This window comes from Coturnix japonica, chromosome 3, assembly GCF_054131305.1.
Source record: "Coturnix japonica strain WE chromosome 3, WE-NBRP24, whole genome shotgun sequence".
Classification (NCBI taxonomy): domain Eukaryota; kingdom Metazoa; phylum Chordata; class Aves; order Galliformes; family Phasianidae; genus Coturnix; species Coturnix japonica.
The window spans coordinates 31,893,817-32,182,174 of NC_140665.1; the positions used below are offsets into that span (position 1 = coordinate 31,893,817).

At 37.8% G+C, this 288,358-nt stretch overlaps 2 protein-coding genes across 7 annotated transcripts; both read right to left on the bottom strand.

Moving 5' to 3' along the window:
- Window positions 1–8,873: 8,873 nt before the first annotated feature.
- FEZ2 (fasciculation and elongation protein zeta 2) lies at window positions 8,874–30,631 on the bottom strand. Of its 2 annotated transcripts, XM_015857745.3 has the most exons (9): window positions 30,386–30,631; window positions 29,067–29,175; window positions 26,285–26,401; window positions 24,904–25,048; window positions 21,970–22,238; window positions 18,865–18,945; window positions 15,130–15,205; window positions 13,958–14,023; window positions 8,874–9,909 (listed from the first exon to the last, which is right to left on the bottom strand). In XM_015857745.3, exons 1-9 carry the CDS (start codon window positions 30,613–30,615, stop codon window positions 9,893–9,895), a joined length of 1,110 nt encoding a protein of 369 aa, XP_015713231.1. In that variant the 5' UTR covers window positions 30,616–30,631; the 3' UTR covers window positions 8,874–9,892. The 2 variants fall into 2 exon arrangements, with proteins under 2 accessions (XP_015713231.1, XP_015713232.1); XM_015857746.3 differs by lacking the exon at window positions 18,865–18,945.
- Window positions 30,632–32,254: 1,623 nt separating this feature from the next.
- CRIM1 (cysteine rich transmembrane BMP regulator 1) lies at window positions 32,255–192,948 on the bottom strand. Of its 5 annotated transcripts, XR_014944706.1 has the most exons (18): window positions 192,183–192,947; window positions 177,581–177,754; window positions 112,873–113,115; window positions 105,349–105,469; window positions 91,940–92,061; window positions 81,698–81,880; window positions 80,425–80,622; window positions 65,488–65,616; window positions 57,844–57,918; window positions 52,891–53,047; window positions 51,036–51,157; window positions 48,143–48,352; window positions 44,230–44,445; window positions 42,573–42,791; window positions 39,130–39,324; window positions 38,360–38,482; window positions 37,108–37,295; window positions 34,066–35,289 (listed from the first exon to the last, which is right to left on the bottom strand). XR_014944706.1 is itself a non-coding variant. In XM_015857693.3 (17 exons), the coding sequence occupies exons 1-17, from the start codon at window positions 192,943–192,945 to the stop codon at window positions 35,113–35,115; spliced, it is 3,540 nt and encodes a 1,179-aa protein (XP_015713179.3). In that variant the 5' UTR covers window position 192,946; the 3' UTR covers window positions 32,255–35,112. The 5 variants fall into 5 exon arrangements, 4 of the variants coding, with proteins under 4 accessions (XP_015713179.3, XP_015713180.3, XP_085399406.1 ...); XM_015857693.3 differs by lacking the exon at window positions 57,844–57,918 and having other exon boundaries at window positions 32,255–35,289; window positions 192,183–192,946; XM_015857694.3 differs by lacking the exons at window positions 57,844–57,918; window positions 112,873–113,115 and having other exon boundaries at window positions 32,255–35,289; window positions 192,183–192,946.
- Window positions 192,949–288,358: the final 95,410 nt, after the last annotated feature.

A 288,358-nucleotide genomic window follows, 5' to 3' on the forward strand; every position in this document is an offset into this window, starting at 1 on the left:
CTATGGTGATCTACTTAAAACAACATTTGCCCAGTAACTCCAAAAGGCTGACAATGATGCAACCTGAGAATTTCTCATAGCACTTTGCTATATATAGGATATAAGTATGTAAATAATTTCAGTAGCTTCTGCTGAAGAACCATAGAATCACTTGAGATGGAAGGGAACCTAAATGCCATCTGGTCCAACTTTCTTGTGATGAACAGGGACACTGTCAGCTCCATCAGTTGCCCAGAGCCATGTCCAGCCAGACCTTGAATATCTCCAGAGATAAGGCTTCCATCACCTCTCTGGGTAATCTGTGCCCTCATTGTAAAAAAATTTATATACAATCTAAATCTCCCCTCTTTTAGTTTGAAACTATGTCCACCTGGAAATTGTCTGTCCTATCCTCCTTGTAGCAACCCTTCAGATACTGAAAGGGGTACAGGAAGTTCTTCCATATGATGTCCTGTCTGTGTGAAGTTAGCATTACTAGAAGGATAGGAGACAAGCCCTACAGAATACATTCTCATCTTACCCTGGGAGGTTTTAACACCGGTGCAGTTTGCAGTGCTGCTCAGACACAGAAGAGACAAAAATGGAAGCAACTGGTATCTCAGAGAACAAATATGAATTAACAGCTCCAACAGGAATTTCAGAGTGGATTGCCTGAGTAAACACAGCCTCTCTGATCTTGCAAATAAACAGAAAAGTACTTCAAAAGAAGCAGTATCATCTTTTCAGTGCCGTTTGCTTGGAGTGTAAGCAAATGAGCTGCTTATTTGGGCAAGAGCATGTGCTGCCAAGTGGGGTCAGAGGAGGTGAGGAGTTACTGACATCAGAGCTGCACTGCTGACACACAGCCGAGGAGTCAGGCGCTGCACCGCACTGCCGCTCCCATTCATAATCCTAGAGAGGTCAGCTGGGGCTGCATCTGCTGAGGGGAAAACAGAGACCATCACTGTTCTTAGACACACATAAATGAGCTTTCAAAAAGTGTCAGCCAGTCCTCAGGTCACTTCATTGGTGCAAACAGGAAAAATAAAGCCTAAAGTTTAAACAGCACTTTTCACCATTAGGGTGCCAAGGTGTTCCACAGAGGGTGTTTTATTTGCCCAGGCAAACCCAACAGATCCTCGCCAAGCTCATGGCCCGGTCACATCTTACTGAAGTGATCTGAGCCCCCTCTGCACCTGCAGTGAGACTGAGAGGTCCTTTCCCATACCAGGTATGAGATCAAACACATTTGCTCCATCATAATGTTTTCAAACGTACTCTGTTATTTGAGAAAGAGAACTGTAAGGCTCAGGTTTTCTCTATAAGCCTACAAAAAAATTACCCTTTAACAGCCTGGCAGGAAAGAGAAACTAGTCATGCTATCCAGACCATAGCAGTACCATTCCTTTTCCCGAACACTAACAGAAAGCTTTCATTTCTTACAGATATGCACCCCTCTCCATCTTATGTCCTGCCATCACATCCTCTGGTGTTCTGAACAGCAGAGGGGAGGCCACTTTCAGAACCTTCATGACCCCATGATGCAACTGCCTGCATGGGAGCCTGCATGGGCACATTAAGACTGAGGAAAGTGGAAAACTGTCATCAAGCTAGTCTGGTTTAGAATTACACTCCTCAGTCTATAGGTCTATAGGCATCTGTAGGCACCTGAATTTCTGAACCACACAAGTTCATACAGACCTTATCAATGGCTCAGTTGTTCCCTCTCCTTCCACATCTCCATAAAAACAATTAATATGTTGTTTCATGGGCTGGTGGAGGAAGCCAAGGAAGTCTTCCTGTTGAGAGTATTGTTAACAGCTTTGAGAGCCTCTTTCTTGCCTGGTGCTGGGCTCTGCAATACTGAGTCATACCAGCTGAATACATGAGCGAACTACTTGAAATTTATAACACTCTTTGCTCATTGTGATGCTGAGGTTTTCATTCATGTTACTCTCCTAGTGAATTACTGTATTTCAGATTAGCTCCTGGTGTCAACCATACACTAGTCTTCAGTTTCTCAGTTTCAGCTTGTTTCCCTTCTACTTTTTTTTTATTGCTCTAAATTCATTTCCACTTGCTGCCTTAGTGGTGATTTTGTATTACTTTTGGCCCAGCTCCGTGTTCGCCCTTCATGTTCCAGTCAGAACACCTTCCACGGGTGCATTCACTGTGCTGTGCTACCAACACCATTGCAGCTAAGCAGAATGCTACGTAACAGAATTTATACATTCTGGTGAACAAGCAACAGAGGTTCACTGGAGCTAGCTAACAGTACTGACACTAACATGTCACTGGCAATGCTATGCGAACTGCTGCTGCTAAAAGTTCAAGTCAGAAATCCATCCAGTTTCAAACTGCATCTGATGAAGAGGCCAAGAACCTGCACTTCCCAGCACAGTTTAATGGCAATAGAATAAATACAGATTACAGATGAGGTGATAGTAAATTAGCTCTAAGCAAATTTACATGCATCTTATAATAAGCTAATGACTGGTGGTTATAGGCACAGAATTCCAGGAAAACTGAAGGCGTATCACAGTAGGGCATCCATTACATTGCAGTGATAATTCAGACAACCCTATGGCAATGGAAACTCAAGTCTAGAAGTAGCATGAAGCAGATACTCATTAAGAAGAGATCACGCACCTCCCTCAGTATTTAACCCCTCCCAAATGAACTCCCATATAGACAATATTATATTGTGATAAATTTTGTAAAGCATGTCTTTCATTAATAATGGATAAAAATGCACAAAGCCTCACCTGTGTTTATCATAGCATCGACCGAATGATCTAGCTTGAATACTTTCTCCTTTAAATGCACCCCCAGGACCGGGAAAGGATACTTCAAACCTGGCCGGTTGCTGCCATCATGTGGCAGGTTTACGTATTTCAGTTCAGTACCAGAGGGAAAATGCGGCTTTAGAGGTTACATCTGCTATCAACTAACGCTTTTAAATGCTTCAGAAGGAATGCTTGTTATCTGTTAGCAGCGGTTTTCAAATCGTAGAAAGCCATGAGCCTTTACCTATAGGGGTTGTGAAGCCTCTTTTTCTGGAGATATTCAAAACCCGTCTGGACACTTTCCTGTGCAACCTCTGTAGGGAACCTGCTTTAGCAGGGAGTTGGATTTGATCTTCAGAGGTTCTTTGTAACTCCTACAATTCTATGATTACAGTGATTGCAGCAGAAGTGATCATCCCAGGCAGCAAATAAAGATTAGATATCAGGGAGCTCATGTCTCTTTTAAACAGAGAGGCACTGCAGCATCCAGTGGTCTAAATTCCAGAAATGATGTTAATGCTAACACCTCTATCCGCATAAGATTGCCAATCCCAGAATAAATTGGTGCCTCTGTTTTTGACAGAGAATCTGGTTGTACCCTCAACCAGGAAAGCCAACAGACTGCTGAATCCAAACACAGTGTGATAGGAAGGGAAACCATCCAAAGAGACTTGGACTACCTCGAGAAGTGAGCCCATCTGAAATTACTGAGGTTCAACAAGGCCAGGTGCAAGGTGCTGCACCTGGAATGGGTCAGTCCTCAGTATGAGTAGAGTCAGAGAGAGCTCCTGGAGAGAAGTACTAGGGACTTGGGAGTCCTGATGGATGAGAAGCTGGACATGAGCCAGCACTGTGTGCATGAAGCCTAGAGTGCCAACAGTGTCCCAGGCTGCATCAAAAAAGAGGTGGCCAGCAGGGAGAGGGAGGTGATTGATTCCCACTACTCTGTCCTCATGAGGTCCCATCTGGAGTATTGCGTCCAGGCCTGGAGCCCCCTGCACAAAAAGGACTTGAAGCAGGTCCAAAGGAGGGCCGCAAAGACATAGGGCTACAGCACCTCTTCTATGAAAGACAGGCCGAGGGAGCTGTGCTTGTTTAGTCTGGAGAAGAAGAGAGGCGCTCTAGGGAGACCTCACTGCAACCTTCTGGTACTTAAAAAAAGGTTTACAATCAGGAGGGAGATTGACTCTTTACATGGTCTGATAACAATAGGACAAGGGGGAATGGTCTTATGCTAAAGGAGGAAAGATTTAGATTAGATGTCAGGGATAAGTTTTTCACTGAGAGGTTGGTGAGGTGCTGGATCCTGTGGCAGTGGGTTTGAAACTAGACAGTCTTTGATGTCCCTTCCAACACAAGTCAGTCTATGATTCTATGATTCCAACTCTGGCATTAAAGGCACTGCTTTTACAGAATTATCTCGAAGATAACAGGCTCTGTGGGAGTCCAAGTGCCAATTCACAGCAGAGTAAATATCACCTGCTGCTAACTTCACCTGTGCTGCCCAAGACCTCAGTACACAAGTCATTCAGCCAGATCATTAAACCTATAGGAGAGATGAACACTAGGAAGGTCAATACAACTTCCATCATTTCTGAAGTGTGAAGCCTGTGCCAAAAAGATGAGAAGGCCATTCTGTACACCACGTACAGCAGGACTGTGCCCACAGATATAAGTGCAGTACAGACTTATTTTTATTTTAGCACATGATGACAGAAGCAGAAAAACACCTGAGACCCTCTACGCCCAGCTGAGAACCACATAACAGCCTCCACAAACGAACTTGTTCCAACACAGACAAATGGGAATTTGTCCCCCAGAATCCTCTACTACTCTCCGAATCACACAAAACCTCCTCTTTAATGCAGATCTCCTACTCACAGCAGACCCTTCCTTCTGTGCTCAGTACTCAACAGCTTGCAGCAGCCAGGCAGGCTGCACTTCTTCCCATCAGCCTCTCACATGCTGCCTGCAGCTATGTCAGTGCATCTCCATGCTAGCAGCCCACCCTGGCCTGCTTTGCCCTTAGCGGCAGCAACCCCAAAACATACTTGCTCAGTCTCTGTGCTTCTTCTTGCTTATTCAGACACAATTTGCCCAGCTCCCTCATGCATTCGCCTTTGAAAAAGATGCGAGTCTTAGCTACTTAAGCTCTACAGGATACTCACAAGGGAGAAGGGGCTTACAGCTTAAAAGCCACCCATGTAGGGAGAGGGGGAAAGAAAAGCCACTGGTCTGGAGTAGCAAGGGAAGATGAGTGGGCCCACCATACTTCTCTTACTGAGATTCTAAGTTAACATGACAACATGAGGTGGTCTGAGTTTCAGAGGGAGCATGAGAAGGCGAAGGAAGAACACAGGCATGGAAAGAGGCAGGAAGGTCCAACAAGGAAAGAAACAGGGAAAACACAATACTGCGGGGCTTGGCCCTGCCCAGGAAACATAGGCTGAAAAGAGGTACAAGGCCAAAACAACAACAAAAAGATTATCTTTTCATTGGTGCTGCTACTTACCTGCTGAATCAGCAAGACACTGCTGAGGTTAACACTGAGGATCCAGTCTCACCTTTCTTTCATCCATCCATAGCTGAGCTCCATGGGGATCAGGCTGAGCACCTCCATAGCAGCAGAGAACAGCTGCCTTCTGACATGCTGCGATGTCCAGACTCTCAGCTGTGAGAAGGGGACTGTTTCTCATTTGCAGGAAACCAAACTTTTACAAGAGAATGAATGAGTACCCATTCCAGAGCACTGTGTTCTCATCTATGTTCCTGATACTGCTCTTACTACTGAACTGCGCTTGTGAATTGTTTAGGAAGAATACTAATGGAAAGAGCATTGAAATCCATTCTGTATTCTTGAAACACTTGGCTTTCAAATAGGCTTTTCAAACTGGAGCATTTCTTCGGAACAAAACAAAACAAATCTGCCCAGATACGCAAACTTTGTTCAGGGAGCCATTTCTAAGAGAACACAGAACTGTCTGTCACAAGCCAGCAGAGCTTTGGATCAACCCTTCAAAAGAAAACATCACTATCAAGAATTATTTTTGGTGTCAACGTGTGCACGATGAAGAATGATCACCAACAGTTTGCTAACCCAGGCATGAAGGTTTAGGAAACAGGTCTTTTTTACACTGGACTTTATAGGATTTTACTCATTTTTCACACATCCATGACAGCAGCCAATGCACGTACAAGGATGCAGCTCTGTACCTGTTGGAAACCTCAGGTTATTTTACCTACTTAGCAGAGCTTTTCATCCTACTGAACTCAGTTATAGCATGCTGCTTCCAAGAGACATGTGCATACAACACTAGAGAAAAATCAGAATTAATTTTTTATTCCATGAAGTTAAGGTAAACCCCAAACAGGTTTAAAAATGAACAAGGAAATAATTGTGAGTTCTGCATGCACTAGTGCAAAAAGAAGATTCTACTCTATATCTGGAGAGACTGAAGGGGGGGGAAGGGAGGGTGGAGGAAAGGGATGAGAAAACAAAACAGTAACAAAGTTCAATAATTAATTCTCGCAATTCATGAAGCTTCTTCACCAATTCTTCTTAGAGTACACAGTGACCAGGCAACAGGGAATCATCACTGATCAATACATAAAAACAAAAATAAGTTCTGAGTTAGATCCCGGTCAACGGAAGCACGTACTTTGTTTCATCAGCAAAGACAAAGCAATTCAAACAAACAAATGAATGTAAAACCCCACAAAACAAAACAAAGTAATTCCTTCTCATTCTTCAGCAATAAGAAACTGTTGACAAGGAAGGTACCTAACACTTCTCCATCACTAGATGTGTCCTATGTAACCTTACTAAAGGTCACTGCTATCTGCAGTAGGCATCTTAAAAATAAATCATAGAATCATAGTTCTGAGCACATTATCTTCGTATTACAACAGGTAGATTTCCTTTATGACACTTTCTCATTTGGCTTAAAATAAAGAACACTGTGCCCTCAAGACAGGCAGGAAACAAAATTCACCTGACATAATTAAAGACCCACACTTTTCATTTTGCACTGAAACTTCATTTCTACTTGATGAGAGTTTTTATGGTTTCTGTACTGACTTCGTATCCAGGGATAATTTAGAGTCAAACGAGAAATATTAAAAAAGTTAACACTGCTATCAAAATGAGAAAATAATTCCAAACCCAGAGAGATTGTTGTCAGTACAGTACCATAATAATACACTAGGGCACACTTGGTGGAATGATGGGACAAGTCAATAAATTAAGGCTTGGATGCATCAGAGCTGAGAGTACTTCACTAGAGAGCTTTGCTTCCAGGCCTTTCCTGACTTTTAAGAGAACTTGCTGATCCTCACTGACCTCACTGGAGAAGCAGGCTGCACACGGGCTTTGTACCACCTGGAACTTCAGGAATTAAAGCTTGCATCTTAAATTGACCCTTTGAAAATGAGGAGGCAGCTGCTGAAAGCAATGATGTGTACAACCAACACTACTACTGAGCACATACAGTACCACCACCTTCTGTGCTAGCTGCAGTTTCCAAGCAACATGCATGCAGAAAGAACAGCCAAGGTAATCTAGACTAGAAGCAACAAAGATGTGAACTACTGCTATAAAATCACCACACCAAGATTAAGGATACAATTACCTGGCAAGGTCAGCAGCAGATATTCTTTATCACCAGTTATCTATACAGTTATCTGTACCGCTGAGAGTACAACTCGATTATTATTTTTCACACTAGGGGAATCGATAACAATATTGTTTTCTTTTTTCCTTAACTGAGACAATATACTTCAAGAATTCTTGACCAACTTGGGACACGCTGCCCAGAGTGCCCGTCACTCACCATTTGATTCCAGCAGCAAGTGAACAGCCTTAACAAATAAAACAACTGAAGCTGGAGTTAAAAACAAAGCTTCTAAAGTAAATTATACAAATACCTACCTTTAAGTCACTTTTAATTCAGTGATTTTAATTCACTGAATTCACACAGGAGACTCCTAGGAATTTTCATACTAAAAATTGAACAGATCTTTGGTAAAACTGGTATTTGCCAGTAATTACTCTTGGGTGTGTCCATCTTATGACTATCTAGCAGAAACTAATAGGAATAATGAAGCCCAGCTTGCTCAAAGCATGCAAGACTCAATACTGGAACTGGAAATAGGATGCATGAGAGAATTTGAAGTATATAGAATTCCTCAGAAAAACAGAGTTGCCATGGTTCTTTTTACTCACGTGCTTTGAGATTTATAAAGATTTCTATTGTACATACAATATTTCCCACTTTTGGGAACAGGTGTTTAATGCCAGCATCCAACATACATGGTAAATGGATATTTTTCATCATATGAATAGATACTTTTAGTAAGTCTAATGAAGGACACCATAAATCCACGCAGACGCTTGGGTCACTACAATTGGTTTTGTTTTTTAGGGCTTAGTTTGAATAGAACCCATCTGAAGACAAAATGATTTTACCCCTTTAAAAAAGAAGTAACAAAACGGGGTCATCTCCCTCTCTTGGTCAATTTCCAGTTATCAATAATCACAAGTAAGCATTTCTAGAGAAAAACATGCCACAATGACTTTATAACACATCAGCTAAAGAAATAAATGGTCTCCTGCTTGTTACAGGAACTACTAATCGAATACAAAAACAAAAATACCCCTTCCCCATGTATGACGTACTTATGCTGAAGGTCTCTTATTGCTGATGAATGTTTAATGTAATTATCTGTTGGCTGTCCGGTGCTGAGAGAGGAGGAGATTGGGGATGAAAGAAATTTAAACTTAAATAAAAAAGTTCCGCAACAAAGAGGCACAAAAGAAAAAATAGGGAGGTATTTAGAAAGAAAAGTCAAAGTGTTCTGAGAACTGTTTTCAAACTTTTCTTCTCCTTTTAGCTGACCAAAGTGAAATAAGTTAAACAAAGTCTGACAGTTTTAAATGGAAACCGCTCTTTGAAACAAAGACACCGCTCTTTAGAATCTTATCTGCCGGGTGTTATTACACATACTATTAAAACCTGGTATAGAATTAATAGAAACTCAGCCTAAAAAAGCTCCCATGTTTCTACTAATGTTCCATAATTTCTAATGTAAATTTTAAGACTGGCAAAATGATTTGTGGCAAATATTTAATATGGAGATCACAGGGTATGTTTCTTTTACAGGATTTGCAAAATACATTCTCGTCTGTTTGAATGCAGATACATCATCACAGAGGAGACAGAGCATACAAGAAAGATCTGTAGTAAAGTTCAGAGATGCACACTGACCGAAGTCTCAATATAATACTAACTTGGAACCCAGGTGCAAGTTTTGTCCAAACTGTACACGTGTTTTTAAAAAGATATAGCCTTTCAAAATGTTTATATACTTAAGCATATTCATTAAGATCAAACACGTATTAAAACCAGTAAAATTATAGCAGCAATATGAGAGAATATGTGAGCCACATGAAGGTTAACCATTCAAATAAAAACAGCAATTAAATATGAAAAATTACACTACTCTGATGTTTATGTTAGATAACAAAGATAAGTAACGCACCAATTACATATGCCAAACCATTAAAGAATAAGGACTTGTTCACTTTGTGAACAATACTGTTGTGTAGCTCAAAGTTAATGTTTAAAAGAACTGTTGAAAGCAAACGTCCACCAGCACAGTCCCGGAGTGCTTCCTGAAGAACTCATCTGAACCGTTCTGTCGGGTCTGTACAATGACAATTTTTACATTTTGGCTATAGGAACTAAGGATGTTTTAAATACGGATTCCTTACAATTAGGCTTATGTTATTTACACTATTCAAAGTTTACTTTTCCTTCCCACAACAAAATGTGCAGGAGGATTTACATGCTATACAATGTAAAAAGAGACTTTAAAAAGCCAGAACAGTGCGAGTAAAACTGTACAGTGTTTGTTCCCTGCTCCAGTTCATTGCACTAATAGGTTAAAATGGATGAGTTGTCATGCCCAGAAGACTTAATGTAGGATCAGAAAATCCACGCACACACAAAGGAGGTAAATGGGCACTGGTTTAGGTATAGTACCAAATGGAAGAAAATACTGTGAGTTATTTCCATGGAAAGCTTCTCATCATAGGAAGGAACACGGTTAATTCTGAAAGGCAGCCCTCTTCATGTAGGACACAGAACTGTAAGAGACCACAAAGATATCTGAATAAACATCAGTGAAGTCAGTCAGTATAAAAACGTATCATTTACACTAGAAGTAATTAAATCTTGAATTCTACCCTATCGGTAACACAGCAAAATCTAGAAATCACTTGAAACTCGCAATTAAGATAACATCTCCTCAAAAGAAGATTAAATAACACAACCTACCATCTTAAACTAACATCATCCAGAAATGAGTTAACTAAAGGTCATGTCTTAAACAGTGCTCTATGTGGTGCTATATTAGAGAACAGAATGCTAAGTAAAAGGTGACACATGCAATTATGTATTAAAATATGCATTGAAAATTTGGGATTCTAATTCTACTTTCTAAATCTGGTGTGTGTACTTGAATCACAGACAGTGGGAAGACAAGACATGCCCTTCACATGTTTCTCATTCCTGTTTCACGTACAAGACAAACCTCGGAGCAATCCAGCTTTCAAACCAATGCTAGCACAACACAAAAGCAAATAGAGAAGTCAGCTGTAACAATCAAACAAAAATTTCAAAGACAAGTAGATGAATAGTCTTGTTATGTTAAATGCATATTTTATTAGTAGAATAAGGGTTAAGATCTCACTTCATTAATAAAAAATGTTCTGTTGTTTCTTTAGCCTTTACCAGATGCCTAAAAGATCAGATAACTAGTTGGAAAACAAGCTGCAAGATGAAAATTATTTCTACTTTTATGGTATCTACATACAGAAAAAAGCCCAAGAGAAATTAACACTATATATATTTCACCTACTTTACTTGGTGATAATATATTCGGTGTGTAACTGTTTAGCACTATATTTTTTATGTCACAATCACTGTTTAAGAACCATTGGACAAGAGCACAGAGCTTAGCAACACGTTTTAAAACAGCTTACTGTCATGATACATCTAAGCCATTTGTTTCATCTATATGTACATACATACATACATGCATACTCAGGCCTAGCAACTATGCTGTAAAAATGTCAAAATTATTTACACTTCACGTTTATACTGGAATTGAGGAAGAAAGCCAGTCTTTCAGTGAATGATGTATTCAAATTGCATGCTTTACTACTAGTAATATATTCTATCCAACTGAAATTAAATCTCCACATTTTGTAAATAAAATAAATAAATAAATATAAATAAATTCAGTAAATCTGAAATAACATCAAATGTGATACCAGACAAACTATTCCTAAAAATGTTGATTCTACCTATACGAAATGTATTGATTTGCTTCTTAACTATCTGAATTAAGAAACGTTAGCTTCCTGCAGACTTCTATAACTATTTCTCCTTACCTCCATAACTGTAAAACTGGCTAACTCCAGTTCCCACCAAACCTTCCTCATCTATTACTTTCAATTTGCTGTGAACTCCTCCCTAGCAGGTTACCCCCATGGTGTTTGTTCTTGCCATCATGCATAAGAAGGAATAATGCATGAAGACAACATAAAGTGATGATTTCTCTGAGATTTCTCCCGACAGCATTTCAGATGACACTTTTACATAAGTTATGAAAAAAAACAACATAGGGATGATCCATGGTAACACAGGTTAGTAGGAGATCTAGTCATACAACTCTCCTTCAAGTTCTAGACCTACGCTCCAGCTCATGACTGAACTGCGTTGCCAAAAGAAAGCTACTCAATCATCATTAAAAGAATATATCAAGTATTAGATGATACATATGGTGGGGCTGGTGGTGTCTTCCTACATGATTCAAATTTAGTCTTTCACAAGCTTTACAATTAACTTTGGCATTTTGTTCAAGATATTTAAAATAGTGACGTTTCTACCAAACACTATAAAGTTCACAGAAGACACAAACTTATTTCACTTTCTTTTTGTTTCTATCAGAACAGAAGCAGCAGAATTTGCTTTAAAATGAACACATTACGGCTCGGTCTTAGAGTTCTATTTACCTTCCAGGCTTACGACCCTTTTTGTTTCAGGATAGTAGACCAATAATACTATGGAAATCATTAGCATTGCTTTTCACTGATATTTTTTCTTCAGCTCTTGGTTCTAAACAATTCGAGCAAACCTTGAGTGGTAGGTGACAATATCTACATTACAATGTAATGCTGGCATATGAGCTGTAAATATTTAGCACAATCTAAATATACCAATGTGAAATTCAGCTTGGGCTACAGTGACAGATTAAAACTCCATGCTGATTAGATTGAATATTGTGCAAGCAGATCCACAGAAGAGTAAGAAAGCCTTAGTTCGTTGTTTCTTAGTTCAGAAACCACGATATCTGAGGGGAAATATCTCTTAGTTTCGGTATGAGTGAGGCGAGAGAAAGATTATCCTTTAAACTCCCATAATTAGTCTTTTAAAATAGGAGGCACAATGCTTCCCTGAAAGTATACGAAGAACATCTAATGCAAGCAGGATATTTTCATAATTGTTGTAACTAGCTGGTAGAACAACCCTGATGGCTTTGGAGTCACGAACGTGTAGAAAAGAGGTAGGAGGGAACCTCAAAGATTCTTAGATCACCCTGTCATATGTTCAGCTAATCTGTTTTCCTGAGTTCTCTGCAGAAGTTTCCTGCTGCCTTCAGCAGCCAGGATGCTCCTTCTCAGCATCCAAGTAACCTAAAAGCTTTTCTCAATAGTTCTGTCTAAAAATAAGGGGAGAAACCGTAAAAAACACTATCCGTTCAGTTTCTACCAGGTGTAATATAATGGAAAGCAAACAGCTTTAATTACTGACAACAGTTCATCACCTTGGATCAAAAATTCTGCTTCATAAAAATAAAGTTTAGTGCCATCACCATTAAAAAACCCCTTCATCTTAAGCTTAAGTGGCTCTCAGCTCATAATATATCTATCTAACACAAGAACATAATCTATCTATCTAACACAAGAAAGATTTTCAGAAAGGGTAAGCAAACAGTGGAGCAATCAAAGGAATCAACTGAAGGAAGCTTTGCACTCTTATTGTATGTGGTAGTTCTACAATGCTACACAAAAATCAGAAATGAGCCTCTTTCAACAGACATCTATTGAAGCTTCTAGAATGCTGTGTGGTTCTCATCAGTTTTTCTGAAGCAACAGTATTCAGAACTCTATGACATGAGTGGTTAGAATCTGCACAATAAATACATAAACCTTAAAAACAACAACTGAAAAAGTCAAACCTCAAAACACAGTCAAATGACTGTATTTGATAAATAAATAAAAAAACAAAAAACATTAAGACTTGGAAAACTTGATGCCAGAAGGAAAGAAAAAACTTTGAAGCATAAAAATGTGAAGCTGAACAGCTGAATATAATCCACATTTGAATGACAAATAAAATGGCAGCCATCATTCCTCTAGTACACCTGCTTGTTCTGATCTTGGGAGTTTGATTAATGTTTAAATACTAAAGAAGTGAGAACAATGTATATTGCAAGACTTAAGCAATAACGTAAGTGTTTTTAAGATGTGGGCAAAAACAAAGTCAAAGAAGTGTTTAGAAGCAATTTAACAACCTGGAAACTACCTGGAACAACTCCTTAAAGTTAAAGCTAGCAGTGATTTTCAAAGTCTGCCATTCTCCTAATAAAAATCAATGCATAAGACTGGAAAATAGATTATTAGTACTCAAACTTCAAGTTAAAGATGAAACTACAATAAGTAAATGTAAAATAAGTAATAGAGATTAAAAGGTAACACATTTTTAAACCAAGTTATAAGCACTTCATTTTGCAAATACTAAGTAGTTTGAATTCTGATTCTGAAAACTTAGTAACAAATGAGCTACACCCATTTTACTTTGTAACCCAGGCTGCTCTGCTCTCACTGATGTCATTCAGCCATGTGAATATACATGTGTACTTCACTACATTGTGTTATCCCCCCCAAAACAGTCGTGTTGTATTACAAACTATATGCTCGCAAGCCCCTGAATGAATGAAAGACTTCTGCAATAAAAGGCTAACATAACTCATAGTGCTGCACTACTCCTTTCAAATACAGCTTTTATATTCAGCATGTTAATATAAAATAATTTTAAAACGTTTTCTTTGCTAGGAAATGTACTCACCCTTTAAAATATAGTCTGTTAACAAGCTTGGCACTTTCTCGCTATCCTCTTTCATGGCATGAAGGACTGAAGCGTGGAAACAAAACAAAACAAATAAGTAATTCAGATATTTAGACAACATTAATTGAAAAAAAACCCAGCAAAGATATTCCTACTATTCATGGGGATATGACATATTACTAGCGAGAAGACCCTTAACTGGAGTACAAGAAGAAACACAAGAAGGGACATGTAGTACCTTCACCCTTCACTTGTATAATTCTCAATGTACTCCACAGTAGGCAGATGAAAGAGACTCATTTTACACAGCTAATTATTTACAGTAAGATGTAACCAATAATGACAGCAAAAAATAAAATATATTAAAAAAATAAATAAATCACAGAATCATTAAGGTTGGAAAAGACTGCTAAAATCATCTTGTCCAACCACCAGTAAAACCCCACCATGCCTAAACCATTCCATGATTCTATCAAATGCATCAAGGCATTTTACCATCTACTATCAAACTGTTCCTATAAATCTAAAAAGAAAAAAAAAAAGGCCATTGATTCCCTGAGATTTGCTGCTTCATTTAATTACCCTAATAATTAGTATTTTATTTTTGAATAAACAACCTTAATTATCATGCAAATTGGAGTATAACATAAAGGACTTTGAACTTAGTAATTTCAAAGATCTGGCCTAAGAAAATAAGGAAGAAAAACACTGTCAAAACTCAGGTTTAATTTACATGCCATAATTACTAAAATTTATTAACAACAACAATTAATCTTATTTGTTTCTGTATTCATTTCAATTTCTGTAAGTCATTACAGTAACATCAGCAAGGCACAGTAAATTTGAACAAAAGGAGGTATTCCAGGTACTAAAAGGTAGCAGAGACAGAGATACATTCTGGATTATTCCATGACATACAGTATTGCTTTAAGACCCCAATCATGGAAACAATATGAAAACCTTTGTTTTCTGATGCAAGAGTTTCAGGCAGTAGCTAGAAAATGAATAGTCTGCAAGGACTCAGAAAACCTCAGAAGAGGAGGTCAAAACACATCACATAAATTATAGAGTGAGACAGAAATAGATAACCATGTATGTATGATTCATTGGTTTGAGCAACCACTTCCATTCACAGAGGACAGGATGAGCTGGGAAAACACCTTTATACTTACTTTTGGTTAACGTCTGAAGATCTTCAACAGATGGAGGTCCATTTTTCTTCTCGTAAGGAATGACGGTTGTTAAATACTGTCAAATAAAGAACAGAGTTACTTGGCAACCTTTTAACGCTATGTATGTTACCCAGATTCTTTTTGTGAACACTGTAGCTATTAAAATTGCTAGCCCGAAATAACAGCTTTTCAAAAAATCGTATTTTGCAAATGGTTATGATTCTACTCCTCACACCTAATATCTATTATTACTGAAACTAAACTATTTCTTTTTCCAAATTACGTAAACATCTCTTTAAAACTCATGCAGCAGAACACTAACAAACAAACAAGGCAACAACAAATGGAAGTCGTAAATAGTCTGGCATTCTTTCTCAGACCCTAAGCTTGGCAGTAGTAAAATCTAAAATCTCTCCTCTTTCCAGATGTCAAGAACAAGTCCTTCATATATTTTAAGTACTTCTTAAAGCAAAAGCTAGAAAAGCCATCTCACTCTCTGGTCTCAAACAATAAAATACAGATAAGCCATCTTCAAATGGGCTCCTTCAAATGTAACATAAGTGAAACTTCTATCAAAAATCAGAAAGTAACCATTTCATAATATAAAAAAATATACATTTCCAGACAAAACAATTTTTATTTATGTTTCCTTCAAATCATTTGTGAACTGATATTACTCAGCCTTTAAAGGACTGCAGAACACATCTGATGCAGGCTGTGAAAAGGCACATGAAATAAGATGTTCAGGTTTGTACAAATGTGCTAACAAGTATTTAGAAAATTTGGCCATATGTTATGTTAGAAACATTTTTTTGCTTTATTTATGTCCTTGTATGGGATGTATTGACACCTCACTAAAACCTTGAGCAAAGATGGGGTGCTTTACTCCCTACCTATTATTTCAGCATTTTCCTCACATCCACTTAGCACAGCAGAGGAAAGCATGTGGTGCTTCCAAGGAAACCATCCACAAGTCAATTTTCAGTTTCTTCCCCAGCAGATGTATCACAAAGATTTACATTATTCCCAAAACCAAGAAAATCAATAGCCAGATACAAGGCTCTTAAATCTACATATGTCAGAGACAAAAGTAGATCTATTAACTCAGAAATCAGATCTCAGGCTCTGCTTTCCAGCCCTCAGAACATTCAAGTGGCATTCTACCCTTTACCAACCCACACATTAAATTACTGAGATACATTTAATGACCAAATACACGTTCCCTGTTTTCCTTGCCCCATAATATCTACCTACTGATTTCCCTTTACAATGAAACAGACAAAACCAATAACCATGTAATTGTTTTCTTACTTTCCAAAAATCACCTCATTTTTCTCATCACCACTTTACTGTTAACAGTGAGTCCCTACTAAAACTCATTCTCTGAATTACTCTGTGAAGAATACATTACGAAAACACTTTGAGTATAACTTAATGACATGCCCAAGCATTAAATCCACTGTGACCTGTACATTTTTGACACACATTTGACAATATGATAAGCAGCAATCCCCATTGTAATTTGTAGTCACACAAAGTGTTTGATGTGTATAATAACTGAAATGAAAATATCTTGCAATTCCTTCTGGAGATAAGATCACAGAAAGAACTGACAGCATTTTGATGCTTTTCGTGCTGTGGTTGGCACTGTATTTTCCCAGCTGCATTATCTGATGGGAACTGGTAGTTCCCACTGGAAACTTCTCTTTAAATTCTACCATCAGTGAAGACACTTGAAAATTCTAAGTCGTGTTTACTCATGTCTCAAAGACGAAAAAAGGACTACAGTTTTCGAAAGGAAAGTACCTACCTAGCTTTCAGAGTAGCACTATCCTGAAAATAGCGAAGGTGGCAAACACGATTGAAATTAATGACTGACAGGAGTTTAGAAAGAACTGAACAAACAGGTCAGAAACTTTATGCTGTGATTGAATGGGTATGAGCCTCAAACTCTTAAGGCATTCAAAAAATTTTGTCTCCTCCTGCATTATTCATTTATTTATAATACAACCCCAGGGAGTTACATAACTCTTTTCAGCCACACAAAAATACCTGAACTTAAGTTTATAAGCACAACATGCTCAGAAAAAAAACAAAAAAACTAAAAAACCTCAAATGTTCTGAAAGAAGCACTAAGCAAAATTAGATTAAACTCAAGTATCACTGGGTATATGATGATACTTATTCTGCTTTCTAACTTGCTGCAGTAAGAAAAACACATCAGTGTCTTAACAGAATGGCCAGTTGGGTGAACTGACAAAGCAAAAGTCAGCAAAGCAAGCAAGTGAAGAACACAGTAGGACTGACACTGTAAGAAAAGTTTTATAACATTACCTAGGAGGCATTTACAGAAAAAATTCCTATCAGTTAACAGACTTTAAACAAATGCCATAGAAAATGGTCTTCTGGGACTACTTTAGAAAGAGGGTGTATCACACCTTCCTTTCTCCCTTCTTTCTCATTTTAAGCTTCTTATTTTCCACAATTAGCTTTAGAATACAAGAGAGGAAAACAAAATATATCCCAGCTAACAAGAAATACTATAAGATACGTCAGGAGAAAAGTACAATCATCGTAAAGAACAGCATTAATAAATTAATGGGAAAAAAATTACTGGAAGTTATTCAATTAGTGATATTACAGATAAACAACTAAGCAACTTATGATTAGAATCAAGAAGAAAAAATGTGTTTTTATAAACGTACACATAGAAAATAAGCCTGAGCTGCCCGTTCATATATTTGAAACGGCTAAAAACAGCAGTAGTTAGTATTGCCTGGTAAAGACAGCAGCAACAACAACAGAACAAACAGCACAGATGTAACTGTAACTGAAGAGAATTGAGATAATGTGAGGCAATACAAATTCTATTGGGTTAAATCTAGCCACGTGCTCAAAATTCACAAAGCAAGTGACAAATAGCTGAATCTATGCTTTCATTAACACATAGACACATACCTTGCTTGAGAAAGAGGATAAACCCATGATTTATAACCTCATGATAATACTACAGTTCTGAAACAAACAGTGAAGTATTATTTTGGAATAAGATATAAAAATCTTGTTTCTCAGGTGTATATAACATCTCCAGGGATGCCCACTGAAGCTGGGCTGTGTATAAGTTTCAACAGTTAAACAGTCAACAAAAAGACACAAACATGCCTTTCCCTTTTGTGTTACCTCAGTAATCTGTATTGTACGTATTCCACTGCTTTTTACGTCATGCGGTTTTCAGTGGTAAAAGGACATACAATACAGTTCATTCATCTTGCAGATGCTACTCAGTTTTAAAGATATACCAGTTCTGACCACGGAAAGAAAAAGAAATTCCATTGTAGTCATCCCCCAAGTCCTTTGATGCTGAAAGCTAAACTGGAATGTCAAATCCAGTATATGTTCTTCTGTTGGACATTCGATTTGCACAGACATGCAACATACCCAAAGCAGATATTATGTCAAATCAGACTTTTAGTCTGGGGTAAGAAATAAGAGCTATTATTTCAGTGCATCAGGGTATTGAGCCCTGACTGTCTCATACCATTGAGGAAAGAAGGAGAAACGGTAGGCTTGATTGGAGTCCTGAGGCAGACAAAGACCACAGATATCAACATTTTTGTTCTGTTTTTTCTTTTTTTGTCTTGGCATATATATTCAACTAATGGCAATTTTCAAGAACTCAGCTCCTACCAAAGGTTCAGACAAAGAATGAGGAAAAGAGAAAGGATAACCCAGCACCTGTTTCTCTCCACCCGAGTTTCCAAACGTGTGGCGGAAGCCATTCTGAATGACATTTGAGATCCCTTCCATGCTGAAGCGCTAAAGGTAGTGAAAACATGGCAGAGAAAAAAAATGGACAGAGAAAAGTTCAGAAGGCTAGCATTGATCAGCATTTATCACAACAGAAAGACAAATGACAAAGACAAGCTCTGAGACGTATTTCAGCACATTTCTATTTCTTTCATTCATCCACTATGTTTTCATTAATAAAAAGCAACCTGACAGTATCAGCTGAGCAGTATATCCACATAAAATTTGGTTAAACAAGATCCTTCACACTTCAGATCCAAAATTTATACTTTTATTTTGAGACTTATATTTTAAGGTTTGCTGTTTGCTGTTTCACGTCTAAACGTACAAAACACTTGAAGTTTAGTTCACAGTACAAATCTTTAAAGCTTATGTTTGAGCAGTACATCTCTAGAGACATCAGACACTGCTGATATCAGTTTTACAGATTTTAAGTATCAGAGGCAGTCATTTTAATTCCAACCTCTTCAAAACATTTTATGCTTCCTTTGCCACTCCTGAAGCAACAATAAGCTATTATCTGTACTTCACCCCTCCCACCCCCTGGCTTATTTTTTTTGTCAGATAAAATAAGCACAATTGGTTAATAAAGCATTCATGTTAATTTCAAGCTCCATTACATGGAAACCAAGTGAGGAAAAAATAATATATAATCCAACTGCTGTTTTCCTCACACATATTGTAATCCTTTTTGCTTGCAGGAAAAGATGATTAAAAAAAGAAACTGGAACAATTTTGACATTCAGGATTAAATATAAAACTCAGCAATTGGCAAGAACATAAAAAGAAGAAACTGCTAAGCTGCAGCAGAGGGCAAGGAGTACAATGTGCACACCTGAGCACACTTATGTAAATGTATATATTTATGGGAAGAGGAGAAAAATGTGCTGGAATACTGGATTCATTTGCTTTCCAAAGCGCAAAAGGGTCAGTAAATAAAGATGCAGATGTTATCAAAGCCATCTCGAGTCTTTTAAGATATCCTGCTTCAAGGAAATAGTATCTTCATGACTTGAGTATTTTTCATTACTCTTGCTACATCCTTGTGGAATAAGTGTTGGAAGTATAAGAAAATGACTTACCCAAAGTCTGTATCAACGACAAAGAATTACAACCTTTGTTCAAATTCAAATGACGTATCTATAGAAGAACCAATTTTCCCAGAATATGAAAACGTAATCCTATTTCCTGTTAAATCCTATTAAAGTTTTGTATTTAAATGAGACTTCAGTGTAGTTTTAGCTAATAGGTAATTAACTGTTTTAATAAAAGCTCACTCTTTACAAAATAATCCAAATATGCTACTTAGATACAAACTCTTTGCTCTTCCTTGACAAAAAGGATGTCAAAGGAAGAAACTTGCACCTTTGCTTCTGACTGAAGGTTCCCAAATCTGTATAGATAGTGGAAGTTGTTTTCAAAGGAACCACATATACTAAGACTACAGTCTATCTGCAAGATAATCAGTTCAATTCATCTGAGGAAGCAATCTGATAAGTACATCTTGAAGCAACCAAACCTGAGAATACTTTATAACAGAATCAAATACTGTGGTTCTTGAAAGCATTATTCAAGCCTCTAAGCTAGAAAATAATCAGAATAGGCAATGAATCACCCGAGTCAAGTTTCAAAACCAAGTAATCAGGTTGTTTTTTCTTCCTAGTTAGAATACCACTTTGTCTGTGACTGAAAGCCAAAAAGGAGTATATATCAACTCTTTGATTTGCTGTCTCAAAGGAATAAAAATTCCACACTGTTTTCCATACATCCACTTTCTCAGAGTTCCGTTAAAACTTAGCTATACATACAAGGAATGGTTTTTAATCTGGATTGGTAAAGACTTCCAAATTTATATAAAATGCTTTTAGTATAAACAGCAAAGATTAGCACAATTCCATGTAAAGATGCATGTGTATCAGTTAACTTCTATGATTTAATATACATTGCCTAGATCTTAACACAAGGCTTAGCAAATTTGTCCACAGTTTTTTTACTTGTGGAAAGGGAAAATCAGAGACCAAATTAGACCTACTGGTCAAACACCAGCCAAGAAATCAGAACTGCTTTCTGTCAGGACCCACCTTTTGGACAAGATGAACAGCTACTATGTTTGGATCATATCACAATCATCCCATTCCCATAAGTTTATAAGATAGATTTTGAAGAATTAATATCTCATGAGAAAAGTTTATTCATTTATGTTTGAAAAATAAACTTCTGAAGCAAAACTGAAGCATTCTTTTCGGGGCTTAGCCAGACCCACAATGCATCAAGCACATTTTCTGTACCCTATAAGAGAAGCTTAGGAATTCTAATAATGACCCATTTCAAATTACACCGGATAGATAAGACAAAATTACATTGACAGGATAATGACCTAACTTCTCTCACTGTCTACCTCTTCTTTTTTTAAAAGTCAGTTTGAAAGACATTTTTCCTCCTCTGTTGCTATCTCCTGCAAAGAAGAAACCAAGTTATTTCCTCCCTGTACAGCTGCATTAAATATTAGCCTTACCTCAATCTATTATTGGAGTTAACAACTTCGACAAAGGTTTCAGAGACTCAGGGTAAGATTTACTTTTCTCTAGCCCCAGGTCAACGTGATTAATAAATATCTGAACAGCTCCATCAATAATACTGGATTTCCTATAAGACTAATTGCAGTAAACATACTGAAATTCACACTGTAAAACCAAATGAAACAGATGGATGAGCTTGCCTAATCTGATAATAGAACACACAGCACTACATCAAAAGACAGCATTACTGGCAAGAAAGGTATTCTGATTCCAGGCAGATGTGCAAACATCTTATTCTCAAAAAGAAACGTAGAAGAGCAAAATGTTTTATCAAAAGGTTATATCAATGGAAAAAAGATTAAAAAAATAAATAGGAAGTATCTGGGAGTCTTGTTTGTGAATAAAGGCATGAAAGATGTGCCAGTTATCTTGGTCTAATCAAGGACTATTACTTTTCCATAGGGAAGGATGAAACATATTTTGAGTTTAACAACAGTGATAAATATACTCTTACTGTTCCAGGCATATGACCTCTTTCTTGCTTCCCATTCTGAGGACTACCATTTTTCAGCTTCTTTTTCTTCTTTGCTGTTTCTTTGTGCTCTCTCTGTTTATTTTGTACTTCGATGAGGACAGAAATGAAGCTGTTTTTCACTTCCTTCTCAAACTCCAACTCATCTCGCAGTGCCAACTGCTGTACCAGCTCCTCAGAATAATCCTTAATAGCAGTCTCAATTTCTTCTAGCAGTTCATTTAACTCAGCAACAGACAATCTTTTTACTCCTGTAAATAGTTAAGAGAAAAAGCAATCTGTCACGATTCTGAGCATGAGAACATGTGTAGGGTGACATGAAAACAATTCTCTGACTTTTTTCAAAACAACAAAATACATTCTAAAACTAAGCAGAACAAATCAATATTCATAGGGGAATAAGTTCCTCATAGAGTAAACTAGATTAGTAATAAGTGAATTTTAAGCATTCTGCTTAGTTCTGAGAAATCTTATATAATCCACTAACACAAGGGGAGTGCTATAGTTAAGGAAGCTGAAGTGACCACTAGACCTGGAATATTGACACCTCTGTTAACTATCTCTTTCCTCTTGCACCCACTCTTGAGAAGACTCTTATTACAAAGTAGTCAGCACTTCGGCACTGCTGGAATCCTTGGATTTTTCACTTCCAAGTTTCTTTGCCCAGGAATGGTAATCAAAAGTATTGCCTGAAACAAAAGCCTAGAACTAAAACTATCCAATAGGCTTGTTTCCAAGCAAAAATCAGTCCTGCTAGTTTTGAAAAAGCATGAGCCTAAATTGGTCAAACCTACACAAGAAGCCTTTAAAAATAACAGTTCAGAAATTAAACCAACCCTCCAGATGTACATTTTAGAAGTACTACTGCTACAGACAGTGAATTATGACCACGGAGGATCTCTTGAGGCTCACTTCAGCTCAACGTGAGAAAGCTTGTTGAAGACTGCTTTCCATTTCAGAACTCAAAACAACATCTTGATTGCTTAAACTAGTAATTCCTGGATGCAATGTCAAAGAGCATCACTTCCACCGGCGTTTGAAAAACAAGCAGTTCTGATTACAACAAAGAGTACAATCCATTTAAAGACATTGCATATGTGTTTGTAATTAATTGGTTATGTTCCATTAGTCTAGTAAACTGTTAGACAGGAGATTACTCATGGGCAAGTGCTGAAAAATACAGATAAATTCACAAACTACAATACAGCACAGCTCTCAGAAGCATCAAAAGGTAGTGAAACATGATTTTCTCTCTTAAATTAGAGCAGGGAAAATTGATTGATTCAGGAAAGCTCCCTCTCACTTACCAAAGAAGATGCAATTAAACCTCTTAGGGCAATGAGCCTCAGTTTTTTCAGAGTAGCTTAGGTCTTAAACTCTGCTAGAAGACTGTAGCAGTACAGTATGAGCACAGTACAGAATGGCAAAGGCTATAAGTTCCAAGTAGATTGAACTGAACAATTCAACACATTCCCCATCCAAGAAGAGAGCTTTGATTTCTTGCTTATAGTCCTAAAGATTAACACCTCTGACTTATCCTACAGAAGACAGGCTAAGCTTCCAGGAAAAACCCGCAACCAGTAAAATTCAACAAATTCAGAGAGTTGCTGACAGAACTCAGAAGCAGCTTTGCATATGAATAAAAGGCAGCAAGAGCTTTCTATAAAACAGTGGCATGAAAGATGTGAAATCTGGTTCTGAGGAACTCGCAAAAGAAAGTTAAGTTATCCGATGAAAGAAATTCAAGGAGTTATTTGGTCAAGGTTGATTTTTAATCCATAAAGAGAAGATGCAGCAGAAAAGATGCAACAAAGAAGATGATATTTATTTTCCTTTTCCCAAGGCAAAGCAAAACAAATATGGTATGAAATACAAAGCAAGCTTGATTAGCTCCAAACCTAAGGACATATGGAACTGTCAGAAGAGCAGGAAGCCCTGCTGAGCAGGATATGCTATGCTTTCACATTCCTGAAATTTATGTGTTAAGACAGCTACAAGTCCAACCATGAAAATGGAATCTCCTCCATAAATCTCAACTGTAGCAGAAGCTGTAAGGCATGCCACAAAAGGTCAGCTGGTTTTCTGAATCATCTGCAGAATTTATACTGCTGATCCAGATGAAGAGGAAGCAAACAGCAAACTCCTATCACTTTCAAGTACAGATTTGACAAACTAGCAAATTAATCACATTTCCATCATGAAATTGATTAATTACAGCTTTATGTTTACAAGCAAATCAAAATGTTTTGCTTAAACTACACATGTAATCTCTCCTTTTATATAGAAAAGTGCAAATAATTTCCTTTGAGCAGTAGAAGAAGAAGTATTTTTCCTCTTAAGGTTTTTTGAAAGGGAATGGAAGAGGTGGAAAGGGTTGCAGTCCTCAGGTAAGAAAAACCATGGTTTCCTTACTCCCATGTTACCATGTATCAAGATTAGTTGCAATGACTGAAACAGTATTCAAGAAACACAGTTTCTTATTCTACTGTATAGCTTTCAAGAGCTTTAGCTAATCTCCTTGAACAGGAGCAGTAAAACAGCCAAAGAAAGCATCTCACTTCAGAATATATAATTTAATAAATAAAAATAATAGGCATCCTATTATCTATGAAAGGACTTCATTACAGTGAATCAAGCTCCAACACATAAATTCTATACAGTTTCATTTTCATTCTAAGTTAGGGAAGCTGACAAAGAAACGTCTTCTAATTACATTCTAAATATATTCCCTCATTTTTGTTAGAAATCCAATATTTTCAAAACATCCTTGGATGCAGATATTTCATCAGAGTCGCTATAAATGAAGTACGTGACAAGCTTACCTATTAAAGTATTTCCAACAAGCCTACTGAAATGAGACTTTATCATTTTCAGTAACTATTTCTTAGAACAAAATACTAAATAAATACCACTTACTCTCCTCGTAGCTGTTGTTTGTACTGGATCTCTTGAGTGTTTGAATTTCCTGGGAAAGTATGGAGAGACGATCGGACTGAGTAGGTGTTTCATCATCTTCAGGATCAGGAGATTCCTGCATCATTTCTTCTATTTCTTCTATCACCTTCAAAAAAGACAATACTTATGAAACACTCACTGCAGGAAGAGACACAGGTGCAATTTGAAGCAAATCTATTCAGGGATTCTATCCTAAGTGAAACTCAAAATGAGACTGGGTTCATGAGAATGAATAAAATCATACTGACGCTTCCTCCCCATCCTCACACTTTGAGAATAAGTGCTTCTTTTCAAGGTACCTTACTCTGGTAGCTGTGTGGTAATCTTGATACAAGCAGTGTGTTGAAACCACACAGCTATTCTACATAAGCTCTGTTTAAGAGAAGTGAAGTGTATGCTGGAATATCTTTCTGGAGGATTCAGTCGAAGGAAAACAAAACAGCAACAAAATCAATGAGCTTTTTTTATACTCTCAAATTTCACCACACTTCTCTAAGCAAAACTCTCATGTACTTTTATGGATGCCACTTCTGGAGAAAATTCAGCACATATGGAACAAAGATGACATTTTAAAACACCACCCAAAATAATCTGCTGTAAATGGAATCCTGTGTTCTCAGCTCTTTTAAGTCTGAATGTTTTTCTCCATATCTCTGCTAACACGGCAAAACCTACCTGCTAATCCAGCACTTGGATCAAAATGGAAGATCCCCACAACACAATTAGCAGAAAAAAAATAGCACTACCAATTCTTCAGAGCCTTCTCAACCACAACCCTTGCTACTGTATTACCCCGAATATATACTGCGTTACATTTGCTTACTGAAGTGGGATAGACATTGACTTTACTCAAACAGTAATTCTGAATAGAGCATAAATCCACGGATTCAAAAAAGAAGCATTTAGATACCACAGTTTAAATCCCTATTAACAGAACTGTTAATTTGCTCCCATACAGGCAAAAACTTCAGAGAATTCTCACTAATCACAAAGCCACACACAGACATGAATGTTGTAAAACTACAAATATTACAGTAATCTTAATATATTGAAAATGTTTTGGCTTCTTAACCCATATATTTAATTAAGTAGCATTTCCAACTTATTCAAAACAAGAAGGGTAAAAAGACTATTGTATCAACCTTACCTGAAGCACTGGAATACCTTCTCAAACCTGAATGATATGATAACATCTCACACATTACTATGACTAAAAAAAACCCAACAAGAACCAAAGCCAATCAAGAAAGCTAGCTCCTGTAAACAGCAAGGAAGAAGAATATAACTTAATTACAGGTGAAAAGAAAATACTACAATGTCACTACTGTGCTGAAAAGCGTACCTGTTCTGCTGTGAACAGTGGTTCATCATTGATGCAGGAAACAATGATGGAATGCATATCCAGCTGTTCTCTTAGCTCTTCGTCATCTGACAGGTCAAGGTTTAAGTTATCATTTACCTAGAAAGCATGAAAATTGAACACACACACAAATAAAAATACATATACAGAAATGTATAAAAAATTCACAAAAGGGGAACTAATATTGACTTTCACAATTGAAACAGTTTCCTTGCTCATAATACTGGTATCAATGCTTTTCGCTGTCATGCACACAAAAACTGAAGCATCTTAACCACTCAAATAGTTAAGAGAGGCGCTGCTCTTGAAAGACGAAGAACTCAGCATTTAAAGACCACATACACAACGTCACGTAGATATCTGTAGGGTAAGCCATCAGCCCAGTGCAGACATTTAAAACATGCAGTTGTCTTAAAAGAAGACTGATGCTACTCAGCGTGGAGTGGAAACCTTCATATACTAAATAACACTGCACATCTGTGGCTTTATGTGCTTTTAAAGTTTTGGTTTTTCACATAATGAAAGCAACATGAAAAGTTGTTTTAAAAATAGAACGTTTCCTTAAGTCCCCTCATTCATCAGTCACACACATTCTCATACTCTGACATATTAAAGCTTATTTACCAAGTTGCTTCTTTTTCTGCATTTTGGCTATTATCACTTTCCAGCCAAAACAACCCAGAATAGCTAAAATCATCTGAAAACACATAATTTGTATTTCTTCAGACATCAGAAGGAAGGCGGGTGTCCTCTTTTTTCCAGAATCAAGACTAACCATGCAATGACAGGCCTCCACTTGGAACATCTGCTCACCCACTACACAGAAACATCTCAGTTATGACATTTGTTCACGTCTGCAGTCCTGAAACAGTCAACATCTACGAGATGGTGAGCAAGAATAACAGCACATCCAGAAGGAGGTCAGCTCCCCCTTCCTGACATCCCCAGAAACAACATTTTGAGAGATTCACTGAATATATTCTGATGGTTAGGCTAATAAGCCACTTAAAACAGCCCAAAACATAGCCGACACTGACACACTATACTGCATGCCCATTTCTGTCCTCACACTTCCACTCCTCCTTGCACTAGCAACCGAGGCTTTTGCACCTACCGAGCAGATCAATTCCAGCAACAGCATGTCTAAAAGTAATCTAACAATAATATAGCAAAAGCAATTACGCAATGCTGTTCCTTGCACTACTGCACAACACTTCCTCCCAGCTTCTCCTTTTGCTGTCAGAGCTACATAAAAGTATTCAGAGATCTACGATGCCGAAGCAACAAAGATTTGACGAAGCAATCTCATTCACCTTACGTTTTTTTCTCCTAAAAGAGGAATACCTCAAATGCAAATCCAGTAGCACATTACTAGCTCCAAATGCATCAAGGAAGCATTGCTTAGCTGTTAGCATTCATTGTAAGAAAGTTAAAACAAGCTACTAGCTGGTCCATATGTGCTGTCACATATCCAGAAGTACTGCTGAAACAGAGAAGTAGGAAATGAAATGGTGCTGAATGCCTCCAAACAGATGGGCTTCAGACATCCAAAGGCATGCCAGGTGGAGTGGAAGCTGAAAAAACCTGAGCTATGTTTAATTCATAAGCTAATTTCTTTTCTACTTCCAGCATACCTAAGATTCTTTAGAATCCAGCAACACAGCTTCATATTTATGTAGTTCCTTCATAATTTCCTTGCAAAAATTCTACTAAATATTTGTATATTGTAACTGCTTACTTATTAAGAAATCAGCCTTCCAGTCTACAGTTCCAGTCACATAACACAAACACAGCACAGGGAACTGCGACTGTTTTTAACTTTAAATGTAAGGATTTAATTACTCTAAAACCACTTAGAAAGTTTGAGTATGCAACTAATAAAAACCAGAATATATATAAGCCAAAATCAAGAGATAATCATCAGACTCCAGAGAAAGACAAAGAAGCTCTGCAGGGAAAGATGGTGAAGTGTTGCTTTTTTTTCCCCCCGCTATCCTTTTCACCAGAACAATCACTGCTCTTGTCAGCATAAAAAGTAGCTACGGATTCCTTAATGGATGGCAGAAATCAAAGCATTAATCTATTCTCAGGTTACACACTGAAATATTTTTACAACATAATCCAACTTTACCATGCTTAAACAACTCGTTCCCTCAGAAGACCTGAGAGATGAGAATTCTTCCTAGCTTTCTTCCTCAAGTGTTTTAATCCACTTGTAAGAAGCTCAGAGGACAACCTCTTCCATAAACCTCTTCCTTCCCTAGGAAACTATTCATCTGTTAAATAAGAAAGCCAAAACAGAACTAAGTCGCGCTTCTGTTCTCCTCGTTCAATTTTCCCATTAAAGAATCACTTCAGTCTCCAAACGAATGCAGAATGAGATCAACTTTTAAAAAGTCTGTATGAGATTTACTAAATCAGAATACCCCTTTTCTTCTCCCTTTACTAAAACGAAATAGAGAGGAAAAAGCGCTTCAGATAAAATCATTTTCACTGTACAGCTGTCTACCCCGCTGTGGTCTCTAAGCAGCACTGGCCTCTAAAGGCCTCCATTTAAGCCCACGTCACTCCAACACAAGTAGAAGCAAACATACATCAACAATTGTTTTCCTCATGTCTGATATCCGACAGCCTCATGTGTAACATCAAGCAAAATATTTTAATCTATTTAGTAGTGACAGTCCTTTATACAAATGCAAATTGCTTTATCTCCCTGCTGAGTGTAAGAGATTCAAAAAGGGTATTTCTGCAAATTGGAACTTACCCCTTTTTCTGAAAGGTTCAGAGTTGGCAAGTGCAAAGCTCTGGTGTGGGAAGATTTCCAGTCAACTGGCATTACATTACCATAGTTATCAGTCAAAGCATTCCAAATCCTGGAGAAAGGAAAAGAGGAATTAAAACATACACCAGAACACAGCGTACCTGTAATGGGAATATCTTTCTACAAGCGAGCATCCATTTTCCTCCCCAAATATTCACCTGCAATTTACTGACAATACTGTTATTACGCTCTGAAGTCAAGAAGCCAAGTTTTTTAATAAACATCAATTATTTCTCATTTTAAATCCAAAATTTAGGCAGAGCAGTAAAGCAAGGTGAAAAAAGAGACAGCCTTGTTGCTAATTACATAACTCCACTCAAAGTCTTCCTGGCAAGTGGGCAAGGCTTTCCCTATTGAAACTTGAGCTCAGCTAGAAATTCTTTTCCTACAGTTGTTCTTGCCTTCCTTGCCTCCTGCAGTTTAAAGTCAAGAAGAAGCAGAGTCTGACAGCAGCGTCTGAGCCAAACCTCTATTTTTACAGCTTGCTTTAGCTTTCATAACGCTGTTTTTTCCCCATTTATCACAGAATAACAAAGTCACAATCATTTTGCTTTATCCAGCAGTACTCTCGCTGATCTCAGCTCACCACTCTACACCTCGTCTTAATCATTTCTACATACAAGGGGCTTGCACACTCTGGTACAGCATTCAGATCTTGGACTGCCCGGAAGCATTGAGGTGTGGGTGCGTGTCAGGAGCAGTTGCCCAGCCAGGCTCAGAGGGCAGGCAAAACCTCAGCACTGAGCAATGCTTCTGACTGACTCACCGATGACCTCGCTGCTGGTACTGGATAGCCCGGCATCTACTAAGGGTCTTTTTTTGCCCTTCTCTTCATATAGGACATTCAGCCGAGCTAACTCAAAGTAAAAGAAACACCGCAGTGTTTCTAACGAAGTAACCTGAGAGTGAAAACTACCACAAGGTATAACAACGTTTAAAATGAAGTTAAAAGCAGGAAGGCACCATAGGCCTGTAACGCTCTGTTGCTGAAGGGAGAAAGCAACGACCACGGCATCAAAACTCGGCGATGCCGCTCCCCATCTGCTTCCCACACGCGTAATTCCAAACGAGCGTTCGGGCAGAAGCCAGACCAAGCCGGGACCCGGCCAAAGCGGGATGCAGCGCTAGGCCCGTACCCGCAGGCCCAGCCGTGCAGCACAGCGGGGCACCGCGCTCCCCGCCGTTCCGGACCGGGTCGAACCGGGCCTCCCCACCCGGCCGGAACGCCGCCCCGCTCCCGTTCTCCCCAGGCCTGCACTCACTCGTCGTCCTGCAACGCGCTCTGCTCCGTGAGGGGCCGCAGCGGAACGCGGCTCTCGCCGCAACCGGCAGCGCGGGCCGGGGGGGGCTCGAAGCAGAGGGACAACTTCGCCCCCAGATCCCAACCGCCTTTGTCGCTTCGGGCGGCTTCGGGAGCGCTCCCCGCCGACGGCTGAAAGCCCGAAAAGTCTTGCCAGTCCCCCGGGTCTCGCTGCGAGGCCGCCGCCGCCATCGCCGCAGCCGGAGACGCCGGGCTGCGCGCCCCCGGCCACGGCTCAGGGCGCTGCGCGCTCCCGGCGGCTCCGCGGGGTTGGGGGAGGCGGGGCGGGTGACGGGCGGGCGGAGCGCGGAGCTGTCGGCCGCCGTGGGCGGGGCGGTCGGTCCGGCACCGCCGAGACGGGAACTACGGGTGGCGGAGCTATGGGGAGCTGTGGGGAGCTATGGGGAGCTGCTGGGACGGTTCCTGGCCATGCTCGGTTCGAGGCACACACGGCACCTGCCCTGGAGTGGCGGCTCCCTGAGATGCCCTCATCGTCGCTTAGATGCGGTGGAAGCAGAGGAGCTTATAAAGGAGTTCTGTCAACACAGTTGAATGGAAGTGACAGCCGCGGGCCTGAGGCTGTAGGAGTCACAGATAACCCGAGCTAGAAGGATCATCGAGTCCAACCCAAGGCTCCACCCGAAGTTCAAAACCTATGTCTGAGTTGCCTAAGCAATATTCTGTTCTACATAGGCAACCTTTTCTGATACCAATAGTACTGCAAAGGAGGCCAGGACTGCTTCGAGTGTTCAAACGTGGATGCACCATCATTTTATACATTAGCATACAGTTATTTCTTGTTCTATGCACATGAAAAAGCAAGATCTTTCACAGGCAGCGTTTAAAGATACTGCTGTAGAGGACAGTCCTCCATAGACAGTCAGGAAGGAGCGTAAATATTGGATCAGGCAAATATGCAGATGAATGATCCAAGGAATGGAACACCTGCCCTATAAGGATGGACTGAGAGCTGGAGCTGTTCTGCCTGGAGAATGCTCCGGGGAGACCTGAGAGCAGCCTTTCAGTATCTGAAGGGGTGTTATAAGGACAAAGGGGACGGCCTCTTTATCCAGGTCTTTTGTGACTGGACAAGGAGAGGTAGTTTGAACTGAAAGAGGGCAGTGTTAAGTTGGACATAAAGAAGTTTTTTACAGTACGGGTAAAAGCCAGTTTGGATGGAGCCCCAGGCAGCCTGATCTAGTATTAGAAGTCAGTGGCCTTGCCTGTGGCAGGGGGGGTTAGAGTTTGGTGATCCTTGAGTTTCCTTTCTTCTCAAGCCATTCAATGATTCTATGATTTTTAGGGGGGTGAGGCACTGACACAGGCTGCCCAGAGATGGCTGCCCTGTCCCTGGAGACATCCAAGGTCAGGCTGGATGGGGCTCTGAGCACCCTGATGAAGCTTTAGGTGTCCTTGTTCACTGCAGGCAGTTAGACTAGATGGCCTTAAAGGGTCCCTTCCACCTCTAACAATTCTATGAAGTACTTGAAGGGTCAACAACCCTTCTACAGGACCTTGTGTTGCAGTCCGGCGTGACTGACTGTGGGAGATAAGGTTGGACCAGATGGAGTCAACATCAGAAACAGCTTTATTTTTGACTGCACTTCAATGAAACTATCTGGAATGCCGCAAATCCCTTCAGTGTGGAAATCCTTTAGTGTAGAACCCAGAGCTCTCAGTAACTGCAAACAGTTCTTCACCCATAGTATTTTCCCAGCTGTTCTGACCGAAGACATTAAATGACTTGTCGCAACATAAAGATAGAAGCGAACGCCTCAAGGCCTAGTGTGTGGAAGCAGTAAATACGAACGTTTCAGGAAACAGACATCAGTAGGTTTAAAACTTTTTTTTTCTTTTTATTGTGCTGCCAAGAGCCAAATTACAAGAAACCGCCTTACAGTTAAAAAAGTAAACAAGCAATCTGCTGAACCGCAGTGCACTCCGAGTGCCACATATGCATCTATTCTTCAGAAAAATTATATCTGCATTTCTCTTACAAGAGCACAACAGGAACCAAAGTAAAAGAGTGTAATGGATACAGCACATAGGATAAATCATATCTTTAAAATAATAATAATAAAATAATAATAATAAAAAAAAACATTTTACACCATGTCCTATATCCTGCTAATATTTTCAGAATATGGCCTTGATTGTAAAACAAAAGCAAGCATTTACAATTTCTGGATAAAGACTGCTTACTCTTATGCAAGGAATGGATGTCTTGTCTTGACAACATCTTCGTAGCGACTGGACAGAAACGTCTCTGTTTCAATATCAGATTGAGTACAAAACACTGGGGAGACCACATTTTTTCTTATTGGTGGTTGGAAATGGAAGTTACACAAGCAGAAAAAATGTTGACCCTTTAATGATACACCTATTTTTTGCTTTGATGCAAACAGCTAGAACACCTTTTTGATATTCGAAAACAAACAAAAAAAATGTTAATCTTCAGATTAATAAATTAGGTCATTATAATAATAAATTAGGTTTTTTTTTTTTTTTTTCTTTTCAGTTTTTAAAGTTCAGCAACCTCTGACCAAGTATTTACAACAATACTTGAGAGTTCCTTTACAAAAAATACATTTTCTTTTCACATTAAGCATACTGGGTATCTGTGTCTCTTATGACAAGCATTTGTAAAAGAAAAAAAGGCAATGCACAAATGGGTAATTAGTATAAAAGTGCCAAGACCTGTTTGGAAAGTTAACATTGTATTATACAGCCAGAGTTATAAATGAGGCAAGCTACAACAAACTTCCAGCTTAATGTGGACAATATTCCAGTAGTTGTTTCAAACAATTGTTTGAAAAAACAAAACAAAACAAAAGAAATAAAAGAAAGAAAAAAAACCAACAACAACAGAAAATCCAGGAGCTGATGGTGTTATTTATGGAGCTGATTAGTGCTGCATGTATATTGTCATCAGTGTCTCTAGCCAACGCATTCATTAAGAAGCCTTTTTAAGGCTAAGCAGGAAAAGAAAAATAAGAAACACCCTGAAATGTAGCAAGTAGCAAGAGCAACGCTTACTGCTATAATCGTGCACGTACTGTACACACGCAAACACAAGAGTGCACACACACACACACACGCACACACAAACACTTTCAAATCAAATCAAACTGTAGGTAGAATGAGATGCTCTTTTCTCGTCTTTTCTAAACTCACAAGTGATTAAGCACTGATATGGAATGCCTGTTTATCTGTTTCTGCGCTGGGTAAAATCTCTCTCAGATAAAAATACATTCAACAAGAAAAAAAAAATAGAAAAAATATATACTGTATACATAGTATTTTATATATACAGTATATATACGTATAGTGTACATACACATGCATGTATATATACATACGTATACCTACATGCATTTGTATATACATATATATACACAAACATACAAATACTTTTTGTTGTTTTAGCATAATTATATTTACATAAATATTCCTATAATGCTAAAGTTTAAAGAAGCATGATCTCCTTTTTTTTTTTTTTTTTCTTTTTCTGAGCTTCAAAAAAGGTGCTTGAGTAATATACAATTAAAATTAAGCAGCTTCCTAGCATGGAAGTAGTTTCTAAATCTGCATACCAGTAAATAAGAACATCAACAGGAAAAAAACCAAAACCAAACAACAACCTTAAAACAGTCTCTTTTTTTTTTTTTTTACTCTCTTTTAAGCAAGAGCTTTGTCCGACAAAAATAATATTTTTCCTTCTCCTGTATGAACAACCAGAGATTGATATCAAATAACAAAACGAAACCACAACAGACAAACAAACAAACAAAAGCCCCTGGAACTGCATGGTGTTCTTGACTTTTCCTTCCTTCCTTCAATACTGCTGTCAAAAGATCCAGTGCTCATTTCAGGAATTACTTAGGCCTCAGTCATATGCTAACTCTGCCAAAGTCTGGCTAATCTAGCCAGTCAGCTTTGAAGAAAACAAAAATAAAACAAAAAAAACTCAACCAAAAAGCAGCACAAGGTATAATTTTGTACATCCTTAATAAACCCACCCTTTATTTTCTGCTATAACCTTTTCCTTGCTATTTCATTAACTACTGCAGCTTCTCAACATATAGAAAAATATTTGCAGCTACACCACACCTGTGATGTGACAAATTCTGTTCTATGAGTATATTATTGTAGCAACAGCTGGAAAGAAAATGTCAGACCTTTTTATTTTATTTTTCTTTCTTTTTTTTTTTTTTTAACCTGGGGATAGGATTTACTGCAACAGATGCAATTTCAGAACAACAAGAAAAGCCACTGTCCTGTTGCTTGGTGGTATTTATTCATTTTCTTTTCCAACCAAGCATGACCAGCTTTTCTTCTCCGAAACTTCCTTTAGCCTCATTGCCTACCCCTAGCCCCTGATTCCCCCTCCCCAAAAACCTCTATAGCTATGTTACAAGCAAATACACCTTAACAAGTTTTAAAACTTTGGTTCTAAGAAAACACTTGGTCAGTTATCTCAAGGAAAAGTGGGAATGCATTTTCTGGCACATTGCAGGAGTCAGAGCTCATCCCAGTAAGGTCTTAGAGCTGTACATGTAGTCACAAACCCAATACAATCCACTAAGCAAGTGCACAATTCTAGCTTTATTTCAATAGCAGACTTAGTCTCTCTCCCTCTCTCTCTCTCTCTCTCTCTCATTCTTAAATCCTTGGTAAGGGTGCAATTCTTCAAACTGTTTGATAGAAATTATCTGCCTGTAGGTTGTTCTGTTTCTGCATGCTGTAAAATCCGCTGTATCTTGAATCCGGGTCTGCAATTCTTAGCATCCTCTGAGAACTGTCCACCTGGACCATAGTACCTTTCTTGCAGTCCACATACACCAGCTGATTGTTTAGGCAAGATGGCTGTTAAGACAGAAAGAGAACGCTGAATCAGTTATTATTTCTTTTGTATTCAGCCCACAGCTTGCAGATGTTTGTGGTACAAACCCATAAACACAAAGGGAAATCAAATTGACAGTGAAACAGTTTGGACTCTTGCACAGCATGGTAAAGGTTTATGCCAAGCACAATAACAAACCAACAGCCCCTTACAAATCACTATTTTTTATCTTCTCAGTAAAGTTCTGGTATTCTCTTTTTCCCAGTTAAAGTGTTACCTATTCGTCTCCCACTATGCAGGGACTTAAACTTGTTACCTCAGAGGTGCAGGAGGTTGTTTCCAAGACTTTAATAGCCTCTTTATAGCTGATCATTTTCAAGAACGTTTTGTTCTTAGTGACAATACCACTAGGATAATGGGAGAGATTTCTTTTATTTTTATTTTTATTTAAGCAATTGAAGTTGATCGTCTCCTCCATTAAATGTGAGATTCTGTTACCTTAAGGAGCAATTCTATGGAAACCAGTTGACTCACAGGTAAGAAAAGAGTTTACAACAAAACAAGGAATAAAAACACAAAATAAGGCCACATTTTACAATATTAATGTGTAATTTTACGTGACAAAAAGGAACAGGAACAGCGGGAGACAAGATCTCCCATTTATTTCCTAGACGAAATTCGAGAGCGTATAGCAGAAGTGCAAAATCTCTCAGTGAATTGTGGAAAAACCTGTCCTTCCTGACAAAGAAAGAAGCAGTATGTTTTCTTCAACAGTGCACCCATCTTCTACTGGATCTGATGTACCATTGTCCTTTAAAGACCACTTCTAAGGCGCGTCAATAAAATTAGCTAATCCTATATACTATTATGTATAGTACCTATGTGTCCATTTTTAGATTAACATCAAATGTATGCATTTGTTTTCTGCTTTCTCAGCATATTTAAATATCTACAAGCTGCAAAACCCTTCTCCTACAGTCACCATAGAGAAAGCAGAAAGTAAACCTGATGACATGCAGCTTAAAGGGCATAATGGAGCATGTACTCCTCTGAAAAGTAGTTCCAATCCCAAAACTCCTAGGAATGACTAAGATTGTAGGAATACTTTTGCTCAAAATACTAGACTATTTCATTAGCATCAGGAAGATTAAAGAGATTAAAAGCTATATATTAATGGTTTATAAGATCAGTAACAGCTCCATAAAAAATGAAAGATATCCTCGGAAATAGTAAACTCGACTATCAAAAGTGCCATTCATGGGACTTTGTTATCATTGAACAGGCTGAACAACAGTGTTTAGTCTATGATATTTCTAGTGTAAATAAAATCTGTAATAAAAATCCTTATTGGTTTCAAATTCATTAAACTTCTTGCAACCGACCAGTGATATTATGTTAAAATTGTCCAATATGTTGCTGTTATTAGAAAATGTGATGAACTTTACTAGCACTTACAGTATCTCATACTTTGAAAGTAGATGGAAGTTTAGAAAACAATACCATTCTCCCAAGTGATGAATGCAGATGAGAACTGCATTCAATTGCATACACACATATAAAGCTGGGAATTTCTTTGGATTTTTTTTGCTGAGCTTGATTTCCATCCAGTCTCCACTCATCACTGCATCGAGCAAGAAATTACTGGCATTCATTCGATAATGAGAATAATTATTCAGGAGATAAATGAACACTACCAGCCTCGAAGGTATAAAAAGAATTCAGGCTTAAATGAAAAATAACTGAGTTTATATGATGTGAATTCAATTGCATCTCACAAAATATTCCAGTCAATCTCATTTCTCAGAATAGTGAGAACTTGGAAATAGGCATGAATATGGCACCTTTGTTGGAGCTTTGTAGCAGGACACTGGAATCCACTGCTTTTTCTGATTGATGAGCAGAAAGATGATGATTACTAACAGCGCTATCGTGATTGGAATTGTCACCAAGGCAACAGAGCTAACTGACGCATCTTCACTGGGGTGTGGCCCATTTCCACTTCTGTACTCTCCCTGGAGATGATTCATGTCTGCAAGACAAATGTGGGCATTTGACATTAGTAATCATAAATGGGCTCTAATCCATAAATAATAGAAAAGTCTTAGTCACAAACCTTGTCATTTTCATGAATTTGGACTTTTTCTCCTGAAAAAATGTCCCTTTTTTATATATAAATTAGAATAACTGAAAGCTAGTACTTGGTATAGTGACTACATTAACCAGGAAAAGGCCATCAAAAAGAGGAAACTGGACGGAATCTAAAGGAGCAATAATAAGCAACTGTGACAGCTCAGTTCTATTAACTTTATCTTCTCTGATCACAACCAAATTCCCACTCACAGAAAAAATATGCTGTATTTCTGTGCAGCAGAAAACCTGGCAGGCTTACAATAAAAAGGTGTTTGTTTTTGTTTTTTAATCTTTTTAAATATTTTTAAGCTGATAGAGCAGTTCAGTCCTGTCTGTTCTCACCTGTTGAGAAATTATTACAGTACTTGCACCATCCAGCCTGGGAAAACAGCCCACTGACAGTCTAATAGACACAGTTTTTCATGTAATTTCAATGCACGGCTATTTTTAGTGACAGTTTTCCCACAGTTTTCAGTGCCCATTTACAGTTTCTTAGCCAGGATAGACCCAAACCAACTACCAATGCCTCTGAAACATGAAAATGTTGCAATTATAAACACTTTAACTCTATAGTTTTGTCTCTCCAGAGCACCCTTCCAACCCCTGCAACTCTATGAAGGTATTGTACGTTCTTCTGTTTTTATCTTTTAATACAAAAATGTCAAATAGACTGAATCAAAGTTCATTGATGCTTATGATATAATAGCATCCTGCTTTCTAGCTTGCATATGAAATAGACACTGCAGAATCACTTCTCATTCACCAGTTTATCATATTCATAACTGTACAGAACTCTGTCGTACCAACACAGATGTGTCTTCCAAGCTGAAGATGTAATGATAATGAGATCAAATTTGCTTAAAGTATACTTTAATAGACTGAGTCTTCTTTGCTCAAAACAAATATGTGTAACATGGGGAATAGTTACGGATCTGAGTTAGCCCTATTTACAACAGATCTTACCTCTGTGAATGTGGATGATGTCATTTTCACTTGGCGTTGACCAGTTTGGCACTTCTAGTTCAACGTCTCCTCGATGATTAGTCTTCTCAATGGGGATGTTAGTAGGTTCAGGTACATACATCTCTGCAAAATGAGTTGAATGTCTATCACAAATTACAAGCTTATTTATTTTCTGGTGCTGCTCTTAATTGATTAGATACGTCTGGCTTTTTTTCCCCCTCTCCTATAATCCCCAACATAGGAGAAGTGAAAGAGAGGCTACTGCTGAATTGTCCTGCCACAAGTAGTTCCTATCTGACTCAATAAGAAGGCAAACACCTGCAAAAATATGGCAGGAGTAGCTTTAAAAAGCAGTTGCAATTCTCATGTCCCTTGTGTCAATATGAAGACAACTTCATATTACATACATATCAAGTTAAAATATGTTAGTAATGAAATATTTGAAAGGTAGTGACCTAGAAGAGACAGAAATGTTAATTACTGGGCAAATATGCAGAAGTGCAAAACTATCCATTTTCTTACTTCATTCATTTAATGTCATAACTTTGTATACCAACAGACAGCAAAAAAACCACCAAAAGTTCTTAGAGTAAGTAAAATTCAACCTATATGTTTGCACAGCGTGCCTATCCTGTTATTCATTTTCCCAAAGCCTAAATGTCTCCATGACATCATTCAATGTGGACTGATGTTCAGAAAAACAATAAAAAACCTGACTGCCAGTCCTGGAAAAGAGCACTGCAATAACCTAAGTTGTTACATCGCGTTACCTGGGCACATGGGACAGCAGCTTCCCTCCACATTGATGGGTTCAGCACAGGGGAGGGGTGGGCAGCTGACAGTGGAGCAAAGAGTCTGGCCCTGCAGGCAGTAGCAGTGCGTGCAGCTGTCGATGTCCCAGCGTTCCTCATCTGCGTATGTTTTTCCATTGAAGTGGCAGACCACTTTCTTTGGTACTGTATCTTCTGTTGAAGGAAAACAGAGCAGTGTCAGAATGGCCAATTGCACACAGACTTCATCTTTTCCCAAAATATAACAGTGAAAAAATAGCTATGAAGAAATCCCAATTATAATTAAAAGATCTTCTTCACATATTTTGTAGATTTTTCAGAATTATAATTTTTGCTTCTTTATAAAGTACATCCAAACTGATGCCTCTGATTTTGCTCATGCAAGAGGCTAGAAGACGGATGACTGGGACATGAAGCAGTGATTATCCAAAGTACTGTGTACATTAAGATAAAACAAGAGATACTTTTTCTTTTTTTTTGACTGTTTGAGACTCCTAACTCATCCTCCTCCTCTTTTCCTAGTAAATCCTATTTAAACCCTATTTAAGAAGAAAGCCAACCTATATTTCTAATTACCAAGGTTCAAGACAGACAAACTCAGTCTGGAATACTTCAAGACAAGACTGGGCAGGATGGCAAGAAGAATGAAGGAACTCTTGAGGTAACTACAAGTGTTTTGACTATTTGTCATACCAAAACAGATATGAAGGGGATTTGATTATTCTTTGTAACCACATCAATGGGAACTCCCACAAAAAGCGTAGCAAGTATGTTTTTTCATGGTCAGTATCATATAAGTTGGAAAATGGCATGATAGTAACCCTTAAAAAAGTGAGGTTAGGCTCCAGAACACTTTTACCAAAGATTGAAAACTATAAAACCAACATCTTTTCAGACAGTTTTTGATACATTATGTAATAGAGACTTAGATGTGATTGATAAATAAAGTAGGTCTTGGGAAAACACTTAAAAGCAGCATTCATTTTCTTTTTAAGCATTCAATATATCTTTATTGTAATGCTGATACCTACACAAGTCTTTCAGATTGGCTGTACTATACCTTCTATTTCACTGTGAAGATGATAATGAATTGCTTAACTTAGGTTGTTTATTTGCTGCTGTAGCATTTTAGATTATCAAACAAAGGAAAAGCAGTACACAGCAGAACCTCCAAAACCCAGACAGAACCACATTTTCATTATAGCTTCTCAGTACCTTTTTCTGCTAGAGGCAGAAGCTATTATGAAGAAACATGGTGATGATACTGGATTTGCACATTAAGCAGATGCATGAGACAGCAGAACCAAATTGCAAAGAAACTTACTAAGCTGTTAGAGAAATACTGGTTTAATATTCATGCAGATTACTCATATAAATATGTCAGCTAGAATTACCTCCCAAATATAAGCACAAATAAGTACAAATCCTTATTAAATATTTTGGCCATCATTACAGATTTTATTTAGAGACAATATAATAGATCGATATCACCTAGAATAAAAAGGTTTGCAGTCAGCAGACCAGTGCCATATATTTGGACACAGTAAATTTAAATACAAAAGAAGACTACTGAGCATTACTGAGAAAATACTAATGAAAGCATCTGAAAAGCTTAGAAGTTCCAGAAGACCTTGGATTGGGCATACATGCATCCATGGACGTAGACATGGACTCCAACCTTTCAAGCAGATTTCTACAAGAATATGGGAGAGATATAGGAAAGTAGGAGCAGGAGGAAAAGGTGGTCAAAAGCAGCAAAAAACACATAACATTTCCATTTAAAAACAATAACTTTTGTGTTAAAAGTGCTCATAAAGAGCCAATGAAGCCCTGTTTAGTTTAGGATGTAGGTATGGCATAGGAGAGAGAGAAGCAACAACCTGAGTAGTTCACTATTGCTTACTTTTTATTCAGAACTCAAGCTGAGCACTCCCTGTTCACCCTGGACTGATCTACTCTCAGAAATGTTACCCTTCCACACTCAGGACAGCTTCTTCAAGTCTGCAGCCTTCTTGGCTGGATAAGTCCTTTAACTTGCTCTGGTTTCATGAGTTTATACAGAACACATCAAAATTTAATACATACAGTGTTCTTTATAAAAATCAACAAAGATAAACTCAGAGTAGCAGTGTTGCACCTCTGAATCTTTAAAGGAAGATCCTGTGCATATCTTCTGCTTGATGTCCATCTCTATAAGACTATAAACACAGGATAAAGATGAAGGCTACAACACCAAAAAGCACTCGAGAATAATGGAAACAAAGGAGAAGAACAGTGAGAACCCACATGGAAAAATGCAGTTCAAAAGACTGTGCAGCTCTACTTGTCTTTTCTCATATTTCATCTAACTTCACCAGGAAATCAAGCACATCTTGTGAACATACATCATCAATGCTGCTTTCTGCATAAGACTAATCTTTTCACTCATCAAGGATAACCCTTTATCCTCGCTAATGAAGATGGTTATATTTCCTAATTAATCCTTCTTCACACAAGAAAGAAAAACGTTGAACACAGGATGAATTTGAGGATTCAGAAAACAACAAAGCACCCAAGGCCTGCAAGATTATGAATTTAAACCTGTGCTGACTTCCTAGACATGGACAAGATCTGGATCCAGAAAGAAGTAGAATAAAATACAGTGCTAAAATCCAGCAACATTTTGGAAATTCCAAGGAAGGAAGAACCTCTACCAAGATGCTCTTCACAGTTCTAAAGAAATGAGCAAAAAATAAGAAACATGAAGGTTTCATTCTGCAGTCTGTGTGTATGGGAAACTGTTGATCACAGCCTGAACCTCTGATTAACCAGCTGAAGCAAGTGTTGGGTCAGCTGTGGGAGCACAGGTGAAGGTAATTCAGCTGTGCTCCTGGAAGGGGTGGAGCTTGACTCCACCTCTCCTAGACTTCATTTAAGGGCTGACCACCACTAAGACAGCATCCCTTTTGGAGATTGCTCCTTCATGGAGACTGGGTGACTAGCCTCAGCATTTTCTAGCCAGACTGAAGGCATCAGCATTGGTGAGTTTCTCCTTTATATAACCTTTTGTCTATCTATTATACCATAATTCTGGTATTATTTCCTGTACACTGTGAAATATCATATGCTTCTATTTATCATCTGCAGTTGTAATCTTTTATCTGCAGAGTTGCATACCTTGATATAACATATACATTATCAGTCAGATCTTCCTTTAAATCCTCAAGTCTGTATGAAAATTATATCTTTATATTCCTGCACTTGTACCTAGAAACTGCAAATAATGATCTTCAAAGCTCCCTATGCAGATTTTAATCTTCAGTTCAACAGAAGGCACAAATGGCATTTTCCCCAAAACAGGAAAACGTATTTCAACTTGGAAATAAATCTTTCTTATTTCCAAGAAAGGAGCAGCAAGTTATGGACTATGTTTATTTGCTCACCAATACAGTAAGGACAACACTGTCCCTTTCTCAAAACAGGTCTCTCACAGGATACTGGTGGACAAGACTCAGAGTAGCATCTAATTACACCATCCATGCAGATGCAGCTGGTGCAGACGTTGGGCTTCCAGGACTCAGCTGTCAGAAAAATATCTCCTTCATCATTTTTGCAGTAACTGGGCATGCTGACATTGCTTGACGAAGGCTGAAGAGGCTCATCTGTAAACAAATAAATGCACAAATAAAGTTAGTTTAAAAACTAACATAAACAAATTAAGTCAGTTAACTTACAGTAACTAATTTCTTTGATGTTTCTTCTACATAGAGTTCATTCTTGTCATGTATGCCAGTTCAGTACCTGCAGTTCATAAGGATCTCATTATATGCTCTAGAATGAAGTTGAAGTAAACCTTTACAGAGTTTACTAAAAACAACCAACCAAAGCAGGCTCTCAGTAAGGGACTCGGTGCTCTAAATGGACAGGCATATAGGAATTCATCTTAAATCAGAGATATAGATTTTTTTTTTTTAAGTCTAAAAGCTGAATCCCAGATTCAGTTCCTGGCCTCCTGCGATGCAAAGTAAAAAGCTACTATGCTGCTACCATCTTCTCCAGACTTATATGAGATAATTATAAGCTGTGGAGAAACAGATGGAGCTTGCTCAGGTTTCATCTTGATGCTGATGTGTCAGCTTTGATTCTCAGGCACTCACACAGGGGAGATATTTCTGCAATGAAGCTGTATCTTAGACATTATAGACCCAGAAATACGACTGTAGGTGCAGAGAACACTTAAGAAGATAAAAAGATTCATAATGGGACTCAGATCAAGTTCTCAATCTAACTATGCAAAATAGGAAACTGAGCTTCTCACATAACTAGTATAGAAAGATGAACTCCAAACAGTATTTTGAAGTTAAATTTAATAATTGTGAACATTTATTTTTAATTAGAAAAATGGTTGTTGGGAGAACAGGTTAACTTTTTAGCTGAAAATATGTTGTTAGGAAAAAAAAAAAAACCACAACTTGCAAACCAACAAACTCCCTGTGGAAGAAATGGCAAAGAATACTTTTTTTTTTTTAACTAAAATGTTTAGATTTTGTTTTTAATAAAGAAAAACATTTTCTCAATGAGTTTACATACAGATCCTACGTCTGTACTGAGTTTCCACTGCATTAAACCCCATTTGCTATGTAAAACAGGAGCTCACATTTACTTATAATTGTATTTCTATCCCTAGGGAAAAGCAAATCCTGTTACCTTCTTGACACAGTGAGACAGTCTACTGCTGGGCTGGAATGGTCTGATATTAGTCAGCTGCCTTCAAGTCACTCTCAAATCATATCAAGTGAAGATAAAAACAGCAAATGTTCTTTTGTGACCAAATCCCAAATATCCAACCCTGACATTATTAGATTTCCCTCAGAGAAGGTGTCCAAACTTCAGGACCACAATTCCCCCAGCAGAAAAGATAACTATTGCACACAGTCAAATTTCGCAGTTGAAATGGGAGGACTGCAGGCTTTAACTCCAAAATGTTAAAGGAAAAAGGCAAAGCAACAACCAACTGTGCACACACTGAAACAATTAGTATTCATAACACAAATTCTAAAATCAAGAAAAGACCAATGAAAACTAGCTGTTAATATATACCTGGGCACTGAGGACAGCAGGAGTCCTGTGTGCGAGTGGGGTTTTGACAAAGAAGAGGAGGACAGACTTCAGTCTCACACAGGACTCGTCCACTGTGGCATGTACATTGTGTGCAAGTATCAATATTCCATGTTTCTCCTTCTACAAAGTATTCCCCACCAGGAGCATGACAGATTGATGGACTAGTGAGCTCTGGCTTCTGCACAACTATTTCATCTGGAAAAAACAGAATTAGAAGGTAAGAAAGATCAACTGTGATTCCAATGATATGATTAAAACATACACTCAGCCTTGCTGTTGTTACTGAAAACAGGACTAACAATACCAGCTATAAATTCACTCCTAAAGAAGCTCGTTTTAACTCTCTGTCACTTACTTGAATCTCACAGAAAACATAAAAAAGATGAACAAGGAACACTTTGGGAACCAATATGAATAAATGCTGGTTAATATGCATCAGAGATAACCAAGTAATCTTGAATTTTGGAAAGAAAACAAACCAATCTATAACATAGAAATTCCAAGAGACAACTGTCATTTTCTGAACATCTATTCAAATTGCACAATTTCTTAATTGCTAAATAATAACACAAATGCAATTACTGAAGGGGTGGATAAGTATGTACGCAGTTGATTCAACTGCCTATGATAAAATTCCGATGTGATTTGTGCCTGTAACATTCAATGCCAGACTAAAACCAAAAGCAGATAATCTTCATCCATAGCCCTTACAAACTTAAAAGCACTTAACACTAGTGGAAATATGTCAGTGAAAGATTGTTTCTTGAAGTAAAATTAAAAAAATAATCTGCAATAATGACTGAAGTAAAAACAGCATCCAAGATGAACCCAGTGAGTAGACTTTTATTTTCAGTGATTATCTCACTGAATCAATCTTAGCTCTTTTTCACACAATTAATTACATTAATCCTACAGCCCTACCCAAGGACACATCCAGCCTGGATTAGAAATCCAGGAAGTTAGAGAATGGATCTGACCTCCTTCAAGTAGAATCCTTGATCTATATGAACGTCTTCCAACCAGTAGGTCATTAAAATAATGGGGCTCTCTTCATCGATAGGTGTTTTAAAAATAAAAAAGAGACCTGTCCTGTGTTAAGACAGTGTTTAAGCAATTTCCATCAGTGAAACGCAGCCATGGACTACACTTACACAGCCTGGTTAAAAAGCCCCCACTGCACATAATGGATGAATTACAAAACAACAACTTTGTAATATTTTCTAAGTAATCTAAATAGATGCCAGGCTAGTGTGCTGGTTGGTGTGGACCTGGCATGAACCAACAAGCTTTCTCTATGTACTGCATGTAGGAACCAAGCTGCCCCACTTGGCATATTTTATTTAATTCCGTGAGCCATAAGTTTAACGTGTTGCAACACAAAGCTGCAGGCACACTGCTCTTTGGCCTCAATTCAACCCAACTGATGTTGGACATTAAGAACTAAGCTCCCTCAAAATTCCTGTGCTGTGAAGGGAAGAGATTAGACAGTGACCTCCAGGTAATTATTCAGTATCCCTAAACCATTTTCTGTAGGTCCCTCTCTCCTACTTTTGTCATTTGGATAGCCCAAGGCTAACAAAGTACATGTGCTTCTCACCACACTCTTAATAATGTTGTATTTGTCTGATGAATTAAGTTTGTGCAATTTGCTCTGCGGTGCTGCTTCACAGAAGATGCCCAGTTCCATCACTTGCTTTCTCTTCTGGAAAATGACAGGTAGAGCTCAAGAAAATAGACTAAGGCTGATGTTTCCCTGTTCAGAAAGTACTTTGATATTTCTTCCTTAAGGGAATAAACTCATCTATCAATGATTAACTTATGTCACCGTTTTCCCATTGCATACATTCCTGAATAGCAGATAGGATTCAGTAGCATTTACCACACTTGAAGTGACAGCTAGTCTGCTGCCCTGTCACTGTCTTGACTTATTTCAGCTGGAACAATCTATTACATTTTATGCAAAAACATCCAAAGTCAGGCAAGCTTTGCATTAAGTTCTTTGCTAAGTCACAGCTTCTATACTGCTCATAATCTTAAATGTCTTACCAGAGAGTACTGCTGTATGTACGTTACTGCTTACAGCTCCCTTACCAGCATTGGTATTGATGTATTATTGCAATTGAGTTGCTGCAAATGTGCAATTACTATATTCCTAATGGAGTAACTAGCAAGGCAAGCACACAGTCTGAGAAGCATGCTTCTGCAAAACACTAGAAGTTAAAGGCTTTCTAAATCTTGCAGGAAACCTGGAGCTTTCCATAAGAATTGGGACAATCCACTTGAATCCCATAATATATAGAAAAATGGTTTCAATGAGTATTTTAGCCAAGTATTTCTTGTTCTGTTGAAAACCAAATGTGAAATTGAGCATAAACAACTTTTTCAGTCTGAAAAGAGATTTCTGAGAGCTGCCACTTCCCTGTCAGTAGGCTAAAGTGTGATTTAAAACTCACTACATTGAGACTGCTAATTATTTATGTTAGATACATTTGACTGTCATGCTCACAACCTCACATATACAACTGCATTTTTATCTGTTGAAAGCCATGATATTCATTTAATAGCAGTGGTGTGAAATCAATACACTGCACTCTGATGTGGCAAAAATCTTACATACAACCTGACAAAACCAGACATATGCTTAATAATGGGAGAGAAGGAAGCAAGTAAAGGATGGATCCTCAAGTGTGCACAAATAGTGGGAGTAACTTTCTTCATGTTTCCAAGTCAGCTAACAATTTCAATAATGTTTGTCATTAATATGATGCTAAGTAGAAATTGCTCAGCCTCAGTAATCACTGCTAAATTACTCAGTATTAGAAATAGCTCTGGTTCTGTAACAAAACTGTGCCAAAAGCAACACCATGACTGGCACTGAAACCACAGACACCATGCCCAGTCTCAATACTGGGAGCCAGTGGTACATGCAGAGAGATGCTGAAAGGCAGATCCAGCTTTTGCAGTCCCATGTCCTTTTGAGGACTACGTTTTTCTGTTCACAACAGGGTGCAAAATGGATTGGACATCAGCATTTGTTGAAGCATTCTTAAGAATTCTTCTGATTATGAAGAGATCTATCATTTGGGGCTGCTTAGCCTGGAGGAGAAAGCTTTGGGGGAAATCTGAGAGACACCTTTCAATATCTGAAGGGGGTATAAGAGAGAAAGGGACAGACCTCTTCATAGGAGGACAAGGGGAAATTGATTCAAACTAAAAGAAAGGGTTGATTTAGACTGGATATGAGGAAGAAGTTTTTTACAGTAGAGGTGGTGAGGCACTGGCACAGGTTGTCCAGAGAAGTGGTGGAAGCTCCACCCGTGGAGACATTCAAGGTCAGGCTGGACAGTGCTCTGAACACCTCATGTAGCTGTAGGTGTCCCTGTTCATTGCACAGGAGTTGGATTAGATGGTCTTTAAGGGTTCCTTCCAAATCAAATGATGCGATGATTCCATTATCTTATGACATCTTAGAAAGGATACACTCTTTTCTGTCACTATCAGAAAAAAGATCTGGCAATATATTTTGTTTCTAAGACTTCTTGTTCTTTTCAAGGAATTTGAAACCATTCATAATTGCTTGAATCATGCAAGTACTTTCTTACTATTTCATTATTCCTATTAGCACCACAAACCTTGTTCCTACTTGTAACATGACTTATGATCAAGTCATAGACAATATCATGCTATTACAAACTAATCTATTCAGCATATAAAATACTGTAGGAATCAATATTAAGTCAGGGAATTACTCATCATCTGTCCACATTCTAATACTGTAATGTTCTCTCATAAGTGTTCTGCATTTTATCACTTCTTATTACAATTATATTGTAATGCAGAATTTATTGTACCCGTGTGAAAAGAAACGCAATTACACAAGAGAGAATGTTACCTGGACATGATGGGCAACACTGCCCCGGATGTATGGTGGGGTTGCCACAATTAGGAACAGGGCAGGTGATCAAGGCACACATTTCTCGTCCATTGTGACAGTAACATTCCCTGCATCCATCGTGCCAACTCTCCTCATTTTCATGTCGGCGCCCATCCATTGACAGGCAAGAGCCTGTTTTAACTGGAGGCATAAGAGAAGCAGTTGCCTCTGCAAGAAGTCAAAAGAAAATGTAATTTCCTAATAAGCATGCATTGCTTAGAAAAATATAAATACTACACGCTTGGCTTGCATTTATCTTTAAAGTACATATGAGATCAAGTTATTAATGAAAGTATCATTGATATTTAGAAATAAACTGGAGACATATGAAGTAATTACAAAGTATACTGAAGGCTGTAGTAAGACACAGTAGAATTTATTGCCTTGAAAAATACAATCACTTCTTTCTGTTGTGCTTATACCGTCTTTAATCATACAGTAATGCAGTACTGGCTAAATAATGTAAGGAAATGGTAGAAAACATGAGGCATATTTAAAATTAACCAGAATAGTTTTAGATGTTATCTGTAGTGCGAGTACCCGATAGCTAGTAGAATTTAAAGGTATTTACAAGATGGCTCTATTTGTATCATGAATTTAAAAAAAATACAGGCATATTCTAAGAGGGTCATGCCAGATGCTGGAAATATTTCATACAAGAAATTACTTGTGTTAGTTATCATAAATGATGTTTGGAAGATGAGTGCTCTGCCATTTTTATCCCTCATTCCTGGGTTTTATTGAGATGACAATACAATTGTCTGTGCTGTTGCGTTACTTGCTCTCAGCCAGGACAGGGAGGCTTTTGGCCTCGGGATGATAAAGTCTCATTTGGATCTTGATAAGCAGAAGGACTCAGCCTCAATAAATTCTCTGTTAATCAGCAGTGAATTTAGATCCTAACAATCCCTAACAGTTATCATGATGGAGGATTTGGGGTCAGTTTGTCAGTGAACTGACTTGCTTTCAGTCATACACCTACACTTACATATGTAAAGCTGTTCGTATTAGTATGCTTGTCAATTATTCATTTTAAAAAATAGTGCAGAATGAGAAGACTTGTTAAAACATGTTTCTAGTTAATTAAAAAGAAATCACAAATTCATCAAAAAACTAAGAGCACTCCAGCTGTGGTGGATTTATGAATGGTGGCCTAGGAATGACAAGCAGATGCTATGAAGTGAGTTTGCTGCACATCATTTGAATAAGAACTCAGTATACAGACACTGCACTACCACGTTGTTTTGTGAAATGTAGAAAAAAAAAAGGCAAATGGGTACAATACTTCTATGTTTTAAAATATCTGATGTATTCAGGCATTTTTTTTTACTAAGATATTCTTATGTCAGCTCCTAAATTTGGAAAAGCAAAGTAAGCACATAAGCAGACATCCAAGATTAACACAACAGTTTGAGATAGCTTTCATTTTTCATTTTATAACTAAATGTTGTACAAAAGGAAATACTTAATGAAGAAATCAGGTTCCCAAATACAAAATGAGAATAACTCAATACCTGCAGGTATGGCTGAAAATAAACCGAGAATTATAGTAGTTTACAAGGAAAATATGAGTCAGGAATGTCAGAAAAGACATGTCAGAAAAGAGTCAGAAAAGGCAAGTTCAGCCTAAGGTGCAGTAAGGGACATCAGACATTTAAATGCAGCTCTACGATCTGAACCAGTGGCCTTTTTTTTTTTTTTTTTTTTTTTTTTTGCAGCTGCAAACATACAGTATCCATTTTCAGAACTGTGAGTAGAGATTACAAGACCTGTGTTTCATTGACTTTGATAATAGCAGATTCAGGAGTCAAAGGGCAAACCCTTAAATATTGCCAGAATCCTACAGGGAATGGTGATAAATTGTTCCCTGAGTCTGCTGAGGAAAATAAGTAGATGGTTTAATCTCAGAAAGGAAGATGGAAATACAAAAAAAACTCATTTTAAAGTGTCTCATATTGGTAACCACATGAAAATATAGGTTAGAGAGCTTGGAGTAGATTTTTTTTTTTAACCTTTTTTTTTTAACCTTTTTTTTTTTTTTTTTTTTTTTTTGGGAGATTGGAGTTTCTTAAGAAGTGAAGTCATAGACAAATAGACAAACATCTGTTGAGGATTATCCAGATACATCTGGTGTCATGTGAGGGCAGAGAAATGGACTCATTTTTAGAGGGCTATCTGATCTCTGTATTTCTATGGTTCTATTTATTATTATTTACTCTAGCATAAGTTAATTCCAGAAGAGGCAGATTAGAAAGTGGAGCCAATTTACAGGCAGATTGTAACCAACTCACTCATCCTACATAGGAATTTTGGATCAAAGTTTTAACAAGGACTCATGGCTACCCCAGAACTTTCTGATGATTGCCCTAACTATTCTTGGATGAGTTGCTAATGATTACATAATTTAAGGAATAGTTCATGATAATCCAGTGTTTAATCTCAGGATATTTTGTTTTTATAATAACACAGAATACAGTTTAGGGGGCAACATAAGGTTGTTGTTTTTTTTTTTGTTTGTTTGTTTTGTTTTTTTTACACACAGGAGGGTGAGACCAATATTTGAAAACTCAAGCAGTAAAAAAAAAAAAAATAAAAAAAAATCATAGGAATAATGAATCGGAAGTATGGACAAATCTGTGAAGTATTTCAGTAAATACCCACAGGCTATGAAATCTCATAGAAGTATTTTTGTGAATATTTTGTATTTAAGAATTTCTTACATTCGCCTATTAGAATTTTACATAGATTTATGGTATGGCATTTCAATTTGTACAGGTTCTGTGTAGGTTTCCTTTGATCTGGCTTCCAAATGCTTTAAAAACATATTGCAGTGATAAACGGCAACACCTACCTCTGCATTTGCAGATAACACACCCGTGGCTGTTCTGCTGGAAGCCCATTGGACAGATTTTACCACAAGGCATTTCTGGGCATTTCTTACATCGACAGATTTCACAGCCATGCTTGTTCTTCCTAGATTACCAAAATCATTTGTTAAAGGTCAGCAGGATACCTTAAATGTCTAAATGTCATGGTTAGAGCAAAAGCAACCTCTGAAGTGACTGATCAAGTTAAGAAAATCGTCTTTAACATTCAGTTGCCTTCAGTTTGTGCATCAATGTTGCCGGCATGTTCTCATGTGAAGGGCAACAGGCATATCAAGCCATAGCAGATAATACAGCTCTATATGCTTTTGAGTCAAGAATGTACTACATTACTACAAGACTAAATAATTATAGTCTAAAGAGAGGTTTGCAATAAAATGATTTTAAAACATTTCTTACTACAATTTTAGCCCTTCATGCTACAAACTGTTACATTCATGGTTATCATTAACATTATTCAATTCATTAACATCAGTGCCATTATTAGTATATATTTTGTAGACAATGACAAAATTAGGTTGCTTGTTTCCTTTAAAAAAAACCCATACAATAGTACTATTAAACATCAAACATTTTTAAAAAACAACCACACATTTGATATAATTAAACTACACCCTTTAGCTGAAGGCAGAATTTAAATTGATGGATTTCAAGTTAGCTTTAGAATGTTTCAAGTTGAGCTAAGTATATAAAAATGCAACTGAAAGACCACCCCAAAGACAGGGCTCCTGACATGGTAGCACAAGCTTTGTATCAGCTTGCTTTTAACCACCGTTATCTTACTCCATGCTACTATACCATGCTTATTATTATTTGCTATAATTTCTAAAATCCCTTTGCTTGATAATTCACACAGATTTACCAATGTAACTGTTTTATACAAACTTTAGTTAGAATCAAGAGAAAAAAGTGAAGAGAAAAACAGTGTTTCAACTTACTGAAGTACAGAAAGAACACTGAAATTTTAAATTTTCCTCTGTAGGTCAATATTGTAAGTCAGTCACACACAGAGGGTAAAAAATGACTACTCTTAACTACAAAAAGTATGATTCTGTGAAAGATTCAATGTTATCATTTTATAAGACCTTCTATTTGAAGATGAACCAGGTTGTTCGGTGCCAGCCCACAGAGCAGTCCTGAAGGGCATAATGATTGTTCATGATCTAAAATGAAGCCTGCAGTCTTCTTCTCACTAGGCAAATGATGGTCATCCATGGCAACCACATTAACATCAGTAGTTGCCTCCTTTCAACATTTTCTTTTATTTATTGTACTTTTTAGGTTTAAAATTCTCAGTGCTTGAACTTTTGAGTCATCCCACCAAAATACCGGTTTGTGATTTGAGCTTTATTCTGAAATCACACCAATGACCACTGAAGTTCACCAGTTGTAATATGTTCAGTCAAAGGAACTGAAGGGAGCCAGTCATTATTAGTCCCTCTTATGACCACTGTTTCCAGTAATACTCTTCTATTACTTACAACGGCGCAAGCTTGATTCTGTATTTCAAGTAACAAAGGATATTTGGATATATACATATCCACTTATGTAAGTTCAGTGCTAACATCCAAATTGATGTTAGCATCAATTGTTTATTTTTAAATTAAATTATTTTTAAATTATTTTTAAATTTTAATTTAATTTTAGCATAAATTGATTTAATCTTACATTAAGTAATGACACTTCTTCTTTCTCATATTTTCCCCAATTTTCTCAAAGTGAACACAAGTATATATTCCCAGATTTTGCATATTTTCAATACATACAGGTATATCAAACAGGCATAAACATACATTATAAGCTTAGAATAATTACACTTACAAGTATCCAAAGGGACAATACTTGTCACATACAATAGGTTTGCATTTCTTGGGCCGTGGACGACACTGACAGATCTCACAGTTGTGGGCATCAGTCTGGAATCCAAAGGAACATTCCAGGGAGCAGCCTGATATGAGGCCTGTACACAGCTCTTCTCCTGTGAAGAACACATGTAGATGATTGCAAAGCAAAAATAGTTTATACTAGATAAATAGATACAATGGACGTCTTCAGTTCCAGATCAGAACAGGAGTAGATTCAATACACTATACTAACTTTATTTTGTGAAGTTATGCACATCCAACCAACATCCATGACTGTCAGCCTCTAAGAAAACATTTAAAATAACATCAAATTGTGACACACCATATTCATTTAATAGGTTTCTCTTCAATATAGAGCAACTTTTATTTTCAGACTACATATTTCAAGTAGAATTGAAAGGCTGGAATGTCAAAGCCTTTATTCCTTACTTAGAGTGTTTGCTGTAACCTGTTTGCTGATTAAAACTTGCTTCTCAAAAATATAACTGTAATACTGGAAGAGGTGATTAAAACTTATGTTAGACTAAAAGACCTTCCTCCTGAAATCCATTATTATGTTTTATTAGCCTTTTGTGGCAAGGAAAGATGATGTTGGATTGGTGGCATATAAAATAAATTAACTAGAATTAAATTAATTAAAAGAAATTGGTGGTATTATAAAAGAAATTAAACTGTTTTGACCTCCGATGTGGTGTAAATTGTGACATTTCCTGCTGATGCTCTGAACTGACCCGTGAATAATCCTGGAACCACACAGGTTGGATTGATGACTACCATTCATTTTCTGAAGTGTACTTTGTCACAGAGATGAAGTGTTTGGGTGGCTGTGCGTAAACAGTGGGCTCATGGAACATAGGTCAAGGAACAACAGGGTACAAATGGAAAGGTGTGGGAGTAATAGGAAAAAAAAACCCTAAAGACATAGAAACAACAGGAATATTTTTTAGCTGGCATGTTTCTTTGGGTCATTTGTGTCCAGATTTGTGTTTAGAACAGCTTTCAAAGTGCGGCTTCCTGATTTAAATATGAAGTAAAATAATGCGAAATGGTGACTTCTTCAGGATCTTATGGCTAAATATGTTTTCGCTTTCAGTCTTCTGTTCTGCTTTGATTGTTATGATTTGTTCAGCGACACTGCTTTTTGGAAGTGCAATACACATATGCAAAATTAATATACTTTATTAAAAGGGTCAGAGTATCTAGGACAGTAGTATACAAACAGGATGACAGTGTCTTATCCTAAGTAGTTCATGCCAATAAAATACTTAAAATTTAAACAGACAGTTGACATACTAACTAGACAATCCAGTTTCAAGGCAATCTTGTCCTTGCGTGATCATTTATGTATTGAGTTATCCTCAAAAAAAATCTGAATTCTGTCTTTTTAAAGTCAAGAATGGATGACTGACTGACAAACATCGCCTCTCAAGAACAGATGCTGAATAGTATCCTCATTCTCATCATGCCACACAGAAAATATCATCAAAATTCTGCCTGTTCCAACATACAGGTAAAGTTTGCTGAATTCAGTAGAGACTACTGCTAACACCTGAACTTACTGGAGTTACATCAGTGCTGGATGAGGACATCAGAATAATCTTACAGAACTCTACAGGCAATCCTAATAAGATACTAAAAATGATGCTTTCTGAGAAGCTTGTTCTTACTAAAATTAATGTGCTCTCATATTTAAATTTCTGGCAGTACAATATTACAAGCTGTGAACATAGATTCTCAGTAGGCTTTGAGAAATATTCTCTATAAAGAAATTTAGTATCGTGGAAATTGTTGATTCTGGCCTGCTTTCTGACTTCACATCTAGCTATGCACATTTCTTTTTACTGAACCATTTTAAAAGACATGGAAAATTACAAGCAGTCACAAACTGAAGTACCATCTGGTACACATGCACAGGCCTCTTGAAACCACTATTCCACAGTTTTAAACGGGGCATTTTTTCAGAAAACTGAGAGTGAACTGGCCAATTTTACAGGAACAGAGTTTAGCTCTATGAGAAAAAAAGGAAAAAAAAAAAAAAAAGAAAAAGGAAAAAAAAAAAAAGAAAGAAAAAAAAAAAAAAAGCCAGGACTAGAGATTTACTAGACATGTAAATAAAATTTAATGTATGTCACTCTGACACATAGCCATAACTATAACCGCTAATGCCTACAACATCATTGTTAGTAAAATTATCACGAGTTCAATATGAAAGACAAGTAAAACCAGATTTCCTCCTAAGGCTCTGCAATATGAGTAAGAAGTATGAAAGAATACAGACAACTGCAATCTACTCATGAAAGTCAGCTGCTATTATCTGATATTTATTTCTGAAAATATCAGGGGGTAATTTGCGAGGCTTTATCCACTTTTGCTTAAACCAGCTTCACCTAGAACCTGAATCCAAAATCATGTTAACATATTCACAGGGAAGAGATCCAGCTAATGGGCTACTAACAGCTTCAAGGGTGTATTCAAATCAAGCAGTTTGAGGATAGGAAACACTTCAAAAAGTTATCACTGAAGGACAACTGCCTTTTGGAGGTCTAGAAAACTGCATTATGTGCTTACATGTCACTGCAACTCTAACAGCATACGCAAGCTTCGTTATTACAGAATACTTGTTTTTCCCTGACTAATCATTCAGAAACTCAACTAATGATTCAACAGAAGGTACAGGACTAAACAGAAATTATAAAATGAGTAGGGAACCAATGAAACAGAAGGCATCTTTCATTATGCTGCTTGAGAAATATGTGGTTGGAAAGTAGAGTTCTACATGAGAAGTAGAAACAGATTCAGTGATATTTCTTATGAACTGTGAAATGCCAATGAGGTAATGTCAATACAGAGAACAATCCTTTTACACAAGGTAATAGGCAGGGTTAGGGTGATCAAGTAATGACAGTAGAATGAAATGTAATACTGAAAATGTGTAAAATGCATAAACTGAGTTCACACACATGAAATCATTTGATTTCGGAAGAATATTAAAGCAATGTGACTTTAGAAAAAGACAGATGTGTTCCTGAATGTCTCAGGCTGATATAACCGTACTTTTAACACAAACATTTTAATGTGAAGAAAGGTTTTAGATGAAATATAAAACAATATATAAAACTAAATTCTAGGAAAATTTAAACTGAATCAAACACAGCAAAAAGCTAGCACAATAACCAAAGAAAGACTGCCCTCAACCAATGACTTTATCAAAATAGCTTCCTACTGGGAATAAATACTCCCTTGAGGACAAACATGCCCTGAATACTTATAGCAGCGAATCCATCCCATGCAACAAGACCATACTACTTTATTCTCTGTGTACATTGATTGCAAAGGTAGCAGCAAAGTCAGTTACCAACAATTCCATGTTTCTAGCCAGTCTTCACTAGGTCTCACTATACCAGCAAAAGCTATTGCTTAGAGACTTTGACTCTTCTGAACACAGCATTTCTAACAACAACTGTTGTGTGGATGCAATAATTCGACATGTTATATGCTGACTTGGATACAGAAATTCCACATTACTAGACTCATTTGGATCAGTTTAATAAGATATCACTAGAAAAATATAAGAAAGGAAAGAATAGTTGAAGGTGAACCAGTCTTCCAAAAACATCAGTGAATTCTTAAGATACAAACTGTAGGATCATAGTTTCTAAGTTAGGTTCTGTTGCCAAGAAACTACTCTTAATACAGAAGTTTCTTTCTCCCCACTTCCTTCACCCACTCCCAAACACATGGGAGTTTCATACATATGGAGTAATAAAATAAGTATTAGATTTTCAGAAGTGCGTGATGCTGCTTAAGCAGAATCTGAGTGCAATATGTGGGATGGAACATGACTGTCAGAAGAAGAAAATCTTATCTTAAAGGCAAGAGATTACTACTAAGATATGATGAGACTGCACAGTGCTATGCTTGCAAAAGATCTGGTGTCAGTAATTCTTTTCCTCTAAATGCCTCATTTTCAGTACTAAAATAAATTCATTTTAAAGGATTGTCCAAGCACTGTAAGATGGAACCAGTCACTGCTTAAGAAAAATATGCACAAAAATCAGAGTGTAAGAGAGGTTGATATACTGATGTTTTCAGAGTGGTATCTATATGTCAAAAGACGACAACATCATGCTCCAGAATATGTAAATACCATGTAATACCATTTGTAAGGGTTCACTCAAAACCCAGATATTTCAAATATGATGTAATCTCTCCTTCTCAGGTATGAGACCTTCGAGGCGGTGTATCTTAAAATGAATCATAGGTCTTAGGACAAAATTTCAACCATCAGATGTGCAATTTATTCCTGATTTCAGATTATTCACATCTGAAATTTGCATGAATAAGAGAAAATTTAGAAGGTAGTGAAATACTTTTCAAAAATCAAACATCAGTTCTGTAAACTGTACGTTTGGGTCTAAAGCTGTTCTCCCCTTTGAAATTTAACAGCTTGACTGTAATTCAAAATAGCTCTTATATAAAAATAGACCTCAGATTCTTTCTTCTAACATATACATGACATATATAAAAAAAATCTATGCTGTAAGATAGGGTTTTCCCTGATAATTTTATGTATAGACACTGACAATTTTATTCTGAAGACTGAATGCCCTCTTAGGCTAAAGTTTTAGAAAAGGCATTCCAGAGATGCATAACTTGTTGAAATACTTTTAGTTTTTAATCCTGTATTTCACAGTGAAAAAAATAAAAAAGAATAACTTTTGGACAAGATTAGTAGATATTTGAGAAGAATTATGTCAGTATTTCAACTTGACTTATGCCAGTGCCCACTTAAAAAAAAATAAAAATATAGATTTGTAGCATTGCTAGACAAAGCTAGCTACATACCTTCACCATCATTATTTTCTTGACGCTGAGGCTAGATCATACCAGGAGAACTGTTTCACAGTACCTTTATAATTAAGCACTCCTCAGCCGTCCTCTCGGTGTGGATTGCTACTGCTGGTTAATCTTCAGGGGTGGGGATCTGGGGAGGCAAATTTATGAAGGAGAAAACTAGGTTACTTATCAGTAACTGGAATTCTCTGAATATATTGCCTCCACAGATCCACACTAACCCTCCCTCCTTTCTTTAGAATTAACTCACGGTTCATAATAGCTGGATAAAAATGAAGGGACTGGGCACTGTGATGCTAGAAAAAAAATAATCCCATGAGTCCATGGAGGCAAATTACTCACATGGATACCTGCTCTAAACAACTCTAGGATTCACATACAACATATGACTTCATGAAAGTGATATCTCTCAAAGGTGGAGCCACTGAAAAATGACTGAGCTTCCAAAACCCTTCAAGAAGCTTTTTTTTTTTTTTTAAAAAAAAACAACACAACAACAACAAAAAAAAAAAAGTCAAGCAAATTTGCTTTTATTGCATTAGATTTATTGTCAGCACTACTAAAACTAATACACTGTATTCCTCAGAGATCCTCACTTTTGTTCTAGTAGGAAGACAGATGATATTTATTTACCATGAGTTGTTCATCATAATTGTGTCCTCTGCAGGGCGTACTTCCTCTACATTCCACATGTGCATTTACAGTTAGTATTTCAATTTTACATACAGCATGCATTTTTTTATTTTAGAAACATGGTTCATCTCCTATTTTCCATGGCTGTATTTCACTAATGGAAGACTAACAGATTTAGGCATTTCCTTTCATATCACTGTAGGAAGGTAATCAAACATTATCTGCCAAGTCTACTTTACTGTTCAAAAATCCAAGATGCTCTCTCCTTGCACTAAACAGATCTAACAGACTGTTTTTATCTGTCCCTTTTTCTTCCATGGAACTTATTGTTAAATCATGGTTACAACAGTAGAATAGAAAAATGTTTCATCATTCATATTTAACTTTCTGTTTCCAAGAATTATACATTGTTTAAAATGTGAATAGTGTGACTAGTTTTCCCACCTGATGTTTAGTATCCAAACAGACATAAAATATGTTTACTTAAATGGACATTAACACTGAGAGAGCTTAGAAGTGCTTAGAATGCATACCTAAAAAAGGCTTTTTAGTTGTTTTTTTTTTTTACACAAATAGATTAAAGGGACCAAATGTTCAAATTTTCATTAGAAAGACTATAAGATTAAGAAAACTCATCCAAAACTGTAACTACTGAATGATGAACACAGAAGAGATTATTTGTGATATATTCACCCATTTTTTCCTTATCATTAAGCCATGTATATATATATATATATTTTTCAGAGCTTCAACACTGCTGCTCATAGATGGTGAAAGATAAACCTACATTACTTTCCTCAGATTTCCCAACCCTATGCTTCAATCTTCCACAGCTGCCTTAGAATACTTCACAGATAACCCAACTCTCACACTGCCAAACCTACACTTCACGCTGGAATTCCACTCCTCTTCATCAGCTATGAAGGGAGATGGTGTGACTCAATACTGAAGTCCACATCGCAGGTATCTGCTGGTACCAAACTTTTAAACTCCATGACAGGTTCTATTCATTTAAGGAAAAGGTATAAATAAATAAATCTGTATTTATACAGAATGTATTTGGAAGAGAGGGGATGCTTTATGTCTATTGAACTGTGCAAACATGCAACATACAAATAATTTTGCTCTTTGAAACCTGATTTCATGACTTGCTTTAACAAACAAAATAGACCATAATAGAAGGAAGATAACAAAATGCTACAAAGTGCAAGAAAAACACCTTGTCTCTATAGCCTTCTACAACTGCATCTCTCCACGAGCACTTTGGAATTAAGGAAACTGTATGACAATGGCCTTCTGTAACAGCAAAGCTAAGCCTTCTGCATGAAGCAAGAACGTTTTAAGTTTACAGAAGTGTTCTAATTTCAGTAAGATCTGAAATGTTTAGCCAAAATGCTATCAGTTATACCCTGAACAGTACTTCACATTCAGCTCATTTAGGGTAAAAGATTGCAGTCTATCACAGAAGTTACAGGAAATATTTTAATGGTTTTTTCCTTTTCATGAATTTAATATGGGGAACAGATAAGACGAGATAAGCTACTGGCTCTCACTGCAGGCTCTCAGTAAAAAATGATTTACTGTTCAGCAGCAACTTTCAGACCTTAAATCTTAATTTACTGCAATCAGCAGGCATTATTCAAAGTGATGGTTAGTCCTCTTTAGAGCAACAGGAGTCCTGCCTCATAAATATCTGATCACTGGTTTTATTTCATTCCTCTTATGTACTCTTCCTTCCAAAGACTTTAATCCACTTCATTTCTCCCTATGAAAGCACAAGCCTAGACACTCCAAATACAATCGCAACTGCTGCACTCTACAAGTAACAAGTTTTTGCTTGCTCACTCTTTTTTCCCTGTTTGTTTTTGTTGTTATATATTCCTTTTTTTTTTCTACTGTTCTATTACTGTCTCACTTTCACTGCTGGCATTCTCCAGCAGTTCTTCCTACAAACTGGCCTCTATTTTTTTTATTCTTATCATCTTCACCTAGTGCTTTGGCTTCTGTACAATCCTGCTCAGTGTTACCATTCCTCTTCCCTGATCATTTGTGGCTCCATTGCTACTCACTGGAACATTTCCTTTTATTAATCTGCTCACTCACAGAATCACAGAATGACTTGCTTTGGGAAGGGACCTTAAAGATCAACTTGTTCCAGGCCCTCTGCCATGGGCAGGGTAGCCAACCACTAGGATAATTCTATGATCAATGGTAGATTTTTTCTCTTTTTCTTAAAACTATTGTCTGCCCCTGCTTTACACCAGGTACATTTTCACTGTTTTTTTGAAGCATGTTTTTGCATTCACTGCAAAAACAAGGAAGAAGGATAACGTATCACAGAATCACAGAATCACAGAATCACAGAATTACCCGGGTTGGAAGGGACCTCAAGGATCATGTAGTTCCAACCCCCCTGCCTAGCAGGGCCACCAAACATACACATTTACTAGATCAGGTTGCCCAGGGCCCCGTCCAACCTGGTCTTGAACACCTCCAAGGACGGGGCATCCACAACCTCACTGGGCAGCCTGTTCCAGGACCTAACCACCCTTCTAGTAAAGAACTTACCCCTAACATCCAACCTAAATCTTCCCTCCTTCAACTTAAAACCATTTCCCCTAGTCCTGCTATTATCAGCCCTTTCGAAGAGTTTACTCCCCTCCTGGATGTAAGTTCCCTTCAGGTACTGAAAGGCTGCAATGAGGTCACCCCGCAACCTTCTCTTCTCCAGGCTGAACAAACCCAACTCCCTCAGCCTGTCCTCATAGGGGAGGTGCTCCAGCCCCCTGATCATCTTTGTGGCCCTCTTCTGGACCCTTTCCAAAATTTCCATATCTTTTTTGTACTGAGGGCTCCACACCTGGACACAGTACTCCAGATGGGGCCTCACAAGAGCAGAGTAGAGAGGGACGATCACCTCCCTATCCCTGCTGACCACCCCTCTCCTGATGGAGCCCAGGATCCCATTTGCTTTCTGGGCTGCCAGAGCGCACTGCTGGCTCATGTTAAGTTTCTCATCTATCAGGACCCCTAGGTCTTTTTCAGCTGAGCTGCTCTCAAGGACAACTCCTCCCAGCCTGTACAGGTGCCTGGGGTTCTTCCGGCCCAAGTGCAAAACCTTGCACTTTGCCGTGTTGAACCTCATTAGGTTCACCCGAGCCCAGCTTTCCAGCCTGTCAAGGTCCCTCTGAATGGCATCTGTTCCCTCCACCGTATCAACTGCACCACTCAGCTTGGTGTCATCAGCAAACTTGCTGAGGGTGCACTCCATTCCCTCATCGATGTCATTAATAAAGATGTTAAAGAGCACCGGTCCCAAGACAGACCCTTGAGGGACGCCGCTCGTTACCGGCCTCCACCTGGACATAGAGCCATTGACCACCACCCTCTGTCTGCGGCCTTTCAACCAATTGCTTATCCATCTAGTTGTCCACCCATCAAATCCACCTCCCTCCAATTTGGAGATGAGGATGTGATGGGGGACCATGTCAAAGGCCTTGCTCAGGTCCAGGTAAATGACATCTGTCGCCTTCCCTTCATCCACCAACGCCGTCACTCCATCATAGAAGGCCACAAGATTAGTTAAGCATGACCTTCCCCTGGTGAAGCCGTGCTGGCTGTCTCGGATCACATGCTTGTTCTTTATGTGATCAAGCATGTTGTCCAGGAGGATCTGTTCCATAATCTTCCCAGGCACAGAGGTGAGACTCACCGGCCTGTAGTTACCCGGGTCGTCCCTGCTCCCCTTCTTGTAAATGGGAGTGACGTGACCCTTCCTCCAATCATCCGGGACCTCACCTGACAGCCACGACTTCTCAAATATGATGGAGAGCGGCTCAGCAACCACCTCAGCCAGCTCCTTCAGGACCCTGGGATGCACGCCATCTGGCCCCATAGACTTATACTCATTCAGTCTAAGAAGGCACTCTCGGACTTGCTCTACCCTTACAGTGGGGAGGGATTTACCTCCTTGGTCCCCACATGGAGGGATGGGGGTGCAAGACTTAGGGACGTGAAAAAGACTAGAATCCTGGCCACCAGTGAAGACCGAGGTGAAGAACTCATTCAGCACCTCAGCTTTCTCTTCATCTGTTGAAGCCATTTCTCCTTTTGAATTTACCAGAGTAGGTACGCCCATTTTGGCCTGTCTCTTCTGGCCAATGTACCTGTAGAAGGTTTTCTTATTGTTTTTCACATCCCTCGCCAAGTTCAGTTCTGCCTGTGCCTTGGCTTTCCTGATCCCACATCTGCAAGTTCGGACGGCATCCCTGTATTCTTCCCGGGTGACACAGCCTTGTTTCCAGAGCTTGTACACCCCTTTCTTCACCCTCAGTTCTCAGTATCCTTCTATTAAGACCACTGTGTTCAAGAAACATTACCATTTGCTTTCTTCCTTTCTTCTTTCATTCTGTAGTCCACTCAAAATGTGATGGATAAACTTGAATTTAAATTACAATAAAGCACCGCACAAGTTTCATGATACCATATGTACATTATCATGTAAAATAAACTTGCTGTATAGATTTTTAGCTACAGAAAAGTAAACGAAGATAACAATGAGAAACCATTTATAGATTTGCTGCACTTCTTTTCTTCTTTGGCTTTTATCCTGACTAAAATGAATAGAAGTATATATTTCTCAGTGAAGATAGCTAAAGAGAAGTTAGCAAAAATGGAAATGCCACTGAAAGGACATTAGTAGATCTGGGATGACTTCAAAAAGTAATAAGAAGTACGTGTACCTTCTGTACTCAGGTACTAGATATGACTCAGTTGAGCAGCTCAGATCAGCAAATAGAAGTGAGTGCAGTGTAAAGATAATGATACTCTCAAATTAATTTAGATGTAAATCCACATGTGTCTGTGTGAACCCAAGGTAATACACATTCTTACATTTTTAGAGAGCCAAAATACAACTAAATTAGTTTAGACTTGAAAGTACAGAGAACTAGAACAGTATGTTTTCATCATATGTGACCTCAAACTGTTTTCTTCTTGGTCCTCATGCAGTCATTTGTCCAGAATCTGGCAAGTGAGAAACATTACTTGACAGAAAAATTCTATCCCTGTCATTTTGACTGATATTCCACCATTGATGAAGACTACCAAGCTGTAATTTTTCTTCCCTTCTTTAGTAAATAAAGGTTTCTCCTCTTTGAATGACTTGGGAGATTTTTAAGCAATCTACAATTCAAGTTATTTAACTGAGAAAAAGGATGACAGACAAATGATACTATTAAGTCTGCTTCTGACAGTTTGCTACTGCAAAATGAAAATAATTGCAAGCAAGTCTGGCAAGAGAAAAATCTCCTTGAATAGGTTCTGAAACAGTATTAATCAGAAACACTCCAAGAAAGCACAGAGATGTCCTGGGATGCAGTAAGCATATATGTACCGCCTGATAGTCTAGGACAAAAGAAATAATACTCTGGAGTGACGGGCCTCCTGTGCAATAAACTGAAGGGCAGGACTGCATGCACAGGCATACATGTGGAAACTTTACGAGTATGTGTCTACCTTCTTTGTCAAACTCCTTACAGAAAATGCTCCCCCTCAGTCCAGTTAGTACTTCAGCAGTAAGAAAGAAGAAAATCAAATAACACTGGTAAAAACAGAACTTTCTAATTTTGTAGGCAAGGCAAGTATGTGATGGCAATAAAGCATGTGCCTTATCTACCCTTGCAGAGGGTGCTTTTTCTTTTATCCACTGATACTTCTGACACATCAGCTTATGACTTCATTTCAAGGCACCATTTCTGTGTTGTATAAACTCTTGTAGTTGCTGCGTCTCAAACTGATCGTTGAGTCATGCAATCCTAATATGAAATTCTTTACTCTTCTCCAGAGAGGATGCAGAATGTGCAGCACACCGGCTGTTGTACATAGTTGAAACAACATGAACTAGTAGGTAAAACACTTAATCAACTAAGACACAACTAAAACAAATCTGGAACAAATGATATAAACATCACTGAATGTTTTATAAATAGGGGAAACTCCTATCCGTATTTTAAAAAGTAGGAAATAGATGTGGACCTTTGTCAAGTTCCTGTGGAAACCTAAGAAGGTCACCCCTGCCAGGAACACAATCTGTACTGGAAAATATTATTTCTGTATCATGATAATAACATAAATTTATTTGAGGTCTCCTGTCCCTTATCAACAAGGAAACAAAAACCACACATTTTCCAAGAAAAAAAAAAAAAAAAAAAGATAAAGGCACCAGAACAAGCCCTTATTTATTTTTTTTCCTCCTTAAGGAAAACACCAAGCCACTCCCTAAACAAGAAAGATGCAGAGCTACAATAAAATTATAAAGGGAATTTAAAGCACTCCTAGCTGGGCTGGCGGGCGCAAGAGATATATCCTCCAGCTGAGTTGTTCTTCAGGTCTTTGTTTGATAATTCCAGGAACAAACCTGACCTTGCTTTACAGTTCATGCATTAACCTTGAATTCTTCAGGAAATACACAGAGAAAGCACATTTCTGGTGTTCTTTGAAGATGCTATTATCACTGATAAATGCAAAGTTCTCACAAGGTCCAGTGCTTTGTCTCAGGGTAGAATAGATCACAAATTAAAGCCTGTATGCATCTTACGTGAAATGTATTCATATATGTTACACAAATAAAATTGCATATGGCTATACTCGTATGTAAACATATATCCCCTAGAAATGACATTTTCAAATATTTTTGATCCTCAAAAGCAATAAACTATGTTAAAAATAGAATGTTTAGCAAACAGGAGTTTTTGAAGTGCACAAACCTGATAAAAAGGCACATTGACGTTAATGTTAAATGCCAAATCATAACTTTTTCTCCTCTCTTTTACCCAGCTGTTAATTTTTATCTGCATTCATACATTTAGTTTTACCTCCAAACACATTTTAAGCAAGAAATGTCAGACACTGGCAACCTGTCCTTTAAAGATGAACAAATAGAAAGTACACATATGGTGTACTTTCAGCAGCCAATTAACAGTATGAAGAGAAAAAACAGCATACTAACATCTTCACTAACAGCAGAATTTAACAGGTGTAAGCCAATGTATTTTTGCATACTCACTGGTTTTGCACTGACAAATGCGGCAACCATTTTGATCCAGTTTGAAACTATAGATACAGTCTTTCTCGGTCAAAGTGCAGTTCACCAAGAGCTCGCAGGTGGGTGGACCTATTGTTATGTAAGTCGGCTCTAAATGCAAGAAAAATAAAACACATTTGATCAATTTGATATTTTAAAATAGATTAGAAAGGGCAGACAACACAACAGCAAAGAGAATAATTTTTAACAAATTTTGTTTCTGAATCATGAACATTTGTGGTACTTAATTCAAGGAACAGACTTTGTTTTGAAGTGATATATACTCATTACACACAGGATGAACCTACATAAAACCTCTGAAATAGTAGAACAGGGAAAAATGATACTACATTGTAGATCAGTGCGAAATCAGCATTCCTGCATTAAGTTTAATACTGAATTCAAAAAACCTAATCTACTCATTCTTTTGCCAGAACTGCTTTATCAAAACTGTGTAGATTCTTAGGAATTAAAAAGATAAAAGTTTATCCCGTGCTCGGTTGATTGATACTACGAAGCTGCAAATCCAAGCATGCAGCTCAATTGATCCGATCTTTCTTTGCGTGAATAAGATCACTTCTACACAAATTTAAATCAGAAGAGACTTTGAATGCCAAATGAGAATGAAAGGTACAAAGTGTGTGAAAGATCTGTTGGAGCCACTTAACAGGAGTATTCATCAAAAAAATCACGTTATACAGCATAATTTGTAGTATGAATTTGTGCTTTTTGAAGATATTGTCAATCATTAGACAATGATTTACAATGTAATACTTGCTTTTGGACACTGTTTAAATATGTTACAACATGGAATTTGTTTTACCTTATGCAGTAGCAAGAAATATTCATGCACTTTAGTACACAAAGTTATTGGAATAAAATAAGAAACCCAAGATGTAAGAAAATAGCAAGATACCTCAACACTCCCATCAAAAAACAGGATAAACAAGGAATGAAAAATCGTATTCTCCAAATAACCTTTTTTTTGAGAGAATAATTTTTTCTATTTGGGTGTTTGTTTGTTTTTTTATGGAACTTGGCACGTAAGTAACAAGGAATTTACTTATGAATATTATTAAGATGATACTTGAAGCATCATGAAACACAAATGACATGATTTTTAAGGAAACAACTGTGAGCTTTCATTGCAGTATTTGACTGAGTTCCTATTTTTCCTGAATCTGAATTAAATTTTAAATAAATTCAAATGGATGAATTGGTCAATTGTGAAAATATGGAGAACTGCTACGCAAACAATCATTGCAAGAATATGGTGTTTTATACAGCATGAACATTTTCAGGGACTAATGATGGCTATATCTTATCATCTATCCTGCCTAGACCAAATCCTTTGAATAACAAATTTCATCACCTATACTCAGAGGCAAACAGTTATTACTCTCAGACTGAGAGTAGAACACTACTTAACAGTTATTAAGTTATTAGAGGTATATACTGTCAAACAAAATAGCTGCTTATTTCTTTGCCTATTGGTTCTGCACCTACCAGGCAGCTGTAGCACCCATGGTTTCCAGTCAAGTGAAAACTATCCCATAACAAGAATGTGCCTTTCTGCTTTCATTGTCTTGTACAATTTTCTGCTTTCACAGCTTCCCTCCAGCCCTACTCTTCCCTTCACAACAGTTTATGCAGTGGTTGAACATTTTTAATCCTTTTTAAATTAGGTCAGCTAAGTACAGAGTTAGGAGCAAAAAGAATGCATTGCATGACAGGCACAGAAGATTTTAGTCTTCTCTCTCAGAGATCATGGTTCAGGTTCCTCACTCACAGAACTGCGAGTTCTGAAACACTATTCAAGTTCTGTTCTGTGCAATTTTTGTAGAAAGAAGTGTCTATATATATCAGCCATGCACAAAACACCACCAACAGCTTCGTTTAAATGAAAGCTGGAAATTTGGATAATGGTATTTCTGTGCCTGTAGAATCCTCAAATCTCTTATAAGCTGAATTACTCCTCCTTCCTCCTCCCCCCCAGATCTTTTCCAGGAGTTTAACAGATTATTAGTTTTCAGGTCAAATGAGAGATTCTATAAATTTCTGTGAACTATTCATTTCATGGCTCAGAGCATGCAAGCACAGCATGGAAAAACAATCGTAGTGAGCAATTTATTTTAGAACAAATGAATTCCCAAACTAAACTATTTTTAATTGCAATGAACTACTTGTATTTTTTTCAAATTCATTCAGTCAACTGAGTTATGTTCATACCTCATATCTAATGTTTGCAGCTTCAACAGATCATTAGTTTAGGAATGAAGACCATATCAATATACACTAGTAAAATGATGTACTCCAAAAACTTCATTAATTCATCCCATTTGTTTAGTGCAGATCATAATAAACTATCTTTGCAAGTAAACTGACTTTTAGCATCTGGTTCTTAACCTGAAAACCTCCATTCCTACCTTGCTGTATTCTTTAAGTAAACAAGCAAGAGACCACAACACAGCAGTTACCTTAAAGGTACACGCAGGTTACTGTCCAGACAGCCCAAATCTGGTACTTTGAATGACAAAAAAGCCACAGTAATACTTATCATCAGTGGCAGTTAAAAACATCACTGATCATATATATATATCACTCATGCTGTTCAAAGCATGTGGTAACTTTTCAAAGCTCTCTTTTGCACTTTGATGCTCTTCAGTCTTGGATGCTGACATATCAGTTTTGAAATGTTGCTACCTCGATACACTGAGCAATACAGTATTTCTTAGTGGGGACAAAATTAAAGGATTACTATTTTAATTTAAAAGATTTTTTGTGAATCTTTTATTTGTTGTGGTTTGTTATGTTACCTCTCACTTTTCTTTCTGCTCTCAGCATCCTGAGTGTTTCCAAGCAAGCCCACAAATCTATTTTTCCTCACTTCTGTCCCTAAAGGTAAGTCCTGAGAGATACAGTAATTTTATATGCATGCCTGCTTCTCAATGAGCTGCGAGTGGAGGACAAAAGAAATAATTTCATTCCCTACCCCCACATGTGCAAAAATGCAGCCAGAAAAAAAAGTATCAGCCCTTTTCACTTCGCTAGACAAGACTCAACAAATAAAGCCAGCTTTGCTGCTGCCAGGCTGCTGGCTATTTGAATAGGCAAGCAGTAGTTAGGCTTGAAAAAGCATGTACAACCACATGATTCCAGTTAGGCTTTCACTGCTGCTCTTGGTAGAAATTGCAGAAGAAAGATCCAGTGCACAAATGAACAGACAATTGGTGGGAAAAGCATATGCTATTTCTCTTTATGTATTTTACAACATTAAAACTATAATGAAGAAAGAGGGAAGGCAAAAATAAAGAGAAAAGGACCGATGAGAGTCCGCTTGAAAACAATGCCTTCTTTTTCTTTTTTTTTTTTTTTTAATAGAACACAGATACTGCTGATGTAAAGTGTTTATGAGTAAGGCTAAATGCAGCTTGATATTAGCATATCTTGTTTCCATGTACTCTCTCTAAGCATAACATTTTCTATGCTGAATTTCAGTGCACAGGATTACTAATTTGCTTGCTATAAGGATGATCAAAATGTTGAATTCATTTTTTCTGCTTTTTCACTTTGCGATAAATATTCTTCAGTTAACAACAGCAATTTTACAGCAGTAAATCAAGCAGGGTACAAAATTGGTATATGCATGTCACATCACAAAGAAAATGTTCTTGACTTTATGTTTAAAAGTAGTGAAGAAACAAGGCAATAGGAATGTATTGTTCCACAGATTGTTCCACACTAACATTTAATCACAGCCTAGTTAAGTCTGCTACACAATACCACTGCCCACTCTTCCCCTCCACCTCAGGATGAGACAGAAGTGATGCTGCTCTCATCTGGAGGCAGATTTAAATCACAAGTTGAGATCCAGACCTATCTGAGGCATCAAACAAAGCCATAAACATAGCTACAACACAATTCTACATCTAACATTTTACTTAAAAGTCACCTCAGAAGTTACAAAATCCACAGTGGATATTCCAGCTGCTGGTAGCCTGTCAGTCTGACCCACTGAAAAAACTCCACAGTGCAGGATCAAATTCCCATATCTCACTCATCCTAACTTGAATTCAAACCACTCTACAGGAAGACAGTGATATCCCACCAATACCTGGAACTGGCTTTGTCTTTCTGGACCTACCTTAGCAATAATGCCACAAAACTGAAGTGTCACAAACAAGGAAAATTTCAAGGTAGAATAAGACCATATTGCCATTGTCAGTTTTCTAACCGATCCTCAAAGCATTCATTTCTGCTATTTTTTGATTTCTGAGACCTTCCATTTCTACTACGAGAGATGTGACACAACTGTTGTCAGAAAGACCATTTTCTTCAGTTAAAAATGTGAAATTTATAGAAGAGGACAGGATGGTCCATCCAGGTTATGTACTGTGCCTCTGACAGAAGCAACAGCCACTGTCATACACAGATCTTGTTATACATGGATGAGTACTAGGATAATGCCCAGCTGAAGTGTTCAGAAACTGATTTATCCACGCTTCAGTGACAGCAAGGGAAAAAGGTTCTAAGGATTAGAATTTTCTTATATACACAGTTTGAACATTTAAAATTGATGAAAAAAGAAAGAAAACAAATACACTGAAGCCCTGGAAAACAAGAGCAAAAACAAATCTGAGACCATCTGCAGCATTCTTCTTGACTTCAGTTTTTCATCGGAATGTCAAATATGAACAATTCATTGAAGATGTCATTTTTCCTTCCAACTTTGGAGACTGCATTTACAATATTTAATTAGTTATAAAGTGAGATGAAAAAAAATATATAGAAGTACCCCCTAAGTCTGATCAGTTAATATATATAAATCAGTTATATGCATTTGCCTACCACACCTTTAAATTGTTTAAAATTTGAACTTTGGGTAGTGAGTTCATATCTGCAAAAGAAGTTGGATTTCACTTAACTTCACAGCAAAGCTGCATGTATTGTAAGAGAGCAGTAAGTGTTCAGTTTTGGTCTGTGTGAAGGATGAGAGGACTTCTTGTACCAGCAAGAGCAAAGCAAGCAGGTTCAGGGAAGCAATGCTTCTCCTCTGTTTATCACTTGTGAGACCATATATGGTGTAATGTCCAGCCTTGGCCTCCTCAGTAAGAGAAAGGCTGAGATTCCAGAGGGAGTCCAGATTGGGACCATCAAACTGGTCAGTGGCTGGGGTAGGTGGTGTAAGAGAAGAGGATGAGAGACTGGGGCTTCAGGGCAATGGGGTGATTCTTCTGCTGTCTGAAACTTTGTAATAGGAGAACAGAGGGCCCAGTTAATTTTGGGGGTGGCCAAGAGGACAATGAGAAGCAGCAAACACTAAAGTAAATAAGAGAAATTACAATCTGATACAAGTTGTTTTGTTCTTCTTTTTAAACTGAGTGGTCAAACTCTGTGATAGAGTGCTAAAGAAAATTTTGGGATTTTCATCCTTGAAAATACTGCAAACTTCATTAGAACAAGTCCTGAACAACCTTCTGTAACTGGAACTTACTTTGAGAAGGTGGTAGAGCTGGATAATCCCTAACTTGTATGATTCTAAGAACTTCAATTCTCTAGAGAAAGCAGTAATATCCTTTGTGGATCAAAAAAGTGAAATGTACAGATAAATATTTCAATTTCTGATTGTTTCTGTATTCCTTTGCCAAGTACAGATTGTTTTCCTTATTCGGTAAAGAAATATATGCAGTGACTTAAGAAGTAGCTTTCTATTCAAGAAGCAAAACTTCTTCCAGGCAGTTAAAACACAGTAGTTCTCTACAGAATGTTATTTGCTGACAGCCACAACCACCTTTAATTAGTGCCACCTTATTGTTCATCTATATGCTAATACCTTAAGAACAGCTTCTTCAGCCCATAATTATTACTATGACATGAAAGTACTTAAGCTCTTTGATTTATTTAATTTGGAATGCAGTATTTAAACTCAAAACAGGCCTTGTTTCACACTTTCAGTAAAACCACATCAGGGAAATTCCTACTCTGGGCTTTAACAAAATTGGCTTTAAGTAAGGAAGTAATCATATTTAACATATTGTTTAATGTTCAAGTTGCTATATTTGACTTTGTTAAATATGAATGAATGTAATAGCAAACACAAAATTGTGCCTTCTGATTGACCATTAGAAATCTGAACTGTGTATCTTAACACAAAATAATTACAAATGTAAGAGGACAGATATTTGACACTACTGAATCAGCCGAGATTTTAATTCCACTTGCAAATACTGTTCCTTCAAAATAGAAGAAAAAAACTACTACTACTATAAAAATATTATTTCTTGACACAGAAGTGTAGAAGACATTTGCATAAATCAAACACCTACACTAAATTACTTTCTTTGATTCAAGCACAGTGGTTATTCCAACTTAACAGACACAGGGGTCTGATTTCCCCTCTTAATCACTTCATCTGTGCTCCCGGTGCTGTTTGACTCAGTATTACTCTTAAGCACATATGCTTCAAAGCTAACAAATCTTACCAACATTTGCTGTAGTTTCCCAAACATGTTAGAGACCCATTGCATATGCCATAATAATAAATTAGAGCAACAGACTATGGGTTGACTACGAGTACATACATACAAAAAAAAAAAAATCAGATAAAGAGAGAATGTTTTAAGACCACAAAGCTGCAAGTGATCTATGGATCTACGTGTTTTGTTTGCTTCATTATTTTTTATATACACTTTTATGTATATGAAACTAGCATTTTCCACCAACTTCACATTAACAAAAACATTTGTCTGCCTGACAGAAACACAATCAAAACTACAAAACTGTAAGCTCTATAGATACATTAACATAGAGGTTAAAAATTATCTTCCAAAACGTCTTCTTTGGATACTCAAAAAAAAATGGATTTTGTCAGTTTCATTGAAAGATTGCAAACTACAAACAAGTACCGAGGTTATATTCAGAATAAAAGAGGAAAAAAAAACCTTAACAAATCTTTACCAAACCAACAATTTTTACATTGATAGACAATATAAAAATTATGTCCCTGGAACCTCCTAAAATACTGTTTTGTATCCTATTTGTATCCTAATTCAGTGCTTGTAAGCTGACTATTACTATCACGTATAAAACCAAATTTTCAGATAGTTATTATAGTCTAGTATAGTGACAGTTACTATATAATACAAATGCATTATACTACAAAACAAGTAATTTGATGAATTATTTGGAAATTATTGCTCATGCAATTGGAAGACAAAGCTGCCAGTGATTTTCAAAGAGAAAACATTTGTACTTTCAAAAAGCTTAATTATAATCAAAATAATTTCAACATACAAGCTCATATCAATAGTAACTCAAATTTCTCAAATATATCTATTGGTCATACAGGCCTGAAAATAATCCCAAATTTAAATGCTGTAACTGTAGCATGAGAAGTGGGACTGTATACATCAGCATTCAGTACTAGATCTGCTCAGCAAAGTCTTTCGTATTCCCATTTTACTACCTTGAACCAATTAATGGTTTTGCTAGAGGCATCTACATAAAATTGATTTATTTCTTGTGTGCATTATTAAAAAAGTTGGAATCTTGAAACAGAGAATAGCACAAAAGCCTTATGTCTAGTTGTGAACACTACAATGGATGTAGGCTGCTCTGAAATAATGCCTCTTATTTATTTCCATGAAAATGAGGACACAACAAATGCAATAACTCGAGTGGAGAGAGCAAACAAAATTTCTGCTACTGCTGAAATGCACCACCCACAGCCTTGCTGTGTTCACATCCACTGCTCAGTCTCTGGAAATGCTGATGAATGTCAATGGGTGCCATTTTTTTTCCACATGGAGGAATTTGGTGATGCCCCTTTTGTTTGCTATTTACCCACTTTCACATCAGACATCACTTTGTCAGACTGCCCCTCTACTGCCATCTGTTGCATGGCAACAACAGTAATGGAACATTGGTGAGAATGTTTAATCCACCAATACCTATTTCTGATGTAGTAGGCCAACATAATAACACGGGAGGCATTACTTTTAAAGTAGCCCTCAAACTTGTTTTCCCCCCTCCCCTTTGGACCAAATGTGTTGAACACAAGGAGTATAAATGGGAAAAAAAATAATTCCCCCCAAATTCCATATGTAAAATCTAACCAGTGATATTACCAGTACTCTTAACAATAATTAATTATGAAAATTATTATTACTTTAAGAAATTTTATATAAAAGTCTCATTGTACACAGCCACAAACTCAAAATATAACTCTCTGTGCTGCATGCATTTAATTTTTAACTCCAGAGAAGCGACTCACATAAAATAGCACCGCATTTAGATTCAGCATTGGTGGGTCCTGAGACACTGGGATAAAGTGTTAGCCAATGTGAATGTACCAGAACAGGATTCTAGAAAGCTCAGCATGTCACAGAGTGTGTGAAATTGAAATGTGTTCTAGGGGAGGGAGGGAGGCAAAATGAGTCAAAATCACATTCTACACATGAACAAAGACCTCCAATAGCAGTAATAAAAAGCCTGCCTGTGTTTGGGGAAAGTGGAGCAGCTCCCTCTTCTGCAGCATTTTATACCGCAAGCTGTATATTAGGATTAAGACGCTCTGATCCTACAAAGCCAGCGCCAACAGACTTACAGAAATATAGACTCAATGAATTCAAGCATTTACTCTAAAAGTTAAGAAAAGCATGAGTGAGCCGCAGCCTAGCTCTGTACCAAATGTTTTATCCGATAACTGCCTGTAAACTGGTCCAGAAGGGTGTGCTGCTCGACAGCCTTTTGTTGGAGTCTATATACTTGTTTGACTTCTGTCTGCAGTCCAAAAAAAGTTAACTGCAGCCTACTAAGCAGCAGCATGTGTGTTTACTTAAGCTTCCTGTAAAAACATTCATATCATTCCAAGAGTGACTAAATGTTTTCCATCCTCATAGTTAGCATTCCAGGCTTCCCCGCCCCTCCAGTCCATTACATGAAAAATATCAGTACCGAGTCCTGAGCAAGAGAATTTCCTTCCTGGGCTTGAAATCCCTAATGACTTGCAGGATTTCCCCCCCTCCCCCACGCTCCTCCCAGTGTTTAGCTGTCTGTGTTAACTATCAGTGTTTAACCGTTACATAATGTAAAATGTATGCAAAGATTTAACATGCAAATCTATTTTAGTGTCACAAAGAAGTAATGGAAAATATACTCATTAATATATTCATTAATACTTCCAAACACATGGCTCACTGTTGCAGAAAGACTGTTAATTTCAAATGTTATTTTTATTGTTGACCTGAAAGTACTTAGATATAATCTGTTTTTCTCAAATGCAACTATTATAATCCAAGACATTTTATTGTTCCTTTGAAGAAGCCTCCTGTGAAGCAATGCTGCATGTGTGTGAGGGGGTCTTTTTTGCAGTGATGCAATCAAAATACAAACTTTCTACTCCCAAGATGCTAACTTCTAAGCTTTTATCAGGTGCAATCAGTCCTTCTGGTTTTTAGGTACAGACTCCCATTAAATAGATGATAATACTCATGAGGTTTATTTTCTTTGACAACCTGATGTGAAATGACACAGAGTAATAACCATATTTATTAAAGCAGAATTGATTAAACTTATTTATAAGGAAATGTCCAACTAGATAAGGCTATTCAGTTATTATCATCATGAGGTCATGTTACCAACACACTAAATTAGTCTGTATCTGGGCCAAATCTATGAAAGCTGTAGGCACCAAAAAGAATTAATTAGATGATCCATACAGTCCTTTAAAAGCAAGAAACCCTTATCTGCACTGAGATACATATACGTATATGTAATCTGGATTCCAAGATCATTTATCCTTTCAACAGCCATCTCCTAATAAATTTTTATCACTGAAAACAAGGGAAAGATTATTTTACATTTGTCTAGCATTCCTGACTTTCTTAAATGCAAAGGCTTTCATTGACAGAAAGTCTCAGTGCACCCTGGGCTGCGTGGTTAAAAAATCTCTACTGTCTTGTCTTGTCTAAAAAAGCTGTACTAAATCATGATTTGGCAAAAGTAAGCTCAATTCTCTACAGCACTGCGTTTGAATCTCTTAATTGACTTTGATGAAAAGACCCTTCTAGACCTACAGTGCTGACACTGAACAATAACTTGTACTTCATGCTCTAAGTAGATGCCTGGGTCCAAATCCTATGCCAGTGAACACTGTTCTCTACTACTGACTTCATTGTGAATGCATCAAATTTCTTTTCATGGGACTATGGTGCCTTTTTTTTATTTAATGATGTGTTGGACACACTAAAGGAACTGAACTGAATTACTTTTCGGCTACAGTTTGGAGCCCTTTATTGATGAAAACGTTAATTTCTTTTTGCAAAGATAAAGTGTCAGCCTTTATGACAGCGAAGTAATGCAGTCCTTATTCATGAAAGTCCTCTGAGAGGACTTTGTCTAACACTTAATTTCTCATTCATAGCTTATGCTGGAACCCTTCCACCTGTACCTGAGAGCTCTCACGCAGAACGACTCACTGGGTGACAGCCAACTACTATACATCAACTGACTTGGCTGCAAGTTTTCCCTATCTGTAGCCTGAGCCTGTGGGAGAAACAAGGGAATGTAGGAAGCCTCCAACATTCTTAAGAGACATTTTTGGTGTCAATGCCAAATTCTCAGTACTTGTGTTTATTATCTTCTTTTCAAAGAACCAAGCATTTTCCTAATACTCCATTCAATATTTACTTCCTATGAACATGACTGTTACTCCTGTTTGCAGATGGCTGTCTGCAGATGGCCTAAGGAAGGCATGGTTTTTTATGTCAGTGTAGCTTGTTTGGTGTTACTCACATGCTATTACATATTGACACTAATAGCTATTTGAAGCTCCAATAGTATCCTTTTTTTTTTTTTTTTTTTTTTTTTTTAAAAACTTCATTACAAATGGAATTGCTGCTTGAACATTTAGGAACTAAAACAAATGGTAATCCAAAAGAGAAGCAAACAGCTCCAGGAAAAGCAGCACTAAGAAAAGCCTGATTACCTATGGATCCATTTCCTACAACAGGACAAGCACTCAAACCAGCTTCCATGAAGAAACTTGGGAGTAACAAAGTATGAGTTCAACCCCAAACTTCGCACTCTGTTCCTTCTAACTACCTGTCTGCTTTAATTAAATATGTAGGAATGTGTTATCTTCGAGATTTCTGTGTGTTGTATGTGACCACTGGCTCTAAAACTGTGAGGAAAGCACAGAGGGCTAATGTGATCACCTAAACCTTGTCTCTTTATGAAGACAGTCTAGGAAACAAAGAAAGAAAAAACAGACTAAGTAGATAATAGATAAAACAAACAAAAGCAAATCCCTAAGCACCAATATCATTACAGCAGCTACAGAAGTTCTATAGGAGCATCCATCAGAAGCTTAAAACTAAATCTTTGTGTTCGATCCACAGAACACGATGGGCCGGCTGTTCCCAGCTCTGACTGGTGAAAGGAGATGGCTGCCTTGAAAACCAACATAGACTGAAGAGCTTAAGGATGGGTGCTGGCTGATGAAGGAAGAAATTATAGAGAAAACATCTGGCTTTGTCTGGAATCATCTCTTTTCTGCGAGGAGAGAAAGCAACCTTTTCCAGAGAGAGAGAAAAAGCTGCACAAATTATTTTTGCAAGGCACTGGGCTTCATCTTTAAAGGCAATCTTACACCAGCTTTACAGCTTCTTATTATCTGGAATGAGTGTTTGATATTGCCCTGTCTTGTTCCTCATTCTGCACTGTCTCTCTGTCCTCATGACTTATCAGTGGCCCTTGTTTCTTCCCTCACTTCTGCTCAGACACTCTTACCTCAAATTAGCCACCCCCTGCTCCCATCCTGGACTTTTATCCATGCATATCTTGAACAAGTATAATCCATGTGCACTGCTATATTGGAAAACTGGCAAGAAGTGATGGGTGGGCACAGAGTAACCAGAGGTCTTTCCAAAAGGCCTTTCATCACTTTTATGCTTACTTTAAGAAGAAAACAACTGTATATTGTTGAGTAACACTCATCACCTGCATAAACACTGAAAACTGCATATCAGCTATTATAACTACTTCCAGTTATGTATGCAATTTCCTGAGAGCATCTCCTCTCAGTGTGGCTGAAAATGCAAACAAAGCAGATTCCCTAAATGAAGCAAAATGACAGTCTCAGTCAAAACATTCCACAGGAAGAATTTAGTTTTCCTCAACAACTATCTACCTTTCTCTAATACACATCTTTCCTTTTGCAACTCAGATTCATTATTTTCTGAAGATACTGCAAAATATGTTGCTTGCCTTTACTTTGCACCAACCTTTCAGGCACTTGAAGGCTGCTATCTTCTCATTCCAGTCATAATTTCCTTTAAAATAAACCAAGCCAATGTGCTTTTCAGAACTCAGACTATGCTCATAACTCCTGTTCAGACTCTTGTCAGCTTGTCCACGTGTTTTTTGGAGGAATAATGTACAGGAAATGACTGAGGACTTAGTATGTCAGCTAGGGCCTTACCCATAGCAAAGAGATCAAGACTTGGCATCTTGCAAACTGTACCTGTGGCCTTTATTTCAGTATGGCACTTGCCTTCCCAAGGCTCTGCTAATCTATCTTGAATTTCTGTTCATTCATCACCAGACTTCTACTGGAAAACAACTATGTAACAATTACCCTGAGTCAGGACTTTTGAAGAACCTCCTCCAAATATAGCTCAGTAGATTTTCTCTTGTTGAATTCAGTCAACATTTTTCCACTTTCTGGTTTAAAGCAAACAAATTCATGGTCTGCTCTCCAAGATACTGGTGGCCCTTTCCAGTTGCGCTGTTTGGAAAGTAAATGTATTCAGTTTCCACTGAGTTTGCAGGTATGCTAGTGAAAACATCAAACAGAACTGGACATTGATGCTAATAGATGCTAACTACAGTGCAACTCAGGAAGGTTGTCCATGGACTTAAAAGACTAAAGCAAGGTATGCGCAGCCTGCGATATTGCAGTGCTACAACTCTCCTCTCCATATGCCTACCCCATACTTCTTCTCTCCCTCTTGGCAGCTGCAGTGAAAACAATCTGGAGCCCTTCACCCGACTAACCCCTCCTGCAAGCACAGGACAATAAGAATCTGTGAGGGCCTGGGGGTAGCTGAATTATTACCCTCTCTTCAAGTCCAGTGAAAATGCTTGACAAGCATTCAGAAAGTTACACGTTTCAAGCTGTTTGAAATTCTACATCCAAACAACATTCAAATTCCCTGGTCAGTTCCATGTGGCTTCCCACCATCTGAACTGTTCACATGCTCAGTCAGTTCTGCCCACCTTTTACCAGGCCCTCAGGAACGTCATGCTCTTCTCAGCACACAGAGACTATTGCTGCCACTGCTGCCATTACCAGTGACAGCTTCCTACCATTTCTTTTACATCACCAGTATCACTTGTATCACACTGACATTTTGTCCATTCCCATTGGAGAAGAAACCACTGCATACAGAAAATACTTAGATAACTCTACCTGTCTATGCTACCTTTCCTAGCTCACTCACGTACACATTAAGTGTGACAGCACATACTCTGTGATACCCATCATGAGAGAATCACTGGGGATTAAAACTTGCTAACTTGCTTTATCATAAAATTAATTCAGTGTGAAAGTAATAATTTTCATCACTTCACGGGCAAACTTTATACGTTATCAGACACCTTCTTCATATCCTGTGATGTGAATTTTGACATGAAAAAGCACCAAGAAAAGTCTGTGCTCCACAGATTTCTTCTAAGCAGCAGGTACCCAGTGAAAATGGACAGATACTGTAATCAAAGAAGGGTGACAAGCTGTTATGCAAAATTCATTTCAAAATTCATTTAATTCCATCAGAGATGGAACAGGAAAAATAAGTGGCAGCTCACTGAGCATGTACCCCTGCAAGTATCTATACACTGTGAATACAGTTTGGAAGACAGGTCTAGAATTATGATTCAGAAACTGAGTGATCTGGTGTTTTTCATGATGATATATTCATTTGCAAACATTCATATACACATTAAGTGTGTATATCACACACATATATATATATACACTTAATGTGTATATGAATGTTTGCAAAAATTACATATATATATGATATATGTAAATACATAGTATATACACTGCAAGGTTGGGCAGGTGTTTGCCATATCACAGAATCATAGAATGATGTGAGTTGGAAGGGACCTTAAAAACCATCCGGTTCCATCCCCCTTGCTGTAGGTAGGAACACCTTCCTCCAGACCAGGTTGCTCAAAGCTCCATCCAGCCTGGCCTTGAATGCCTCCAGGGAGGGATCATCCACAACCTCACAAGGCAGTCTGTTCCATGCAGGTAAGGTAAAATCTCAGTTTGTTTTTAAAACTGCATACATTTCCACACAATGCAATTACATTTTAAACTCTAAAAATCAAGATGCATCTCCTACCTAATAATCATCCCATGTAAGTTTCACTGAAATAATGATCTTGCTTTCATAGTACAATTGTGTCCATTCTCAAGCTATATTGTGTGAAGATTTTGAATTGTAAATAGATGATAGCAATGAATAAGAAATTAGGAGTAATTCAATTATAAGTAATAGCTGTAGATGAACATTTTGATCCTCTAATTCCTCCTATATTTATTAATAAGCCTTAATAAAAGCAAGGAGTCAAATTAGTTAATGACGTTGATCTTAAATGATTACTATGTTAGACCAAAAGAAGTACTGAACGTGGCCAGTAACATTTGCAGTTAAACCATGCTGTAACTTAGAATTTAAAAATTATCTATTTTTATTCCCTACTAATTAATTCCCCAACCAATTTGTTAAAGTCACAGGAAGTGCTGTGACAGCTACTTCAATCCTCCAAAATTATAAAGTAAATTAGGAATTATTATATCAGAAGTAGCCGCAACAGTATGAAGTATAACAAAAGAAATGCAGATCTCACCTTCACATACTGGGCAGCACTCTCCTGGGACTTTGACAGGATTCAAACAGCTCTGCCCACAGGCTGTAGCAACACAGTGAGCATCTCCGTTGATACACTGGCAGAAAGTACAGTCATCCTCTCTCCAGCGGTCTCCATGAGCTTGGATCTGACCATTGGCATAACAGCCAGCGGGATTATTTACAGGGTAAACTGGGTCTGAAATAAGAGAAATTGCAATAGAGCAAGAAATATTACATTTCCTTTTATGCCTAGATATAACTTATGATTAGCTTCAGTGTCATGACTCGGTATTATTTAAAAAGAGTTAGGTGAGGACACTACCAAACAGGAAGGATCATGCTGTGGTATACAGAGATACAGAGGCAACAACTTAAGATATTTCAGTATTGAAATTTACTGTTGAAAACTTTAAGTCAGCTTATATTGAACATTCATAAACTCAGTGCCCAATTTTAAAACATTTCCACTCAAATTTTATATTTAACAAGCAGATCTAGAAAAGGAAAATGTATCTACAGATGGCTGGATTATATTTTTTACAGTGTTTGCTTTTCTGATTGATTTGTTTTTCAAAACAAAATGTACCTTAGATCTACTGATCTTTTTTTTTGATTTTTTTTTTTTTGTACCAACTTCACAGCCCTTTTTCTATGTCGTGGCCATACCCTGACCCGCAGTAGGGCAAGATCCAAGTGTATGGCGCCAGCCCTCATCTTCCTCCCCTGGAATCCTGTTTGTATTCTGGCAGAAGATGTGTCAAATATTTTCCAGTATAAGCAAGAGGGTCAATGTGAAATTTCCCACAGGATTTTTTTTTAGGAGGACTGCAGGCCTAACAAACAGACGAGCAGGCTGTCAACAGGGTAAGGGAGGAACAGAAAAACACTGAAGCCAGATTATTGCCCTGGTTCTTTGCTATAATTGTAAACACTGTTCAGCAGAACTGAAGAGCAACAAGTGGAAGAAACAGGCTGCAAAGATACAGTCAGAGACACACTGCTGCTGCTTTGGAACATAGTGAAAGTTAAATTACTAGCTAAATGAGTAATTCCTGGTGCAGAAATTAGGAACAGCTCAGGAAGAAAGCACCCAAAAGGTACAGAACATGTGAGCATGGGAAAGATCATATCAAGAAATGTAAGAGAAAAACCAAATTAAGAAGGAGCTGACAAATTTTAGAACAATATGGAACACTTCTTCACTCATTTTCAATGAAAGGACAAAATACAAAAGCAGAAGGATACAAAAATGGATTTCAAAGATACTGTACCTTCACACACTGGGCAGCACTCTCCCTCTGGCACATAATAACTGTCACAGTGTAGCTCACCACACTGGGCAGAGAAGCAAATAGAGACACCACCTTGACACCGACAGAAGCGACAAGCATCCATTCGAAACATGTCTCCATCATAATATTCCACGCTGTTAAATATGCAAGTTGGCTTCACTTCTGAAAGAAGAAAGGAATGAGTCAGGTATTTTACAGATAATAATAAATGGTAAAGAATTAAACCCATTTTGCTACTGACAAAATCAGAGAGAAGGAAACTACTAAATTTTCCTTCATTAAACAACAACAACAAAAAAATCTATGTTTTCTTTTAACTACACAGTATATGTTATTGTCTGTTTAAACAATGGAAGAACTGCTATCCAAATTCATTTTTAGAGCAGCTAGTTATTCACAATTAGAATTCTGATTTATTTAAAATACTGAAGGAAAGTTGTTTTCTTTATTGGTGCTACATCTTTTTCACTCCAGATGAGCAAGAAGCTATTTCAAATTTCAGCAAATGAAGCAATGCCTTTTTTTTTTTTTAAAACATATTTTTAAAGTGAGTTTCTGATGTTTTTTTTAAGAGCAATCTCTTTCTACAAGATTCTAGTACACAAGTGGATAAAATTGCCTTAGAGCTGCCTGGTGGGCTTTCTGTTGTTGTTTTTCTTCTTGTTGTTGTTAGTAGTTAAAAGATATATTTATTTTAGGATTGCATGATACGAATTCCAAACACTACATGGTTCAATCAAACTGGAGCCCTACTAGTCACCTCACTGCTGTACTCCCCACATAAAAATAATCTCCATTGTAATGACCATTATTTGGTCATTTCAGTGTTTTTAAAACACAGCAAGACTATTTTAACTTGACTGTTTCTCTGACTTGACTATTTCTTGTACAGCAGATCCCTAACTTATGATTCAATCCAAACTGAGAGGCCAAAGTTCCTAAATATTTGGGAAAAGACTTGAAGTCTTGAACTTGAACTGACATGTTCAGTTCAGCCTGCTACAGACACACGCACTGTGTTGCACAGCTTCGCAGCATACAGCTGAATCACAGAACTGTTTTGACACAGTAGAACAAATACAATTATAGAATACCACATTCTATACCACATTAGTCACCAGGAAGTCATGACTTCACAGTTTCATCATTGTATTATTCACTGAAGCCTCCTTTCTCTTTCCCATTATAGAATAAGTTCTGCAACTTTCCCAAGACTCTGGAGAGCAGATAACTGAAGTAAAATAGTGTCTACTTAGCAGATGTATTTGCTCAGTTAGCTATGAATCTACTGTTTTTAAAACCAAAGCATCTGAGATAAAGGAAGCAACTTGCTTCAGACACAAAGTCAAAATTAAAAAGCAGGCAATTGCATATCTTGTTGATTTCCACAGGCGATATGGAAGACTGTTTCCTCACTTACATGTATGAAACAGCTACATGAAAGGTGATAACCGTACCTGCTTTGAGGTCAGGTTTTCTATTGTTTTTGTTAGCACTCAATCTCACATGGGAGATGAAAATATTTAAATGAAAATTCAGGATTTGCTGTATCCACCTGAATCTTCTTAATTTTGGAGTCTGAACTTTTCATATATGTTATTCTTGATATTCATGTAGGTTTTCTTCAAAATTCTAAATTATCTCAGTGATCTTAGTAGTTCCTTCCACTCACATTTATGCCGAGTTACAGTCTCAAGTTATTTAAAATGACTGTGAAATGTTAAGAGTTGAAACTTGGAATTATCCTAAGCAATGCTTGATTTTTACATGCCTGTTCGGTCTTCAAGGCATAATGTAGAAAGCAGTGTTGAAAAAAAAAATATATATATATATATATAAATAAATAAAAAAGAAAGTAAAAAGAGGAAATACCACTGTGTCCGGGAAAACAGCTATGACCTCATTAGAAAGCTATTCACATAAACAAACACTTGAAAAATATTTCAAGTTTATGTAGCTCAAGCTGTTAGTCTAAAAACTTTCTTAAAAAGGAAAAAGTGCCAAGAACTTAAAAGGCATTTAAATCCATTTGTTCCTGACTTTACTATTTTGACTGCAGCTTTCTAGATCTTTTTTACTTTTCCACCCCAACAGTATATCTGAATGTCTGCCTAGTTTGGAAAGTACAAACATCTTCCATGAATTATCTTTTTTTCTTTTTTTTTTTTTTTCTTTTTTTTTTTTTTTTTAAAAAAAAAAAAAAGAGAAGCAAGAAACCGAAAAGTCCTGAGAGGAAACAATGTATTTTATTCCTACAATGAAAAATGCTGTAAAATATTACTATTTGTGTATTTTTACAAACCAGATTTATGGTAGTGTATACACATTCATACTGAACTACTGAGCTACCCATATGCATCTAGCTATAAGACAAGGATTACTGTTGTTAGATCTGTGCAGCCTAACGAGTCAGTCAAGCCAGAACAAACATAATAAGAACTCTAGGTTTAGATATTTATAAAGTGAATAAAGGAGCCAACATCTTGCTGTGGAATTTGAACCAACACATTTCTTTTAGTGGGACATGCTGGAAGATACTCAGAGTTCTCTCTCACTTGTTTTTGTTTTAAATAGTGCTAATTTTATTGCTTTACTGACCAACATATGATAGCCACAAAGGAACAAAAGAGTATAAAGCTATTATTAAACAAACACAACTTTTCCCAAAAGGCTGGCAACCATGAATTTATTATTTGACCAACAGAGAAAATGCTGCACATAAAATTCTTCAAGTACCAAACCTCCCTGTGTGACAAAACAGTTACAATAGACTGACATGCACAATGTCAAGCAGTCAAGTGTATCTGCAAACCCAAATCCCTTTTCTGATGCTAACTGCCAAATGACACAGTAGGGATGAGACAGCCATCCAGGCCATGGATTCGTAAACCTGACTTCAGTGTCTGCCAGCTATCAGTTAGTCTATGACAGAAAATCCACACTGGGCACAGACATTCCGCCACAAACCTGTGGAAGGAGCCAGTGTAGAACAGACATGACCCAGCACAATGAAGTAAGTGCTCCTGCTGGCTTTACACTGATTGTGACTGGACAGATATCAGATCTCTGCTCCAATATCAAGCCATGCATGACTAAGAGGGCACAGTTGACTTGGCACTGAAGTTCCTGCTCCAGTTAAATCAGGGAGAACTCTGGCATAAATTTTGCTCTAGAGATTGCTTCAGTGATCCCCATATTTTTTACTGTGAGTCCTGCAAGAGTCCTACAGTCAAAGCTTCACTGAGACATGCAGCCATGCACTATCTGAACACAAAAAAGTGCTCACTTCTCAAGACCTTTATCTCCGAACTGCAGACAGACACCACTTAGTTATTTAAATCAAATCAGTTTTCTATGGCGTTTTACCTTGTACCTTTAAATCTAATAAAGACCTATAGGCTGGACTAATACAAAATAAATTTGCTGTTACAGAGACCCCTGTAGTTTCCCTGTACTGATGGTTATCTTTGCTTAACATGCATGAGTTTTGCAATCCAGTCCTTGCGAGGCACTATTCTGCACATGGTTATTTCTAGCACATTTCAAGCTCAGGCATCAGCTGTCTGTAGGCAAGTTTGGGCATTTTCTTCTAGCCCATCTGAAGTGGAAGAGAGATTAAAAACAATTTTCTGTTGTTTAAAGGATGAAAAGGTTTGTAGTTGCAGCGCTCTGGACATTCTTTCTGTCTACAGAAGAATTTGTACCAGACTCCTGGAAGGAATTGGTGCAAGTGCTGTAAACTTTCCATTAAATGAAAGGGAAGGAAGTTGACAAAATTCTGCCCTGTGTCGGTACAAATAAAAGACAGAAAAGCTTTCTGTTTTTCAAAAGCTTGGCTGATAAGGAGTTTAGAAAAGAAAAGGATAAACTTCAGTTAAATTAGTTCATAGAATGTAAAAAGGCAACACATTGTATGCTTTTGTTTACCTGCAAACATAACAGAGCAAGCCAGGTGGAAGAAAATATGTGGTTTCTTACTCTTCAAACTTTAGTACTCTGTGCAATGTATTCCCTGTTAACACATCTGTGGGAACACTCTGCAAAGTCCTTTTGTCTTGCATCTAAGAACATCAATCAGGACTAAGACAAACCTGTAGCTATTATTTCTAACTCAGTGTAATTGTTTATGCATGCTTTTATGTAATTTTTTGAAGGAATGAAACATTATTTTGTTTCCTGTTATTTTGTTGCCATCTGTAGAATGTGAAAGAAATTAAAAATGACAGGGAACAGAGGTATAATAACCATAGAAAACTGGAACATTCAAAAAATTACATTTAAAAACAAATGGAAAAAGTTAGGTTTATATAGTGAGGTTTCTCGTAAAGGAAGTCTGTATCATCCCATTACAAACTCCTCAGGTATCCAGATGCCTTAAGCTATACACAGCACCTAACAGTTTTCTTGGTCTACCTCACCAGCAGATTCCAATCCAGTAACCCAGCAACTTCTTCAGAGGAAAGGCAGTTGCACAGGTTGATACTGATGTCTTCTATTTTTTTCCTTTTCACAGTAGACAAGACCTTATGGCACTGCCTTCAGAGAGGGAAGACTTCTTTTCAAGGCACCATATAGGGAGAAGAAAAGAGTGCAGAAAGGTACTACAACAGAAGCAGCTCCACCTAAGACCTTCCCAGTCTTGCCTTCTTTAAACCCAGCAGTAACCAAGAAACTGCAAACTACTGAAGAATTCCACAGTTCAGCTACTGCCACAAAGCTCAAATTGCAGCAAGAGTAATTCAGGTTAGACAGAACACACAAAAAAGTAAGTCATCCAAGTTTCATTACTTTTCCCATCTTCAGAATAGACAGGGGTATATACAACTCTTTTTATTACTTTTTCCCAAACTGCAGTTTTGCTTCTAAGTGGATTGATCCTGGGTGTCTCAATCTCCACTTTCTCTTGAGGCTTAAGAACACACATTCCTTTCAGTTTTTATTTTTTTATGAGTTTATGCTTCTAAATGTCTGATAGTTGGTTTTCCTCTAGGCTCTCTACCTTTTATCTATACATCCTTCTAGAAAATATCTTTTTAGCATCATGCAGTAAGCTAATGACATAGCACAGAAATCTACCTGGATAGCCAAAGGAGGAGCTGGGGCCACCAAACTCTGTGGCAATACTCTAAAACCCACTTGCTGTGCGAGATTTTGTACACGAAATTTCCAAGCATCTTGTGGAAACAAGCCATGTCCTTTTTAACAGAGGAATACAATTAACTCTAAGTATTCTCTCTCAATCTACCAAACTAGAAAATACATGCTGTGATCTGTTTAGCTCTAGGCATGCCAATAGGACAGAAGCACCTGCAAAAATCTCAGCACCATTGAAAGCACTGCCATAGCTCATCACAAGCCCATCTGTGATCTGCCTCAAATGCATAAGTTTAAAATTCGAGGGAAAAGACCCAAATCAGTTAACACAAGGTTGTGGTTTGGCATAATAACTAAATGATAAAGCTCAGCAGTAGGACTTCTGCATACCTTTTCCTCCAAAGCGCTGGCAGCCTTGTCCAGGTTTAAGCATATGCAAATATCTGAGAGTCAGAAGACATTTCCTTAACAAGAGGATTCACCTTGGCAAAAATCATTACTACTTCAGAAAGTAAATGCTAAAAATTGCATTATTTATAAAACCACACAGAACTACACCATCTAGCATCTAACATACTTCATACATGGTACAAAATTATTTCCAAAATATATACCTAGTATCTTGGTTTTTGTTAACAGACATGAATAAATGAAGTAAGATTTACTCTTGGACTGGTCTTCAGCTTTTCACACCTCTTCTTTTTTATTTTAAAGTAGTTGGCAATTTACAGTAAAAAAAAAAAAAGTCCCTTTGTTTTTAGATGCCTGGGGAGTAACATGGGGTGAGTTATATTTAATTAGAATCAGAATTATATTCAGTTCTCTGCTCTATGACAGACTCTACAGTCTTGGTCGGATCTTTATTTCTTTGTGCATATGGAAAATAATGTTTTCCTCTGTCACATACACTTTGCGAGGCTTAGTATAGTGAATAGCAAGATCATATAACAAACTGATGCCTGTGGGGTGTTCCACTTGGACTTGTCTATTTCTTTTAGTGAAGATGTTCCTGGCTGGCACCATATTCTCCACATCAAATGTCTTTAGCATTCATTGATGCGCCCTTTAGAAAAAAAGTGATTCATATTTCCCTTTAGAAGTAATGGCATTACCTTTAACCTCTTCCATGCCATGAGCTTAATAACAGAATAATAAAGCCTGTGAGGAGTAATCGCATCAACAGGTAACAAAAAGTGTGATTAGTTAAGTTCTCCTCCAATGCAGTACCTCCCTTATAGAGCCACAAGTGTAAAGGAAGCCAGGAGGTACAGAAAAAAGAAAAATGGCTTGAATACACCAGTGATATCTTCTCAAATTTGGGAAAAAATTACACATGCCATTATAAAGCATAGGTTATATGTCACATTGAGTGAATGAGCTTGATGATTTAGGAGCTCACTTCCATATTATCATGAGTAAAGACTGGAAAAGCAATAAAGAAGAGGTCACAGTTTCCCTGTGGCAGTTGTCATCCTTGCCAGCCTGTAATTTTGGGTCATGCACTAAGTATACCCATTCTCAATTGGAAGAGCAACAGAAGACTGGCCTTCACCTCCAGGGGCAATGGAGGAGCCCCAGGGCTCCACAGCCACTCCTGGCAAGGCAGAGGCAGAAAGCAGCCTGCTCCCCTCCACCTTGGAGCTCTCAGACATGGTAACTAGGCCCATTCTCCAAGTGACTTTCCTAAAGCCATCAGAGACCCTTTTAAAGTAGTGGCTGTATTCAAGGAAGCTTATTCAAAAGTGGAAGCCCTGACTGACAGAAGAAAGCAGCTGCAGGATGCTTAGCAATTTGCTCTCTCAAATTTCTAAAGGCATAGCTCCCAGTCAGTACGTGCAACAGCACAACCTATATTCAACAGGGCCATGAGTCAATACCTAATTAGAGAACAGGCATTTTGGATGCTCTCTTGTTTCCAAACACTTCCACTCTTGCTGCACATGTAGCCTTCAATCTATTTAGATTCATTTGTTGATGCTTGTAATCGAATGCTGAATCATTTCTTTCCTTACAGCCTCTCCCTGGAGAGAAGGCAGTACACCACTGTTAGCAGACAAAAATAAATGAGTAATAAAAGTTGAGTGGATCTGGAGAAACCTCACGTTCACCTCAGTAAAACACAGCGTGAAGGAATCCTCTCGCTCAGTTTTCCTCCGAAATTATAACATGCTATCTAGTACCATCTAGAAGGAAAGATTTGAATACCTATTCATTAGTCGTAATGGTAAATTATTTTAACCACAGTAGTGTTTTTAAAAGTACAAAATTATGTCTCCAGTCACTACATCAGCTTTACGTAAAATCTTCTGTTCTCTGCTCATATTGATGTAAAATAAAATTTCAGAAAGAAATATATGGAGCATCTCTCCGTAGTACATTTCGTGCACATCACCAACAAGAAAGTTGTTCACAACACTTCCCAAAAGCTGAAGAACAAACTGTGAATGTGCACACAGTGAAGTGGTGGTGGTGTGTTTCAGCAGTGGTGACAGTGGGTCACCTCTGCTGGTATAGATTTTTAGGAGTGTAGTGTACAGGCTTTTGTTCACTGCTGATGAAAATGCATAGCTAATGGTGGTGCCTATGTTAAAGAAGTGTTCTGTTGCTGAGAATTTGCTATATCAACTAGTATTATTGTGCTCTTTCTGACTGTTTTAGTTTCTATGGAAATAAATAGCAGGCATTACTTTTGGAGCGACCTAAGTAAATCTGAAGCATATACGCAACAATGAATGTAATGACTTACTGCTGTACGTATAATGCGACAGGAATAAGCACAACAGCTACACAACATGCAAAAAATGACTACTACTGAGGTGTCCATCAGTGCAGATAAGCATGTTTTTCTGATGGAATGACCTAGTGGTAGTTTGAGATGGAATGCACTTGTTACAAAGAGAACCACATAAAACCTAGTAATCTGTAGCATGACTTCTAAAACAGCACAATATTAAAGGAAAAGCTTTTGTCAAAGAAGACTGACCTGATCCCCAAACACTGACAAACAGCAAAGATGATGCTAACAGTGTCTCTATGTTATTTGCATTTTGCTGCCATTACACCACCCCTCAACACCAGTCAGTTCTGTTCTGGGTCAACCAACTCTTCCCTGTCCTTTCCAGACAGCCTCCCCTCTATCCAGCACCCTATCTACCCCATCCACACATACAAAGTACAGAAGGCAGGTGTGCGTTAATGGTGTACATTATTAGGGTCACCTAAAAACACAACGTAGTTACCCCACAGTACATGCGCTAACTGGAATGTTTTTGTTTTTTGTTTTTTTTTTTTTAATTTGCAACCTATGTGAAGTTATTCCTTTATGTCAAGGTAATTTAGAGGATCAGTACTGATGATCCTGACAGCTTTCTATTCCCTCCACTCCCCTGGTTTTATCATTAAATAGCCATTATAACAACAGGAAAACTGTATGAATGTCAATGCGAGCAATTCCTTTTTACTACACACTCTTGCTCAATTTCAAAGGTTTTCAAACACGAGAATTAATTGAACTAGTTCATAATTAGCCCACTTACCATCTATAATTCCATTAGCTTGCATTTGATAAAAAAAACATGCTCTTCAAAATGGCAATTAATCATACTTGGGAAGCAAGGAAATAAGGAATTCAGCATCTTCCTAACAGTTTGTGCCAACAGTCAGCCACCCTCACCATTGAGAACAGCGTGTGCTAGCACTCATTGATTTGGCTCTCATTATGCCTATGACATTTTTGTTTTTTAAATGAAAAAACTGATCTAAGCCTATCATTGTAATATATTTTTCCCCATCTGTCATTGATATCTAAGGCATTCATTTTATACTTACTAATATTTCAAGATACTTCTGAAAACCAGAACCATATATTAGTGTTCAACTTTCAAACTCTTAAGCATCATTCCACCTCCTTTTCTTTTCAAACTAACAAAATTAAGGGTAGAGATTTTATTCAACATATACATATTAAATTTATACTTTCATAAATTATATAGATAAAAACACACATATATATATATAGATAATTTTTTTTGCCATACTAGACATTTATCCAGTAAGTTACTATCAGTGTTCATCTTCTAGGACATCACTGTCTGAGAGGTGTGTCTTGCATTATTTGTCCCTGATACATGATGAACTTGTCCATTCTTAAATGCACTTGCAAAATCCCAAACTACAAGGCAGTGCAGGTTATTTTTAAATCATCATGCGAGTATTTAGAATATTCTTATGCATAAACATCACAAACATTCTCCTAGAAGAGTGTCTATTTTAGATACGTACATTTATGTGCATGTGCAGAAAAGAATGCCAGAATAGCTTTAAACATGTGATACATGTACAATGGAACACTATTAAATAATGCTTAATAAATATTTACATAAATAAAATAAATAACAAGTAAATATTTAACCAACACATAATTTTCTTATGCTCAGAAATTATCTGAGCACGCAGCCTTTCAAGAATCTTTTTCTTCAGCAGCTGAATACCTGTCTCTTCCAACTCACCATATATAACACCGCACAATCCTAAGATTTGCATAACAAATCAAAAGTTACAAATTTGCATAACAAATTTAAAGTTTTTAAAATTTTTTTTTCTAAACATTTCCATCTGGAATTAAAAAGAGAATCAGTCTATTCCTATATTGAACTGCAGTTTCCAATGGTTTTACACTTGTGCTAAAACTTATTGTGTTTATTTAGAGTGCTTTTTTTAAAGGGAGCCCAATAGTCTAAACAGCTCTTCATTACAGCACTCCAAGAAGCTGATTCAATGCTTAGCAAAAAAACAAACCAAACCAACATTTTTAAAAGGACTCTAGAGCTGTAACTGGCAAAAAAGTGCCTGGAAAACACAAGTGGGGGAGCTTTTCACTAAAAATTCTAACTCCTTGGCTTTACAGTGAAAAACATGCTTTAGAAATTCAAAAAACCTGACACAACTTGCAAATGATGTTTTCCTGCTACATGCCTTCAATTAAACTTCCAGTTTCTTCTTACTGATTTAACTCAAAGAAAATAACGTCTCTCAAATCTTGACAGTAGAGTATGAAGAACTATATACCCAGATTCTCCCACAGACACAAAATCCTCCTCTACAGGTACAAGAGAAAACTTCACGTACCATTGACACACTCAAAGACATCACAGCACTTGCCAGGTGTTCCATCTCCACGCGAGACTATTTGAGGAACGGAGCCTGCCTCGCACATGGGGAAACCACATAAACCAGAGAGACACTCGCATCTGAAACCAAAGAAAATTAAGGAAAACCCCATCAATGAATAAAGCCACATGTAAGGGGGAAGAATAGGAAAGGGAAAATGAAAAGGTGTAGAATAAATTTCAGTAATAGTATATTCATATTTTAGAATCACCTTTTATTAACACAATGACCAAAACCATTTATCAATGGTTGGAGAGAGGGAGAGAAGGAAGGGTAGTTTGTTGTTGTTGTTGTGTTGGGATGGTGTTTTATTTTGATGGTATAACTATCTGAATATAACTTATAACATTTTAACTATCTGCTAGTCCAGCAGTCAGAAACAAAAAAGGTCGTACAGTACAACATCGAAACTTCAGTTGAATACTTTTTCAGATTGCTTAAAAATAGCTAAATTCATTAATTTGAAAACATACGCTTCTCCTTTTATCCTGTGAAAAACTGAAATTGATTAAATGCTAATAAGCTGCAACTGAACCTAGTCAGAAGAAATTGTGTCCTCTCATTAGGAAATTGTATTACAGCCAATTTTATATAAGGAATAATTAAAGAGAGGAAGATTTCATGGAGAATCATTACATCTAAGTGAAACAGAAATAATTTCAGGGTCTTTTTTTGTTGTTTTTTGGGTTTGACTTGCTATTCAGGTTTTGGGTTGTTTTTCTTTCATGGTGTTTTCTTTATCTGCAGAAGAGTAAATATTTAAATATTGTGGTTAGTTGATTGAATCACTTAAATGCATTTTCTACATGCAAATATCTCCTTATTTAAGAAAATATCTTCAAGAACTGGAGTACATAAAATGTGATAAAACAGCAGTCACATTTGTTTCCAGATTCACTATTTTATGTTTACCATAAGTGTTTAAAAGTTAAAGACTTGAGATGTCCATTGAGTTTACATTTAACAGTCCTTGCCCCAAACATCGGGCATAATAATGGAATAAGCAGTAATGAGTCAATAGAAGTAGGAGACATAACAAACAAAGAGAAATATGCAAATATCATAGCAAAGCAACATCACAGTATAGAACTTTTTTTTTTTTTTTAATTACAGGTGACAAAAATTTTAGTTAAAAATGTAGACTAATTTAGCATTCTATGAATACATACGAGCTTCAAAAGGAAAAAGGAATTCATCAGAAAAAAGCTAAAGAAATGAAAATAAGGACTCTATGTATGACTATTTCAAATACATTTAAGTGTCCCAAGACAATTCTGAAATTAAAACACTCTTTGACAAGATACATTATTAGTACTTAAAAAAACAAAACAAAACACAAAAAACTTTCTTGTTTTTTAATCTTAAAATGCAAGAAGTTTGATTCTCTCTTACCACGCAGATCACCTTAGCAAGCAAGGTTCAATGAAAGAGAAAAAGCCACCTCTCAATAAGGAAGTTTTTAACAGTTCTTCCTTTAACTTCACTGGCATTAGAAAAAAATGTATTACTCTTCTTTCTAACATATCAATGAAAGGAAATTTCCCAGTAGAAATAAAAGCTAGATCAAGTAATCTCTTGGGACTTTTATTGTAATACCTTAAAAGTGTTTTAAAACATTCTACTATAACACTGTGTGTTTCTAAGGGGATAAAAGACTCCTTGAGAAATTAATATTATTACACCATATTTCATAATTTATTTCACAAATTCATCACATAAATGATTACCTGGTCATTAAAGATGTTAAAATAAACAGAAGTAGAATCACAGAATCATAGCATCACCAGGGCTGGAAAAGACCTCCAAGATCATCACAGAATCACAGAATCATCCAATCCAACCATGCACCTACCACCAATACTTCCCCATTAAACCATGTCCCTCAGTGCAACATCTAAATGTTTCTTGAACATCTCCAGGGATGGTAACTCAACCATCATTGGGCAGCCCATTCAAGCGCATGATTAATTTTGGAGAAGAAATTTTCCTAAACATTCAACCTGAGTCACCCCCAGCACAACTTGAGGCCATTCCCTCTAGTCCTTTCATTTATATGTAATATAATACTCCATGCACATACCTCCTAAGGCTTAAAATGTATTTCAGGAATTTTGATAGCACTGTACTTGTCATATCAGGAAAGGACAATAAATTAAAACAACAAAAAAATCATGATACAGAAATTTAAGTTTTATTTATTATATGTTTGATTTCAACCGTTTTTAAACAACAACAACAAAACCTAATTTATTTACTGTATGCCCTTTGTCTTCAGGGATGTAGATGGTGAAAAATGTTACAGTTCTACTGCATGGAAATGAAAAACCTGAAGGATTTGTGATAGCAGTTTACCTTTAAGATTAGTCAGTCCCTTTCTTCTTCAGCTTGATAACAAGGTGATAAAGTTGGGATGGTAAAAAGCAGAAATGAAGGAAAAGAAGTGGGATGTACAAATGATAGAGAAGTCCCTTCAAAGAAAATTAAAAGAAAAGACTTAACCCTCCTTTTTGTCATCCTACAAGTAGAAGTAGAACTTATACCTAAGAGTACCAGTAGAATAAGGCCATGTAAAACACCCTTTCGACAAAAGAAAGGAAATAGACAAGAGTACACAAAGATATGTAAGTAATCTTAAAGAAATCTATACTAATATCTCACCTTTCCCCACCTCAGGAAAAAGAATATACTAATTGAGACAAAGAAAAAACAATCAATAGCAAATGAAAAAGCCCTGAAATAAGTGCCTATGTATTCCCAAAGTAGGAAAAAAGTCTTAAAAAATACAGAAGTACTGACAAAACCAATGGGAATTTAAAGGCAAAAATAAATATACTACATTTCATTTCAACCATCCTATATTCAACATACAAATAACCTCTGGGAAAATACGCAAATCAAACTATAAAAATTCACATCAGCAGAGAAAATAGCAGACATAATGGAAATACAGGTGCAGATCTTAACATTTCAAGTCCTGTGAACTGGGCTCCTGTCCTTTATCTCACATGTTATCATGAATGACTTGATTTCTGGAAGAATATTAAGTGGTTAGGTTAATAGCTCGTAGCTTCTTTTGTTCTCCCACCTTCTCAGTCAACTGCTTTTAATGATAAACTGTCCAAAAAACAAACAAAAACCAAAACAACAAATAACTTACACTAGACAATCTTCTAAAACATGAGCCAAAAATATGTTTAGAAGATTGTTAGGAGTCAACATTCCTTTCTAAAGAAATGAATCCCTCCCACTGAGAATAATGAAAACTTACCATATTCATTCAGAAACAGCAAAACGAGTCAAATCAAAGAAGACACCACCCTCCAAAGTTTTTATAAGTTGACTTCCCATTTGGATAAAGAAATTCCATTCATGGGAGAATGTCAAAGCATTAAATAGTCTCGGATGGACTTTTAAATACTCTGCATTCTTTTCCTAGCTCTGCTAGGAAAATCTTTAACCATCTTCCAGGCTATTAGCATGGAAAACATTGTTTTGGAGACAGAAGACTTTCAATAAGAAACCCAAGGAATTCTGGTAGCTGATCACAGCTGAAGCACAGCCAGAACAAAAACATCTGGAAATTCTGAATAAGTGAACCACTTCTTAATAGGAGAGAAAAATCAGCTTTATACTACTAGATTTTTTTTCTTTTCTTACTGAAGAGTGTTTTAGAGAAGACAGATGGAAGAGAAGTTTTAGTTTTTTGTGCTTCATCACATGCAGCTGTCCATGTGCAGAACGTATCTTAGCCTAGTTACAGAGCATTAGGTTTGGAGGAAATTTAGTAGGCTAGACTGTTAAAAGTCTGTTGCCAGTGGCCGTGATCCCTCTCTAAGTAATTTCTATGAAATTCAGAAGTTCAGGCTGCTGGTTTGTAAGGCACAACATTGCCTCTGAAGTGCTCTTTCTATAGTCATAAATTGCCTAAGGAATACACACACATACAGCATAAATTTCTACAGGGAAAGCTTCTAAAAGAGATGACAACTTTACATACTGCTTTGTCTCTCAACACAAACTAGAATAATGGAATCATAGAATGGCTTGGGTTGGAAGGGACCTCTAGGACCATTAAGTTCCAACCTCCCTGCAACAAGCAGGGTTGCCAGATGCTAGATCATGCTACCCAGGGCCCCATCCAACCTGGCTTCAAACACCTCCAGGAATGGGGCATCCACAACCTCTCTGGACAGCCTGTTCCAGTAATTCATCACTCCCACCACTCCCTCCTGACATCTAAATCTTCCCTAGTTTAAATCATTCCCCCCCTTATCCTCTCACTATCTACTTGTACAAAAAGTTGATTTCCCTCCTGTTTATGATCTCCTTTTAAATACTGGAAAGCTGTAATGCGATCTCCCCACAGTTTTCTCCAGACTAAATATGCCCAGCACCTTCAGCTTATTATTCAAGGAGATGTGCTCCAGACTATTGCTACACTATTGTAAAATCAAACAGTGCAGTGACATTGAAAAACTGCAAGATTAAAGCGACATCACTACTTGAGCTACCAAGAAGCTGACATTCAGTATCTCACTCTCAAATTCCTTATTAAAGCAAAGGCTCTAAGCAAGCACTCACCTCAGGATAGTAGCACATACCCTAACAGAAGAAGTCAACAAGGAGGAATATGTCCTTTTAGTAACTAAGGATAGTCCTGTAAGAGAATACAGTCTACTAATAAGAGCCTAGAAAGAGAAAAAAGAGGATCAAACAATCATCCAAGAGATATCACAGAGGACGACCCGAAAAGGTGACAGAATGACCAGGAAGTAACCAGAACCTAGCTCACAAGTTAAATGAACAAATTTTGATGGAAAAAATTAGAAAACAGAATCAACTCAACTGGTAAAAAGGAAACGTCTCCAGTTCTTCAGGTTAAAAAAGAAAAAACAAAAACAAAAAACAACAAAACTGGAAATTTCAAAAACCGAGCAAATTAATTTCAGTAAATAAAGGACTATATACAAGACTACTGTCAAAATCCAACTGTGTTCATTAACATCTTGCAGACAGAAATAGAAGCAGCTTCAGTAATACAAATAGCCTGTTTTTTTCATTTGAATTCCCTTCAGTTTTTAAGGTTCTTCCCAGCAGAAATAATTTTGTCACTTGTTATTTCCCTTTTATTTTTTTTCTTCTTAATTTCTAACATCACTTTTCCTTTCCTTTTCCTACTTTTTTTTCCCCCATCACCAGAATTTCAAAAATGAAAAAGAATAACAAGATATTTGTAAATGACAATTCTTTTTTTTAATTTAAAATCTAATTATCTTGGTTCATTTGCTTCTGTTACTACACAGATGAAAAGAGGGAAAAGCGTAGTAGCCTCAGAAAAGCTGTTTTGATGGTAGGATCAAAGAGATCTCTAAGCATAAGCCATAATGGCTATGAAAATAAGAACAAGCACTCCAGAAAAAAGACATAATACCAGTGAATGGGAAGGTTGGAATGGGGCTAAGGTTGGGAGAGGGATATTTATTTTAAGGATCAAAACAAAATCAAGTCTGAAACAGCTATAATGGAGAATAGCATTCCTGAAACATACATCACATTCCTGTGGAAATCTTATCACAAGCCTCTTTTTTTTTCTTCCTTGCAGGACTTTAGTACCATTTATGTTACCGTAACTAGCATTTATGTTAGCTAAATGTACTGGAGAAAATTACCACAGATCTGTCAATAATACAAACAACTGAAAGATAAATAAAGGAGGCAATATTCAATAAAAACTCTCAGCATTATCAAAGCTTGATTAATTGGTGGCAAGGGAAGGAGATTAAACACAACACCCTCTTTACTGTTAAGCATAGGGCTTAAGAGATGATGTGCAGCAAAAGGAAATACTCACATGGCAATCTCATGAAATCAGCGAAGGATTTTATCCATATTATTACACTTGAAGCCATGACATGATTTAAGTAGGGAAGATGCCAAGTTACAGCTTAACAAATTAACCAAACACTAGCTTTAGAAAAGTTTAACTCCGCATAAGAAGTGACACTACAGTCAAAATTTCAGCCATTTGGACACCTCTGTCCAATAGGTTCAGCTAGACTTTTTTTAACCTTCAGACATGGAATGGAGAAATTTAGCCTACAAGTTCAGTCATTGCTTTATACAGTTTGCATTTCAGTTTTAAAGATATGACTAAAGACATCAGTAATGAAAATAGTCCTTTTTACCACATAACTTTTAATTTTAATATTTATTTTTATTTTTTATTTCTAGATAGTATTTTATTTGGAGATTATTAACAAACCTGCAGATGAACTGCAGAAGGAAGATATGATACTTATTACTGGACCACTCCCACATGCTCAAAAATTTTCTATCACTTAGACATGAACTAAATGTCTCATACGAAAGTTCTTCCTATTCTAAGCTTTCAAGGGACATACCTAAAAATCAAAGCTAGCATGCTCCCAAGTAGAAATTCCTTTCCAGAATTCTGGATATACATATAGGCTCAAATCAATTACAGATATAGTATATAATAGTGAATTTTTCCACAAGTCTTAAGTAATAGTCTTCACAGGCATGAAACTTTTAAACATCTCAAAAACAGATTACATAGCATTAAATTAAAGATGCTACAAAAAGGAACTGCTTTCATGCATCTTTTCTATATAATTACTGCTAGGAAGTAGAGAACAGATGCTAGGAAGGGGAAAGCTGTAAAATCATCATTCACATCAAAGAGATTACCAACTTTCCAGGCCTTACTCAAACCCAAAGATGATGACTCAGTTTCATCCATTGGTTGAATGGATTAACTCGTCTGTTTTCCACACAGATGAGAAGGAAAAAGAGAATGGCCACATGAAACCAGCAGACATATAGCAACTGGCTACTGTACACTGATATAAGTACAAACTCTTCAGAACTCATCTGAACATTAATAAAATACAACATATATCAGTCTAATCCTGCATTTTTCTAATATTGTATTAGAAGATGACACTTTTCTCTCATGCAATTTTTTTTATTTATTTTTTTTTTTTTGCCACTAGGTACACCAGCTACACTTTCCTTAGGTTTTATTAGCCTTAACTTTCATAATATGAAAATAATTTTTAGAAACCAAAGTTATTGAGTTTTAGTGTTATACAAATGACAATTAAATGCATTACAAATATCTTCTTTTTGCACTACTTTTGATGAGCAATTATAGTATGCAATTCGTATACAGATGGAACAATCCCTAATGACTGCAAGTCAGAGATCAATATTACAAATAATAGTTTTGTAACTAATTCACTGTGCTGGCTTCAGTATTCCTATAACTCCCAACTTTCACGTTAACAGACAAAAAAATAAATTACATGCAGAACCTCTTTTTCTTCATGTGAGCATTCCAATGGATGGGGATGGCCAGAACAATTTCACACAATTACTGTAAAAGCAAACATTGATTGTGAAGAAAAAAAAAACCAAACAAAACATTTCTAGACTGGAAAAGCGTGCTTTCACTTTGCTAGAAATGAATTATGAGCCAATTCCAAACTGTTCATGAAACTTTAATAGCATGTAAGTTTATTCTTCTGTATAATAGATTTCCCTGGAACTAAGCTACCAGGATCTTAAAATGAACATCCCAGAACAATGACACAAAAGATAGGTAATTTTTAAGAGAACTAGAGAGCTACTTTTAAACTCACCTTGGGCTTGTCTTTTCCGATATATTTTATTATTTATTTACTTCTAAGTTACGGGTCAAGTCTTTAAAAGATTGTGTTCATTTTCCATTTAATAATGAAATAATAATATAAATTAGGAGAGTCTGGAAGTGGATCAATTGAGGAAAAACATTTGTATTAATTCCAAGCACGCACTGCTTTACCAAAATAGTGCTCCGTTAAGGTACAATTGCTCTTTATAGAACGTATTAGGAAACATAACTCCAAACTCTCCTAGTCATATATTTTTTTCCTCATTTAGAGCGTAAGAAATGAAAAACTCAGTGTTACGCATTCCTAAACACATCGTTGTCCTACAATGATTTCTCCTCTAGGCTCTATGGTGCTTAGCAGAATAACAGTGAAAAATCATTCTAATATTTAAGTTACTAAACAACAAATATCACTTAAAAGTCTCTCAGTTCTTTTCCAAAACAACATACAACTGAATACCTGCAACAGGTCAGACTGAAGAGTCATCTAGCAAAAAATTCTAACTATTTGAGTTCACTGGTTTGCTGTACTAAGTAAAAAGTTGAGAAAAAGAAGGTGCAAGAGCCATTACAACATTTTTCCAGGGCATCATTAAGCAATTCTTCATCAACACAGCATAAAATCCACCTCTGGGTACATTCTGAAAACACCCATGAGGAGCTGGAACTGTACCTTGCAGAGCACATCCCGAAGTATTCTGGGATGCCAGCTACAGTGTCTACAGAGACAGCCTATACTCTCAAACATCAGGATCTTGACAAGTAAGTTTATTATTTACACTCCTATCCCATGTTCAAACAGACAGTGGTTTACGAATGCCCTGTCCCTAGAGACACTCAAGATCTAGCTGGACAGGGCACCCTGATGTAGCTGTAGGTGTCCCTGTTCACTGCACAGGAGTTGGACTAGATAACATATAAAAGTCCCTTCCAAATCAAATGATTCTATGATTCTACTCAATATATCTAGGAAAGAACAGGTATCCCTAAAACCAAACCATCAGAGGCTACAGATAAGCAGACAAAACAGACTCTTCTCTTTAAGCTTTTGAGATCCCCTATTTTTAATTTGAAAGAAAAAGTAATAATTATATATTTAGTTTCTCCATGCCCTTCTCAGTATTAAATACTTTTTGCATATCCCAGAACACAATTCTGTACAAGTTTAAAAATATACTAAGAATCGCCTTTGGAAACTGTCCCATGATCATGCCCGTTGCCATTCTCTCTAACAAATTCACATCTAGAAGGGGCAAATATGACCTTGAAAATCTGAATAAACTGTAGTTTACATCTCTTTATCAAGGTAAGCTTGAAATATGTCATCCAATATCTGCAGTAAAAATTGCTTTCCATTTTAAATCAGCATGTTTTAATATCTAAACTTATAAATGAGACCAAAATGCTTCAGAAAAAAGTTTAAAGTGCAATCCAAATAAAACAACAAGGAATACTGAAATTTTGCTTTGAGATGCATCATTTATCGAGTACTTAATGTTCAGACATTAATGTTCAACATAAAATGCAGATATCCCTTCTATGATATTTAGTCTAATTACAGTCTCTAAAGCTTCTCATCAATATGTAGTTTGAGTATTAACCCAGACCATTTTATTGCCACTTCTTACTGAGAAAATGTAAAAATAAATAAGTAAATAAGGCATATAGTTAAATGCTTGAAAACTTAAATAGAAAGTCTAAATACATTTACCGTGGCAATAATTTAGAAATTCCACACTAGGGTACATATAATAATATTGAAAATGGATTTGCTTTTTGTTTTTAAGCTTTAATATCATTGACAGGTACTATGTGGGAAAAATGCAATTTGTTAAATATCAGTGGCAGGGATCAATTTCATTGATCTCTTTCAAACAATTTCACTACCTGTTGACAAATACTTTAAGATATCACACTAGATTTTATTACATAAAGTATATTCTTGTTTTCAATGCATACATTTCAGAATCATTCTAAGGAATACTGCAGGTTGCATATTCTTGTAAGGTATGCTGCTGATGTTTTTTTGTTTGTTTTTTTAATTGGGCAGGGTGGTTGAGGCTATTTTCCAATTATAGCTTAATGCAGGAGAAAAAACAAAACACACATGTGAACTGTCCCCTGACAGAGCTGAGTAGGTCACTACAATGTAAAACCAACATTTTATCATATTACTCAGAGAACTAATACTTTTGCTTGACAAATAAACATCATTTTTTATGATACTGCAGAACAACCTCTGGAATTGCCATTCAAAGCAGCCACGGATTGAGACATTGCAACTGCATATAAAGTAAAACCAACAGAGCAAAGGCTATTCAAACAGGGAAAAAAAAAAATAAATCTATGACTAATTCATTGGAGAAACTCTTTCAGAGGTTTACTTCTAAACAATAAGCCTATAGTGCTACTCCTCCACACCACTCTATCCAATTGAAAGTTTTGCATTTGCAACGCCATGCAACCATCTGTAACTAAGTGATGGTGAATTGGTCTGAATCAAAAAATGTTGATTCACCCATCCCTCAATCTGAAGCCTTTCAAACTCCAATTTTGCAAGAAAGTAATGGTATCTGTCAAAAGCCATTCTTCACTTTTAACTGAAATATGAACTAATTAATCTTTATGACTTGTATTCCCATTTCATTAATTCAACAGCCCACTCTTCTTAAAGTTTGTCTGTAATTTGCTCCACTTGTGTTTCATTTATATTTGTTCTTTACCCTTGTTCTCCCACCAAAACCTTGAAATGGCATTCTTAAAGCTAAAACTCAGACAAGGCACACTACTTGAGATTTTGTTGGGCAAACATACCAATTACTTCAGAGTCTTTTCTAATCTAGAAAATATTTGGGCTTCTGGTGTGAACTTTTAAAATAAGCAGGTCAAGCAATCTTCTTACTGGGATTTAGCGAACATACTACTGGATGTTTGTCTCCTCTCAGGAAAGTAAGCCATGCAATCAGCAGGAGATTCAAGCCAACATGTGCATGTTTTAAGAGTTCATCTAAGGAGATAAAGGACTGTGACACTGACTCATTGCGACTGACTCATGCCCAAAAAATGAGGGAGGAAGGGTGCAGGAAATATTTATCTTCAAGGTGTTTAGGAAAGGGGAAACAACAATATTGCATATTAAAAATGAGCCAAGGACAAGCATACATGTATCTGCTCCTGTTGTATGCGAAGTTGTCAGCTGTTAACAAAGTAAATAAATGGTACACAGCCACTAGTTCCTTACCATGACACTCACTGCTCTTCACTTCTTCTGTTAGCATTAGCATTGCCAGATTTGGCTATCCTTCCCTTCCTACTTCCTCTGCTAAAAAGTGTGCCATTACTTTGGTTTAATTAATTTTAAAAAACTGGAATTAACACAATCCAAAAATATACTACACTGTGTTACAACTGTATAAAGGAACATAATCTGAGTCACAAAAATAAAATTAATGGAAGAGTACAAGACTCTTGTAAATGTTTCAACCTGCCTGAAGATCCAGACAAGTTATTCCAAGTTATGTTTTTCTGCAGTTTTATACAAATATTAACACAAAAACATGCTCAGAAATTCTGATCTGATCATAAGACTCCAGGAGCTCAGAACACATCTATCACAGCCCTGATCCTGTTTAAACTCTGATCCCAAAAATGCACAACTATCAGATTTTCAAGTGGTTTCAGTGTGATTCCAAATAATCTAATAATTTACACAACCTGAGCCTGCTTGGGGTCTTTGTATGCATGAGATGGGAATACTCTTTTGGTCACTTAGTTACCATGCAGACATGCAAGTACATTTCAGACATTAGTTACATTTTACACACAGCAAAACCACTGGCTATATTTTAAAATATTATCAAAGAAAGAAAAAAAAAAAAGATTATTTCAAAGAAAGAATTGTTTGCTTAAGATGTTTTATATATGACCAGTTCTCATGCATGCCCTAGAAATAGAAAATATTTCTAAATGATCATTTTTCTGAAGTAAATAAAGCTTGACTTTTTCAGTATTCCGTGTTCACTAATAGAAGGAATGCTTAAATTATTACATAAAAAGATGAAAGTGAATTATTTTTCATTCTCCACACAAAAGCAAAACAAAACAATCTGACAAAACACAACAACAATAAAAAACCCACAACTTTTACCAGTACAGCACATGGCAGAAATATAACACTCAATCTGATTTTTTTTGGAAACAAAATCTATTTGGCCTATCTAGAGTTTTTAGTTGAGGAAGTTGAAACAAATTTGAAAGTAAAAATTTACCACTGTCCTCATATTTCATGTAAACAACAGTTTCCAAGAAGCTACTATATTAAATATGTATCCAAAGGGTACCCAGTGGTAAAGATATCCCTTGTGAGGCCCCATTTGCAGTACTGTGTTCAAACCTGGGGCCCGCAGCACAAGACAGATATGGAACCCTTGGAGTGGGTCCAGAGGAGGACCACTAAGATGATCAGAGGGCTGGAGCACCTCTCCTATGAGGAAAGGTTGAGGGAACAGGGATTGTTTAGCCTGGAGAAGAGAAGGCTCCAGGGAGACCTCACTGTGGCTTTCCAGTACTTGAAGGGAACGTATAAACAGGAAGGGGAACGGCTGTTTATGAGAGTGGACAGTGATAAGACAAGGGGGAATGGTCTTAAACTGAGACAGTAGAGGTTTAGGTTAGATGTTAGGAGGAAGATTTTCACACGGAGGGGGATGAAGCACTGAAACAAGTTGCCCAGGGAAGCTGCGGATGCCCCATCCCTGGAGGCAATCAAGGCCATACTGGATATGGCTTTGGGTGGCCTGGTCTGGTGGTTGGCCACCCTGCACATAGCAGGGGGGTTGAAACTGGATCATCATTGTGATCCTTTTCAACCCAGGCCTTTGCTATTTTCTTCTTTCTGAACTCACAAATTTATCACTACTTCACAGTTTTACAAGTGGCTAGGTATCTGGCAGATCAGTACAGTGTGAAATACTTTTATGCTAAAAAATCCTGCCTGTTTCATATCTACAATAAATACTCTCTGTATTGAGTAAAATATTTTCAGTAAAGGTACCTTTTGCTTGACTATATATTTATTGAGCATAACGCTCAATCAGGTTTGAGAAAGTAGGCTGCAAAAAGAGAAGTTGAAACAGTGGCACAGAACTCTGGAGAAAAAAGAAAAAGTAACTCAAAATTGTCTTATTTTCTTGAATTGCAGTAAACTACACTTACTTAACAGACTGAAATAAAATGAAATGACTATCTGAAACTTCTTTTTCCCTATGGTTCCAGACAGTCATCATCTTTCTGCATACTAAAGCAGAATTCTACACAGAAAAAATACCTTATTTTCTTTAGCTAGGTAAGATTTTCTGATGCCATGGCCATCATTTAATTCCATAACACCAAAGACGTTTCTCAAAATGATTTATTTTGTAAAACAAATTGAATACACTGGAAACTCACTTAATAAAAAAAAAAAAAAAGAGAGTAAAATTTGATGCATTTGCACTAGAAGAATCTTCTGCTTGAAGAAGACAGATTTAATATTTCTATCAGCCTGATAATCTTTTAACCAACTGCATGTATGTTCTACCTTGTATTACATTCTGTTGCCTCTGAGGTATGCATCGTGATCTTGCATCTATATTACTTGAATTTCAGAATTAAAACATAGATGTCAAAAAGAATACTCAACCATCCAGGCACAAACCTTGTGGGTAGGGTACAGCAGCCATCAGCCGTCAGCCTGACTTGGGTTTCATAGCTATCCAGTGGGCAAACCACTTGCTGAACAGGAGGGCATTCCACTGTGCTGCAGTCCACACTGAACACTAAGGAGGAAGGGGAAAAGAAATTCCTTTTACTCATGTTTTAAAAGCTTTTGATAAATTAATTGACCTTAAGCAATCAGTTATTCATCAGTCTTTAAATTTAAATCAGAAAATGCAACTACTGACTGCATGCTTGGTGGATAACATTGGAAAAAAGGCTTTCACCCTCTCTAAAATACACTGTACAAAATTATGGACTCAGTTATCAACTAATATCACTTAATGAGAAAATTATAAAAGTTGTACAGGCAACCTCAAGTAATCATTAAATTAGTGAATAACATCAGTTACTAGAAATATACTTGATTATTGAGAATGTATTTTTTCCAAGAGCTTTAGAAACAATAAAAAATAATATTGTTTCATTCCGTTCCCAGTCAAAACCTGTTTAAATAGTAAAATTCCTTTATTATAGGAAATAGATAAACAAATGTAAAAAATACACTGGATATGTGTCCGCATATGCACAATCCATTTTTAAGGCTTATTCTTGAGATGTTTAGTTATATATAGATGGATAGATTAGTGAAACAGAAATGCACATTATTAGATCTATGTTCATTGACAAGATGAAGAGTTCTTCAGAATAAAGAAAACCAAACATGTTATGTCAAAGTACTCATCTGTCTAACCAATCTCCAATGGTGACAAATAGAGATACTAGTTAGGGACACCATTTACAGCATTCCTTCCTCTTCTACCAGCCTCCAAAATATTTGGTATGTTGTCCTCAAACTCTCATACACATCTATGTACATGTTGTGCATTAACTTGTCTAATTCTTTTTCTTTTTTTAAATAGTTGCTCCATAATCTCCTGTGGTAGCAAGGTCCCACTATTCACTACTTTTTTACACTGACCTCTTGCTAGTACCAGAATTCTAATTCTTGTTAGGATTAGTAGGATTTGGTGAACAATGGATCTACAGTGTGCTTTATCCACCACTCTCAGAATTTTACAGTCCACACTCATATGCCCTCTCAACATTTTCTCCAGGCTAGGAGGTATCTGTTATTACATTATTAAGATAATCATGGAGTGGTTGAGGATGGAAAGCATCTCTGAAGTTCAGCTGGTTTAATCACCCTGCTCTAACAGGTAGCCTAGATAAGGCTGGTCAGGACCATTCCTATGCATTGATGAGACATCCTCTGAGTTCTCTCCTCTGCAGGCTAAACATTCCCAGCTCTGTCAGTCTTTCCTCACATGACAGAGGTGAAGAGAGGCAAGAGATTAGAAGCAGGAAAAAAAATGTTCCTGCTACTTTCAGATTTATATTGGTTTCTCAAAATTCCAAAAGTATTTAGCTTAACTTTCCAGCATGCTGAAAATATTGTAAGGTAACAGAACAATCTATAATCATATTCTGTATTACTTACAAAGTTTTCCCCAGGTTAGCTGCATTATCATTCTAAAAAATGAGACAGCAACCATTCACCACTGAAATGCTAGTTTTGTTTTTAGGTCTTACTTTGACTCCAGCAATTATCTAATGTGTGCATTTCATGAACAGCTTTAGGGTTAGAAAGCTAATACAATTATAAATCCTGTCTAAATAAAATTATCTTTGTCTCTCCTAGAAACATTAAGCTGTAGACATCTGGTTTGATGAATACATCACTTTAAGAACTCAAACGTTGAAATTTCCTATTAATGAAGCTGCACTCAATGTTTATGAAACTTCAGTTCATGGATTGAATTTGTAACTGTTAGAATTGTGGGTTTTTTTTTCCTATAAGAATGTAACAGAACTCCTATCATAGCTGCAAAACATGCCTCACCTGTAGTAATGTGCAACCATCTCTGTATACTACAAAACCTAGGTTCTCCAATCATAAAACTATAATTACTAGGAGAAAATTACTTTCTAGTGCAATATATTAACACAATTATATGAAGTTCCACCTTTACATACTGCACTAGCTTCTCAAAGAATAGCATACATAGTGCAGAGATGAAATCCAAATAACTGCCTGCACATCTAGTAGCTGAATAACAAGGCAGGATTTGCACCTACGGTTCAACACTGGCTCAGCACAAGGAAGGCTTTGTGTTTTTTGATAGTTTTTTTGTTTGATTTTCCCAGAAGTAAAAGTTTCCTGAAGTTCTATTGCAAGAGTACAAAGTCAACTTCTACAACAGCCAAGAAGCATCACACAACACCCTTTGCTTTCAGGTCAACATGCACTTCAACTCTGCCCTCATTAATGACATAATACAACCTGACTACTTTTGGTAACATTAATTACATTTTCTCTTTCAAAAGAAGGAGGAAAAACAAAAACCACAGAAGCCCTTCCCACCTCCTTCATCCCCTCCACCTTTCCTGAAAAAAAAATAGGATCCTAAAATACCCTCATATGTTATGTTTATAGTTTAATTTGTTTCCATCTCTCCTTGACAATCCATCATCCTTTTTACACTTCTTCACACATTAGAAAATGCTAAACACAACAGAAAAGATAACATTCCCAGACTTCCAGAGCACTTCTCTTACTGACTAAATGACTTTATTAACTTCACTGTCACATATACTTCCCAATACATCCCTGCTGCTTTTACTTATTTTTACTGAGTAGTTCTAATTGCTTTCTTCCTTACCATTATCAGCCATTTCTCCAGCTGTTAGAAAAGTATCTTAGACTTTTCCAATTGATTTTCTTGTCTTTTTCCAAACTCTTTTTATAAGTCCTTTCAAAATCACCTTCTAAGAAGGCATCTATAAAAAAAACTAACCAAGCAACAACCATGTACTATTTCTGAAAGCAATAAAGAATGAAGTTATATAACTATACTTTCTACTATCTATAACATTTGATTTTTCTGACCCTCGCCCTTCGTGCAAGCCTGTAAAAATTCCAGACAGAATTTTCTGTGCTAAAGCTGTACCAGGGTGGAGCACAACTTAGATCCCTATGCATCATCTAACACTACTTATTAAAAATTACTGCTGAGCTCAGACTTTCCATCAGGCCTTGACTACTCAGAAAGTTAAATTCTCTGAAGAAAGATCCCAAATGGCAACATCCGATTTAGAATTGCAAGTGTTTAAATGAAGATTAGGTACCAGAAAAAAAAAAAGATCATTTCAGTTGGAGTAATTCCCATGCCATGAACTCATGCTAGAGATGATAAGTAAATTAAAGGTACAGGAACCATAATTTCTAACTTAGAACTGAATTCCACTCTTTATTCACTGAATTTATTACTCAAAGTCTACTTACACACTGCGGATAGAAATAAAGTACTGTTTTACAGAGTATTATTTTGTACAAAAAGTCCACTATGAAGTTAGTAAAAAACCTAATGCAATGGCTGATGGGCCAGGCTTGTTATAGTAAGTGGGATTACATCAGGCTAGTGGCCAGTCATTAGTGAAGTTCCACAAGGCTCTAGTTCCCTTTAATTTTTTCTTGAGTGACTTGGATGCAGGACTTGATGGCATACAAAGAAAGTTTGTGGATGACACTAAATTGGGCGAAGCTCCTAAATCTCTCAAGGGCAGAGGGGCAATGCAGAGAGACATTTACAAATTGGAGAGCTGGGCAATCATCAAACACATTAAGTTTAACAAGAGCAAGTTCTGGACCCTGCCCTTGGGATGGAGTAACCCTGGATATGCGTACAGATTGTGGAATAAGAGGCTGGAGAGCAGCCCCATGGAAAGAGATCTGGAGGTTCTGGCTGCTTGCAAGCTGACTTCAAGTTAGCAATGTGCTCTGGCAGCCAAAAGGACCAATCATACCCTGGAGTGAATCAGACTGAACACTGTGAGCATGGTGAAGAAAGGAATGCTCTGCAGTGCGCAGCCTCACCTCAAGCAATGGGTGCAGTTTTGCGTTCCACAATTTAAGGAGGACATAAAAGATCCCTTGAGGCATTCAAAGCCAGGTTAAATGGGATCCTGAGAAGTCTGATCTGGTTGATGGCAACCCTCTGCATGGCAGGGGGATTGGAACTAGATGATCTTTAATGTCCCCTCCCACCCAAGCCATTCTATGAAAACTCTTAGAGAGCACCCAAAGGGAGGTGAAGGGTCTATAAGGGAAGGTGTGTGAGGAGCATCTGAGGTCCTTTGGTTTGCTCAGCGCAGTGCAAAGGAGCCGAGGGGAGGCCTCATGGCAGCTGCAGCTCCTCACAGGGAGCGGAGGGCAGCGCTGAGCTCTGCTCTGCCTGACAGCAACAGGGCCTGAGAGAACAGTAGGGAAAATAACTGTTGTGAAATGCTCGGTGCAACACTTGGTAAGAACATCTATGTCAAGTTAATCTGGAGGTTAGTAGACAAGTATTACTAAAAAAAACTACTTCATTTTAATTATTTACTAATGCCTCTGATCACTGTGATCATTGCACTGCAGAAAAGTTGGCACATTTTGAAACAAAAATTTAATTTCTATACAAGCATTCATTGTTAAGGCAACCACTTCCCATTTTCCTCTCAGTAACCCAATTACCATAGCATATTTACAAGTGTAATTCTCAGCAGAAGAATCCAAATTGAAATATCACTGTAAACTGAAAAGCAGTGATTTATTATTTAAGGAATAGAAGCAAACACAGTCCATGCTTTAATTTCATGAACACTTTAGATTGGCATAAAACAGCATTGCTGCCATAAGAAAAGCATCTTCTAGCCTCTGGCAGGCTCTTTCCACCAGAATCTCCTTACTGGTCGAGAACCGCTAAGGAAGCTGGTTACTGAGACACAATAGTGAAGGAAGAGCAACCAGACAGCAGAAATTACAGAACTGCAGTTTTTAAACCTGTAGTAAAATATGGAGAAATTTTCGCCATTCCACATGTAAACTTCATAGACATGCTAACACTATTCAACAGAATGGATATCAGCTCCATAAGAAACTCTGCATGAACAGTTACCCACGTGTTACTACACATAGGGTAGTACATATATATACACAGAGAATAAATGGCACAAACCAGTATAGAAGATGGAACAGACAAAATGACCTCTAGAGGTCTCCTCCAACCTAAATTATTCCAGAATTCTATGACTGTGAATACAAAACCTTAATAAAACAAGATTTACCAGCGCTTATTCTCACAGATAAAAACAGAAATAAATGAAAACTTACTTAAAACCATAGTGATTAACATGACACAAACGTTTAGATAACATAAATCATGTCATTTTGTTCTGACTCGCAAATTTGAAAACAACAAAAAATGAGGAAATATTAAAAAACGATTTCAGTATTCAGATTTTCTTCACATACCAGGTACAAATTATGTTGTCTGTGAAAATGCAGTTTACAGTCATTGAAAACAAGACAAGGCTCCTCTGAAAACTGAGCAAATTCAGATTTGCAAAGATTTGCCACTAAAAAAAAAAAACAAACCCAAAACGTCCTTTTTGGTAAGGAATCTGTAGTCTACTAACACTTGCCAACATTAACCTACTCCATCCTTTGTTTTTTGGTCTTGTGTTGACTTGCTTTTCTTTCACAGTATTCCCACTACCCCAAACAGCCAACAGAATAAATAAAAATATATATATGTGTATATTCAAGATTTGTTTTTTGTTGTTTTTTTTTTTTTTTTTAAAAAAAGGCAAAATGAAAAAACACACACTAAGAAAAACACAACTAGTACAGCTGCTGAAGTCTAACATGACAAAAATTGGGCTATGAAGTGACTAATAAACTCATCTGTAATTGTATTCTTTTTTTTTGTTTGGTTGGTTTTTTTCCTAGAATCAAGGCACTGCAAGCAAGAAGTCAGTAGCTTAATCATTCTACCTTTCATTAACCATCTTGGCCTGGACATAAAAGAGTGCTCACTTCACTGAGCCTCTCACCAACACTTCAATTCCTGTTGTCAGACCTGCTGGCCTCCCTCCCTAATCCCCCAGCTTCATTCTTTCATATATCCTAGCCAATGCAGACTCTTACTACTCTTCTCTTTCACTTCTGAATCCTTCAAGGATTGTTACCTTTTCTAGGTTTTTACCATACACCATATAAGTTACCCAGCTCTGGGAGACAATGAAAATGTGTTTCTTCAATAACCAAGGTCTCAGACCTTCTGCTGGCCGTCAGCCCCTCAATTCCTAACCACTGGTGCAAAGCTCTACTCTTCCCTTAAATTCTGCTAGTCTCCTTCTGGAGTCTCTTCAAAGCCTCTGCTGCCTCTACCCTCCAATAAGAAATGCAAAGCACTTTAGAAAACCAATATATAGCCGCATAACCTCATAATATGAATAAATTACCACATAATCCAACAACTGTAGTTTCTGTCATCATCCTACAGAAAGATCTCAGGTTCACAGAATTTCACAAACTAAATAGTCAAGAGTTCACTCTTAACCCCCATATTGTATGAAATGCCAGAAGTAATTCCTGCACAACTGTACACCAAATGCTACTGTATTTAGTGCTGACAAAGACTCATCCAAAATAGTTCTCTGCCTTTGAACATCACATTTTAAGGAAATATGGATAAGCTCAGGAAACCTTAGAGAGGAGCAACATAACACTCAGTACAAGGAAACTATACCATAATAAATGTCTACTTGCTAATTCTAGATAAAAGACAATTGAGGCTGACAAAACATTCTAGAGCATATATTATTGTAAGATTTGTTTGCCACTTGTTCTCATTCTCTGTCTTGAACATTTACTTAAATTTCTACATAGGTAGATTTGCACTGGACATTAGGAAAAACACAAGCAGCAGAGGCACGAGAGACAAAGACTGTACAACATTTTGTGGAGTATTTACGAAAAGGCATGACTTAGCATACTAAAAATTCTTTACATATGAAATTTCAGATGTTACTACTTTATACGCCTGCTTTCATTCCTCTATTTTTATTACTCATCTTTACCAAAGCCTGGATCAAAAAGAAGAGTGAATTGTATCTTCTACTTCATCAAGAATAATAAATTACAAGAAAGGGTTGTGTTCGCATGCAATGGAAAATGGGTAGACACTGCAAATGCTATAAAGCCTTTGACTATGCTCTTCTGCTGTCCTCTTGCTCTATAATTTTTAAGTGTTATCAACTTGTAACCTAGATAAATCTTAAGCGCTGAATTAAGATTTCTGTTTTATGCACAAAGTATTCCCATGGTGAAAAAAACCTTCGTAGAATAAAATCTTAACAAAATATATCACTCTCACTAGTACTGTGTGTTGAAGTACAGTATTTTCACTAAAGATTGCTTTTCCCTCGTTGCTCAGTTTAAATAAAATGTTTCAAGAAAAAGAAAAAGAAAATTTTATTATTATGATTTTTTTAAGTGGATGTTGACCTCAAGTATCTTTTAAATTTTGTAGATCATCCAGATACTACACAAGTTTAATCGGATTCAATTATATAAATTGTTTGATAGAATAGACTGAAAATTAAAAATAAAACAAAATAAAACTGTGTCCATTTTTACCTGGTTTACATTCATAGAGATCACAGCATTCCCCTGGCTTTCCTGATGCCTTAGAAACCAATATATTCAAATAGCCAGGCTGGCAGACCTTCCTCAAGCAGCCTGCAGGGTTACACACACAACGGCTTGGGAGAGGACAGCATTCTCCAGGAGGAGCATAACCTTCAATCAAGATGGAATCTTCTGGACAGCGAGGAGAAAACTGGACCTCACAGCGGGCCTTGGAGCAATCAGGTTTCTCTTCTGAAAAGGAGAGAAAAATCAGCATGCCATATATGTCAGTAAACACTACTCTGAAGCTGTAAAGATGAGCTCAGATAAAGCTCCCTTTATTCTCACTCCCCCAAGACAGTAGAAAAAAAGAAAATTGCTGCTTCTAAATTGACTAGGAAAAATTATGGAATATGATTAAGAATATGTTGGTATTTGCAAGTTGGTCAGTGTGTTATAAAATATCATTCTAATATATACGTAATTCATGCCATCTGCGTGATTGGTGAACTCATTCCTCAGAAACAACAGTGAAACTACATATTTGGCCATGACATTAGGATCCAACTTGTCATACCATGCACAGCCCCAGTGCTCACATCTACACCATTAGAATTCACAAGACTGTGCGTTATGAGTAATTGGTGTTAGTTGACCTAAAGTGAGATTCCACACACTCAAAAAGCTGTGTAACAGCTTTGGGAACCCCATACATTAGCAGATTTTCCCTGTACATGTTCTCAGTGCTTATATTCAAAGTGTTATTCCTATGACTTCAGTGGCCTGAAAATCAGAAGAGATAAAAAGTTTGACTACCAAGGAAAAATGAGGCACTGGCTGCTGACACATAACAATAAAAGTAGGAACACTGAAGAACAAGTTCAACATGTTGATTGTGAATAGTAACAAACTGGACAACACCAGCGCAAACAAAGCAACAATGAAGATGGAACGTTCTTGGAAAACCAGGTAACAGTCTTCCAAAAATTGAAATTAAGATCTGTCGTAATCAAAACCAAAATCTCAATTTAAACAGAAAAGTTGTGTTGTGCCCTCCAATTCCCTAAGCTACGCTAGGAAAGAACAGATTACTCCTGTGACTGATTTGCAACATAATTCACAGTAAAAAACATTCTCATATCCAAGAGGATCCCATTTTGCTTAACACACCAGAGTTAGATAATAAGTGGATACCAGACACACAAAAATACAGCATTTTTAGGTCAAGATGAGACATAGTGAATATGTACAAGTAACATAGAATAATAACTTAAATGTGACACTAGATAGTGCCATAATTCTCTTCTTATAGTTAAAAAAAAATAAAAATTACACTATTTCCATCTATCTTAGAAAGTAGCCTCCTCTAGTTACAACTTTTAGTTAACTGTATTTACATAACTTGGTATAGGTATGTATTATACCTCTAATCATATAATCACAGAATGGTTTGGGTTGGAAGGGACTGTAAAGCCCAGCCAGCCCCTTACTCCTGCCCTGGGGGAGATCAACTCAGGCTACTGCATTTAATCCAGCCTTGAGGGACTGGGCACCCACAGCTTCTCTGAGCAGCCTGTGCCTGTATCTTACCACCCCCTGAGTAAAGAATTTCTTCCACACGTAACCTAAATCTCCCCTCTTTCAGTTTAAAACCATTCCTCAATACATTATGCATATATATGATTCATATACATAATTTATGTACATATAATATGTATTAAATGTGTATAATTATATGCATAACTTTTACATAAGAATATATAAATCTATATGTTTTCCATATATAAAGAGTTTGGATGAACAGCATATATGTATATGTATTGATATGTTTTTATATATTTCCAGGCTCTTTGTATTTGACAAACTTAAGACAATTTTGAAAAAAGCATGTTTTGTCCAACGATTCACAATTAGAACTCTAGATGCATTTATTCTGAGCACCAGTGCAAAGCCTAGTGCTGGAGTTGCTAAGATCATCTAGAAAAAGCATGAAAAAAATAAAGATATTTCAATACTAGGCATGTAAGAAGTATTTCAGGCAGTGTAAAGAAGAGAAAAATGTTAAAAAGAAAAAACTATGACAAATATATATGAAACACTCACTGCTTCACAGTTGTTATTAAATTCACAAGTATTTTTCCTGTTATTGTTCTTAATGTAGATAACTATAACACAATACAGTGGGACTCTTCAAACTGCTACTATTCAATATGACTTGCATAATTTTAAAAGAAAATTGATTGAAAAAAAATAACCATCTTTCAAATATCTATTCGTGTTTTAAAACCAGGTAACTTAGAAATCAACTTAAGATTCTGTTTTTAATCTAGTGTCACTATTACTTTTGTTCATCATTCCCCACCCAAAAAAAAAAACCACAACCCAGCAACCCCAAATCCCTTCCTATGGCTACTCATAAATATCCTGCTTCCAAATCATATTCTCAACCTATGTACACAGTAGAAGATTGCCATTCCAGCATATAAACAATACTGAGTAAAAGGAATATCAAGTAGAATCATCCAATCTGTATCAAGCAACAGGTAACTTTCACCAAGGTTCTCTAACTCCAGTCACATTTAACTAAAGGGTAACAAGACCCCCTTTCTGAAGATGACGGCATGATTGAGTCATTCATTGAGGCATTACTCTCAAGAAATCATTGAAAGTAGGATCAAGTTTTTCTTTTTGTTATCTCAGAAACTCACAAACTTGCAAATATATGCATATTCTTTATTTACTGGGGTTAAATTTTCTATATGATACGTATTTCTAAAACTCTTTGTCCTTAATTAACTTACTAGCTTAACTTTTCATTGCTTGATCTAAGGAGGTATCAAAGTAATGCTTGTCATCTATTTTGTGAACAAATGCAAATACAGCCACAAATGTCACTGCTTTAACAGGATTCCTAACTTAATCTCATTACATACTGATGCTTAAGATCTCATCAAACAAGAGCAATTGCTTGTTTAAAAATTATTCTTCTTTAATAACAAACACTTCCAGCTCTTACAAAGGAAATATATAAGAAACTCTTTGTCAGAGCAGAAAAGAAAGAAAATGTAACAAATTACCTCAAAAAGTTGAAAATGGCATTTCACAGAAAACTGCAAAGTACTTCACCAAAAATATTTTTTGCTGCATTATCCCTTCTCTACACAACAGGAACTATTGAAAAATGGCTTCTTAGCAGACCACAACAGAATCTTTATCTGTCATACACATACATGCACTGCAAAGCACTGGCCTATCTCTCAGAAGTTGTCCATTACACAAGTCAGGATCTTCCTGACCAACATCTTTGAAGTCAAACAAGGCATCAGCTTTAAGGCTCTGTTTTCTCACTCATCTGATTGAATTTATTTTTGTAATAAACAGAACGTACATCTCTGTTACAAAATTTCCCATCCCTTTCTGTGCACAGGCACAGGAAAATTTCATTTTTCACAGTAGTCAATTGAACCTAAAAGTTCTGATTTTCAATAAAAGGGACAATTACATATATGACTATGAAAAAAATCAGCATATATACATATCACGTTCTCCTAATTGATAATGTAGACTCTTTCACAAGATCTATTACATATAACTGTATTTTGGAAGAAAACTTAAAGCAGATGTCTCATTTATAATTGAGAGTTTATACTCAAGACACTTTAACACTAATTAAAATAAATTCTTATAAAACACTATTCAACCTCTACCCTTGAAGCAGCTGATAGGTCTACTTTAATAAGCTGACTGCTGTAGTAAGAGCTCACAGAATCACAAATTAATTTAATGACATGAAGTCCTATATGCTGTTTGCTTTTCACAGAATCAAACAGTTAATGGAAAAAGCACACACAGCCTAATCACATTTCAGTCTCTCCTTTAAAATAAAAGGAAGGCATTAAAAAGGAGAGCAATTAGTTACTTGTCAAGGATACATCCATCAAACTTCTCATAAATTACATTGGAATAGATAACCTACAACCCAGTTTAAAAAAAATATAATAAAAATCTGTTCTCTGAGAATGTTGCTTTTATATTCAAGAAAGTAGCATTTCAAATGACTACACAAAGAAAAGACACTGTTGGCTTGCTGATGAGCCCTCTCTGTGGGATACGTTCTCTGTAGTCTTTCATCAAACACCACTGGGGCTAGAAGCATTCAGTAACACCGCAATCTCGCCAGTCTGAGCCAACAAAGAATCTCTACCAAGATAAAGGAGGAGTCTGGATCAATCATGCTCAAAGTTACACAAACTATCTATTCAGAGGTAGCCAATCTTCTCTTTGGAAGTGTATCTGGAATCTAACGTTTTAAACAAAATGAACACTATCAGAAGAGCTGATGTTTTGATGAAACAAACAAACAAACAAATAAGCAATCTAGAAAGGCAGCCTTAAGGACCATTTAATTAAAAAATCACTGAAGTTAGCAATGATAGAGCTATTTTTTGGTATAGATTATTTCAAATTTCAAGACAAACTTCACTTTCTGTGGGTCTGAAGACTCAGGTTTACTTGCCGCAACTTAGCAATTCATCTGCAAAAAGTACCTGCCATTACTAAGTATATGACAAAGGAAAACCTACAAATATCAGTAATAACAGAACCATCAAAGTAACAACACACTGCGTGCTTTAATATTAAAAGAGGGATCATACATTTAAAACGTTAGAATTTCTCAGCAATGGTTTTCATTTTTAGCCAGTTTTCATTTCAGAAACACATAGAAGCAGCATCTCGGAAATCAAGGCACCGTAACATTCAAGATAACCCTTTGATGCAACCGCAGCGTAATTGTTGTAAAGTGTATAAGAGCAAGGAAAGCAACCTTCAAAAGGACAGAATAAAAAGAAGAAATAAAAACGTAGCTTTTTATTTGTTTATTTGTTTTTCAACTTTAAATTTATGGAGAGTGATTTGGAAAGCAGCAGATGTCAAGGTGGAAGCAGAAACACACCTTTTGCAGTTTCTTCATTTGAAAAGTGCCTACATATTTTTAATACGATGTTTCCCATGACCTCATGAAGTTATCATGGGGAAGTGCAAATATAATGGCAAGTTACTGAAGCTTATATTTTAAATCAGCGCTTTCTAAGGTAACTACCTTCCTGAAAGAGATATACAACATGGGGCATTTAGACTGGCCACTAGTTAGAGGTGTTTAGAGTTTATTAATACTGCACTGAATAAAAGAAACCTAAATTTCAGGAATTTTGTTTGTTTTCTTAAGTACAGCAGTTGAAACAACTCCTAGCAAACAAACACATATTACATCTATGAGGCCTCAGACAACTCATCTTGGCCAGCACCAAAGTGTGGAAATCAAAATGGTTCCTGAAGAATTAAAAACACAGCTTTCAGATTTCACCTCTGTATCAAATTCTTTTCCTTCATTACATTTGCATGCTCTACTTTGACACGCAGAGGAAGTACATGCCAAGTTTAGTTAATGAGAAAAGCAGAGCAGTGAAAGCATTGGTTAGCACAGTGAAAGGTACAGCATAGTGTGGGAGAAAGTGAGAAGAAAAACCAGTGCTGGGGCAGAAGGCTATTCTCCTCATTCTTCAGGTGAAGTGAAACAGATCTGTGCTTTTCTGGAAACCCTTTGAGGGAGTGATTTTTATCATATTGTCAAAAATTCATGTGACCACAGATGCCTTCCCTTCGTCACCATAGAAACAAGGACAGAGTGTTTTAATAGGAGTAGAAGGTTAAAGAAAGCAGTAGGAGATTCAGGTCCTAATGCTTCTATGGAGACACTTAACCTGTTCTACAGCTACCCTTTTAAAAACTGATTTTTATTACGTACACATCTCTGTACATACAGATGTAGTTAGACAGAAAGAGAATAAAGCTTATTTTTTTTCTGTTCATCCCTAAGATACATAAAGAATAAGACCAGTTTTGAAATAGCTATCTTCGTATCTGAGAACTTAATTTTTTAAAGAAGTTCAAGCCAGATTGTGGTTCATTACGATGAATGCTGTATCACTAAGCAAAGTGATCAAATTGTGTCAGTGTACATGATTTGATGACACATGCTGTCCAGTTTTGCCTCTTTATTTGTAAATTAATTTTGTGAAATCTAGGCTAAAATACAGCCACTTTTACTCTACATTCTTGCAGCTTGCACTGAAATACATTGCAAACAAAAGGCACACTGTACTGCTATACAGTGGCAGGAAGGAAATATTAAAAGGATTAGAGATAAACAAGAAAAATGATTACCCAGCTGAAGCGGTCAGACAGACAGGGATCGATATCGGAATGCAAAATACCCAAAAGGATTTTGAAGAATCAAAAGGACAGTTATAGTAGATTAAAAAATGAGATTACCTTACACACACAATATGCACAGTCCTGTATACGGATGAACTGCCACAAATAAAAAAAAGCAGCTAGAGTCTGAACTTTTACCTAAAACTGAACTTTACTTGAAATCCACTCTGTTTTGTAAATGAGTTTTATTTGCTTTCTAGTATTCTGAGACCTTGGATTTCACATACCAATGGAACAATCCGTCTGACCAATATTATATGCTAATCTTCTTGTGATTTAAGAGCAACAATCTGCATTTAATGTGGGTAGGAAAACTCAGAACAAAAAAGACAATCATAGACAAGTTAAAGTAAATATGCATATCTCAACATACATATTCGCAACATGCTATTTTCTATGGATTTGCCAAAGATATTTCATTTCAACGACAAAATAACCACAAATGTGTTATGCCACTCAATATAATCAAGTAAGATAATAATCCCATCTGAGCAGCAAAGCTATTAAGGATGCTATATTCAATTTCTTCACTTTTTTTCTATTCCAATGCTGAGAGAAAAAAAAAGAAGCTGATTCTTCAAACACACACCAGAATAGCAGTCATGCCTTAAACTAAGATGCTGTCTGCCAAGGAAAGGGTTTTACCAGAATCAATAAAGATTTAACAGATGTTCTTGCATCTGAATGCAACTGCAGGTTCAATGAAAGCAGCTCAGTTTGAGGAGAAATTGTACTTGGGTTCAAACCTCCCAGCTCAGTGTATTTGTCTGTTATGCTTAAAAACTGTCTTGCTCTGTTCTCCAAGTTCTCCTGTTACTCCATTTCATTTAAAATGTCTTCTCTATGCATATAAGTATTTTTAAATATAACTTAACAGCTTAACACCAACAAGGATCAATACAGATCTACTGTGGGTAATACTAGCTGTTTAACAAAACTGTACAAGCAATACATAAAGATAAGGAAATGAGCCTAGCAGGCTGCACACCAGGAGGGGAAGTATGCAACTCCAGGGGTATGATCCACACTACCAGCAGCCATGCTGCTTTTTATGAAGTCAAAGCATTTTTGAACTTCAATATTTAAAACACTTTAGGAGGCAGATGGAGAAATAAGTAGATGGATACCTGAAGTCAGATTTACAGCAGTGAAGAGCTTGCACAACGATGTGGTTATGCACCTATGATTGACAGATACATCAAGATACTCAGCACAGGGCTGAGTGGCTGGAATACCATTGTATTAAAAAATAAATGGGGAAGGTGGAGGGGAAGGGGAAAGGAAAAAAAGAATATTAAATACCATCTTGATTGGAATAACACTGCACACTACAATTTGTTTATAAAAGAGAGCCTATTATTTCTGGATGAATGATACTATTACTGGTCAAGCTACTTAGCTGTGAATCAACTGAAATTTCAAAACAAAGAAAGTATGTAAACAGCAATGAGGTGGTCTCAGCTACAAAGCCAATACTTTAAAGAATGCCAAAACATTTTGGAAGTAAATAAAGAAATGAAGACACTTAATTTGCTTGCAAACAGTTTAAAGTACATACGCTTCAGTGACTTGCAAAGAATGTACACTAGGAGTAAGTTTACCTACAGGTGGCTAATAAAGCAGTATGTATTCTTTATCGCAAGGATACAAGCAGTTGCAAACCGTACATAGTTCTGTATGGGTACCAAACTGATGACAAAGCAGAAGTATTTGGAACAGTTCAGTTTAGTACAGCTTAAGAAAAATACAAACTAGTTGACAGCTGGAGAAATAATCACAAGAAATGACACTCGATAAAACTCTATTTTAGATCATTTCAATGAATAAGGAGATGGTGGACATCCCACACCAAAAATTTTTCTCCCAAGATGAAGTCAGTTCTAAGAAAATACTACATATGAAACTTTAGATGTAGGAAGCACAAACAAACAGTGCAGCAGAAGATTAAACTGTAAGAGAAGTTAAAGCACTCTGGTTCTTACTCCAGAGGCAATTTTTCATACTTAATGCAAAAACATGGAATATTTGAAACATTATAGCCGATGGATGTAGGCTTTCTTGAACACAAAGAATATGTGTACTAGGAAAAATAACGCTAAGAACTTCAGTGTCACAAACTTGACTTTGCTACATTCCAAGCTTCACTTGCAATATCTGTTTCATGCACTAACTTCTATGATTTGATATTTTCATACTTATCAATCACATGCACAGGAAATAAATAAATAAATAACACACACACACAAAGAAACATCATCAGAAGAGAAAAAGAAACATACATAATTTTATTTATATTCCACGATCTATACAGTTTGTGGTTGACAGTTGTGGAGACAGCTATCCAACTGTTTGCACAGAAGTTTTTGAGAATTGATAAGAAAAATAAACAGGTTACTGGAAATTTGAGAATCATCGTGTTCTTTCTGCTTCCAAGGACAACAGCATCCAAATCAGACATATATACACATTTACAATCATGGAATCATAGGATTACTCCGGTTGGAAAAGACCTCAAAGATTATCAAGTCCAACTGCAGCCTAACCATACATAGTACCCTAACTCTAACAACTCTCTGCTAAATCATATCTCTGAGCACTGCATCCAAACAGCTCTTAAACACAGGTTTTTTAAAAAAATAAAAAGGTCAACTGAACCTATGTAGATATATTCATAACCAGCCCTCAAACAGAACAAATACCACAAGAAATCAGAGGGGAAAAGGCCAAATAAGTTGTTCCATTCTATTACATTTTGTTGCCATCTGACAGATGGCAGCAGAGGGGCTGTCTGACAAAATGGTGTCTGACATGGAAGTTGTATGAAGCAAGAGGGGGTGGGGGGAAGGGGTGTTCTAGATTTGTCCTTGTGGAAAAAAACAAACGAACAAAAAAAAAAGCTGCACACATTGACATTCACTGATATTCGCTGAACATTTACAGAGATGTGGATGTGAGCATAGTGAAACAGTGGATGGTGCATTTCAATGGTGGTGACAGCAACATGAAAGAGAAGCCATGCTCTTCAATCGTGCACAGATGTCCTACCTCCATCAGCTGATTCTAGTAAATCAGTGGATTACAAACAGGGAACTGTGTGCAGTATCTAATGTTGACTTCAGTGTGTTAGAAATAATGGTGGCAACATTGGAATACTGCAAAGCTTGCACCAGGTGGATCCCACAAATGTTCACGTATGAATAGAAACAACTTCATATGCATGTCTGTCAAGACTTATAGCACCAACACAATGCTGAACCTGACTGTTTTGTGGATCACATCATAACTGGTGATGAAATCTGGTGTCACCATACGAACCAGAATCAAAACAGCATTTCATGGAGTGAAAGTGCTCAAGTGCTCAAAATAGACAGTACAATTGGAACACAATGTTGCGTCCACCATATGTTAAATGTTACCAGATATCCCCACCCTGTTGCAGCATCTCTCAAAGCAGCAACATCACGCAGAGAGAATTAAACTTCAAAACTACAGAAAAGCACAAAGTTCAAGCTTACACAGCACTGAGCTTCTGTTAGCACTAGAACAAGAATTTTGCTGACTGCAGTAGTCATTAAACTTGGACCCCTGTATTTAAAGCTGGATCAATGCCACCCTCTTTTATTACAAACAAAAGACAGCAAATCTGGAAAAAGACCAACAATCCTACTCTCAAAACATACAAATAATCTCTCATCTTTAGCATATTGTTGACTGCAACGCTCTCTCATTAGAATCAATTTCTGATCTTATTTAACTATACAATTGGGTAAAAACTAGATAGAAAGCTCTCTTCCAAGAGTAGCCTAAAGGGAAATGATTTAGAAGACTGCAAGTATGGATAACAGTTTTTACTGTGTGTATCTTTTTATTTATCAGAACCACAAAACTAGGAGAGTATCACAAATTATCTTGCTCAGAAATCTGTTTTGCTTCTTCAGCCCTGTGCTTTCCTTATCCTGTCCTCTTCAGTGTATGTTCCTCTTGGCTTATCAATTTATTATGTCCTCTTGAAAGCAAACCCCAAAACTATTTACATCAAATCTCTAACCTGTTGCCTTACTTACTATATATATTCTGTACTTGGTTTCTATAATAATCTACCTTAATACAAAATAGTATTTTCTTTCACACATCAAAGATAAGAATATCTGTGGCATTTTGCCTAACAACTTCCATGGTGCAACTAGAAAAAAATGAGACGTTCAGCTGCATAAGGGTGTGATAAACACATTTTCTCTGGGCAGTTTGAGCGCTGTACCTTACCCCTAAATGTAAATTTGCAGTAATAATAGTCAAGTCATATCTGAAAGTACCTTGTAAGATACTAAGCTGGGAAAGTTTTTCTGTTGAATTAAAGAATTACTAGCAAACCATATAAGTATATGACAGGGTCACAGTATGAGATGCAAGTATCTCCAAAACAGGAGAGAGAAACCAATTAAGTATTTGCAGAGTCCTTGTAGAACCTGAAAAACCTCTACAAGAAGGAAGATGACACGTGCAGTTTTGAATGATATCCACTAAGAACCCTTAGGAAGGGACTACCTCTGTCAGCTCTTATGTCACAATGACAGGGATTCTATCTGATAATCACACTCAGGGAGGCAACACAAGCAGGAAGGCCAGATTGTTAGTTGATAGTTGTTGTGAATAAAATCCTTCTATCACGCAAGCATAGACTAATGGGAAATGGAGGAAAAATATATTAGGTTGCTAGCAAACACTAAGAAGTTATAACACAAATTATAATTCATGTAACCTAGACATTGTGCTTGTCTCATAACCTGACACAGTGTACTTCTTTAAGAAGTCCAAAAGGATAAGAAAATATTCCTTCCTACAAGGCAAGCTGACAACTGGTATTGAAGGAGTCAGCAAAGCCAGGAAAGACTGCTGATATCCAACAAGGCAAGACCAAGAAAGCGTTTCTTTCCTGAATACCACAGACTCTGATGAATGTGTTTCAAAGCAGTTATACTCTTTTAATTAACAATATTTGCATTGATTTTCCGCACTTGTCTAGGAAGAAAAATTAAAGAAAATAAAATCTTGTATTGTTCCATGATGAGGTATCTCACATGTTAAAGATTCCTCCTCCACTGTACAATTCATTTAACAACATCCCTCAGTGCTTTACAATAAACCAACTGCTGCTGAAGTAAAGCGGAAACAATGAAAAATATTTATGTACTCAATTGTTGCTAACTGGTGATGCAGATTTAATTATTCCTATATAAGTTTGATTTCTGCAAAGGAAAAACCTAAATGAGCAAATAAACTAATTCAAAGTGCTATAAGACATCAAAAATAATTAAGAAAGCCAGCAAAATTTCTATCCTATCATGTAATTGAAGAGATGGTAGAAAAGTGGTTAAGAAGTTTTGGATTAATTCTCTAATTCCCTCTTTTCTTTTAAAGAACTTCTTGAACTACAGAAACATCAGTTTAATTTCTACTGAAACACTTTTACCAATGGGTATTTCGCCATACTCATCTGACTACTACATATCAAGCCTTTTAAAGCCCTGAAGAAATGGAATGAGTGCATAGAATCTAACAGACATTTTGTCGAAGTGGTGGTAAACAAACAAACAGAACAAAACCGATGATTTCTTGCCTCCTCCCTCTAACCCTCCCTCCCCCTTAAAAGAAAGACTTCCTAAATTACTTTTTTGTACTTATCATTAAAAATCCTTAGGTTTCAAGAGGCTTATCTGTTTCATTTCCTCCTAGCCAATCTTAACTAAACAGCCTTATTATTCAGAAACAGATCTTTAGTTAAGGAAATTCTAGGTTTTAATTGTTAATGAAGTGTGTTTTTGTTAGCTTAATGCACACTTTTTTTCCCCAAAGCAAATGAAAAAGATACATAGCATACCATCTAGGTATTACCACTGACAATCAAACAATTCTTCTCTAATCTTTCCAATCTAGGCAGTGAATGCATTTTCTCAACAAAGAATAAATACTTGCTATCATGGAATTCTGGATCAAGACTTACAATGGTTGGCTGCGGCATAAGCATGCAGGAGAGAGGTGATTAAGTAATGCTGATATTTCAGTAATGTTAAAATAAGGTACAAATAGTTCAGCTTGCACCTGTAAAACATGCCTCCAGAATCTCACCAATGTAAAGAGAGAGAATAATTGAAGTCTATCAGGAGAGAACTGGTTATTACTTGACATTTCATACACATGCATAACCCACTCTCTTTAATGACTTACATGAATACTTTAAAGGAAGCAAAGGGAAGGAAGTAGCTACTAAGTTTAATCTACGAGAACTGCTCCAAAAGTAATGTCTCCTATTTGGTATATAAAATAGTGTTATTGTGCTCTTCATTTGAGTTGTAATTTCCTTAGAAATAAATAGAAGGCATTCCTTTCAGAGTGACTTAAGTATTGTTCACATACTTAAAATATAGCAGAAATCCTAAGTATATGTATGCTTATCCCACCTACGACCCCATGAAATACATTTTTAAATATCAGAATATGCCGCCATTCCCCTATCACAGTGTAGATCTCAATATAATATTCTACAATTCCATTTAAGAATCAACAATTCCAAAAACAAACAAACAAACAAGATAAGCAACAGCTGAGATGAAATAGAGAACAAAAAGCTGTACCGAAACTAAAATCCACATTGTTTTAGTCAATCTCATATTCTAGCCACAACTTTTATCACACTAAAAAAACAGCAAAACTTACATTGCATAGCAAAATCAGCAGTAGGACAAGCTTAAATGATGTGTAAATGTGTGGTTTGTGAAATACAAGAAGATTCTCTTGGGAAATAAATAATTCATCTAGCAAGATTTAAGATCAGATCTTCAGTTAGCATAAATTCTCTTAGATGTCTGGCACAATAATCAAGGACTTCAAGGTACTTACATGCATTTACATCATTTCATGTCTCATACGTTATAGTGCGGTAAATAAGAGCATAAACCACAAAAAATTTGGAATATAAAAATAAGAAAAAGAAATAAATCTCTGATGTGCAGAGGGATAAGTAAGCAGCCACACCAAGAAACACCAAGTGGATAGAAAGAATGCTCCAACAGATCGAAAATTCACAAGATCTGAGATGAAATTTTAGCAGTACATTCAACTGGACTGAATTTTTATTCCAAGCTTTGTGAACTCAGACAAGCTCGTTTCCTCCTGTTTCACCTCCCAATCTACGATTCCTTATATAAATACATGGCTTCACAAAGGCCTGAGGAGTGCCCATTCTACATGTGGCATCATGCTTTGTACAGTATGATTTTTTTTGTTGTTTTTTTTTTTTTTTAATGAGAATCCCTAGATGATTCCAAAACCCAAATTCGTCAGGTACGTATCTAAAAACACTATGTATATGCCAGAAAATCTGAGAAAGATAGAATATTCAGGGCAAAAAAAGTAAAAACTACATTATTCATTTGAAGGCTTGTATCTGAGTATAATTCCTCATTATACTCAGAATGCAACGTGAACAGAACAGAATGCAACCTGAAGTACCATCAAATGAGTTTTTACTAGTCAGTCACTAGCACGTAGCTGTAGTGGATGTTTTCCCTGCTCTCAGGCAAAATAAGCAGATTCTTGCCCTTTACAGTGATTGTCCAGCTATTTCATTGGAACTCCTAAATACTCAGAACATGTTCTGCAGAAGGCAAATCCTAGTTGATAATGAGCAGCCTACAACCACTCTCAAGAACTGCAAATGTTGTAAGGTAAGTTTGACTCCCTCTGCCATTTTTTGTGAGAGTTTATCCTCATTTCCCAACTGCAGGATAATTCCAGTCCAAAGCAGCCTTTGTAGGTCACCTAATCCCATCCCCTACTCAGAACTTAACTGCTGTTGGGTCGGACACTCAGGTCAGACACAAGCAATCTGTATGGCTGTCAGAATGACAACTCCAGCTCTCACTAGGAAGCCTTGTCCCATAGTCTGATCACCTTTACAAACATGATCTTCTCATAAAATCTAAATGAAACTTCCCTTGTTATGGCTGATGACCTTAACCCTAATGTCCCCATACAACACATGCCCCAGCCTCCTACTCAACCATTCTTCTTGTACTTTGGAATCAAAGACAGGGCACCATCCTACAACTTCCGAGAGAACAAATGTCTCCTTCCTGTCACTGTTGGCTGACTCCTGCTGGCACAGCACACAAGGGCATGCTGCTGACTCGCGTCAACCTGCTGCAATGCCAGCAATGTGTAGGATAAGCCTCTACACTGTTAAAGATGTCATGAGAGTAGAAATTTCTACAGTCGGGAATATCTTGCTCCCAACTGTGGCTGTTCCATTATTAAGAAAAAAATCCAAATTAGGTTCTGTATTTCATCATTGACTTCTGCAATCCAGCAAGCCAAGAAGAAATTCTGAAAACATGAATTACTTCCTTTTTGACCTTGATGTTTAAAACTGACAAGGGAAATTCAAAAACATATTTTTTAATCCCAAATTCAGTTTCCAGCCTCTCTCCCTCCATCTCAGTTACATCTCCCAAAGATGTTCAGATGTTTACATCTGAGCAGGCCTGTGAATTGCACTGCATTGCATTAAACATAGAAGTTTTATTTTTCTCTTTTGCCCTGTGGGGTGAAGAAGTACCAGGGGGAGCACCTGCACTGAATAACAACTCAAGAGAAGCACTGGTACTCCTACCACCAACTCCAAGACAACTCTGTGTCAAAATATTTAATATAGCCTTAAGTAATCTTAGAACCCTATTGGCAAAAAAAAAAAAACCAACAAAAAACCAAAAAAAAACCCCTAGACTTAAGAAGTTGATACATTCTCAAGAGTTCTTATTTCCTCCATCTCCAGGCAACCGGTGCAGCCCCTCTTCAAAAGCATGTTCTTGTCCAGACGTGTTTGAAAAGACGAAAGCCTTGTTTATACAGGTCAAGAGCAAGGCACATACAAGCATACCAAGCCTTGAAATAACAGGTTACATTCTTCCATGTAAACACCCCCACCTCTATGAATGACTCTGGTTAAATGATCAGAAACCTTTGTTTATGCTGAGTAACAAGTTGACCACACATGTTGTATTGACACAACAAATCAAAATGATCACCCTACAATAAATAAATAAATATACATATATGTTATATCTATATTATGCTTAACCATGTACATGGTTAGCTTTGCCAACACCTCAATACAAGACTTCTAACAAGAAATCCTTTTCACTTCTGCTACAAAGCACTTGCTTTAAGACTTGGTTGCAATGAACACTGAAACACAAAAAATATACTTGCATTCAGGCCAACTGACAAAGCTTTTTGTAATACCAGGGCCTATTTATGACAGTATATTGATTTTTCAGTAGTGACTATAGTTTGTTTCTACACCATGCAGTAGTGTGGTAATGATCTGAAGAAAAAGGCAATGTCACAACAGCGGCCTTCCCCCAAAGAAGGACACTTTAACCCTTCCTCCCCATACTTTTCAAGTTATAATTTCTATTAGTACTTATTAAAACAGAAAATTGCTTGCACTTCACAAGAAATTTTACTAAGGAGATATTGACGGGACAGTAGAATCCTGTATATTAGAAATAAATACTTTGCGTATTAAGCAATACCTAAAAAGCATTTTCCAAACACATATGTGTGTGGAGTGGAGACATTGCAACTACAGCAGGTTCTTTGCATTCCCATATCTACTAGAGTGATTCAAGTTCACTAGCAGTAATACCAAACAAAAGGATTTCTAAAATGTCTTAAATTACAGGGTAAGAAGTCTGAATGAAGCAAAGAAGCAAAATGTCAAATATTTGTTAACAAATATATGAAATATGTCAATTATTTCAAGCTTGGATTCCAGAGAGAGAAGATGTAAAGACCTACACCTTCCAGAATCTTCCTCACCTCACCTCCCATTCAGGTGCCAGCCTCTTACCATCTACTTACTCCATATGCTCCCATTCTTCCTTTTTGAATCCTTGACACCGTTTCCCACTTCTTCAATCGTCTCACATTTATGTTCCTTACCCTCTCCCTCTTCCATACCTTTTCCCCCCTTCTACAGATTCCATCTCTTGTTCTATTCCTTATTCTATTCTAAGCTATGTTATATTCTGTTTAAAAGAGCTCCTTCTGAATATTATCCAAGCATGAGTGGTGCAATAAGACCATGGAATTCTACCCTTGCTTTCAATCATTATACCTAACAGCAATGTGGAGTTATGACACTGCATTAAATCATCCTTAGTCTTCACATGTCCAAAATACACTGAATCCTGTCAGAACTAAATAAGGGAACCCTTTTTATTAAACCTGTAAACAGTAAACTTGTTCCATAAATTTCTGCTGAACCTTTGTAAACTTTTTTTCTTTTCCCCAAGGTTTTATAAGCGGCATCTCCTTTGACAGCCAATGTCATAACAAAACCAAAAGAGACAGCTGATGAGGAAAAGAATTTGAGTATAATGAATAGTGATTCCTTGTCAATTACCTCAAAGAAAAACAATCATCAACATCAAACTTAAATTTGATCCACAGCACATTGTTGGCAGAGCTTTTCTATGATAATACTGCAGGAAGCTTTGAACATGAGCATTACATTTAACAAAACAAAACAACTAAACCAAACAAAAACAACAAAAACAAACCCTAAGCCTCATACCAATTACAGTTAGAACTCTCATCCTGCCCACCTAGCAGGTGTACCACATGGTACAATACTAAGTGCACAAAAAAGAAGCACAACAGCAACATTCTACCAGCAGTGCTTTTAACAGCGTTCATACCTTGTATGCTACAGGACAAACAGTAACAGTAGGAAGAAACACACCTAGTTAAACCTCTTAAAATGTTTTTTTGAAGTGATAAATTTGCCAGTATTTAAAGGCACAAGATCAGAATTCATCATTAGCTGAAAGCATGATTGGAATGTAAAAGCAGGAATGGAAGTGACAGCCTGTGATAATTAGTAATTTTCAGAGACAGCACATAACAGAGTTTGCAATAACAAATATGTACCTGAAAAAATGATAAAAAGCAAGAACCTAACCTAGGTACTGAATGTAAGGAAATGATATACTGAACTTATATGCATTTTTGTTCCATTCAGTATGGCTGTACTGTGGACTGATCACAGAAGTGCTTCAGCAGCCTAATCCATCCAACCGAAGCAGCTTTAGTTGCCACTGTTACTCTCTTGATTTCATCAGTATCACATTATTAAAACATAGTGCTTACACAACTGGATGTCTCTTTTTTGGAGACAAGTTTCATATATGTGTGTGTATATATATGAATATATACATTCTGAGACAAGAAACATTATGCTTTTAGAAATTACTTCATAATTGATATACTGCTTCTGCAATGAGCCTCAAGAAAAACAAGGCGGGTCTGCACTGGACACCTATTTTCCTCCAAGAGAAGCATAATTAAGAAAAACTCATACTGAAGTATACTTTGAAAGACAATATACATAACAAACCACAGGGCAACTTGCTGAGACAGCCTGACACTTAGCATAAGCCAAAACCTTTCCTCTGGGTTTTGCACATGCCCCAGAAGCAATTCAGAAAAGAACGGATGAGGAAAGAAGAAAGATGTGGTAATTCTCACAACTGAGAAAGATCTCCCTGAAGGACTTTGCCTCCAAACCCTGCCCTGGAGATCAGTGTGTAAGACTCATCACAAAATTTAACAGGAATATACTTTTTTTTTTTTTTTTTTTTTTTTCCTCCAAGGAAATGGAAACATTTCAACATTTCATTAGGCATTAAAGATTAAATGCTTTCTCCATATTATGCTGCTCAGGGATTGGAGGCTTCAGTTCACTGTTCAAACAAGTTACCACCCTACACCAATTAATATTTATGCAATTTTATACATAGTAAAAAAGCTTCAGTCACAATAACAGCACCATTTTCTACATGTGAAATGTAGTTCAACATAAGAATCTGGAAAGAAATAAAAACATGACAATTCAAGCTCCTATAATTACTCTTTTGAAGCCAAACAAGAGCTTTAGAAACTGAGAAACAAATACAGTCAACATCTGAAAATAAAGAAGTGAACTTAAATAGATAAAATGAAATAAGGGATGGTTTTAGATATGCCAAAGCATTATAAAGAATAATCTGATATAGCGAAAGGTTGGAAGAGTACGGCTGGAACGGTAAAACACAATCTATTTTTTATGAAAACTTTAAGTAAAGCACCTTTGTATGTATTAGCAAATCAAAGAAGTCTTGATTATGAATAAAAAGAGCAGAAAGAGACAACTGGGAGAATTTGATACAAGACGAAATTGGATGAAATCGCATTCCCTTTAACTTCAGTAGACAGCAAGGGCTGGGGAATGGCTCTTTTTTTGGGTCTAAGATTCACAAACAGCTTTAAAGAAACACAATGAAAGAGAAAAAACAACGCACTCGTAGATGCCCAACTTTAAACTTATCTAAGGCAAAAGCACCAGTTCCCAACTTAAGAGCTAACAGAAAACTAAGTAGAAATAAACGTGCTCAAAGACAACCAGTAGAAAAAATGTTTACTATTTTCAAGCTGCAGACAAATATTAGAGACGTACAAATAATGGTTAATACTCTACAATTGAAAATGGGAGAAAGTAAAGAAATAGTTAAATCTTGTTTTGGTACAAGTGTTAACGAGTAAAACTGTCAAGCTGTTTACACAAACAGGAGGTTGAGACATCTGGAAAATGCCTATAGTTTCTAAAAAGTTTATTTAGTCCTGATTTATGATTTCTTCAGTCATTCTACAGCAGCTCCACTTCACATAAAGCAGTCTTCCTTAACTCCACAATAAAGTTAAATTTTCATAGGTTAATGTAAAACAGAACAAAAGTAATCATGATATTACTACTTTGAGACAGATAAAATTTGGAAAAAAAATCTGTTATAACCAAGTGCATTTATTCTTATCATAGAGCACACAGTTTTGCTGCATTTATTTCTGATCACACTGCATTATGCATAAGGTTTGAGAAGACACACAGTTGTCCCCTTGAAATGAAACAGAAGTAAAGAGCTGCTTGTTTTCTTAAAGAACCTTAATAGCAGAAAGAAGATTTCAAAGACAAAAAAAACCTAAAATACTGTAACAAAAAATTATACTGCTTATCCTGAAAAGACCTCCCTCATGCCCCTTAAAAACAAATGAATTATGTGTTCTCCAGTTTCTTATGTTCCTAAACTTCCCATTATAAAAAGTAATGGCTTTCAGGAAACTGATAATAAACACAGGTTATGAACCAGTGCTACATCAAATGGAAGAATTTTAATCAGACAGGTGTACTTGTATAGTTTGCTCACTAAAACATCTGTTAAATTTGCTGCTATAATATTTGTACATACGCAAATACTGAAAATATCTCTAGTACACATTGGTGGGTTTTTGTCCTGTAAACATTAGGTCACAGGCACAAAGCATCACTGGAAACAAGCACTGGAAAAGAAAGAGCTATCAGACCTTAAACTGCAGAAGAAAACAACCAATGTTCCTTCCAAATACATATTTCTAGAGGAATCAAAGCTGTCCAGGCCCTCAGTCACATTCTAACAATCTCCATCATCACAAAAGTGAAGAAGAAAGAAGCATATATTCAGACCAATTTGGAAGTCATTATAGCACTCAGAAGAAAAGGTGTTCATTACAGCACTGTATCCAAAAACGTAGATAAGAACATCTCTGTCAAGGGAGAGCTTTTCCATGGTACTGCTGAAGCAAGCTCCGAATAAATGAACAAATTTATTCCTTTCTTTTGTCTTGAGAAAGACAGATACTCAGACACATAACAAATCTGTAAAGAGTTAAGTTTGAATCATGATAAGGAATGGCATGACAGCAAAATAAGGCAAATACTAAAGAAAACCCAGATCTTCAAATTAGAAATACTGTGGAGTGTGTTTTGTTTGCAGTCATTGCACACGCACTCCTTGCTAACAGAGCTTGACCTTGCAACACAATCAATAGCATCACAAGCTGCATGAAATTAAGAAATAAAAGATGTGGTTATGAAGCATTTTCATTTTAATAAGGCTAAATCTGCCAAAGCACCAGACATTGTCTGTGATGACAAAAAACAGTCAATGCGTTGATGGAGCCACCACAGCACTCACTGTAGAGAAGTAGGCTGGCAGCAGCTGACCTCAAACACATCAAGATAAAATGACAAAGGGAAAGAGGCAAACCCCAAACCCAGAACCACTAACAGCCCCTTTTGGGGCTCCTGCTTCAGGCGCATGCTGTCTTTGTCAAGTGTTACCCACCCAGACAAGGCTTGCCCCTAACTCCTCCACTCTGTTCATAAAATAAAAGCATGTACAGTAGAGAAACTACCCAAACCAGGTTGCTACTACAAAATACAGAGATTACTGGAATGTTAAACAGGTTACTGGAATGTTAAACAGCCTATGACACTATTTTACCGAGCAACTGAAGAGACCAATACAACTCTGCCCACTATTAGAACTGACCACAAAGCTGGAACTTGTGCTACCAACAGAATTTATCATCAGGTGTGTAACAGCCTAACTTGGGGAGAAGGCTTGGTGCCTCACCCAAGCCCAAAGGATTTTGGCTACCCAGCTAAAATCCATCTCCCTTCGACAAGAGCGGCTGCTGTCATAGCAGGAGAACCATACAGATTCACACATCTCTTCTCACTTGTTACACAAAGAGCACAATTACTTCACAGCACCAAAAACTTCTACATTCAAGGTACATACAGCATGTTCACTCTCCAGTCCAACAGTGAAAAACATTTTTAATATATATTTGTGAGAAATGTAATGTTTAACTTCATTTATATATACTCCTTTATGTAATATAATATATATATCTTATATTATATTTTGCATATTATTATTAAATAATATATATAACAAATTTACCACAGAGTAAAAGCAACTTTCCGCATCTTTCATGAATGTAAAATAGCTACGTTATGTGGATGTGGGCTTTGTGCACTGACTGAGCCAGTTACAAAAGACATGGGCGTTTTTCCTCTCAGATCTTGTATCCATCCAAAGTATAATTCAGCTCCCCAGAATAAGTAACAGTGCAACACTGCTTACATGAGTACCAGGGCTTAATAAGAACTGCAAAACAGACTAAGATACTACATTTAATTGCCACCTATTTCAAGCTGGTATGTAATGGAGGTCTCTGCCTTAATGACAGATCAAGTACACTGAGAGGAACAAGTTGTAACACATACCAACCAAACAACAAATGAAAAGGATGGCAAGGTATCATCTGAAAGCAGGTAATATTCAGTTTCTCCTGCATATCAAAAGACTGTTTTGATGAAGAGACACATAAAACAAGAAATAAAACATAAAAATGCTAATGAGAGGGGAACAATATAATGAACAGCATCACTGATTGCGGTTTAACTAAAATAACAGTTACTGTGTTACACAGAAAATATTAGCAATGAAAAAAGACACGATCATCCCCAAATATCTGTTATGATCTGCAACTCTTGATGGTATCAGTGCATTTTTTAAAAACGATCATATCTTCTAAATTATAATCACAACAGCAGTATGTGTATTTGACACTGAACGATACAGCAGTCTAAACAGCACAATAAACATTCTTTCTGAAGGATTTTCATGCCAAAATTAAGTATAAAGTTAAAGTAACTGATAACAAGAAGTAACACAAAGTGACAGTAAGGACAGATGCAGAGATGAAGTAACATGAGGCCTAACATGCCTCAAGAAATTAAAGAAGAAATTTTCAAAGTTTTGAAAACAGTTGAAACTTGAAATGATAAAGCCCAAAGTTTGCATGAATAAGGCTAATCTCTTTTCATAAGCAATGCATTTGTTTTTAATCTGAATTTAACAAACCTTTACTTACACTGCTCTGAGAAAGTATTCACTAAGTCTAGTCAAACTGACCACAGCCTTATCTGTAGCACCTGTACAATCAGATTTCCAAACAACTGATTACCATTCTATTACATAAAAAAACAGGAAAATGTAATAAACTACTCAAGAATACTAGAAGACTAAATCTTAGTACAAAATAAAAAACAAATAATACACAGAAACCCTGGAAGCATTTTCTATTACATAGTATGTTTACTTCAGAAGCTTTCCCTTGTTTGGTGTTACTCACACAAACTTTCTTGTGGACACGAGGTGCTATATTTTAAATAATGTTGAAAGACACTAAGGAACAGCAATGGTCCACAAACTCAAGGATCCACTTCCCAATTGTTTTAACATTAACACATTACTATTGCTAAATCATAAGTATGAGAACCTCTCAGGAACTCCTTTAGTACTAGCTGCTGCTACATATGTTTTTAACTGCAGTGATTTATCTCAAAGACGACATTATGCAAATCCCAAGTGGAGCTACTAGTAAACCAAATAACACCTGTTGTGATAGTGACCTTCAATTCCACCATTTCTGGAAAGAGAAAAACTCTGGACTTGAAAAAGTTTTTCTAAGTTGTTGAATTCAAATGTCAAAAAGAGAACCCTCACAACCCACGATAAAGCATCACATTAAACTCCTTCAGACAGAACAAACTGGGCTTCAAATGGAAAACCAAACGGATTCTTTTTAACCTGTGGTGTTCTTTTTTTTTTTTTTTTAAGCTAACTTCACTTCCAAAAATGTACAAGAGGAGCCCTACAGAGCACCAAAAACCTTGGCTTCTTAAGAAAGAAATAAAGGTATGTGGTTTTATTTGTTTTTCCCTCTCCTACTCTTATGTAGCAGTCCTGCAAATCTCCACCAATTTCTACCAACAAAGCAGGACTTAGTCTGAGCCAGATTCACCATGAATACAAAAGAAAGCAAGCACAAGACTATATTCAAGCTACAATCTAGAACACTTGATGGTTTTTTAGGCTTGTGACCAGGACTGCTGGAGGAAGAAAGGAACCAGAGACTGAGAAGTACATGAGAATGGTTGCCTCTTTCTCAGTGCAAGGACAAGGAAGAAGTTAATCATTTAATGAGGAGATGCAGAAGGGTCTGATAAACCTGCAGATGGGAGGTTAATACAGCTTTTCTCCAGATGAAATTGTGTGTCAAAAGACCACTATCATGCCTGTAATCTGGAAGGAAATACAAATGCTGATGCATGCCAAAACTCAAGGAAAATTCACATGCTTCCTGGGAAGAAGAGAAGAGTAGTAGGTAGGAGAAGAGGCACTACTGTCCTGGCCTCTATCCCAATGCCCTCTACTCACCCTCAAAACTGCTGAGGCTGCTCCTCCCCTGAGAAGTTCATCTGGGGGCATCAACAGCAGAGTGGGAGAAGCCCCACTGTGCAATCAGGAAAGTAGAGAGGGGAGAACACCTACAAAAAAAAACAATACAAAACAAGAAGCAAAATTAAACTTAAGGAAGCTGAGATAGAAACTAGAATCTGTTAAGTGGCCTAAGAAATCATTTGAAACTTTAAAGGAAATGGAATTAAATTTCACAAGCTTGGAAACTGTCATCTAGTTTGTTTTTAATAAAATGGATGATTTTATCCCCAGTAAGTGCCTGGAAATGTTTCAACTATAAACAGTTATATTAGGAATTTAGCTTAAATAAGAACCAATCTCATGAACAACTGACACAAATGATCCAGAAGAAAATAAAATTAATATTATATGAACTAATGTTTCCACATTCACGTCAATCTACAAATACAATGATATCTATGTAATTACTCATGCGTTCTTGAACAAAGCCAAAATAAAAGCACAGATGTGATGTCTGAAAAGAGACAAGACATGGGAGGGAAAGGGCAAGTAACATTTGTCTACATGAAGACTTCCCCCCTTTTTCTAAGCTTCAATTATGTCAGGGAAAAATTAAAGGCTTGCACTGCAAAACAAAGTGACATTATATCATACTGTCACTATCCGGGCCTTGAGAACTATTAATATAAAGACAAAGATGCATGAAAATAGCAGTCTAAATTTATGACAAGGAATATAAAAGTTTGAGTGTATTGTTCAGTTTTAACACAAAATATTACAAACTCAACTATTAATCTGTTTTTTTCTACACAATAGTATAAACCTTCAATAGATCAATTGCCAATGACTACTAAATGTGTACAGAGTGAGGATGTTCCTCCATGAAAAAAAAGATGGATAACATCTTAATTAAATTTTATACTCTATGTTGTGAATTACCAGATTAAAAAAAATTCCAAACACACTTGACAATAGGTACTGTCATAGATTTTTGAAATAATTAATGACATTGAAAATAGATGAGTTCTTTATTTAAAGACTACAGCTACAAAATAAATGAGGTGTCATTTTTATACAGCTATTTAGAATTAACACAATGGTGTTTTTGCATGAATGGTTTTTGCAATTACAGAATCCTTGGAATGCAGTTTCAGTTATGAAACCAATTAATCCAAAATTACTTTATTATCTCTCTGATTCAACACATAGGAAGTTGTAAAATACAAATGAAATGTGAGACAAAATAAAGGGATTTGTAACTGTAGAACCTTTAATCTGTTTCAAAGAAAGAACTATCCTTATAAAGTCACAGTTACAACTGTAAGACAGGAACCCAAACATATAGCACAGGCTACTCTGGATGGAGTCTTTCTGAAGTGCCATGGTGTAGTCTATGTAATGTTTGCATGCATTTGCATAATAAAAGATCAACATGAAATAATACCTGTAGCAAGAATCAATTCAGATTCACAGCTTACTTCAATAGGCTCATTTCAACTTCTAAAATTTCACCTGTTTTTTTTTTTTTAAATTTGTTTTTGTTTTTTGTCTATATGTACAAATATACATAGAGAGAGAGTCTTTAGGAACAAAGCTTTTTTTCTTTACTATAATTTATCAGATTTCTTTTAATTTAGTGCTGAGTACTGCGCTAAGAGATAAGATTTGTTTCCCCATTTACTTGATTACATTCATTTTGTCTTCTTGGTGTATTAATCTCTCTTAATTTGGAGAGTTGTATTCATTATTTCCCTTTTCTCCTTTAGTTCTTCCTTTCCCCCCCATCCATCACTGTTCTCACTGTTACATGCATCTGTTGCACATTCTCAGAGACCAATGTAGTACTCTACACTGTCACCTTTTGCAGAATCCCTACCCTTTTTCCAGGTGTATATAGTTCACTTAAGTTGCTTTATTTTGTGAGCAGAGCATTATTCACTTTTTGGAAACAAGCTATGTTAAGATAATTGCAACCAAGGAATTTTATTTTATTTTTTAAGAAGCAGTAGTCTATTTCATTCAAAAGCCTATTTTCCAATGCATCCTTCAATCAGTAGCTCTGCAAACCCATTCAGCAGATTGTCCTTCATCACACAATTCTAAGCACATCTCAGATATGTCTGTCTGCGGTTTTCTTTGAAAACCAACCACAACCATCATGGAGATTTCCCAGAGTTTTCAAACAATAAGTACATTGTGTTGAGAGACTATATAGAAAAAAACCAAAAACACGATAGCATCAAGGCTCTGATTTGGTTATGATTTCTGATGCAGAAATGTAATTAATGCTATTTACTATTTCCCTTTGAAATCATACCTTGGTTGCTTATAACTGAACAACCAAGCCCATTAACCTGGAATTCTCTGCATTTCATCCCTGGTTTTACTATTAAGGGGAAGAACCACCACATTCCAGTGACATCAACTACTATTTCTTGAAGGGTATTACAGAAGAAAAGCAATACTGAAATTTCTTACTGAGATGGAAAGCAAGTTGACAATTTATTATATTTAGTTTTTTAAGTTTAAATAATCTCATGAAAATTTGTTGCCAATTTCAGTGAAAATACAGCAGTTTGAAATACAGAAAAAAGCTCAAATAAGGAGAGGAACAAGGAGAAAGAGAATAAAGGTAGTATATGATTATTGCCATTAACTGGTGGCCTGATAAGATGGAAAAGCTGAGCTTATACTTTTTTTTTTTTAAATTCAATACAGTTTTGATTTTTAAAATAGTAAGCAGACAAACATCATATGCATAGCTGTTGATTATATACATATATATATATATATATATATATATATATATATATAGGCATCTTTCTTTGACCAGTGCAGATACCACTAAAGACCCAGTTAAAAAGAGAAAATGAAACACAAGCCCGTATAACCGTCTGACCAGGAACTAGTAAGGGAACTCCAAATTTTACCACCTAGAGCATCCAGGTCAAGCATCTGACCTATGTACACAACTTCTCCAGGCTGACATACGCAATGGACAGGCCTGGATAAATGCAAGGGCAGTTTGAACCTTTAGAGGCCTGGATAACCTTGGCCAACATTCCCCTCTCCCTGCTCCAGTCACTGCAATGCAGTGACTCCATACTTTTGACACTTAAAAGGAAAGGCAGAAGGTGTAAGAATTCCACCAACCATAAACTGGGCTATTTCAAATAATCTAGTAAAATCTTCAGCCCTTTCAAAGGGCAGGAGTAAAACTGTGTTTTACCATACATGGCAGTACTCTGTTACAGTACCAAATGGGAATTAGTTAAAATATTATTCCACATTTGACAAATATAATATTAGCAACAAGCTTGCAGTTTTGGAGTCTTTCCATAGGAAGGAGACATGGGAAAAGAGAGTGAGATGAGAAGACAAAATACTCCAGAAAGGAAGGATTAACTTGTTGCTTAGTTTTTCCAATACTAATTTCTAGACCAAATCTACATTCATATGCTGAAAACTACTTAAGACCACCAAGAGTAAGCTGCACTGTTGCTAGACACCATACATACAGTTTACTGTGAAAACGACTGTGTTTTCTAGAAGTAAGGAAAAAGGATATACCAGCAATTATTAATAATTAACTCTGTAGTACCATAATTGAGATAGAAGGTAAAATCAGCAATGGAGAAGAGGCATTGGTAGAGGGGCTGGGAGTTTAATCTGAACAGACAGCTGAAAGCTGGGGAAGCATGCAGGAGAAGAGCTGGAGCCATTCAACACAGAGAAAAACTCTCCAGACAGTTATCAATCAGCATAATTGTCAGATGGTTCAAGCAGTTTCTACTGCTGCTTGAAGGGTTAATTTTGAGCTCTAAGAATTTTCTACAAAGCTACTTTTTGAAGCCCTTTTGCTTCAGCGATAGAAACTCAGTGTCCTAATTAAATGAAGCAGCAGCTTTGTCAGTCTCTAAATATCGTAACACACACAACTGGCAGGTGATGACTTACCCACATGTGCTAAAGCTAACTGTGCACAGCACGTGAAAGAAGTGAGCGCAACTTCACCTGCGCCTATCCTTCAACGAGGCTTTAGGAAGGACAGTTAGAAAATAACTGCTTTTGTCAAGATAACACAGCATGAAAAGAATATTTAAAAATAGAAATACTATGATTTTGCAAGGATTTCTCCAGCTTTCAATTAGTTCCATGAATTAAAGAATTAGGAACTATGTGGAGCAATGGAGATCAGTCTAAAAAGCTCTATGGAATCTTTCATCTTTGTACATTTAAAACTTCTGCCATGAAATGAAGAGAAAATTAAGACTATTATGCAAGTATGGATATTCATGCTGTCAAAACTATAAGTTCTGTAGTACTTTCAGTGAAGCAGAAAAACACCAAAAGATTTCTGAGGCAGAGCAGGGTATTCATGGAAAACAGCGAGGAAAGAGGTACAAAACCCCCAAAGTGAAATTTAAATAAATAAATAACACCTCTTGCCTCTATTTCATATTTGTCTGCCAAATAATAAAATGGGAAAAATAATTATGGATGCCAAAATTCACTCAACTTTTTTCCTCTCCAAGATGTAAATAGATGTAGAGATTAATATCAAAAGCTTTAATCTGCATTTTCAAATATTTTGTTTTAATAATAAAATGTTAACTGCTGCGTTTCTTCAAACAGCACTTCATGGTTATTTACTAAGTGATTTTGAAACAAGGCAATGATGGCTTGCAATCAGACTTTGAAATGAAAAGTGGACAAATATGAACAGGGAGCATATGCTAATGAATGCTGTATGTGAACTGAGAGACATCACAAAGAAAAATTTTCTTCCAAATTAAAATATGAGAAGATAAAGCCACACTGTAATGATTAATAATAATTTGTTCATTTATTCTTTCTTACCAGTGGAGGGTAGTGGGTGAAAGCTTGTAATAACCACTAAAAATATCATTAAACTGTTTCAGAAAGCAGTAGTTTCACTCCAATCATGTTTTATGATAACATTACTATTATAACTACCATTTTGTGCCAAATGGGTACTGCATCATTGACTTTATCTAACAGTCCTTCCAGTTCATGACAATAACACAGAAACAGAAGAAAAAAAGAAGACATTCAAATATTAGATTCATAATTGTCACAGTTGGACAGTATTTCTGTTGGTCCAAAGTTCTCTAAAGAAGCAAAATACTTGAGACTTTATTTCAAAAGCAGGGCTGACAGCAATGATTAGTCTATGTTCAAAGGAGAGAATGGCACAATCCAGGCAGTGCCTTCCTTCCTTACATGCCATTATAACCACGCCCTGGAAAATTTCTCCTATAGTAAATAGTGCATCTATTTCAGTCAAGCAACAGATACCACACATCATATCCATCAGCGACTTATATGGAAGTTCACTATTGTGGAAGAAGGCATAAAATCCCGTATCTTTGTCTCAAGCAGGCTTTTTTATTAATATTTTTTTATTTTTAATTTTTTTTTTTTTTAATATAAAGGAAACAAACCTTTTCTTCCATAAAGCAAAGTCAATAGCTTTCTATCTAAGGCAGGGGTGTGCACTCCTAATATATCACTGTACAAGCAAATATTTTTTTAGCAGCACACAGCTTCCTCACAAAGGCTGACAAGTGGTATAATTATGTTTAAGTCAGGAAGACAGAAATAAACAAGTTTCAGTTTCAAGCTTTGAGGTCTCAAGTCCCAGAGTTTTACTTTAAGTGTCTTCTCTTGTCCAAGCTGAGTCTCAGCACTCTCAGCCTTTCCACACAGGAATTACCAGCCCACTAGGCCCTGTCTCACTGATCTCCATTCTCTGAGCTCAGCCATTCAGTTTTCCATCTACCTAACTTTCATCTAGCACATCATCAGCTTCACCCCAAGGATCTTACTGCGAATAGGGCCAAAAGCATCACTGAAGTCAAGGCAGGTGATATCCAATACTCTATTTATCTTCCAAGCCAGTCATTTCATCATAGAAGTTTATCCATTTGGCCAAGCATGATTTCCCCTAGTGGTGATTCCATGATGCTCCTGATGATTTGATTGCAGTATAGCTCATGTACATACTATAGAATCAAGGAATGCCTTGGGTTGGAAGAGATCTTAAAGATTGTTTAGTTCCAACCATGTAAAGCTATGCATCAACCAGAATTCACAAGTCCTTCTCCACAGGGCTGTTCTCAAAGACTTCTTCCAGTCTTTACACATATATGAGATTGACCCAACTCAAATGAAAACCTTGGCCTTGTTGAACCTCATTATGTTCTTCCATGCCCACTTTTCAAGCATGTCCAGATCTCTCTCTGCCTTCCATATTATCAACTATACCACTTAGTTTGGTGCCATCTGCAATCTTGCTGAGTGTACACTTGATCCCATTTTCTATATCATTGAAAAAGACGTTAAAGAGCACTAGTCCCAAGATGGACCCCTCGGAGACACCAGTTGTGACTGGCACCTATCTGGATATAAAGCCACTGACCACAGCCCTCTGGCTGCAACTATCCAACCAATTATCTATCCATCAAACAGTCTACTCTTCGAGTTCACATCTCTCCAACTTAAAAGATAAGGATGTGAGGCGGAACCCTGCCAAAGGCATACATTATTACATCCTTTTAAACTCCATTCAAGTAAACCTCCAAGTGTTTAATACATGTCTCACTGAACGATCTTAATACCAAGAAGAAAAATCAGTATTATACAATCTGATCTGCATAGCACATACAAAAAATTCATGACTTTCTCCAGTTAAGCTCAAGAATCTCTCCAGAAATATACTCAAATCTTGACTTTGAAACTACAAGTGGCAGAAAAATCCACAACTTAAGCAAACTTAACATTAATGGGACTTTTTTTCCTAAGCTTTATCTTTCAAGTTCTAGATCTGTTACGTCTCAATCTTACAAATCCACACGTCCATCTCATTTACAGAAATCTTTTCTCCACTTACGTAATAGTAGACAAATAATCACTGAGACATCTCTATGTGGTTGCCTTACAAGATGGAATATTCCTTTCTAGATGATGATATTGCTCTGCAATAGCAACATTAGATTTTAATTTCCCCGAAATGTATTCATATTACTAAAGAGAGCTATGGGTATAGAGAAACTAAAAAAGAAAAAAATTAAACAAATGGAATGTACATTAAACAGAAACGCTTGATAGAAATGGAGCTTACATTCGGTGATCTGGAAAATCAGCCTATGCCTCAAACTGATACAGCCACTGGTTAATAAACAATTAGTAAATACTCGAGAAGCATAACAATCATCCAGATATATTAATTCTGTCCTACCATAACTAAGGTAACAAAGAAAGTGAAAGTGAACAGTGAGGCTGAAGACAAACGGAGTTTTAAGACACTCTCCAAATTGAAATGCAATTGCTATCCTCAGATTACTAGCCTGTCCCATGCTGTCACTGCCTATATCCTTATTAAGTCCCCTATAAAACACCAAAGATACTTTCAATACCACATTTCCAATGCTAAACTCTGTGACAGCCAACTACTCAGTGATTCTTTGTGCTTACATATTTGTTGGCGTTCATCATTCACTTTCTATGTAAGTTAGACAGAAACATATTTTTGTTTTGTATTAGTATAAACCCTAGCACAATTGAAACCAATCAGCCAGGCACAGGTTATAATTTCCCTTCTAAAAAAAAAGGAAAAAAAAACCCACACCAAACAAAAACAGTCTGTCTAAATCCATTGATGGTTCTATTTCACTGCTATATTTGATTACTGCATCTCACAACAAAGAATAAATATCAATTTTTAGTACATAGTGCAGATGAAACAAAGTGGAAAAGCTATTCATGAGTATATGATTGCAAGATATGATTATGTTGATGATACATTGGAATTCTTACTTTCCAAAATTCATCATTCTTGTCTAGCTAAGTTTCAACAAAAATTGAGATGTCAGCTAAAGCAACTGTAAGTAATGCATTTTGACAGCCTGACTGATAACAGAGGGAGACCAGAATCTGGCTGGCTGTGAAAATGAATGGAAAACCTCAGCATAGAAGGCACCGGCAAGTGGTGGTGTGTCATGTGTTTAACTGCCAGAAGGAAAATTCAAGTTTTGGCTGAAGAAGATTTCTTTTGTTTGAAAAATATCCTCTGCAAGTTACAGCAAACACAATATTTGGAATGATTGGCTATGACTAAGCTTTACAGAAAAATCACAATACAAAAAACTATGTTTTCATTTAAATATCCAATTTTTACATTTAATTTTGTTTCTCCTTTTTGAATTGGCCTTACCAGTTCTGCCCCCTCCCAGTGCTGGAGCTCTGCCAGCACTGAAAACAGGAGCTGGTGACAGTCTCAAGCAGACTTCCTATGGTTCACCACAAAGTAACAACCCTGTGGTAAACCATAACAGAAAGTGCTGTGGAGCTACCACAGTAACGAAAGGCAGACCACTGGTTGCTAGGGAGTTTTCCAGCCGTTTTCCCAGATATTAACATCATAGAGAAGGCAGAGACGATACACCACAGATTAACCTGTCATGTGCTCGCTAAGCCAGATACACTCATGTTAGCTATTTCAGCGCATAGCCATGCCATGTACTCATGGCCATACTTCTAGCACCTTTTGTTGAGTATGCTATTCTTCAGGTAGGTACACACTGGTGTGGATGGGTACTCATGAGGAAGATTGCCCATTTACTTCATCTGCAGCCTTTTGAATTCTTTCAGGTGAGGTTTTAAGAAAAAAGGGGAAAGTGCTCCTTCCTCTGGAAGGAGCTAACTGTACCAAACCAGGGGAGGTTGCTATGATGCAAGAAAGACATGAAATGGAGATAGAGAGCAAGCCAGGATCCTACTGCACTGGAGACCCCTAAGACAAGCCACAGATGTGAGAAAAATTAAAACATTTCCCCAGGGTATAAATGGGCATTTGATAATGTTTGTTCTGACTCAAGAAAACTGTGAAAAATACTGGGCTAGAAAGTAAAACCTAGGACAACTATTCTGCAAAGATGGAATAGATAGTTTTGATTTGGAACCATGAATGTTAACGATTCTCCAAGCAGACATGAGTTTCAATGGTACATGCCTTGACTGAGTTACATTAGTATTTCTATTCTTACATAGCCTACTGTTAAAGAGAAAAGTTAGGGATTTGGGGACACTAACTGTAAGCATGAAACAGGACATTTCTAACTCGAGGGGTCCGAATCACAAATCCTTTACAGCAAGCACAAAAAAGTATCCTTGTTTTTCTTTCCAAAAAGGTGAAATTTTTCTGAAGACGAAATTTGTTGTTGCATGCGAACAATTCTTTACATTTATATATTCAGAAAATCACGCTTGAATGCTTATTATAGTATTAGAGAAAGGTCCAAAATTTAATTTAAAGCTTCTCTTGGAATGAAAAAGTGCTATGGCTTACGGTATGTACTGCATTTAAGTATTTTCACTTGTTGTATATTAAATCATCTTGGTATTAATCTTTTAAATTATGTTTCACCAGCTAAAATAGCAGGTCATTTTAAACTGGAAGTCGGATTAGATGGTATCTTCTGACTACATTAATTTGGTGTTTGGAAATACTGTAGCTCAAAAACACCCTGAATTCTACCCAATAATATTAATTACTCCTCATCTGACAAGTAATAAGCCCAGTGGAACTACTACTGCAAATTTGAGAGATTTTGGAATTTCCTCAAACACTGCAAGCCCCCTTATCTTAGAAAAATATCAAGGAAACAGATGCTTCTATTCCATTAGTTACTATTTCAGAGTGAAACCTCTACACATCCTTCACATCTGAACTGCAGCTTACCTTGAAATTTGACATAATTAGCAAACTTGAAGAAGGAATCCTTCAAAATAATCACAAGCATTTTTTTCCTCTTCTTGGCTCTTCTCCCCAAAACCATTCCACTTAAATGCAAATATTTCTCCTTTAATTCCTGAATATTCTTCTAAAAAATTCAGAAACTAAAAATTGGACTCTGAAGAATTTCGATTAAACAAGCACAGAAGAATGTATAATTAACTAACAAGAATGTTACATGAAAAAATGAAATTTTAAGAAGACAGTGAAAATAGAGTGCCAAATTTCCCTGAATGATGTAGCTCCCAGGATGTTCTTTCACTCTTAGTACTGGATCAGACTATGTTACAGCCTGAGTAAAACCATTTAAAGAGACATAAACTGTTGCTCTTCATCCCAAAACTATGATAATTAATTTTAAATGTCCTATTTTAAAAACACTAAGAAAATACACAGTTATGAATTACAGAAATCTACATATATGTGCACAGAAAACACTACAAGAAAGGCTGATTACAAAAAATAGTAAGATGAAGTTTCAACAACTATATTATGATACCAGACCTAATATTTCCAATTGTAAAATCTCAGCTTGAATAAATACAAGTGATATACATTTGAATTAAGAAGAACTGGTAAAGAAAGGAAGATGAAAAAGATGATGATTCTTTACAGAGCTTCGGGAAATAATCCTTATTTCTCCTCCAAGATGCAATGGCTATTTAAACAGCTCAAATGACCTAATTACAGTATGTCTTTGCATACTGGTCCCAACAGACTTAACTCACTATGTTGTTCATTAGGCAATTGTGGTTATTTTATTTTTTTTCCTAAAAATTATTTCAGTTTTCTCATTTGCCCCCACCAAAAGAGTATGGACAAAAAAAATTCAGCGAAGAGCTTGTTACATATTTCTAGTTTCTCTGGATGCATATAAAATACTTTTTGTACAGTTATTCAGTTCATAATCCCATGGAAGCTTTAATACACATACTGCTCATTACCACTTCCAGAACACTGAAATACCAAAACCTACTCTATCAACAAAATGCAATAGCCTAATCTACTCTTACATTCAATATTATAGCATTTTATATTACTCTTCATTATAGTCACACTGCTCTCCAAAATGTGTGTGTATTTCAGCTACAAGTGCACCTAAAATGCTGTTTTATTACATTAACACTTGCCTAAAGCACACTTATAAATTCTTGAAGTATTTCTCAAGTACAGGGTGAACATTTGACAACATTATGAAAACACAGAGGCTAGGAAATAGAAACTGAACATTCTTTTCTATATTGTTTAAAATTATATAATGCATGAACTACCTATACAGCTCCCACTGCTTATGTATGTACGAAAGTACATGTCATTGCAGTAAACTACACCAAACACAACCAAAAAGGAGGCTACTGATGCACCATTGAGTCAATGCAGGATCAAAATGCAGACTATGAATAACCAAAATCCTTTCTCCAAGAGTACAGGCAAGGTGGAAAATCTCCACAGGAGAAGGTTCACAGTGATGCTTCTGATCAGGACCTTCTGCTGAGGAACTGAATGTGGGAAAGGCTCCTTTGTCCAGCAGTGGTTATCACCCACAGATCCAGCCACAGATTCGTAAGGTAATTCTTTTGCTTGCCTTTGTCACGTACAGCAATTTATTTATTTTTTTTTTAAACCACAAAACTTTTTCTATTAAAATTTTCTGAAGGTTTACATTTACTATGAAAGCATGAAGATAGACTTAGTTATAGACATTTATCATCATTTTCTTTATGTAGACTTTTTCAGTTGTACTGAAATAAAACTGATTTTTCCTTATCAGAAATAAGCAACCCAAAATAGCAGTGTTACTAGTGAACATCACTCTAATTTTCATAATATTTATCTTAGCTTTTACAAAAAATCTTCATCAAATGCTAGTTTTCTAAAGCTTTTATCTGCATTTCAGCTTTTTATTCCCCAGATATCTTTAGCAATGAAGAACATATCACTTAACATCTTGGAAACAAGGACAGAAACCAATAATGCTTTTCATTGGGTTTGTCATGCTGGTTTTTGCTAAAGCTCTCTACTGTTTCAGGTGTACCCAAAAAATAATAAACCCCACTGCTGAAAGAACTATTTCTTGAAATATATTGTCCCTGTAAAAAGTGTCAAGTTTTTTCTTAGTCTATGGAATATACAGTATACAATACAGAACATTCAGTATACAATAGCATAAATCTTTGAACAGCTGAAATAAACCCAAATGTTCCCTCATCTGCTGTGAATTAGAAATTCCTGACTTCAGATTTAAAATACTGAGTATACAAGTGGAGTTCAGCTACTCTGGAGAAATAGGAAGACACTGCCTAGGCACACAGATATGTAAGTTAGGAAAGCAGAGTTTGGCTGGATTTGAAACTTATGGTGGAGTTGAAAGCAATTAGGATTTCTGTAGGCTCTGCTGGCAGCAAATCTTCTGATTATAGAAAGTGAGGGCAGGCTACCTAGTGAATGAGAAATCTAGATACAAATATTCATGGGGAAGGTCGATATACTCTGTCTTCTTTGCCTCAGCGTTCCTGGTAAGGTCTACTGTCAACTTGGGTCTCTGCCACCATGAATTCAGACAGAAGAAGGAATAATTCAGGGTAGAGAAAGACAGAAAAGTTGACAGATGAGAGCAAACTGTGCTTACCTAAGCACATGTGAGGGCATAGAGGATACATCTGATTATGCTGAGGGAGCTGGTCAGTATCACTGGGAAGTTCCTTCCCATCATTTCTGAAACTTTATGATAATTACTGAAGGCATTTACAATGACTAGAAAAAGGCAAATAACAACTCTATATTCAAGAAAGCCAGGAGTAGGAGAAACCAAGAAAAAATATGGAGCAGGAACTTGCAGAAGAAACACAAAGAATGTGACTAGAAACAATCATCACTGATCAGATTATGCCTAACTGCTTCTACAGTGATATGACTAGTTTTGTGTATGGAGAGCAGTGGATATCATTTACCTTTACTTTAACAATGCTTTTGATGTAGAAACCCCATAACATCTTAGTAGCCAAACGTGAGAAATGAACTGGAAGGTGACTGAGTTACTATCTACTAGGCCTCAAAGCACAGAGGTCACAAATTCGATGTCCAGAGAATGACTCGTTACAACATGTGCCCCTCAAGCACATACATAGGAACTGATAAATTTAGCATTCTCCTGAAGCAGAATGATGGGTATAGGGAAGCTGTCAGGTCATTTCTCGAACTGGTGATTGAAGAGATGTGGTCAGCCTAGGGAGCAAAGGGAAATTATTTGCACCTGTGCTCACCATGTGACAAGAACAGGAGGAACCAGGGTGGAGCTACTCTGGGCTCGTATAAGGGCCAGCCACTGGAGAGAGAGCATCTATTGGATCTATGCTGCCTCTTCAGAAGGAGTGCTACATATCCAGAGAACCCCTTCACCAGTGGGGTGAATTCAAATCTGCTATTAGCACACATGTGAATGCTTTGCCTGGTATTACCCAAGAACCTGTCAGAAGTAATTTTGCTTCTGTATGCATAGAAATATGGGACAGAACACACAGAACAGCACACCAGGCTCTACTGAGAGGAGCTCAGCAAGAGTGAAAGCAGCAGCACGGTCAAAACCTGCAGCATGAGACATCCCAATTAAATCTAAGGAAAATGTACTTCATTGAAAGGGTGGTCAAATACTGGAGCTGACTGTCTGGAAAGATGCCCAGAACTATTACATTTTAAATTCTATTACTTCATATACTACTTAACTATAAACAAACCTTTTGGATAGGTGCCATATTTCTCTTGAACATAACGTTCTTTAAGCTCAACATACGAGCCATAGTAAGTATTTCTGTTTTCTTATGAAGTTTGCCACACAGTTTATCATTTTTTTTGTTGTTGTTGGTTTTAAATCAAACTGCATTTCTACTTTTCATTTTGTATTACTCACCATTTAATAGTGTATTTTCCAAAAATCTGTTCGTGCTTGATCCTGGAAGTTTTTAGCTACTGACCAGTTGTTTTTATTTCCTCTCACCCTCAGCATAATATAGACCTTAAGCAATTTCTGGCCTTGGAAGGATTTTTTCCCCCTTTAAGGTTTATTAGCAATTTGTAACAACTATCATGAGCTATAGCCACTAAAAAACGTAAAATTAATTATTAGTCTGGTGGCCATACTTTTCCCTGTGCACGTAAATGGAGTATCAGTAACTGTGGTACTCCATATTATACCATAATCATATACTATTTCATACTTAAAGACTTCTGATCATCCCCATAGCGGGCAATCCACATGTACGTTATTCATTAAATCCATATAGTTAATTGAGAAGGAAAATATCCTATTGCCAAAGGGAGAAAATAGTTCCATTTGTAGAGATGCTATGAGCACCCTCTAACTTTATCAAATTGCAGATTAAAAACAAACAAAAACAAAACAAAAAACTTGTTTTTCAAAAGGTTGTTATCATATGTAGTGATTTGGATGTTCTGACTTTAGTAGTGGATCTACTAAACTATCTCAAATCTGGATAGTTGTAGCATAAAGTCTGCTTGAAGTCAACCATTAAGGTGGTATAAAAACAAGGGAAGATTTAAATTCTGAATTAATCAATTTAATTTCTTTTTTATGCAGAAATCATTATGAAGGCAGTGCTTCCATTTAAATAAGTTTTACTTGTGCAAAGACGAGATTAATTTATTTTCATGCATACAAAGCAAGTATCTCTCATCCTTCAGTGTTTCTGATACTTGACCAAGTACTCTTGAAAGACAAAAGGGATAACTGTTTATTTTCATAACAAAACTTTCTTCTTTTTTAACTTGTAAAAAGGAACCATTTATCCTTGAGACCCAGGGCTCTAAAATAAATACACACAATAAATCTGTACACCTTTCTTCAGAAAGTCTTTGATTATCATACAAACTTCAGCAAATAAGTAAACTTCCTTGTCAACATGGAGTATCTTGGCAACAGTTCATGGCCTTTTGGAGACTTCCATATGATTATGCAAATCTACTTCAATTTATTGTTAGAAGAACAGCAACCATTAGATGAAGGAATGTTCTGCAACCTGATTTTGTGATTACACTTGCAGAATAGTTTTTTATAGGTTCAAACAGGAAAAAGAATTTTTTGTTTTTCTCTTAAAAGAGTAAAATATTCTAACTTTTAGTTCCTTATGAAAGGCATAAAGGAGCTGAGGCAACCTTAGCATAGAAAGTCATGATCAGAATGGTTCCTGAAGCCTTTTAACTGATTTTGGGGGGGGGGGGGGGGGGGGTTGGGTTGGGCTTTTGCATGTAACAACAGTCATATACAATGTATATTTTCCACTGAAAATATAAATTGCACAATTGCACAAGATCCTTAATGCTGATGCTGTACATAAAACTAATAGTATTCATTGCACAGCACCAACATTTCATTCTGGGGTCTCCTGTGCTATACAAAAGTTGATGAAGAATGAATTTAAGTAGCATTCACTTTTCTTACATACAGGTGAACACGAATATATCTCTCATGGTTTTCTATTTCACTGGTTGCAAATGAATGAGCTATGGACTTTGCTAATACCAGTACTCATATATTAGTATCTCCTCAATTTCTTCCTTAAGCTTACCAAATCACCATCCAGAAATCTTTAAGATTTTAAAAGAATATTGGAATGAAACATGTCATCCCAAAGGCATATCAGGTATATCAGAAACAAGTCAAACAGTAAACAGAAGTTTGGCTGCGACATCAAAATGTAATATAGCCAAACAGCAGATAACTTTCAACTGTCTTTATGTTTTTTAAAGAGAAACCATTTTATACCATCTAATTTTACCAATTTTTACTGAGGATGAACTTTCTGTTCTTATTACACTTCCTACAACCATATTTGATTTTTCCTAATCGGAGAAAGACAAGATGGAGGATGAAAATCATGGTATTTTGAAGACTCTCAGATTCAAATTGCCTTTCAAACTATTGTTACTTGGAACTACTCTTCACTACTCTTGACACCTTGAGAATTTATGACTCTTTAAACAACACTGTTTCCTAGAACATCTCAGAAACAGACGCTTTCATCTAGAATCAATCATACTTCTAGAATATCAACCATATCTCCCTGAGGAGTTTTATGAGATGGCAGGAAGTTATTACTTACCACTAGTTCTGTTTATTGCAGTCTTCCTCTTCCTCCAGCCTACAACAGAGTCCTTACACTAAGCGTTATGGCTCCCACCTACCAGGAAGCAAAAGAATTGTCAATCAAGATCATTATGGAAGTATCAGCCTGTCCATTTCCATCCCAGTTGCATTTCTATAGCATGGAAACCTAAAGTGCTAGAAAAGCTTTATCACCAATCTGTAATGAGGAAGAAATAAAAAGTAAAATAGTCATTTGAGGAATGCTTGGGAGAAAATATGGCTTGATGATTTTTCTCCCCTGCCATACATTTCTTAGGTAGGAGCCTCTGCTAAAGAAATCAGAAAGAAAAGAAACACTGCCATAAACAATTACTTGAGGTGAATGCATGCTCAAGGCATGCATCCAAATCTTTACAGTCTAAATGCTAGAACACTTGAAACTTAATGGGGCATAGCAAGTTACACAAGAAAAGGACTTGATTGCTATGATGGATGCTTACATTTTCTGCTACACTGATAAGATATGGCAGATACTTGAAATTTTAGATACCCTAGCTACTGTACTTTAAAGAGATATGAAATGATCTGTGTTTCACTATTAATTCAATTTTCAGACAAAAGACTGTTCTAAGGACTAATGTATATATTCTTCCAGTTTAAATGACTCTACCTGTATCTCTATATAATTATTTAGTTGCATTACATGCACATAACTTTTAAATATGTTTTGCTCAAGCATGCTATAGTTAATTATTCAATTTCTTGGAATTTAAGAAAATATTCATTAAATTAATCTAATTTTTATACAGAGGAGAAAAAAATACCTATTCTCTAACTCTGAAGAGAAGGAAGATAAAATATAGGGACTAGCACTAAACAGTGTTGTTAGGAACTGTGTAAGCTGATGTAAGACAATTTACCTGTCTAAAATGAGGACATATGACAAAGATGTCATAAGACTTCATGCCTTTGAGATGCTTCACACTACCTCCCTCCCCATCAAGTATTAAACTGTTTGTTTTTTTTTTCAATTTAGATATAAAAGAGACAGGCATCTCAGCTGCCAATCTTACTGGCATAATCACATCTTAAACTCAGTCTCTGTGGAGATCAAAGTTCTAAAAAACGTAGCTACAGACAAATAGTTGATGTGACAATGCATTAGGTAATGAAAGAAAACAAGAACGAGACCATGTTTCTACAAGAGCTTCACTCTTCACTAGTACTAACATGTAGTTATTATTTACAAGTTACCCTACATGAATTTGTGAACTTGATCCTTTTGGAAGCTGAGAATCAAAAATAACCCACTGATTTCATAAATGATATAATGTCTTAAAGGATAGGCATAGATTGCTTTCATTTACAGCCTATTATATAAAGCTAGAAATATTTCTATTTTTGCTCTGTACAGCATGTAACATAAACATTACATGTAATTGTAAGCAGCCAGCAAATACAATTACTTAAGACAAGTTGCATGAGAAATATTAGTAAATGAGGAAAACTGTTGTAGATAAACCAAACCATAGAAAGTGACCTGTGTACCAATTAAATAAATCAGAGACAAAAGGCAGGTCATCAGTGAAGCAGTATCTGTATGATTTATTGACTTAAGACACCCAGCAAGCTCGCTACATTTAAGGTGAGCTTGGCCTAGGCAACAACTCACTAGGGTGTGCATCTTGAAGGAACAAAGTCTCTTCATTATTGACTGCCAAGGAGAGTATTGTCAATGAGGTAATTAAAAATGATACAACCTAATTTCTCTACCAAAATAAAATAAAATAAAGTAAAAAGTACACTCATATGTTGAAATCTGGGCTATTTGTTAAAAACAAACCAAAAAAAAGCAACATAAAATTTAATGGGGGGAACATTAAGTAGTACATTAAATGGGAAACAAACAAGTATTAAGCTTGTTTAAGAATAAAATAACAGCAGCAGTGTCCATTCTTCCTATCATTCAAAAGAACTCAATAACAACAAAAAGGTGGAGAACCTTTGTAAGTAGAATGCAGAAGGTTGACTGAACTGGATTTGAAGGTTCCCAGACTGAAGCTACAAGTAGAACACCCCTCAAACTTCAGAACCGATTTTTCATTAGGCACTAAGCCCACGGCTTTAAAAAAAGTCCCTGGGGCACTGAAAAATTAAATTCCACAACAGCAGGCATTGTATGACAAACACTGAGAAAGAGCAAAAGAAACCAATAAAACCCTCATGCAAGTACCTAGCCAGAGCAGTTGCTTTAAATGCTGCTCCATTAACTTTCACCCCATGCTATATAAATTATTTACAACAACTGAGTATTTCTTAAACAGATGTTTTAACCCAGGAAGACAAGGTAGTTATTGGGAAATACTGTGGTTCTTCATGCTGAAAAATGGCACCTTGCCATTTTTTAGCATCTATCTTATCAAATACTTTCTGAACACATTTGTAAACCATCAGGCTGTCAAAAGCCCTTCAACAGGTATTTAGCACTACAACAACTTTTCCAGGGGGGTGATATCACTTGCTTCTATTAGATGTGACGTCTCTGTCACAATCAAACTTAAAAAGAGTCCTTAAATTCCCAGTTCACACCTGACCTTTCTGCCTCAGAGAACTGAGACTCTTCACATCCTCTCAATCATATCTTCTGTACATTCTCTGTCACTCGCCATTCAGGAAGATAGTTTTCCACAAGAACAGAGAAGAGCTTTTTTTCTTTTTATTCACCCCCCTCTCCCCAACCCCATAGTCATGGGTCAGACACTCCTTAACTGCTCCTGAGTAGTGCACAGCCTGCTCCTAGCTGTTGTTATACACCCAGCACCACGGACAGCTATACTGCCAGGATTCGCAGCCACTGCCTCCTCCTCTCCAGCCTCACATAACTCAATCCTCTATGCTCCATCACAATCTTCAGCCATATTCATTGCTCCTATGCCTTTCTATGCACCATACCAACCTCACCTTATAATTCAACCTTTCTTCTTTCATTCTTTCTCAGGCCACAAGCCTTCAGTTTGATATTCTACTTGGTTTCTCTCTTCCGTTTTTAAGTCTAACAAACCCAGTCCCTCGCCTTGAACGTGACCTTTCCTTTCTTTAATCAAAAGTGCCAGTAGCTGGCACTACCACATTTCTAATTTGCCCACTGCAGTTTTCAGATCCTTTAGACAGTGTTAATTAAAAAAAAAGCATTCCTATACGCTGACACTTGTCTGTAATATTGCTCCACATCTTGAAGGAAAGCTTTTCCGTATGAAATGTTATCAGACAGAATCAGCAAATACAAATGAACTGTGAAGCAGCTCTTATTTTTCTGCTCTTTGAATTTTGCCTTTTTGTGGCTAAATCCTAGTTTAAAACCAAGCTGGAGAGAAGGAATCTCTTTAAAGCTTCAAAATACTACCATCTCATTCACTTCAGTCCTTACTAGAATTAACACATTTGCTTGTTTAATAAGAAGTGGTCCAAGAAATACTGCTTGCTTCTTAAGGTTCAATATAACTACATTAGTAACCATAACCTGGAAAAATTTTACAAAGAATGACAACACCAGGAAAAGACTGAACTGAGTAAAATGATACTGAGAATGCAGAATAGCTTTGAAGCAGTAGGGACAACTAGCATTTAGAAAGCATCCTTTGCTTTTCTTAATGTAAGCAAAGTCTGTAACAAAGAAAGCAGTAATTTGCTTAAAATACACTCAGCAGTTCATCAGTATTAGTGTTTGAAACTGCTGAAAGGAAACAGTGATTCTAGTTCTACTCACAGCAAGTCCACTACATGCAGCTCCCAAGAAAAGAAAAAAATGATGTGAACAAAGAGTCCTTGCTTTTACTGGAATACATTCATTAGCGAACTAAGCAAAACTTCCACAAAACTCTTCAGTCATTGAAAATGAACATATAATACCTGAAGGCATTCAGACTTGAGCATCTGAGGATATTTGGAGTCAATAAAATTAAGGTAAATGTATTTAGGTTCATTAAGAAAAAAAAAAAAGTAGGTGTGAATTCAGACTCCAATGAAACTGGAAATAAAAAACAAAGCATTTGGAAATGTCTGTACTTTTTTTTTTTTTCTAGGATGATTTGTCTGAAAGTTTCAAAAATTTGTCTGATCATCGGAAGAACTCTCCTGAGCTTTTCGTTTGTTGTTGTTTTGTTTATTGCAGTACTATGTAAAATACAATGAGAGAGCATAAATCAAATATGGGATATTAGTAGTCAAATTTAAAGCTAGAATATTTCCCGTGGAATTAAACTGTGAATATGCTGTCTTCACTGTAGTAACATTTTCTTGTCTTAAGAAGTTAGTGCTTATCTGCTAAGCAGTGAAAAGAAATGAAAGGGTGATTATTCTGTCCCAAATGTGAATAGCAACTAGATTAAACTATTGATTTTTAATTTGTATTTGCAGCAAACTAAGCATATAGACGAGAGCAGTTACTACAGCATATTCAGCTGATATTCACTCAGCTACCATTACATCACATTCCCACATCCTCAACAAAATAAATATGATTACAGAAGGATTCAAAGGGGTTTGAGTGTAACAATCAATTTTGTTAGCAAATAATCAGCAAGATTTAAGTGTGAATCTAAGATTCATTCAGATTCATTTCCGTGGATGCTTCATGAAACAACTCCCTCCCAAGTTCAAAAAGCTGTGCTTTACAGTAATATGTGGGTAACCAGAGCTGATGAGAAATATTCTTACTGTGAAAGAAATGGGAGAATATGCTGCAAGGAAGAAAGCTAGAGAAGAAAGGGAGCAGCCTACAGAAAGTAATTTATCAGATTATCTGAAAGAAATGAGCAACTGTAGGTCCAAGATGAGAGAAGGGAAGAATTAGAGACAGGATGATTAACTCAGCACCATTCAACTTAAAAACCAAACACACATTTTCATCTAAACAATTTAGTCCCTTCACAGGACTGCTAATATTACAAGATTACAGACATTTATTATTATTTTTTTTCCAGTTAATTTAGTACACTTACCAGCATTTGCTGTATAGAGAATTTCATTGATGGGTCAGTTGTACTTCCTCTCTAAAGTGCTTTGAGGGGAGCTCAAGTGCATCCTCTTCCTCAATCTTTGAAGTGTTTACCTGTACCACCAGCTTTGAAAGTAAAAGGCAACAGGCAGGCAATGCAGAGACAGGAATGAGGCTGAGTACAATATTATATTAGTCCAAAAATGGTTAGTGTTGCTGTTTAAATCTTACAGGGACACAAAGTCCACGTATATTTACTTATTTTTTCAGTCGAGATTTTAGCCACTATTTAAAAGAGAACTGACATTTTGGAATTAAATCAGCGATATATCAGTTGACAAGAATATATGAACAGATAACCTGAAATCATGTACATCATATACACATACACATAAAACAAAGAGGATTCTTACTGAATAAAATTATTGGTGTGCTCTAACACAATACGAAAAACCCCAATATTAAGTAAAACAGAATCACAATTGGAATCTAAAAACTAAAGGGAGCACACTGTATTGAGAATGTTGACAACTGTGGCACTATCAAGCAATTAATTATATTTGTATAAATACAGTGGAAAAGAGTTCAAATAGTGGTGGAAATACTAGAAATGAAGACTAAAGCTGTCAAAGGTACCCCCTAATAGCAGGGAAAAAAAGTATTTAAAGGACTAAAACTGAGTTTTATTGAAAATTCACATCATATATTATCTATTCCATAAGCGACTAGAAAAGGTATTTCTACTCTGCACTGTCACAATTATTAAATTTTAATGTATTTCAAAAGCCACCCAAATACAGTTACAGGGTTAAATGTTTAATGTGGGAATTTAGAACAACTGGCAAGAGACCAATTTAAGCTACTTTTACCTACAATATTCATCTTCATATAAAAGAACAAATGTGACATGAAACTATCTGGAAGACTTTGCTTCTTAGCAACTAAGGGAATTCACACCATCTTTTCTGAAAAGTTAGGAAGCACTTTGAGCACTTGATTTTCATAGTCTATATTACAATTCTGCTAATATAGCAGGATTAACCTGCTTTTATACAACCTGGAATTTAAAGGGAGGCAGGGAGGGAAAGGACAATTGACTTTCATTTAAAAATAAATAGACCTCACTAGCAGACTCGATGCACAACACTTGAGGGTCTAAATCCCACTGTGCATGAGCAAAATACTCAGAATATATTCAGTTCAGGCTTTTATTTCTCAAGAAAGAAGGACTTGGGAATCATACAGGAAAAAGGCAGTGGTTGTTGCTTCTCCTACCTTCTCCAACCAACTATTATTGTTGGATTTGTTGTTTGGCTTTTTTTTCTGTTTTTGGTTGTTTGGGTTTTTTTATTTAAATGACTTAAGATTTTTTATTTGTTTTTTCTTGATGACATAATCCGAGAAACAAAAGCATTAGAAACACTGGTAAGTTTTTTCATGTTACTTCCACATTCAATAAGCAAGAAGTAATTCTGGAATGATAATAAAGTGGGAAAAGCGCATGGTTGTCTAGGGAAACACAACACAGGGTAGAGACATCTTGACTATATAGATGGAAGAATTCTATTGTGAAGAACAGTAAAAACATTAACCCTAAGAATGAATTAAGTGAAAGGTAAGAAAAATAAAGCTTCCTCTACTACTGAGAATAAGTCAACGCAAATGTTTGTCTGTAAAAGAAAGAGACTACAGGCGGGGAAAAAAAAAAAAAAAGCAACAAAATGAAAAGAAGACAAAAAGAGATTCATAGCTTTCCATCATGTTCGCTGATGGAGTTCACAGAGGAGTGAAGAGGAATTTTCCAAGTCAAAATAACATCAGTAAAACAAGAATTATAATAATCCCATATTTACTAGAACAAATGACAGAAATGAAAACTACATTGCACCAATACCACAATTTCCACTGAATTTCTACCATAAGATTCAACACTTATTTTCCAGGCAACAAGGCCAGAAATATGACAAAACAAATTCCGTATCCTCTGTAAAGAAGCTTCAACATCGTGCACATCAGAAACACCGTATTATTCATTATGAATGCCTAAAAAGCAAGTTAATGATAGTTTGAAAGAATTATTCATCTTCCCTGATTCTTAAATTCATCCATCACTATTTTCTTAATGATTTTTCTGATTTTTAACAGTTATTTCCCATTTATATATTAAGAATTGAAAAACGATGACTCTAGGTGAGAGAAGGTGAGCAAGCTCAATTAGACACTGGTGTCTTTGCCTGTACTTTTCCACATGTTTCACTGCAGAATAAGGACTGAAGATCTACAAATACCTAGATAACTTCTCAAGCCAGGGGAAAAAAGAAATCCCAGTCTACTATTTCATCTGGTTTTAGTCATTAAAAATCAGTGTTTCTAAACTTTTAAGCACATATTTTGAGGAAACTGTATGACATGACTTTAATGGAGACACTAAAAAGTTTCCACAGATAAAAGTATGCACATTTAGCATTCCTCTCACCAATTCTTAATGGGGCAGGGAAGGCAACAACCACTTATTATGCTTGAATGAAAAGAATTCCACCACCACCCTCAGGGAATGAGGTCAACGGCTTCGTATGCACCAGCACCATTTCTGAAAACTTTCTGTAAGTATGGTTCCTGATTGGCTCGTTTATTTATGTACAATTCTTTGTATGAGCTGCAGCTCCATTCCCATGGCTCTAGAGGAGTGAAGAGCAGATGTAAGCCTATTTCCTTCCAAAGTGGGGACCAGATGCTGATAGTTTCCGCAAATGCCTGCAGTTACTGAGGCCTGTTCTTTGTCTACCCCTGGCTGGACCCAGCAAAGCCAGATTTGCAGAGGGAACAGGCACTGTTCTTCAGTATTTTGCAGTCACCATGGAATCTAGCCAAAACACTGTGGGCCTCAGAAAGCCATGTTCTCTGCAAGAGTTATGATCACAGCATGATCACTTAGCATGTGCAGCACTAGTGACAGACCTTTAATACAAAGTAGATTTCAGACAGCTTTCTCAGGAAGGAAGCTCATTCTTAGGGGACTGAATACACAGTACAAGCCCTCATAGCTACTGATGGAAGTGATGCTGAGTTTCAATCTTTTTTCTTTTTTTTTTTATTCCAAAGAAAATTCCCTTTTAAGGGACTTACCTTCTCCTGTGCCAGCGAATCCACAAGCTCAAGACTGATGGAAGCGAGGAACTGCAGAGCTGATAGACATAATCCACCTGCTAAAAAGGATCATGCTGGAGCTGGTAAGAACCACTGGCTGTACAATCCAAATCTAATTCACTCAACCAAGTGTGAAGTCCCTACAAAAATTTATTCTCTAGCATCTTGACCACACAAGGTCACAGAAGAGATATGAAACCAACAGCCCAGGGTGACACCAGTCCCTAAGCAGGCAAAGGACTCAAGAAACCTAAGCATTGCTCCCAAAAGGTACTCTCATAAACAAGCAGGAGAAGAACATCCCATGACATCAAGTGATACCGCAGAATTAAAACAAGGGACAGTCAAGTCAGCACTTACATCTACTGTGAACTGGAAAAAGAACTACAATGCTGAAATTAAACTACTTCATACAGGAGTTGGCATGAAATCCATTTGAACTTCTTCCTCCGAAGGCTATAGCCACAATCAGGACATAAGAAAACACTATCAGTCTTCTCTGTTTCTAGTTTCAGAATGGCTGACAGATCATTATAATCAGTTCAGGAATCTAGAAACACCCTTTCTAAATAAAGCTTGCTGTACTAATAGTCTCAGCTAATACAATCCTGTATGTTAGAATAAAACACTGTTTTAAAGTAAGTGTGTATCAGTACTGGAAGATACTATATAACACTGCACTTTCTGAAACAAGGAAATAGAACTGGGTACAATTCAAGAATAACACAACGTACTCCTCATTGGATTCCCAACTTCTCACTCTATACAGACAAAAACTCCATGTATGGTGTCCACTGCAGAAGTGAACTCTTTAACGTTAGCCACTCTCTCATCACTAGGACAAAAAACAACCACCACCAAGCAACAAACTCACACCTTTACCTCTATTGCTGCTTCTCCAAATGCATATTCAACCACAATTTTTGAATTATACTTGGGATATTTATCAGTAAAATAGTACTTTCAGAGTTCCTACATGCTCACAGCATTCTTTTCAGTAATCCTCCTTGTAAACATTATACACCAGGAGACTGAACTCTTCAGCATCCAAGGCTCAGCAAGGCTAGCTCTACCAACTTCAGAAGTTGTTCTCTCTCTACATCTTTCCTACAGCTTCATCAAAAGTCACTGCCACTACAAAACAGTCAACAAAGTTGGAATTCTATACCCAAGCATCACTCTTGCACACTGTCCAACAACTTAGTATGAACTCGCTTTTTAATATCAGTTCAGTAAGCCAGGCTGTGTACTGACTAAAATGATTGTATGAAGATTCTTGAGGGACTGCACACATCTTTAACATTAGAGCTCTCAAAATGCACGAGTCCAACCACCACCTATTCTCAGCAACAGCACAGGGAAACACAGAGTCAAACACATTTCTTTCTGAAACAAAGAATTCTGTATAGAAAGCAAGTCTTCAAGAAGCATCGAGGTCTAAATAAAAATAAATTTCTGCAATTCAAGTGGCTGTCACCATAACAACAAGCCTCCTCACAAACCTTTAAGAAACATTAACTTCAAAATGCTGTATGAAATAGGAAAGTAAATTTTTTCAGAAAAAGCATATATTATGCACATACACCCAAAGTTCTTGCGTGACAAACACAAATTACTGAATGATCTCCATTATGAGTTAGTAGATAGCCATTATATGGAGTGGATGACATCCACCGGATAGAAGGGAGAAACCATACACACAATCCTGAACATCAAGGCATTTTTCACAGCTTACCATATTTTAAATAATATATTTATATTAGAAACAGCTGAATTTTGAAATAAAAGCCCAAAATATCACTTATCTTCCTGCGATTAACAAAGCTACAGCCAAAGTAGCACCCTCCTGCAAACAGTCATAATTTTTGGCTGAACTTCTTTTCTTCACAGTAATTCTCTCAACATTCCCTTACAAACAAAGGCTCCTCAATCAGTCACTAATAATTTTAAAGGAATAGTAAAGACAAATCAGCTTAAAATATAAATACCCATAAAAAACATGAACATGAGTTACACCTAACACTAGCAAAAACAGAAATTCCCAATTGTTCATAACACATTCTCAGAGTGGTACTGCAGAGCTGGATGGTAGCTGCAGTAGCACTTGCATTTCTTCATCAGCTATTCAGAATAAATCCCAAAACAATGAAGTGAGGAACATTGTCTATGAGTTGTGGTCACACACAAGATCATTATCAGAAAAGAGGATTGATTTGATGCAAGGAAGCTGGGCAAAAGATGGTTAGGAGTAGGCAGAGAAGATTCATTAGGGAAGTGAAAGAGTAAGAAGACTGTGCACAGCTGACTGTAGCACTGGAAGAAAACCAGAAGGAGAAACCTTTTGTATAAGAACTTCAGTTTGCGCTTACTGAGAAATGAGAGACTTGTACAATCCCTACAAGACGCTACATTCAAAACATTCTTTTTACTCATAAGTGTATTCAGAATTGCAAAATAAAGTTGTAAACTAACAACCAGGTAAGCATTAAATGGAATACATTGGCATTTCTTCATGCTTCTTCAAAGGTAAACAGAAATATCTATTTTAAGTTGCCATGTTACAGTAGAGCATCAACTTCAAAATCCAAAGTAGATATCACACACTGTTAAGCAATTCTAATCCTCTTGAAAACCTTCTTAAAAATGACTTTTAAATCTGACAACTCAATTTTACTCAATATTAATACTCCAAAATGAAATAACCAGATGTTTCTAAAATAAATAAATAAATAAATTTATATTGTTTCTTTTTGGATTTATTCAGTATTTATCAAATTCATTACCTGCATCCAAACACCAAGGTCCATATTAAAAGAGATAGTAAACTTATGAGGTAGATCAGAAGGATATAGATGTCTTCTAGTCTTTATGCTGGTCCCAGTGTATCCCAAAATGCACTATGAGGACTATGCCTCAACTACTACTATTTGCAGATGTACAAAAATAGCTGTGGAAAACACTATGTACCTACACACAGGACACATATAGATCTCTACCAGTAAATGCAGACAGGCAATGACTCTCTTCTCACCTCCCTTCCCAGCTGCTCAGCAAGTCAAAAGAACAATAAAATGAAGTTAAAATAACCTGTAATATTGAGTAGAGGACAAGTACATGACTAGCACTAAGAGAAGAAAAACACCACTTTAAAGACCATCACTAACAGTTATGAAAACTATTGCTTTGAAATGCATTAGCTTCCAAGAAGTAACTCCATTCAGCTATGAACACATCACCAACAGAAGTGAGCCACTTCACAATACTTTGTTTCCCGTACTCAAAACTCATGCTTTCTACCATAGGTCAAGCCCAAATTCACCATCTCCATGCCATATCTATCAGTCTTTAAAACTCAGATATTTTAAATATTACTTCTTTTGACTTAAATTTTGATCTATTAACTAGAGGAACTCCAAAAGAAATTAAGTAGGAAGAGAAAAAATAGGTCATGTGTGAACAACTAAATGCAAGCTACTATTTTAACAGACATTTCAGACAGGACAGAAGTCTTAACAAGGGATAGAGCACTGAAAGTGTTTCCTACAAAAATAAGTGATGTGAGCTCTATTAAGATAGCATCTCATCGCACCACTGTTTAGTCTCATTATACATTGCGTATGAATAGCATCTGACAACCCCACAGATGGAGAATCAAGATGCAGAAAAAGACATCCATAGAATAGATGCAGGGGTTCTGCCACCTAGTGGCTTTTAGAGCCTTAATTTATTGTTTCAATTGTCATTATTATTGATAACTTTATTTTAATGTGGAAGCATTTGACAGGAAAGAACAAAATACAGAATGAGGAGTTTTACTTACAATGAAAATACTAGCCATGAGGACTGTGTAGCATTAAAGGAGAAGAGAGTTTCAGCTGAGCCTTTTCTAGCTGTCAAGATAGTCAGAATGCCTCTTCATCCCACCTCCAGCTCACATAGATTCTCTTTGCCTAGTACTAAAGTTAATTTTATCTTGAATAGTCCCTCTCACAGTCAGCTGCCCAATTTCAGTGCTTCCAGCATTATAACATCTTCAAAATCCCTATAAATTTAAAGTAACCACTGGACTTTGATAAATCTCAAAAGTTACCATGGCCAGGAAATGGAGAAAGGCAGATGCCAGGAGACAAAATCAGCAGAATCATAAAACCTTCATTTCTTTATGATATATCTGAATTACAGTTTGGCGATAAAGAACTTCTGTCAGCTCTACCAGTACAAAGGATTTCCCTGACCAGTTCACAGACTAGACAGTTATATGAAGGCAGCAGAGACAGGGCCGCTGGAGAACAGGGGCAACAACGCTGTAAGGCAATGGGTCAGCAGGAATCACCCTTTCTGTCAAGCCATAGTCTCAAAAGCCTCCTTTCCCCCTTGAGATTCAAAGACAGAACCATTTTAATGCCTAAACTAGGTCAGTCTGTGTTTACACAAAACAAAAAAAAAAAAAAAAAAGGAAAAAAGTAAAAAGGAAAGATCACTTAATCAACTTATTTAGGATCGGTCCAGTCCACCAGACTACAAAGCCCAGAGCAGTATATCACATCTTTCCCTTTTGGGGTTTGTTTGTTTTAAAGAAGAAAAATTCAGAGAACACACCTCAAACAGACACAACCAAGCAGCTAATAACTTGATTTTGTATCTAACAGATATGCTTCTCCAGCAGGAGTTTTGAACTGTCCCTTGAAATTGTCACATAATCTTACTTGGCTATAAACTCACAGATGTTTCAGGTTCCGGCCCCTCTTTTGCGACTCTGGTAAACTGTTAGCATTTCTGGGCTACTTCTACTAAGCTGCCTCAGTAAATAACACTGAGGTTTGAGCATCTTAGTTTTAGCCCTGAAAAGAGGAGGAAAAAAAAAAAAAAAAAGGAAAGATAACTAAATCACCAATACCATACAGGTGTAAGACATTCTATGACATTTTCCATTTACCTTCTCAAGTTTTTTCCCCTCAAAGTCCATAGCAATCCCTCTGCTCTTCTCCTAGTATCTTAGCAGTAACCTTTAGCAGTAACCTTTTTGGCAAGTATCACACTGAACAAGGTGTGTGTGTGTGTGGGGGGGGGGGGGGGAGGGTAGGGGAAGATCTGCCACATGAGACCACAAGTAAGCCACACTCCTACAAAGTTATCAGTGATTTAAAAAACTACAAATTTAATTTGAAAATGAAAGGGAGAACTCCAAGTTACACTTATTGTTCTTAATTCCACAAGTTTGAATTTCATCTGTGTTAACATCCCACTGTAAAACAAGCATTTAAAAACTACCATAGTGATGAAAAGCAGTGCATGCATACCTTGATGTGGAATCACATTTGATCACTCAGTGATGAATTTTCTTTGCCTTTACAGCTGCAGCGCACACTAGATTTCTGCTAAAAAGCAAAGCTCTCTCTTCCCCCTTGTCAACAAGCTAGCAGCCTTCACAGCAATATTCCAATGGATTGAGAAGGAAAACAGAGATTGTTGGAATAAATGTGCTGGCAAGGCACTACTTTGCAAGTGGAGGACTGTGGGTAAAAGCCAAACTAAGATTCTTCTGTCTGCAGCTGCCTGAATCAAACCAATCATAACCCAGAACAGGGAGTTAGACTTTCTTACAGTGAGCATTTGTGGTACAGTCTACATGCAGAAAGCTAATTACATTATTGAAACATCCAGGTATCATTTAAAAGAAACTTTATGTTTACGCCAGTGCTGAGCAGTTCTGACAAAGTTCATCTGTAGTGCAAGGAACTTTCACAGCAGTAAGGTATAGTCCCTTAAAGTAGGGACAATCTTCATTTAGAACTGTTAGATAAAATGTGTTTCTTCCCATTTCACACCCTGTCTCTCCCATTTTATACTGCTTGGCTCACTTGGTGCTTTCAGCTTCTTGAAAAGATGAGATGAAGAATATTACCTTACAAAGTGCTCCTTATTCCAGAACTTCTAGAGGCTGCAAGAATCTCGTTCAGTGACAGACCAAGTCAAGGGAGTGGCATTTACCTCCCAGCACCTCTGGAGCTTTGGCACGTGAGTTCCAAGATCAAGACCTACACAGTATGTCTGCTACACAGTACAACAAAACCCCAGCAGAAGGCCAGTTACTCTGTCTGGAAGCTGAAGGTAATAGTTTATACATAGAGGGCAGGTAAGGACTGGATGTTCAGATAAGCACCAGAACTGTATGCCTTAATACTAGAGTACATGGATTAGCATAGAAGAAACAAAAAAAAAAAAAACAAAAAAAAAAAACCACAGCACTCAGATCATAATTTTATTTTTATGTCAGATGTGATCTATCCATGTAAGGAATAGCCTCACTGCCCACATGCTCTAATAGATCGATAATTGATCTTCAATGGGTACTTTATTCTACACTAAGTTTCTTATCCAGTATTCTAGTATGATAGTCTATGATAGCTTAAAAAAATAAATAAAATCCCCAATAAACTAACATTTGAAATAGCTTCCTTCAGAAGCATCAAGATTTGCTTCCAAAATTGTAGCATTTTTATTTAAGTTGTAGAATCTTGATTCTCCTTTTCTAGGCTTCTAAAAAACATACAGGAGATTAACTACTTACATTCCAAACCCTCATAAAACAATCAATAGAAATTACAGAAAAAGTCAAAACAAGAAAAGATGAAACAGGATGTTTTTAGTATTACTTTGTCCCCTACTCATTTCTGCAATGACAACTGAACAGAAAAAAGATCAGACCTATATACAAAAGTTTGCCAAAGAGCTGGAAGCCCTAGCTCAGATGGCTAGAATGTGAGGCATTTCCTCTACTACAGAGTATGTGACTGTATCTGCTAGCCAAAGGTCAAAAGCAGACTTAAGTTTCCAGGTTTATTTTTTTATTAAAAAAAAAAATTTAAAAAAATCAAGAAAATGTTTTCCCTGTCTGTTCTAAAATTACATGCCAATGCCAAACATGTTTAACACTTAACATATTAATTCATTCCTTTACACAAGTTGAGATTCTAGCATATGTATCTGACAAGTCATTTAAATTCCAGCACCTTAAATTATGTAGATTGGTTTGTCACTATGACAACAACTTTTACGTGTCTGTAGAACAAAGTTGATCATACAAAAGTACTGGATGTTCTCTTTCTAGCAGGAGTTAAGAGTTAATGAAAGCTTTGCTTCTTCTGGACAGAAGGGTGGAATTTACATCTGTTAACATAAGACGATGTAACATATGATTCCAGATGAGCTCTTTAATGCACATGTATGTTATTTCATGAATGAAGAAGGAAGTTTTCTTGGATTCAAGCAAGGCTGCATGGTTGTGTTGTTTGTTTGTTTTAAACTTACACACAGTATACTTGAGGGAATCCAGAACAAAAGAAGGCCATGCACTGGGAGGGAGGGAACAGAGCTATTACTCTTCTATACTAAGGCTGTCTTTTCTTTTTAGATATTCAATCAACTTCATGGTCAATGCTTCACTTATAAATATGCACTTTTTCTCTAGATATTTGTGTAGAAGATTCCTTCAGCAGTAACCAGGAGCACAGATGTGCCCAAGATATATTCACAGTGTGCAGACAGATGCCCTAGAATTTGGAGTAAAGATATTTTAAGTATCTATAGAGGGCACACATGTGCCATCTACACTCAGATTCAGCCTGTAAAGGTACCAGCCCAAGTACCATGTCATTGCAATGTCACAACAGAAAGGTACAAATGGATCCTAATGGGCCCATTACAAATAAGTAACTTCCATACTCTTAATCGCACATTTGGACTTAGTTAATATTGTGAAATAAACGTGTTAATACTCTTGGCTAAGGCAAAAGAAAACTCTCTTACAAGAAATTTCTAAGACTATCTTATAGAATTTTTTATGTTTCCCCCCCCCCCACTTTGAGGGAAAAGGCGTGTACAATCAAACAACACTTGCTCACACTGATGGGCACAGTAACAAGCAAACATGACTGGTAAGCTCAGAACAAAACTTAATGCCTAAATCATCAGATCAGTCTGTCAGTATCAGTTTACAGCCAATTAGATTGAAGTAGTCATGCCTACAGGGAAACCAGAAGTTGGTTTGCGCCCCTCCTCCCCTCATCCCTTTCTAAAAGGAGAGAACAGATTATGCATTTGTCACATAGCATCAACTAATAACCCAGAGAAGAAAGCTTAACAATGCAGAAAAAAATTCAAATCATTCTGCCCATCCCCATGGGCAGATGGGAGAATTAGCAAGCCCTAGATCAAAAAGGTAAGAATTTTAATTGTTATAGCAGTAGAGCTGTTATCTGAAGGTGTACCTCCATCAGAAAAGCAATATTACCCAGGAATACAGTGGCAGATACTTAAAGTGAGTCTCAATGTACACCAAAAAAGGCTAGCCAACCAAACAGGTATGAGTGCTCTAAAGCACAACCTCAAGATAAATCCACAACAGTATTCAACTCAAGAATTGCCTTTGAGAGTACATTACACTGAAGTCCTTTATATAATTCCTGTGTCTGGAAACAAGCTCAAGCTTCTTCCCCTGCAGATTAGCACTCTGCTGATGGCAGAGCTGAGAGGAACCTTAGCTTGTTGACTGCAAAGGAGGAGGTCAGCTGGAGCCCAGAAATATGATCAGCAATAGATAAATCTCCCCTGCATTTACTCAAACAGAAGAACAACAGTGAGAAGGCAAGTCTTGTCCCATGTCAAATAAAGTGACACATAGAATACCTTAAATATTATTAATGTTTATTACATTACCAAACATTTGGTAGAGACATCTATTACTGCATTAATTAGCAAGTGCTTTTATATATGGGGGAAGAACTGTTTAATCTTCTAGCGATAAATACAGATAAAGACAGGCTCACATTTTTGAAATGTTTAAGTTGAAAAGCATCCACTGAGTTAAGTTCTCAAGCATCTTGAAAACCGCAGCTGGAACAGCTGTATGAATATCCTTACTCTGCTTAGTTGCTGGGGAAAAACAAGTTTATCAACCATCCATTATCTGTGGGATATCCTGAAATTGAGCACATGCAAGTTTTCCAGAAACACTGCCTTTTCTTCCCTCTTTTCCCTTTCTACCTTCAACCCTCTGCAAGGGATTATTTAACTTTGCTGAAGTATCTCCAGAAATGAACTAGTTCTCACTATCTTGCTTAGACTCTAATCTCCATCCATAAATTCTATAACAGACAGTTTTACTGGTACAGTTTGATCTATTGCACACTGAAGTCTTTTTCATGCTGCAGATGCTGCAAAATATTGATTGGTTTTTTAATTATTATTATTTCTTCTTTCATTAGAACAGTCTTCGTGAAACAATGAAAGGTTTAAATATAGAAACAGAATTGAATTAATTTGTCACCATGCTAACACAACTGTTCAGAAGTTATAATGCACTTTAAGAAAAAAGAATCTCCAAGGTTGGAAAAGACCTAAAAGATCATCCAGTCCAACCGTTCACCTATTACCAATAGCTCCCACTAAACCATGTCCCTCAACACAACATCCAGTCTTTCCTTGAACACCCCCAGGGTTGGCGACTCCACCACCTCCCTGTGCAGTCCATTCCAGTGCCTGACCACCCTTTCTGAGAAGTAAAAAAGAAAAAAAGAAAGGGACAACTATGAAGTCTACTGGATGTGATAAAACAAAAAAGCTATTACTGTTTAACCAAAAATTGTTTATTATGTACAGTGACATAAACATTGTCATATTGATCAGTCACTGATACATACCACAAGCACTCATCCAACACTTGCTTATCTCTATTGGTATCAACAGACCACATATCCAAACAAAATTTGCCCTGTCAGAACAAGACCTATGACCCAGCACACCAAGCGCCACGGGAATATAGCTTTCTACTAGTTTGCAGCATTAGGATAATGTTTACAGTCCATTTAATTCCAGATCTTCGCTCAGGTCTCTTCTGTCAACTGCTACATTTTTACTTTATTCCCCAATTTTAACAGAAATTAATGTCAAGCACTCATTGAAACCCATAGCTTGCCACTACAGTTAAAACTGATGTCCTTCAGCACAGCCTACTCACCAACAAGGGAAGGAACATTTAGAAGGCAGTGAAAACAAAACTGTATCTGCTGTAAGATCTGTCCGGATCTTTTACTCCCATAATAGAAGATTCAAGTTTAATGTAATACACTGTATTCAGCTTCAGATAAAAGCAAGTAAGCATCTGAAATAGACAAGGGCAAGACAGGTACTGCTTTGTCTCTAGGAACAGTGCTTTGACAGGAAACATGGCTAGCTTTATAGGATGCAGTGGTCACATAATCCAAGGCTATAGCCTACAATTAATGTTATCCTTTTGTTCACAATAATTGTGTAAACTGCAAGTTTGAAGGGAACTAAAGAGCAACATATTAATGAACTAGTATTTTTTGCATGAATTTTACATACTCAAGGGATTTGGATGTAGAAGAAACAAAAGGCAAGAGTAGCATCTCCACAATAACTCACATAAGCAAGTCTAGCACAGAAGGAAAATAAGCTCAGTTCCAAGAAACAACACATATTTACATTACAATTCACATTTACAATGAGCCATTTCTATTATGCTAACACCCCTGCATTTCTGTTCTTGTTTTTAAATAAGCTGCCCAGTCTGGGGTTTTTTCTTCAGTCTCCTTTCCTAAGAGTATCTGCAATACAGCTTTTCCTCACTGCTAAGCAAAGTTTGGGCTTAATTGGGCTTAATTAAGTTATAAGTATCCAGACAAATACAGAAATATGAAAGTAAGTTTCTGCTTTTGATTTGTCTGTTAATCTTCCAGATGGGATTCTTAACATTTAATTGAAATTTCACAGAACAGATATTCAATACATGACCAATGGTTAGAAATAGGACGAGAAATAAACAAACTAGAAAAAGATCATGCTGGATCTGGGAACAGTTCTCTGAGGAGTCAGAATCAAGAAAGGTGAAGTCCTGCAAATTTAACACTCTTCAGTTATGCTGTTAAGTCAGCTCACTGTCAAATGTCTCACTCTCATATGATTCTTCATGAGTTGGTTTTCACTTCTCTCCCCCATCCAGTTCCCATCCCCTTCAAGGGAAAGGAGGAAATTTATATCAGTGTTCTTAACTTGCATTATTTCCACATCAAATATTTACTCCTTCTATATCCATGTATTCAGGGGAGGAAAAATAAAAGCTATGCTGCTATTTTCCTTTTCCATGAGATTTTGCCCTTGGATGCGTTTGCTTGCATCTCATAAACACATTCAAAGGTAAAATTTGGACCTTTGCCTCAATCACATTCCTTATTGCAAATACATGCCAACCTTCAAAGTTCAGTTATTTGAGTAAAAACATACATTAATTGTTACGCGAGAGGAGTGGAGAGTGTATCAGATTAAACACATCTGAAAGTATTTCACTCCCTCTGTGCCTAATAGTTCAGCAAAAAGCTTGATTTACTCTGTTTTTTAAAGGTAATCATCAGCTATGAAGTTTAACACAAAATCACACTTAAGAACCAAACAAGTATTTAGGATAAAATTACCTTCTCATATTTGTTATTCCAAGACTGGTCTGACAGGTATTGCAACATTTGCTGGTATAAAGTTATTCAGTTACATGCAAAAAATAATGGAATGCAAGGAGTATGTTGCAATGAACAAGCATAAAAAAAAAAGATATCAGCAACTTAAAAGCTTGTTTCTTTCACCTATGAAAGATAGCAGTGAATGGCTTGGGAAAACACAAGCCAAGTAACTGAGAAGAAACTTTTAAAATAAGAGCTTCAGTAATAACAGGAGATCGGGAGGTTTTACATGCAGAGATGTAAGAGAAGGTATTATTTTACTGAAAACATTAATCACGTTTTCCCATCAGAAGACCACACAAGCTTTATCCACCAAATAGCATGAAAAAAGATTGGGTTTAACCTTTTCATGTAAAAATTTCTCACTTTATACTCTACCAATAGCGTAAAAACTGATGATTTATTTCTCCTCTCAAAGTTTAACTTAACACTTGACATAACTTTAAAAAAATATATCACCACCTTTGCTAACACATACAGTATTTATGCTCTCTAGGACTCAAGAACACCGTTGTCTTTGGATAAAACCAATTACTAGCATGACACAAACACTGCTGCCAAACAATTTTAATTAAGCAGCCTAGCATCAGGAAATTCCTCATCTTTGAGGTAACGGGCAGACTGACATCTTCAGTAAACACAGGTGAAGAGATCTGAGCTTAAAGTATCACCCAACTATTGCAAGACTAAATGCTTTAGATCCATAACTTTTGGCCCCCCACACTTCCTAGTGGAATGGGAAATAGCTACTTCAGAAGCAAACACTTTTTTTGAGAGAGCAAGAATTGCCACCATTTCCTCTGATGAGGGAAAGCAGCAAGGCAAATTCCCCTTTCATGGCTAGCTCACAAGAATGCAGATCCTGAACTGCTTGTGGTAGAACAGGAGCAGACTCAAGAATATCCCCAGGTTTCCCATCTTTGTTACTTTCCTAGATTATTTAAATACCTGCCAGAGCCTGGAAAAGGGAAAGGAAGAAACAGATCTCAGAATTGAAACAGAAGTTACTGAGACCAGATCACTTCAGGTAGTGACTTTCTAGTGGCTCTTCATATGTTCCAGGAAAAGTTTCAAGATTATTTCACTGGAGCTAAACAGCAAGCTTTCAATGCTGCAACACATACAAACACCCTGCAACTGTATCCTGAAGAATGAAGTTACCTCCTCTTTCACTCTTCACCAATCCCCAGTCTCTCACATAAAATCTAAAGATCTGAGTCTTCTGCACTACTGCCTACAGTTAAATTTTAGCAGATCGTGGCTGCAAGTACATGTAGATGCGATTTATTAGACTTCTGCCTGTGACTCAGCAGACAGATGGCATCTCAGTACTTTCCATCCTCAAGCCATATTAGCCATAGTCTGCTTCAGTGGTCCTAGTTCAATTGAACTGCCATCATTAGCAGCCTCTTGAATAGAAACAAGCCTTGTGCACTCAAGAACACAGGATTTCCTGAACCATATCAGAGCAGGCACTAGTCAAGACAATAACCATCAGAAAAAAAATAATAAAGCAAGGAAAAGCACAACACAACATGGATCTACTATTATTTAGTTATGTGATAGTTTTCCCAGACAGTTCATTTCTAGCTCAAAATGTGCCGATTTCCTCATAATAGAATGGTTCATGACCTCTATCAAACCTTTCACATGAAAGGTGACTGACTATCTATGTAGAGAAGAAGGCACTCTAAGCCTGGTAATAGGGTTGAGAGACCTCTGTGGCATAAATGCGCTTTCTGCTACATGTTACTTGAAGAGAAAGTATCAAATCTTTGAACAGTTGCAGTACATCTACACTAAGAGATCAGCTAGAAATTAACTACCAAGTTTTTCTATGAAACCAATTCTTTCAGATGTATTCAATCCTATTATAACCCAGAAAAACAAGGGCACAGAGCAGGGACGACTTTCTTCAGTACCTTTAGTATTATTGAGAACCTATAGTATCCTCTCAGGATGTTCCTTCACGCAAACATCATCGCCCCTATAGAAGTTACATACATATGCTTGGGAAATGCTCCTTCAGGGCAGGACAGAACAAGTCCTGGGGACACAGAATAAAGAACATCTCTTTCTGGCCCTGTCAGTAACATTAAGCAACATGAGGTTGAAGCCCATGCAACAGATAGTAAGACCACACTAGACAAAAAGCTTAAGACAAACTAGATTAAAAATAATAATAAAATAAAATGACAAGAGGAGCACTTCGATGGAAGACAGAGAATCAAAGTACATAGTAGAATCCTAATCTCTAGCAGTTACCTTTTCATATCTGGAAATGGGACACCTGATTTTGGCTCATTGTTTGTTAGTTGACTGAGAATGTTTATGAAACAGATTCAATATATTGGCTTTTGATTAACTGTACAGGTTGACAGAACTTGCAACTACAACTAATGGCATGTTGGCCTCAGTACCTTCTGTGCGTTGATCTATGGACACTTAGTGCCATTGGAACAGCCTAACTACACCATTCATTTTTTCTTCCAAAAAATAACATATTAATGCAAAAATAAAAAGGAAAAGGCTACACAGCTAATTTCACTAAGAACACGCAAATCACACAGCACACCACTAGCCCCTATAATGCCTTTATATCATCTGCTCAAGAAGCTGAAAGAAAGGACCTCTATTAAACAAATTAATACAGGCAAAGATTTAAATTGCACAGTTATGACTAAATTAATGCAGTTACTTGAACCAGAGTTTATCTAGATGGAACGTGTAACACAAACCATTCTTAACAGCGTAGTAACTATCCTCAACAGAGCAGAAAGAAAATGGAAGCAGCTAGTTTCTACTTTTGGCACTTCTGTGAGTTTTCTTCAGGAACTGTGATTATGGTATATCCATCATTCAAGTACTCGACTAGTGAGTTTTTAATCACACTATCTTTAACTGACCATATGAGCTATGGTGAAGAAAAAGATTTCAAATGCTTAGTCTTTTTTTTTGTGGCAAACCATAAATCATGGTATTTCAACACCTGAATGACCAGTTTCATTTCTTCCTGCTATTATCTTCAGCAGACAAGCCAAAATATAGAAGTATATATTAGTACTTGAAATTTCAATAAAATCTTAGTTGGACATACTTAACAGATCTTATGAACCATTCATTTTTACATTATCTGACAGTTTAAGGCTCAGCTTGCCTTAAAGGAACTGAGGTTTCTCAACTGTAACATGCTTAGAGCCCTCAGGTTTGCATGCTAAGCCATGTTTCAGTTTGACTTCCTAAACAGCTGAATTCAACTTCTAGACCATGAACTTTGAAAGCCTGAAATGCTCAAACAGCAAACACTGTATCTGATGCATCAAGATGGCTATCCCATTTAATTCAACAGACTTGGCTTGCTTACCAAAAATGCATGCGGCAAGTACAAGCCAGTAAAAAAGTTATTCTTCCTTCCCATTAGCTTACAAACAAGACAAAGCACACATTTAATCACTGAAACAAGAAACAAGTAGTAACACATTTAAAGGAGCAACATCCATAAGCAGTAAGCATTCAGTCTCTAATTGTAGCATAAGAGTCCTACTCCCATGATCACTACTTAGTATCTCCTTACTGGAGAAAACGGTAACATGTTAACAGCGTGAAATACAGTAAGCTGATCTGACTGATTATGACTACCTTATGCAGACAAAGTATTGCTATGCTTTGAAGGAAAAAAAAGAGTATATAAGTTAGTGTCAATGCTTAGAAAAAGGTCTTCTTCCTATCCAAATAATGTTACATTTAAGTGAAAATATTAATTTGAAATGGTAGTTAAAAAGAAAAAGCACACTACCATACTTGGAGATGTATGTTTTGACATTATAGGAATTAACTTAATCAAAATCCTCTGGAAATTTATGTAAGAAAATGAAAAGAATCTGAAATGTGAAAAGCAAGTTAAAATCAGTAGTCTCCCTTTTTATTTTAGCTGCTTCCAAGACAGTTTGCTGTAGTGCTAACATTTGTATCTGCCAAAAGTACTCTTGCAAGAAGCAAAGTATTATTTCAACACAAATATATTCATTGGAATTGCCTTTATTTTACTGTCCTATTATTAATACTTGTTGAATGATGATCCCTTCTCATCTACTGAAGAATACAGGTGGCTCTAAGTTCAAGCAATTCTCAGTGATAGGGGTTTGACAGTGAGGAAGCAAATGCAAATTCACCTTCTTCTGCAAAAGCTGGACCACTGCAACACTCAAGTTATAGTTGCAAGATTTCTGGTATTTTGGTGGTACTGCAGCACACTTGCCAAGCCTATCATTCTTTTTAGAAATGGGAAATTAGCTAAAATAAGAGGCTTCTGAAGGCAAGCTACTCAACGAACCAACCTGATTTTTCTATGCCAATTCACAAAATGAATCACACTGCAAAAAGCAAAAAAGATACTCTCAACAGATTCTCTTAACAAATTAAACACATAATTATATTAGCATAACATCAAATAGCATACATGTTATGGTAGAAGAGGTTCTGATGAACTATTACACAATTAATCACACACTGACAAGTAAAAAAAAGAAATCATCCAGTAAGGTTATTTAGGAATATATATATGCTACCACCCACTACTTCAACAAGGATAGAAGGCCAACACTACTCGCGCTTTCCTGTTTCTATACAAACAAAAAAGCCACTAACTAAACAAGCAAAACAAAGCATTTGTACTCCTTCAGGGATCAACAACACAGATGATGATAATGAACACATTTTTGCCAACTATATCTTTCTTACAAGATCATCTTGTCACATAAGGAACGTGATGACATCAGATCATATTGCCGTAACTCAAAAGAAGATAGCAGCTTTAAATATGACTAGCATCCTTACAAATACATTTACTTTTGCATGTGATATTAAACATTGCTTTAAAACAAACTAACTAAGCAGGTTCATACCACCTTTTCATACCAGTTTTTGCAAGTTCCCAGACACACTGGGGAATAAACAGCAATTACAGCATTACAGAAAGAACCTAAGATCAAGCCTTAGGCACCTGCTCAAAACAATCCTAAAAACGTATCACGGAATTGCATTACAATTGGACATGTCTGAGCCATCTCACTTTTAGTTCAGCAATCATACATGATATTTGTGTACAGAAACACAAACATGCACAACCTAATATGCATCAAATCAATGGAACGCAAAACTGAGGAGTACTAGCAATAAAGTAATGCTACATTTCATAATCCTAAAGAAAATTCATGCATACACAAAAGTACAACTGTAATCAACAACTTCTACATCTTGCTTTACACCTTTGCTACTACTGTCTCCTGCATTTATTCAACAATGCTTCTAAGAAGTCTTCACCCACTGCCTAAAAGCTGAAGATCCACAACCCATACACTCATGTACAGAATGTTCACAGGTTTAAAGATTGAAGCCATCGTAACACACTTAAGGCACAAATCATTAGTTTCTTCAATCTTAAATTTAAGCATTTGGAAGGTCAAGACTGCTAAGCTGTCTCTTTCTTTAAAGCAAATAATTGACTTTTGAAAAGTAGAAGGCCACAGGTATCTGAAACTACCAAAGTCAACCTAAAAAAACAGTATTAACCTGATTCCAGTTTTCAATCAAACACGTGAAACAATTAACTCAGAATTACTGATGATGACTTCTTACCTTCAATCCTTTTCAAGGCTGACAGGCAAGTATCCCGACTTGGAAATTCAAATGGATTGTTACAGGTCCGAATAGTGTCACATTCACATTTCCCGTTGATTATGTTACAACCTGTTATAAGGTTTTCATTGCATGGCTCAAATCCAAGGAGCTGATCATCATCCCAGTTTTCATCTAAAATAAACAAGTAGAAAAACTCACTATTGATTTCAGTTACAGTTTATAAATTCAGCTGCTTTGGGGACAGGTGCAATTTATTTCAAATTTAACATCGTGCTAAACAAGATAAGACCCCAAAAGAATGGATTAATCTAAATGATAAGATTTGCCAAATATTGTGCTTCAGAGCTGTTCTTACTGCCCATTTTGCCCCAGTTACTGGCATTGTTTACTTCAATCTGCATGAAAAACTATCATGTCTTGGGGAAAAGCACAGCCGTAGTACAAATGAGTGCTACTGTAAACAAAATAACTTCTACAGATACTTTAAGTTATATTTATCATGGAAGTGAGAATGTTGGAGAGAACCTGCAGCTGTTAGAGAAGTCAAAACTAAGTTAAAAAGAGAGCATAATTAAACACGTTTTAAAAATACATCATATAGAATTCACTCCACAGACATTACTTTTTACTACAAAAATACTGAAAGATGCCAGGCCTTTGATTTTGTAATATGACCAAAAGCAAGTTTCCCGACCCCTGTGAACAACCATTATCATTCCAGGAGAATTGTTAAGTACATTCTGCTCCTTGCTGTCAAGTGAAAGGGGAGTGTAGCAGGGCTAGAATGCATCTTTGCTCTTTCACAGAATCACCCGGGTTGGAAGGGACCTCAAGGATCATGTAGTTCCAACCAAACATACACCTTTACTAGATCAGGTTGCCCAGGGCTCCGTCCAACCTGGTCTTGAACACCTCCAAGGACGGGGCATCCACAACCTCCCTGGGCAGCCTGTTCCAGGGCCTAACCACTCTCCTAGTGAAGAACTTCCCCCTAACATCCAACCTAAATCTTCCCTCTTTTAACTTAAAACCATTTCCCCTGTCAGCCCTTTCGAAGATTTTACCCCCCTCCTGGGAGTAAGTTCCCTTCAGGTACTGAAAGGCTGCAATGAGGTCACCCCGCAACCTTCTCTTTCAAATGAGTCTGATATATCTGTTAACTCCCATGTTTCTACTGTGTAATTGTCCATTACTTCTCAGGTTACATACAATGGGACTATTTACCCTCCTCCAAAACAGAGAAGTTCAGTCTATCCACAATTCTACTATGTCTGAAGGTTCCACAAAATCTTAGCTACCTGGGATCAACGGCACATACAGCAACATCCAACAGACTCAAAAACATATACCTCTAGGCATGAGGTATTTTTAGCTGTTGCATGCTAGATCATTTTCCAACCTGTCCAGTCTACCAAATCAAGTACTACAAAACAGTCATAGAGATGCTCTGCTGACTTTCAGATGTATCTCATAGTCCTGAGGGAATTAGCTAGCGTAGTTACCAAGCTACTCTCAATGATATTTGAAATGATTTAAAAAGGACAACCTCAGGAACTAGGTGGAGAGGTACTACCTATCAGTCTCACCTCTGTGCCTGGGGTGATCATGGAGCAAATCCTCCTGAAAGTTATGCTAAGGTACATGGAAGGCAGGGAGGTGATATGGGAGAGACAACATGGCTTCATCAAGGGCACATTTTGCTTGGCCAACCATTTGGCCTTCTATCATGGTGTCACTGCATCAATGTCATTTATCACTAATGTCATTTATCTCAACTTTAGTAAGGCCTTTGACATAGAACCCCACATCCTTCTCTCCAAATTGGAAAGACATGGATTTGATAGACAGACTGATGGACAAAGAACTGGCTGCAGGATGAAGTCCAGAGAATGGTGGTCAATGGCTCAATGTCTGGATGGAGATCAGTGATGAGGGAACACTCTTTAGCAGGATTTGTGGTGACAGGACAAGGGGAAATGGTTTCAAGATCAAAGAGAGTAGATTTAGGTTAGACATAAGGGGAGAAAAAAATCTTTTACAGTGAGGGTGGTGAGGCACTGGAACAGGTTGTTGAGAGATGTGGTTGACACCTCATCCCTGGAGACTTTCAGGGGGAGGCTGGATCAGGCTCTAGGCAATCTGATCTAGCTGTGGTGTCCCTGTTCATTGCAGGGGAGTTGGGCTAGATGGCCTTCAGAGGTCTCTTTCAGCTCTAAGGATTCTAAGATTCTAAAACTATTTTCAGATGCTATCACCAAACAAGTTTTCAACAGGGATGCTGCTAAGAAACACTTTTTAAAAGCTGAAACATCTTCCAGCTACAAAGCACTATTGTTGCTCCAGTTTGTTTAAAAAATAAAATAAAATAAAAATAGGAATTGAAGTATGCCGTTAACAAACATTCCCTGCTTGCAAGACTTAGAGCTTTTCATGCTGAAACAGAGTTATTTTGGAGAAGTAAATGACAAAATAACCTATCTAAACTGACAAGAGAATCCCTGCAGAACACTCCTCTGTTTTAATGAAAGAAAGGGCAAACACAGCATTGTCCAAGTGAACAAGCTGCATGGCAGCACGTGCATTGACACTGATGGTTGTGCTGCTGCGTTTCTGTTCATAACACAACACACCAGACCTTGACCTCAGGAGCATGTGGAAAGCAGAGACCCAGGCACGTTTGGGTCCCTCAGCCAAACAAGCAGGCATGCTGACCAGGCTGGGCACTCAGCTGTCTCTGGAGCGCAGCAGCTGCTTTTGGGCCAGGCGCTGAGTGCTAGCCATGCCATCAGCCAAACCTGCTGACCCAGGCACTGTTGACAGAGAGCATTAGTTCTTATCTACACTTATGCATTGTTCAGAAGGAACATATGTCCTCAGCTGACTTGCATCCACTCCCTACACAGTTCTACTGACAAGAAGAAATTAAGACAACTTGTGGGGTTAATAAATTCCTATTGAGCAATTTTGAGTCCCAGACACCCTTTAAGCTACACCTTAGAGTGAGCATTAGAAGCTGCCCTTCAGCGCAGCAGACTGCAGCCAAGCATGAACTGTTTTGTCATTCAGCAGCCTGACACTGAATTGAAGCCTAAAAAACGATAGCAAATACACACACTGAAGCTGATGTGTAAATACTCTCTGCTCACAGAGATGCACAGAATATCAGTTAACCTGTCTGTCTGGGGAAAAACAAATAAACAAAAAGCAACCAAAGAAATCCCACACCTCCACACAACCGATAACTGGAAACTGCAAAGAGGTTTGTTTGTTTTTTAAACCAGTTAAGGCTAAGTACAGTAGATGAACTACAGAGCATCACAGCAGATTCTCACCAGCATGTTTCTCCCTCTACAACCAGCTATCTATTACAAGTCAGCAGAACACCTTGCTAACAAAGAACACCAAACAAACAACCAAGTCAATTTTAGACATGAAGGAGAGAGCATCCATGGGAATCTCACAGCTGTTTTACTCCAGAAAAATAGCCAAGGAAGAAGAGTCATGAACTCCAGGAAGTAATGTATTAAGTTGACCAATCATCCCACAGGGCAAGCATATCAATAAAAGTCAAAGGAAGCACAGAAGTTCACGAAGAGAAACTATTGAAATTCTTTCAAGGGAAGATGTAGATTCAGTAGTTTTGGGGATGCTTGCATGATTATGAGGCCAGGCATGCACAGGGGAAAAGAAAAAAACACTGGGAATTTTGAGAACAATAATATATCCTGTTTTTGAGAAGCCGGAATACAGCTTGGACAATTTGTATGTTACAAATCACAGCAGTAATCCACGTAACAACAAGAACAAAAGAGTCAATAGCTGTGCCTTAAAATTCAGCATGCCAAATTCTGTATTAGCTTGATCCAAATCAGACTTCTTAGTGGTCTGAAGAAAAAGAATTGCTTTATTTGTTTGCTGAATCCTCCTTGTCTCTGATACACAGGATCTCATTCTCTGCTCATTGCTAGATCAGGAGCCCAGACCCCCACAATGGCACAGCCACCTGCACTGATAACTGCTGGGCCCCTAATGCTCAGCTCTCCAAGCTGCTCTCTCCCACCAGACTCTGGAAATCAGCTCAGTGCAGACAGATGGGGAATAGAGACTACGGTGACAGCACACTTTTTGCTTTTCAAACAATCCAGTTCACGGCATTTGTGAATTTTTGCCCTGTGGCATTTCAGCAATGAATTTTTCAGAGAAGAACAGAAGCTGCAAGCTGCAGAGTCCCTGTTACACAACAGCTGCTTGCCCCAGGTGAGAAGGAACTCACCCGTGTGAGTGGAGTGTAAAGCAGAGCAGTGCCCTACTCACAAATGACCATTTTGATGCAGATGTATCAGAAACCCTGGAACTATCCACAGTATTATCCGATTTCCACTACAGATGTTTGATATCTGCCAACTCTCATGGATTTTCAGATGGAAGCAGAAAAGCATACACACAAAGTGCTTGGCCCAGTCCTATGTGTAGTTAAGTAATCAATACCACACCCCTCAAAAATGAGCTCAATAGTCTTTAAAAGGAGAGAAGAGAAATCCCTGAGGAATACTTGCAGGCAACATATGACGTAATTACTCATGAACCAAGGTATGGTTCATTACTGCAAGTTAATACTAAACAGTCACACTCATACAGGCATAATATAAACCCAGTGTTAGATTAAGCATCTCTTGGTAGACTGCTTTTCACACATTTAAGTTCAGGAACATGGTTTCCATCAACACAGTGGCAAATGTGTAAGAAAAAAAAGCTTCCAGTAGTTTAGTAAATCTATGCAAGCATAAGACTCCTATCCCTAGTTGATTTTCTACTTCCAAGAACAGAAACAAATTAAAGGTTTTGTTAAGTGATTCCCTGATTATCAGTTAGAATAAATCCCCATAAGTCACACCAGAGTAGACAGAACAAAATTCCTTGGAATAAATCATATCATCACCTGAAAGCACTTGCATGAGCTAGAAGGCCCAAATCCAGTGTCTTACTTTGATTTGAGACATTAGTTACTTGAAGTAAAAGCATTTAACGCTCTGTGTGATGCACACACGGCAGTCCATCACAGCATGCATGCTCCTTTACAGGTCAGCAGCATTTCAAGTGCTACAAAACCACATCTTGAACAAAGGTTAGTACCTGTGAACCATGAACCCTCACTCCTACTATTCCTAAAGTCATAATGGCCTGTGGACCACTCCAAAAAATAAACTGGTACACACTAATGGTTTTGAAACCTGGGACAACTCAGAAGCAGTGTGCAGCACACATTTCCCTGTGTGCTCTGTTCAAGTGCCACTGTGGTTTTCTTTTCATGCAAAAGCTCTTCCATGCATACTTCTAAGAAACATGGATAATATAGTTATAATAATATAATATATTAATAATATAATAATAGTGAACTGATATACAACCATCTCCATTTGGATTAAGTCACAAGCAGAACTGACAAAAACCAAACAAAACAATTAGAGCCTCTCAAACCCCAGTATGTATATCTACTATTTTACTTCTAGGACACACACAAACAAACAAATATATTTAGATTTTAACATTCTTGAGCTTTTCGAAACAGTCCAGCTGAAAAGCAGCCCAAAATTAAATGGCTGTTTTTCATCCCAACTGATCTGAGTTTAGCTGCAATTTTCACCACTTCATTGTGCTGGCATGGTCAGGTAGAAGCAAGAGAAGGAAAAGACCACTCATTTTTAGCAGTCCTGAGTTTACACTGGTCTGTTGTTGTACAGCCACTCAACTGTCTTTCACATTCATGCCTAGAAGCGGTTCAAAGCAGCCTGCTAACAATAGCATAAAAGTCACTCTTTCAGATCATTTATATCTACATACAGCTCTTCATTCTTTCCAACTCATTTGGGCAAGCTCTGTTTTCAGACATTAAAATAGTTCTGCATTTACTCAGACCAGAGTAAACCTTGGACATAAAGCTTTCTGAATTCTTCCAAGTGTGCACTCATAACATAAGGAAGACATGGGAGGGGAAGGATCATATTCATTCCAAACCTTTTTCATTTTCTTCCATCATTCACATAATGATTTGCTTTCTGCAAAGCAAATATTTTCAGCTTGCAAACAATCCAAGTACAGCCCTACATTACCAAACTACCAAGTCCTGTCTTAGCATGCTTCTAAAGTAGGGAAGAGGATTAAAGCATTAACAAGTTGAGTAAGAGGTCCTTAAACAACAGGTCCAGTCTGGGAAACAACCCAAGAAATATGCCTCAAGTAAGCAGCATTCCACAACTTCTTCCATGCCAAATCCTACATACAGGCACTCACATCACCACATTGCTGCAGCTGTTTGCAGAATACAGATTTGCTCACAAATAAGTGCTCACAAATACAGTGACTTTTTCTTTTTTAAGGACTGGAAGCTGTAATCAGACAAATCCGATGAGTAATCAGGGAGTGTGATAGAGATGCAGGACTTACAATTGGAATACACTGCTCAGTATAATACATTTGCCTCCAGAAGCATGCAACCACTAAAAACCAACTTGGAGCATTATTTCTGAATTACACACTATCTTAATATAGCAGCACCGATTACCCCACATGAGAAAGATCTCAAAACTGCTGCAATTAGAAATATAGGGAAAGACCCTTTAAAAGACTTTTTCTCTATTGTTTGCTTGCATTTACTCTCCATCCCCTCCATCCTTCAAGATTCAATTACTTTGGCCTGACACAAATTTTCTCTTTCATTCTCTGCTTTCTCTTCTGGTCTGGGCATCTATTGAATGTCAGCTTTAAAAAAAAAACCAACACCTATATACTAATCTCCTTCATGCTTGACATAGGTACTGCATGACCTCAAAACTGCAAGTCACACACTGGAATAGCCTCTTATGTAGCACTATTGAAGACAAATACATAAGCATAGTGTCCACAGTAATCATTAAGTGCAGGAAACATACTGAATCATTTCCTCTCATTTACATTTAACTGTAGCATGTTACTCAACTATTTCAGGCTTTTTAAAGCATGGCAGGTAGGTTCTTAAGACATATAAAGAAAGATCAAAGAGAACATCAGTCAGCAGTCTGAAAATGGAAGTCTCAAATGAGATCTAATAGAATCCTATAAAATACTGCATTTGAAAAGGAGAGAGAATGGATTTCAAGTGTCAGAGAAGTCACTTGAAGTTGCTTCCTGAGGCTCTGTCCCCTGGGAAGGGAGGGAGAACTTGCCAAAAGCTCCTCTATCAAACCAGACCCAAGCTCGATTCTCCATCACTCCACTGCACTATTTCACACAGAAGTATTTACAATAAGTGGTATTCATAAAGATGGTATAAGACTCTGAAAACATTCTACAGATTTTTCCAAAATAAAAAAAAAAAAAAGGAAAAAAAAAAAAGAAAAAGGAAATACTTCTTGCCAGTAGGCTTTGGCTTCACTTTGAACAGGAAAAGAGAATGATGGAAAGGAAATTCATGTTTTGGAGGAGCTGAACAATAGAAATGACTAATCACCACTAAAGAATGCTTGAAACCCAGCCCCAGACCTTGAAAAGCAGCAGAGGGAAAGGCTAGCCTTGAAGAGAATTTGTGCTTATGTACTGGCGGCAGTTCTCTCCCACCTCAGAACTTATTCCTTCAATGAAATCCTGAGTCAGGGACCAGAGCCGGCAGCGTGTTTTGTGGTAAGTCACGCTAATAGTTTTATGATAAAGCAGTTTTTCCACCTTTTAGAAGAGTCTGCTATTCAAGATCAAATCTTCCTGCAGAATGCATGTAAGCAGCAAAGGGCTTTATAAGGTTCCTGATAAAACTTCTAGCTAAGGCTAGAGAAACTGTACCATAACGCTTAGATAGTTTAGGAGAACCATACTTATAAGGCTTGTCTTAAATCCAAGCTCCTGCTTCATCCTGTTCAAACTAGAACTTCTATCTCAAGTGATTACATTGCCAATAACATGAAAGATTTTCACCACGGCAGCTCCCCACGTGTCTCAAGGCAGTTATTTCACACTAAAGAATGCAGAAAGTATTTACACAAACCAGCTCTCCACTCCATTATCAGAAACCCCACAGAAGCAACAAGGAAAGTAAAAAAAATAAATGGAAGTGCAAAGCAATGCACATGACTTGGCCAGCTATTTTAATAGCCAAAGTATTCCCTTGCCTACTATATTTTAGTCCTCCAGGTTCCCTCTACCTTAGAATAAACAACAACAAACCAACCAAAGAAAAAACCCACACAAACAAAATAAAACCTCTAAATTTCCACTTCTGGGGTTCTTCCAACAAGACTGAAGTTTATTTCCAATAGCTTCTGCCCAAAAGATGGCTTGAAACAACAGAATTCAAGATGTGAGACCTGACCCCTAGACATTTAAGAACCTGAAATAGACACTTGCAAATAAATTGCTTTAATCTCGTGACCAGTACCACATTTTGTTTGTAAATAATTGACTGAAAACATTATGCAGTGTACCAGGACTTAATCTGTCAGACAGATCCTCTGCCAGAACTCTGCTGATTAGAATGAGCATGGACAGCAGCGTTTCAGCTGCCCCAGCAGATTTTTCCTTCAGCTCTAGAAAACTAAAGACAAAACAACAACAACCCCTAAAACCCGGAAAAAGCCAGAGGAAAGGGCCAAGCCTTTGTGTCCATTTTCCAAAGGAGGCTGAGGTTCCAATGCATTTCCAAATTGCACACTGTGCTCATGTCATTCAGAAGCCAGCATGTACAGCCACATGTTGTAACTCCATCACAAACAAGCAGCTGACGGGCAGTTTGCTGACACTGCTCATCAGAAGCAGAGCAGACAACAGTAGAAAAAAAAGTCTCTAAGATAAATTCTGGAACAGTGCCATGAATAAAGCTGGTTGTATTCAGAAGAACCTGCACCATTAGGAGAAAACTGTTATTCCAAAACTCTTGTCACTTTTGCCCTCAGATCTCACAGAACGTTTTGCAAGAGCTACAAAAATCCCCCAGATTTAGAGTTAGCACCACAAAGGCTTTTCTGAATACCAACTTAGAGATAGACATAAGATTGGCTCTTTCCATTATCAAAGCAGCACATTCTCTGCTAGCACATGTAACACCATCAGGACAATCATCCAGACACCAAGTTGACCACAACTGGCCAGCAGCATATCCCTCCTGGTAAGGGTGATGGTGTCCTGGGCCTCACTGGAGAAGAGTTGTCAGCAAGACAAGGAAAGTGAACCTTCTCCTCTGCTCAGGTGAGACCACACCTGATGTTCTGTGACCAGGTCTGGGCTGCCCACTGCAAGAGAGACATGGACACACGAGACAGCCCAGTGAAGGGCCACATAGATGACAAAAAGACTAGAGTATTTCTAATGGGCAAGATAAGAGAGTTGGGACTGCTTCCTCTGGAGAAGGCTTGGAAGGTATCTCATCAATGTACAAAGATAGCTAAAGAGAGGGTGTAAAGAGGTCAAAGCCAGACTCTTTTCAGTGGTACCCAGTGACAGGACATGAAGCAATAGACACAAACTAGAATCCAGCAGGAGCCTTTACCCATGGAGATCTTCAAAAGCTTCTGGGACATGGTCCTAGCCAGCCTGCTCTGAGTGGCCCTGCTTGAGCTGGGGTTGGGGGAGTCCAGAGGTCCCCTCCAACCTCAGCCACTGAGGAACAGACTCTCTGGAAGGAGAAACAAACAGACTAAACAAGAACAACAGCCTAGAGAGAGGAGATAGCATGTGCTATAGTACAACCTCTATGTTTACTTTGTTGCAAGGAGAATATCAGTAACAATACAAGCAGCTATACAAAGTATAAAGTTTATATACAAATAATATAAAGTTAGTCACTACCTGGGAATCCCAGCAAGCCAGTGCCCTTCTTCCTGTCCCCAGCTACACTGTCTTCTGCTTGTTTTCTGGCTTTAAGACCTACACTCTTATAACCTACATGGCATTAACACAATCTGAAGACTCAGAACTACCTAGCACAACTAGTGAAAGCTGCTGGAGAATGAATATTGCCTCTGGCAAAGGTGTGAACTGCTTCTTCCATTCATCTTCATACATGAAGGCTTGCATCCTCCAAACATGGCAAAACTAGTTTGCTTAGATAATTCCCTCAGGGGCCACCTTTTAATCATCTGTATGATTCTGTGGAATTTAATCTAGATAGCCTTTATACAAAGTTATCTTTACATCTTAGTTTATATTGGTTTTTCCATACACACAGGCTTTCTATGTCAGCATCAGTCATTTTCCAAGTTATATTCATACACAAGGAAGAGTTAAAATGTAATTCTGTAAGGCTATATAGAACATCTGTCACATAACATCTTGGGCAAGATTCTGAATTCACAGTTTCCATGTTTATATTCCCTGTGGATTAAATGAATTCCCAAATAAAGGAGCTTGCAAGTCATGAGACATTCAATAGGTCACTTCTGGAAAGTATTTAAACTATTAAAACAGAAACACGTGGTCCTTTCTGCATGATGCTCTAAACTTTATTCATTGAGATGAAGGATACTTGCAGGGGCAGTGCAAAGAAAGGATGGGAAGAGGCAGGCATTTTTTGTAACATAGGGATGGAGTATCACAGAATCACAGAATGACCCGGGTTGGAAGGGACCTCAAGGATCATGTAGTTCCAACCCCCCTGCCTGGCAGGGCCACCAAACATACGCCTTTACTAGATCAGGTTGCCCAGGGCCCCGTCCAACCTGGTCTTGAACACTTCCAAGGACGGGGCATCCACAACCTCCCTGGGCAGCCTGTTCCAGGACCTAACCACTCTCCTAGTAAAGAACTTTCCCCTAACATCCAACCTAAATCTTCCCTCTTTTAACTTAAAACCATTTCCCCTAGTCCTGCTATTATCAGCCCTTTCGAAGAGTTTACTCCCCTCCTGGGAGTAAGTTCCCTTCAGGTACTGAAAGGCTGCAATGAGGTCAATATTAATATTAATATAATCAATAATTATTAAAATATACCTGTCAGTCAAATGACATTCAGGTTGACTAAATACTACGCAAGAAGTTAAACTGAGTGTTCTTGAATCAGCTAGAGGGTACTTGGAAAAGCAAACATACCTAGGGGTACAAAAATTACAAGTAATCATTTCAGTAGATCTGGCCAACCTATCTAGCAAGTTTGAAGATTGTTTAATAAAAAACAAACCCGTATAAGGGTATCTAATATGGAAGCATATTCTTAAAGGAACTGAAGTATATAGTAAAACTAGCAGTTTTGCTAACTTTTCAAATGTGTCATTGAAAGTAGTCATGCTTGTATTAAACAGCTAAAAATGAACCAATTCCAGCTTATTTTCAGTGTTATTTCATATGCTTCTGTTATGCTTTAGAATAGTTTAACAGAGCAATCAAGGCCTCTTCGTCCAAGAGCACCAGAAACTGAAGAAGTGCGAAAAAAGAGACAAAAAAAGTCATCACAAGAAATGTCTTCACAGAATAACCGAACCCTTACACCAGAGCTTTTCCCAAGGTTTTCCCATACCCCAGAAAGACAGAACTCTGCAAGGCCTGGTTAATGCAGAAGCCGAGGCCAATGTGATTCTAGAGAGCTCTTGCCTAATTTGGAGGTGGCTCCAGGTCTTTGCTCAAACACAGAGTGGTCCCTGCTCAAAGCTCACAGTTTCTGGATGCCAAGAGGTTTGCCTTTCAGCCAACTCTGTGCTGTTGACACCTCAACAAACCAACCCAACAGCTCTCCTGGAAAGTCAACAGAGGCTGGAGGTGTTCGAAGCCTCTCAAGGTCACCCTTCAGAAGTACTCAGCCGTATCTGCAGAAGCTCACCAACAACACAACTACAGGAATGGATAATAAATGCAGGAAAGGCATTTACAGACACCACAATAATGCCACGTTCTGAACCTTAGAACTGCACAAAGACCTGCACAGTTAATGCGGTGAGATGACTGAGCACTTTTCTCAGCACTTAGAAAAGTAAAGAACTTAAGAATTAACAACAGATAAGTGCCAGCTTAACAAACACAACGGCCATTAGTGACAGATTCCATGGAAACTCCTCCATCAGGTGTCACAGAGCTCACTCACACTGAATGTTCTTACAACATTCTTATGTAATGCTAATATCAAATTAATAGGCAAGTATTCTTTCCTGGTGTAATTACAGCTCAGAGTTTTTCCAATCAATTACGTGTTGATACCCTGAATTAAGCCAAAGCATCCCATTCATGACTCAAAATATTCATTAAAAAAAAGCTTATAACTGTAACCAGTAGGGGTCATTTCAGTGTAAAAAATTGCAGTGAAAGAAGGCTAGAGACAGGAAAGAGAGTAAATACATCAGTTTCTATTCACACGGTTCTGTAAGTCACCTCCATTTCCCCCTGCCTGAACTAGAGTAGCCGGCATAAGGCTTTCACTACCAATAGACAGTATTAGAAGGAAACAGTCTCTGTTCTGTTAGCAGATAAATGAAAACCATCGCTCAGTGCTACTGATTCATCAGGTATACAAGCCCAGTCCATTTCATGAGTGTTGGTAAACTGCCCAACAGTTTCAGTCACACCAATTAAAAACACAGAGCTAATCAACTTTATTTCAGAGACCAGAGGCAACACATTAAGTCCTGGTTTTTGTTTTTTTTCCTTGCTGCCAGCCCTGATACACAGTACATGCTGTAAGAAACAATGAATTTGCTTTTGCTGCTTAGAATGAGGCAGTTTCCTGATAATTCCCTAATAGGTATTCCAGTACTATTTATTAGGCTGACAGTTCAGCTCAGTTGCTTTTCATTTACGAGAATGAAAATTAAATAGATAGCTTATCTCCCCAACTATTCCTATAGGGACAGCTGGAACTAGTTTCTAACCACAACACTAATTGAAATGCAGTCTTGCCAACAAATACTTCATACTATTTTCAACAGTAGATGGGACGTGTTACGAGTTGAACTACAGCAACGTACAGATTGCATCACTTCAGAGGAATGAAATACTCCTAAACTGCCAGAGACATCCATACTCCGATACAGTAAGGGAGCTAGAACACTGAGATGTTTAAAGACTGGAGACTTTCAGATCTTTTAACCAAGAGGGCAGCAGTTCAAGCCAAGCAGTTACTTAAACAACATGCAAAACCAAAAATCCATTCAAAAGTACTTCAAAAGACCTACCTATCTATTTAAAAACAACTTTTCCAATACAAGCTAAAGAGAGAGACTGCAGCAATAGACGTATTTAACCTTATGGGTTCAACAAAGGTGTTCAAAGCAGTTCAAAAGCATTTTTAATTCTTTAACAGGGTTTTCAACCCTGCAGCTGCTTCTATTGCAAGCAACAACACACAGGACACCCTGGCTTGCTGTGGTCTACAGTTCACCTCTAAGCGAGACGAATGGAGCTGCAAATAAAAACCTCTGCCAGAAGCAAGGTCAGCTGCCCACCAAGAAAGATCGTTTTTAGCTGTCTCAAAACAGTGTATCATTTTAAAGGCCAGGTTTTGGACACTGTCTGCGACAGCTTTCTGGACTTTCTACTGCCCTCTACCCGTCAAGAGCAGCAAGCCCCGTTCTTATTTTCCAGAATTGTCGAAGCTCACACTCAAAGTCTCACATACATTTCTACATAATCCAAACTACTGCTTATTTGTAAGCTCTATACAGCGCCATGTTTTCCCTCAGCCTGGGGGAAAAGCAAGTTGGAGGGACACAGCAAGACAAGAGAGGCTGAAACGCTTCTCTTTAGCCTTGTGGGAAATGATAAATGAAAGAACTCTTAAGAGATCCTGATAGATTGAACACTTGAAGAGGAGCTGCGAGCAGATCTTTCGCACTTCACACTAGTTCATCACTTCATAAGCAGCAGGCACACAGCTGGAGCGGCTGCGAGTTGCCCTGCCATGAGGCTCGCTCCTGATGTGCAAAACACAGACATGCCTTATCGTACAGCGAGCGTGTGTGGGCAGACAGGCGGGCAGATATTAAATGACAGGAACAGGAAGGAAAAACTTTACAACAGATGATCAGCCTTTGTGTTTCCTTAAGAAGAAGGAATCCGGAACAGACATCATGTGTGCTATGTTGACCTCCCCTGATCTCAGGCTGGCGAGCTGTCCCCGGGTCCTCTCCTATCAAGGAATTCTAAAGGGGTACCAACAGCTGGCTGGCTTGACACAAACTACTAACAAGCCAGCGAGCTACTAAACAGAAAACGAAATTGGAGCAGCCTGACGTTACTGCAAGCTACCAAAACTAAAGGTGAAACTTTCAAATACTCTCCCCCCTAAGCGGAACGGCTCGGAAGACGCTCTCGCAGTAAACCGGGGCGGGTAGAACACGGCAAATCACAACAGCACGCGAAGCGGCGCGGGCAGCTCCGCACACCGCCCCGCTGCAGCCCGCCGGTCCGGCTGCGTTACCGCGCCTGGGAAACGCGCTGGGGGCACCGGCCGAGGGGGCAGGGAGCGACCGAGGCATCTTCTCGCCGCGGGGCTGGGGGCGTTTGTCCCGTCCCGAGCCGGCGGCACGACTCCGCGCTGCCGCACGGCGTTGAGGTTACGGGGCTCCGCACCTGGGACGGGAGCCGGAGGGGGGGGAAAGGAAGGTAAAAAGGGAGAGAACGCGGCGCTCGGAGGGCAGGGTCCGGCCGCCCCTCACCTTCACAGACGCCCACTTCGTACTCGGTGATGGAGTCGCCGTTGAGCGGCGGGCGGATGACACAGCGCAGCCCCCGGTCGCAGGCGCCGTGCAGCCCGTAGACGCCCCCGCAGCTCTCGTTGCGCTGCCGGGCGCACATGGAGCAGCAGCCGCAGATGCCCAGCACGACGCTGCCGGGGCAGCTCTTGGGCTCCTCGCACTTGGACTCGTCGCAGGGCAGGCAGACGAGCGCCCGCGTCCCCGGCTGGCCGAGCAGCAACGCCAGCAGCAGCAGCCACCCCGCCGCCGCCAGGTGCCAGCCGCCGCCACCTCCGCCGCCGTCTCCGCCCGGCCGCCTCCTCCCCGCCGAGACCGCTGCCAGGTACATCCCGGCCGCCGCCGCCGCCCGGCCCGAGCCGGGGGGGAGCCGCGCCGGAGCACCCCGAGCGCGCCGCGAAAAGCCGCCGAGCGGCGGCTCCTTCCCGCCGCCCCCGCCTCCGGCCCCCCGAGGAAAGTTTCCTCTCTCGGCGGCGGCCGCTCCAGCCAAACTTCTGCTCCGGGCGGCGGCGGCTCCGCCCGCTGTCCCTTCGCGGGAAGCGGCGTCCGTCGGTCCGCGCGTTCCTCGCCCGCCGGCCCCGTCCACGCCGGAGGAGCGGCGATCGCGCGCGAGCGGCTGCGAGCCCCTGGGTGCGGCGGCGCCTGTGCCCCGCTCGCAGCCCGAGTCCCGACTCGCCTCCTCCTGCGGCTCGCCCCGCTCCGAGTGCGTCCTCCGCCCTTCCCCCATTGGGCGGCGATCGCCCTCGCCCCGCCCCGCCCGTCCTCTCGCGCCTTCACATTGGCCGCCGCCTCGGCCGGCTCCGCCCGCTCCTCCCACCGCCCCAGATGCCGGGGAGAGACGCAGCCGAGGCGAGGAGCGGCCTGGGCCCCACGGCGGCCGCCGCCTCCCCCTCGCCCCTCCCCTCCCCCGCCCGGAGCTCCGGGCGCGGAGCGGAGTGAGGCGAGCGCGCCAGGGTCCAGGCGGGGGCCGGCGGCGGCCGGGGGGGGAAACGCGCGCTAACGAGGGACGACGGGGCACAGTGGGCGCAGCCACGGTGGGGGAGCAGCGAGAGCTTCCTTCTATTCCTCCCGGGGCACCGGGACGGGCAGCGCCACCTCACCCGAATGGCCCCTACACGGCGGAGGGCAGCGCCTCCCGCCCCGTCCCGTGCCCGGATTCCGGCCCGCTCCGTCTGCGCTTCGCTCGCGGGCGGCGGGAGCGGCTCACACTGCTGGACCGGCCGCTCCTCCCGACCGCTACACAACCGCGCGGGCACAGCCGGCTCCGTTCTGCGCGGCTCCGGGCCCTGAGAGCTGCGTTTGTGGCGGCGCTGCCGCGTTGGGCCCGGCCGAGGGTCCGGGGCTCGGCGCTGCCCGCCCGCGATGAGGCGGTTCGGCCCCGAAGGGCCGGCAGGAGGCAGCGCGCCCAGCGCTCTGCTGTGCCGCGGGTCGAGGCTGAGGAGCATCCCGAGGGGCTGCAGTGCGAGCCGTGGTGCCTACAGGCTAAAAGCCGGCTTGCAGAGCCTCGGGAGATGCCTTGCCCAAAAGCAGGCTCAGCAGCAGCGCACGAGGAGGAGTGTCATCTGTCTTGCTTTACTTTTATTCGCTGGGTGCCGAGAAGGCTGTGGGATTCATTTATTCCGCTATCAGAATCTGTGTACGATGATGTGGAGATTTAGAGAATGAAGTAATTTGCTCAGCAGGTGGGATTATGTCAGCTGTGCAACGCTGAGCCTGGAAAGTCTTCAGTTGTGCACACTGGTGCCAATGATGTGGAGAATTTAAGGGGAGAGGGTCTGGAAACTTAATATAGGTTAGTATTAAGAAGGGTGCCAAGGTATGGATGGTTTCTCTAGTTCCAAATGCTCATCCGCTTTCTCAGAAGAGCCAGCTCTGATGTCAACTGGTGACCTGCTTTGGGAGGGTAGTGTAACAGGCAGGTAACAGAAGAAGCACTAAGATGAAGCTCTGTCAGCAATGGTGCATCCTTTTGCTGTATAAAAAGCACTGTGATTGACTGACATATTCTAGTCCACTTGCATCAAAGTTCCCTGCTGCCAGCATGGGCCCATTACTGAGGGAAATAGCAGGGCAACATGATGCTGGAAAATAAAGCATTTCCTATGTTTGTTCCTATTGTATTAAAAACAATGTTTTCTTTTTATCAGTAGTTGTCCATGCCCTGATCAATTCAGAATTTAAACTAAGTTGTAAAAGTTTGCTTTTCCAGAGCTACAAATGTTTTAATTAGCCCCAGTAGCTTGCAAGGCACTTGTCTTGGTCTGTGCTTTTTAGTACATCATTACTGTGATGAAACACTATCAATACAGCATACACTGCATGGATTAGGGCCATTTAGCTGCCATACCTCATGAAGTAATGGACAATGAGAAGCAGCCATCTACTGGGCAGCAGTATTTGAGCTGCTTTATATTTTTGAACAGGTTTGGGAAGTAAATGATAAGCTGATCTCATAAAGGTACTGTGTTTTGGTAGAAACAACACACGCATTTGACAACAAACAAAGCGTGGTACGTCGCCGTGTTCTGGAAAGTATTTAGTTAGGAGAGCTCTGAAGGTCGTATTACACAAGTACTCAGACTGAAGGTTATGGCAGGCTGGTAGTGGTGTATCAATGGCTGTATCAGTGCACTGAGCAAGAAGCTTTGTAAAATGCTCACAGATTTTCACAGTTGCCTCAAAAATCCCTTCCGCAGCCTCAGCCCACTGGCGTCAGTCTCCCAAAGCACCTGCAGGGGTCAGAATACTTTTAGTTCACCAGAAGTTTCCACCAACAACACAAAACCCAACCAATTCTAAACAACGCTGTGATTTTGATGAGAACAGTTTGTAAAAACATAGAGTTTCCTATGATCCGGAAACGCTGCCTTTTGCTCATGCCTCTTACTGACGAGGCGTATGATGGGGTGTTACCTTTTGCACGTAGCTTTGCCAAGATGGGTTTTACATTGAGGCACGCAGTTCTTGTGGATGTAGTTTTAAAGCGCTATTCGCAAATCTGAGATCGCGCAGACAGGAGTTTTAAAAGCGATTTCGGTGTGAGAAACAATGCTGCACGATACGGTATGTGATGAAAGACTTCAATTCAACGTGCTTTGCTGATCAAAAGATGCAAAGTGATCTAATTACAGTGCATTACAAACTTCACGTTGAAAAAGGAGCTGGTCTGTGCAAAATACGTACGTATTTTTGCAGGACTGGCGAACACAGCCAGCATGGAAATCCCAGACGTTGGATTGCATTCACAGGAGGCTCAATATTTCCCAGACATGCCAGCCCTATGAGTCTTGTGCTGCACTGATGTGCGGTGTACTCAAGGCACAAAGAATTCATTGGACCTAATGTGTCTTTGCATGTGTGGGAACAAAGAAGCATTAGAAGCAATACAAAAACAGATGAAGAGGAAAGCTAGAGACGGCTTAGATAAGAATGTTGGAGGGCCCTGAGAAAAAGAGCGAATTTTTGAGCCGAGTGCCAACAGAGAGAGGCTTCAGCTGTGAGCAGGATTAGCACCCTGCGTCACAGGCTGCTTACACAGTAATAGCTTCATGGGAGGGAGCAAAACACAAATATTTATGCAATAAGGACCAGAATTTAGGGTTCCCGTACCCTCACGCCTTGTCCTTTACGTGTGAGTCATAAACAACTCTTACTTACACTTGTATTTCCCTTTTATGGCCCCCTAAATAATTCATTGCACAGTGGCGTGGGTTCAACAGGAAAGGTAGAGAGGGCTCTTGCCCCAAATCTGAGGAGAATCCACAGGGGCAACGGAAATCCTTGGAAGTCAGCAAATCCAGTATTTGATGACTTTGCAGGGCAAGTGAATTTCCCTGCTTCCTCCAGCAAGAAGCAGTGATGGACCCTTACAAGAAAATTCACTTGATTTACTGCCTTTTGTTTTACTATGAAGTCTACTGATGCAGATTGCTTCTCAACAAGTAGATGGAGGTACTGAAGTGAAATGCAGCTCTTAATTTTCCCTAGAAACAGTTTAGTAAATACCACAAAATACAGCTGTGAGAGGAAGAGAAACATTCTGATAAACAGACTGTAGCAGCTGCATCTTCCTGGGCTTATTTTTCTGCAGTGCTAGCATTACAACCACTTCTAGGCTGGATGAAGTAGAAGAACTAACAGGACTGGAGTTACAGCTTGGTCACTGTAGAACAAAACCGGGCAATGAGAAACGATTACCCCGTCCAGTATTTCCACAGCTCTGTACTATTTGCTCCTCTACAGCTGAATATCTCTGTGTGCAAAATAGGCGCATGTATATATCCCATCAGGTATTCTCTGTTTTCTTCAATCCTATAAACCTTTCCTCTCAGTAGAATTCCTAGCTTGGAATAACGCAGTAGTTTAACATTTAAGACCAGAATTGTTTGTAGCTTTCTCCTAATGCACCTTGGGCTGCTCATATGGAACATACAAGTTAAAGGACCTGCTTTTTCAATAGAATCAGAGCAATTGCATAAGCAATCTTGACATAAAATTGCATTACTAATTTACTTCTGCATGCTCTTAAACAGATAGTAGCTATAAATTAATAAAACTGATTAATAAATAACCAATAAATTAACGTGACCGGCCATTTACATATGCAGCTCTTCACATTTCACTTGGAATACTGAAAGCATTGCAAATTCAAGCTAAGGGTTTTTTTTTGTATATAGGCACTTCACAATATTTATCTCAGAAATTACAAGGTTAAACAACTGGGGAGTCAATATCTGTTTAAGGCTATCTACCAGGAGGCTATCAGGAGAAAAAACTGCTGCATATAGAAATCCAATTTTGTATTTAAATTGATCGTCCTCAAGGTCATGTGGGTTTTAGCTTCTTTAGCATGAAGAAAATCTTTTTAACAAGAAAATACAGTCAGTAAAGATGGAAGATTCGCTGTCAGTTTACAAAAGAAAAGTAGAAGTATTTAAAATGAGTGTGTCAATCTAGCAAATATATGCATTTTTATTACAGAAAACCTGGCCACCAGAAAAGTAGGTGGATTAGATCAGCATCGACATTCATTTTCACAGCGTTGCATACTGACAAGATTTTAAATGTTATAATATAAAACTGAAAATACTGCTTATTTCACTGCAATCTTCTGTGTATCAATAACTACAGTGCTAAATCAAGTAGGATGAGGGACGCAGTAGATGTGATCTAAAAGCACTGTAACTAATTCTCCAGCTCTGTAAGTCCAAAGGAAGTTATCTTTGGAGTGCGAGGCAAGGAGCTTCTTTTTCTCAAATATGGTTTTGAACTCCTGAAGGAAAAGCACGAGAAAGAAGGTAAAGTTAGCAGGACTAAGCTGTTGGGCAGCTGCTTATCAAGCCAAGTCAGGCCTCAGTTGCAATACTCTTTATTTCTGCTCAAATTCATCAAAACTTGACTGAGCTTCAAACTCTTAAAAGTTTGACTGAGCCTCAGTAACCAATTCTTACAAGGACAAAAAAGCTTGTCCTTTGTTTTGCGTGAATCAAATGCTAAAAGGAAGAATGTGTAATCACGAGTGAAGAGCAGCCTTAAGCAGAGGCTACATAAATTGATTTTTAAAGGGATAATTTTAAAATGATATTTAATAACACAATTAATGGAAGCCTCACTTTTCTTTTTCTAAGAGAATTACGGTGCTCTCAGGAAATGTCTTAAAATATCTATAAAATGTCTAAAAATACATGCTTTTTGTGCTAGAGAAATTTTACTTCATCAGTACATTCATATGTGTGGGACTCTTTGGCTGTTGCTTATGAATAGTAACATGAAAAATGGAAATAAAAAAAAAAACAACAAAACCCACCACCAACACAGCTCCCAAGACCACAGGCAGTATTTACATGGGTACACACAACAAGAACATACACAAAAGAGAGGAGGTTGTCAATACTGGACATTAGGGTAGTCAGGCACTGGAATGCACTGCCCAGGGAGGTGGTGGAGTCACCGACCATGGGAGTGTTCAAGAAACATTTGGATGTTGTGTTGAGGGATATGATTTAGCTGGGAAGTATTGGTAATGGTTGGACTGGATGATCTTCTAGGTCTTTTCCAACCTTGATAATTCTGTGATTCTGTGATACTGTTGGCTGTAGAAGTGGGGATGCCTGAGCTAGCCTGACCCAATGGGCATGCCCCTTTCAGACATCTCTGCTCTTGCAATATGGTTAATCTGCAACCCAGACAAAGTATCAGCTGCTAATTGGGAGGTGCTGTATGGCAAGGGGGCTATATAAAGCTCTGTGAGTTTCCTGACAGTATTTGCTATAAATTTCTGGGCAGTGTTTCATATTCTGTCTGTATTCTGACTGTCTGAACTCATGGAAGGCAGGGTAAGATGATCTCAACCTGGTTGTTTAGTATTTAACAGATCATGACTATTTTTGATGTCTTTATTAAAGCTGGATAGACCTTTCATTCCAAGAAATCATAGCATATTTCCAGTGTTATTTCTAACACTTTCTAGATTTTAATGCTGATAAATGTAACTGGCCATAAAACAACCAATCTCTACTGATTTGCTTCCATTTGTGTCTCTAATCACCTTCTCAGTTTCTTCAGATGATGTGGCTTAGCAAAAATGTGTAGGGCAAAGTCAAATGCTCTTCTGGATATTACAACTTCATGTATACCAAATTACAAAGTTTGGTTTCAGATATATACCAAGTATGTAGAGGAAATCAGATTTGGATGGTGTGTCCATCCTTGTAAAGTAACAGTGCTTTTGAGAATAAAGCAGAGAGGTTTTCCCAATGTGAAACAGTATTTCTGTATCATAGAATCATAGAACCACAATGTTGGAAAGGACCTATAAGATCATCTAGTCCAACCGTCCTCCCTTTACCATACCTACAGGAAACCCCTAAACCATGTCTCCTAGCTCCCTATCCAGGCACTTCTTGAACACTGCCAGGGATGGCGACTCCACCACCTCCCTGGGAAGGCTATTCCAGTGCCTGTAAATTGTATGAGCTTAATTTCTCTTCATGGATAGAAAATAAAGAGTCTAACTGTTCAGCTTCTTTTGGTTAGAACTACACGCAGCTTGGATACCATTTGCAAAGCCCATATGTCTAAAGCTACTGCAGTATGTTTACAGAAAAAGATTAGTACAAATCAGCATTTATAATTGTTGTTTCAACATGTTTGTTTTAAAAACTTCTTTGGACAAAAATAGATTACAGATATTTTTTTTTTTCAGGACTAACTAAGCCCCATTCCTTCCGTGCTTGTTTTCTGTTATGATTTCCCTGTTTCTGCTGTGATAATAGTTGACCTTCCATAGCTGATTTCAGCATATTAAAAGAACTATTCAATAACATCTGTCATTTTTCTTCTGTTTATCAGAAATTTGGTGGTTTGTCTTCTGAACTGCTCACTAGACAGAAAGATTTTGCCCGTTCGGAGTTCACATAGGCTTCAACAAATGTTAGTGCACTCAGCCTACACCAGAAGACGTTCAACATCATGCAAGATCACATTGCCTTTCAGTATGCAAGAAGACCTATTCAGTAGATTTGAATGGATGTTGTTTTAAGCCCAGTGTTTTGAGCAGCCTTTATATTTTAAAGTATGAATTTGGAATCACAATTTTAGGGAGTAAGGGGGTTTACATAAAGAGGCAGGAATGTAAGATGACTTGTGTATGAAAAAGGTAGCAGTACACTTAGGAAGAGAACACAGCATCTCCTGCCTCTCGATACATTTCTGATTAACAAACTTAGTATTTCATATATAAATATATAGGAAAACTGTGGTACAAGGAAGCAAGGCCCGAATAGCAGAGAATCCACAGCAGTAAGAAGGGCAGGGAGGAAGATGATTTGGTTAGCGTGGCTCAGTAGAGAAGAACTGGGCAGGAAAATGTAGGTATGTGGAATAGCCTTCTACCATTGGTAGGATCTTTCAAGATACTAGCAGTTTCCTAGACATTTTAAGCTTTCTCACTTCCTAGCAATAAAACATTACTTTATCAGTATTGTTCTCCCAGTCCTTCACTCTTAGCTAATCAGCTCTCACAAGCCAATCTTTAATTACTACCCAAAACAATGCTATTGGGCTCCTTGTTTTATGGCAGCAAACTTTTTTTGAGCTTTCTTTCTTAGTAAGGAGAAATTCTTTCTTATAAAGAGAAAGACTCACTGCTGTACTTTGTCTGCTTACTACTTTGCAGCAATGCAGACTAGCAGTAAAATGTTAGTTTTCACTAGCCAGTTGATGATTTTTTTATTGCTAGATTTGCAAATAGCAAGCAGATAACTCCTGGGAATGTGGTACAGACTGTGTACAGCCTTTTCACAGTGTATCTCAGCTAGAACCTATCATAGGAAAGTGTAGCACTGTCATCATCCTGACTTGAGTCTTATAAATGCTTTTCCATGCATTCAGCTAGATCTCTTGATGAGACTGAGATTAGACTGCTGCTCCAGTCATGCTGTCCTCCTACTCCATATAGTACATTTTAGAAGGGTAAAACTATTGTTGTCAATATTTCCTCAGATGTTGTCTGAGGAAAATGAACAGGTGAGCAGGAGGAGGACAATAGTTCACAGTCCCTCTGACAGACTTGAAAGAGACTGAAAACAACTGTGGGCAAGATGTAACCAAAGCCAAGTTGTTTCTGCTCCTTCTGAATCAGTTTTTATACTCAGCATCAAACAAGAGCAAAAGCACCTTATGCCACTTTCTTTGGTCATCCAATATAGGATTCAGTAGATCAAGCTGCCAGTGAACTACTTCATTAATATTTTTCTGCTCTCCTAATTTAGAGCATTTTCTTTTTCTTTCATACCATAAAGCAAGTTCTTTGATTAAGCTGAAGTCCTAAAATTGTAATCATAGCAGTTCTCAAATTAATGAGGTGTTTTGTAGAAAACCAGTCAAAAAAAAACCAAATTTATTTCTTGAATTTCTTTATCTTCATTCTCAATACAGCGATTCTGAGACAATTAAAGGTTTGTGCTGTTTTTGTTTAAATATATATATATATATATATATCAGTTCTGTAACTGAAGCTAAAAAATTGAGTTACACAGTATTTCATGTCCAATTGGCTGTTAAAAAGATTTTAATAATATTTATGATTATTTCAATTTGTTGTAAGAAAGGAAGGCCTCCATAGTCAAAGCTGTGTTTACTGTGTTGTTTTTGAACCAGGAAATACCTCATTTGGAAAATCTAAAGAGATAGAATTGAGAATTTAAGAGAAATAAAGGTGTGTTAATTCCCTTTTTATCTTCACCCTATCTACGGGGCAGGTAATAGAATCTATGTTTCTATGATTCTGTAATAAATAATTGTGGTACTTCATAACGTTTATACTACTGTTGACCACAGAAACTGAAAAGAAATAGAAATCCCACCTTTAAGCTTCCACCTGTTTAGCTTCCTTTTATGTAACTTCAGTTGTGGCCAGGCACGTTTCTAATGTACAGTGTCAACTGACCAACACATCTGCTTTCCAAACACTGGAAATTATATTTTTCCCTTAGTTTTGCAGAGATTTTCTGTTTTAGCTGAGATTATTGTAACTGTCATTATAGCCAGTGACCTACAGAGCTAGCAGCCTGAATCATTATAGCTTCTGCAGAAGAGCCAGCACCTCTGGGCAAGAGCTACCACAGACTGGGATTTCTATGAGATGAAGGCAGTGGTCGATGCATAGACATAGAGCTCAGTGGGAAAGGAAAATGAGTGGCATGTAAATGAAAAATTTATCTGGCGGCTCTGACTGTGGTTTGACTGTGATGGGTGATTTTAACACCAGCTCATGGGTGATCAGCTTTAATGTATATTCTTAGGGTTTGGATTGAGCAATCAATTCAAGATCTGCAGTGGTGTTTAATCACTTGCCCTTCAGGTATTAACTTTAAATCCCCACTACACACACAGGCATGTGACAGAAATGGTTGCTGTAATGTTTTGCTCTTTGCAGAAGAGTTATGCAACTCTTTGATTTGACAGAAAATTCTCTAGTGAGTTGTTAATAGTTATCATTAGCAAATACATCATTAGTCCTTTCCTAATTCTATCTAATCAGCAAGAGAGAGTTTTTTTAGCAGCTCTTCTATATTGGAGGTTTTGGTTTTGTCATAAAAGGAAATGAGGTACCTGGGAATTTTAGCAGCTAGAAGTAGTGAAAGCTGGTATTTTTCCTCTTACTGTAGGAAATAATGTCTCCAACTTTCTGGGGTATTAGGAAAGTCCTCTTGGTTTGTTTTGCTTTTCTTTGTATTAATGGATAAGCCAGGGCAGATTTGTCACTGATATCTCTGGGTTCAGCAGAGATCTCTGGCTGAGTAGAGAAATATACAACAAAGAGAAAATGTGTTACTGAAGGAGAGAACTCAAAGTAATTTATTTATTTATTCCCCTCTTTTTAGAAAAAAAGGCAAAAAATAAATAAATAACTAAAATTATCAAAAGAAATACTCCTTGGACATTTAGCGTTCTTTCTGTATCAATTAATTTTTCCACATTTCCATGAATAATTCATGTAGACGCCTTAGTTTATATTCCATGCTTTGTCTTCTTGCTACTTCAATGCAATTCTTAATAAGTGAGATTTAAAGCTTAAGTTTAAATGAGACAAAAAGGGGTCTTGGTTTAACTATGGATTTATAATGAACGTATTTTTAATAAAAAAAAAATCCACATTTGTCTCGCTCAAAGGCTCACCTTTTTCTAGTCACAGAAGCAATGTGAGAGACTCTATTGCTTACCTTCATTATACATCTAATTGATCTCAGTTTTTATACATCTTACTAATTTAGCCAGACTGTAGCCATGACAATATTGATAACACTTGTAGAATAAACAGGACACAAAACTGTTTACCTAAGAAGAGCCATCATTTAGAATATTACCAGGATATTTGCAATTCTTAGATGCAGATTAAGCTCTATATACTAATATAATCTCCTGTACTAAAAGCAATTGATCTTGTAATTGTTGTTATTAAGAAATACTTGTTGTTCAGAATTCTTTTGACTTCGTATAGGACTGAAGAAGCTCCGTAGGATCCTTCTTTCCCTTGCTATACCATGGATGTGGCTGGTTGTCGGTCTACTTGATCTACCAGGTCTCACGGGTAGAAAGAGCAGAGCTGTGGTCAGAGCTGCTACTTTACTACATGACCATGGGCCTATTGTTTCGGGATCATCCTCTGTTACATGTGTATGCACTATATGGCAAGTTGGTCCCAAATAAATACATAATAAGAAGAATTCAATGACTTTTCTTGACATGTATTAAGAAACTTCAGGTAGAGTGGGTTACAGAAAAGGAAATAAAAAGTTCTGTTGTCTCACAACAGAATGGTAATTTGAATTTTATGGTAATTTGAATGAACTGAAAAGTAACTTTTTGTTTGTTTTTGTCATACATTAAACCAATCTATCAGTTCTATCCCTATAACTATCATTAAATGTATAGACCGCTAAACCTGACAGTTGTCCTTTAAATTATATTCATTTAAATGTTAAAATAACTCTCTATTTAATCCTTCTGCACGACAAATATCCACTGGGGTGCTGTGTTGATTTGATTTCCAATTTCTTTGGCTTCGTATTTAAGCTCACAGAGAAATTTTACCATCCACATCATCCAGTGTTGATTTCTCAAAATCTGGGATCTTGATGCAAAGCACTTCATTTCTGATATGGACATATTTGATTGTATTGCTATCACATGGTCTGAAATTATTGTTTGGAGTTTACACCAGAGAAATCAGATGCCCTATTTTTATTTTTATTTTTTTGCAAAACTTTCCATTCATTCCAAAACACTGTTTTATTTGTGCCTGTTTTCTGAAACATTTTCCTCATCTATGTTTTCAGAGCTTTGTCTCATGTCAGTCAATACAAAGGAGCAACAGGGCCATAAAATGAGCTTTGTTGACAATCTGGGGACAGTGCAGATGACTGCCATCGCTTGTCGTGGCATGTATTTCAGATGACTCAGATCAGAACTCAGGTTTGACAGTTCAGTGGCAATTTCTGTCAAGTGGAACAGGTTATTGATGACCTTTACTGCTGGATGAAACCTAAAGGAAACCTAAAACTCAATATAACATTGGGGGGATTGGGAGGGAACAAGATTCTCTGGCAGTCCTAAGACTCAATTTAGGTACGTTTTCCCGCTTCTTCCACAGCTATACTGTTATATATTTTCCTTCCTTTCTCTTTGTTAATCTTGTTATAACAACAACAAAGGAAGCGGTCAGTGTTAATGTTTGTCAAACCACTGTTTCTAAATTTACATCTCTTTATAGGTCTTCCTTCAGGCACTTCAGTCACCACAATATTGTTAAATTATCACAAATATCAAAGGTTGATGTCACTTATTAAATTCAGCAAATAAAAGTACAAATAATCATGAGCTAAAATAAGAAAAGGGAGATAATTTCTATGGGCAACTAACAGGCACTGAATTTCAGGAAACAGCCATTTTCTGTTACAGCCACACATTAGGTTTTACACTGCTTTAACTACAATTAGAGCCAATGCTGTATCCAAGTGAATACGAAGGAGAGTGGCAGCAGGAGGCTAGTGGAGGGCAGTCCATCATTGCATGACATAAGCAAGATGTAATAGGGAAGTTAGTGTCTGCTGATTTTGTATCATTTGGGCAGTATCTTCACAGCTCAAGGTACCATTTACCCCTAGTCTCAACTGTCCGTTTCAATGGCTATCTTCTGGGAAAGCATCTACAAATAGTTAATTAATTAGCTGGAACTTGCCTGTGGTCCAAAGGAAACACTATAAATACAAAATATCTCTAAGATTTGGAAGCTTGCTCTCTAAAGCTGTGGAAACACAGACATTTAAGGTAACTATCTGTAAACTGCCTTTGCTGCCTGAAGACGCTTCTCACCCACATCAATATTCTCCATGCAGCCTCCTCAACTTTCTTCAATCTTGGCTAGAGCTGCACTCTCTACTTCCTTTTTTCCCCCTCTCACTTATTTTTTTTTTTAAGGTGGACAGTGATGAAGGGTTTTGTGAATAGGCAAGTTAGTCAAGTTTAAAAGCACAATTTTCTACAGGTTTTGCAGATCTGTAGCTATCTCTGCTCATATAGTCCTATGAAATTGAATTTATATTGAACCTGAGGGGAAAAAAAAACCCTGCAAGATATTTCTGTAGTTTGGATATTTAAGAAAGCTCACTTCTTGCTTGAGTTAACTCTGCCGTTAAACATAAGTTCCTCCAAAGATTTGGAGAATTATTTGAAGCACTGGCTTTATGCATTACCACACCAGATATGACTGTCCCAGGAGCTTTAACTAACAGCCACAGGATAAATTCTTTAGGGCAAGAATTTCTTCCACACCTCCATATCTTTGAAATTAATCTCCTATACCAGTTTTGATAGAACACAAGTTTTGTTAGTTTCCAGAATGCAAAGAAAGACTATTTAAGTGAACTTGTTTGATTCTCTACTTTCCATTCAGACAAGGAAACTTAGTCCAGACTCTAATTGCAATCTTTATAGACTGCAGCGATCTGACTGTGCTTTCATAAAATAAGTGTAACTTTAGTAGAGAAATTAAGGTAATACTCAAAAGACATGCATAGTAGCAAAGGAAGAAAGAGCTCTAGCTCAGAACATAGGCTGAAAATGCTGGTATACAGCATTCTCTGACACCAAACACATTGCACACAAAGAGAATTAACGTTGCCTGTTGATGAAAGTGGTTGCTGAATAGATCAACTTCTCCTTTAACATGAATACCCATATAATATCAGTGGCAGATAGCATCTCTCACCTGGGAAAAAATAGGCATTTTATGACATTTTTAAAAGTTTAGTATTCATTAAAATAATTTGTTTGAATGTTGCTTGTAGCATGAAGCACATTTTGTCATAGATTATATAATTAAAACACCCAGATTCTTGGAAATGAAACATTTGTTCTCAACAAATGCCATTTTTAGTTTAAGTCTTTTCCCTTTATACAACAGCAGCAAACACAACAAAAATGTTCTTCTAGAGATATGGGAGGTATGGTAGCTATGATAATATTGTGCCTGAGTGACCATTAACCTACATCATCAAATGCCAACTGGAAATCTAAAGGGTACAGAGACAATTTTCGCTGCCCCAGATATGCAGATGAGAAAGATGAACATCTCTACATGTATCCAAATCTGCATTAAACAATCACATGAATTCCTGACAGTCAGAAGAGTTACATTCCAATAACTGCTGGGAATTCAGTCAGAAAACAGACCATGAATTATTCAGCAACATCTGAATGAGATTTTCTTTGAATGGTGACAATTATTTCTGTTACGCTATACAAGGAACCTCGGTTTGAGACAAAGATTGAATTTTATTTTCACTTTTTTTGTTGTTACTCAGTTGCAAGAAACAAAACAAAAACAAGAAACAAGCAATAATACTATTAGGATACTTCTATTATCAAGATCAAAACCTAGAAAATTAAATAGAACCCACTTTTATTCCAGAATAAGCAAAACTTATCTTTGACCCCCAAACCTGGATTTTCTTGGAAGTATTGACTTTAAGTTTGCTATTTCCTTTCAGTTTTCACATGCACACTGATAAAAGTCAGGGAAACAGAAGTTTAGAGACATAAAAACATAGAACATCCTGAGTTGGAAGGGGTACATGAGGTTCCTGAACACTGGCAGCTCAGGGCTGTGCCCACTGTCCTGGGCAGCCCGTTCCATGCCCACCACTCTCTGGTGCAGACCTGTCCCTAACCCCCACTGACCCTCCCCTGGCACAGCTCCATGCCATTCCCTCAGGCCCTGTCGCTGTCACACAGAGCAGAGCTCAGCGCTGTCCCTCTGCTTCCTGAGAGGAGCAGCAGCCACTATGAGGCCTCCCCTCAGCTCCTCTGCACTGGGCTGAGCAAACACAAGGCCCTCAGCTGCTCCTCGCACACGTTCCCCTGCAGACCCTTCACCATCTTTGTAGCTTTTCTTTGGATGCTCTCTAATAGTTTTATGTCCTTATACTGTGGCACCTGAAACCAAATGCAGTTCTTGAGGTGAGGCAGTGCAATGCTGAGCAGAGTGAGATAACTGCTTCCCTTGCCCAGTGGCAATTCCAGGTCTGGTGCACCCCAGGGGGCAGTTGGCCTTTGGTCTGCCCAGGCACACTGCTGGCTTACATTCAACTTGTTGACAATCTATTTTGTATTAGACCATGGATATGGAGTCCAGGTGTTCCATACTTTTGTCAGCTATCAATCACTGCATTCACTCCCTACTTTGCTGTAGAGATAAGTCACTCTCAGTGAAAGATATTGAGAAATCATATCTGTACTACATTAAGGAATAATGATGGGCTGGTGCAATACGTCAGTAACACCAGTTCAAAACTTCTCAAGAAGTTAGAATGCAATTTGAGTCTCCAATTGCTAATCTAAATGGCCTAATTACAGGGTCTTTCTTTGACTTCTGTGTCACAGTTAGAAAGGTCAACAGGCAATACAGGAGTGCAGTAGCAAAGAGACTGGCACAAATGGAACAGTATCACAAAAGAAAAGGTAAAGTACTCACCCATCCCTGAAGAGCTAGGATCCTTCCCAATGGCAGTCAGCCCTTGAATGGAGGGGAGGGGAGGAGATGGGTGGGTTTAAGAGAGGTGCAGCTAGGCTCTGCCCCTTCCAGTCACGCAGCTGAATTGCCTTCACCTGTTCTCCCAGGGCTGACCATCTTTCTCCCCAGGTGCTCAGTGGTTCAGGCCATGACTCAGCAGTTCACATATGTACACAAATCTGCGTCACAGCAACACAATCAATATGTTGAAACAATACTTTTTTAGTATATATATATATATATATGTATGTGCATATATATATATATATCAGAATGCTTTTTAAATGTATATTTTCAGAACATTTCTGCTAAAATTACTTGGTAGATTCAAACCAAATCGCTATCCTTGCTTTTCGCAAGCTATATGTTTCTAGTGACATCCTCCCAAAAAGCTATAGAATGTCTAAATACATTCTGAATTATATGTAGTAAACAAAACTTTTAAACAAAAATTAAGAGTAATAAGAGAATATCTACAATCAGCAAAGTGCAGCAACCCAAGCAAAGTCTCTTTCATTGAAGTGCTTTCAAGTATTTCTGAGATTGGGATTTTTTTAATGCTCCAAAGCTACTTTCCTCAGAAAATTAGCATTCTGATGATCATTCAGATATGTAGCCTGTAGATATATCTGTTTCTGGTTACTCACAGATGTGGTTAGCAAATAGAAGACTGATTTCTTACTATTTTGTAGTTAAGTATGATCCAGCTTCTTTATTTTCTTCTCTTCCAGCAGGCCAGTTTTCCCCTGCAGAAAACTTCTCTTATTCTGACACATTTTGGATAATTGTAACTGTAAGGCAACTGTCTGTTTCCCAGGCTCATAGTGACATGCTGTTCTTTTTAGTGTTTTGTAGAAGATGGGGAACCTGTAGCAAAAATAATTATTTTTTTTTTTTGTCAAAAGTAATAGCAAATCAGATAATTAAAACAGAAATCTTCTTATAAGTGTTGTAAATTAAATACTACTTCCATAACTCTCCAAGCTGCCCCACTGTGAATTCTTTTCCTCTCAACTAAATGATTTCCAAGTAATTCTGGCAATCAGTTGATATCATTCTCTTATAGTAAATACCTCAAGTACTATATTTTAAGTAAAATATGCTTCTTTCATATCATTTTAAAATGTCTTTTAGTAAACTGAAATTGCCTCGATATCAACATTTTTAAAAGTAAGATTTCATTTTATTTTAAGAAATATGAGCTCAAGGATGAATATCAGTCCCTCTTCCAAACATGATTGCTACCATAACCCAGAGTAGTATATGGAAAATATTTTAATGTTTAATTTTAAGGAAAATGAAATTATATGTTATGAATCTGGAATGATTTCAAAGACATCTTACTGGAGATATCATCATCTAAAAATACTTCCTGCAACTAGTTGCCTTTTATAAGAGGAAAAAGCAGGTAGGAAATAGAGTTAATTTACTAGTTTCAGTATAATGTGTGTCAAAATTAATATGTTACCTGGGTTGGTAACAATATCAGAGTTTACAGAATTTTAGTTTAGACTTAAAAGAAAAAAAAAAATCTTTTAGGAAACCTAAGTACTAATACATAATTAACTAGACTAGAACAGACTATATGTGCTGTTAAAATAGGCAGTAGCATCTCTAGCTTTGAGAAACAGTGGATCAAATATCAGGGCTCCATCTTCACAGAAGAAATGGAATTGCAGATGTTCCCTGTGGTCTGCTTTTTCACTGGGATGTCACCATTTTACTGACAGTATGTGTTGCCCTTTCTCCCATTTATGTTAACACAAAAAATCACATTGTCATTAATGGAAATGGATTTGGATCTCAAGATCTCTGTCTTCTCTGACAATTCATAGACTGTGGTTCTATCAAGGGCAACTGAATCATAAATTCATTCCATAGGGGCCTGAAAAAAAGTATTCCAGCAGTGAAATGTTACATAAAAATGTTCAGTGTGCCCCAGTTAATGAAGGTGTTTATGTTCTGCGTCAAAAGCCATAATCCTGTTGAAGACTAGTTATTGCGTGACTTGAACAAGGAGCAGTTTAGATTTTTTCATGCATACATGTGCTTAAGGTATTTTCAGAAAACTCTTAAAAGCTTTTGTTGATTTGAAAGATCTAGTCTTCCCAGTCACTTATGCTCCATTACATCTTATTAGTGTGCTACCAGTGCCACAGTTATCCATTTCATGGGGCGTGATGGAGCATGCTACTGTCTGGCCCATAGGAGTGCTTTCTTTGCTTGCTTTTCATGAAGGCAAGAGCAGGAATATGAGAGAGAAAGACTAATTTATACACTTGGCCTGCTATTCTTTTAGGATCCAGTCCGGGCACATTCCTGGAGTGGAAACTGTTCCTATATGCGCTGCTTATTTTTAAGCCTCTTTCTTTTTTCCTTTCAAAAAGTATTTTGGTCAGCACACATACATATTGATACAATGATCAGCAGCTTAATGTAGGCTTAAGCAGGCCAAACAGTTTCCAGTAGCAAAAAAACATAACCCCAAGATGAATTCTATAGATGGAAACAGTGTTTCCTTTTCAGGAATGTTCCTCCTATTTTTGGACATTGAGGATTTGCCATAAAGAGAAGTAAAACCAGGCACTCAGGTCTACAAGCAGTATGTCTTAACTGACACTAACTTTGCATGGTCACAGTTAACCTTTTTTTGCTTCTGCTATAGTGACAATTAGTGAAGCAGTCCTAAGGTTCTTTGGGAGATGAGGACCCAAACTGCAATCTGAAGATGCTGACACTGAGTGTGCTTGGTTGTAGATCCCATTTAAACTTATGAGAGTCACTTGGGCTGTAACCACCGCTCCTTCTACTGGAATACAGGCTTTCTTTTCTCCCCTGAAAGAACAATACGGTGGAAACTCTTTCAGGAGCATATCATGGAATTTCCATTTCCTCGTGCAGGATTTTCCTGTAGAAGCCTAATCTGGACAGTTAATGGTTTCTTAGCTGAGCTGTAACATAGGTTTCAAAAGCATATGAGTGCTCTCATGGGTGGAATAGCAGGCTACTGGAGGATATGAAATATTTCCTCTATGGAGACATTTACCGAAGCCACCATAGGACTTGCATGACTTTATGAAAGCCAAGTCTTCTGAAAAATTTCATGCTAATTTATATAGATGTTTTAAAAAAGGAGTCATGGAATTCCATACCTCATATACATTAATTTTCCATCCAACAGAATAACTTTGGCCATCTTGTACGTCAGTGAAAACCACCTCTGTAAGCAGAGTGTGACTGAAAACGAAGTAGCATAATGGAAAGTTTCATTTCCAAAATATAATAAAGTTGCAGGAGCAGCAGAGGAAGTGAACACTACTTGCACTTATGGTACACTCATTTATGCTTTTATGAATATGAATTTGTATTTTTCCTTCTATGCTGCTGTTTGCATAACTGAAATCTACCACTGCATTTAAAACTGGATTTAAATGCTTCTTTTGTTTCTGTTTTTTGATCTTTTATAGAGTAAATTATATATTAATATAGCTATTATAAAAGTTTATGATGGGTAAAACTATTCAAGGACATGGTCTAACTCCCACTTAATTAAGTGGAAAGATTTCTTTGATGTTCGTGATGTCTGGATCAGGCCATTGATATGTCTTGCTGTTTACATGTAGCAGTGTACAGAAGTGTTAATGCTCTGTGAATTAGCAAAGACACTATTATTATCTGAATTTCCAGTGCAGACGTATTACCTAAAACAAGTAGTTCCATGAAAAGTGGAATTAATGAGGTCTAGTTTTCTATAATTTATATCTGAGGGTGAATTTCCATGTGGCTTCTCTAACAGTCTTTCCTGTCATGAGAATAGTGAGTGCTTCGCTCTCCTCTCCCTGGTTACTTATGTACATGAAATGTTTAGAAAATGAATACAGAGAGAATTTGGGTAAATCAGCCAACAGTTTTACTATGGGCTGGCAAATAGGTGACAAAAAAGATTACAAATCTTATACTTACAAGACAAGTTCCTGGACTACAAGTAAACAAATGCACACAATGGACTTTGTATCATCAGACTTTGATATTATGCTAAGGGAACAGTTAATAAGAAACCACAAATGGAGATTTAAAAGCAGCCAGAAGTAATCTGAGTTTTAATAAGCAACACAGAAATCTTGGTTATCCCCTTAAACATAGCTATGCATTACATAACCTCTTGACTCCCCAGGGGATGATAGAGGCATCTCGTTCCAATGAGACCCAATGCCTCCTTGAGCTTCCCAGCGTGGAGGAAGTATTTAAAATATTTATGGTACTGCTAAATGCCTTTGGGAGTATGTGACTTGCAAGAATTAAGATTTGCTTTGTAAGCCAAAGCAGAAGGAGAACATATTCTGCCTTGGTTCTTCCCTCTGTCCTTTGGTAAATGAAATAGGGAAAGATCTTATTTCATTCTTGGGGAATGCATTCCAAATAACAAGGGAAAAGTCCTTACATGAGTCAGAGGATGGAAAAGGAGAATTCACAACATCAGACCGTGCTCTTTTTTTCCCTATTTTTTTATTCCTTCCATCCTCCAAATCTGCATTCTTGAAAAGGTTGTTGCAGAAGTAAAAGCAAGAGTATTGGGCCAAAGCCAAACTGATCATTAGAATTGACTTCCCTTAAGTTATTCTGGGAGGAATTTGATCCTAACAGTTGTTGGCTTATGTTGTTGTTGTTGCTTTGCTTGTTTTTAAATTAATTGCATTAATATTTTATAATTTAGAAGAGATTATAACGTACTTCATAGATGTAACAATCTCCACGCATACATTTACCCACAATGGATCACTGTAAATAATATAGAAATTAATGCATTTTAGGAATTCCCAGTAGTATCCAAAGTTAACATTTTCTGTTTCTCTTTATTACATTTGCCTATAGCTTTGCCCTGAAATGAAACTAAACTTATCCTCTATTCCAGGAAGATTTTATATTTTAGCTTAAAAAGAGATGAAAAGAACATATCCGAGAGGAAAAAATATTAGTGCAAATGTTGTTCATCTTTACTTCTCAAGAATCAATATTTCTTGTAAAGCTCTGCCATCCAGACCAAGAATACGTGGATAGACTGAAAGAGCAGTCCTGAAATAAGACAAGTGGATGCACAGATCTCAGGAACATCTAGGAAGAACTGGCCAAATGGCTTATATTTATGATGATCATTTGTTCATTGTCAATAGAGGTTTTTTTTGAAGGCGTGGGGATAAAAGTCTCAAAACTTCTCATTTGTGCTTTACGCTGAAGATTTTCAAGTGGCTGGCATTAATTTTGTGAGTGCAACAAGTGGCATAAGCTCTGTTAGGCCAATTCGTGTGCCTAATTCATGGCATATTCCTCTCTTTGCCTTTTAGAGTGTGAGATGGGAGATGTAGTCCATCTTTCTGACACAAGAGCTAGAAAGAAAGAAATATTCTCTTTTAATTCTCTGTACCAAAGCAGGATCTGCAAAGTCTTTACTTTGCCAGGAACTGTTGTGTACTGTTGAACAAAACTGTTTCAGTGCATATGTTGCATAGTTCAAGTAGATCAAATCAAAGATACTTTGATTGTGCCATTTTGCTCCTTCGTGATTCTTCTAAGAGCATGTTGATGTGAAATCAAACGTGTCTGGTTTATGATCAACCATATCAGTTAACAGAACATAGTTTATCTGTGACTGACATATTGTTTGATAAAGTAATTTCTGTTCAATAAACCATGTTAGAACTCATGATGCATTAGGAAGAACTTTCCTTTATCCTGCTGGCTGCTCAAGGAGAGTTTTTAAAAAATTCAATGTTAGCATTTATGTTGCATACATTTTGCTGGATATAAAGTGTCACATGTGCAATGCTGTATGCTGAACATGGCTTGTTTGTTGTTCATCTTGTAGTGTACCATCTTATGAAATTACTCCCACATTTTTGAGGCTGTGTATCCATCCTGCTATGGACTATCCTCATATCTATTTGTTGTATGTTGTTTCCATAACGTGAATGTGCAAACACTTTGAAATGAATACAGCATGCTCTGTCATGTAGGTGGTAACCAAAAGTCTCTTCAGATTTGGCTGCATATTTTGTAGCACCTGTTTCACTAGATCTTAGCACCTGCTCTTCTCATGAGAGCACTAAGACTTTCTTCAGTAGTAATAACATCCGATCACTTGTTTGTTGATATACTCATAGAGTATCACCAGTTATAATACTAGAAGAAACAAACAGTATGTACTTCCTTCCTCAGAATACATGAGCAGGATAACTAGCCCACAGATCTTTCTTTTCTTAGTGATGTTGCTATTTGTGTTACAATTAAGTGTTGTCTACTAGAAATGAAGTAAGCAGAATGCCAAACTTGTACCTCCCTGTGTTTCCAGAGAAGACAACACGAAATAAAGGGTTTGCAGAATATGACTCCCCAGGGAGGTGGTCAAGTCACCATCTCTGGATGTGTTTAAGAGCCATTTTGATGTGGTGCTCAGAGATATGATTTAGCAGGGGGTTGTTAGAGTTAGGGTACTATGGTTAGGCTGTGGTTGGACTTGATGATCTTTGAGGTCATTTTCAACCTGAGTCATTCTATGATTCTATGATTTATACAACCCTCTGCTTTGCTTTTTATACCATAACATGACAATGATTTAAGAGAGGGCAGAGTGGGCAGCAAATCTGCACACTGTCTACTTCTGACACTCCATTGCAGAGTGCTTCATTAGATACTACTTGGTCAGGCTGTGAGAGATTAGGAATTAACTGTATTAAAGGAGAATTTCAACACTTATTAGGGCACAGGCCTCCACATATGAATGTTTGTGATCTTGACTATTGCGATCATTTATGTGATCTGAACAGTTTAAGTGCAAATTATCAGTTATCTCTCTCTCAACTGCTTATAAAACGATTACAGTCTGATGCAGGCTACAAATGCAGTATTTCACAGTGGATGTACATAATTTCCCGAGCCAGTCTCTGATTTAAGAGGCCACTGAAGTTTGAGATTCTTCAAATTTCAGTTTGAAATTCCACTCTTCAGTGCAGAATACAGATTTTTAACATAAATGAGAAACAGGGTCTGAAAGTTTCAGCTTTGCTGGTAAATACTGGGTAATCATTGAACAGATTGCCAGGCACTGCTATTTGAAGGCAAATCTGCTGTTACAATTGCCAGTGGTCCTGATCACTTTCTGTCATTTCAGTTGAAAGTGAAGACAAACAATGTAGCATATTTTAATCAATTATTTCAAAGCATTTTACAAAAACAATCAGGATAAAAATCTTTTTTAATTAGTGAAGAAACTGAAGAAGAGCAAAAAACTGGAAAAGACAGGAAAATGTGAGTTTTCTTAGTATTAGTATTACGAGGCAGGTAAACCAGGCACTACATGTGGGATGGGGAGAGACAGAGCAGAACCGGGTACATTTGGAACTCTTACTTTACAGCTCCACACAGTCATCCTTAGCCTGTGGAGGAAAGTAGCAGCATGGGCAGTATCTCTTTCTCCTCCTCCCATCTCAGCATGAAAACTAGAAGAAAAAAAAAGCTCTGTACTTTCATTTCAAAGATGTAGACTAGTCCTTAGCATGTGGTCTGAATTGGACATATATTGCTGAAGTTAATATTTGGTTTTCAATCAAAGTTCTTCTTTATTTACTCAAGTCTTTTAAAAAATCCAAATTCATAATGTCGAATGCACAGATTTTATTTTCTACTAACATACTGTATTCTTGAATTGGTAGTAAGCAGAATTTTAAACAACAGTGGCAGATGACCAAATTACCTCTCCCGGGCAACTGGAAGGGATGGTCACTGTTTTACTTGATAGAGTATTCTGAAGTGCACTGAGATAATATGGACTGGGTGTGTATTGTTGTTTTAGAAATAAGACACATGATTTTGGCTAGAGTTTTTGTCTGCCCTCTCATCTGATCCAGAGAGCCACTAATTTCGTACAAGTGTTCATTATGAAAACTGTAATAGACCTGAAGCTGGATGACTGGGTCCTGGGAGCTATTCAGCTATTCCATTATTTCATTTTATTTTATTTTAAATATGCTGAGGGTTGTACCGTATGTTTCTTTGACTGTTTTCCTGGTAAAAATATGATTTTGATTGGCACAAATTGAATGTATTCCATATATCCTAACCTATAACAGGTTATCCTTACCCCAGCAATTGAACTTTAGCTCTAATTCAGAAAAAGGGAGAAAAGAAAAAAAGAGTGCAAAGGCAATTGTTTTCATGTCTTTGCCAGATGAAGCTGAATAGAAGTGCAGTCAGAATAAGAAATACAGGATTTGACCCTCTGAGTAGATTTTATTTTCAAAGCAGGTTCCCAGAAGCCACAGAGAAAAAGGAAACAAAGCTAAAATTGGGACAAGGTCAACTGGATACAGAAGAGGCTGTAACAAACCTAAAATAGTTCTGTTATTTTTGTTTCAGCTAAAGTTCACAGAATTTTTATTAATAATCTATCCTAGATACTTAGGCGAGAATCAGACAGAACAACTCTTTAATGACTGCCCAGCGGGAAGGTTATATTCATAACCAGTGTTAACTTGATGCTGACAGATATGATTTACTGCTTTAAATATTCAAAGCCTGAGTAGGATCCCTCTACAAAGAGTATAACACATTGTAGAGACTTGAAGAAATCTTTTAAGCATATTCATTGTTTGGAAACATATACTATGCATACATACTAACAATGAGAAACACATGTATTTTATCAGGATGAGGTACAATTATTTGCAACCGGTATGAGTAGGTAAAGGATCAGGTCTAATTTTAACATGATAGAAATGCAGACAGGGAAAATTTTCCAAGCAGAAATTCATAATTTCAAATCAGTGGATAGAGTTAATTAATCTTAATTTAAAAAAAAATAAAAATAAAAATGAAGATACTATTTTTACTTCAGACTCTTCTCTAAAGTAATTATACCACAGATGACGCAAATACTTACTCTGATCCACTACCAAGTTCCCCATTCCAACCTTCCCCCTAAAAAAAATCCAAAAATAATAACAAAAAAACCCACCCCCAAATTAGGCATTGGATATCACAAGTCACAGTGGTGCCCAACTTAAAAGAGTTCCTTCTGTTGCTAAGAACAGAAAATACTGTTAGAAGTCTCTCTGGAAAGGTGTCTGTAATTCAGAATTCATTTTATGTCCAATTTAAAGTTGCTTAAATTTATTTGCTCTCATTCAGAGGTTATACTTCAACATGAAAAACACCGAAGAGTGCCTGTAAATCGTTCTTTAGTTAACAACTTTAGATCTGGGAATGTTTCATTTAAATCTATTCTAGATTTTACTGCTGGAGTTAATATACAGATGGTATTTTGTCATTCTTTCAGTTCTGCAATGATCTAACAGTGAATTTTTCACTGGTGCAACATGCAGATATTATTCTTTTTTATATGCATTTCAGAAAATATTAAACAAGTATATAAAATATGTATACAGGGTACTGGGAATATAGGGCCTATTCTGTGTGCTCATGATGAGGGTTGTTGTCCAGTCTTATGAAAGACGACACTCGAGAATTCAGATGACATGGAAAATACAGGGGGTTTAAATAGTGATACAGCTAAAACGCAAAACTCAGCCAATGACAGTAATATCCCTTCCAAACTCTTTTTAATAGACACAAACGACTAAATCCTTTAACTACAGAATTGAGTCTGAGTGACAGCTGAAGAAAAGTGCACCTGGTATTTAGAGATAAACACATATCACTCCCAGTGTCATAAAAAGGTATGCCAGATCTAACCTTCAGCCTGGACTTAGAATGTCACAGTACAAAGGAAAATAGTTTCCTTTTTATTCTTTGTCATTAGCAGGCAGGCTGAGCCAGGAGCTGGCTTTAAGACTTCCTTAAAAATTGAGAGCAAAAGAAGTAATTTATTAACATCCTAATCACAAAAATGCCAAAATAATCTGCATACTTTGTTAATAATCCTAATCCCTTTCTGGGAAGGGCATACAGAGTAATCTCATTGGGATTACTGTTTGAGCTAAAATCATGGATCTGTTAAATGTGTTAGCAAATTATGATCTTTATTGTATAATTAGTAAGAGCTCTTGATTCTCATTGCTTAAAATCCCAGCAAAGCACAGAACAAGATAAGGGCTACTTTCTCTATTTTACAGTGGGTAAGCTTGGGTACATGAAGTTAAAGTCCTGCCAAAGGCCAGGCAGGGAATCCTTAGCAAAGCCCAAAGCCCTTTAAATTTCATCTGAGTACTTTAACTTCACAGCAGCAATTTTTATCACCCTTTTAATTTCAATGAAAAAGCCTTTAAATACTCAATTAATAACAGGTGACTAAAGCAGGATCTTCTGATAAATTGAGAGGAGATGATTTTTCTGCTTTCCACCTTAAAAGAGCATGGATATATTAAACAATGAGAACTGGCAACAAAGGTAAGCTAAAATCTAAACATGGTAAGACACTGTTTTCAGCGTTTCAAAAGAACTAAATACAACACATCAGCAGCTTCAAAATTCTTTTGAACAAACACACTCAGAAACAACTAACTGGCAAACAAAGCTATTATGAAGATGACAGTGCAGTCAGCGAACTTTTGGCACATCAACTTTATAAAGTGAGAGAAATATAAGTAAGTAGAGTACATGAGTAAGTAGAGAAGCAAATTTAACAACAGATACTGTGGTCAGGGTATTATAATTTGTTGATTTTTACAAAGTATAATAGATGAGAATGTCCCTAAGATGAGAAGTATATCCCTTATTTATTGTTGAAGAAATTTGATTGACTTGAAATTTTAAAGGATCAATAGGATCAATATAGTGATCAGAATTTCAGAGACCCGGTCACATTACTTTATATTTAGGTGAACTTTTATTCTGCCAAAGCAATCTAGAAACAGCTTAAACAGCTCTCAAAACATAGGATAGACATCCTGTACCATATCATATATCATAATTTCTGGGTGATTAAGCTGATCTCAAGGGACAGATAGAAGATTATCCTAGTTTACAGAGACTACAAGGCATGGTTCAAATAGTACATGGAAATGACAACATCCTATGAAAAATACAAGTCTTCTTTAGCTGCTGATTTTGTGTAGCTGTGCGCAAGAAGCTGTATAGCTGAAAAGAAATATTTCAGCCTCAGTAATAAGGAACAGGTAGGTAATCATGCCTCGTTATCTTTCAAGAATATCATAGCAGAATCAACACTGCTGAACTGCTTCCCTTCTCATAGTTTTCAGAAGGACTGTTGTTATATTTGCAGTAGCAAATCTTCACAATTTGTAGGACTATAAAAATACTGAATAAGAATGTCTGTTATTAAAAAGCAAGGAAGCAAGTTGAATTGTTTTTCTAATGTCCTAAGCACTGCTGAGTCCATAAAGACCATCTTCTAGGCTTCAATTAATAGAAGTCATTAAACACCTGCTTGAATTTAACTTTCCCAAATAGGAGGACTATAAGGATTAATATGGCCCTCTGGAGATGAGATACGAGATGTTCTGAAGGATGCTAACCTGCCAGACTGAACAGGACAGAAGCTATGAACTGATCTCTAACAATCTCTTCTATAACACCAAACTCACAGAGTTACAGCAGCAAAGGCAAACCTGCAGCTATGCTGTCTCAGCTCATGACGAGTATCATCTTGTATTTTAATTCTTGTTCTTTACATTTTGATCTGAATTTCAGTTGTTCCAGCACTTCTATTTTATTGTATCTTCCTTTATAAATGCACATTCCAGAGCTACATACTCTGTTCATTTTATTTCTGAGCATCTGTTTAAAAATGTTTGATGCGTGTATGTAATGAGACTTGTATCACTAGAAAGATCTGTTCAGCATATTGTTTCATTACGAATAGGTCAGTTGCACAATTTTAAAGGCAATCACTATGAAAGAGATCTTTGTTGGCTTTTCTCAATATTTTTCCCTTTTGATTTCCTGCCTCTTTAGATAGCCTTTTTTATGAGGTCATGTTTCTCTTGAAACGTTCATATGTTGAAAAAACGTAAGCACATGTACAGAGAAGATACAACACTGATACAATAAAGGGTATGCTGATACAAAATTCCAAACTATGGACAACATGTCAATTATTTAAAAAAAAGATAAAATAATGTAGCAACAAATTAGGGGAAAGAGGAAAGAAAAAAGATTATAGAGCAAATCAAAGCTGATAAAATAGCTTTAAGTGGACAGTCCTTTTTCTCTCTGGCGCTTATGGATCTGAGCTAAAATAAACTCATCAGCCACTTTGCTGGACATAAGCATTTAATTCACAATGACAAACAGGACTGCTCTTTCTTGTGCTGGAGATTTATCTGAAATTGATAATGGTGTCATTCTAAATTTTCCACAGTGGGAATGTATTCAACACACTTTTAAATTCACTTAAGGGTCACAAATAACTTGCACAAACCTCATTACTGGATGCTTAAACTATGAGCTGATTCAGTTAGTTGAGCAAGCATGATAAATCACAGATTATCCACCCTACCTTATTAGATGAACACACAAGCACTCCTCAGTAAAATATGCAATATTCTAAAAGTCTAGTTCTATAGTCTCAAGCCTGTAGTTTTGAAAATCACCAAACATGAATATTATTAAATATCGATTGCCAAATATACAGAGAAAACATGTACATTGCTTTCTTGCTTTTTCTTTCTTTTTCTTTTTTTTTTTTTCTTTTTTTTTTTTTTTCCCCTTTCCTTTTAACAATCCAATGGAGTGTCTGTGGGATTTTTGCAACAATATCCTGCCAAGCTTTCAGCTGCTTCACAAATATCTTTTCTTGCATGATCACTGTTCTAGACAGAAGCTCAAAGTCACTTGTGAGGGAAAAAAACAACAATGAAACGAAAAAGAAAATCAGAACACACAAAATACAAAAACAGGATGGATTTTGTGAAGTGCTTTGACAAACAGAAAGCAAACTCATCTGTTCCATTTTTGTGAAATTAGACTATCAATTTGAACAGAGAAATTCGGGAAAAGCGATAAGTTGCTACAGACACCAAAGAACAAACAGCCTGAACTGCGTAATTAAAGTATCACAGAATCACCAAGGTTGGAAAAGACCTAAAAGATCATCTGGTCCAACCATTCACCTATTACCAATAGCTCCCACTAAACAATGTCCCTCAACACAACATCCAAACGTTCCTTGATGTACATGTTTCTATGGGATGTATTAAAAACAAAAGGGAAATTTCTTCTGTTTTAAACTGATCTAAAACTCCTGTCCTGGAAAGGAGCAGTCCTGACTTTCCTCCTCTTCCAATGCTCATTCCTCCCTTTCCTTCTATGATCCCTACTGACATGTAGCCACAGAGAGATGGGTCAGCAAACAGTTGCTGAAAACTGCTATTTAAAATATATATATATATATTTTCCCAGAGTTAATATGAAATGTATTCAATGTGGTAATAGAAAAGAAGCATCAGAAATGGGATGAACCCTGGACCATGCATGAGATTAAATTCATCACTAATCTGAACCTTCATCAAGAAGCTTTGCTGAAAGTTACCAATAGTCCGTCTTTGGTTTCTCACTTTAATAAAAAATGCTGATGCTACAACTGACTTGGTCTTGTATTTACTGTTCTTGCCTTAACAGTGTTTTATGTCAGAGAATATATAGAATGTTTTTGAATTTGCATCTGTTGAACATAAGGTCCAGAGTCATATTTACCTCTTACTTCCTCTCCTATCTTTCCTATTTTTCCCATCTTACTATGGTGCTGCACATTATATCATCAGTAGACATTACTGTTGAGACTTATATTAAAGTATATATATTACTTATATCAGAAAGCATAGCTCAACATTGAACACAAAGAGATGATGCTCACAACAAAACCTCTCAAAAACTTCTAATATTCAGGCTCAGACATAATTCTTCATCCTTATCCAGAATGTTTTTCCCAGACAAAAAAACAACATAATTATCTTTAACGTCACACAAGTGGGTAATATCACTCAAGCATCTCTAGAGCTGTGCAGCAGATCTGTGCCTAAATCTGGTAAACTTTTGCCTCTCAGCATCTCTGTTCCTTTCTGCCTTGTGAGATACCTGGTACATCTCAAAGCTACTTGTTATTTTCCATTCCAAGCTCGACAAATGGCATCAGATCCATTCAAAACTCTGCTGCAAAGACAGTTTCCTTGTTCTTTGGCAGATTTATCCCTTCCTGTGCCTTAACACATGGCTCCCTGTCTTTCATTGCCTGCAGTGCAGGGTCCCGATCTTTTCACTCAGACTTCCTCCCACCTTGTTTGGCCCAGTCATCTTTTCATATCAGTTTTAAGATCTTCCCTCAATTTCCTGTCATGTTAAAATGTTAACGCCTATTACATATTTATTAACATTTTGGAATATGTGTTTTTGAATCTGCTTCTCATGTTGCTTAAAGTTTGGAGGTTTTCCTTGCGTACTTATGCAAAGTTACTATTTTATCCTCCTGCAAGGTACAATTAATTGCAAATTCTAAGTGGATATATGAATGGAGAAGAAACACCGTTTTTCCAGGCTGGATTAATTAATGTTTCCTTCTGAAAACATTCTCTTTAGCATCTGTAACTCTCCATCTGTGTATGCATATTAGACTGATTCTTTGCACAAAAGCTCTCCTGCTGAACTACCACTGTCTGGGAGAAACTGGACACAGCAGAAGGATGCTCCTTCTTAACACTATCAGAAAGCATTGCTTCTGACCTTGGCGTTTGGGCAAAATCTTGACACTATGCATAGAATCAACTATGAAATAATCTACATTTATTCATTTACAGCTCTTCCAGTTCCCCAGTCTGGATGAGAAATTGTGGCTGTTCTTCAGAGAGAAAAAAAACACATAAATATTGGAGAAGGTGCATATATCCCTTAACTTCAGGAACCTCACTTTAGCTGATAAAAAGATACTGAGTCTATAGAGCAGATGAGCCAGATCCATTATCACAGCTGTATTACTCATGGTGATAAAACTGATTATGTATTCTGGCATCAAAATCTAGTAATCCTTGCAGCAGGCCCTTGTTCATGGTAATCAGCCTATTTGAGGGCATTCTGCTTTTCAGTGTCCTCATCAATGCTAGCATAGAAACATGCTGCCCCATGTTCAGAGCTCTCTTAGGGTCACAGTCTTTTCATCCTGGATAGTCCAGGTGTGGCCTACGACAGAGACATTTGAAGAAGCAGTCAAAACAACTTTATGATTTGGTGAGGAGAGGATTGGGAACAGGTGTATTTGTGCCTGTAGAAGTTTATGGGCATGTTGGTAATCTGCGCCAGGACTTTTGAGCTGCTTGCCAAAAGTCATGGAGCTCAGATTTACACGGAGTATATTTGTCATTAGGATTGGTATTCATCAAATGTAACCTCGGTATCTTGTATTACTAAATGTTTTGATGCGAGTTGTTTTAATTTTTCCAGAGATAAGCTTGGACTTATCTTTAACGCACTCAGCATCCAATCTCCTCCTGTTTTGGCTTTGCTTAGCTCTCAGCTCTCTGTGTTGAGTGTGATTGGTGACGTTTTTAAAGAAAGGCATCATCACTAAAAGTCTCCTCACTGACAGCATCCATGGGAATACTATGTTTTGGAGGTAATAGAGTTTTTTACCACCTAAAGTAATATACAAAGTTTTGTCTCACTACAAGCTCACATAATGCTGTAAGGTGATGTCTGCAGCTTAAAGGAGTGGCCCCTCTAAGAGCCGCTGGCATATGGGTTTTTATGTATTAGGGTTTGTAAATGAGATACCACTTGCAAAGATTAACCACGTTTCAGGACTGTGTGCCAGATGGTAAAAGCAATATGAGTTGCGGAGTCCTTAGAGATATTCTTTTTTCTTTTAGTTTGTTTTTGTTTATCATGGGGAATATGCTTCTGGGTTCATAAAGTTGCAGCATGTTCTATCTAATGCGTCATGGAGAAAAAAATATATTAACTATCCTGAATCCAGGCCACTGACAGCTATAAAAATAGCCTTTGAAAGAGGAGGTAGGCAGGCTATTTCCTGGGAGAAAAAAAAATAGATGTTTTAAAATACTTTCTGTGTTGATGCTAAGAGTAATGAGTTGTTATTCTCTGAAATGATCTATTCAGAAGATAAAGCAGGATTTTTTTTTTTTTTAAACCAATATGTTTAAATACTCTGTAGTATTGTTCTTACTACAATGAATCACGTGTACTTGGGCGTAAGCGTGCATTCAAACAGTACCACAGAGCAGCTTCCCCAGTCAGATCTACAAATAACTAGAGCTATGTGAAAGCTGTGGTGCAGGATGGAAAGGACTATGAAGGGAGTGGGGAGTCCAGGTCGGCCTCGTGCGAGATGAACCCCTGCGTGTACCACTTCCATCTGCCTGTAATACGGACGTATTTGAGCCAGCGCCGCGGAGCGCCCGGTGGCCGCAGGGGTCGGTCGGCTGATGGTGGCTCCGCCTCGGGGCGCCGCCAGGTGGAGCAGGCGCACCCCCTCCTCCGCTGCCTCCCTCACCCTGGTATCGGCTGGGGGCCACCATGTTTTCCTGTTTGTTGTGCCTCAAATAGCTGACCTTGGGAGAGGCGCTGCGCCGCTTCGCCTCGCTGTTATCAGCGGCTTGTTTTGCTGGGTTGGGAGGCTGGGAGCCGCGGGACGAGGCCTGTGCCAAGTTCGGGATTTTTCCACCGGCTTCACTGGTTTATTTCCAGTCCCAGTCATGTGCAGGGTCACCAACCACCAGACCAGGCTGCCCAGAGCCACGTCCAGCCTGGCCTTGAAGTCCCTTGAGCGAGGCTCCCATTGCCATACAGGCTATGGATGCAATCCAGGAAAACAAGATATTTTGAGACTTAGTGAAGTTTGTGTTGCTCACTGGTAAAATTACTCATTTTTATTGAAACCTGTAATTCCCTGGGTGAGCCACGCTGTGATAAACACGGCTAAAACACAGCTTGAGTATTAATAGTAAGCTGCGTATGGTTTTGTGTGAATGAGAGCTCAGTGCTGCTTGTGGAGGTGTCCCAGTCTAATTCCAGCTGTAGACAAAATGGACAGCACGTCTACGTGATAGACATGGCAGATGAACTGCCCAAATGTTTTATATTAGTACATTTGAAGTGTAAATTGATAGCTGCAATTCTGTAGCTGTAGACAGGGCTGAAGTTTAAGGGTGCTGTTAGCTGTAAGAAACTGAAACTCAGCACAAGTCTTTCCTTTGCTCCTTTACTTCTAAAAGCTGGGAAATGAACTAACCTGCAGTTTACTTGCTTTTTAAAAAGCCAGTATTAGGTGTTACCTGCCAGTAAAAATATTCTGTTTTACTCTGAGTGCTGTTTCATCTTACTCCTTGACAGGGCTCTCAGTACAGCCTATGACAAAATCTGGTACAATGCCAGCATTTCATACAGTTCACCAAAGCCCAAGTTGCTAAATCCCTGTGAATGGCACCAGAAGTAACCATGCTTTGTGCCAGTTCTCCTCCAGGTTCCCCGGTACATCTTAGTTCCTCTTTTTATGACTACAGTAAAGCATGGAAGCCTCATTATCACTCTCTCAACTCCTTCAGTGAATTATTCTTATTTTGGCTAATATGACAAATAAGAATTCAGTTAAATAGGAAAAAACACTATCTTGGAATAACAGTGTATTCTGAAACACAAAGAAAAATGCATAAGAAATCACAGATAGCTGTTCAGATATTTAAACTACAATTTACCAGCCCTAACTAAGAAGTGCCAAGAAGTTCATAGTCAGAGCCAAACTTGCAAATTTTGATCTAAAATGTTGGGCCAGTTTTTGATATAGCTGTCCAAGACAGTTCATATGCAGGACAGTCATATATATGAACGAATCATCACAAAGAGTCCTTTTACAGTAGAGAAGCAGATGCATCCAATATTTCCAGAGGGGGAACAGATGCACGAACTGAAAATTAATGCAAGTTTATGGTGAGTAGATCTAACCAAGCAAATGAGGTGGGGTTTTTTGGTTGTTTTTTTCCTTTTTTTTTCTTTTTTTTTCTTTTCCTATGAAAAAATACTTAAGAGTTATTTTTCAAAAGTTTATGCAGCTGATAGTTTAGTTGGCTAAAAGGAGTTTTTGGCTTAAAGGTGTAAGGTAAATATTTGCAAGGATCAAAGAGGTGGGAAATGAGGGTAGTTAAGAGGTAGCTACTCAGCAGGTTTTAAATCTCTGAGTGGGCTGTTATCCAAGCAGGTCCTGGGTCAGTGTTTGTGTCTACCACACAACTTATGCTCTACCAACAAATGCAAATATATATATTCATTTATGTTTTGGATAAGATAAATAAAATATGCCCAGAGAGCAAAACTTAGTAGCCCATGTTTTCCAAGGCTGCTTTCTCCTCTAGGTTTCAAGGGGTTCTAGCTTTCCATCTTGCTACACCTTTCTTCAGTGACAGAAATGCTTTGAGCTTTGTATGGAGACATTTGGGTTAGCCACAAGCTAACTTTAGCCAGAAATTCTGCACTTAAGTGAAGATGTGCACTCAGTCTGAGTTTTCTCCTTCAGCTAACTACTACTGCACCTGGAGATTTGTCATGAGAACAAGTAGGAGGATCTGTAGGAGTGTGCCTTGTCTTGAGAGGAGGATTTAGAGACCTCCAAATGCAGCTGCCTCCCTGCAGCCCTGAGATAATTCTTGTTTTAAAAATGGGTGAGACACCATCCCATCCCATCCCATCCCATCCCATCCCATCCCATCCCATCCCATCCCATCCCATCCCATCCCATCCCATCCCATCCCATCCCATCCCATCCCATCCCATCCCCTCCTCCTGCACTTTTCTTTTAGCAAGCTGTGTTGCCTTCTTCAAATCTGGTTTTGAACTGCTTTAGTGGTTGTGGCTACTGCTGAAGGACTGCTTTCTGCTTTCTGCCACTGTAAAGGAGCAACACGATGAGGCTGCTCCCAAGAGCAGGCAGATCAAGTGCAGATGGTGAAGAATGTCGAGGCAGTTAGTCAAGATTTTGATTAGTAACTCATACAACTAGGAGCAAACATAAAACACAGACACCTCTTAGGGAACAACCAAGATCAGGGGCCAAACCCTGCATGCCCCTCACAATGCAAGGAGTGGAGGACCACAAGGAGGCCTCTCACAGTTCTTTCTTCACAGCTTGACTCAGAGTGACACCACTGTGCTGTATCATAGCTGGCCTTGGGTACAGACAGCCAGACTCCTAGGAACAAGACAGGCAAGTGGTCAGTAAAACCCTGGCTACCTGCTGGGCTCTGACAGACTTCAGCCATCTTTTTCCTAGACATAAGAAACAACATAACTGCAGTGAGATTTTTATGCTGTTCTTTTTTTCTTTATATACAGCATAGAGGATAAGATGCAAGTTATCACTGGCACCGAAGAGGAAGAAAACAGGACACTCTTGTTATGCCTGGAAAAGCCTCTGAAGACCTTCAGCCTGAAATCTGACAGTTCTCTCGCAGACACATTGCAATGGCCACCTCAGCTTCCTGCTTTAACTAAGTCCTCCCTTTGGATCCCCTCTTTTGCATAGCAGACTTCTTCTCTGCACAAACATTATGCATTAATCAACCTTGGATATAAACGTTTCTGTGCTTCATTCTGAGTTGTTCATGGAGAGATTTCCTTGAAATGATATGAAGATACACATGCTCACTCCCTTCAGATCTTGTGTCTTAAGATTCTTCTTAAGGGTGGATTTAAAAAATCATCCAGTTCTAGTAATGATAGGATTACCTGAGGATTAAGTGAGAAGGTAGGAAAGAGGCATTTCTTTAGGCATTTACTGTAATATTTAAAAGACAATTTTGTTTTAAAATGTTTTTGTAAAGTGTTGTCAACTATATGTTTGCTATATTTGCTGCCCTCTTAATCCAGTTCTTAATTGGTATTAGTATTTTAGTTGCAATTTCCATTTGATTGGCCTTAAGATCATTTTTCTTAACTAAATTCGATGAGATGCTTAAGAACATCCAGTTATGACTCTGATTTAGAAAAGCTGGCAAGGAATTGTATGTACTTAAATATGCGAATACTCTACTGACATACTTAAAAGTAAGCTTGTCCTGAAGAGCTTTGCTGAACTGTAACCAAAATTCGTAATGCTACTTGCAGTATAATTTTTGCCAGTATGATTTTATTACCTTTTTCTTAATGGTAAGAGATACTTTCCATCTCTGCCAGGTAATATAAACAATGAGAGCATTTAACTCATCGGATTTGGCCACGGAAGAGGGTTTTTTTTAGCACTTCCATGAAAATTTTCTCTCTTGGTTGCCTTTAATTAAGTATTACCACTAACTTGTCATGAGGAAATAGAAAAGTCTGATCCACTGACAAAAATGACAATATTCAGTAAATTCTACAAAATATTAACAGGTCTGTTGAATATGAATCTGTTGCTTAAGAACTCTCCACCAGACTTATGTTTTTATAAGTAGGCATGCCAAAGGGGTTGTGTTCAGAACAGGAACAGCTCAAATAATCTTAAGGTATGGAAAAGAAGGCACAGAGAGAGTTTCATGAGTTGGTATGTAGAATAACTTTGATTATGAGAGTTATGAAAGAGCTGCTTCAGAAAATATTCCACTTCCTGAGAATGCAGTTTGTAACAATAATTAAATTGCTCTGAGTGGTAAGTGACAGAAAATGAATGGGACTCAAATCCTTCACATCTTTACAGGCCATGTATTTGAGACAGATGTTACACATCGATTTTGTAGAGATGATTCTCTGCAATTCTCAATCAGGTAGTTAGCTATAGCTGATGCTTGTTGTAGGTGTTAAAAGCAGCACAAAAAAGCTTTTTTGACTGCTGACAGTATTAAAAAAATCAGAGTTAATTGTCTGTTTCTGGATTTTCAGAAGAAATTATTTGATAAGAGCCCACAGTTGTTAGAAACAATTTCAGATACATTCAGTAAAGTATGTTAGAACTGCTGCTTATCTCCTAGGATCTAGCAGATAAACAGAAAGCTTTGTATGCACATTTGGAAGGGCGCTGGAGAAAATGAAATAGAACTTTATTTGTAAATAAAAGCTCTGTATCAGAGTCTACCATTTCGGTATGTTTAAGTGAGGTAGTTGTGGGCAGTATGATTTATCATAGGTATGACTTTCTTTTTTTCTTTCACAGACACTGAATGAACGCTTTAGAGGAAATAGAATCTATAATAAATGCCTCCCAGACATTCCACATCCATCAGTTGGATATGCATAAAATTATAAGGGATGAAACAGTTGGGACAAAGGTGTTGTCAAGAAGGCTTACTGCTGGGAGCATGACATTGCTGCTTTTGAAAGAAGAGATGTAATGAAGAAATATATTGACCAGCTGTTACCAGACAAAAAGGGTCAGGAGGAGAAAAGTGTTCTGAAATGAAAGTTGATGGCCATGCAGTTACTGGGGAGGAAAATGACTATGTTTTTTATTGGCCTGAGGGGGATGCAAATGAAAATGTTACAACAAAATATGAATTTTTTAATACGGATAAAGAGCTGAGAATGAGCAAAAACCAGTTCTGATCCTAACAAGCTACCTTCAGCCATAGGGCAAATATAGGCAAAAACCTTCAAGAGAATAAAACTTATAAATATTCAGGGGAACCACATTAGGCATTCAATTCTATTCTTCATGAATCTGTTGCGATGCACAGTGATTAGATATATATGTATATATTTATAAATGTATATGTGTATAAAAATAACTCCTGATTTTTGAGGGCTTTTATGTATGTGCTTAAACAATGTATTTAAATCCCATTAAAATTAGACAGGTGCTTAAATTGTTTCCTCATCTAGGACCCTTGGCAGTTACTTATAATCTGTTGTTCCTTGAAACTGGCTCTCCCAAGGGCAGTTTCCATTTTGGAACACAAAGTCAATATGATATGTTATGGAATATGGTTATCTTTTCTAATGAAGGCTTTACTATTGTTCCCATTTTCTTTGTTTCATCTAGAATATAAATAACTCGTTGAAAATACGGCTTGTGCTTACTGTCAATTAAGAACAAATCAGGAAATCACTGCTATATTAAATCACATGTGCCTAGTTATGATTTTACAGGCTGGGGAGAAACAGATTCCACGGTCCCATGGTATTTTGTGATAGTGATAACAATGATTTTTTTATTTCTTAAGGATCGATTAGGATACATATTTAATGTCTTCAGAGGTCCAGCATTCCTTGTCTCCTGCAAAGGACCATTTTAGCTAAAGAATTGAGTACTGCTTTTGTGAACGCTAAGCATCTCATTCAGAACAACTTTATTTTTTTTCCATGCTTATGCTATTAATGTATGCATCAAAGATTCCTGTGGTGGGTGAAAAATTATTGGGTTCCCTACTAACAAATGCATGTGGTTCCTGTTTACAGTGACGTTTCCAGGTATGTTAAAATGAGGAACTTTGGAGAGCAGCCAGCTTTGATTTTTCGGATGATGTCTTGCAGTTGGCTATGATTCTTCAATAAGAAGACAGCAAGAGGAGATATTAAAAGCAGAGAGAGACTGAGAGAAAGAGTATGTGTTGACCTAACATAGCACAGTGGGTGTAAATTCTGTCTTTGGATACACTGAAACAATTCTCCTGAAGTCACTGTGGCTGGAAGGAAGCCTTAATTTTCCACATAATCGATAAACAAAATGTAATTGATGCCACAGTGACTCAAAGTGGAGGAAATAGCCAAATGATTCTGATGTGGGCCATTCTTCTTGGCTCTTCACGTCAAAACAAGTTAATTCACTTCCTTTTTCTTTTCTTTTTTTTTTTTCCTTTTTTTTTAATAACAGAGCTGCTTCAACTGTTGTTTCTCTGTCTAAGCCCTGTGTGAGTACACTGAGATTATACAAAATATTTTCTATGAATAAGCAGGAAGTCATGAGGCTGAGATCCAAAGAACCATTTTACATGCAGACACTCGATGAAATCTGTTATGGAAAATTAATATTGAAAAGCACGATGAATACAATTACTACTAACCTTTGAGGGAATAATGAAAAAAGCATAAATGTAGATGGCAAATTCATACAACTGCAATACAATATGGCAGTAGAAAAATGGACCTTGTAACTTGATGCTGCACTCTGAGAAGCTGTATCAGAGCAGAAAGAGAGAGCTGAAGGAAAGTGCCAATGAAAACAGTACCTGGAATTCCATTTTTAGATTGCTGGCCAGGATGTGTTACCGGGTAAGGGACGCTCAAGGAGCAGCAACGTATCTGGGAAATATTTAAGAGGAAACTGAATTCTTAGAATGTATTCTTTTGCTGAGAATGTCTGAAGAGAAATTTACTTCAAAAATAAAAGTTTAAATACATGGAGATAAGAATTAAAAAAGTGTCTCAATACAAGAACAAGAAGAGTCAGACCTCAGGAACACCTCCTTCACTTTGGTGATCTCATGTTCATTTTTCTAAGCCTTTAACATGCAGGCTAGCTGCTATGAGTGATCTGACTGCATAAAGGTATCTCAAGACATTTGTCATGTATGGAATTCAGAGTTAGTCTGGTCAAAAATTCTAGAAATATGGCCTGTAAAGGACATAGCTGCAGGCATATAGAAGTTGCAGCAAGCACATTCAGAGCATGCCTCAGTCAGTGAAACTGGCAAAGCAGCCTGCAAGCTTTCACACTAGTGAAACCTTCATGTTCCTTGGATAGTATCATTCGAGAAAGACAGGGCAAACTTGCTGCTCTGGCAGGGCAGGCAGAAGCCAGCAGTAGCAGAGCCAGCAGCTTTGACTATGCCAGAGGGCACAAGGGTTGTTTGTAAGAGGAGTGTATGCCACATAAACAGCAAATTTTAACCTCTTCCTCTGCTCTGCAGCCAAGGAAGGGGTTCTGCCAAATGAAAGCAGTGCTAATCCCTTTTTCCACCGGTACCTGAGGTAAGCATCACCAGTCCATCTCATGTTGACCCTAATCCTCAGGATATCTCTAGATCTGCCCACTTTCCTGCTCCACTGCTCATTAACTGCCTTTAAGCTTTTTACTTGGCCAATGTGCTGAGCTGCTTCGGTTTTCTCCCACCACCGGCTTTCCTGCAACAACCTTCTGAACACCTTTCACTTCTCCCTCTATAGGGAGTTACAGTATGGAATTCTATCATACTTCCCAAAAGGCAGATTAGTCAAGTGAGGTTAATTTTTATTGCCCTAGAGGAACATCCTAGTTTGTGATAGATGAGTTTGGGCAGTAACATTCATCTGGTGAAATGTGGACCTTAGGCTCGGTCTGCATCAGCCAATGTTACAGCTCAGGGGAAGTGAATCCATAGACCAAATTGGTGTTCATTGCCTCCTAGATATGCTTCATGCTTTTGGAGGCTTTGGTATTCAGTTTAATATCTTAAGATATACTCAAAGTTAAATACCTGAAAGTGAGGCAGGCCTGCATCTTCTGATTTAGTTCTGTCTGGAAGAAAATCTGTTGGGCTACCTTGAGATGGTTCCACAATGCCACTCAAAGCGCTAAAAGGAGGTGATATAAATTAAAACTCTGATTTGAATGCACCCCCAGGCTCCTGTGTTTTACCAAAATTCTTAAGAGCCTCTTCTAGGAGAATTGGTTTTAAAAAACCTTTGGAAAGGACAAATTAATTGTATCCATCAGTTTACTTTTATCTACTATTTTATTCTTCCAAATAATTTTGATAGGATATAGAGACATGTTTACTATTACAGAAACTGATTTGTTCATTACCATTTTATATTTATCTGTGGTGCTTCGCAGCTCTCTCTTCAATTATTGTTCTCAGTTGTTTATGTTCTTGCTACAGTGCAAAGAATAAACAGAGCCCCAAAACACACTTAGAGTAATATTTACTGCGCAAAGCATCTCATTTCAATCTGTCAAGCAAATAGAGTTTGTTTTAATGAGTGAATCTGGAAATATCACTTCCAGTTTTTTTGAACATTTGCACCAGTTGGAACAGACAACACCTTGCTGAATAGATGGTGAATATAATCTATCTTTTCAAAGAGACTAGGAGATCAGGTACTAGATCAGATACCACATCCAGGAGATGTCTCTTTATCTTAGCAGCCTATCCAAGTGTAAGCTTAATTGCCATGGTTCAGTAGGATGACAGGAGCATAAACAGAGAAAAAGAGTGGGTTTCCTGTGAAAATGTAAGAGATGTTTTGGGGCATTTATAAGGCTCAATAGACTAAATCAGGATCTGCCACTGAAAAATGCTAAGCTTGCATGCCTCTTGTATGGGCTGAGACTGAGGAGAGAGGAGTCTCAGGAAGGGAATTTCGAGAAAAGAAGGACAACAGCAGGGATTTCATTTCTACCTTGGGTTCTTGTATTAGAATCAGTCTTGCAACTTGTTATTTTCTCACCCTTCTTTTGATCCCTAGTGATCATATTCAACTAAATAAAGCTGCTTCTCAGAAAGAGAAGCGTTCCCAGCATATTCCATTTTATCTGCTAAAACCTGACTGCAAGGTCTTTCTGTGTGTACAGGACAACCATTGGAAGGTCTGTGAACCTTTACTCTGCTACCATGTTACCCTTACTGTAGATCACCTCAATGCAACTGCAGAAATAGTAATTCCAAAATTAAGTTATAATTATGAACATGAGAATAATAGGGGGGAAAAATAATTGTTCCTTCCAAGCATACGTCATACAGCATAACAAAGGAGCACTGGCAGTGGGTTAAATCTGAACTACACAGCTCTCAGTAGAAAGAAACCAAGTTAATCCAGTAGCACCGTTTTCCACAAGCGTTTTACATGGTTTTACAGCTAATGAATTTTGATTGTTTTAGGTCCAGTGAAGCCAAATTCTAAAAGAAATCAAGGTTATTTGTACTTGTTCTCCAGCAACAAGAATGTTCATCTGATAGGATACGACCTCTTTATCTACAATGCATGATGGAATCCTCTTTTGCCTTGTTTTAAAGGTATTAGTGAAAGCATGAAGACAACTGGAAAAATTGTGAAGAGAAAGTGCCAAAACAATGAAGTGACTTTCAGCAGTAAATTCTTAAGCATCACGTCAAGTGCAATTCAGGACATCAAGTAAGGGAAATGAGATACAGGACAGAAGATAAGTTTTCTTCTTGAATTCAAGATGATGAATCAGCAAAGTACAGAAATATAATACAAAAAATTTAAGACAAGGGGCTGCTAAGTAGTCCCTGTAAATGTTATATAGATACTGATACTTTTATACTTTCTGAATGAGCCTAACTTTAGATCTTTTATTACAGACTCACAAATAATCTTCCAGTAATAGTATTTAACTATGAATAGTATGTTCAGAGCATCCTCCATTATTAAAGTTAGGAATCAGTTGCTGCTTACCAAGCAAGTTCCAATTTCTGAAAGGCATTTCTTAGTTACTTATATGAATCTGTCTGCCTAGGATGTAATGTGATTTCTTTTTCTCCCCCCAGACAAAAGTGTCAGACAAGGAAAAGTAAAATATAGATGCTTTTATTTATTTATTTATTTATTTATTTATTTATTTATTGGCAAAGCCTAACTATTTGATATTTCTGAGAGGAATTGCACTGTGGAGATGCAGAATATCTCAGGTTAGAGAAAAGTCTGGGAAAGAGATAAAATTCTGGATCGGCTGAAGAACACTAATAAAATGCAAGCAATTCTATCACATGAGGTTCAAATATCATGTATCATTAAGTGTTTAAAACAAGTAATCAAGACAAATTAAGAGAAGGCTAGAAGTGCAAACAAGATAGTATTGACCAAAGCAAGATCTCTTCCTGATTTGTTTTTTTTTTTTTTTTTGTGTTGTTGTTGTTATGGGTTTTTTGTTTGTTTGTTTGTTTTTAATTTATCAGGTTTCCAGTAATAGTAATATTCTTTCAAAATATTCCATTGCCTTTCTGAGAAAAAACAGCTCCAAAACAACCTTGTCTCAAACAGTTTGAAATGAATCAGCATTCACATTCTGGAACAGTTCACAAAATTGTTGACAAGCACAGAATTCTTCCAGCAAGTTTCTTATTTGACGGATTTGGGTCTGATTTGGACCAAGTTGTAGGGTAATAAATCAAAGTCTTTCTCTTTTTGCAGCCATCCAAATTGGCTGTTGCCACTGTACCTGAAGCTTTCACGTTTACAGTGGGAAGGGTACAGAACAGAAGCCTGTGAAGTGAGGACAAATCAGACAAGCTAATCTCAGTTGGGATGCAAAGGAGCCTGATGGCGTAAGCATGGATCTGATGTAAGAATTCAGGCATTAAGAGTATTCAATAAAAGAACATCCTAGATATACAGTTGTGTGAAGGTCTTGGTAGAGATAATAATAACCACCACCAGAACAATAATAACAATAACAATAACATCAGTAATATCTGCTAGGAAGGTGTGGAAGTGTTCTTATGGACCACCATTGGAAACAGCCTGAGTAAAAGTGCCTGTAGGATAAGGAAGTGACAAAAAAATAAATGCATATGTGTACACAGTATCCAAAACATGTAGGACACCTGCCCCAACCTGGGCATATTAAAAAGGACAGTGATTATTATCTGGATAAAACAACAATTGGGAAATTACAAAGAGAAACAGACAGGTCAGCCTGAAAAGATGTATAACAGAAGCATGACAGTCTAATTACGGGAGAGACTTTTGAGAAGAACAAGTGGCTGACAAAACCTGATGCAACAGGGCACTAAGCCATCCTGCTAGCACCACAACCTTCATCAAGTCCAGAAGAAACAGCTTCCCTCTCCAAGCTGTGGGCAGCCTTTACTCAGAAGGGTTAACAGTGTGGAGGAAACAAGCAGGGGCTCACCCTCAGGGAACCTGTGCTCCTAGGGGAGGGGTGCTTGTGACCAATACCCACAGTCTGTGTGTATAACTCATGGCTTGTAATGAGGAATAGGACTTAGCATTAGTTAAAAGAGGATGTTTAAAAGTCTTTAGGGCTTTGTTAGAAATTTGTAAGTATATAGCACTGGTTTACCTCCTTCACTACTCATCCTAATCTGAAGACATAGTTCACTAGTTGCCTGCTAATTATCTATTAGTTAATCAATAAAATACCACTATTCCAGTTTGGTTAAATTATGGGCACTGAGAAGTTTCTTTCCTTGTGATAGGAGGAGCGAAGAGAACTATTTTCCATTTCATTACTGGGAGATAGTGTAGTTTTCCAAAGATGAGTGGATAGGCAGCCATTATATACATATCAGTAGAGCAAATGGGGTGGTAGAGATGGATTTAAAATGAACACAGAAGAAAAAAAATCTAACCTATAGTGGACACATTCATGATAATGCTCTCTGCTGAGAATGTGAAGTAGAGGGAAGGGACCTGGAAAATTTCAGAATAAGCTCCATAGAAGTGCTTTCTCACACCTCTTGATGCTGATATCAGTAGAGAAAGCAAAGATGTCAGGTGGATAGCCAATATTAGAGAACTGTCTTCAGAAGCAATGGGAAGGCCAAAGAGCCTGAAAGGTGTAGGAGAGCAATCACAATTATCAGCTGAGGTGATAATAGAAAGAGCAAAGTCTGAGACTCAGGGTGGGACTCATGAAAGATGCCCTGGTAAATGATAGGAAAGAGCAGAGGTGGAAACACTCATTTAGACATTGAGAAATAGAGATTAATCTCTTGCTGTTCCACATGGCTTTGGAGAGAGCAAGTACCCAGGGTGTGGGTGTAGCAGTAAGGTAGATTTCTCCAAAAAGGAGAAGTAAGTCTCCTCTGTAGCCTCTGGCTACATATATGCCACTGCTGCATCCTTTTACTTCATCCCTGAATACAAATTGTGGGCAGAAACCCTGTAAGAATTACAACAGCATGGTAATTTTCAGGAAAATTAAGCAATTAATGGCATTATTAGGAATATACAAATAAACAAGAACTTTATAGCACCATCATTTATGGGATACTTTAATGTTTACATGGTGATATTGTTTATTATGCTTATTTTGTAGGTATTCCTGCTTCAAAATCTCTCAGTTTTAATAACCTCTACAGATTCTTGAGTACACTAAAATATTACTTTTTTTTTTTTTTTTAAATATATTTGGACATTTTATAGCTTCACCTGACTACAAGATAAAACCTTTTCTTTAAACTGATTGTGTTCAGAGATTAATGAAAGCTTTTATAATAATAATAATAATAATAATTTTCTACTATAACATTGTCTTTAAAATATTTTTCTTGTGCTGATACAGAAGTGCTAAATAGCTTATTAAGACACTCAGTGCAAATTCTTAGTGTGATGGAATAAATATAATTGATAAATACTTGTTCAACCATTTTCAAAGGGCAAAGTCCTTTTTTCTGTGGTTTAAGTTTGAGGAAATTTATCTCTATGAAATCATCTGAGTGGATATTGAAGTAGATATTCTCTTCACCAGAACAATAGAGGACTTACAGCTTTAAATTGTGGAGGAAATTTCTGAAGGACAATACAGTATTGTTATAATATAAAAATCTGTAATTGAAAGAGATGTTTGTACAGGTAAAATATCAACCTCAGTTAAGAAAAGGTTGACTCTTTCAGATATTCTCAAAAATACCATGTCAAACTGGCGGTGACATTCATACTGTTAAAAGAAGTTGGTTCAGCGTGATTTTGGCACCTTATGTTCTGTGTCAAATTATTTGAGCTGAATGCTTTTTTCCTTTACCAGTTTTATAAAGAGTTTGTTAGTTTTTATAGCTCTTCCCTTCCTATCATAAATTAAAAGGCTTAGGGAGGAGTTGCTCCCTTGAGTTACTTCTGAAGTTCCGACAGTTTTGGCACAGGCAGCTCCTTAGCATTCAATAACTTTCTAAAAGAATATGAGCTTTTTGAGAGACCTGCAACAGCTCCATCCTGTAACACTGGAACAGCATTTATTGTTCCAGGGAGGAGTTGCCTTTCAATTTGGCACAAGGATAGTGTGCTCTGATCACTGTTGTCAAGTGTTTGCTGCTTGCAAGTTATTGGAATGGGTTGGTAGCCAAGAAAAGTTGCTATGGTAAAGAATTGTTTTGATTAAAAAAAAAAAAAAAAAAAAAGGAGGAGGGCAGCACAGACCTACCACCAGGAATAAGTCTGTTGTGATGATGTATTATGAATCAAAAAAAGTATAAATACTGGATTAGTAAACTAGCAGTGCAAAAGTTTTGAATGCAGTGCTGATGTAGAGGTAAAAAAAAAAATACAGGCTAGAGAAGGGGGCTCAGGAATTAATAAAGACTTAGTGGGAAGATTTCGCTTTTAGATTAAAAAATTAAGCAAGCTTCCATCCGTAGTGACAGAACTGAATCATATGGATGATAGTAGTTGAAAAGGGAAACCAGACTTCAGGGAAGAAATTAATGAAACTGCCATCAATTCTTACAGAAGTTTTGTGCTCTCAAAGTAATATCTTCTACAGCAATTTCAAGGCCTTATCCTGTGTATAATTTAGTATTTTTTTTCTTTTCTGCTGAAGCAGATTGGCTCAATTTTAAAATTGCAAGATTTCTCAGAAAGTTAATGAGGCAGTCACCTTTGTGATGGCTACTTCTACAGAATCACATGTAATTTTAGCCAAAAACATAAACAACTCGCATTAATTCAGTGATAGCGCTGGATCTAATTAGACCAGAGACAGCTCCTTCTTCCAAAATCTTTTCCTATGGGATGGAGAACAGTAATGTGATGGAAAGCAGAGCAGCAAGACCTCAGGCTGCAGTAAGCAAGGATTTGTGCAAACACCACCAATGGGCACAGAAATAAGGATGGGAAACAAAAAAAATCACGAAAACAAAACAGAAACACACACACAAAAACAAACAAACAAACAAAAAAACACACAAAAAAACAAACACCGAAACCAAACCAATCTACCACTGCACACCTTCAGAAGACCTCAAGCATGCAGAGATCTCCAGAGAGAGAGACGTTTGCTTCCACTGCCAGCCTCTAAATGAAGTCTGGCTCCACCCCTTCTGCTCCCCTGAGTTGTCCCTGCCTTCCTACCAGGTGCTTAATCACTGTTTCAAGCCAGGTCTTAGCACTTCCACTACAAGAGCCAAATCTGGTATCATGATTGCTTGCTTGGATATCTGTGCGAACTGGCATTCATCCAGTTTGTCAATAGCTTGAAGTCATGCTCAGCTTATTGAATACCATCCTTTCACAGTAGAAAATACATTGGTGTTTTGCTACTATACTTTTTTTTCTAAATTGCATCAGCCTTCAATGAAAGAGAGAATGAAAGATAAAATGAGGAAACTGGAGGAAGAGGTCTGTACATCAGCTAGCAACATGTGGGTGCTGCTCTGAGGATTTTCACCCTCCTTACCATGTAGCACTGCAGGAGAATGGGTCTTCTCACATGCTTATGTCTCATAAGGCATTTTGGGAAGGGGAAAGGGGAACTCAATACAGTCCAATGCACCAAGGCAACCAAAGATGAAAAAGCTGTATAAAATTTGCAATAAAATAATTCCTACAGTCATCTTTCCGGTGAACAAAATTTATCTGCAAGAAAAAAAACATTGATGTTAATAGCTTGCCCACTCTGGAAAGCAATAACTATGTTTACCTTGATTTAAATAATTACATAGCAATGACTGCCCAGAGGGGAAGATGGAGTCTTGATCTGCCCAGCACCTCTGGTAAATCCATGACTGCCTTAACCCATCATTAACAGAACAGTCTTTGTTTATGGGCAGGTTCTCTGATGGCAGTGAGCAGCCACCAGGGGCGGTGCCAGTACAGTACACATGGAGCCATGAAGGAGCACTAAGCAGCATGGGGGCTGTGTTTGCCCTTGGCACTGTGGCTGTTGGTACAACAAGGGTGGCATCCAGGCAGCTGTGTCCAGCTGCTTCTGGCCATAGCTATCAATCTCACCTTGTGTACTTTTATTTTTCCTCTGCCCTATGCAGCTTCCTAAGACTAGAAGTTGGTCTGATCCAAATTCCAGGTGAACTCTGGTGACCTGTTGTTTTATAACCTGGTTCAGTCCCTAAAGGCTTATCTGGTTTTAACACAGCTAATTTCAATTCATTCCACCACTAGAGAAACCCATAAAATCTGATGATCTGAGGCAGAAGTGAGGAATGATCTACTAGCAAGAAAAATAAATGTAGGAATCTTAGACTCATCCATTTTATTATCTTACTGAAAGCTACTGATAGATGAATGTATAGTAATGTGAGTGTATCTGAATTAACAATGACACAGCAACACTAGATAAGGGTATTGGTACCCCATACTTATGCTGCAAGATCTCTGGTCATGGGGGCACTGATTTTCCTCAGTCTTGTATTCAATAAGCCTAACCACTTTCCTGTGTGTGAGTACACACTTGTTTTCTCACAGTGCCTCTCACAAAAATCCAAAGCATTTGTCTTCTTTCATTATTTCCTTGACATCCTATCATCAATTTTCTGTGTTATCACCTAATTTAATCAGAGTTACCTAATCTATCTTATTTATATATTAATACAGTTTAAAAAAATACAGCATATTACAATGAGGCCCTAGCTGATAATACAGGATTAGGGGAAGTGTCCAGTTAGGTAAATGACTATCTGATGCTCAAAAGCAGTGAGACTGATAGTCTGCATATCTTTTAACGGGTTACTGAAAACATACACTGAAGCAAGTATGTAAAAACTCTCTTCACCTTTATCCCTAAGTAGCGTTCTCCTTTTCTTCCTCTTCTGGTTTAATGGCTAAGTTAAAAGCACAAGAAGCCTGTATTCTTTCTCCCTCTCAGACAGTCAGAGTTGGCATCTTCTTTTCTTTCTTTCTGTGGGCTGGAGAGGTCAAGCGCCTTTCCTGAGCCATGTATATCATACACAGGGAGAGCAGAACTTGGTGCCATCTGCAGCAGCTTGAATGGGAATAAATTATACCTGTATTAGATGGCTGTGAGTTGCTGTCAGATCAGTCCTTCTGCTTTCCATGTCTATCTTCATTCTGCAATATGGTATGTGAGTACTTGAACTGAAAAGCTATTGAGAATCAAGTTCTTTATGGTTTTTAGTTTTGGCCACACATTTTGAGAGAGAGAAAACTACTTACTGAGAAATTTCATCTGAAACCTGGAACACTGCTTGCCAAAACACAAATGAGAAGAAAAACTGAAATGAGCATTTTATATTACAATCTTTAAGAAATACTGGTTTTAGTTTGCTTTTAGAAACAGCTTTTTATTGCTGGGCAGTGACAAGGCAGAGGGTGAGAGCTGAAGGGTCACCATTCCACAAAGCCATTTATGGATTTCTAATCTAAAAGCAATCTTTAAAAATAAACAGAAAGTGAATGCAGTCTATATGAATTCAGAGATGACCCAGCACACAGTTTACAGCTGCTTAAAAGAGGTGAATTCAGTGTTGGGGGGATGCTGGAGAATTGCCCTCTATACAGAAATAGAAAATAAAGGTATGTTTTGCAAAGGAGCTGAACACCTGGACCTTTCTTCAGACATCGGCCTACCAGCCAGTTAAGACAGATGAATGCTCATCTAATCAATCTCTTACATAATTATTTTTCAATGAAAACGAGACTGAAATATCTTAGCTGCAAAGTTTTCCAATCTATACCTCTGCATAAGTGATGTATGAGTACAGAATGCTAAATAAAGAGTACACTGATATTTGTGTATACACACAGTATACACACACATATGCCTTCTCCCACCCATATCTATATGAGAAAAGAAAATGGGATAGTTGATGCATGAGCCAAGAAAAACATTTATTTTGGATGATACGTTTTTAGAACTGACTTCTCTGCAGAATTCAAAAAATGTGTTTGAAATTAGAGAGGCCTGTTTGTGGAGGATATAAAAAATAGATGGGAGAAGAAATCACTTAGAGAAATGCTAATCCCCTCCTCCGCAACCTGCCCTTTGCTGTGACCCTGACCTTTAGTTCTGTCACTTGTAAAGATCCTTAAATATTTGTTGTGATATTTTGGGAATAGACAGGTACAGATAGAGCTGTATGCTGTCTGCTCTGACTCATTCCCTCCCTACAGATGAAGGTATAAAGAAAAATATATTTAAGCATGCATGCAACCACGTTATTTTTCATGCAGCAAGGCATTCATGTTTACATTAAAACAGGCCCTCAAAGTTATCAGTTTTATTAATGCAACACCATGCTCTGAAGGGAAGCAAAATAAGCAGTGATTTCAGTAATCACTATATTTGTATATTTTCTGACTACATAATTACTGAACTTCTGATGCTGTGTTCGGTCACGTGGATACACACATAGCTGAACACATTTGTTTTACTGCTATCTCAACTCATCCGTACTATAGACGTCCAGTTTGTCTACACTAAATGTGATACGCTTCACACATGCAACTGTGAGACACTCAACTGTGAGAACAGTTTCTACTTTTATTAATGCTAACTGCTACCATGCCTGCAACTGCCAAATGCTATGCAGCCATTACAGCAAGCTGCTTAATATAGTGGCCAGTGGGAAAGGAGGAGACTTTCTCTCTCTGTGGCACAGTCAAAGGCAACAGCTGTTTTAGAGATATAAACATGTACACAGCTGGCTTCTGGGTATCTGCTTTTGTTCTATGAAACACTCTTTGCTATAACCATACCTAAGCAAAGGATGAATTTCACATTCTTGGCATAATATTTGAAATCTTCTTGTTGATTTTTGGACTCTGGATTTCTATCGTGAACACTTATGTTTTTACTAAATGAGCATAAAATGAGGCATTGGTTGAGTATGTCTTTCAAACTTGGGGTTTCAGAAATCCTTTGGAGTCAGTCCCTCTTTGTCATAATCCCAGTACATAACTGAAGCTCTTTTGAAAAAGAAAATACAGCAGAATGTATATATTGACCTGATCCAAAGAATACTGGCTGAAAGCCCTTGGGAATAAAAACCCTGTAACATGTACTGCTGTCTCTGCACCTGAAACTGATGCATGCCTTTGAAAAACCCAGCCACTGCTTTTAAATGTTGGACACAAAATATATATGTATCATTAATAGGATACTCTGTACAGAGCTCTGTGCATTTTTTAACATTATTATCAAGTTAATGTTACATGAATACTTTAAAATTACTGATGAATCAACAGCACTAATTTAGGAATAAAGAGGATAGTGCCATTCTGGGATGGGTTTTAATATGGATGATCAGTTTCCTGTACAGACAGTACCAGACAGGTGTCCTTTCTTTTACTGTTCCTTTCCCTGAGTTCAAGGTCAGGCTTTAGTATTTCATATGTGCTTTGCATGATCATGAGTGATGTGTCCCATGCATCATGTGCCACACGTGACTTAACAATCACCACACAAACGAATACTTTGAAGCTCCTACTTGCAATCATATGAATACTTTACAAAGCATTGTGGCCTCCTCTGCTTATTTGTCATGTTCCTGTAGTTAAGGTCTTGCTTGTTATAATTAAAAGATAGCTTTGATAAGCTAAAGGACTCAAAGCTGGAATGTGACCTGTCTTCTGTGTGTCACGTGGAGGAATGTGCTGTCTTTTTAAAACTAATCTTGCTGCTTGAAAGTGCTTTGCAGCCATGCAGCAGGCACAGTATAACAGTATCAAACATCTACTCTGTCTCCAAGAGAAAACAAACAAACAGCTGGGTGTGATTCTCCAGGCAGTCCTTCATCATGACATGCTGAGAATGTCATCAGTAGAGATGTTAATATAATTTCAGGGTTACTCTACATATCTAGGACAATTGTTTTACAATAGCAGTTGGAAAAATGGAGCTTCTGCAGTTTTCATGTACTTGTTTTTACCAGCTTACTATTAATGCAGACTCTCAGAACAGGTCTAATACCAAATAAATACACACACACACAAATGTGAATTTGTGATATACATTACCAGTTCCTGTCTCCTACTTTACGCACAGGAAAAACAAAACGAAACAAAAAAAAAAACACACAGTATTTTTCATTTTTATGTCCTTCTGAAGCAACCCAATTAACAAACATCCTGCTCTTCTGTTTTAGGACACCCCCTCCTCCCCTAATGATAAGATCTTGGTTAGAGAGATTGAATATTAATTAGTCCTCTGGGGAGCTCATTTTTAAAGGACAAATGTTGACATTTTGAACATTTCTAGTATCAATTCCGCTGTTCTATGAACTCAGTTGTCAATTTAAAGAATAAGGCTCTATAACATAAAATATACAGCACTGAAAAATCTACATACTGTGATTTTACCGGGAGTGAAAACTTACTTTTACTCTAGAGTACAGAGACTTCTTGCAGTTCAAATAATAGAAAAAGCAGAGTGCTTTACTGGCATTTTTAGGTCATGTTTCAATACATACTGAAATATTCTCTTTTATTCCAGAGTTGTTCCAGTTTGAATTATTTTCATATTTCTTCCAGCAAATTCTGTTACAGAGTTTTGAACTCTCATTAGAACTATGATTTATTTTCTTGTTTCAGCTGTGTAAAGCTATAGAAGCTGTGGGGCTATATTGGGAGCTAACTGGGTATCAGATATACACAATTATAATTACCATAACACAGACCAAACGCACAGCTACTGTAGGAATTATATTTGCATTTAATTTAATAGGTATTCAGAGCAAGGACAGGGGGATGATTTGAAGGACAACTTTTTGGTCTTTCACCTTCAGTGTTTAAAGTTGTAAAAATTTGCTACTAGAAAAAACACAAAACAACAACAGTGGATAGAGAGGCCAGTAATCTAAATGGAGGAGAACAGGCTTTCATTTTTGCACGTAAGATGTTCTTCTAAAAAAGATGACCACTATTACAAGTGCTGTTATGTGTGGCTGCAGCAGTTTCCAAGTGAGTCATCAGCTGTGTTTGGATCCAGACTTTCAGTTTTACTGCGCAGACACCTGCAGCTTGAACTAAAGGATTTCCTATATTGGCTGTCAGAAACAGCAGGATTTTATAGTCTCGGAACCATGTACTTGGGAAAAAGTAACACCCTGAAATAGTGAGTTACAAACTCAGGGATCGCTTGACCACTGTGTTTGGCAGAGCACTTCTTGGGAGTCACGTGCCTGCGGGGTTGAAGGGAGGAATGGGTGCACTGATGTCACCTCTTGTCCTGTGAAAGGGACGCCCTGTAGCTCTCCAGCACTCCCCAGGGGAACATTGCCCCAGGGCTCTCCTCTGCAATAAATGAAAACACCTGGGGTTGACACAAGATGTAGAGCACCCCAAATGACTCAGGATCCTGAGGTATGGATGGAATAGAGAGTTCTTTTTCCCACCAGTGCAAATGATGTAGCTGTATGCCTTTGAAAGTCTCGTTAGATCCCCACCTGCATTTCCCACTACTTTTTATTTTAAAGAAATACATATTTCACCATCTGATTTTGCTGTGAAGAGAACCTGAAATAAATGTACACCAAGTGTGACTGCTACAGAGGGATTTTAGTGCTTTTGAACAGATCTTGAAATAGAGGGGAATCTGCACAAAAAGTTTATAGGGCAGTTCCTTTAAGGGATGATCTCTCTTCAGCAATAAAAAAGATAAAATAATGTAGTGTTTTAAAAAAAGAAACCTGTTTGGGTTTTGGCAAATCAGGTTTTTCTTTTATAATGATTTTTGTATGAAGGAAATTCATATGAAAAATACCAAAATGCATCAAAAGATTGACATAAGAGAAAATGCCAGCCTCTTAACATGAAATCTCTTAATACCATATGCCAAAAAAGCCCCACTTTCTGAACAGGTTTAATGAGGTTGGAACTATTTTGTTCAATTCAGTGGAGCTTTGGTAATTCCAAGGTAATTTTCTTAGTGTTGGGAGATCTGAACAATTCATTGTGATTGATATCTATTTTTTCTGTCAGTAAACCTTTTATTCTCTATTACAAGTCAGTTGCCAGAAGGCAGAGGGATCATGGGTCCACCTTTGTCCGCCAGTCAAGTGTCTCCCAAGGTAACTATACTGAAGCTTCGCCACCCATACTCAGCAGATGAAATTCTTTAAAATGAAGCATGGGAATTTATCATTTTTTTTGTTCCTTGAACCTAATTTTACTCCTTACTGATAGCCACTGTGTCAGTGCTTCTGCTCTGCAAGCTTTTGCAACATACTCTGAAAACTTAAGATTACAGTTATGCAGTCAAACATCAGGATGTACAAGCATTTCCTTCAGATTCTGCTGCGTCAGAGTTCTACTCATTTCTTCATACTGTACTCTGATTGAGCACAGCCTTAAGGGCACATTTCCCTTTCCAGAGAAGTCTAATTGAACTTTCTGTTTCAGCCTGATTAATCTCCTTCAGTTTATGCCTCTTTCATTTTGGGACACATATTGGTCTCTGGGAAGAGAGTCCATCTGTGACAATAGGGATTGATTGTTCAGGTACAGTTGGTCCGCTGTGGTTCTTAGCCTCTAATCAGTTCTGTGAAAGTGTTTTTCACAGCTGCCTCAGATTTGCTGGCTTGAAGTCAGATTCACACAAGTTATTATAGATTTCCTTGTGTCTTTTTTTTTTACTGCTGGACAGAAACAAATGTTCATATCTCAGTTTCTGGGGGTTTTCCTTCTGAAGATTTTGATAGATACCATGAAAATACTTCGTCCCAAATCTGAGTGCAATCCCTTTGTAAGTACAATAGTTTTACAATCCTGGGTTATGAAAAAATTCATCAGAAAACAATATTTATTTTTTTTTCAGATGTTCATTATTACCAACCTACCCACGGTAACTATGTTGATTTCAGTCCTTTTTTTAAGTACCATTTCTCAAAAGCACAGGAACAAGCAATGCTAAAATGTTGAGTCAAGCAGATGAGGCAGAAGGCCAACCTGGCTAAGCAGGGATACTCCTCCATAGCTTAGGCAGAAAGTGTATTGCCCCTGGAAGTGGCGTTTAGTGACACAGGTGTACTACAGAGACACTGCTCACCACTGTAGAGACAGAGTCCAAAGAATGGCTATGAAGACAGTGAAGAGTCTGGAGGGCAAGGTGTATGAGGTGTGGCTGAGGTCCCTTGGTTTGCTCGGCCCAGATAAGAGAAGGCTGAGAGGAGGCCTCATGTTAAAACATTACTTATGTAAACATAATTTTCCAGCATTATTATAGGTTTCTATTGAGTGACGAAGGGTTTTGAAGAAGGTTTTATGAAGTTAGTTTTGGTCTAGCAGGCTAGATGAACATTTGGTCTCACACAGTTTTGTTATTTTGGTTTACATACATAAAATATTGAAGTGATTAGCAGATGGAAATCTACACTTAACCTTAGAAAAAACTAGATTGCTTTCATACTCCACAGGAAAAGTAAAACTAAAAAAATAAAAGGAAAATCTATGATATCAGACTGCACTGATTTTTCATGGTAAGCTGCCAACATATTCTTCATCAGGGAAAATGTAGTGTCCACATATTCTGTATATTGCCCATTAATACCACCTGCTGTAATCTCATGTATTTCCTTTCTTGAACTGCAATAAAGATATTCCATACAGACTTGTTTTTGAATAAAATGAAGCCATATGTCATATGGTGATAAGACTTTCCCACATGTTTATAATGCAGCTGCCATTCTATTCCTTGTCCCAGAATTTAATTAACTGACATCTCAATCCATAGCACTATGATTTGGTAACTCTGTGTGTTGGTCACTAGCTCAAAACCTTCTTAGATAATTGCAACCCAACATAGGATTGCTGTCAGCCAGTATCTCTAGCACACAGAGTGTCCAAACTTGTTTGAAGAGGAACAATCTCTCTCTTTTTTGTTTTAAACAGAAAGGGTGGTTGAGGTGAAAAGTCAACGCTATACAGTGTGTTTGAACTCTACAGAAAAAAACGTTCTCAGATGTGCATGATAAGGTCTGCATGTTCTTTCAAAGATTTAATAGAAATGCCAATAAAATACCTGCAAACAAAATCAATTCACCACACACAACATTAACAAAATGAAAACTAGGACATATCAAAAAAATTGGAGATGCCTGTTTGTGAAACTTCCAAATAACAGTGAAGTAAAATTCTCAAGAGAAAAACAAAAATCATTTTTGTTGTTGCTGTTAGTGGGTTTTTTGCCTTTCTAATCAATAGGGTACTCAAAACTAGCAAAGAAAAGCTAAACATATGCCAAACATCCAGCTGTAACCCTGAGATGCCTGTCAGCTGCAGGCAAACAGTCCATGCATGTGGATGTTAGTAATGAAAAACAAGAGGAAGAGCCTACAGAGGAGTGCTGCAGGAGGGTGTGAGGATGTCTGTGCCTCTGCTACCAAAAGTCACAGGGGTGATTCATCAGAGAAGGACTCTCATTGCAAATTTTTATTTGGCCTTTTCTTATACTGAATTAGATCTTTAAATTCCTGTTCTAAACAGAGGTAGCACTGTGTTGGCAAAAACGTATTCTATTAATTCTTATGCTGGTTTTCACTTGAGCTGTTCCTGCATTGGTGGCTGTCCATACTGAGAATTCTGGACAATATCTGTGTTTCTAATAAACCGTCACCGGAGCTACAGCATAAAAAGGAGATTACCATGGAGGCTGTGACAAAAGGCAGGAGCAAGAAAACAGTGAAAATAAATAAAGATTAGAGTGTGCTTCCCCTGGCACTTTTGGGTGCTGAGGTCCAACTCTACCGGGTTGGGTGGGAGCTCCTGCACTTTTCTTCCACTGGCATATAACCAGTTACTGCTGGCAGTCTATATCTCAGCACAGCAGCTAAAAAGGATATCAAGCACAGAGTGTTTTAAATTCTGAACAGAACATTTTACATGGCTTCACTGTGAGATTTTCATTCATCCATATAACAGCTATATGCTTTGACCATATAAAGTAGTTTATGATTTTTGACACTTGAAGCATTCGTCAGTGGTCTATGCAATACTTTTAAATGCTTTCCACACACGTTTCTACAAAGCAACAACTATCTAAGATGGGAAAATAAAACAGTTATTTCTGTTTGAGCTTAAAGACAAAAAGAGGAAACCTGACAGAACTGAATATTATAACTTCTGCGAAGTCTGAGATTTACCAGAGATCTTCTGATCTTGAAGCTTAATATCTAAATTATTGTGAAGGAATAATATATATATATATATATATATATATATTGTGTGGATATTTTAGTTTGAACTAGAGATAAATTATCCTGGAAGACATTCATGGTTGTTTTGGGGTGTGCTCTGGAGCCAAAGCAGTATTGCCATGGAAAATCATTGAAACAGTGATGCCTCAAACTAGTAAGTCTCCATAGCAACCAAAAAAATAATGACAGCTGTACTAAGAAATTTACTAATAGAAGCCCTTAACACATTTGTCTAGACTCTGTCGTACTTCATACTCGTTATAACCATTAGAATGATTGTAAGAAAGTCAAGTGCAGAATTAAAAATATGGAATATCTGCTTTTCTCACACCAATTACACTTTTCTGGCCCGTCATCTGTCTGACTATAGCCAATATAACCACCACAGTAAAATGCAAAATGGTTGATAATGTGGCTTAATTGCAACTAGATTTATTCCAGTTTTAGGTATTTCATCTGCTATGTGCTACATCCAGAGCAGAAATTTCTCATTTATATGCACAGAATAAGGTATTTTGAAAACAAATAGGAGAATTCTTATGCTCCTAATTTCAAAATTATTGAAACATAATATTAAAAATTAAATTTTTAATATATATAATATTACACAGTATCACAGTCTCACAGTCTGGTGCGGGTTGGAAGGGACCTTAGAGATCATCGAGTCCAACCCCTGGATTCGAGCCTCCTGTGTAGCAGAGCGACACTTCTACCACCCTCTCCACAGCAGGGATTCGAACCCGGGGCCCCGGGGTTGCGAGCGGCATTCCTACCACTGCACCACCGTCATTTTAATATTTTAATATTTTTTCATATATATATAAATATTTTATATATTTTTTTAATATTTTAAAACAGTGAGACACTGTTTTAAAATGGCCTTGCCCAAGTCTAAATTACTGACTACTGATGAAAACCAGAAGGATTCAGTAGAATCAGAGCTACATTGATAAAACACAAGGTAGATCACTAGCTTTGGTCCACTAGAAATGTTTAAATACGCCACAGAATTAGGTCACTGGCTGTTCAGCCTTTATGTTAGAGTAGCAAGAACAGACAGCTGTTTGAGATGACATCAGTTTAAAAGACATGACATTAGCTGCTGATATTAAGGCATCAGCTTCATTATTGAAAGGATACATATATAAACAGCAATTATATCTAGCAGGGCAGAAATCTAAATGGGACCTTATGAAGTTAATTACAAAATTCAGAGACAGTGGCTTCTTAGATGAAACAGATTTTATCCTGATTACATTTTTACTGTGAATTCTGCCAATAATACATATTCTTGTGAGTTTGAAAAGAATGATTTAATAAACCTGAATATAATTTTGAGATGATCAAATAGAGAATATGTAAACAGAAAAATGAGGAAGATAATTGTCCACTGCTGAATAACATTCGACTAGATGCCCAAATAACATATTTCTGAATGATGCTGTTACAGTGACTCAAGGAAAGAGTGCTAAGGGTCAAAGTAAAATAAAAGTATCTATAAATCATAATGAAAAGTGGGAAAAATAAAAACAACTGGAGAAATCATAAAAATGACTGTCTTGGAAACATTAGAAAGTAGTGGAAACAAAATGTTAAAGACCAAATCTATGGTTAACAGATTTAAGAATGAAGAGGTAGCCAAAGGGCTTACATTGTACTGGGATTCCCAATAATACAATTGTTCTGTAGCTGTATGATGACAGCGGAACTGGAAAGAATTCATGGAAATCTGAGTCTAGGTCACTTTGTATTTGCATTTGGGGAAAGCCAGATGGTGTAGACATATGATATGATGATGTAATCTTTTAATTTTAACCAGTTTTAGACAGCAGTTTATTAAAGTTTCACATTTTTCAATCTGCATGTCCATTTAACTAGCATCTGATAGTTTTAAAAGAAATAACGAAAGACCCCCATGGGCACTAAATGTAGATGAATAAGTCTTCAAACTGGAGAAGTTTTAAGAAATGGGAAAAATCTGTTGTTGTGCTACTTAAAAGTGATTTCAGAACAAAATCCACCTGATATCTATGAACGTAATTAAAAACAATAGGTCTTACAGCTGCAAATAAGGAAAAATCATGGTTAAAGAAGTTTTGCCCAGGTGAACTTTCTCTCCTATGTTGTTTATTAATGAGACAAAAACCTAACATTTTATTGGCAAAGTTTCTCTATACCAATAAAAACTGATAGAGAACTACATGACAAATAGGGTTGGAGAGCGATGCAGAGCAATCTGAATTTCTTGACAGGACAGAAAAAGATGACATTTTTAAGAGTCCATGTTATGTGGAACAGTGTGAAACACACTTGTAGGATGGAAGACTCCATGCTGGGAAATATGGGCTGAGAAGGATTTGATTTTATGACAGATAATCAAACACATGGAGCTTCCACAGTGCATCCCGGACGAAGTGCTGAAGTGATCATTGGAGTACAGTCAGGAGGATATGAACAGAAGTGGGGAACTTGTATTCTCCAGGTGCAGAATTGCTCTGAGCATAAAGAAAATGTGCTACAGAAACCATAGCTCTGTGGTGAAGTCTGGCTTGGAGCTTTCTTGTCTGATGGAGAAGGAGGGGCAGGGCACAGCTTTACATCTACCTGTGCTGGGAGACAGCCTAGCATTGCCCTGTTTCATCACTGTTACAGGCACTCTATTCTAAAGTGTTTTATTTTTTTTATTAAAACAACAACAAAAACTGAAAATCTTTAAAAAAGAGGTTTTGAAGGAAACTATGGATGTACTTAAAGAACGGGTGTTCTTGAAGAAAAATATGAGGGTTGCAAATGGAATGACTCCTATTTTATTATGTTGGCCTACGATGTCAGAGGTAGGGGCTGAACCTTCCCTCCTATTTGCCACCTATATGTTGCTGTGTGACAGATGGAAGCAGAGGGGCAGTCTGACAGAATGGTGTCTGATGGAAGCTCATGTGGAAGTGTGTATGAAGCAAAGGGGTGTCGCTGAATTCCACCATGTGATAAAAAGTGGCACCCACTGACATTCATCAATACTCGGTAAATGTTTATGGAGGCCCAACAGTAAAGGTGAGCACAGTGAGGTGGTGGTGCATTTCAGAAGTGGCAACAATGGCAGTGATTACATCTGCTGGTGCAGATTTTTATGGGTGTAGACACTGGTAAACTCACTAACTCAGGCTATTTTGTTTCTCCTTATTCACTTGCTGGCACATGTTTCACCTTGCCATACCTGCTAGTATAATTTTGCTCGCTGTTGAGTCACTGGTCTCACAGCTGATTCAGCTGTCCGTTTTTCTTTTACCCTACCCTATGGCTGGGAGTGATTCACAGCTGTGCCTTCCCACAGAGCTTCCATGAAGAACTGAAAAAAAAAGAAAAAAAAGGAAGAAAGATTTTTACAACACTGTGACACACTCTCCTGCTCTTATGACCAACTGTTCATTCTGTGTTTTTCCCACAAGTAAACAGAGAAGGGCAGGTTTCCTATATCTTTTTCCACCATCCAGTAGCTTTCCCGGAAACCTGGAGAGCCAGGATCCTTTAGAGGTTGACTTAGAAAATCACATAACATCTTTGCTTAATTATCTACTTTTCTTATTTATTTTATTCTTATTTATATATATATACATATGTATTCAGATTAATCCCCACTGGCCCTCTGAAATGTCTGTAGAGTTATTTCAGTTTGCACTCTGCCTCAAAGACATTTACAGCCTGCCTCAGCATTACTTTGCTCATGTGTATGCTTGAGTGTATGTACTATCCTACATCTGGAATGATGAGTTGTATTAAAAATAAAATAATTACAAAAATAAAATGAAATGGCCTCAGATGGAAAGCATTTGGAAAGGAAAATACCGAGTAAAAATGGAAAAATAAGTATGTGTCAGGCCAGCTGCAGGTTAGGAGCAACTCCCAGAGAGCCAGTGGGATTTGCTGGTGCCCTGCACAGGAAGGCAGACATGAAATGATACAAGTAGAGCTGGTCTACAGCACTATGGTAACCATGTTCATAGCCATGCCTGCAGTAAAGGCTTTTAACTTTAGCCTCCCTGGCCTTAGTAGTATTTCTCAGAAGGTAAAGAAATCCATTTGAGCAAATCTGTGCCCATAGATAGTAGTGACCAAGAGGGAGATTCCTGGACCAGAGGGCAGGAAGCTTCTGATGGTGTGGTCACCATCATGTATGGAGGAGTATTCCTGCCTTACTTGATAAGAAAGGGAACTTCCCCTCAAAGTAAAATTAATGCACTAAACCCTTCTCACTTTGTTTTTGTGCAAGGCTCAAGGGATCCCACACTGTGAACAAAGCATCGTACATAGGGCTATTTGCCAGCCCCTAAGTTAAGAAAGAATTTTATTACCTCCATTCATGGGATAAATTTCATAAGTATCATTAGACATGATTTCAGAAACCATAGAAAATCAGCCACCTGATAACCTCTCAATTTCAAGTTAAAACAAATTACATTGAAGAAGCATGTTTCACAATAATATAAATAAGAAAAAATGTAGGAACAAAGATTTGTCTTAGAAAATTATTAAATTGTTTGGCCTCTCAATAATTGAACAGGCTTCATTGCCATGCAAACAAAAAACAGGTTGGCTATTCACCTTTTGGAAGATGGCATTTGCATTGCTATAATAGAAACAAGAACCTTAGAAAACTAACTAGGTAGCATAAAAATGCAAATTACTGCAGCTAATTGGCTGTGCCTTCTTACACCTTCTGAATTATTAATTTATGAGCAAGTAAATCTGCTCCTTTTAAATAATATAATAAAGAACAACACTGGAGTCTGCACTGTTGTGAATGGATAGTGTTTGTACCCTTTATTTTATGGTGAGTTGCCCTTTTTGTTTGCACTAGCAAGATGCTTGCAGTGTTCTGTGAAACTATGCAGGCCCAGCACTTTTCTTATGCAGAATGACACCATTATATTGCTAATTCTGAAGCCTTGTCCACCAGAAGAAAAAGAAAAAAGACAATGTCATTATAAGAGTAATGCAAATTTCATCTTGTGCTATTGGCAGTAATGTTTAATCTGAGAGCAGATGAATAATCCAAAGACGCTTACCTGAGGATATGTGAGTAATTCCATCCTTTTCAGTGATGTAAATTATAATCAGCGCTAGTGGCTGTCAAGGGGGCTGCAGAAAGCAAAATAAAACAAACTATTTGATATCAAGGTTAATGTACAGGCATTTTTTCCTAAATATTACTTCTTCTCTCATGCAGAAAGCTTGGGAATTTTCTAAGGAGCTGCCCATTTTATCTGGGATTTTTAGACTGACGTTACCCTTTGTTGTATAGGAGCACAATTGTACAAGCGCTAGATACGATATCTGGTGGGGCTGTAAAATCACTGTGTACACACAGCCATGGAGAGGCCCTCACATGTACTGTGTACACTCACTGAGATTGTGCAGGGCATTAACAGTGTGCTTAAAACTTCACAAAAGGGCTCAGATTTACTGAACTCACATTATATAGCCCAGATGCTCTGTGGTTATTTGTGGAAACTTGGGTTCACACATTTAAGTAATTCTGCGGGACAAAGATTAAAAAATTAATCTCTGATCACATACTTTACTTTTTTCCCCTGGAACTTCATCTAGATCCTGATAATGTGCCTAAAGTAATAATATTTAAATGAAGCGTGTACCTACCCATTGCACTGAGTACTTTTTCATAGGCAATGCATGCCTGACCAGGATTAGAAGTTTTTGTGGTCTGCGGGGTTGGCTGTAGATTTAGAGGACACAGGCAGCAATCACAGGCAGCAGATGCCTGTCCACTTCTCTTGTAAGGAAAAAATGTCTGCTTTAAAATGTCTGCCTGTTGAGGTGAAGTTTATTCTTCTCTGTTTTAGACTTCCAATGATTTTTGTTTGGAAACGTAGCCTTAACAGCTTAAAAGTTTTGTTGCTTGCTTATGAGTTGCTTAGTGCATGGTATGCAAGAATATGAGGAGATCCCCATGCCTGGGATCTCACTCCCTGTCCCTGCTGTGGGGCACGCACGGGAGCCACCAGAGAAAAGCAGACTGTGAGGAAAGCTTTGCTCGGGTTTCAGAGATCTTGCCAGACTGAGGTTTCAGCTATGAGGACAACAGCAGTGAATAACAAGTGCGTGGAATTTCTAGTGCTAGAGATAGGTAAGCAAAAACTGAAGAATGTACAATATGGTTCTATTTTATTTATTTATTATTTACTTGTGAGTTTCTTAACATGGTTGCATGAAAGTTTGGCTTAGCTCTTGTTTCTTAGCTTCCAAATACCTCACTAATACAAATTCATTTCCTGAGTGGGACAGGAATGTATCTCCAATTTACAAAAGAAAAAAGTGAAATAGTTGACCAAAGATTTGTATGAAATATCACTTTTGAACTTGAGCTACTGTCCCAGTTTCTGCACAAGCCACCACACTGTCTTATGTGCCATTTGCATTTTCTCAGAACAGAATCACAGAATCACCAAGGTTGGAAAAGACCTCCAGGATCCTCCAATGCAACTGTCCACCTGCCAACAACATTTCCCCACTAAAATACGTCATTTGGTACAAAATCTAAATGTTTCTTGAACACATCCAAGAACAGTGATTTCACCACCTCCCTGGGCAGCCTGTTCCGGCACCTAACCACTCTTTTTGAGGAGTAATTTTTCCTAACGTCCAATCTGAATCACCTCTGACACACTTTGAGACCATTCCCCCTAGTCCTATTGCAGTTACCTGGGAGAAAATGCTGACCCTCACCCTGCCACAACCTTCCTTCAGGTAGTTATAGAGATCAGTGAGGTCTCCTCTGAGCCTCCTCTTCTCCAGACCAAACAGTCCTCGCTCCCTCAGCCACTCCTCATATGGCCTGTGCTCCAGACCCCTCACAGCTTCATTGCCCTTCTCTGGACACTCTCCGGGGCCTCAGTGTCTTTCTTGTAGTGAGGGGCCCAAAACCGAACACAGTACTAGAAATGCATCCTCAGCAGAGCTGAGTACAGGGGTACAGTTATTTCCCTGTTCCTGCTGGCAACACTGTTTCTGATGCAAGCCAGGATGCCATTGACTTTCTTGGCCATGTGGGAACACCACTGGCTCATGTTCAGCAGAGCATCAGCCAGTACCCCCAGGTCTATTTCCTCTATACAGTCTTCCAGCCACTCTGCCCCAAGCCTGTAGCTTTGCCTGGGGTTGTTGTAGCTGAAGTGCAGGACCCGGCATTTGGTCTTGTTGAACCTCATCCCACTGGAATGGGTATATTAAGCATGGGGCTCATAGAATGCATTACTTAAAATATTAATGAAACACTTTATACTGGCAAACTAAAGCCAGCAGGAGTAGTGAAGAAGATACCCTCACATATCATCCATGAGAGCAAGAAAGGAAACACCTCAGGGATAATTATTTCAGTTAAAGTCTGTAGATGGTATTTAAAGGCATTTAGGCATAGAAGGGTTTGGAATAGAGAGGTGTAAGCACAGCATGGCATTTACCTAAAACTTTCTGATAGTGTCTGCTTCTTGCTCTGCCATTGCTGAACACCTGGAACTGGATTTTCCCTTAAGTGGGAAAAGAAGAGTAACAGATGTGTTTATGCTCTATGAGTTATTGAAGAAACAGAAAAAAGACAAAAGAGAGATAATAAGAATCCGCTGATCCTCAGAGAGAAAGGAGTACAGGGACTAGTCATTTTCGTTTGTCAACAGGCCAAGAAGCAAAGGGCTTAGCCTGCAGCAAATTAGATTAAATATCAAGGAAAAAATATGAATTAATCATGAAGGGAATATTTTAGAATCAACATCACTGAGACTATTTAAGGCTTGACTTCCTAAAGCACAGCTGGAGATGGTTTAGGGTCAATTTAAGTCTCCCATGTCAAGGAGGGCAGTGGAGCTCATGGGGAATGGGCTCCTCTTATGTCTCAGCCACAGTGGCTGCTGAACCTTGCTGAGGGTCTTCTGCCCACAGGAAAGCACAGATCAGAAGAGCAGCCCTCTCCCTTTGTCATGTTTTCACCCATTAGATGCACTCTCAAACTGCATCTGAAGAGAAACAGAGTGCTGGAAAGGTGCAGATGTCCATGCTTTGCTGGGGAGGAGGTGGCATTCACAAAGGCCTGGCATTTTCTGCTGGACTTACAGAGACTTGCAAACTGAACTTCTTCAAGAGCTGTTGGAAACGAAGCCAGAGTCACGTTTACTACCCCAAAAGGAAAGAATCTCAGTGTGGCTGACTGGGAAGTACTGACACTCTGCTCATTCCTCTGTGGAAAGTCACATCACCTTATGCCGAGCGCTCCGCCTCATGCCTCACACGGGATCCTGGTGCAAGGGCGCCCTCTGGTGCCGGCACACGGCGCGGTTCCGAGCTGCGGCTGCAGAGCTACCCAAGATGGCGGCCACTTGGAGGTGGATGGGAGTGACGGCAAAGAATCGCCTGGCCGCTACAGTATGGCGTGTGTGGTACCCACCGCTGTGCCCATGGGCATGGCTGGCCAGCACTGCGCCTACATGATCTCTTGTAGTAGGTTGACTACAGAAGATGAAAAGTGGTGAACCCACACCTGCAATATTAGTGATGAACTAACTAAATAATAAAGACGAGCACTTTCAGTTTGTGGATATCACATCAGAAGTTGTAGAGTATGTCTATTTGCTCTTTGTAGTAGTGCTACTGTTGCTCAGCAACTGGTGTACCTGGGACTGTTGACCTGAAAGACAGCAACTTGGCTATGTGTGATTCCAACAGACTAAAAAGATACAAGCCAAGGGTTTGTGTTTCTTTTTTTTACCCTTACTTCCTTTCTGATGCCATTTAACTTCACAGTTGATGCACATTTTACTTTTAAAATGACAAAAGCCAGGAAACTCCATAATGTTGGTCACTGTGGCTTCTGATGACAAAACTCATTTTTCTACTTCTTTCCAATGACAAAGTCTACAAAATTCTTAGTGGATTTAAAATGAGGTTCTCTACTTCATGTTAAATTTGTCTAATTCTTCCACCTGGGAGCAAAAGAACAAAAACTAATCCAGTCAAGTTTAGTAAGCACACAGGCACCTGCACAAAGCTCATGTAATGTGTCTGTTAGGGAGTTGTCCTCTTTGTGTTTGTGTTTTCTTTTCAAGGAAGATCCTGTTGCCAGTTCTGAGCATTGTAGGCATAGAACTGAATAGCAAATGCAGATCCAGTCATGGTTTTATATGTAGGAAGATAGGGTATACATATGCTCAAGTGGCTCGGGCAAGTAAGAGACTTGTTACTGTCTGTCTGTTCACCTGTGGTGAGCCTGTTACTCTACATTTCTTCGCAAAAGATTTATTAGCACTGAAAGCATTATGCTTTTAGTGACTGAAGAAGTTATTGACAACATGTTTGTAAGTTCTTGTCTGGTAGGAATTTCATTGTATCTTGCTATCTTCATAGTTGTTGTTTTCCTGACATTTGTGATTAAGGATGCATACTCCAGTAGACATCAATTGCAAAAGAAATATTACTTAGGTGGCCAGATCATCAGAGGGCCTAACTCATTTAGGAGGAGATGAAGACAAAATATTTACTCTGAGAACTTGCTCCTGTCTGTATATTGATACTAAAATCTACCTGATATGTTTTTATGATTTTGTTGGAAAGCACATCTTAGCCTTCGAATGAACAATAATAAAAAAAGACTGGTTTTGATAGAGTGAACATTTTTGAACAAGATATTTCACCCTGTATTTCATACAGTTAGAAACAGAGCTTCATTGTTTCAGGAAGGTAACTGCGTTCTAGGGTAGGGAATCATCAAAACTAGTAGTAATAATGAAGAACATTAGCATATTACTGTTGAATTAAGTCACATATTCTTTTTCTCAGAGTTGGAAATAACTGAAATAGAGCTCTGCTTATCCAAATGATTTATTAGGGGAAGGGACTTGAGCTGAATGACTTGGATTACTTCATGGGAAATACAGAGACAGTTTCTTATGATATTTTTTCTTTGGCTTTGTAATTCTTTGAAGAATTAGAACTCCATTTAAATGTTGTGATGTCCTTTAGAAATTTGTGGAAAAATTATAGCTAGGATGAGTTGAGTCAGAACTGAGTTTAGAGCTGCCTATTGAACTAAATGCTTAGTAATAAATTATCTTTGTTTCTCCTTGTTTATTTTGTTCATTATATTTGTTTTGATAAGGAAAAAAACCACCACAATAACCATTTTTGTATGACCCTGATTTTTTATTTCTTCTTATTCTTTGGCATAGTTATTGACATAAAGCCAAAGAAGAGCGTTAGGGAGACTAACCAATTTGATGCAATAAAGCAGTGATCTTTAAAATTTCTTTTCAGATGCTCCACTTTGCAACCAGGTTTATGGGAGACTCTGGAAAAATAGCAGTATAACAAGGATAGAAATACTTTCTTCAAATTAAAACTTAATTGAACTTCTTTATCTTGAGAACTTGTCGCTGCTAGGTGTCATTCACAGCATGTGGTTCAGAACTATGCAACACCTACCTGATGAATACCAGAAGCTTTGTTCAAATATTGTTCTTTTACTGAGTAGTAGCTTCATTAAGTGAAGGTAAGTGCTTCTCAGGAAAGCATGTCTGTCTGTAAATATGTTTAGAAAAGGAAAGACTGAGTTCATTTACCCATTTCTGTGGATCTTGAGTATATAATATATAGAGTATTGCAATATACTCTCTCATTGTTCATCCCATGGATTATTATGGAATATATCGTCTCTCATTGTTCATCCCATATTGTTTCTCATTGTTCATCTCATGGATTATTATGGAATATATTTTTATAAAAACATTTTCTTTCTAAGAAAAAAAAATAGGATTTACCATTTGCTAATGCCTGCAAATGCTGAAATAATCTTCAAATATTTTAAAGCTAGAGATTAGATAAATTAATATCTTATTTACAAACATTTCAAAGCCAGATTCATTAGATAAATTGTATCCTTGCTTTAAAACATCACTGAAAATTTTAACAGCAATCATGTGAAGAGTGAGATGACATTTTAATTGAATTTTCTTTTCAAAAAAGGTGCTTCATACCTCATGAGAGGGATGGCTGAGGGGAACAGGTAGTCATGAAATGAGAGCTTAAGTACTGCCATGGACTGAAAGACAGAAAACCTCTCTAAAATGGGATTAAACAGTTAATTTTTAATATGGCCAAAGGTTAGTGCTGAAGTGCCTCAGGCTCCTTCTCTGCATAAATGCACGTGTTTGCATGCACATCCCTTTTGAAAGGCAGGTGAGCACTGAGACTGAAAATATGTAGCAGACAAAATGATCCAAGTTACTTTGGGTGAGAGATAACTGCAAAGCTCAGAATTACAAGAGCAAGCTTAAGCATTGTGCTAAAGCATAAACACTGGAAGCTGAAAAATGCTGCTGAATAATGCAAGGCAAGGCAAGAATTGCTAGAAAAAGTATCCTCGGTTACCCAGGGAAGAGGAAGAACAAAGTGTTATTGCTGTTTTAAGTGCAAGTTGAAGTAAAAGATGTTAGAAATCTTAAGTGAAAAAATAAATAAATAATCTTGGGTGAACCTATTCATCAATTAACAACTCGCACTCTCAATTATGGGTGAAATTTTAGTGCTGGAGCAGTAAGTCAAAGGAAAATCATTACCATGGAATAAGAATGCCTTGTTGACAACAGTGGTGTCAGGAATTCACTTGTTTTCACTTACAGTCATGGTTTAATCACGAGACGATGATGGCCAGGTTCATCCTGCAGCTGCATTAATGCTCTACTTGTTATAAATTTCACCCAGTGGACCAGTGGACCATTCCAGAATTACTATTCTGGGAAAGTAAGCATTTGCTAAAACTCAACAGTTTTAAAAAAACAACAACACAGAAAGACTCTTACACAAACATGTCGCAGTTAGAAATACTCAGTGAGAACACAGGCTGATTATATTGAAACGTGGGGAAAATGTTATTGGTTTGTCACTCAGTTTTCATGACAGGATGACATCTCCGTTCAGTATTTATCTATTTTTGAACGTAAATGCATGGTTTTAGTTGCATTTATTGTATTCCTATTGTTCTACAAAATTGGCATGTTTATAAATAATTGTATAGCTGATGTTCATGAAGTGCGAGTTTTACAGAAATACAGCAGCTTGGTAGCTGTCACTAATATTACTTCAGTTTTGAGGCAGATAATGTAAAGTACTTCAGTTTATTTTTAACATGATCACCAAGAAGATACAGGTGTGGAGCTGAACACAAAGGCGGCTAGTCCTTTTGATTCCCCAGTGATCTGCATCATGTCTGTGCTCATACTGATCCCATGCAGGTTGTTGCTTTGATTCCTGCTCTGCAGAGTAATGGGCACAGCTTGAACTCATAGCAGAGTTCTTGATGATTCTCTGAGCTTTTACCCAGGAAAATCAGGGCCCAGGCATGGCCTTGATCTTGCCAATGTCACTGCTCCAGCATGCAGACTTACACATCAGCACTCCTGGGTTTCCTCTGAAGCAGCTGTCTGAATAGAAAAAAACCCGAATAGCTACCAGTCACTTTAAGAAATCAAAAGTGGCTTCCACAACTTAAGTAAGAGAGAGACAACACCTCCCTCTTTCTTTGAGGGGCCCAAGAATAAGATCTATAAGTTTAAAACAGTGAATGCAAGCAAATCTTGATGTGCAGCCCTTAGGAATGCTGCCTGTGGTCTCTAGAGAGCCAGACCCACTTGGTCCCCATAGGAATGCTGCCCATGATGATACTGGCAGAAATAAAATGCTGCTCTGCTTCTTTCCAAGGTGAAAGCAGTGCTTGGAAGGAGGGGGTGAAACTCAGAAAAATAGGAGTCTGTTTATCTTAGCCTGCGTTTCAAACTGTGAGTTCACCAACCTAATGGCATACACTGGTTTATGTTTCTGTAAAGTTTGTAAAAGCTCCCAGTGAGCATTTTCTGGACTGATTTCAATTATTGGGAAGTTCACTGCATGGGGAACCCAGCTCCTGATGAAGCTGGATAATACCACTTGCAGAAATCATGTTTTGCAAGAGGTATTTTGCTTACAAAATTTTCAGTTCCTGCATGACATAATATCTAGCTCAGTACAAAGGTTTTTATTCTTGTCAGGTTTTAGAGGATAGTCTGTGGGGTATAATGTACTCTTAGATACCAAAACAAACCACTTCACTGGTTCAGAGGAGAGGCTTGTAATAGCACCATTGGTTCAAATACTGGAATAAAAGTAAGCAGTTAATCTAAGGAGCACCGACAGACAAAAAGCAGCAGCAATAAAAGCTAATTGTCTGGTAGCTCCAGGTATATTTTTACTGAGTTTTTCAATCCTAGCCTAAAAGCATATATTAAAAAAAGGCTCTACTATCTTCACAGATCAAGCAGCAACAGGAGCAGACAGCAGTCTCATTTCTCTCTATGCTTTTCTTCCTACCCCACCTCTGATTCATTTGACTGTCTCCGTTCAGCAGAGATTTTAGTCTCTTTGTGTAAGTCCCAGTGAAGTTCTGCTTAGTAGCAAACAACTCATAGCAACAAGGTAATTTCCTTACAATCCTACTTAAGGTCCACAGGAGCGTGGGTGTAAGGAGAAAGTCACATATGAAGGGGGTTGAAACTCACATTCAGAGTGTTTATTTTTAGTAATATATGTATGTGTGTGTTTTCAGTGAAAGCAAACTTAAAACACTCCTGTCAAGGTCAGTAACATAATCAGGACTTTAATTATTTGCTATGGTTTGTGTACAGCATGCTTTAGGAATTTGACTGATACCTAGAGGTCCTGAAGCTTTTCCTTTTGTGCCTGATTTTGTTCAATGCAGCCTTTCAGCCTGGGCACTGGGAAGCTCATTACCCTTTAAGAAGAGATGCTCCAAATTGTCTCCCAGCAGCTGTAACTCAAGTCAAGGAACTGCATTCTGCTGCAGCTTTACACTGTTGGAGCTCCCTCTGGTTTTCCAATAATTTGTTTATTTACCTAACAATAACAAAAGCCACAGGCTCCAATGATTTTATACTCCAACCCCTACCACAAAATAACAGAGCTTTGTTTTCCCTGGTATAGTTATGTTGATTGTTAATAATAAATACATTAATTGATATCCCCAGTAATGGATCATGAGCACTAACACTGTGCACTGTGTTAAAGAAAAGTTATTTGCTGTTTCAAGAAAAGCTCTTGAACCAGATAACCCATAGCAGACCAAGGATGGGAAATCTTTTTTTTCCTTTAAAAGACACTTTGTCATAACCCACATTGATCAGCACAGTTGTGCTTATACTGTATTTAGTTATTTTTATCTAACACCTGGCTGCAATTGTGCATCACTACTGAAACCATCAATTGAGCTATTAAGAAGGCAGACACATTTAATAACCCCTGCAGTTCTCATCACAGCAGGGCTAAGTCTAACAGTGATGTTCTTCTTAACATAAGCACTGAATTTCAGTGCTTTTTATTATTTTGACCTTGTTTTGTTAGAATTTGATGTTCTTCAGTCTACTACAAAAATATGTACTTTGTATTTTGCAGATTTTGTTGGCTGCCGTGAGTGGGCTGGTGTGGTCAGAAGTCCAAGTGACAGCGCTCACAGAACAGAAGGAAAAATCAATTTAACTTTAAAATGTAAGCACTTACTGGGCCTACAAAGGAAATAATGGAGGCAGGCTCTTCTGCCTGGCATGACAGTGGGATCTGAAAGCAGAATGAGATACAGAGGAAAAGCAGTATAAGCAGCTGGAGTGAAATGCCATGTTTGTTAGGCAGGAAATCAATAATCCTTGATGGGCAAATCTTATACAAACCTTTATTCTGACCTGCTATGTTTGGAAATTACAACAAAAGGAACAAAAACTTGTTACTTGGAAAAATCCAACCTCAGGTTACCCATGTTTACCAAGCTTAAGGAGTGCCTGGAATCATTCTTCTGCAAGGGGAAAAACAAGTGAGAAGGATTTTGCTGGTGAGAGATGAAAGCATACTCCTCTGAGAGCAGATAGCACATGGATTTTATCACATCAGTTCCTCCTACTTCCAGATATCCACGCTTGCCTGAGGAAAGTCACTCTCAGTGGGATAGTCAAGAAACCCAACACAGTCATTAACATTTCCAAAGGGAGAAATGGAGAAGCAGCAGCTTGGGCAACACCATGGCCTTTCATGTGACCCTCTGAAGTGAGCAGCAGTCCCTGGCACATCTTGAAGGAAGGGCATTTCAGGAGGTGCAGCATGGTTGGGCCCGCGGGAAAAGTACCTCAGGGAGAGCCTGACCTGGCCAAGAGGCTGCAGGATGATGTTTTCCAACCTGCTTGGTCAGACTGTAGCACTGCCAATCCCAGATGTTCACAAATTACAAGGAAAGTCTGACAAAGGCCTGAGATTGGTTAAAAACTTAAAACCGAGATTTCAAAAAGAAAATACATGGAGGGTGTGGTTTATTGCCTTCAGGTTTCTTAGCCTACAGGGTGCACTTGAGTCTTGTTTTTAAGTTTCTCTTTGCTACCACGAGGTCTAGGAAACTTATTTAAAACTGTAAGCCAAGATTCTCACCTAATCATTTGACTGTGGGAGCTGAAAAACATAAAATTATGTGAGGTGCAGCGCTAACTCCGAACGCAGCCAGGCATATGGCAGCTGCTTGGACAAGGCCTCTCGGAGGGGGAGAGAAGGTAGCCAAAAGGGTGCAAAGAAAAGGTCTGAGAAATGGAGGCAGGGGAGAAGATGGCACTGGAAGAAATCCTAGCTGGCATGGTCAAAACCTGTGGCCATGCAGCAGTGATGTGGGCACCAAGCCACTGGGGCTTTTGCCTGACTGATGATGTCAGGTTGAACTTCCAAAAGAAGCTAGGAAAGTGTCCTTTCCTACCATGACCCTCATGAGTTAGCCTCTGTGAAGCCTTGGCCCAACAAAACAAACTGTTTACTTTGGGCAGATCAACTTATACTTCTACAGAAGCTGAGACTGTTTAGTTGATGTATGGGAAAAATTCTGCAACAACTGCTATACAGAGAAGTGGATGTGTGGCATGACTGGAGTGAGCTGAGGGTGACAAGTGGCAAATCCAGACTAGAACTAACTGATAAAACAGTGACCCTTGGCAGATCCAGTGTAGCTATTCTGTAATAGCTGCACTGTAGTAGGGTAATAGAATACAAATCTTTAGAGCCTGGAGAAAGCCAAAGAGCAACTGAGCTGAAAATAGGAAACAGCCTCAAGGTCATGAACACTTACATTTTGCAATTTCCATCTTTTAAAATACTGAGTTAAGCCAGGAGTCGATTAGGGTGCCGAGAGCTGTGAAAGGCCTGAGCTTTGAATTAGCCTCACATTAGCTGTGGGAAACCTCAGCATTCAGTGTGAATGTAGAGATGAGACTGCCCTGTAATTCAAGCACAGGGCAAAGATTTAGGAAATTAAAGTACTGCTGCCAATTCAGCCAGTGATTAGGGAGATGCATATAGTCTGTGAGAACAGTTGTGTAAGTGATTGTGTGGAGCCATGTGTGCAGACCTGGATGACTTTTCAGTGCTCTTCTTGTGGAACAAAGAACTGGCACCAAGCACCCTGTTGCATTTTTTTCCCCCTCACACTCAGTGAAGCAATGCCTGCCTTCCACCAGAACCTTTCTGCCTGAACACAGAATTCACATCTGCATTTCTGCGTGCTCTGTGGAGTGTTTGCTTTAACCAGTGTTAGGTGTATAACAACATGGGCTGGTCTGTGCCAGAGAAAACAAATTCTTGAAGGTAGCAAGCCCAAGAATGGGATTCTATACCCTCACAGTGCAGGTGGCACATGAGGAACAGCTGGCCACTTCAGATAGCTGTATCTGAGTCTGCGGATACCCCTTTTTATCTGTCCAGCAGTGTCCTTACATGGCCTCCATAGTTTTCTACAGAAAACAAAGCAGTATTTTATTCAAACATAAACCTGCTCCACTGGGTGAAGTTTTTATAATTCTTACTGCTGTCTTTAACAAATACCTTGATCCGCTGAGAGCTAGTTAGGGTTTAGGGTTGACAAGCTGATACTTACCCATGTCTTCAAAGACTCTGCAGTTGTGCTGCATATTGAAAAAAAAATTAGGCAGATTAGTCACTTTTGAAAATCCCACTAAAAGTGTCAGTTCAATATGTATTTTAAGAAACTTAAACTAAAATAGAACCATGAAATCAAAGCCAATCTAGCATTAGTATTCCACAAAAGTAAAAATGGAGCATTGCAGACTTCAAATCAAAATCAAGTCAACAAATTGACTGCAGCACTGGATCAAAATGAAACAAAATTGCTAACTTGATGAAAACCCACAGTGTTTATGAACTCTGACAATCTCTGAAAGTGCATGTCTGTTTAGCTAGGAATTTCAGAAAGTACTTTTTTTTCAAAGCTCAACACAAACTTAGTGCTGAGCTGTTATGTAACAGTAAAAGCACCATTTCAGAGCCAATTATCCAGCTTCCTTCTTTGAATCCTGTTTCCAAGCAGTGACTAATTCCCACCCCCACCCTCAGGTGGCATCCTACATAGCACTGGCTTGGAAGAGGGCACTCCTGATAAGCAGAAGTTTGACAACAATTATTTACCAGAAATTGAAATTGGCAATTTCAGGTCTCTTGGGATTAAATAGAGGTCCCTGAAAATACATTGGAATGCTTTTTTTTTTTTTTTAAATTTATTTTTTTGCAATATTATATATAACTTTTGTGCTTTGGGAATTTTTCTTCTCTCCTCTTTTTTTTTTTAGATATTTCTGCACATCTGGAGGTATAAAGCTGCACTTTAAGTCTAGGAAACGGAAAAGTATAAAAAGGTCTGGGCCTTTTCTACCTCTCAAAATAGCAAAGGAAAAAAATGAGTGACTGTGACTAAGGTTTAACTGTCTCTTGAGCTCTTACTCCTACAAACTTACAAAAAAGATGTAGAACTGCAATTGAGGAGTGGAATGGCAGTGGTCATGACCATCTTTGAGATACTGGGGCTGTCTTTGAGACTGGTTAAAGGATGGACTAGTGAAAACCTGGTGCCTTTGGCTGATGCTTTTATTTCCCTTACCCAGAGAATTCAGAGGATCTGAAATTTCAGTCCTTTTCTGGCAGGATAGGCTGTTGCCATGAAGTCAAAGGCTGTTAGAATTTTCAGACATTCCCCAGCCAGATTTGCAGCGCTCTCCTCCATGGAGAAGCCATGAATCTGTGCCGGCCTCGCAATTTGGTCCAATGGGTCTCAAATTCACTCTCACATGGGAAATACCGTTAAATAGTTGCTGTTTCAATCACAAGTGTGTAGTGTTTTGCACAGCACAGCCCTGAAACAGATACTTTAATGGGCTCAAATGCACCACACAGATGGGTACTAAATAATACGAGCACACCTGATTGCTTTTGATGAGGCTCCTGTATCTTCTGTGAGATGGAAGGCCCAGGATGAAATCATGGCATTATTTTATTGAACACCCAACATTTAAATGATATTTTTTTAAAGTAGCTGTTTGGGAAAAATAGAGAACAACTTGGCAATGAGCAGTGTTGACACTGTCTGTCAGCAAAATTAAGAAATAAAAATGTACTATGTGTTTCATCACCTCAGCTACTTTTTAGAGGTACTTGTTTTCTGTTTTGGAAAAGACCTATGCCAGACAGCTCCTCAGCAGGAATGTTCATCTTCATATGTTTTATGCAGTAATATTTATCAATGTGAAATTTACTGTAAAATCTTAGTCTCTATGTAGTTTTTTATTTTATTTTTTTTTCAAAACCAAGTTTTATTCTCATATTTTCTAAGTACTTTTTCTGAGTATTTTCCTTGTTAATACCTTCAGTTCCCTGCTAGATCTTAAAATGCTGAAGAGACCAATGAACAACATAAAGAGCAAATAGTTCTTGCCTGAAAGTCAGCAATTTGACATCATGTGTGGCTGATTTTTAAAGATTTTTTTTTCTTTCTATTTTTCTATCCTTTTGTTCAGTGTAGTAGACCATTTTGTCAACCCTCTATAGAAGAAAATGTGCAGCTTCATCTCACAGCTTTCTTACAGGCAGTGTGTTTGCAGTCAGAGCTGTCCCTCCCTTTGAGCTCATGGATCCAATCCGTGTGTCAGAGAAACATTAAACATTTATCTCACAAGACTTACTTATCACAGAATCATAGAATTACCCAGGTTGGAAAAGACCTCACAGACCATCAAGGAAAAGACCTCAAAGACCATCAAGTCCAACCACAGCCTAACCATAGTAACCTAACAACCCTCTGCTAAATCATATCTCTGAGCACCACATCCACACAGCTCTTATACAGAACTTAATCAGTATTTGAAGGATTGTATGCGTGTCATTTGTTTAAAGATAAAATTAATGCAAATCACCAGAGAGAAAGAGAACTGGGGAATGGTACAGGGACGCAGTGAAGTATCCTTCGATTTAGAATTTTTATTCCATAAAGTGTTCATTTTAGAAGAGTGTGAGTGTGAGGCTTAACTCCCTAAGTGAAAACTCAAGATTAAGGCCAGCAGAAGTGAGAAGTCTGCCTTGAAGAATCTCTTAATTCAGATCAATTTTGTGAACAATTAAAACTCTTGAACTGAGCTTACAATTGAATTTAAGTAAGACTGCAATGGAATGTTAGTAAATCTAAAATGTAAATCTATCTGCAACTAAGAAATCCTGCAATCTGGAACTGCTTTGAATGGGAAAGGTCAGAAATCTGAGATTATTTCAAATATAGCACTATTTCCAACTGCAGCACAACAATTTCATCCTTTAGTGAAAGTTTAAAACTGCAGAGCTGAACTCTTGCTATGTAGGTAGGGATCAGCTGGAAAAAAAAAAGCCCCACAAATCCAAACTGAGTCTACAGGTTACAAACATGATGATGTTGTTTTTTGTATACAAAGTTTTGCATAGGAAATTGCAGTTGTGTATAAATTGCTAGTTCAAAAATAGTTTTCCATAAGGGAACATACCTAAGTGTGAATACAAGGAAGCAAGTTAAATTGGAGCCTTCAGGTTAGCATTTTTGGACTGAATTTCCTCTGTGGCAGAGAGGCAGTTGATAAAATGTCTGGGTAAAATCTCTCCTCCCAGTTTATGATCCCAGTGATCATAAACTGGAAAACTGTGATCAGGTTTGCAAGCCATTAGAATCTTTTCCTATAACTGGGTTTCTGTTGCATGTTTTAATAAATGCAACATCACTGTAATAGCTGCCTCTGTTGAATACAAAGACTAGCCTCTGTTGTTTCTTCCCATGAGAAAATACTTTCATCCATTTTAATAAGAGCATTTCAGCAGATATTTACATCAGTTGAAACTAATGGCAAAATTCCCACTGGCTTTAGTGAGGGCTAGAGCTGATTTTCTTTTTTTTTTTCTTCTTTTTCTTTCTTTCTTTTTTTTTTTTTTTTTTTGTTTCCTATTTAGAGCATCAATAATTAGAGATAGAATTTCTTTTTTATCAAACAGTTCTGAATCTGTTCAGAAATTAAAACTTTGGCTGTCCATCTACTGTGTCCCCACACCCCAAGCTAGGTAGCTGTTGCTCAAATTCTTCTGGTTGTAGAATAAATGCTTGCAGTAGTTATGTACATTTAAAAATACTTACTTAAGAAAGTTATATACTGTGGATTTGTGAATGTTTTTTAGCTTGAATCTCAGATGTCAATCAGCTGCATTGCCAATTTATGAGCTGCTCCTATTTCCAAAATCACTTCTATTGTTATAGTCTGACAAACTACTCAGAGAGTTCAAATAATGCTGTCTGCAGGGGCTAATTCAGCTCTTTTTTGGTGGCATTTCATTCTTCCCCCCTGCCATGATTACTGTCCTATTTTTTGTAGCGGTTGTTAAATCATCAACTAATTATGTATTATCAAAGCTGCACATAACAGTTCAGTTTGTCTCGCTGCTGATGTATATAAAAACAAGCTGTGTGAGTCAGACAGTCAGGGTATGGACAGCTGTGCCACTCAACCAGGTGCCTGTGGTAGCACTTATTCACACCTTTCCTTTGTTCTCCTGGGCTCCTTTTACTTTGTACTACTGCACAGCAAGAGTAGAGGCTGACTGCTGCATTATGTATGCTTTCATGGCTTTTTATTATTAGTATGGGAGAATAAAAGTGCCATAAAGGTGTAAGTTCTTTCTGGGAAAATTTCTCAGTAATGCAGTAGCTTGTATGTTGGGGCAGTTGAACCTTGAAAAATGTGGCAAAGATTACTAGATGCCAACTTAGTTTTCTCATAGTTGCTTAGATGGTTATTTGGAAGAAATAGAAAAACCCTGAGCCTCCTTCCATGCTGCAATGGATTCAACAGATTTACATGATCGTGCCTTGAGAAGCCTCTGTATTTTTCTGATTTGATACAATTCTCTCACCTTAAGCAACAATAGAAGTCCTATATTCTCTTTCATATCCACTGAATTTCACGTGGTGAAACTGTAATACTGAAATTTGAAGGTTGCTACTTTTACATATCAACTCTTCCTTTAAACAGAGGTATAAGGAAGGATTTTCATTGTCTGTGCAGTTTTGTTCATGTTGTTTTACGGAAATTCTAAACTTTCATGTCATTATGTGACTTGTCATCATTTCTTTGGACTGTTTTATTTGTTTGATATTTGGCAAATGAGGTAAAACATGGTGAGGGAAGTTGGAGATTACTCAGTCTTGGGTAGGAGGCTGGGAATTCTTTAGCTATAATGCCTACTATATTCAGCTGCCACTATCTGGAGTAAGACACCGAACCTGACAAAACATACTACTAGTAACTATCAAATTTGTCAGTTTGTTTTCTGCTTTGAACAAACTGGGGAGAAAAAAAAAAAAAAAAAGAAAGAAAAAGGGAAGATAGGAGTGGAGGAGAAGGGAGGGGAGAGGAAACATAAAAGAATCATTAAAGGGTGAGGGGAAAAAAGGGGGGTTTGATACTTCTTTTCTTTCTATACTTGCTGCAGACAAATAGCTTTCTTACTTGGTTCTGGAGAACTGGCAGTTGAAAGTGGTGTGCTCATCTGGAGGCAACAAGACAGGGATGAATGGGTTTGTAATTGCATGGACAGTCCTTGGATTATTTTCTTGTGAATGGCAGAGTGATATAATGTATGAATGCAGATATTGCATGAAGCAGTTACCAGAAATATAGCATTTTGGCCCAAGGAAATTTGTGTTCGGGCAGTAACTTCAAATGCTTTAAATTCTACACATTAGTAGGTGACACAAAATCCTTTTTTGGTAATGATTATATTACTAAGTCTGTCCTTGCAAGCCCTTGCTTGTTAGCTATTCAAGCACTACAAATGATTTGTGAACCCTGTCTTACTCTCAGCTTTCTTCTATATTTTCTTATACATTTTTAAGGTGAGAGCTCATAGTAACATATTGAAGATTTAGCACATTTGCTGTACTTAAGATTAAGCACAGCTTTATTTCTTCTCACTCAGACCTGAGAAAGGTTAGAGTTATGGAAACTCCAACATTCACATCTCCAGTCAGATAAGCCCAGCTAACAGTGAAATTCAGCTTTACAGTGAAGATGAAAATGTTGGGTGCTACAGAGGTACAAGCAAGATGCTTCAAGATGAACAGTACAAACCAACCTGTTGTTAAAAAATTGCATTAAATAATACGTGTGAGTTTTTATTTTGAATTTCCTCTATAGGATAACTTGTGAAAATTAATAACCTATCTCATTTCTTCTAATCCTATAGAATAATTACGGTCAATACTAATAACCAAACTCACAAATCTGTAGAAGAAAGTTTGATCTACAGTGTTATCTTTTTTTTTTTTTTTTTTTTTTTTTTTTCCCTTTACGTTATGGAAAAAGAAGTATTGAAGTAATTTCTCTTGAAGTCCATTATTTTATATATCTATCAAATGTAATTTCTTACTTATTTCCCTCTCTGAATCTTTTTAAAGTCTTTCTTCCTATGGACATTCTTTTAATTTCTTCATCTATTTCAAAGCATTTTTCTGCACCCTTCCAACATTTGCTTTATTTTATTTTTATTTTATTTTGTAATAACATCAGAAACACAGTATTCCATATGTAATGCGGAAATAAAATATAATCAAAATGTCAATACTTGTTTCTTATTTTCTGAGCTGCCTACAGTTTGTGTCTTTCAAGGCTGCTGAGTTATAGAGGTGACTCCCAGAGCTCTATTTTCTGAATAGTGCTTCTTAATTTATGCACATAATATTTGAGTGAACTGGAAGGAATATGAATCCTAGAGCAGAAACTAAAATCAAAAGGAGAAGTAAATTGAGGTACAATAAATGACTAGAGAAAATAACAATTAGCCAGCAGAAAAATCATGCTTTTCAATTATTTTTACCTTTTGTAGTAAAATTAAGTTAGCTTTGAGGAGACATGCATCAAAATTCTCAGCTGGTATAGATCTTAACATCATTATTATGACTGAGACCTGGGGACATGGTTGTGATGTGCTTTCCAAGGGACCACTTGGGTGGGCCTTTTATCTGGATGTGGTCTGAAGAGTGGCAGATCTATGGCAGATATATAAGACAGTGTATCATTTCACTGCAAAACAAAACAAAACAAAAAATCCCAAAGTGGCATTTACTGAAGCATATTTTTTACATGGCTTGGTGGAAAAATGCCATCAGGGGATGGGAAGCACAAGTAGAAAGAGGTCTCCTTGCATACTATAATGGCAAGCATTGGCACATAGCTTGTCTAGGCTGTAATGCCCAGGGGAGTGGATTAGCATCACGCTGTCCGGCTGTGTGCCTATGCTTGGATGCATAGACAGTGACCACAGAGGGATTTGCTGCAGAGCCACCTGCATGGCCTGGCACCTCACCACGGCCCACAGGACAGCTCTCCATACTTCAGGGCACTAGTGCCAAGCCTTCCCTGATGCCCTCACGAACATCATTCTCGTGGAATGGAGGTAGAAGCTGGCTTCCAGAACTGTGAGCTGCCTTCTGATGGGGAGATGCAATACATCTGTGCTGTTTCTGCTGCACAGACAAAACGTCATTTAGGGAATCACACTGAGAACACTCCTCCCAGCCCAAATGAGATACAAGCAAGCACAATAACAAGTGCTATAATACAGCTGTCTACCCTCACTATGCACTGTATGCCCAACTAGAAACTATTTCATGCTGACCTGATACCATCTGAAAATTTTCTTTGGCTAACTAGAGTCAAGGAACTGATCTCCCAGCTGTGGGTGAAGAAAGAGCTGAAAAAATGTGCACATGCTGTGTGTGTGCTGTGATGTGTGAGTACACTTTTTTCCCTCCCGGGAGCAATGCAGCATGGCAGGGTGGGGACGTGATCTGTCACTGGTGTTACTGTTAGCTTTACAGTAATGATCTTTTGATATTTGCTGTTAAACTCTGTCATGTATTTTTATTCCATCTTCAACAGGTGTTAATCTCTTTGCAGAAACAGCTGAGCATTTGGCTTTGCTCAGCTGTTTCTAATCAGAGCCAAAGGCAGTCCTGAAGCAATCCGAGTATTTCCCTTTTTAAATTGGCTATGAGTATTTAAAAGGAAACTCTGCGTTTCTGCGCAGCCTTTGCTCAGCACGTTGCTCCCTCTGCCTAAGTAATACCTGCTTATAATAATGTGAAGCCAGCAGGAGGCCAGCTGTCCAATTTTGCTCTTTCAATATGTACTGAAACATCCAGGGGACAAGAAGGAGGTGGAATGTCAGCCAAAGGCCCTTAGCTCCCAATTGCTGCACAGGCAGAGAGAAAAAGTCCCTAAAGATGAGGTGTTCTGTGTAGTAGCTGTGGCACACACGGTAGCTAGAGGGCAGGACAGCATCCCTGGCTACCACAGCTGTAGGTTAGCACATAGCAAAATACCTGATGCCCTTAAAAACATATAGCTGGTATTGTAACAAATTTATTCTCTCTCTCTGCTGCAGAAGCACATTCTCAGGAATGAAGCTCATGTGATGTCTGTTTCCAGGGCTCTACTGGGGCGGTCTTTTGGGGCTGGCCATGTGAAAAAACTCTATCAGGGTACATCTGTTTATTTGCAGTACATTAAGTCAGTTTGGGCCTTCCAGGTAGCTATAGTCACTGGTGGATGTATCGGTCCTTTCAGACATTCATGTCCATCGTGGTGAAAGCTATCTGGTTTACCCTTTGGTAATGACATTTATTCATTTGAGCACTGTGTTGTAACCACAACAATAGCACTGCCTGGCTCAAGTGGAGAGATCTGTGTCTATCTGTAAGTCTCAAATTGCTTTACAAAGGAAATTCCAGAAACATAAATCCAGGAAATTCACAGTAAATGTCAAACCTGGAAGAAATCCAAACACGTACTGGTATTAAAATGCGCATACCAAGGAAATGTTATTAATTTGGTTTGCAAAGCAGAGCATGCTGGTAAGCGGTCAGTTAGACATTCCTGTGTATTGATCAGCAAGTGTCCCTGTGGAAAAACCCTGAAGCAAAGCAACCTTGCCCTAACAGCTTGCGGTTGTATGGCAAACAAAACCCCTGCTTCTCCTACTTTCTCTGTAGCTGCTCTGCCCCTGTCATCCAAAGCACCTTGCTTTCTTAATTGCTTGAAACACTGAATCAGCCCCAGTGGCTGCAGAGCTGGGGTGGCGAGGTGCTGACCCGGGGGAAGGACATCCTCTTGTTTTGCTCACCTGGAGACTCGGACAGTCTCCCAGTTATTCCCTCTTGCCAAGTGTCCTGTGCAGAAGTTATGGCAGTTGGGAAGCCAAGAGTGTGAAAATCAGCTGTAGTCCTCTTGTCTTTCAGTGCAACAGCAGTCTCTTGGGCTGTGGCAGGCAGAGTGATTTACTGCAACCCTGAAGATGTCCTAATGCATACATATATTTCTCTACATCTGTGGATACGGTGCAGTTAAAACCCTCATATTTTTAATCTGACATATTCTATCAGTGTCTCTGCAATGTCAGTGTTCAATATTATATTTTATTTATTGTTTAAAGTGTTATTAAGAAGTTTTTTTGCAACATTTTGTCACACTGGGGGAACCACACTGTAGGACTGTCTTTTGTTCCCTCATGTGTAATACTCAGTGTGTGTAGGGAAGGTTACTCTCAGGAGGTCCAGAGGGGCAAATCCATGGTCCCTGGGGAAGATGTGCATTATGAGAGCAATGTGGTGGGCTGTGCAGATAGAGCTGCCCAGGAGCTAGGGCATCCATAGGTTCTATGTCGATGTCAGAGATCCCTGAGCTAATGCAGTGTAAACAGACGTTCTGCAGAACAGTGGGTGCTGCAGTGGCACAGACCTTCTGACAGGGCCTGTTTGTCTTTTGACACCTCTTCACAAGGCCACTGCTTACTGGGTCACGAGGTAATTCAGTCTTCATTGAAGGGACAGGAAGAAATGAAAATTTTAACCCATTGATGGTAACAAAAGCTAACCATGAATATAGGAACACAACTGGGAAAGCTGTAAGGAATGAAATAGTATTTACCAGTTTTTCTCTTCTGTAATTATTAAACCAGCCTGTGGAATTATTTCTCTTTATTGCTTTGTAGATATTGAACAAGTAGGTAAGTCATAAAAATGTGAATACTTTCCATTCAAGACCAAATATTATTAAAGCAAAGTGTATTTCTGATGAGGTATCAAGAGAACCATGTTCCTTAGTGTATATTGTCAGAAAGAAATTTTTTCCATTCTTATTTCTGCTCAGATGCTGTACTTGCGCAGGCTGTACAAGGTAAGAAATGAGAACTGAGCCCCATGTAGAACACAGAGGGTTTATATTTGCACAGTAGGCATCGTATTGGAAAAATCAGTGTCTGAGTTTCTATTTGCTTTTTCCTCCTCCCCCAATCAAATAAAGATATTAATTAGTATTATTTGTAGTGCTGTTGCCCTTTGAAAAATATACTCATTAAAAATTCTTCTGGGTGCAAATGATGTTTCATAAGTTGTTCACAGCTGCAGTTTGCAAATGAGATTGAGTTTGAATATAAAGTACATAATGTCCAAGAGGTAATCAGACAACAGTAAATAAAAGGAATATTTGTTTGTAGAAGAACTGTAGCACAGTAGCACTGTTATACTTCTAGCCTAAAGACAAAATGAATAAAATACGTAAGCTCTTCACATTGCCTATATCAGTTTTGAAGGCTTGGATACCTTTTTATAAAAGCAGCATTACAAACCTGCATCAGTTTCACTGCTCAGCCTGCAGCTCAGATTGGGCCTTACTGCATGTACCCATGCATGGGTTAAAAAGAGGCCCTACAGGTCAGCCCTCTGAGTTGGAGGGTGATGGTCTTGCAATGCTTCAAAACAGGGTGTCAGGACATTCCCAAAACCTGTTGCTCTGCTACCATAGCAGCTATCTCAGGATTGCAGGCACAGTGAAGTGCGGTACATCATTAGTTTACCCAGATCTGAGCTATGGACAGCTTTACTCCAAAGCCAACAGATTTTCAAAAGTGTACTGTCACATGCTACATCAGTTTATGGAGAGAAGGGATAAATACACCCTCTGGCTGATGTTTTAATTCACAGTCTAGTTGACCTGAGGCTAGACAGGTGTAATGTCTTCTCCATAGCTGCTCTGGCTGCAGAGTTGGATGCCCCCAGTTCCCCAGGGAAGGGATCAGAGCTGGGCACAACCACTCACATGTCCCACAGCACAATCATTTGGTGCTCAGGTGAATGGCTGACTCACTGGAATGCTGTTCTGCCCTAGTAACGCCAATTTATTACTTTCTTAAATCCATCTCTCTCTGCCTTCATATGCCACATCCAAATCTTAAATGAAGTACCTTAAGTCAGGTACAGCCACAGTCCATTCTCTTCAAGAATTTACACAGTTTATGGCAATGGGTGCCAAAGGCTGCTGTCCTCCTCCTTCCCCTTCTCCCGATGTTGCAGTTGTTCATCAAAGCAAAGCAGAGGAAGTCTATCCAGGCTTCAAACCCTTTTGAAGATCTGATGGATCCTACTTCTAATAAACTTTAAATATCTCAGTAGAGCATAAAGAAAGGAAAAAAACCCGATTTTCTTCCACCTCTTCTCTTTTACTGCTACCCATTCTATTTTATGTTTCCTTCCCAAAGCCAAGTGGTTTGGATTGTACTCTTGTCCTCCTGACTCAGAAGGTGATGACTTTGATGAGGGAAACTAGCTTGCTAGAAACTGAATAGTTATTTCATTTACAAGGTGCAATGAACAGTCTCACCATCAGTTGATGAGTCATGCTATCAGATATGGTGAAATCATTTGCCTGGCAAATGAGGAGGGTGAAAGTGGGCTCTCCAGGTGCCACTTAAGTTGCTCCTTTCTCTGTCAAAAGTAAATTCAAATTAACCTTCAGCAAATGAATCTTTCAGAGTCCAAACAATTATTCAGAGTAAGAACTACATGTTGAGGAAGTAAGGAAAGTCACTTTTTGGAATTGCATAGTACCTTATAGTATACAAAGAAACTGTTGCCCATCAATAATTTTTTTTTAAAACTGAGACAACAAAAAATTTTATAGGGAAACAACTTCAATGCTTGTCTAAAATCTAGACTCATTTATTCTCCAAAGTACCTTTGAAAAATAACAATGCCTTGATAATTCCCCATCATGATTATGATCAGCTAGGACTATCACATAGGAGTGTTATCTGCATGAATAACATGTCTTTCCTTTGAGAGAAGGAATTTCAAAACTCTGATTATTGGTTCAGTGTGAGAAATAGTGGGAAAAGACAATCTTCAGCATGGTCATTAAAGAAAAAAACATCTCAGCTTTGAAAGAATAAGTCTATCTACAAAGAAAATTTTAGGACAAATAGCCCTTATTTAAAAAGAAAAAGAAAAAAGAAACATTTGAGTTTTTATGTTTTTAAAAATATAGTAGCTGATAATAACAGTTCAAAATAATGTTCTTTGTCATATATTCTTTAGTGTGTGGACATTCCTAGCACGGAACTCCAGGTGCAGGAGAGGTAAGGGTTTGTCAGCAAACAGAACTATGATTTTTTCCATCCGAGCAACGAATTAGCTAAAAATATTTGGCTTAAGGTGGCCTAGGACAGCACAAATGTATGTGCTGTGGAGCTTTATGTCAACAGAGGCATAAGGCTATTTTAATAAGAGGCTGCATTCCTATAAGGATTTCTTGTAGGCAGATATTGTGCTGAGATTGTACTCCTTTACATGAACTTTTTTTTTTTTTTTTGTCTATCTAATACAGGGTACAGAAACATTTTCACACAAAAAAACAGGCTCCAGTCACTGAATCACAGTAGCAAATAATTAGAAACGGAAATGCCCTGCTGGGATATTCAGTTCTCTCCTCTTATAATGCAAATATATTTCCCATGATACATGCTTTTTTGTGTGTGTGAATTCAAACTCGAATGATACATCGTGACCATTTCATCATTTTCCTGTGTGCATAATCCCACAGATTCAACTATTAAGTACCTTACTTATGTCTCATTAAGCCTGTTTTTATCTCTTGGCTGTATCCTTGTTATCACATTATTTAAGAATTAAGGAAAGCTGTGGGAAAATCTGTTTGTATGAAATGACATTTAGATTACTCCAAAACCACAGATGTAACATTTCTGAGGTGCAAATATGTTTGGCTAACCTTTTGTGTTTGCGCGTCCTTTGAATTTTGCATTTCTGATCAGGTCAAGAATCAGAAATAGCAAAATACATCAAGAAAATCTATTCTTATGGTATTCAGGGAAAGTAAGAGAATTAACATTTTAAAAAGCCCCTTTCTGTAAGAGTTTCTAGGTGTACCTTGAATAACAGAAGGAAAGCTAATGGATTTTGCCTTCTTTTGAGAACCTATGGTGTTATCCCAAGTAGTTTTTCATTTATTGTTCTGTAAGCCCCATGGTGGACATTAAATATGACCTGTTCTTTGGAGAAAGACCAAGAAATAGAACTAAGAAATAGGCAACTTTAGTCAAAGACACAATTATTCAAAAGAAACTTTATCCTTCTTTTGTGAAGACCCTCATTTGACAGAAGATTCTCAGAGGATGATGACCTAATAATATTTCTGCACAAAGTTAAGAGAATAAATTACTTTTGTGATGTATTAATAAAGTATTCTAATTTTTCTGTGTAAGTTATCAGAAGACTTTCAGATTTTCAAATTATTAAAATGTAGCAACCTTATTTATTTTGTGATATGTAAATTATATAGTTATATATTACATATATTTGTATACAAAGGATTAGTGGAAAGGGCTTGGATAGTCAGAGTCTATCATCACTGATCTTATTCAAACTATGCCACCTCATCCAAGATAAGCTTTTTAAAATCCAGATAAGATGTACAAAGCACAGCTGATATGAAGGGTCTGATCAGAAGGTTTGAAATTAGACTCTGAAAGAGAGACATAGAAGGTGGGATTCAGGCACTGTATTAGTGCTAAAATGGATAGTATTGGTTTTATGTTCCATTTGCATGCTTCCTTTCTTTTATAGGTGGGAATCAGTGAGCAATGCCTAGGGGAGAGAAGGCAGAGATGCTGGGCTGGGCAGACAATGCCTGGAGCTGTGAGGAGGGTCGGAGATCTAAGGGGACTTTTGTAGCCTCTCAGGAAGCCACCAAGCAGAAGCAAACCCTGCAAGAGTATGGTATGCACAGAGAATGGCTTAGCAAGGACCTGCTGGGCAAACTGAGGGCAGAGAAAGGTGCATACAAGCACTGGAAATAAGGGCATGTCACCTAGGAAGAATATAGGGATGCTATCTGGACTTGCAGATCTTGGATCAGGAAAGCCAAGGTACAGGCAGAACTGAACTTGGTGAGGTATGTGAGAAACAATATGAAGACATTCTACAGGTACATTGGCCAGAAGAGACAGGCCAAAGCGAGTGTACCTCCTTTGGGAAATGTAAAAGAAGAACTGGCTTCAATGGATGAAGAGAAGGCTGAGGTACTGAATGAGTTCTTTGCCTTGGTCTTCACTGGCAGCCAGGATTCTAATATTTCTCATGTCCCTGAGCCCTGCATCCCTAAACCTCTAGGTGGGGACCAGGGGAATAAATATCCTCCTGCTGTATGGGCAGAGCAAGTCCAAGACCTCCTCTTGAGACTGAATGCATACAAGTCTGTGGGGCTGAATGGTGTGCATCCCAGTGTTCTGAAGGATCTGGCTGAGGTGGTTGCTGAACCACTTCCCATCATATTTGAAAAGTCATGGCAGACAGGTGAGGTCCCAGATGACTGGAGGAATGGCCACATCACTCCCATTTATAAGAAAGGAAGTAAGAAGGACCCAGGGAACTACAGGGTAGTGAGTCTCACCTCTGTACCTGGGAAGATCGTGGAACAGGTATTTCTAGACAACATGCTTGATCACATGATGAATGAGCATGTGATCTGAGACAGCCAGCATGGCTTCGTCAGGAGGTCATCCCTAACCTATCTGTTGGCCTTCTATGATGGAGTGATGGAATTGGTGGACAAAGTGAAGGCAACTGATGTCATTTACTTGGGCTTGAGCAAGGATTTATTTAGAAATCATAGAATGGCCTGGGTTGAAAAGCACCACAGGTCTTCAGTTGGCAAAACAGAGATTCATTTCAAGTCTGAGTAGAGACTCCAAATTCAGGTCCTGTCTCTGAATTATTTGAATTATTCATCAGTACTTGCTTTATTTCTCCACACTCTGTGAATGTCTTGTGATCCTGGAAACAAGGGATTTGATACTCCAATGTCCCACCTAGCCCACAATGCAGAGATCTGCCTTTCATCTTGTCTTGACCTGAATGCAGCAGCTTGTGTGGAAGTGTTTGAATATCAGTTCTTGTTCTCTTGTCCAGATACACTTGATAGTAAATTGGATAAAATTTAATAGAGGTGATAATTACTTTTTCCACTAACCGTGTCTTTATTTTTAATTTCATTGTTGGCTAATGATCTGTCTGTTCTTTCATCTTGAGTGTCTGCAGGGCTGAAGAACTGTTCCTCAAATTGCTCCCAGATGAATAGATCGGCAAGTGGCTACTTCTTAGGCATTTTATGATACTCTGCAACTAATTAGATCTATTTCAGGAGATGTAAATCAAGGAAGGATTTTTCTTACCAAGCACTTCACAGCTACTTATCTGAAAACTCTCTACAAATAGAAGGAAATGCTTTTATCCCTTTATGACCACTGAGGCATCCTTTTTCTTGTCTCATTTGTACCTCAGGTGTATGCCTTGTAGGTTGGATTGGCACTCCTATTCTTTACCACACTTACAGGGACTGTCTTGATCCATGTTCTGGACATTTATGGGTTGTAGACAATCTTTGCAAGCAGCACAGATTGTCACTATTAAGTATAATTTACAGCTGGAGGTACAGAGTTATTCTAAGATACAGAAAAATGGTTGGATAGCAATGAGTCCTGAGTCTTGGGCTGTGCTTGGTCATGAATTTACTTCTGGTCTGGGCCACTGCTCAGACATACAACATCATAGTAATTCACAGATGAGGAACAGTACTTCTGAAATTAGACAAAATAGACTTCTACTTGAAGGTCTGAAGGGGACAAAATGCTCACCAGTGCAATAATGGTTTTACCTACCTTTCCCAGAAAAAATCAGTTGCTATGGTCTACTTCTTTCTCGCTCTCATATCATCTTATTTATTTATTTATTTTAAGAGTTTTTAGGATTCTGCAGCCTGAGAGCAAGGAGGTGATAAATCGAAAGTAGCAGGTGATGGAAAAATGTGTGGATGCTTTTAATCACCTTGCAGAAGCCACATGAAACCTAAAGAGGAGCTTCAAAGGAGTTGGGAGAACAGATAAAGATAAAGAGCTTTGATGGCTCTTTATCATTTAAAAGGAAGGTGGACATCACATGCTGAAAGAACTATTGCCATTTTTCCTATTGTCTGTCTTCCCTGTCTTCTAATAAACAAGATGTTATTCCATTCATGCACCATTTAGGGGACCTCAGTAATGTAAAATATATAGTCACATAGAACTATTGCAAAATGTGGAAGTCTTATGGAAATGTAAGTCAAACTTATCCAAAATACTATTTTTTTTCCCTGTCCCAACATGCAGAACTGTCCCCTTTTCAGAAATGATCACCTCCAGTCTAGATACTTAAGTGAGATGAGCATCCTCAGATGATGGATACAATCATATGTTTCCAGAACTACATTCTTTTCTTTTCCTGGTCATCTCCTAGGGAAGAGGAAATGGGAATGCCAGTTATTATCAGCATCTGTTTTATGTGTGCATGTCCAGACTGCTCTTAGTAGAAGACTTTGTTTTAATAATGTACTCTGAACAAAATCTAGGCAAAAAACTTAAGGAAACCTTGCATATAGGAGACAGGGAGACTAAGGAGACATGGAGACTAGGGAGACAGGCTGACTAGGGAGCAGAATGAGCTGATGTTAAAGCACAGAAAATTTCTTCTGTCCTCTATTTTGACTAAGGGGAACCTCTTTCATTAGGATTTGCAGAATGCTATGTACGTTATGCAAACATTTTATACTGGTTTACTGCTGTTTTCTTCTAATTCATTCTGTTCTGGGAAAAGCTTCTGGTATGTAAGCACAAAGTTGAAAGTCCTGCAGTCATCTAAACTGTAATTTGTTTTGTAGCTTTTTCTGTGAGGCAGAGCCATTTTCTTTCTTCTTGGATGAATTATGCAGTTTATGGTCCCCTTGATTCTGCCAGTGCAAATGTTATGGGAGCCATGTTGAAGAACGGATCAATGAAATAAGGAATCAGCAAGGGCAATGCCATGTCAGGGCCCCCCCCAGTGATCCCCAAACTAGGATGATTAGTTTCTGCAGGAATGCAACAAATGAAGGGATCCATGGAAGTGAGGAAGAAGGCTTTTAGCTAAGCAAACATTCAGGAATGCAGGCAGGCAAAGGATTAGGTGGAAAAAGCTGAGATGAGTTGGTGACTTTTTAAAAACGATGTAGGCAATAGAAGTGAGGACTGGATTACATCCTACTAGCAGGGCAGAAAGGTCTATGAGTGCCAGCAAGCAAGAAGCAAAGGAAGAAGGGAAAGAGGAAAAGATGGAGTTTCTTGAGTGAGAGAAGGATGAAAAGCAGAAAAGCAGGGGCTGTAGGCAGGCAGAAAGCTGGATTCAGCTGTGTTGGAGGCCAGATTACTGAGGTCCCTCAGGAAACAAATCTAGGGGAAAGGAATCGAGGTAAGTTAGCATTTGTTTGCAGGAACAGCATGAAGAGCACAGCTGCAAACCATCCCTGTGTAAGGAAGGGCAGTAAGAGACCTACCAGCTGAATCACGACCTCCTCTTTGGATCCAGAGCAAGAAGGATGTGTGCAGAAAAAGGGACCTAGGTCGAATTACTAAGGGTGAGCATAAAAAGCTAAGAGAAGCAAAGACAATGTCTCCATTTCAAGGTTACAAGGTTACAAAGACCACTCTGGAAATGAGCAAAAAATAGGATGTGTATAAACCACATCATAAGGAAAAAAGATTTTACTTGCCTCACCCTGTCCCTTGACTATTTTTTCTGTTGTTCTGGGATATTTACTGAGCTTATTTTTTACCTTATCTGATCCCTGCCCTTTTTAAAACGGGAACATTTTTCTGTTATATTGCTATGCTTGTTTAGGAGCACTGGGACAGACCTAGAGAAAGATGAAGAGAAGAAACCAGAAATGGCAAAAACAGGGGCTAAAAAACAGGAGTTTTGGTTGAAAATACTGTACAAATTTGGGTTATTTAAATAAAGGAGCATTTGCAAAAGCAGTGCTCCTCTGTAATCTACATGCCGATGGGGAGAATCAGTCAGCATTGGCCCCTAAATATTTTTAAATTGCTTTGTCTAAAATAAGCATCTGAAACACAGATGCCTCCAAGGTAGGTAGGTTGGTGAAGAAGGAATGAGCTGTGCTCCCAAGGACTGATCTCTCAGCTGAATTGTGAACATTTCTGAGAAAGCAAGTACCAGGGTTTCTCCCATGCTGTCCCATGCTTGTCTCATTCTTGCACTCACACTTTTCATTCACACTTGGCCCTGGATGTGTTTAAGAGCTGTTTGGATGTGGTGCTCAGAGATATGATTTAGCAGAGGGTTGTTAGAGTTAGGGTACTATGGTTAGGCTGTGGTTGGACTTGATGATCTTCGAATCTTTTCCAACCTTGATAATTTTATTTATTTATTTATTTAGTGAAAAGTTCATTTTACAGAATTGTTTTAACATTGCTAAGTGTCTGTAAAAGAATCAATGCATGCCATTAATTTGAAGAATCTGAGGACTAAGAAAATATTTTAAGCAGTTTTCCCATCAGTGGCTGTTCAACTGAAGCAGTTGTAGTGATTTGGAGTCCTTTTCCTGATTTTATGCTGATTTTTATTCAAACAAGTGCATTAAAAAGGCCTGCAGGTACAAGTCAAGTATTACAATGGAAACTTCTTCAAGTCTTCAGAGCTTCTACTTTTGTTTCTCTAGCTGCACATGCTAAAAACATGTCATATGCTTATTGATCATTATTCTACCTATTGGGAGAATGGGAAGACAAATGTCATCAGGTGAGTCACGTTCCCTGAAAATGTACCAGTGATTTGTGTTAGGGCAAATTCATCTTTTAAATGCATCCTTGCCTACTCTTTCAAACACCTCATTGCTTGCTCCTCATTAGGTTTATGCATGTATGTGAAAGTATAAAGTATAGATGGTTTGTGGGGCCCTGTATTCAGTTATAGATTCATTTACACTGACATGATGATGCTATTCCTGTCACTTTTGTCTGAAATAATATCGATGTCTAAAATGGTAATAAAGAAAGCTAGGAAGAAAAAATGAACAGAGAAAGAACTACCTGATGATCCACTGGTGTTCTCGTTGATGCTCTTGGCTAAAATTGGAAGACGAATGAAGCATGAAGCTGTTATTTCACTTGTTTGGGGGCTACTTAGCAGGAGACTGAGACAAAATGGAAGCAAACCTGGCCCCAAGCACAAAACACTGGTAAGGAAGTGGATGGAAAACATTAATAATGAAAAACAAACAGATGCAAACCCCAGGTTTTTAAGAGACTGTCTTGGAACCTTTTTACCCTATACTAAGTTTGTGGAAGAAAAACAACTCACTGTTAAAAGAAATTCAAAATAGTAAATATTTTACTGTGTGACTTTAGTTTACAGTGACGTGATGTGCTAATAATCTTCCATGGCTTGATTGACCTTTGTCACATGGTTTATTATAACTTACGCATTTATATATCCCTCTGGAATGGTTTGATCATGTTATAAAAACACTTAAAATGTCACAATGCTGAAAATTATTTCAAGACTCAAAACAAACCACAACAAGCTGTCAGCTTGGATTTCAGTTCTTCGTAATTTCTTGCTATACAACTCCTTTTTTTCTTCCCTTATTTAAAAATGTGTGGATCGCAATCAGATTGCATTTCCCCATTTTAGCTAAGCTTTTACTAAGATTAGAGAAATAAGTGAATCTACAAATTGCTGTTACAATTATAAGAGAAAATTTCTCCATCTGAGACAGGGTCCCAGTTGTCTCACTGGTGTTCTCTATCAGGTGAAACAACTTCATATTATTATAATCATTAAAATAAGTCTAACACTGAGTTGAAGTTTAATATTTAGCAATGGAGAAATACGAAGAGTAGACCTTGTCTCTGGAGAGCAAGGAGGAGCAAAATACTGACTGTGTGGGTGGAATGGCAGCCAGGTTGCAGCACAGCTAATACTCTCACACCAAAATCTTCTGTCTCAGTGCTTGGCCATTTGGCCTCTCAGGATAGCAAAGAATTGCTAGAATCTCAAGTCTTGATTGCAAAACTGCACCCTGCAATACACCAGGGAGTTACCTTGTTTTTCTGCCTTACCTCATCCTGCCCTAAAATTGTTGTTCTTCCTTAAACCTATCTCCAGTGCATCTCCCTTCCCCACAGCACCTGAATGTATTTCTGCCACACTTTACCCAGTATATTGTATTCTTTTTGTACCAGTCTCCCCTCTTGCCCATCAGCTGATTCCTTCTTTTCTCTGCCCTGATGCTTATGCCCTCTCCTTATGTCACCCTCTGCTCCCCTACTACTCTCATTTCCAGCACCTCTATTAACCTTTATGACAAGTTCAGTTCCCTGTGCCACTTTTCTGTGAACTGCTGCTTAACGAGGAAAGGGGTGCAGTCAGGGGCAAAAATCTTATTTCCTCCTGCTGTCAAGTCTGTAGATTCGTAGGAATCTGTCGAGACAGCATGACCTCCTGAATCCTCTGGGCCATTGGCTCTCTTTCATTCCTTTGTTTTGATTTATTCGTGATCCTTATTCCTTAGATCCTCCAAACATTAAAGCAATTTGCAATTTTCTTGGGAGATTCCAGGCTATTGTCATAAGACTGGAAATATTAATGGTTTTACACAAAACTTATTGAAGGGACTATGGGATTCCTTCTGCCCTTTGAACATGCTCAACATCTAGCCTCACATTTTTCAAATTTTTGGGATTAAGATGTTTGTAAAACTATGCTGTATCCTCTGAAAGGCATTTCTTAAAAACGTGGCCCAAATTGTTTATTATACATGAAAAAGTAAAAAGAAAGAAAGCTCAGACGGGTCTGTGGGTGACAGATAATTACTCCCAGGTCCTTTGGAAATCAGCTTGGAGTGAACTAATTTTTGTTAATATTTTTGCTAGATGTTTTACTAACAGTTTTATTTTATTATTATTATTATTTTCTTTGGCTTTTTTAATAGATCTTGCTAATTTCTTCAGCCTGCTTTTCTTCTATCACTGATAAGATGCTCAGACTTTGGCCAAATGACAATAATTTTATGGACAATTTGACCACATTATTCTAAATAAAACAGAATTTGGGTCTAGTTTAATAGCATTGATAGATAGAAGAAGAAATAGTTGAGCATTGCACAGTAATGTGTGAATGCACATAGCTCAGTTGTAGAAACATTCTGAAGAATCTGTTTTATTTCATGGCATTTACAGAGTGAAAGATGAGGATCCAATTTCTCTTTCCTAAAAATGAGTTCTGTGGATTAACCCAGAAACTATACAGTACAAATGAAGGGAGAATCCAGCCCTTCCATTTTGGCTGGGTTGTGCACTGGCAGAGAAGAATAGGAATAAAAGAAAAACAGACTTGATTTACTAACAATACATGACACAATTTTCAGAAATTGTGCTAATAGGGCAATTTATAAAAATTGTTGTAGTGTATTAAGGAGAGCAATTTACAAAATCCATTTAGAATAATAAGCCGAGCATTGTTGGCAGTACAGCTGTATTTTCCAATCGTGTTTATGTATAAAACAAATTGACTATCTGTTCTCATTCACTCTATGTTATGCTAATATCAAATATGGACAAGTGCAAAGTGAAATACTCAGATTTTTGTTTATCTACAGATTGCATTATTGTTCACCATGTATTTTAGAGGCATTAAACTTTGTCAGGTGGAAAAGATTTCTCAGCTGGACTGTTGCTGAGGATTTTTGCTTGTAAGAATTACTGAAAAATGATTTTCTGAAACTCTTTAGCTTGTCAGTCAGATATATAGCTCAGCATAAGAGATGAATACATTAGAACAACAATAAACTACTCTCATATAAATGAAATGCACTAAAATCCATTCAGAGTTTAGTTTTCCCTCCCTCCCCACATATCACTGAAGATTTAATAGCAGATGCTACAGTGAAGTTGTACATGGCTGACACTGCATAGGGATTTAATAATGATCCTTAACAGACAAAATAATAATTGAAAGGGCTGTGAGTTGTGCTATTTTGTCCCTGCTTGTAGATGGATAAATTTTGCCCTGGAGTTCCTCTGCTCCTGGCAGTGGATTCCTATGAAGAGCAACTGCAGTGTCCCAGGTAGAAGGAGAAGCAGCGCAATGTGGACAAGGACCAAAGACAGATGAGTTTGCACACTGCATTTAGGAGACGTCCCATGGCCAAGCACAGAGCCAGCACACTTGGTGCCCTCTGTACCTACAGTGCAAGGCTCTCAGCTGCCTCAACCTCACCTGCCTTCTCCTACTGTGGTGCTTTGCTGCTCTGTGTTGTACCCCTTGGCTGAACAGAACAGACTAGAATGTTATGGTAAAGGTAACCAGGTGGTACTGCAAAGGGCTGTGCATATCCACATACTGATCTGAATAAGCAAAGAGGTGGTGGAGGCAACTACTTCACTTACTACTTTCAAAGCTCCAATGTGCACAGGACCTTTTGTGTTCAGGATTATACCCCTTGATGACTTCCAGAGTGTCCAAAGATCAACCCCAAGTAAGCACTGACCCGTGGTTTGGCTGCTGGATGGGTTAGGTGTTGAAAGTGAACATAGACTAATTAAAAATAAAAATTAAAATGTAGAATTGGTCATGGGCTTTCATTGATTTAGTAGGGAATTATACACATGAGGGTGATTGGAACCAAAGTAGTAATAGAAGTGGGTTACTGTGCACATAAGTGATTACTATAAACGTGATTAGTGCTTGAATTATTTCTCTGGTGTGCTCTGGTTTGCTGCTTCCCACCTTGACACAACAGAAAAAAGGCCTGGAGCCAGGCAGTGTCTTTCCCCAACCCACAGGGAAACAGCCTGACTCATGTTTATGGGGACAATCTTTTCAACATGCTCTCTTGGAGGGGACAGCATAGTTCTTCACCCTGGTCTGCACATTCTGCCACTACTGACAGATAGTTTCATTAGACCAATGAAGAGAAAAGCAG

What these genes read in the sequence shown, in the direction of transcription:
- CRIM1 (XM_015857693.3), bottom strand. Translation starts at nt 192,945, where the DNA reads ATGGGGGAAGGGCGGAGGACGCACTCGGAGCGGGGCGAGCCGCAGGAG. An exon ending in TGTCTTTGAGTGTGTCAATG is followed by an intron (nt 81,881 to 91,939) that starts GTACGTGAAGTT and finishes TTCTTCTTTCAG; the next exon opens with AAGTGAAGCCAACTTGCATA. An exon ending in GTGTTGCCCATCATGTCCAG is followed by an intron (nt 44,446 to 48,142) that starts GTAACATTCTCT and finishes TGTTTTTTCCAG; the next exon opens with ATGAAATAGTTGTGCAGAAG.
- FEZ2 (XM_015857745.3), bottom strand. Translation starts at nt 30,615, where the DNA reads ATGGCGGCGGCGGCCTCGCAGCGAGACCCGGGGGACTGGCAAGACTTT. An exon ending in CACTGTTCACAGCAGAACAG is followed by an intron (nt 25,049 to 26,284) that starts GTACGCTTTTCA and finishes TCTTTTTTGAAG; the next exon opens with GTGATAGAAGAAATAGAAGA. An exon ending in ACTCGGGTGGAGAGAAACAG is followed by an intron (nt 15,206 to 18,864) that starts GTGCTGGGTTAT and finishes TTTATTTGACAG; the next exon opens with TATTTAACAACCGTCATTCC.